This window comes from Drosophila novamexicana, unplaced genomic scaffold (genome assembly GCF_003285875.2).
Source record: "Drosophila novamexicana strain 15010-1031.04,08,12 unplaced genomic scaffold, DnovRS2.1 tig00000644-arrow-pilon, whole genome shotgun sequence".
NCBI lineage: Eukaryota > Metazoa > Arthropoda > Insecta > Diptera > Drosophilidae > Drosophila > Drosophila novamexicana.
This window is the reverse complement of record NW_020824814.1, coordinates 2,771,952-3,002,500: the sequence shown is the minus strand read 5'-3', so window position 1 is coordinate 3,002,500 and position 230,549 is coordinate 2,771,952. Positions and strand designations below refer to the sequence as shown.

General features: G+C 42.2%; 38 protein-coding genes across 54 annotated transcripts in view; 19 read left to right on the top strand and 19 right to left on the bottom strand.

Moving 5' to 3' along the window:
• Window positions 1-3,198, top strand: part of LOC115762739 (DC-STAMP domain-containing protein 2-like) — a 3,756-nt gene extending 558 nt beyond the window's left edge. Inside the window, exons 2-10 of one of the 2 annotated variants that reach the window (XM_030705075.1) lie at window positions 1-33; window positions 95-355; window positions 410-623; window positions 1,445-1,598; window positions 1,661-2,138; window positions 2,202-2,295; window positions 2,365-2,439; window positions 2,504-2,641; window positions 2,986-3,197. The exon at window positions 1-33 is cut by the window's left edge and continues 278 nt beyond it. In XM_030705075.1, the coding sequence (XP_030560935.1) occupies window positions 1-33; window positions 95-355; window positions 410-623; window positions 1,445-1,598; window positions 1,661-2,138; window positions 2,202-2,295; window positions 2,365-2,439; window positions 2,504-2,641; window positions 2,986-3,085 (1,547 nt within the window). In that variant the 3' untranslated portion in view covers window positions 3,086-3,197. Of the gene's footprint in view, window positions 34-94; window positions 624-1,444; window positions 1,599-1,660; window positions 2,139-2,201; window positions 2,296-2,364; window positions 2,440-2,503; window positions 2,642-2,985 lie in introns of both variants that reach the window. The other variant, XM_030705074.1, reaches the window with a different exon arrangement.
• A 185-nt stretch (window positions 3,199-3,383) lies between these two features.
• Window positions 3,384-15,619, top strand: LOC115762738 (DC-STAMP domain-containing protein 2-like). 3 transcript variants are annotated; one of them, XM_030705071.1, is made up of 10 exons: window positions 3,384-3,961; window positions 4,020-4,330; window positions 13,087-13,347; window positions 13,399-13,766; window positions 14,228-14,396; window positions 14,451-14,759; window positions 14,837-14,942; window positions 15,006-15,074; window positions 15,139-15,276; window positions 15,345-15,619. In XM_030705071.1, exons 1-10 carry the CDS (start codon window positions 3,450-3,452, stop codon window positions 15,439-15,441), a joined length of 2,340 nt encoding a protein of 779 aa, XP_030560931.1. In that variant the 5' UTR covers window positions 3,384-3,449; the 3' UTR covers window positions 15,442-15,619. The 3 variants fall into 3 exon arrangements, with proteins under 3 accessions (XP_030560931.1, XP_030560932.1, XP_030560933.1); XM_030705072.1 differs by lacking the exon at window positions 15,345-15,619 and having other exon boundaries at window positions 15,128-15,233; XM_030705073.1 differs by lacking the exons at window positions 14,451-14,759; window positions 14,837-14,942; window positions 15,006-15,074; window positions 15,139-15,276; window positions 15,345-15,619 and having other exon boundaries at window positions 13,399-13,782; window positions 14,228-14,268.
• Window positions 15,620-18,196: 2,577 nt separating this feature from the next.
• Window positions 18,197-21,373, bottom strand: LOC115762788 (WD repeat-containing protein 78). The gene is made up of 5 exons (XM_030705141.1): window positions 21,140-21,373; window positions 20,863-21,087; window positions 18,795-20,245; window positions 18,513-18,725; window positions 18,197-18,451 (listed from the first exon to the last, which is right to left on the bottom strand). Exons 1-5 carry the CDS (start codon window positions 21,317-21,319, stop codon window positions 18,238-18,240), a joined length of 2,283 nt encoding a protein of 760 aa, XP_030561001.1. The 5' UTR covers window positions 21,320-21,373; the 3' UTR covers window positions 18,197-18,237.
• An 18,303-nt stretch (window positions 21,374-39,676) lies between these two features.
• Window positions 39,677-68,314, top strand: LOC115762664 (breast cancer anti-estrogen resistance protein 1). Of its 2 annotated transcripts, XM_030704972.1 has the most exons (4): window positions 39,677-40,379; window positions 54,903-55,046; window positions 58,446-58,718; window positions 66,157-68,314. In XM_030704972.1, the coding sequence occupies exons 1-4, from the start codon at window positions 40,266-40,268 to the stop codon at window positions 67,990-67,992; spliced, it is 2,367 nt and encodes a 788-aa protein (XP_030560832.1). In that variant the 5' UTR covers window positions 39,677-40,265; the 3' UTR covers window positions 67,993-68,314. The 2 variants fall into 2 exon arrangements, with proteins under 2 accessions (XP_030560832.1, XP_030560833.1); XM_030704973.1 differs by lacking the exons at window positions 39,677-40,379; window positions 54,903-55,046; window positions 58,446-58,718 and adding an exon at window positions 65,368-65,463.
• A 1,342-nt stretch (window positions 68,315-69,656) lies between these two features.
• On the top strand, window positions 69,657-83,578 carry LOC115762744. 2 transcript variants are annotated; one of them, XM_030705081.1, is made up of 3 exons: window positions 69,657-70,668; window positions 70,727-70,932; window positions 71,006-71,086. In XM_030705081.1, exons 1-2 carry the CDS (start codon window positions 69,926-69,928, stop codon window positions 70,929-70,931), a joined length of 948 nt encoding a protein of 315 aa, XP_030560941.1. In that variant the 5' UTR covers window positions 69,657-69,925; the 3' UTR covers window position 70,932; window positions 71,006-71,086. The 2 variants fall into 2 exon arrangements, with proteins under 2 accessions (XP_030560941.1, XP_030560940.1); XM_030705080.1 differs by lacking the exon at window positions 71,006-71,086 and adding an exon at window positions 83,436-83,578 and having other exon boundaries at window positions 69,658-70,668.
• LOC115762742 (formylglycine-generating enzyme) lies at window positions 70,998-72,333 on the bottom strand. Its single transcript, XM_030705079.1, has 2 exons — window positions 71,747-72,333; window positions 70,998-71,691 (listed from the first exon to the last, which is right to left on the bottom strand). The coding sequence occupies exons 1-2, from the start codon at window positions 72,291-72,293 to the stop codon at window positions 71,210-71,212; spliced, it is 1,029 nt and encodes a 342-aa protein (XP_030560939.1). The 5' UTR covers window positions 72,294-72,333; the 3' UTR covers window positions 70,998-71,209.
• Window positions 83,579-87,615: 4,037 nt separating the features above from the next.
• Window positions 87,616-88,371, bottom strand: LOC115762570 (dual specificity protein phosphatase 19). Its single transcript, XM_030704856.1, has one exon. The coding sequence runs from the start codon at window positions 88,357-88,359 to the stop codon at window positions 87,751-87,753; it is 609 nt and encodes a 202-aa protein (XP_030560716.1). The 5' UTR covers window positions 88,360-88,371; the 3' UTR covers window positions 87,616-87,750.
• Window positions 88,350-89,551, bottom strand: LOC115762567 (tRNA pseudouridine synthase-like 1). Its single transcript, XM_030704850.1, has 4 exons — window positions 89,462-89,551; window positions 89,275-89,403; window positions 88,889-89,209; window positions 88,350-88,829 (listed from the first exon to the last, which is right to left on the bottom strand). Exons 1-4 carry the CDS (start codon window positions 89,506-89,508, stop codon window positions 88,373-88,375), a joined length of 954 nt encoding a protein of 317 aa, XP_030560710.1. The 5' UTR covers window positions 89,509-89,551; the 3' UTR covers window positions 88,350-88,372.
• Window positions 89,552-89,899: 348 nt separating this feature from the next.
• Window positions 89,900-91,405, top strand: LOC115762568 (mitochondrial carrier homolog 2). The gene is made up of 4 exons (XM_030704852.1): window positions 89,900-90,110; window positions 90,176-90,341; window positions 90,404-90,901; window positions 90,967-91,405. Exons 1-4 carry the CDS (start codon window positions 89,900-89,902, stop codon window positions 91,040-91,042), a joined length of 951 nt encoding a protein of 316 aa, XP_030560712.1. The 3' UTR covers window positions 91,043-91,405.
• Window positions 91,406-94,558: 3,153 nt separating this feature from the next.
• On the top strand, window positions 94,559-130,171 carry LOC115762559. 3 transcript variants are annotated; one of them, XM_030704839.1, is made up of 8 exons: window positions 94,559-94,636; window positions 102,741-103,086; window positions 103,148-103,390; window positions 127,146-127,547; window positions 127,610-127,723; window positions 127,786-127,974; window positions 128,028-128,360; window positions 128,432-130,171. In XM_030704839.1, exons 2-8 carry the CDS (start codon window positions 102,767-102,769, stop codon window positions 129,918-129,920), a joined length of 3,090 nt encoding a protein of 1,029 aa, XP_030560699.1. In that variant the 5' UTR covers window positions 94,559-94,636; window positions 102,741-102,766; the 3' UTR covers window positions 129,921-130,171. The 3 variants fall into 3 exon arrangements, with proteins under 3 accessions (XP_030560699.1, XP_030560701.1, XP_030560700.1); XM_030704841.1 differs by lacking the exons at window positions 94,559-94,636; window positions 102,741-103,086; window positions 103,148-103,390 and adding an exon at window positions 106,197-106,255; XM_030704840.1 differs by lacking the exons at window positions 94,559-94,636; window positions 102,741-103,086; window positions 103,148-103,390 and adding an exon at window positions 126,053-127,037.
• Window positions 96,653-98,866, bottom strand: LOC115762566 (ester hydrolase C11orf54 homolog). Its single transcript, XM_030704849.1, has 2 exons — window positions 98,721-98,866; window positions 96,653-97,636 (listed from the first exon to the last, which is right to left on the bottom strand). Exons 1-2 carry the CDS (start codon window positions 98,809-98,811, stop codon window positions 96,753-96,755), a joined length of 975 nt encoding a protein of 324 aa, XP_030560709.1. The 5' UTR covers window positions 98,812-98,866; the 3' UTR covers window positions 96,653-96,752.
• Window positions 101,132-101,870, top strand: LOC115762572 (lysozyme B-like). The gene has a single exon (XM_030704858.1). It carries the CDS (start codon window positions 101,301-101,303, stop codon window positions 101,730-101,732), a length of 432 nt encoding a protein of 143 aa, XP_030560718.1. The 5' UTR covers window positions 101,132-101,300; the 3' UTR covers window positions 101,733-101,870.
• On the bottom strand, window positions 103,620-111,126 carry LOC115762575 (lysozyme A/C-like). The gene is made up of 2 exons (XM_030704860.1): window positions 111,100-111,126; window positions 103,620-104,059 (listed from the first exon to the last, which is right to left on the bottom strand). Exons 1-2 carry the CDS (start codon window positions 111,103-111,105, stop codon window positions 103,643-103,645), a joined length of 423 nt encoding a protein of 140 aa, XP_030560720.1. The 5' UTR covers window positions 111,106-111,126; the 3' UTR covers window positions 103,620-103,642.
• On the top strand, window positions 104,638-105,108 carry LOC115762578 (lysozyme A/C-like). Its single transcript, XM_030704864.1, has one exon. The coding sequence runs from the start codon at window positions 104,647-104,649 to the stop codon at window positions 105,067-105,069; it is 423 nt and encodes a 140-aa protein (XP_030560724.1). The 5' UTR covers window positions 104,638-104,646; the 3' UTR covers window positions 105,070-105,108.
• LOC115762574 (lysozyme A/C-like) lies at window positions 110,607-111,126 on the bottom strand. Its single transcript, XM_030704859.1, has one exon. It carries the CDS (start codon window positions 111,103-111,105, stop codon window positions 110,683-110,685), a length of 423 nt encoding a protein of 140 aa, XP_030560719.1. The 5' UTR covers window positions 111,106-111,126; the 3' UTR covers window positions 110,607-110,682.
• Window positions 114,723-115,206, top strand: LOC115762576 (lysozyme A/C). Its single transcript, XM_030704861.1, has one exon. The coding sequence runs from the start codon at window positions 114,745-114,747 to the stop codon at window positions 115,165-115,167; it is 423 nt and encodes a 140-aa protein (XP_030560721.1). The 5' UTR covers window positions 114,723-114,744; the 3' UTR covers window positions 115,168-115,206.
• Window positions 122,800-123,324, bottom strand: LOC115762571 (lysozyme A/C-like). The gene has a single exon (XM_030704857.1). The coding sequence runs from the start codon at window positions 123,283-123,285 to the stop codon at window positions 122,854-122,856; it is 432 nt and encodes a 143-aa protein (XP_030560717.1). The 5' UTR covers window positions 123,286-123,324; the 3' UTR covers window positions 122,800-122,853.
• Window positions 130,172-130,548: 377 nt separating the features above from the next.
• On the bottom strand, window positions 130,549-131,007 carry LOC115762577 (lysozyme A/C-like). The gene has a single exon (XM_030704863.1). It carries the CDS (start codon window positions 130,969-130,971, stop codon window positions 130,549-130,551), a length of 423 nt encoding a protein of 140 aa, XP_030560723.1. The 5' UTR covers window positions 130,972-131,007.
• A 655-nt stretch (window positions 131,008-131,662) lies between these two features.
• On the top strand, window positions 131,663-136,509 carry LOC115762560 (85/88 kDa calcium-independent phospholipase A2). 2 transcript variants are annotated; one of them, XM_030704842.1, is made up of 8 exons: window positions 131,663-131,791; window positions 132,781-132,943; window positions 133,087-133,379; window positions 133,438-133,737; window positions 133,799-134,619; window positions 134,676-135,307; window positions 135,379-135,714; window positions 135,782-136,509. In XM_030704842.1, exons 2-8 carry the CDS (start codon window positions 132,904-132,906, stop codon window positions 136,012-136,014), a joined length of 2,655 nt encoding a protein of 884 aa, XP_030560702.1. In that variant the 5' UTR covers window positions 131,663-131,791; window positions 132,781-132,903; the 3' UTR covers window positions 136,015-136,509. The 2 variants fall into 2 exon arrangements, with proteins under 2 accessions (XP_030560702.1, XP_030560704.1); XM_030704844.1 differs by lacking the exon at window positions 132,781-132,943 and having other exon boundaries at window positions 135,782-136,508.
• A 437-nt stretch (window positions 136,510-136,946) lies between these two features.
• Window positions 136,947-139,196, top strand: LOC115762565 (ankyrin repeat domain-containing protein 54). The gene is made up of 2 exons (XM_030704848.1): window positions 136,947-138,120; window positions 138,183-139,196. Exon 1 carries the CDS (start codon window positions 137,082-137,084, stop codon window positions 138,081-138,083), a length of 1,002 nt encoding a protein of 333 aa, XP_030560708.1. The 5' UTR covers window positions 136,947-137,081; the 3' UTR covers window positions 138,084-138,120; window positions 138,183-139,196.
• A 98-nt stretch (window positions 139,197-139,294) lies between these two features.
• LOC115762569 (peroxiredoxin-2) lies at window positions 139,295-140,952 on the bottom strand. Of its 3 annotated transcripts, none has more exons than XM_030704855.1 (5): window positions 140,895-140,952; window positions 140,281-140,454; window positions 140,087-140,204; window positions 139,625-140,030; window positions 139,295-139,566 (listed from the first exon to the last, which is right to left on the bottom strand). In XM_030704855.1, the coding sequence occupies exons 2-5, from the start codon at window positions 140,438-140,440 to the stop codon at window positions 139,516-139,518; spliced, it is 735 nt and encodes a 244-aa protein (XP_030560715.1). In that variant the 5' UTR covers window positions 140,441-140,454; window positions 140,895-140,952; the 3' UTR covers window positions 139,295-139,515. The 3 variants fall into 3 exon arrangements, with proteins under 3 accessions (XP_030560715.1, XP_030560714.1, XP_030560713.1); XM_030704854.1 differs by having other exon boundaries at window positions 140,858-140,912; XM_030704853.1 differs by lacking the exon at window positions 140,895-140,952 and having other exon boundaries at window positions 140,281-140,841.
• A 172-nt stretch (window positions 140,953-141,124) lies between these two features.
• On the bottom strand, window positions 141,125-146,547 carry LOC115762558 (Bloom syndrome protein homolog). The gene is made up of 8 exons (XM_030704838.1): window positions 146,437-146,547; window positions 146,262-146,379; window positions 143,785-146,203; window positions 143,076-143,727; window positions 142,255-143,016; window positions 142,025-142,200; window positions 141,644-141,960; window positions 141,125-141,585 (listed from the first exon to the last, which is right to left on the bottom strand). The coding sequence occupies exons 2-8, from the start codon at window positions 146,361-146,363 to the stop codon at window positions 141,352-141,354; spliced, it is 4,662 nt and encodes a 1,553-aa protein (XP_030560698.1). The 5' UTR covers window positions 146,364-146,379; window positions 146,437-146,547; the 3' UTR covers window positions 141,125-141,351.
• Window positions 146,548-146,785: 238 nt separating this feature from the next.
• LOC115762562 (glycylpeptide N-tetradecanoyltransferase) lies at window positions 146,786-149,149 on the bottom strand. The gene is made up of 3 exons (XM_030704846.1): window positions 149,009-149,149; window positions 148,542-148,791; window positions 146,786-148,376 (listed from the first exon to the last, which is right to left on the bottom strand). Exons 2-3 carry the CDS (start codon window positions 148,777-148,779, stop codon window positions 147,163-147,165), a joined length of 1,452 nt encoding a protein of 483 aa, XP_030560706.1. The 5' UTR covers window positions 148,780-148,791; window positions 149,009-149,149; the 3' UTR covers window positions 146,786-147,162.
• Window positions 149,150-149,254: 105 nt separating this feature from the next.
• Window positions 149,255-152,461, top strand: LOC115762563 (UDP-glucuronic acid decarboxylase 1). Its single transcript, XM_030704847.1, has 2 exons — window positions 149,255-150,415; window positions 151,088-152,461. The coding sequence occupies exons 1-2, from the start codon at window positions 149,588-149,590 to the stop codon at window positions 151,601-151,603; spliced, it is 1,344 nt and encodes a 447-aa protein (XP_030560707.1). The 5' UTR covers window positions 149,255-149,587; the 3' UTR covers window positions 151,604-152,461.
• An 86-nt stretch (window positions 152,462-152,547) lies between these two features.
• LOC115762561 (steroid hormone receptor ERR2) lies at window positions 152,548-155,608 on the bottom strand. Its single transcript, XM_030704845.1, has 3 exons — window positions 155,115-155,608; window positions 153,934-154,520; window positions 152,548-153,868 (listed from the first exon to the last, which is right to left on the bottom strand). Exons 2-3 carry the CDS (start codon window positions 154,498-154,500, stop codon window positions 152,936-152,938), a joined length of 1,500 nt encoding a protein of 499 aa, XP_030560705.1. The 5' UTR covers window positions 154,501-154,520; window positions 155,115-155,608; the 3' UTR covers window positions 152,548-152,935.
• Window positions 155,609-155,772: 164 nt separating this feature from the next.
• On the top strand, window positions 155,773-159,275 carry LOC115762725 (WD repeat domain phosphoinositide-interacting protein 2). Of its 5 annotated transcripts, none has more exons than XM_030705054.1 (6): window positions 155,774-155,934; window positions 156,385-156,483; window positions 156,538-157,299; window positions 157,882-158,040; window positions 158,109-158,236; window positions 158,319-159,275. In XM_030705054.1, exons 2-6 carry the CDS (start codon window positions 156,413-156,415, stop codon window positions 158,546-158,548), a joined length of 1,350 nt encoding a protein of 449 aa, XP_030560914.1. In that variant the 5' UTR covers window positions 155,774-155,934; window positions 156,385-156,412; the 3' UTR covers window positions 158,549-159,275. The 5 variants fall into 5 exon arrangements, with proteins under 5 accessions (XP_030560918.1, XP_030560914.1, XP_030560915.1 ...); XM_030705055.1 differs by having other exon boundaries at window positions 155,775-155,934; window positions 157,897-158,040; window positions 158,319-159,273; XM_030705056.1 differs by having other exon boundaries at window positions 155,775-155,934; window positions 158,343-159,272.
• Window positions 159,276-159,760: 485 nt separating this feature from the next.
• Window positions 159,761-165,142, top strand: LOC115762946 (mediator of RNA polymerase II transcription subunit 24). Its single transcript, XM_030705331.1, has 7 exons — window positions 159,761-159,976; window positions 161,841-161,927; window positions 161,997-162,154; window positions 162,212-163,057; window positions 163,113-163,473; window positions 163,525-164,342; window positions 164,406-165,142. Exons 1-7 carry the CDS (start codon window positions 159,887-159,889, stop codon window positions 165,028-165,030), a joined length of 2,985 nt encoding a protein of 994 aa, XP_030561191.1. The 5' UTR covers window positions 159,761-159,886; the 3' UTR covers window positions 165,031-165,142.
• LOC115762947 (dnaJ homolog subfamily A member 3, mitochondrial) lies at window positions 159,987-161,616 on the bottom strand. The gene is made up of 2 exons (XM_030705332.1): window positions 160,895-161,616; window positions 159,987-160,829 (listed from the first exon to the last, which is right to left on the bottom strand). The coding sequence occupies exons 1-2, from the start codon at window positions 161,475-161,477 to the stop codon at window positions 160,081-160,083; spliced, it is 1,332 nt and encodes a 443-aa protein (XP_030561192.1). The 5' UTR covers window positions 161,478-161,616; the 3' UTR covers window positions 159,987-160,080.
• Window positions 165,143-165,356: 214 nt separating the features above from the next.
• LOC115762949 (nedd8-conjugating enzyme Ubc12) lies at window positions 165,357-166,903 on the bottom strand. Of its 2 annotated transcripts, none has more exons than XM_030705336.1 (4): window positions 166,674-166,903; window positions 166,374-166,589; window positions 165,999-166,300; window positions 165,357-165,779 (listed from the first exon to the last, which is right to left on the bottom strand). In XM_030705336.1, the coding sequence occupies exons 2-4, from the start codon at window positions 166,477-166,479 to the stop codon at window positions 165,639-165,641; spliced, it is 549 nt and encodes a 182-aa protein (XP_030561196.1). In that variant the 5' UTR covers window positions 166,480-166,589; window positions 166,674-166,903; the 3' UTR covers window positions 165,357-165,638. The 2 variants fall into 2 exon arrangements, with proteins under 2 accessions (XP_030561196.1, XP_030561195.1); XM_030705335.1 differs by having other exon boundaries at window positions 166,374-166,586.
• A 100-nt stretch (window positions 166,904-167,003) lies between these two features.
• On the top strand, window positions 167,004-168,259 carry LOC115762948 (probable deoxyhypusine synthase). Its single transcript, XM_030705334.1, has 2 exons — window positions 167,004-167,243; window positions 167,297-168,259. Exons 1-2 carry the CDS (start codon window positions 167,052-167,054, stop codon window positions 168,191-168,193), a joined length of 1,089 nt encoding a protein of 362 aa, XP_030561194.1. The 5' UTR covers window positions 167,004-167,051; the 3' UTR covers window positions 168,194-168,259.
• A 3,004-nt stretch (window positions 168,260-171,263) lies between these two features.
• On the bottom strand, window positions 171,264-172,949 carry LOC115762810. Its single transcript, XM_030705168.1, has one exon. The coding sequence runs from the start codon at window positions 172,821-172,823 to the stop codon at window positions 171,327-171,329; it is 1,497 nt and encodes a 498-aa protein (XP_030561028.1). The 5' UTR covers window positions 172,824-172,949; the 3' UTR covers window positions 171,264-171,326.
• Window positions 172,950-182,648: 9,699 nt separating this feature from the next.
• Window positions 182,649-183,984, bottom strand: LOC115762678. Its single transcript, XM_030704992.1, has 3 exons — window positions 183,503-183,984; window positions 183,265-183,437; window positions 182,649-183,205 (listed from the first exon to the last, which is right to left on the bottom strand). Exons 1-3 carry the CDS (start codon window positions 183,827-183,829, stop codon window positions 182,782-182,784), a joined length of 924 nt encoding a protein of 307 aa, XP_030560852.1. The 5' UTR covers window positions 183,830-183,984; the 3' UTR covers window positions 182,649-182,781.
• A 699-nt stretch (window positions 183,985-184,683) lies between these two features.
• Window positions 184,684-185,952, top strand: LOC115762899. Its single transcript, XM_030705273.1, has one exon. It carries the CDS (start codon window positions 184,684-184,686, stop codon window positions 185,950-185,952), a length of 1,269 nt encoding a protein of 422 aa, XP_030561133.1.
• A 2,740-nt stretch (window positions 185,953-188,692) lies between these two features.
• Window positions 188,693-189,477, top strand: LOC115762640. The gene is made up of 2 exons (XM_030704944.1): window positions 188,693-188,786; window positions 188,951-189,477. Exons 1-2 carry the CDS (start codon window positions 188,775-188,777, stop codon window positions 189,188-189,190), a joined length of 252 nt encoding a protein of 83 aa, XP_030560804.1. The 5' UTR covers window positions 188,693-188,774; the 3' UTR covers window positions 189,191-189,477.
• A 2,658-nt stretch (window positions 189,478-192,135) lies between these two features.
• On the bottom strand, window positions 192,136-193,098 carry LOC115762696 (vitelline membrane protein Vm26Ab-like). Its single transcript, XM_030705018.1, has 2 exons — window positions 192,691-193,098; window positions 192,136-192,595 (listed from the first exon to the last, which is right to left on the bottom strand). Exons 1-2 carry the CDS (start codon window positions 192,697-192,699, stop codon window positions 192,191-192,193), a joined length of 414 nt encoding a protein of 137 aa, XP_030560878.1. The 5' UTR covers window positions 192,700-193,098; the 3' UTR covers window positions 192,136-192,190.
• A 2,666-nt stretch (window positions 193,099-195,764) lies between these two features.
• Window positions 195,765-196,654, top strand: LOC115762714 (vitelline membrane protein Vm26Ab-like). The gene is made up of 2 exons (XM_030705039.1): window positions 195,765-196,145; window positions 196,234-196,654. The coding sequence occupies exons 1-2, from the start codon at window positions 196,137-196,139 to the stop codon at window positions 196,618-196,620; spliced, it is 396 nt and encodes a 131-aa protein (XP_030560899.1). The 5' UTR covers window positions 195,765-196,136; the 3' UTR covers window positions 196,621-196,654.
• A 5,980-nt stretch (window positions 196,655-202,634) lies between these two features.
• Window positions 202,635-204,977, top strand: LOC115762780 (eukaryotic translation initiation factor 4E1). Its single transcript, XM_030705131.1, has 5 exons — window positions 202,635-203,176; window positions 203,236-203,310; window positions 203,371-203,470; window positions 203,537-203,624; window positions 204,471-204,977. Exons 1-5 carry the CDS (start codon window positions 202,869-202,871, stop codon window positions 204,629-204,631), a joined length of 732 nt encoding a protein of 243 aa, XP_030560991.1. The 5' UTR covers window positions 202,635-202,868; the 3' UTR covers window positions 204,632-204,977.
• A 12,032-nt stretch (window positions 204,978-217,009) lies between these two features.
• LOC115762643 lies at window positions 217,010-219,428 on the bottom strand. 2 transcript variants are annotated; one of them, XM_030704949.1, is made up of 3 exons: window positions 219,212-219,278; window positions 218,456-219,161; window positions 217,010-217,675 (listed from the first exon to the last, which is right to left on the bottom strand). In XM_030704949.1, the coding sequence occupies exons 2-3, from the start codon at window positions 219,122-219,124 to the stop codon at window positions 217,295-217,297; spliced, it is 1,050 nt and encodes a 349-aa protein (XP_030560809.1). In that variant the 5' UTR covers window positions 219,125-219,161; window positions 219,212-219,278; the 3' UTR covers window positions 217,010-217,294. The 2 variants fall into 2 exon arrangements, with proteins under 2 accessions (XP_030560809.1, XP_030560808.1); XM_030704948.1 differs by having other exon boundaries at window positions 217,011-217,675; window positions 218,456-219,147; window positions 219,212-219,428.
• Window positions 219,429-230,549: the final 11,121 nt, after the last annotated feature.

Below are 230,549 nucleotides of genomic sequence, written 5' to 3'. Positions count from 1 at the left end.
TGCTGCGCATCCAGAGCTACCTGCTGGTCATCAGTGAGTCCTCCACACTCTCTCCTGCTGCTGCGCCTGCTCATGCTGCTCATCTCGCTTGCAGTTGATGCCTTCAAGGTGTGCGCCGCCTGGCTGGAGTCTGTGCTGGAGCTGTGCAACGCGGAGCTGGGCACGCCCTGGACACGCTGCCAGCAGGCAGCTGAGCGCGCCCAGGCCAAGTGCCGCGCCAGGCTGGGCATGCTCAAGTCCCTCTGCCATGCTGCAAAGCTCTTCCTGGCGCTCTGCTATCCCGCCCGGCTGGTGGACGTCTTTTGCGCCGGCGTCTGGGATGGCAGCTGGCAGATCCTCGACACCATCATGAAGCGTAAGTCCTCATCGTGTTATCCTGCCCCATCTCTGCCGTTTAATCCTCCTCCAGGCTATTACGAGTTTGTGGCCCAGCTGGAGCAGATGTTCGATGTCAGCATTAGCTTTGACCACGACTTCTACTTCCATACGAACGCGTCCAAGAACCTCTCCGATGTGGGCGACGAGGTCATGCAGGATATTCAGCAACGTTTGCGTCCATTCATCCTATTCCAGAGCTGGCTCGATCTGCTCTGCTGGATCATGCTGCTGGCCATATTCATCAAGTAGGCAAGCATATCTATATAAATCATATAAAACAGCTTGATTGACTGAATGATTGATTGAGTGACTGATTGACTGACTGATTGACTACTGATTGACTGACTGATTGGCCGACTGATAGACTAACTGATTGATTGACTGACTGACTGACTGTGATTGACTGACTGATTGATTGACTGATTGGACTGACTGTGATTGACTGACTGTGATTGACTGACTGATTGATTGACTGACTGATTGATTGACTGATTAACTGACTGATTGACCGACTGATAGACTGACTGATTGACTGACTGTGATTGACTGATTGATTGAGTGACTGATTGACTGACTGTGATTGACTGACTAATTGACTGACTGTGATTGACTGACTGATTGACAGACTGACATTGATTGACCTTGTAATCGCCAATGCAGGCTCAACCCCTAGAAATTTCCATTTATAAAAGCAGTTAAGCTGGAACTGGGCTTGGGCCATATCCACTCACAAATGTGAAAAATAGGTGGAAAATGTTTTTTTCTGTTTTATCCGATCGGTTTTAAACTCAATTCTAAAGATCTTTGTGGAAATTCATAACGTTTATTCCGAGAAGCACCCCGCTATAGATGAGATAGAGAATGGTTTAGATGGAAGCATTATTATTTTTAAATTTTAACATTAAAAACTAGTTAATGGATGGAAATCTAATTCGTTTTGTAGGCCTCTGAGCTGAAAGGTTGTGGAATATGGGTGGAAAACTGTTAGGTAAAACCTCACAAAATGCTTAGCCCGCGCAAAGCCGCTTAATGTCAGCTAGCATATTAAGTATATCAACTATCACAGGGCCATCTATTTCTATCTGCGATATATGCTCGGTCGGGAGTATCAGAATATTTATTTAACCAGCGCGCTTTATGCCATCGAGAGGGATTGTGAGGCAAAGGGCCAGCCCACAGCTCTGCCCCTGAAGAGTCTGGAACGCGCCAAGTACTTGAAGGTAAGTACTTGAAGGTCCATCCATTGGCCAGCCAATCAATCTAGCCCTAATCCAAACTGCAGCTAACCAGCCTGCGGCTGTCGGGCGGCGAGTGCCTGATGCTGGCGGAGAATGGGTTCTTTATGCTGAACACGTGCGTCCAGCTGGGCAGCATTTGCCTGATGGACTACGGCCTGTTCTGGCTGCTGGACAGCATTGCGTATTATGGCGAGGAGCAGGACGATCTGGAGATACCCGCCTACGTGGATCTGGAGATCGAGGGCGGCGGCTTTGTGGGCGACATTATGAGAGGCATTGCGAATGCCTTTCGTCCCATCACCCAGAAGACCAGGCTGGACTCCAAGTCCTGTCTGCCTCAGCCCGTCGAGCCGGACTATCGATACTATGCGGGCATCTTGCTGCTCTGTCTGCTCGCCTGGCTCATCCTGCTGACGGAGCCCTATGCGCTGCGTCTGCGTCACCTGATCATGCAGAGATTCTATCCGGAACGCGCCCATGTGCGTGCGCAGTATTTGCAGCGGAAGATAATCGAGAAGCGAGGTGGGCGCCGGTTCAAACCCAATCCTATTTAGACTCTAAGCTCTCGCTCTTCGTCCTCCTTAGGCTGCTTCTTGAAGATGGCCCGTCGCAAGGCACGCGCCCTTTTTAGGCACCAGCAGGCGGGCGGACACGGCGGCTGCCTGGACAAGCTTCTCCGGTGCGTAGTTCCCTCTATTGCCTGGTATTTGATGACCTAATGACCCTTTGACCTCCGCCCCTCCCTTAGGTGCTGCTGTTGCCTCTGTTTCTGGCCCGTTCGAGGCGAGGATGTGTGCATTCTGTGCGCCCAGCTATTGAGCTCGTTAGTGTAGATTAACTCGTGCCTCAGTTGAGTCTGTTTTGAACCAGGACCCTGCCCTTTTCAGCTCGACACGCGTAAGGTGCGATACGCCCGGCTGCAAGGGCGTCTACTGCCAGGTCTGCTTCCGTGAGTCCAATGGCAAATGTTGCCTCTGCCAGCGGCCCGTTGATTATGGCGATTACAGCGACCTCTCCGAAGTTCAGTAAGCACAGCTAGGGCCAGGGCTGCAAGCAGGTTCGAAAAATTTAAATTCCCTTTACCATGAATCGAAGCCTGAACCAAACCAGTTTCCTATGAATCGAACCATGTTCATTTAAAAGTGGTTCTGGTTCATATCAAAAGAATTTTGAGAAAGTCCTAGCTCCAAATTCCATGTTCGAACCATGTTCATTTAAAAGTGATTCTGGTTCATGTCTGTGGAAAAGCTGGTTCACGAACCGTACTTTAACTGGTTCGAGCCGTGAACTGAGCCATTGCCCAGTTCTTTAGTGTGTTTGCAGCCCTGATTACATCTTCTTCTTCAAATAATCGTATTATCCTTTGCAGGGACTCCTCCGATGATCCGGGGACGGAATCATTTGGACAAATCAAGGCACGACATCTCTGCAGCAAAGATCGCAGGCAAAAAGGCAAAAAGGAGCCTTAAACAAGCACAAAAATGTGTTTTTGTTTATTATAATGTAATTCATTTGTAAATATTTGCAATAAGATTATTATAATTCCTTATAGGCTGGGTAAGGCGTAGGTAAATGCAGCACAGTTCATATGAAATGCCTCTCTTTGTAGTTCGAACCCACAACTTCGTGCTAATTGCGCCAAGGCTGGGCTCACTCACGATAATTAGCGATAACATGTGTCTGCATTGTTATCGATAACTTTTGCAAGTTCGATCATATTTCAAACAGGGCTGCAAAACTAATTTAAGCCAACCCTGATTAGTTGTATCTGAAGTTTACAGTTAAATAGAAAAACGAAGTGAAAATTCAAATGAATTGTAAATAGAATATATAATGTCAACATATAGTCAATCATTCGCATCGCCAACATCGGAGGCCGACTACGTTCGCATAGACGCTGGCCAGGGAGGAGGAGAAGCTGCTCCCAAGGCCAAGGAGAAGCAATCGAACGACAGCAATGCCAGCCATGTCGGGATTGCCATTGAGGTGAGAAAGGAAAGGCCAGCGCCAGAGTATTATTACGGCGCGCAGAAGGTGTATCGTGAACGAAAATTTCGACGCAGACACGCAGATACGGACACGAGCGAGGATCCAAGCGATACGAACGATGCGCCCATCTATCCGGAGGATCGACCGCCAGCTCGTGTTGCCGTCAGCAAAGCGGATCCCGACAACGACAACCTGATGATCTACATAATACTCGGCTATATAACGGGCATAGTCCTGGTGCTCTTTTGGCATTTGCTGCACCATCGCCGGGAGAGCGCGGAGCTGAATCTCAGATGGTTCTTGATCGTGCTGCTGGGCCTGTTGCTGCTGATCATCTTCTACAGCCACTCGACCAGGTGAGCTCACAGATCCAACTTGATCTTGACCTGATCGCCTGTTCTTTAACGTACGTAGATGCGTCGGCATCTTGGCCCTGACGCTCATGTGCAGCTACAAGGGCCGGGCGCTGCTCGTCGCCTTCGCCTTCATCCTGGCCACCTTGGGCCCCGTCACGAACATTATGCGCAACATTGAGATCGTGGCACAAAGCCTTTCGTGTGGCCAGACGCTGCTCCGGAATGCGCTGACGCCCATGCACGAGATCATGGGCGAACCCGTCTACGTAGTGGAGCAGGCGGTCTACACATGCCTCAGCCAGGTGCGCAAGCTAATGGAGCGCTTGGATGCGGTCTTCCATCGCCAGGAGGTCGCCATTGTCCAACTGCGTGAGTGTGACTAGAATGTAAGGCTAACTTCGGCGCTCCGAAGAGCAACTGCCCTTCTTGACATATGGCTAAGATTTCTGTAAGAATCGAATCCTTGAATAACCTACTTAAACATAGGTCGAAATTTCCCATTGTCATATCTCGGTCAAATCTCATCCGATTTTCACAAGATTTATATTTTTCTTCATGGTTTTGCCTCTAGTTTAAATTAGCATTTAAATCTGGCAACATGTTTTTTGGTCAAAATTCATGTCAAAATTTTGCCCCTAATATCGGCTATAGACATAGGTCAAAATTTCCCATTGTCATAACTCGGTCAAATCTCATCCGATTTTCACAAGATTTATATTTTTCTTCATGGTTTTGCCTCTAGTTTAAATTGGCATTTAAATCTGGCAACTTATTTTTTAGTCGAAATCCAAGTCAAAATGTTGCCCCAAATATTCTATATAGACATGGGTCGAAATTTCCCAACCCCATAACTCGGTCAAATCTCATCCGATTTTCACAAGATTTATATTTTTCTTCATGGTTTTGCCTCTAGTTTAAATTGGCATTTAAATATGGCAACATATTTTTTAGTCGAAATTCAAGTCAAAATGTTGCCCCCAAACATCCTATATAAAGTAGGTCGAAATTTCCCAACCCCATAACTCGGTCAAATCTCATCCGATTTTCACAAGATTTATATTTTTCTTCATGGTTTTGCCTCTAGTTTAAATTGGCATTTAAATCTGGCAACATGTTTTTTAGTCGAAATTCATGTCAAAATTTTGCCCCTAAAATCGGCTATAGACATAGGTCAAAATTTCCCATTGTCATAACTCGGGAAAATCTCATTCGATTTTCACAAGATTTATATTTTTCTTCATGGTTTTGCCTCTAGTTTAAATTGGCATTTAAATCTGGCAACATGTTTTGTAGTCGAAATTCAAGTCAAAATGTTACCCCTAAATATCTTATATAAAGTAGGTCGAAATTTCCCAACCCCATAACTCGGTCAAATCTCATCAGATTTTCACAAGATTTATATTTTTCTTAATGGTTTTGCCTCTAGTTTAAATTGGCATTTAAATATGGCAACATGTTTTTTAGTCGAAATTCATGTCAAAATGTTGCCCCAAATTTCCTATATAAAGTAGGTCGAAATTTCCCAACCCCATAACTCGGTCAAATCTCATCCGATTTTCACAAGATTTATATTTTTCTTCATGGTTTTGCCTCTAGTTTAAATTGGCATTTAAATCTGGCAACATGTTTTTTAGTCGAAATTCAAGTCAAAATGTTGCCCCTAAATATCCTATATAAAGTAGGTCGAAATTTCCCAACCCCATAACTCGGTCAAATCTCATCCGATTTTCAAAAGATTTATATATTTCTTAATGGTTTTGCCTCTAGTTTAAATTGGCATTTAAATCTGGCAACTTATTTTTTAGTCGAAATCCAAGTCAAAATGTTGCCCCCAAACATCCTATCTGGACATAGTTCGAAATTTCCCAACCCCATAACTCGGTCAAATCTCATCCGATTTTCACAAGATTTATATTTTTCTTCATGGTTTTGCCTCTAGTTTAAATTGGCATTTAAATCTGGCAACATGTTTTTTAGTCGAAATTCAAGTCAAAATGTTGCCCCCAAACATCCTATATAAAGTAGGTCGAAATTTCCCAACCCCATAACTCGGTCAAATCTCATCCGATTTTCACAAGATTTATATTTTTCTTCATGGTTTTGCCTCTAGTTTAAATTGGCATTTAAATCTGGCAACATGTTTTTTAGTCGAAATTCATGTCAAAATTTTGCCCCCAAACATCCTATCTGGACATAGTTCGAAATTTCCCAACCCCATAACTCGGTCAAATCTCATCCGATTTTCACAAGATTTATATTTTTCTTCATGGTTTTGCCTCTAGTTTAAATTGGCATTTAAATCTGGCAACATGTTTTTTAGTCGAAATTCATGTCAAAATTTTGCCCCTAAAATCGGCTATAGACATAGGTCAAAATTTCCCATTGTCATAACTCGGGAAAATCTCATCCGATTTTCACAAGATTTATATTTTTCTTCATGGTTTTGCCTCTAGTTTAAATTAGCATTTAAATCTGGCAACATGTTTTGTAGTCGAAATTCAAGTCAAAATGTTGCGCCCAAACATCCTATCTGGACATAGTTCGAAATTTCCCAACCCCATAACTCGGTCAAATCTCATCCGATTTTCACAAGATTTATATTTTTCTTCATGGTTTTGCCTCTAGTTTAAATTGGCATTTAAATCTGGCAACATGTTTTTTAGTCGAAATTCATGTCAAAATTTTGCCCCTAAAATCGGCTATAGACATAGGTCAAAATTTCCCATTGTCATAACTCGGGAAAATCTCATCCGATTTTCACAAGATTTATATTTTTCTTCATGGTTTTGCCTCTAGTTTAAATTGGCATTTAAATCTGGCAACATGTTTTTTAGTCGAAATTCAAGTCAAAATGTTGCACCTAAATATCCTATATAAAGTAGGTCGAAATTTCCCAACCCCATAACTCGGTCAAATCTCATCAGATTTTCACAAGATTTATATTTTTCTTCATGGTTTTGCCTCTAGTTTAAATTGGCATTTAAATCTGGCAACATGTTTTTTAGTCGAAATTCATGTCAAAATTTTGCCCCCAAACATCCTATCTGGACATAGTTCGAAATTTCCCAACCCCATAACTCGGTCAAATCTCATCCGATTTTTACAAGATTTATATTTTTCTTCATGGTTTTGCCTCTAGTTTAAATTGGCATTTAAATCTGGCAACATGTTTTTTAGTCGAAATTCAAGTCAAAATGTTGCCCCCAAACATCCTATATAAAGTAGGTCGAAATTTCCCAACCCCATAACTCGGTCAAATCTCATCCGATTTTCACAAGATTTATATTTTTCTTCATGGTTTTGCCTCTAGTTTAAATTGGCATTTAAATCTGGCAACATGTTTTTTAGTCGAAATTCATGTCAAAATTTTGCCCCTAAAATCGGCTATAGACATAGGTCAAAATTTCCCATTGTCATAACTCGGGAAAATCTCATCCGATTTTCACAAGATTTATATTTTTCTTCATGGTTTTGCCTCTAGTTTAAATTGGCATTTAAATCTGGCAACATGTTTTTTAGTCGAAATTCAAGTCAAAATGTTGCCCCCAAACATCCTATATAAAGTAGGTCGAAATTTCCCAACCCCATAACTCGGTCAAATCTCATCCGATTTTCACAAGATTTATATTTTTCTTCATGGTTTTGCCTCTAGATTTAAATTGGCATTTAAATCTGGCAACATGTTTTTTAGTCGAAATTCATGTCAAAATTTTGCCCCTAAAATCGGCTATAGACATAGGTCAAAATTTCCCATTGTCATAACTCGGGAAAATCTCATCCGATTTTCACAAGATTTATATTTTTCTTCATGGTTTTGCCTCTAGTTTAAATTGGCATTTAAATCTGGCAACATGTTTTTTAGTCGAAATGCAAGTCAAAATGTTACCCCTAAATATCTTATATAAAGTAGGTCGAAATTTCCCAACCCCATAACTCGGTCAAATCTCATCAGATTTTCACAAGATTTATATTTTTCTTAATGGTTTTGCCTCTAGTTTAAATTGGCATTTAAATATGGCAACATATTTTTTAGTCGAAATTCAAGTCAAAATGTTGCCCCCGAACATCCTATATGGACATAGGTCGAAATTTCCCAACCCCATAACTCGGTCAAATCTCATCAGATTTTCACAAGATTTATATTTTTCTTCATGGTTTTGCCTCTAGTTTAAATTGGCATTTAAATCTGACAACATATTTTTTAGTCGAAATTCATGTCAAAATGTTGCCCCAAATTTCCTATATAAAGTAGGTCGAAATTTCCCAACCCCATAACTCGGTCAAATCTCATCCGATTTTCACAAGATTTATATTTTTCTTCATGGTTTTGCCTCTAGTTTAAATTGGCATTTAAATCTGGCAACATGTTTTTTAGTCGAAATTCAAGTCAAAATGTTGCACCTAAATATCCTATATACAGTAGGTCGAAATTTCCCAACCCCATAACTCGGTCAAATCTCATCCGATTTTCAAAAGATTTATATATTTCTTAATGGTTTTGCCTCTAGTTTAAATTGGCATTTAAATCTGGCAACTTATTTTTTAGTCGAAATCCAAGTCAAAATGTTGCCCCCAAACATCCTATCTGGACATAGTTCGAAATTTCCCAACCCCATAACTCGGTCAAATCTCATCCGATTTTTACAAGATTGCTATTTTTCTTCATGGTTTTGCCTCTAGTTTAAATTGGCATTTAAATCTGGCAACATGTTTTTTAGTCGAAATTCAAGTCAAAATGTTGCCCCCAAACATCCTATATAAAGTAGGTCGAAATTTCCCAACCCCATAACTCGGTCAAATCTCATCAGATTTTCACAAGATTTATATTTTTCTTCATGGTTTTGCCTCTAGTTTAAATTGGCATTTAAATCTGGCAACATGTTTTGTAGTCGAAATTCAAGTCAAAATGTTGCCCCCAAACATCCTATCTGGACATAGTTCGAAATTTCCCAACCCCATAACTCGGTCAAATCTCATCCGATTTTTACAAGATTTATATTTTTCTTCATGGTTTTGCCTCTAGTTTAAATTGGCATTTAAATCTGGCAACATGTTTTGTAGTCGAAATTCAAGTCAAAATGTTGCCCCCAAACATCCTATCTGGACATAGTTCGAAATTTCCCAACCCCATAACTCGGTCAAATCTCATCCGATTTTTACAAGATTGCTATTTTTCTTCATGGTTTTGCCTCTAGTTTAAATTGGCATTTAAATCTGGCAACATGTTTTTTAGTCAAAATTCAAGTCAAAATGTTGCCCCCAAACATCCTATATAAAGTAGGTCGAAATTTCCCAACCCCATAACTCGGTCAAATCTCATCAGATTTTCACAAGATTTAAATTTTTCTTCATGGTTTTGCCTCTAGTTTAAATTGGCATTTAAATCTGGCAACATGTTTTTTAGTTGAAATGCAAGTCAAAATGTTACCCCTAAATATCCTATATAAAGTAGGTTGAAATTTCCCAACCAACCGGTCAAATCTCATCAGATTTTCACAAGATTTATATTTTTCTTCATGGTTTTGCCTCTAGTTTAAATTGGCATTTAAATCTGGCAACATGTTTTTTAGTCGAAATCCAAGTCAAAATGTAGCCCCAAATATTCTATATAGACATGGGTCGAAATTTCCCAACTCCATAACTCGGTCAAATCTCATCCGATTTTCACAAGATTTATATTTTTCTTCATGGTTTTGCCTCTAGTTTAAATTGGCATTTAAATCTGGCAACATGTTTTTTAGTCGAAATTCATGTCAAAATTTTGCCCCCAAACATCCTATCTCGACATAGTTCGAAATTTCCCAACCCCATAACTCGGTCAAATCTCATCCGATTTTCACAAGATTTATATTTTTCTTCATGGTTTTGCCTCTAGTTTAAATTGGCATTTAAATCTGGCAACATGTTTTTTAGTCGAAATTCATGTCAAAATTTTGCCCCTAAAATCGGCTATAGACATAGGTCAAAATTTCCCATTGTCATAACTCGGGAAAATCTCATCCGATTTTCACAAGATTTATATTTTTCTTCATGGTTTTGCCTCTAGTTTAAATTGGCATTTAAATCTGGCAACATGTTTTTTAGTTGAAATGCAAGTCAAAATGTTACCCCTAAATATCCTATATAAAGTAGGTTGAAATTTCTTAACCCCATAACTCGGTCAAATCTCATCAGATTTTCACAAGATTTATATTTTTCTTCATGGTTTTGCCTCTAGTTTAAATTGGCATTTAAATCTGGCAACTTATTTTTTAGTCGAAATCCAAGTCAAAATGTTGCCCCCAAACATCCTATCTGGACATAGTTCGAAATTTCCCAACCCCATAACTCGGTCAAATCTCATCCGATTTTCACAAGATTTATATTTTTCTTCATGGTTTTGCCTCTAGTTTAAATTGGCATTTAAATCTGGCAACTTATTTTTTAGTCGAAATCCAAGTCAAAATGTTGCCCCAAATATTCTATATAGACATGGGTCGAAATTTCCCAACCCCATAACTCGGTCAAATCTCATCCGATTTTCACAAGATTTATATTTTTCTTCATGGTTTTGCCTCTAGTTTAAATTGGCATTTAAATCTGGCAACATGTTTTTTAGTCGAAATCCAAGTCAAAATGTAGCCCCAAATATTCTATATAGACATGGGTCGAAATTTCCCAACCCCATAACTCGGTCAAATCTCATCCGATTTTCACAAGATTTATATTTTTCTTCATGGTTTTGCCTCTAGTTTAAATTGGCATTTAAATCTGGCAACATGTTTTTTAGTCGAAATTCATGTCAAAATTTTGCCCCCAAACATCCTATCTGGACATAGTTCGAAATTTCCCAACCCCATAACTCGGTCAAATCTCATCCGATTTTCACAAGATTTATATTTTTCTTCATGGTTTTGCCTCTAGTTTAAATTGGCATTTAAATCTGGCAACATGTTTTTTAGTCGAAATTCATGTCAAAATTTTGCCCCTAAAATCGGCTATAGACATAGGTCAAAATTTCCCATTGTCATAACTCGGGAAAATCTCATCCGATTTTCACAAGATTTATATTTTTCTTCATGGTTTTGCCTCTAGTTTAAATTGGCATTTAAATCTGGCAACATGTTTTTTAGTCGAAATTCATGTCAACATTTTGCCCCTAAAATCGGCTATAGACATAGGTCAAAATTTCCCATTGTCATAACTCGGGAAAATCTCATCCGATTTTCACAAGATTTATATTTTTCTTCATGGTTTTGCCTCTAGTTTAAATTGGCATTTAAATCTGGCAACATGTTTTTTAGTTGAAATGCAAGTCAAAATGTTACCCCTAAATATCCTATATAGACATGGGTCGAAATTTCCCAACCCCATAACTCGGTCAAATCTCATCCGATTTTCACAAGATTTATATTTTTCTTCATGGTTTTGCCTCTAGTTTAAATTGGCATTTGAATCTGGCAACATGTTTTTTAGTCGAAATCCAAGTCAAAATGTAGCCCCAAATATTCTATATAGACATGGGTCGAAATTTCCCAACCCCATAACTCGGTCAAATCTCATCCGATTTGCACAAGATTTATATTTTTCTTCATGGTTTTGCCTCTAGTTTAAATTGGCATTTAAATCTGGCAACATGTTTTTTAGTCGAAATTCATGTCAAAATTTTGCCCCTAAAATCGGCTATAGACATAGGTCAAAATTTCCCATTGTCATAACTCGGGAAAATCTCATCCGATTTTCACAAGATTTATATTTTTCTTCATGGTTTTGCCTCTAGTTTAAATTGGCATTTAAATCTGGCAACATGTTTTGTAGTCGAAATTCAAGTCAAAATGTTGCCCCCAAACATCCTATCTGGACATAGTTCGAAATTTCCCAACCCCATAACTCGGTCAAATCTCATCCGATTTTCACAAGATTTATATTTTTCTTCATGGTTTTGCCTCTAGTTTAAATTGGCATTTAAATCTGGCAACATGTTTTTTAGTCGAAATCCAAGTCAAAATGTAGCCCCAAATATTCTATATAGACATGGGTCGAAATTTCCCAACCCCATAACTCGGTCAAATCTCATCCGATTTTCACAAGATTTATATTTTTCTTCATGGTTTTGCCTCTAGTTTAAATTGGCATTTAAATCTGGCAACATGTTTTTTAGTCGAAATTCATGTCAAAATTTTGCCCCTAAAATCGGCTATAGACATAGGTCAAAATTTCCCATTGTCATAACTCGGGAAAATCTCATCCGATTTTCACAAGATTTATATTTTTCTTCATGGTTTTGCCTCTAGTTTAAATTGGCATTTAAATCTGGCAACATGTTTTGTAGTCGAAATTCAAGTCAAAATGTTGCCCCCAAACATCCTATCTGGACATAGTTCGAAATTTCCCAACCCCATAACTCGGTCAAATCTCACCCGATTTTCACAAGATTTATATTTTTCTTCATGGTTTTGCCTCTAGTTTAAATTGGCATTTAAATCTGGCAACATGTTTTTTAGTCGAAATCCAAGTCAAAATGTAGCCCCAAATATTCTATATAGACATGGGTCGAAATTTCCCAACCCCATAACTCGGTCAAATCTCATCCGATTTTCACAAGATTTATATTTTTCTTCATGGTTTTGCCTCTAGTTTAAATTGGCATTTAAATCTGGCAACATGTTTTTTAGTCGAAATTCATGTCAAAATTTTGCCCCTAAAATCGGCTATAGACATAGGTCAAAATTTCCCATTGTCATAACTCGGGAAAATCTCATCCGATTTTCACAAGATTTATATGTTTCTTCATGGGCTTGCCTCTAGTTTAAATTGGCATTTAAATCTGGCAACACATTTTTTAGTCGAAATTCAAGTCAAAATGTTGCCCCCGAACATCCTATATGGACATAGGTCGAAATTTCCCAACCCCATAACTCGGTCAAATCTCATCAGATTTTCACAAGATTTATATATTTCTTTATGGTTTTGCCTCTAGTTTAAATTGGCATTTAAATCTAGCACCATATTATTTAGTCGAAATTCAAGTCAAAATGTTGCCCCTAAATATCCTATATAAAGTAGGTCGAAATTTCCCAACCCCATACCTCGGTAAAATCTCATCCGTTTTTCAGTGCAATAGTATAATAATCTTCCCTAAACAGATGCTGGCTATAAGGGCTGCGATCAGTGGCTTATACTCGAGCAGACTTTCTTCGACAACCAAATGGGCTCGCCCCACGATCGGTGCTTGGGCGCGAGCACGATCGGCGTGCAGGATTGCATGGTGAAGTTTGCGAAAAACCAATCGATTTGTGATCTGAAAGGGCGCTTTGCATGGTTCTGTGAAAATCTTAAGGACTTGCCCAGCTTCTTTGATATCCATTTGAAGGAGCAGGAGCAGATTGTCGATCAGGTGTTCGGAAGTAAGTCGCACGATCAATAAATTGAGCTCCATTGCAATCTTAAACTCACAGGACCGCTGGAGATCTTTGCCAGGATCAGGGCCCACTTCGAGGTGAGCATTACGTTCGATCACAGCGCCGCGCCCAGCAAGGAACGTGGCGCATTGCTCAGCGATCTGGATCAGAGGATCGCCATGGAGCTTGAACGAGAAACGAAACATTTGCTGCTCACATACATCTGGCTGGATCTGGTGATAATTACCCTGCTTATTTTAATATTCGTGCGCGCGATATACTTTCGCATGAGCTACCTGGGTAGCGACAATTATCGCAATTTCTACTTGACCAAGGAGTTCTATGCCTACAACAAGATACAGCTGATCAACTATGCCAACAATGCTCTGCCCCTGCGTTCCGCGGAGCGCAACACATACGTCAAGGTGGGCAATCGGACGGGTAAAAAAACTTCAAGTGTTTCCATTAGTGTCGCAATATCTATATAAATTCTCGCTAGTTCTTTCTGTAGTTCGAACCAGCTTCCTGCTTTTGGCTTTGATCGTGATTTTCAATCGCGAATCCAGTTTTCTGGCTCAAACCTGAGTTAGGCTTATTTTTCATTTATAATTTTTTCTTCTACTCAGAATATTGCTAGCCATCAAATTTCAACTGACTTGGCAAAATTTTAATGAATAATTTTTCTATTTCGGTTCAAATCTGACTTTGAACAAATTTGAATTTTTAATTTTCTCTTATTTTTTTTGAACTAGATCATTTTTTAACCGAAATAAGATTCCCTTCGGGTTTTGTTAAGCCCATTTTTTGGGGTTTTCTTAATTTGGAGTTCTTGACTCCGAGTTCCGGTTCGTTTACTTATTTAATTTAATTTTTCACCTGCCCACAGCTTAGCTCGTTCCGCCTCGTTTCCCGTGAGCTGCTCTATGTGAAGCGTTCTCTGGTTTTCCTGATCATCATCAGCCTGCAGCTGTTCATCATCTGCTTTGTGGACTATAGCATCTTCTGGATGCTGGCCATCATGTCCTTTCATTCGCACAAAACGGCCGAGCTGCAGCGTAAGTGAACTCTCTCTTTCTCTCTCGACTATGCCTAACTTATCTATTTTCCAGCACCGGCTTATACGAAGATTGTGATTAGGGGCGGCGGCCTGATCGGTGACATTTTGCGTGGTCTGGTGCATGCCTTTGAGCCCTTGTCCAAGAATCTGATCGTGGACATCCAACATTGCCTGCCGCTGCCCAGGCCGCCGAAGTTTTTGCGCTACTGGGAGATCATGATGCTGTGCATCCTGGCCTGGTGCCTGCTCTTCTGGGAGCCTTACGGCAGACGTCTGCGCCACAAGATCATGGCCAGCATGTATCCACACAATGCCAGTGTGCGTGCCGCCTACTTGCATCGTTGCCTGCTGCTAAACAGAGGTAGGGACCTATAAAGAGACTAGATATATATATTAAGTACAATTGGAGAAAAGTGTAACCTTCCCCTCTTATTGCAGATAACTTTATAAAGATCGCCAGACGCAAAGCGCGTTCGCTGAATTATTATTATAGCGAAAACTCCGTATCCAAATACCTTGGAATTTATCGTGGTAAATTATATAAGTAGGTAAAAAGCATTATTATATTTTATTGATCAATAAGTAATGCTTAAGGACTTCCTGCCAGGGTATCCTGCGGCTATTCGGGCACCTACAAGGGCAAGTACTGCATTATATGCATTGCAAGGCTGACCAGGTATGAAATCAGCATCAATTTCTTTTAGCATATATTTCATTTAATCTTAAAAGTTCATTTTCAGATCGGATTATGTAAAATGTAATACGACGGGCTGCAGGGGTGTGTACTGTACGTCATGCTACTTGGAATCGAATAGCCATTGCATTTTGTGCAGCTTTCGGCCCAATTACGGCGATTTCAGTGATATTACAGATATTGGGTAGGTCTTGCAAGAAAGAAAAGCTAGCCAATAAGTTATATTTTTAAATATATATAAAACTCTTGCAGGGATTCATCTGATGAGCCGGAAAGCGCATCGTTTCGTCCAGATAACATATATTGCGCCCCAAGCAATAATCAAAATAATCGACAAAAGTCTGCATAGACTTGTGAATTTTTGGAAAATGGAATCATTTATCCTCCTAGGAGGCTTATAATAATATTAACAGCATATGATTAAAGCTTGTGCTGACTGCGTTCTTTAAGGTTTGTTTATTGATCGTTTTCTTTTGCATGTTTCAGTTCGTGCTTGAATTATACAATATCGTGCGTGGAATAAAGACTTAAAATCAGTGTGAATTTATACCTAATTAACAGTTTTAATATAATACTATAATTATATGCTAACACGTTAATTATCCTTACTTAAACTCATGAGAATTGCATAGAAAGGCCATAACCTTGCATGAGTTAGCAAATCGTTATTCTAGATATTTAATTTGATATTATTTTATCTAAATTTAAAAATTATATATTTCAGCATTCCTTTACAAGTTATGGGAGTAGGCAGAGGAGCCTGGTTCGAATCACAGGTTAGTCTATGAATGTTCTAATGTATTATCAGTGGCACCCAAAAGTGTATGTTGTATTATATTCTCCGTACTATTAGAAAACTTGGATTCTTCCAAAACATATTTAAAAAAAGTCGTGTGTGTGTTACGAGTCCCTCACGCGGCCATCTCTAGAGCAAACAGTTCGAGTTCCATTTCTTTTCTTGCAACAGCCAACATCTTTCTCCCAGCTGAGCTGCTCTGCTGCTGCTGGCCTTACTTGGCCATGAGAATCTCAACAATTCTGATGAATCGCAGCTTTTATTGGCAAAATGACATTGCGTCTGGCCTCATCAGCGGCTCGTTCTGGTTGACTCTGTCATGGCCATAACAGCTACTGTAAGCTCGTTTGTCTCCTTGTCAGCTCCGACCACGACGACATTGTCCACGATGATGATGATGGCCGTCTTTTGTCGCCGTCCACTGGGCTATAACACTTTGTTTTCAATTTGTGCGCCAGCCTCCGGCCTCTGGGCCCGCCCCTGCGGCCTGGTGGGCATAGCTTGGCGCACATGTGGGCTGCAATTAAATGTTCATTAAATGCGACAACCACGACAAGGCTCAGATTGTTTCACAACAATTAATGCAGCTGCGATAGAGGCAGCGGCAGCATTTAGCTGTGGACAAGGATTGCGTCTGCTGCTGATGATGACATCCAGCGGCGTTTTAGGTTTTTGGTCCCAAGCCCGTCCCGTCCCGTCGCGACTCGCCGTTTCGTTTGGAATGTGCTGTGTAATTTACGGCCATATGCGACGGTGTGGTCCACTCCTCGAAGCCCGTTGAGCCTGCAGCTTGTTTATTTATGGGCCACAAATTTTGACATTTACTTCTATTTTTCTGGTGCTGCCCAAAAATGTAGGAAAAAAACTACGCTGGTCGGGTGTGACAGACTAGGTGATACCCTTCCTAAAAAAAATTCCAGACATAAGGGCCCCTCTTGCCTCAGACTTACATTTTCGTAAAAGTGTTCTCAAATAACTTCGGTACTTATAGTCCGATCTTAATTATATTTACAGACTTCAAATATGACCCTTAAATGTGTGTGCATACTGAAGAACAAGACTCTAGCATTCATATTTATATTTTTGCAATTTTCGAGGGTGACCCAGGTCGTCTATTCAAAAAAGAACTATTCCTAATCTGCATGAGCTATATGTTCCAAATTTTGAGTCTCTAGCTTTAATAATCCTCGAGATTTCCTTAAAAAACTGGTTTTAAAATCGATATTTATAGATTTTCTGTAAATTTGATGACCTCTAAAGGGAAACTTAATGAGATCAGAGGTCATCTACTTTTTCTGCTACATAAATTAACTTCGAATCAAGCTACCCTTTATATTTGAAGCACTTTCAGTGATTACAGGGTATCGGAAAAACTGTAACACGTAGTTTATCTTAGGCGGTTTGGCGTTTGATCGGGGCTCATTCTCGTGTTTTTTTTTTACTTTTCTCTATTCATTCTGATGGCTGTTTAATAAATTCCCCTGCCTGCGCTTTTCATCTTTGTATGCTAATGTGTGCACAAGTGTGTTTATTTGTTATTTAACACCCGGAGAAACCACACTTTGACCACCATCGTCGGCAGTCGGTTGACATTTAAACCTCACACACACACACACACACACACACACACACACTCAAGACCAAGAACTCTTGAGCGCAGAGGGTCATCACATATTTGACGCACAGGTAATGCTCTCGGCTGTGTCTTGAGTTACCTGTTGGTCTGATGAAATTTGATCTGTTGCCGCGGAACTGATCAACCGGCAACTGATCCAATTCCCGACCGTTATATAACAATGTTCAGGCGTGTAAATAAGTAGCGGCAAATTTACGAAGGTCTCAACAGTTCTGAGCTTTGTTAGAGTGAACCGCATACCTTGAACCCGGAGCTGCGGTTCAAGTTTACTCTGAAGGAAGTTCTCATGACCTGGGCCTTGCTTGTTGAACTTTTAATATGCAGTAAACAGTGGTAAAATTAAAGGGCATTATGAGCAAACAGGCAGTGGGAGGAACTTTGATCCCATGTATAGCTTATTGACCAGCAACAATATTGCATGAAGGAATTCGGCTTCTGTACAAGATTTTTGGAATAAATCTGGGTGTATATAGATGTGGATGTATTATATAGTAATCCATAAAATCGCCAAATATTCATTTAGGTAACATAAATACTTTGATTTTCCCTTACGTGGAGGGTTAGAAAGAAGCACACCCTTTAATCAGAGGTATATCCGAGCCAGTCTCCTTATCTACTTCCACCTTCTACCTGCCCAGTTAATAACAATCATAATTTAGCCTCATTTGAGATTTAATTTACTTATAACTCTGACAGTGTAGATATGGCGACTTTTAAGTTCTAATGCATTTCTTGTTGGGATAGCCGAAGAATCCGATGCTCTTGAGCTCAATAAACAATTCCTGATCGTTGCCAATCGCTCGGTAAATGGCCTTCTCCAATTCATCGTACTGAAAATGTGGGGCAAAGGGCATGTCATTGAGGGCCTCGAACAGGGTATTGCCACGTTCATTGCCCACCACCAGGACTGTGCCGCTGTTGGAGAATCTGTGTGGAAAGAGGGAGCTTGAGTCACAAAGTAATATGGAATATAGAGATCTTTGCATACTGGGCAATTGTGTTGTAGGAGGAGTCCGTTTCGTGCTTGCCCATGGGCTTTAGAATGTTGCGTCGAAGATCCCAAATGCTGCAAGTATCCCGATTGACGGCCACAATAATTGTGGAGTGGGTGGGACTCCACTTGGCCCAGTGGATGGGCTGAAAGTCGTCCAGCAGCTCGATCAGGGGTCGTGTAATGCCATCCACCCAGATCCTAACATACCTGGCAAATGGAAATTGGAGGTGAGCAAAGCAAGGGGGAGAGAGAGAGAGAGAGAGGGGACAGGTGTACCAATCGTTGCCGCAGGTGAGAAACAGCTTGGGGGACCAGGGCGAGAACTCCATGACATTGACGCCACCATCATGACACTTGAGCACCTCCAGATACTGATGCTGATAGTTGATGGAGCATTTGTGGATGCAGCCCTCATCGGTGAGGATATAGTAGATGTCCTTGTGCACCGGATGGGTGGTTAGGTAGAGGCCTTGGGGATGCCGGTTGGCGGCGACAGTCATGGTCGGTGCTATGGGCACGTGTATGCCCTCGGGATGGCCCTCGATGCGCTCGAGGGTCATCTGTGTAAAGCCCAGAAGGAAAGGACTCTTGCCGAGGCGATAGCGCGTCACCGAGCCGTCCTGCGAAAGGCAGAGAAACGGATCAATCTCACCGGAATCATCCTCGCTGATCTGCTTGAGCCAGCGTATGGCCACCACGGGCGAGCAGCCCGGCGAGCTGCCACGCTGCGACACGGCAATGGGCACATCCGTGACATCCGCCACATCCCGCACCTCGACGCTGCCATCGTACATGCCAATGGCAATCAGGGAGGGCAGATAGGGTGAGAAGCAAATGGCGGTCACCGGCTTGTCGTAGTAATAGGCGCGTTCCGGTTCGCCAGGATTCTTGATGCTCCACACATAGACATCCCCCGTGGTTGGGACACGCTGCGAGGAGAACGAGAACAGGCCATAGCCAATGGCCACAATGTCGCTGTTGGTGTGACAGAAGCTAATATCGCTGACCGCCTTCCGCTCGTCCAGGCTGAGTGTCGGGATCAGGCGAAAGAGAACCTTCATTGAGTACTTGTACTCGACATCCGTGGAGCAGCGATCAACCTGCTTGAAGTTGCGAAAGCGCTGCATGCCCGTCCTGTACAGATTGCTGGAGAGTGTGCGTCCAATAAAGAGTATCGCATTCTTGAATGCTGGACTCTTGAACAGCTCCTGTGCTATCGAATGCACCTTGTGCCGCTCCTTGGCCTCCTCTTCGCCAAAGTAGTCGGTCACTGAGGCATCGTCCAATTGCGGCTGCGCATCGGAGCCCTTGCTCAGGCTGTGCAGGGTGCTCTGCATACGGCTCTGCTTTTGGCTCACGCCCTCCATTGTGTCGTACATCTCGAAATTGGACACATAGGAGCCCACCGTGGCGTAGTCCACGAATATGGTGTTCACCGCCCGCGAGTTGGTCAGCACCAGATCCGTCTGTGCATCGTTGTCGGAACGACGACGCACCTTGCCCTTGCCCATGGTCAGGTAATCATAGAGACGATTGTCCGTCTCGACGGCATCGCCCTGGGTTGTGCCCTTGGCCACGGTGCTACTAATCTGTGAATGCAATTCGATGAAGTCCGACTTGCGCAACGTCACCTTGACGAACGACTTGTTGAAGGGCACGGGCATGTGCATATCATTCGGTTTCTCGATACTGCTGCCCGGATCAAACAGAATCGTTTCATACATAATCTAAGGTAGATGGGGAAGTAGTTTATAAATGAGGGAGGGTATATCAAGGCGATGAACTGAGTTTGAACCGTCGATCTAGGGGGAAGACTTTCGCAGTGTGCAATATACATTCTTTTATACCAAATTATATCGATTTTCGGATTTGGGTTTTCTTATATATCTCGAGAACTATAAGAGGTACATAGGCCAAACTTGGTATGTAAGTTCTCGTAAAGTGTATACAGATGAAGGAAATTTAATTTTTGGGAAACCTTCCATTCTTCCTAAATATATCAACAATAGAATTCTTAGAGCTAGCGTCTTGCGCTTTGGTATACACACACTTTTGAATGCCATATTTTATCCCTGAAAGTTTTGTAAAAATCGGATGAAAGGCAACGAAGTTACAATAGGCTGCCTTTCTTATAAATAGTGTGGGGTAATGAAAATATCAAGTGCGCAGCTTGTGGCGTGTTTATCTTATTGTTTTAGAGCATCGAAAAAGTCTTAGAAAGTTTGCAGCCACAGCTTGGCGCATGATTCAGGGTATCTTCTAGTCGAGCACACCCGTCTAACTAGTATTGTTTCGCAAGTTTGCAGCCCTGATAAATAGAGTTAAATAAAGGTCTGTCGCTTACGCCATTTATTAGCTCATCGATGGACTGCTTGTTGCCGCCGACTCCGCCGCGCATGCTGGAACGTGTCCGGGATCGGGCTGTGCTGCCTCTGGAGTGTACCTGTGGCATGCTGACCATTTCGTGCTTGAGATGCATATTGAATTTGAGGAACTGATCTGTGTACGGCGATTCGGGTATATAGTTGGGCGTCAGATCCACCTCCTCGCCATCGACTGTGTCCAGCACCTGGCAAATGGAATCAATTAACTGGATGCTGGAATTTTTGATAAGAGCCCACCCGAAATTGCGAGCGGTACTCAATATCTGTATTGATTTCCATGGCGTAGGTGTGCTGTTCACGTTGTTTCTTTTTAGCCCCAGATGGTTCTTCGAATATGTCCAGAGCGACAATCACGGATTTCTTTAACGATTTACGCTCGCCCTCAGGCTCTTTTTTTATATTCGACAAGAGATCCATCTTTGATTATTTGGTTTTAGTTTAAGTTTTAGTTTCAATGTCAAGTCTATTAAATCTAGTCGAAGTATTCTTCAATGCTATAGAATGCTGGGAATTGGAACTGAAACTCCTTGTGTGACTCGATAAGCCATTTGAGAGTGCTCTAGTAGGGTGTGCCCGACTGGAGGATACCCTGAACCTACTTCTTTCAACTCCAAATGCAGTTTGCCTTAGTTTAAACTTCTGTCTGTTGCCTGAATTCACCCACTATACCGAATACCCTATTTACCCATTTACAGGGTATAAATATTGTAGTTTTGTTTGCCTGTTGAATATTTCAAAGAATATTTATTAACCAATCAAAATCTCAGGTCGAACTAATTAAACTAATTCTTGTATTTTTACACAACTGTAATTGTGTCAATTTTTGGTTCAAGGCAATCATAGCAGCCACGGGTTTGAACCGGCTTGCTGTCTTGCTGGTACTTCTGTTTATCATCTCTGCAAATCAGTGCGTGCCTTTTCTTATCAATTTTCCTTTAATTAGCTCTATGAATACTTGTTAATTTTTAATTAAATCTCTTGGAGTTTGCAAACCCAATCTCCAGCTAGTTAGTGCGTTTGTTCCGGCTGCTGCTGCTTATCGGCGGCAGCTCACGTGGCGACTCCTTGTAAATTTCCCCTGCGCCTGATGTTAGATAAATGCCAGATAAAGCTAACACCCTGCTGCCCGGATACCAACCACCATCCGAAGGACGCAGCTCCACTCGGCACGCAGCACTCGGCAAGCGCGTTTCAGTTACAGTTGGACCCGCGTGCCGTGCAAAACGTAACAAGAAATCCGGAATCCGGAAACCGGAAAAATTCGAAAAAGTACGTTTCATTCGCGGCGGCGATAAAAAGTGAATTTGCATGCGTGTATCTTTGAGATACATTTCGTCTAATCGATGTGGTGTTAGACACAAGATATATTGCTCTCGCAATCCAAATCTCAATTGCCAAGCGGCTAATTACGAGCATGTCCATTGCACAACAGCAAAAGCAACAGCAACAGCAACACGAGACGGCATTGCCTTCAATGGACTGCCAAAGTGAAAACCGAGTACCAGAAAACTCAATTAGGAATGTTGCAAAAACACAGACAACATCGTCGGCCAAACCGCAGCCAGCTTCAGCTACAGCTCCAGCTCTGGCCAAGCAGCAGCAGCAGCCGCAGACGCAGTACGTCATAAATTCAGCGCCAATGCATGCCAAGGCGACCACCGCGGGGGTCATCACCGGCGGCACGCTCCATCTGCATCGAGTGAAAAGTGCGCAGGTACGTAAAACGTGACGTTAATTGAAAGTTAACCAGCACACGGGGATGCACTTCCAGCGCCCATTAAGATGTCGCTATATGAGCTTTAGCATACTCTATAAACGAGGTGAGCTCAAGAGAAATCAAGGGGTATATCGAGAGGATTAGGTAAACACAAGGAAGACTGAGATATAGATTAAGATATAGATGTAGATATAGATATAGATATAGACATACAGACATGAAGACATATAGATATGTAGACATTTAGACATTTAGATATTTAGATATATAGCTATATAGATATATACATATATAGATTTGAAGGTGAACCAGTTGAACAGCCCTCTCTCTAAGTCAATTGCAACGGGGACATTGCTAGAGTGAAAATACCAAAGCAAAGCACACGCAATGCTCAGATACAGCTTATGAGGATGCACAGATACAGATGCAGATACAGATACATGCGAATTCCCGGTTCTTGTATAGATACCTTGCCACAGTGCAGGGTGCGTAACGTAAATTTGTGCGTCTATTTTTTTTCCTTCTTTTTGCTATCATTATTTCTTTGCCTTTTTTGCCGGCACCGGCTGCCGTCCTCGGGTCTGTCCCGGCCCGGCTGGCACGGAGCTCAATGGAGCTTGCCGCATGCGTGTGAGCCTGCGCTGGACGTGGCGAGAGACGAGAGACGAGAGGCGAGAGGAAAAGCGTCATCATAGCCATGTTATGTAAACATTGACTGGGAGGACTTACGAGATGTGCAGTGGGGTGGCAGGTGGAATGGGCAGGGAAGTGAAAAGCAGCGACTCCGAAGCGACGGGCAACCACGACGCAGTTGCCAACGCCGACTGCTGGCTGCCTGATGCTCGATGGAGGCGTTTTGGCGGTCTTACTGTTATTACTGCTACTGCTGCTGCCTCCACTGCTGCTGTTGATGCTGTCAAAGTCATGTCATTCATCTGATGCGAAATGAATTTGTTGACGCCATTCAAAGCGTACTTTCAGGGTGGCTGCTGTGGTTGTGATTGCATGTGTGTGTGTGCGTATCTGTGTGTTAGTTGTTGCGTGTGTCTATTTACTTGCGCGTATCTGTGTGTGCGACTGCCTGGCCGATTGGGTGGTCTGAGCAGGCAACAAATCAAAGCATTGTTGCCTTTAAGTCGCAGCATCCACATTTGCATTTGCCCACTTTTCGTCTGGAGTAGCCCGCATAATTTCTTTGCCCACTTGGCCGTTGAGCCAAGTTATGCAAACTTTTCTCGCAACTTAACTTCTTGAACGTTGCCATAAAATGCAAAAGAAAATAACATTTTAAAGCTCTTCCAAAGAGTACGGCCTTTCAGGCAACCGCATAGCGAAACTTTGAGTTCGAGTTCCAGACTGGAGTATGTAGCAGGTATTATCTAAGCTATCTATCCTCTTTAGGTATCTATAGATCCTATACTTTAATAATGATTAGAATAGTAAGAGTACGAGAGGTACGTGTTTTTGTTGTAGACAGTGAGATCGGATAACTATATCATATAGAAATGATCAATCAATCTAATACTTATAAAGTATGAAAAACTATCTTGTTTATCAAGTTAGCTTCACCAAACCCCGCAAAATCCTACCAACATGGGACTATCATAATATATATCTGCCGTAGCAAAGATGAGTTAAAAATAGATTTCTTGTATTAAAAACCTTTTTATTCATCAAGATATTTTGAGCAAATCTTTCATTTATTAGCTTTTATTATAATCAAACACTTATTAACATCAGACTCCTGTATCAAGCTTTACGAGCGTCACAATTCTTTCCGCAAATCTGCAAGACCCTGACTCTACAAGGGTATTAAAATTTCGGCCAAGTTCGAAGTTTCGTTTCTTGTTGTTTTTTTTTTCGATCTGCTATCCCTTAAAGTTTTTCCCGGCAGCAGCTCGAGGGCTTTGGTGGTGGTTTCTGCGACTTGTTTATGTTTGCTTTCAATTTTATCCCTGACATCGTTTGCATCCTTTTGTTTGGGCTTTCGATTGCGATTTTCCGTGTAGTTTCGCTAAAAAAAAAAAACTCAATGTCAGAGGGGTCGGGGAATGGGGGAATGGGTGTTGGGCTGTGCTTGGCATCGGCCTTGCCCGTTTGCATGTCCCGCCAGCCGAGGACAGCCTTGCACTTGCCCGCAATTGAACTTCACTTGGGGTTGTTTCGCCCACGGTTCCGGCAACAGAGAGAATCTCATCGTTGTCCTGCGCTCCCATTCAGCGGCTGGCAGTGCTCTTGCTGAATTTATCTGAGAGCCCAAATCGCAAACTGGAGAGGGTCTCCAGTCTCTCTGACTTTGCCCTTTGGCCGGAGTTTGTTATCCCTTTCTCCCTCTCTCTCTCTGTTTCTGCTCTGGTCTCCTTTCATCTTGGGCTCGTGTTTGTTTTGCTTTAGCACCGTCTCGAGGGGTTAATCAACCTTCTTCAACTGTCGCCCGAGCTGTAACCGAGACTCGAGAATTTTTTGAGTTGCTCGCAAATTCAGCTCGTCCCATGGATAATGCACAAAGCAATTGAATTTATGAGCTGTACTCGTCTTTACAGAATCCATAAAGTTAGTTTGTAAGTGGATTTATGGCCTGACTTCTTACGCAGCACGTGTAGCTTTTTACAGTCGTGTGTCAATGCATCTCAAGGGTAGCTGGGATATAAATCAGAATATTTTGAAAGAGAGTGCAAAATAATATGGGTTTTTTCTTTATAAATACTAGGAGGGTATATTTCAAAGCAAATAGTCCCCTCAAAAGTAATTAAACAAATTATTTGTCATCTAACATTTTTATCCAAACTGACCTTATTATACGTAGCGTATAAAAGGTCACATTTCTAACTACCTAAAGTATTTGTATATGCTTGATCAGAGAGTATTTACCCGGAGAGTGCACATTGTCACATAGTGGGAAATTGTTTGCTCCCAATATTGCTATTTATGCTGGTGATCCCTTCGCAGCATCTAGTGTGGGGGGAGGGGTGGGGTAATTCACATATGCACTGCACGCACGCTATTGGCTGTCAGGCTTTTGATCCCGCTATCTTTGTTTTTATGCAGCCGAATTTGCTTGTGCTTGCGCTCTCAATTGTTATGGTAGTATTAGTGTGAACGCCGGCTTAGCGTAGGCGCGCGCTTAATGAGGCAATTTAGTGTGTGCCTTTCTCTGCTGTTGATCGGTTGCGTCCTCGGCGCGTGTTAAATAAATCTAATCTCGTTTTGAATAGATTTAAGTTAAATTTGTAGTATAAAACGCGTTTCGTTCGTATTGTGTGTGTGTTTACAAATTTCTATTTACTTCTACCGCTTCATTCAACAATTGGCAAATTATTTGTCGCTTACATTTTGCTGCTGAGCATTTTTCACAAGAGGCAAAATGGCGCGAACACAATCAAAGAAAGAGAGAGAGAGTGAGAGAACAATCTAGAAAAAGTAAAGCTCTTATTTAACAGGTAATTGTGCTCTTGCTGTGCATGCATACATAGAAACTATATATCTATATATGTAACTTATATTAGTGACGTCACAGGCTCTGTTAATCTTTTAAATAGTATGCGAATGAAGAGAGTAGACTTTTACAGTTTGGCTTACTGATCATATGCTACAGTAATTGCAGTTACAATGGTGTTCAATTAAATAGCTACACTTTAGTAGGAAACATTTATTTATGCTTTTAAATAAGTAAAGAAATTTGCAACATAATGATCTTCAATTTCGGGCTGCCAGTGCAATTGTCATATTTGTACAGATTTTGATTTATAAGTGGCCCAATGTCAAAAAAATATATATAAATGTATGTGTGTGGAAAATCAAGTGAAACTGCGTCAAATGCATTTTGTTGCTGGTTTGGAACGGTCATTGAGCTTCAAGTGGAAACCCATGGCAAATGGCAAATAATCCAAATCCACTTCAGACTGAATTATTGTGCATGGCAAAACATTTCGGGGTCGTAAATTGAAATGCATGTAAAGCAGATTTCCAGTTGGGGGGCATCCGCATACGCAGTGGCTGCGGCTGTGGCCAAGCCCCCCCATCCCGCTCCCTCGCTGCATGCCGCGGCGCTAATGGAAGCCCGCGACGCGCCTAGCTGCCTGGCGCCAACATATTTTGCTGTCGCACTCAAATTATGAGCGAAAATTTGCATAAAGTCAACGGAAAATAAAAAAAAACAAAACCCAAAAAAAAATACAAAAAATAAAAACGAACAAATAGACGGGAAAAATGTATCTTACAGAATGCAAAAGGTGAAAGAAAGTGGAAAGCGTGCAGCGAAGAATTGATGTGTACGTGCTGGAAATTTCTTAATTTCGGTTGAAAGATGTTGTTACCTGGCGGCTTTTCCAAAGCCAAGCCAAACATTTTCCTCACGTCATGTGAAACTTCTTTTCAGACTGCCCGAAAATAAGGTAAGAAAATTTCTTGTTGATTACGTGTGGCACATTCAAGAATATTTTCATGTCTGGCGACAACATTTGATTACATAATTTCCTTTGCTTTGACCAGCTTTTAATATGCATTCAGAAAATCTAAGTGTGTGTGTGTGTGTGTGTGTGTTTTCCCACTGCAGCAAGCTGCGCCTGGAGCGTCGTCAGCGTCCATTTAAGAGACAGCTGCCATAAATTTGGCTGGGAAATCGGGAAACTGGGAAACTGGGAATCTTGGATGCGCTAATCAGCGCTGTCAAGCGTTGCAGTTGCAGATACATATGCTGCGATGCGATGCCACAGATGCAGATACATATGTATCTGCAGATACTTTGGCGCTTGGCAAATTGTCGGGGCACAAAAATATCTCACGCATTCTTACGACGCTTTTTTTTTTTTCAAGCAATTAATTTATGCAGTTGCGCCGAGATTTTCCAGCGCAGATTAAAGTCGGCGAGGGCATTTAATAAATTGCCTCTAAATTAAAGAAAATGCGACAAAAAAAAAAAAAAGAAAAAAATATATGGTACAGATTTATGGGCGAGTTTTGGAGCACAGCAGATGACACCTCGCTGCCAGGGTTGCCACCAAGACGCGCATTTAAGGCGTATCATTAGGCATTGTGCTGGCGACCAAGTTGTCGCCGCTTTTAGCCAAAATTCTGTGACCCATTAATTCGGAAAGTTGTCAGCCGGCCGCGCTAATGATCGCTGCTCTCGCGACTTGAATTTTTTTTTTTTTTTTTTGGGGGGGGGCGCCCACGTTTTGGCCCCGGGTCCCCGTGTTTGGTGTCGCCTCGAATATTTTGTTGCATTTATTTTGGTGCTCGCGCTGACCTTATAAATCAGACTGTTAGAAGTTGGGAGGGGCACAATCAAAAAGTTTTCGATGGCGTCCAAAAATCCATAAAGTTCGTTTTTTCATTTTGTTTTTTTCGTTTTCATCTTGTTGGTTTTCCAAAAATCTAAACATAAATTTTTGATTTACGCAATGGGCGCGGGCGGGCGCCGCATTTCGTTGATTTATCTGCTCGATTTCAACAGCCATCAAGTAATTTGTGTTTTCGACAAATTGGAAATGGCGGACACCAAAGCAAAGAAAAAAAAAAATTGACATGGTTTTTCTTCATCTTTCTCTCTAAGGGATTTGTTAGGATGCCATCGATAATCGTGTTGGGTGCATAAAAGTATTTTATTGGCCAATTATCCAAAAATCGTTTATTGTTGTTGCTGGTTACGTGTGGTTTATATCGTTTATATGGCATTTCAGTCGGATCAAACGATACTTTTCAGTTGTGAGTGGCAGCTCTTTGTAAGTGTGTCATATTAATGCCCTTTCGAACATGGCCGCATCCAAGATAATCCCATATTTATGACCCTTGAAAACGCACTCATTTGCATGTGCTTTGTATGACGATGATAGTCTATCATATTTTTAGATGCTGACTAGACTCTTTAATCGCAGCAAATAGAGTTATCATTGTGAATATAAATTTGTCTCATTGTCAAGAGTTTATCTGGAATTCCTTGGAAAATATCTGCAATCCCATTTAGAAGCGTTTTATTTAGCAAGCTTATCTACGAAAAATTCCAGGGAAATATTTTTCTACAAACAGTTGAGCATATTTCGCTTGTATTTTTATGCCTAGACAAAAAGCTTAACTTTTCTCGATCTTGATATTTGCTTAAGTTCCGACAACATATGAACTGAGTTATTTATGTCGAGTTCTCCGTGACAATTGATTCAAAGTTGAGAGCGGGCCACGCTCTATTAAAGGGCTGTTCAATTGGCTACTCTAGAAATATCTAATCTTATCGGCGCTTACGTATTAATCATTTATTTTTTGTTTGTTTATTTATTTCGCATTTCTGCCAGTTTGTTTTGTAAATTGCGGCCAACACTGAGACAACAACATACAGCAAGATATAGTGCATACTTCACTAAAAGGGGGTTGTATTTGTCAGCTGTGAGCCACGTGATAAGATACGAATGTGGCACCTCGCATGATAATAATTGGCACACACAAAATATGAAAAGTAAGCTGGAACGTTGGATCAAACTGACTACGTTATACTCGTTTAGAGTTCAAAAGCTTAGCGAACTTTTCTATTTGCATTTCTGGCCCGATCTTTAGAGATGACCTCCTCTGGTCTATCTGCGAGATTTGCTGACTTAAGCTTAGGACTAGCCAACTCGTCAAATATTTTGAGAAAAAGCTAACTTTTTGAGTTTTAAGCTCGTTTCGATCTTAAGAGAGAACTTCCTCTGGATTATCTGTGAGATTTGCGGACTCTAGTCTTAAGGCTGGGCTAGATATAGATTAGTGCGGGTTTCCCTCGTCCTAGTGGGCGTGGTTCAGCTTGGCTGACTCGAATACACTCGACTGTCCAATTTAGGATTATAATACAGATGGACACAAAACCAATATACCCTCCTTTTCATCTCGTGAATGAGTATAATAATATTTAACTCTTCGTGGAAATTGTGCAATCGGTAAAAATAGCCCGCGGGCCCTACGTGCATATATAAATAAATGTATTTATCAGATGGCCAGATATTACTTGCGTTGTTTACTAGTTTAGCTCCAAAAAAAAAAACTAAACAAATCAATCATAAATGCTTAGCTCATAGATACATCAACACGCACGGATACAAGCTGTGGCTGTTGATGGCAACAGCTGATTGATTTATTTACCTGATGATGTTGCTCTTCCATTAGGCAGCCACCCGCCCCCTCAACCGATCGACCTGCGACTGACGTGCTTCCATCGACAACCTTGTGTTTGATTTCAGCATTTCCTGCTGCCTGGCACCGTGGTGTCTGCAATAAATGATATGTACATGGCTGATAAGTTGATAAGATGTTCTCGTTAGTCAGCTCGCAGCGCGTCATCAGAATTTCCGCCCAAAATCCGTTTGACGTCAATGGGAAATATTGTTTACTTCTTGTTTTTTTTCGCCAATTGCCGCATTTGTAATTGATTTCTTGAAGGGCATTTATTCCAGCTGCTGTCGAAATTTCCAATTTAAATGATTGTCATAGGTCGTTGTTCCGAAAAAAAAAACAAATTGATTTCTATGCTAAACAGGTGCGAATTCTTCAATTCCTTCTATATACACCTGCTTGATAATTTAGTGACGAAAGCTCGAATTCTCAAAACTTGATAAAAAACTGATCAAAATCGATTTACTTTTCACATATGTGAGGCTAGTTAGAGATACATATGCATCTTACACTCGATAAGGGCATTTACTCTTCGGCTAAATGAACTCTAGCTGTTCCATTTGTTGCCATTTTCTGAATGCTCTTTTTCATCTGTGAACAGACTCGTTTTCAATTTGCTTGGTTCCCAGACATTTAGAACATCCTACGCTGGCCTTTACAGCCCCAGCTCCACTTGGAAGTTCGCGTCTGAGTCATGCGCATGCGTGCAGCATCCGAGGCGATGCTTTGCATGCGAATTGTTGTTATTGTTGTTGTAGCCAGCTGTCGGCTGTCAACTTGTGTATCCATAAGATACGCAGGCAAAAACAAAGCGCATTGATCGCAATTACGCGGCAAAAGTGTCGGCGACGCACAATTGGTACAAAAAAAAAAAAACAGAGATTGAAAAGAAAATGAAGTGAAACAAGCAGCAAGGGATATCGCTGATACGCCGACGATTAAATGCCCTACTTTGAAGTGCTTTTATACGACCGAATATTTCTATAAGAGCCATATAATATAGGAGTTATATTTGACTTTTATTGAAGGTAAGAGACTAGATTGGAGAAAGATAGTCAGAGGTATATAGACTCAGATATTGATGCTGATCAGGAATATATATAGTTTAAAAGTTCGCATATATCTTCTGGGTCACACAATTGATGACAAAATAATAATACCCTGTGCAAGGGTATTATAAGGGAAGTGAGTTGTTTTTGTTATTGGGTTGTCAGTGCACGGTAATTGCAAGCGGTATCTGCAGCTTTAGCTGTATCCGTATCTGTATCTGTAAAATGTATCTGTATCTGCTGGATAGCTGCTGCATTGTTTGTGGTTGTCACTTGAAGTGCTTGAGGTCGCAACAATTGCAACACTTTCTCAAGAATTCCAATTGTGACGCAAGCAGCAAACCAATTGTATCTTGTATCTTGTATCTTGCAGATGCAGCCGCGACCGACACGAAAAACAACTTTCGATAGCGAGCATTTTTTTGGGCCACACTCGATACTCGATACGCGATACCCCCAACTTACTTTATATGCACACATTATGCACGTCTGATGAAGTTGTCGTCGTCGTTGTCGTCTTTGTCGTCTTTGGCAGCCGCGTAACAGTAGCTCAAGAATGTTTATTCTGAGGCAAAGTATCCGTTGTATCCAACCTCCCGCAGAGAGTGCTCTTCGCTTTGCCTGCAATTACCGCAAGTCAAGTCGATTTGTAACCGAATCTTTTGTCTGGACTGCGGCTGTGACTGTGACTGCGACTTGTTTCTGGCATCAGAGCGCCGCATGGCAGCGACCTTAGTCATAAAGTTCCATTGATGAAACTCGACAGACAGCCAGACAGACAACTGGACAGACGGACAGAACAGAACCAGACCAGCCCAGCCCAGCCCAGTCCAGTCCCAGACTGACCACAATCACGCTCATGAATGAAACCGAGTCGGGAGAGTATGAATGAATTGTCCAGTTGAACATATTGCAACCGTATGCTGATTTCTTCACTTTGTACTTTCCGCTGAGAGTGCTGTTAAGAATTTCTTAACCCAATTCCAAACTCGACTCGACTCGTCGCGCCGCGTCTCTTCCTAAACAGCTCGCAAAACAAACAACTTTTATGGCCGGGTCGTTCGGTTGAGTGTTCGCAGCGCATTCCTGTATTTCATTTAGGGATACGGCAAGTCGAGTGTTTCTGAGAATTTTCATAGTTTGTGATTCTTTTCTTTCTCAACAGAAATAACAGATACTCTTGGCCATCCACTGCCACTTTCCAGCTACATTTATGCGGAGTTGAGTTCAGTTTTCTGTGCGCTGAGTGTTGATTGCAGTCGTAAAACAATTAAAAAGTTTCATGTCATCATAGGCATCATATGAATCCGGCGTGCAGCGCTTTAAAACTGGTCAAGCGGACTGTTTTGGTTATGGTTTTAACGGATATTTCTTTCGGGCCATGAGTCAGCATCGCTATAAATGTCAAACTTAACAGATCTTTAGATAAGCTATGAACTAATTGGCAACAAAAGCTGAAAGCTTAGCCGTCGATTAGCAGAGAATTGACTGTAAAGAAAACCTAATAGAGAAGAACCTATTCCTTTCGATAAAAGCCAGATAAAAGTTTTAGTATATTATATATCTGATAATAATCAAGGGGTTTTGGTTTTTTGTTTTCTTTAATACTTTTTGCAAGTCTTTACAAATTAACAAACCTTATTCATTGTGCAGGTCATGCTCTTCACGCTGTTTTTAAATGTTCTTCTTATAATTCTCAACCAGTTTTAGCGTATGCAAGGTCATGTCGTTTATTGAGCCTTGGTTCTCGTCTTCTTTCATTATTTGGTTAGATACGTGAAAGATGCTTAGACATTTAAGTGAATAGGAAGTTAAACTGTGGTATTCGCTTATAATTCTCAAACCGTTAGAGTCTGAGCCTGGCTTGATGCACACCGTAGCCCTAGTTCTTTGCTGTGCGATCAGTTCTCTTCTTCCTTAAAATTTTATGAACATCATTCAGTGGACTCAGTTGCTATACATAATTCTTAGCAATCAAGCGAGTGGGAAACTAAGCTGTTATTAAGAAACATTCGCGTATGATTCTCAACCAGTTAAAGCTTGAACTAAGCCTGCTGCGCACAGCTGATATTTTTGTTTGCTGAGCCAACAGTTCTGCTCTTCCTCTATTCTCTGCTCACAAAGGAAGTGCAAACAAACTTTATGAACATTCAGTCAATAGACTCTGTTCCCTGGCATATTTCCTCTACTGTTATACGAGTAGGAATCCAACCCTTTTTGGCATTCATCTTCAAGCACTACAAAATGCCAAGTCAGCAAATTGAAATTCAATTCTTATTTGTGCATTTGTCGAGTTGGGATGCTTCGTTGGCCAGCATTATCGTGGCAAACACCCCCGCACAGCCGGCAGAGCAGCCATTATTTATGCTGGCCATATCGATATGGCAGAGCCCAACACTCGCAGACTATTTTTTTTTTTGTTTTCGAGGCAGTTTTGTATCTCAATTTGCAATGTGCTTGTAATGAATGGCTGTGCCATGCGATCTGTTCAAGTAGAAGTCGCCGGCTGCCTCTCGAGCCATGTGGGTGCAACTGCAACTGCAACTGCAGCCGATCGTCATGAATTATGCAAACACGAGCAAAATGCAGCCATGCCCGCCCGCTGCAAGCTGCTTCAGTCTGACATTTCTCTGTCTTTGTGGCAACAAACAAATTGTTTGTTATTATCGTTGGGTGGCACCGGCCACAGATCGTGCGTCAGGAAAGCTGCCTCCGGAGCTCCGGATTAGGAGTCCGCGTCAGATTAGAACGCGAGGCGGCAAATTGTCAAAAGGCGCCGCAGCTGCCAACCATTTGCTTAGGCTCCGCTGCTCGTAATATTTACTCTCCCATATGGCATATATTACTTGGGAGTTTTGCTTTCAGTTTCACATCTATATATTTATTTATTTATTTTCATTCTTATTTTTAGGCCTTGCACAATGTGTGAAATTGCCGACAGACATTGAGGCAAATCTTTCAGATTTGCTTTTGCCTTTGCCTTTGCGCCCTGCCCCGACTTTTTGAAGTCGCCCAGTTTTCAATGATGATGATTAAGTCGTTTGCTCTTTGACGTTTCTCTGGAACGAGCAACCATTAATATTATTTCCAAATCGTCTGGGCGGGGCAATTAACCCATTGAGTTGGGGGAGCTAAGTATAAGGACACACGGCCGAGAGATCTTAAGTGAGCAGTTTCCGATAGGCTCTGCGAGTAGTTGAATTTTTGAAAAGATGTGTCTTCTGATAAAGAAAAGGGAGGAGTAAGAGGAAGACAAAATCATTTAATCATGGGAACTTGGAGGAGGAAGAAACTTCCAGCAATGATTTAAATGTGCCTATAGCACAGTTTGAATTTTAAATAAGTTTCTAATTATTTTTATAGTTCTGCATATTTAAGTTCTCTGAAGTAGAATAGAGTTTTAGGCAATACATTTGATAATGATTCAAAATTTTAATCATATTAGTTTATAGACTCTGGAATGCTTCTCTGATCTTATCTTTTCTTTACATATCGATGAATCCTTAGAGAATTTTCTTCCTTAAGATTCTCTTACATCTTCATATCTTAATAATAGAAATAATAGAAACAAATTCTTCAAAATGCTTAGATCTCCTTAATATTATTAAAGTCATCAAGTTTTTCTTGGAAATTTAATTGATTTTGGAGGATCCCGATTTGAATTCCTTGCCATTGTTAAGCTGTTGTCTTCTCTTAGCCGCAGGTCATGGCTTCTGTTGCTGTTCAAAAAGTTGGGTCCATAGTTTCTAGGTATATTCCATATTCATATTAAAAATAAACATTGTTGTAGAATACGTCATGGCGATTGTCTTTATCGCCTCTTTCGGAGCATTTTCTTCCGTTTGGCGGCTTGAAATGCAGCTGCTAGGCATATATATGTACAAGTATCTGGGCTAAATCAGCCCAATCTCTGAAAATGCTTCTGCTGCTGTTTCAGTGAATTCCGTTTCCATATCTTTCGGCACTCGGCTGGTGAATTCTTTTGGGGCTTGGGTTGCTGGTAATGCGTGCTCCATAAATGTGCAGAACGTGCCGCATACGAAAACAATGCAAAATCAAAGCAACAACAATAACAACATCATCAACAATGGAAGCATCCAATCTCCAAACCAAGTAGCTAACCAAACATCAAGAGTCGAATGTCGGCAACAAAGCGCACTGAACACAGATTGGAAATGAGGCGAGCAGCCCGAAAATGCATTTTGTAGTTCCAAGAATCTATTAGGCCCAGCGGCAAGTGGCGTTTTGTTTTGAGGAGAACGCTTCTCCGATAGGGAAAAGGAGTGGGAGAGAGAGAGAGAGAGGGAGAGGGAGACCCGTGCCAGTTCAATTAGAGAAACCGGCAAACGGCTGGCTGCACTTCATCAGCTCAGCGGCGCGTGATAAGCCGCAGTTGCAATCAGTAAAAGTGATGTGGAAATAGTCCAAAAAGCATGAGTACTTCATGTTGTGCCATAAATTCATCAATTATCTGGGGACTGCCTCCCCCATCCCTCGGCCCCCCGCCACTCCGCTACACCCTTTTGCCACTTGTGACTGTAAAGCAATAGACGCCGAAGACGTGCCCAATTTCGGGTTGGAAAGTTGGAAAGGATCGTCTTCAGCATTGCGCAGCTGTGGGCGCAATTAAGATGTGCATCTTAATGAAAGTCAACCTCGACTGATGGCCTGTTGCCGGGGACGAGCCATGGCTGATTAGGAGTGGAGCGCTGCAAGCGGGGCGACACTCCTTAATCGAATGCTCTCTAAGCCCGAGGGAGTTACATTGAATTGGTCTGGTTTCAGGCAACACCAGAGATTACCAAGTGAACAGGAAATACACGTTTTATTGACCTGCAACCCCATAGACGCGGAAGTTGTCAACTGCAACTGCACTAGCTTTTAATCGTCGGCTTATTGCTTGATTGACTGACTGTTTGATTGATGATACTGCATCACAGTTAATATCAGTGCTGTCAACTGGTACAACTAGCCCTTGGCTTTCTAACTATATACATGTGATATTGTTTGTGCTAAGTGAGTGATTGACTGATTGATGGTCAAGTAACCTCGTCAAGAACAGTGCTTGCCTTCAATCAAATTTCAGCTTCCTAGTTCTTAAGGTGTGGAATGTGCGTTGATCACCAATCAGTCAGTCAGTCAGTTAATCAATAAGACAGTCGTCAGTCAGTCATTCAGTCAGTCAGTCACGACAAACATTTTTATATGCAGATGTTTTGTGTTGATTGAGAGTCTGGCTGATTGATGGTTAGGTAACTCCATCAAGAACAGGGCTGGCTTTCAATTAATATTCCCAAAAAAGAAAGAACTTGTGATTTGCTTAAATACGTAAAAGTGTTTGATCTGACTGATTGACTGACTGACTGATTGATGATCAACACATAGGCCAAGCCGTAAGAGCTAGAAAGCGATTTGGGGCAGTCGAAGGGAGGAAACTGGAAGAAAGCTGATTCGAAATTAAATAACATCTAGACATAATAATGGCAAAATAAAGTTCGAGATGAATAGAGACATCGTTAGACGGCACCCAAGGGAGAGTTGGACTATTCTGGCTGTGCCACTTGAATATGTGGGGTGCCATTAAAACTGAGGGTTGTTTGGCGACACAAATGTGCAATAAAAAGTCATTCTTCGGCGGATGGTCATACAACAAATGGCTCAATTAGGAGGCGACAAATATTTGCTACAGACGCCGCCCAACCCTGATTGCGATATTGAGAAATGGGCATTTTTTTTTTTTTGGGGTGGAGAATGCTGAAATTTTGTTTGGCAATCTATTTTATACCTGCGACAAGCAGGTGCCATAATTCCCCAGAGAAATAGCGAGCACGAGAATAAACAACAAAATGTTTTAGATAAAAGATACGACGCCTACAAATTGTGTATTGTGCAAGCATTGGGCCAGAAGATGTTTATATATTTTGGAGAGAGAGAGAGAGATATGTTTATGATGCGTGATGCGTGGTCGCATTAACATATATTATTTATTCAGCTTCCAAATTGCAAACAACAGCATTCCAGCGTGTTATGAGGTGTCATGCGAGGGGGCATGCGACACGGGCAGACGAAGCTGTTTCATTTGCATATTTAAAATGCCCAAATTGTGGCAAATAATAAAGTCATATATGGTGTAGGTGGAAGACCGACAGCTTTAAGTCAGTTTCTGCTATGTTATTGGGCAAACAGCTCAGCTCAGCTCAGCTTCCAGAACTCAGCTCTGACTAGGTAATTAGAGTTTCAGTCGTGGTCAGCTGGCAGTTTTCCAACCCCACGACTGACCCTTGCCTATTTAACAAGTTCTCTAACATACAATTTGACGACTAATTCCATGGAATGCGGGCGTATTGCCACAAATGAAAACCTAGGCAGGCATTTAATTGTTCGAAAATGGAAAATGGAAATGCGGCACGGCATGAAAACAAATGGCATGAAAAACTGAACACGGACCCAACCCCAGACTATGCACACATACTAGATAAATGCCCGAGCGTGACAGCGACAAAGGCAGACGGGCATCCAGGACATGCTCTGTTATTGTTGCCAAAACGGACAATGGCATAATGATAATGGCCTTAAGGCAGGATAATGCACATACCACAGCCAACAGAGGCAGCCAACTACAAAGTTGATTTGTGTCCAATTAGACTGAGGCATCAGAAAGAAAGGCTGCACATAATTTCAGTATATGGCTTGGAAGCGTTTTTAGACGCTAGGAGCTATATGATATATGAGTTGTCCAATTCGGTCGTTTCCAAAATATGTAGAGCCTATAATAGAAAGACGATCTATCTATCTCTATCTATCTATGTCTACAGACAAACTTGATCAAGAATTTATATATACAATTTGAAATCGGATATGAATGTGTCATACAATCGCAGATAACCTTTAAATCCCTTTCACCCGTTTTCCATGCGTTTCTAAATCAAATTCCGTCTACGACCCACGCAACGGAAATGACTTGGTTAAATTGTGTTAACTTTTAATGATTGCGATAAGAACTCGTCAGAGCTGGCTAATAAAACTAATTGATAGAAAGTCAGCCCGGGTTAAACGCTTCCAGGCCGTGTCTTCTTCTTGTGCTTCAAATCACATCAGAAATGTGATTCAATCAAATCCAAACTGAAAGCGACAATAAAACTCAACGAGTGTCAAGCACTACGGCGGGTCCCGGGCTCATTTACTGCTTGCTCGCCCGATCCTAAGCCAACTCTTTGGTTCTCTGTAAATGTCTCGCTGTCAGTTTGACTGACGTGGGCGTGGCACTTGGCATGCAAATCATGTCAAATGTCACTTTCAACTACACAACTGCAGCTGCGACCGCACCTCAGCTCTGCTCTGCGCTCCTTTCCCGTCTGTTTCGGATTCTGGTTCTGTTTTTTGTGCTTCTGAATGGAGGCTTGGGCCAGCACAGCTTCCCTCTGTTGCGGAACGGGTTGACCTTCGGCACAGACCTGGTCGTGCATACCCTTTCGTAATCGCATGCAGACAGACTCAAAGAAAGTCACAGCCCGAATACGTGTCCCTGGGGAAGCGCCTGGTGCAGGCGACAATACTCAACACGCCCCCCTGTGGCACGAGTTCGAGTAGAATTGTTTCAGTCGATTTGTTTGGACAGCTGCGGTTGCAGCTACTGTAGCCGAACCCGCCCCCTGACCATGCCTCACTTTTTGGGTAATATGAGCTTTCATGTATCATCTGTGCTCCATCAAATGTTTGGCTACAGCTCATAAACTGTCTGCATTCGATATGCCTCAAAAAATAACGAAAATATTAAGAGTATTTACTTACAATAGATAGCTGAGTGAAATTTAATGGGTTTATTTCTCATATAACCGAAAGTATTTGAGATATCCAGCATAAATAGTGTTGAATGTGACGGGGCACTGAACCTCAAACGACATCCACTGATAGAACATATGAAGTTACCCCTAAATCGATCGTATATTAAGTGACAGAATTCTATTGGCATCGCTTACCAAAATTCTACTTAATTGTCCCATTTCGATTGTGCAAAGGGTATTAAACTATGCGAAATGCGCACTTCAAAAGGTAGCAAAAGCAGCTACTACCTTTTTCCATACACTTTGCTTGTGTAAATAGTATTAAATTTACGAGCAGAGCCGAGTGGGTTTCGTATACGTTCGGCTTTTCACGCAGACGCACACACACATGCTTAAAAGCCGAATGCTTGTCGAAGTCACGTTGTTTTGAGAGAGCTGAAGAGAGTAAGTGTGCACAGCTAATGGACAGATACATATGCGACGCTTGTATACCCTTGCTTGTTAATGTTGTGTGTTGTAAAACTTGTATAGTTGGGTTACGATTGTATAAAAGATATTCATAATTATTTGCAATTCAATAAGTATAGAATGTAGTTATAGATTCATAGCCTTAGGCATCACTTGATGCATATGCTAGCCTGGGGTCTTGAACTCTGAGAATAACTTAGGACTTAAGGCAGCGTTGGGAGATGGAGAATGTTAAAAAATTTTATATATGTTCAAATTATGGTTTTCTTTCAATCTAGGAAATTATTTCTAAACCAGAAAATGAAAAAGTTATAAATATTAAAAATGTGTAATACAATAATTGATAAGAAGCTATTAAAAGAAGCTAAATTAAAAATTATAAATATTAAATATAACTAATTATAAATAATTTATAAATAAAAAATAGATATTGAACCAATTAATATAATAATTTGTAAACATAAATAAGATTTTCTACAGACTGAGCAAAGCGACTTATAAATACCATAGCACTCCACGTTAGGGTATCTGAACAACAATGTTGGTGGTAAACGGCAACCGGCTGAACAGACTGCGACCCGCTGTTCAGTGTCTTCTGTGGTTTGCTGCGGTGCGGAACGTGTTGAGCGCTGAACGCACAGGCGACAAAAAGAAAATAATTGTCGCATTCAATTTGTTGAGAGTTTTCTTTCGCGCGATTAGAAACGCTATCAAGTCGCGGCTTTACGAAGGTGGTGCGATAAAAATCGCTTGAATTCGGCAAAAATATTGGCCATATAAAACGTTGTTGCGGGCATTTTGTTGTTGTTGCAGTTTGGGGCATCTTTTGTTAAAAAGCCACACGAATTGGGGTTTTTTTCTGGTGTCTGTCGAATTTTGTGGCCCGCGCGCAAAACTTGAATTTTTAAGCTGATTCCGCAAAAAAGCAAAGTCACAACAAAAACCAATACAAAAAGCATAAAAAGCAAAATAAAATCAAATAAAATCAAGCTAAAAACATATGCTGATGCGAGCATTGTGCTGAGAAAGATACAGAGATACAAGTGAAGTGACATGTGAAGTGAGTCGAGATACTTTATCTATATTGTCCTGGATTAAATATATTTCGGGTATCTCGATTGCTCCATACAAAAAATAATACATATATCATGTGCTAAGCCAAGCAGCCACGATCAACTTCAGTTAATCCTCAGCTCAACCAATTCGAAATGCTGGAGAAACAAAGCGCCATTTCAGTGTCCGGCTCCTGCTGCAGCTCCACGGCGACCAATGCGGACCTGGACTACGATGTGCCCGTGTCGCGGCGCATTCACATTAAATCGGTTCGTAGCCATCATCATAGCTCATAAACTATCCGACTTTATGCCCGCGCCAATATCTATGCGATGCATAGGCGCCGATAAAGTCATTGACAACTCATTACCAGCTAAACTGTCTAGGATCGGCCATTTCCATTCCCATTCCCCTAGCCATGCCATGCCCCTGGTCGTACCTCTGACCATTCGTATCGTGGTCGCATCTATCTGGCCGCCTCCTGGCTTCATTTTGTTGTGACAGCCGTGTTAAACGGCGGTTCGTGTCTGCGTTTGCTCAGGAAATTGTAACGGATCTCTCTTGGCTATCTGAAAAGCACTCGAATTGGACGCGTCTGGAGCCAGGCAGCTGCCACTTGCCACTTGCCAGTTGCCGCTTGCCACTTGCCGCTTGCAACTTGGCAGTTTCCGCAATTTTGCATTGGTTATCACCTCCGTCCCAACGTTTTTGATGTGCCAGTTATATTTATTGCCCAGGTGCGATATCTGAGAGTCATGCGATAACTCTCTAAACAGATGCTAGGCCGTTTCATTTCTTCAAATCAATAACATTTCGACAGTTAACACTTTGAAAACAATGAGTTCATCAGTGCATGTATGTGATGTCATGTATGTGCTTATATTGCCTTTGCCGATACCCTGTTATCACGGGTATGAAAAGTGATTAGATAGAGTCTCTCGGGTATTTTTTAGTGCGAAAACTTTGACCAAAGAAAAGCAGGTGAAATGTCTGAGGACATTTCTAGAAGGCAATATGCAAACAATTTATTATATTATAAATAATATTAAGCTAATTGAAATAATTATATTATTAATAATAACAACAATAATTAAAATATGAAATTACATATATCAGTATACATTTTTCAAAAATTACTCCAAATTTTATTAGATTAGATTTTTGTTATTATTAAGAATTAAGGCCAAAGCTGTGTTAAGTGAAGTTTTTCATTAACCCAATATTTGGCATATAAATCATGATTCGATAATAATCTCTTAATTGAGTGAGAATATAGTTTCTTTTATCATTTAAATTCCGACAAATTTGCACATTAAAAAGTAAATGTGTACTTGAAAGTTTCTATATGGAAAATTTCTAAAGCTCAAGCTAACCTCGCAATTTCGCCAAAATTAACCTTGAATATTGTTTTTGATGCAAACACAGATACACATATTGTATATACGTTTAATTATTATCATTCTTAACAAACAAGTGGAGCTGCTAAACAAATTTGAATTTGTTTGCACAAAACTGAAATAAAGTAAATTAGTTTACACATGAGCACGAGTCGAGTTCTTGCTAGAATTCCGGCGAGAGCTAAAAGCAAATGAATGTACTCAGACACTCACACTCAACTCTTGGGTATTCAGTTTCAAATTAAATAAAAGCAACAACTAATTACAAGCGTCGTCTCTGAGAGCTGACCAGGCGAGGGGGCTGGCCCAATGGGCTGGCCCACTATGGCAATACTTGTTTTGGCCTAACAGCCGCTGACACTAAGTACACCATAATTAAAGTTGGCCAGGGGCGTTGCGAGAGGGGATGAGGAGGCGCGACGGGGGGATTGATAGACTGCAGCTGCAGCGAGCAGACGCAACGCTGCGGCCAGGTGAGATTAAAATAAATGTGCTCCAAATGCGCAAAATGCGAAAAGTAATTGACGCTCCCAAGCCCAAGCCGGTTGGCCAAGGCTCTGGCCAGATAGATAGCCAGACTGTGCAGCGTGAAGGGGCAGAGGCAGGGGCAGGGGCAACCAGCTTAGATTTCAAAATGCAAACAGCGGAAAACATTGAAGATGGCTCTTTCCGTTTCGCAGTTCCACACAGACGCCACAGACGTGTCCAGGACGAGAGACGCAGGCCAAAGGGTCTATTAGCATGGCGCGCTGACTGCTGGCAAATTAATTGTTGCAGCCAGTTCCAGGTCTGGACGTGCCACAGCTGTCCATCTGGGTGCACGCAATTAATGGCACTGGCCAGCGAATAAAATCAGTTATTAATAGTTGTGCGCATTTTCCCTCTCTCTCTCTCAGTGCATGTTGATTTCCAGCTAATTTGAACTGATTGAAAGTCAATTGCTGGCGGCAAGTGAGAAGCTATAAATAAGCGGCAAGGCCATAAATCCTGCCACAATCCATGTGCACACGGGGACCACTCACGTGGCCCGTCCAGAAGTCGCCCATTCGGCCCTGACTTCGGCCCTTTATCAGACGAGCGTCTTATCGGCCCAAAATTGAATGGCAGCGTTTAGGCGTGACCCGTACGCTGATAAGGCCCAAGGCCTCGCGGCTAACTTATCGCCGGCACAAATTTTTTGGTCTGAGCAAATCTAATCGAGCCTTATATGCCGGCACATAAATTGTAATCGAAAACCCGCTGCCAAGTAGCAGAAGTATCGTAGAAGAAGTAGAAGTAGTAGTAGAAGTAGCGGCAAATCGAATACCCTTTTTTTGACAATCGTTTCCCAAGAACTCCTTTTAATATAGTAGACTGCAGATATTTTAGGAGCACGTAGTTGCAGTTTTTTGTGCAGGATAAATTAAGAAATATGAAATAATTTTATATTTATTAAGTTTTTGTTTTTTTTATAATTATAGCTGCAGAGTTATATAATATAGAAGTCAGATGTTGCTCAGAAGTTGTAAGCATATGTAAATACCATGGTAAACTCCTGAAATGCCAAATTTAATAATTTGTAACATATAACGTGACAATAGTTGAATACCCTCTGCTAGGGTATATAAAATATGTCTACTTAATATTAATTACGAGCCTGTCTGAGGAGGTCTTTCCCGGCGCAGCCAGTGAAAGTCCTGTCAAGAGTTTATCGCGCCGCTCGTTAGACAGATATGCAGACAGACTTTATTTCTCCTGTGGGACTCTCATCCCTCTTCTTCTTGTTCTCTCAGCTTCCCCCAGTTTGATTAAGTGGCGTCCCATGGTTTCAGGGCACAATTTGACTCGCTGCCTGGCAAGGGATCTGCCTGCCTGCTTCTCCTTCTCTCACTTATTGGGCACTTATTTTTTAGTGCCAAGCGCCTGGAAATTGATTAGAATTAATGTGCGCGTGCGGCGTCAGCGTTTTCAATTTGGAAAATTAAGAAAAACCACAAGAAAAAAACATGTACATAGCTTTGTCAAACTCACGAAATTGAAATTGATTGAACGCGCGGCGTTGAAAGAAAATGTCATGCCTGCAGCATATAGGCACAAATATATTGATCGATTGATATAAATATATGACACCATATCAATATTTTGTAAGATCAGCTATTAAATTATTCTTTCAGCACCCCATTTTATTAGCTCCACAATTATAGAGCAGAAATACAAAAAAAAATTCATTCTCAAGTAATTGCTGTAGTTGAAGTTCGTGTAAATTAACTCGAAGTGAACTACTATAATTGCAAAAAATTGTTCAAGTGCTGCAATGGATCGGCTTCAAGTTAATGGAAAATATGATCGTTACAAACAAGAAATAAAACAAGCCAAGTGCTTAAGCCATTAGACCTGTTTAAAGTGTGCTGAACTATGGCTTCACAGATCTTTAACATACTGAACTCTGGCCAAGTGTTGCCACATTCAAATATGACTCTCTATTGTTAAGGGTTAGGAATCATAGCAAATAAATTTAAATGCCTTGTGAAAGTCATTTTAATGCTTAAAGAAAACCAAAAACTTTCGCTTAGCTTCAGTTATTTTGCTTTTATCTTATTGCAATTGGCTGGCAGCTCTACACGCTGCGTACAGTTGCACCCCGTGCTGTTATCTAACACTGGTTCGCTTTGGGGCAATCTAGTGCGCAGTAGCTGGTACCCTCTTGGCCCCGCCCATGGTCATTTAAGACCTTTTGCTACCATAATTAAGTTATCAATTTGGTTTTCATTTTATTTTTGCATTGAGAGCTGCGTAAACATGTCAATAAAATGGATTGAGAATGCCAAAGCGGGCAGCTCTGTGAGAAATTATGCACTTGAGTTGCGATAATGAGGCAAATACCTGCGTAGAGCCACCTGTTGCCATTGCTGTTGCCGTTGCCAGTGCTGGCCTTTGGAGTCTTTTGCACCTTTTCGCACTCGGCTGGCAGGCCGTCACGCCAAACGTGCCCAGCCAAGACAAATGTGCCAGCTGATAAGACGACTGTGATAAACGGCTAGAGGACAGGCTGGAGGCAGGTTGGGGCAGGCTGTGACTGGCCAAAGGGGGGCACAGCGCACCATGGGACTGGCTCCTTTTGGCATTTTACACATTTGCTGCATGTTAACATGGCAACGGCAACAACAACAACACACGGCAACAAATTACATGCACGCGAACTTTGCTACTTGCCAAGTTGTTATACCCCGTGCCCACGAAAAGGGGGTATTATGGTTATGGTGCAAGTGTAACAGGTAGAAGAAGAGCATATCGCGCAAGTTGTAAGAAACACAAAACTTGGTATGTAGGCTCTCTTTTAGTCTAAACAGAAACAGAATATTCAACCTTTAAGAAAGGAAAGATAAAAGGGAAAAAAATGAAGAAGGAATTGAGCTTTTTGAGTTATAGAGATGCGCTTTGGTATAAAAGCACCATTAACTGCCATATTAAATCCCTGCTGATTTCATTAAGATCGGACTGTAAATACCCGAGTTATGAAAGATTGCATTAGCCAAAGTGGGCTATGAGAAGAAGAAGCTTAGTGAGTATGTCATTGAGAGGGTATATTTGTTTTTGTGGCCTCGAAATTGTGTTAAGGCAGCTTGACGCTGGGTATCTGCCAGTCTGGCACTCTCGACACTTACTTGCTGTAATTGTAGTTGTTTGGTTTTCTAACGCTTTGTCTTATCAGCGGGTTAAATGCGCCTGCGGTTTTTCCCTTTTGTATCTGTCAGATACAAAATGTGCATGTTTGGGTCTGTCAATGTTGTTGTTGCTGTTGTTGCATGTTTAGTACGTGTCGGCTTATGCGGCTTTTATGAAAAACATATTTGAAATACATCAGGTCACGTTCAGGACAACATGAAAGCAGTCCCAGCAGCTGACTCATCTCCATAATTGTTGTTGCTGCTCTTGTTGCTTGAATGTAAAGCACACAAGGTGCCTGCAATGCTAATTAGGCAACACCTTCATTGAGCTGGACTGCGGCCACGCCCCAGAGCAGCCATAAGTCATAGACCCAGACGCGACATTCAGCTGTAATTACAATAACAGCAAAAGGGCATAGAGATACAAAGGCGAACATTACGAAACGGCATTGCGAAGCTCAACAATAAATAAACAATTGCAAATTGTTGGCAACAGGTCGACAACGATAAGGTGCACCACATTTCTTATTGGGACAGCGGACATGTAATGGGCCCAGCAGCGGAAATGCGACTTACTACAACTTGCACGCTTCTCTCTGCTGCAGATAAGACAACATATCGGTTCGAACCACAAAATGAGTAATAAAAACTTGTATACAAGCGGGGTTGGCCAGACGATGTGCAGTCAATTTGCACGCCTTCGGGCCATGTTAATGGGCCCCATATTCATTAGGCTGCGGCTACTACACTGCACTACAAGGCACAGCTGAGGCTCTTCAACATTTTTTAGCCTGAGTTGGGTCCATCATTATCATCGGTCAGTTTCTGGATAGTTAAAGTGCTGCTGCTGTAGTTTACTGCACATTACCTACACTGGGCGAAAACCCATGTTCTTTCTTCTAGTATGCATGGGAGAGGAGCTCATATTGTTCTGAGGACTTAACTCTACCTTTCTTTTCTTTAAACGAAGAGCCTAAAAAATGTGCACAGCTGGCAGGCCTCGAGGGCTTGTCTTGCATCTACATATTATGTCCATTGTAATCTTTTACTTTATTCACTTTCATGCCAAGGCCCCTCTTCAAACTGACATTCGCGTGGGTCCAAAGACATAAGCTCTAGTATAAACCATTTGTAATCCATCACAAGACTCCTAACGAACTGTAAAAACTGTCGCTTGGGCTATTTCTCGGACCAACTTCAGGTTCAAGGTTCGCTTAACGTGGGTGCCCTTTGGAGCAGCGAGCTAACGATCTTCAAATCTTAGAGAAACTGGTTGGCAGCACAATAAATTGATGCCACATGACGCAGATAACTAAGCATGAGTCAGGCACACATCCGGGGTATTCCACGGCAACCAAGTCTCTTCCACAACAAAACTCATGACGTAGCTACTCGACGAAATAGTTTTTAGACTCGTTTACAAGGTGGAAAAAGTCTATTGGCTTTTTTACTGTCTGACATTAGAGATTTGATAGTTATAATTTAGACAATGTTGTCTATATCTTCCACAGTTTTAAAGTTCTAAATAAGCAATATATTGTAGATTGTCTATGGGTTGATCCAAGCACTGACAAAACCGATATAATAAAAGATCAATCTGATTTAAGAGGCTTCGTATGTATCTAAAGCTGGCGCCAAATAGATAATTTTCTCAAGTCTTTTAATAAATGTTTTGGTTAAATTCTTTGAGCTGTAAAAGAGTATTGCCCGGTCGGCTATAACCAAAAACAACATTTATACTTGTTATTGTTAAAGATTGGTTGCTCTTTAAAGAATTTGAGCAACATTTTCAAAAAACCAGGAAAATCGAAAATAACTGTTAAGCACCACGATCCGACTTTTAATTTATTCAAATAAATCTTTAAAATGGCTTTTTAATTTGTTTGCTTGTGCTATGCACAGATTTTATGGACATTGTTTCTAGTTTTGATGTTGCTCAAGTCCCTTGCATTGCCTTTGGGGCACTTTGCAACATTTTTTTGGGTTTTTGCTGCGACATTTATATTCCCTCGTCGCTGAAAATCATTTATTATTGAATGCTTGTTTGTATGTTCGTTTATCAAATGATTAATCTTTTGTTTATTGGCTTTCAAAAAACTTTTATGGCGGTTCTGTTGCTGGCGAAATCTGCTAAATGGGGGAATTTCTGTCTTTGTCTCTGCCACAAAAAAAAAAAAGAAATAAAAATAATAACAAAAAGAATGCAACAGACGATAAAAATCAACTCAAAAATTCATAATGTTTTGGATATGAAATAGCAAAACTTTAGCTACATAAAAATAACAACTTTACAGACACGCTTTTAAATTGATTTTCTGCAGTTGATTCATGAGCTAAAAAAATTGTGAGGTTTTATTTTATTTTATTTTATTGTTTTTGTTGGTTTGGGGAAGTCATTTAGCAACGCTTTTGTGTTGCGTATTTCACTTGAAATTGTTTTTATTTATTTATTTATTTTTTTCGCGAAGGTCGACAATACAATTTGTGAAACCGTTTATTTGTTCTTATATATATCAGCCAACAGTTAATTTGCAAAGGGGTTTACAAAAAAAAAAAATAAATAATATTGAAAAATTTCCATCTTAAGTATTGTGACTCATTTAACGTGTACACACAAAAAACAACAAACAGGCCCTTAGAATATATAATCAGCCGCATCTGGCCAATTTCATAGTAAATTTATTTCCGTCGCACGCGCACTATAAAAATAAAAATCATTATTCATAAGCGTTAGCTAACTGCAATATTATGTAAGCGACAGTGAGGGATGCAAGTGCCACCAGACGATCCATCAGGCTGAGCCAAAACCATTTAACAGGCCAAAAAGCAATCAAAACTAATCGAGGATTAACGCTAGCTTAAGACCAGTACAACATCTAGCTAGAGGAAAAGAAACCACGTACATATATAAGTATGAAAAACAAATCGCAATAGGGGGAGATATGCAAATGCGAATTATTCGTAGTCTGTATTTAATATACGAGAACCTATATACCTCTATGCCCAAGAAGTGTTGTCTCTAAATCGATATTTATCGATATTTAGGTGGTATAATTTTTGAGTTGTGCCTATGTCCTGTCTAAAAATCGATATTAATCGATATAAAACAAAAATAATTTTCAAGTAAATTGGTATTTATCGATATCTATATGGTATAAATGTCGAGCTATGCCTAAGTCATATCCCGTAAAATGATCGATTAATGCCTGATCGATTAATGCCTGTTTTGAAATCAATATTTAGAGATAGTTAGCGTCTCATATGAGTTACGAGTTTTGCCTAAGAAGCCACCTTTCAAAATCGATATTTATCGATATCGTGTTTCTTTGAGTAATGCCTAATTCATATCTCAAAATCGATATTTATCGATATGAAGAAATAATCGCAGTTGAATTACATGTTGTACAATTTGTAGTCAAATGTAGCATACATTTTTTTAAATTTGCCGTCTACTTTTTGCTTGCGGTCTTTAAGGTTGATTAGTTGATTTGCTTTCTACTCACTTAAACCATAGATCAGCTAAGCCACAACTACAACAGCTATTAAGGAAATCAAAGATTCTTCGCAGATTAGTTCAATTGAGCTCAAAACCTGAGGGTCAACTGGAGCAGCCCTCAACAAGGGGCAACATGCCTGAGGCATGGCCAGTGCGTGCCACTGCCCCAACTGATTACGCTCGAGTCACATTCATTAAAGTTGATTTAAAGCTAAATGGATCAACAGACACTTGCAGTTATTTGCGGCGCAGTCGTTGACATGTGTCCCCCTGTCTGTGTGTGTGTGTGTGTGACGGGGCGTGGCACATCGGAAACAGAGTATCTGTTGCACTTTCGCTGACTCGGTTTGCGGCTCAGTGAAGCGTGCAACATGCATCTTGTTCCAGTGTGGGGGAGTGTAGAGCCAAGGAGTCGATGAACAACAACAACAACAACAGCAACTGATTTTGACAAGTGTCAACGCATTTTAACGTCAAGTTTAACAGTCGGTTAGCTGCTGCTGCTGCTGCCGCTCGACTGAGCAGCTCACGGAACGTGTTTTTTTGCGCTGTGCAATCTTTTTGGCCTGCTTTAAAGTTTTATTGTCGCATTTTTTGCACACGTCTTGACGAAATGTGCCGAAAAGGCCGAGGCTGTCAAGACGCAAACATTTTGTTTATTTTTGCACTCAACAACTGCAACAACAACAATAAAACCAGTTCAACGCAACATATGGCGTTTTATATTGTGCAGACAAGTGGACTTTAAAATCAACATATAAATATATCTGACTGGATATAGCTCAAATATTTGCCATACGGCAATTCGTATGTAACCCTTTGAATACCCTGGCAAAGGGTATAACAGTTTTGCTACGAGATTTGTAACGCACAGAAGAAGACGTCTTTGTCTCAACATAAAGTGTATATATTCTTGATCAGCATCAACAGGCGAGTCGATATCTTTTTTCTATTTGAACTAGTCTTTCAATTTTAAAGCTATCTCTATGATACTTTGCTTAGTTTCTTCTTTTGGTGCATATGTTGGCATCGGCTAGATCGAATCACTATATCACAAGACTGAAAATCGGTTCAAGTATTAAAAACTCTTTTGTTTTTGCAGTTATCTTGTGGCATGAATAAAATCTTATTAGATAGCTCAATAGTTAAGTTTTTAAATGGAAAAGTTTGCCGTCCTTGAAGATATCTTAAAGAAACATAGCACTAACGAACTTTAATGTTCGCCTAATATATCTGGCATAAGTCTCCCTTAGGAACAGCTAATCGAAATTAAAGCTTTTTTCTATATATAAGCCATATGTCTATCTTCAAGCCTTATATCTACAAGGGTATTTCATGCTCGGCGTGCCAAAGATAGCAAATATATCTTTTGAAGTTTTTGTCACATTACTTTAACAGATTAAATTCCTGGATTTCATTTAATCAGCCACAAACACTTTAGTCCAAAGGTTGACTACAAAAACAACGAAAAATGACGTGTTTGCTGTACACAAATAAATAGCGCCTAGTCACAAAAATGATTTCTGCTAATGAAGCCAAAAGTTGAAAGCGAGTCAATAATGTATATATATATGTATATTTATATATAAGTAAAAGCTGACAGATCGATATTGAGCCAATTGGATTAATTAAAAGCAGCTAAAAGTATATATAAAAAAAAGAAAAACAAACACAAAAGTTTATCAGTCACGCGATGAGCAAAAAGCCTCAAAAATAAATATATACCAAAAACACACAACTTATCAGCGGGGCGGGGGGGTTATCACAAAGTGTTATTGACGATAGCATATTCTATATACGATTTTGTACACATTTAGTTTGAGATTTTTTTTTGTTGCTCGTTTTTTGGCACTTCAACTTTTTAGTTTTGTTTGACTTAATGCGGTTAATGGGCTCCTCAAAGTCAAATTGTCATGTCGAGGGGCGACTTAAAGCTCATCACAGCTTAAATACAATTTTTGACAAAGTCGTTGCGGTTTTTTTTTTTGCTTTTTATTTTTTTATTTTTTGGTTTATTTGCAGCTTTTTTGCCAAATTTTTATTTGTACACAGCGTTTTTTCTTTCTCGAGCTTTAAGTGCTCATTAAGACGTCGTCGCCGGCGGCTTCTGTTGTTGTTTTTGGGGGAGTTTTGAGTTTTGTCTATGTGAATTCGGTTATTTATGGACTTTGAATGTGCTCAAGAAATTGCAAAACGTAGCAATTCAACTGGCTAAGGTCATGCACTCGCCATGGAGCTGAGCAGAAACAACAGATCGTATAATGTACAATATGTGCTTTATGGACGACGCTTTCTACAAGCCTCCCCTCAAATTGTGGCTTGGTCTCGACTTTATGGCCCATATGGTGAATAACCTTTCAACGTAACCGGCCAAGCTGAAATGGCGAAAAAAATACAGAAATTGCGCTCAAGAAATAAACAAGAAATATAAAGATTTTTGTTGTTTAATGTTGGCATTGTTTGTCTCTCGGCCGAATCTGCGTACATGCGATTTATGTGGAACTGGAACTCTGGCTTGAAGCTATGCTTATTGTAGCTCTTGTGCTCCTTTTTTCTTTTTAAACAATAAATCGATGGAGCTCTTTCACTTTAGGCTTGAAGCGCGCCAAATGAAAGGAAACACACACACAAAATGGCCCAAAGGCAGAAATTAAGTTTATTAATTTTTTGTGTTGTTTGGCAGATTTATGACAGCATTTTACATGCATAATTTGTAAATGCAATTTAAAAAGCTGCTGCACAACATTAATGCAAAAGATTATGTATATGTATTATTGATCAGTTAAAGCTTGCACTTTCATTGAGGAAATCGAGATTTTTAGTTCCAGTTTCAAACCAACAAAAATCTACCGAGAGTATTGCAAAATACTTAAAACTTCTACATATCTCCTTTGAAATCTCGATCTTTTCGAGCTTTTTAGTTCGATTTCTCAGCTGTGCAGTTCTATTGAACAAATCGAATTTTCTAGTTCCAATTGTTGCCAAAATGACAAAAATCTAGAGCTAGATATAGCAAAACATACAGGATTTCTTCAAGTTTGCGTTTCGAGCTTTTCAGTTCCATTTCTCACTCTTGCAGTTAAATTGAACAATTCGAATTTTCTAGTTCCCATCCAAAATTGGAACTAAAAAGTTCCACTGTGAATCGCGTCTAGAAATGCGCTAAGCAAACCAATTAAAGTCGCGTCAAGCAAACAGAAATCTATCGATATTTGATTTTTGTTTGCTTGTGACAACAACAACAACAAAAACAACAACAACAACAGAAACTAAAACCACAAGCACCGAGCGGAACTTGAATACCAAACGCCCAACTGTAAATATTTGCCCATACAATTAGCGCTGTGTTAAAAATCTGTGTGAAGAAGAAAGCTAAGCAAACTGCAAGTGGATGACAACCCTGGCAGCTGCAGAGCGATCTCCGAATGTTTTCTCTCGCTCGCACTCTCACTTCTCCATGCATCGATTGCATTTGTCGTAGGCAAATTAACAAATATTTCTCTAGCTCGCATTTTTGTGCCTATTGTTGTTGTTGTTGCAGTTGTTGTTTGCGGCTTGCGGCTTGTCGATTGTTGTTTGAACAACGCAACGCTCAAGTGTCAGTTGGCAGCCCTGGCCCTCTCCATGCCACATCAATTGCCCATGCACATGAACTTCAAGTGCGCTCATTTTCTTTTGACATTTGAACGGTTTCAGCTTTCGAAATTGAAAAGTAGAATATACAAAACGCGCATACCCCTACCCATAGTTGCTATACCCTGTGCCCAATTGGAAATTGGATAAGAAGGGGTATCACGATTTGTGCAAATGATTGGAACAGGCAGAAGATCGTTTCGCCAAACATATTTAGTACAAGTGTTAATAATAATAATCGATAAATCGATAATTATCGATTTGCAGTTTTTGTGTCTTAGGCATAGCTTGAAGCTGATAAGAGCAAACGAGAAGCTTGTGTCAGGGCCTCGGATAGTATACACAGATCCACCATCAGAATCTAGTATCATTAGACGAGTCGAGCTTGCTCCGTTTCCACGAAATCGATAATTATCGATTTTGCAGATAACGTTTTATAAGCATAGCTTGAAGCTGATAAAATCTGGAGATTCAAAAACATGTATTATATATTCAAATTGTATACACAGATCCAGAATTAAACCTTTTGGATACATGAGGAAATAGTGTTCATGGGTCTAGCGTATCTCCTGGTCGGGCACTGCCGACTAGAGCACTAGTACGTGTAGTTGTTGTCGAAACGGGTTCCGCACTCACACAAAACCGAGTTGAAAGTTCAACGGCGATTCATCGCGCGATATTGTAATCGCTGGAGTTTTGTGTGCGAGTGTGTGTGTGTGTGTGTGTGTGGTTTGTGCGCAGCTCATATTAAATGAGCCCAGGAGCAGAGGGTTAAATGAAGCGAAAGGAAGGGGCCACAGGGTTTTAGGGAAAGAGGGGGGCACCAGGTACAAGTTGTACTAGTGCTCCCCAACTGCCAAGAGTGGCTGTCACGGCAGCGGCAGCGGCAACGGGAACGACAACGGTGTCGGCTTTGGTTGGAGTTCAAAACGTTCGTTTTGGATTTTTGTTCGATGCGGTGGCGAAATTAAAAGCAACACGCTTAACCCGAGACCGACACACAGATACACACACACACATACACACACACACCCATAGATAAACACATGGATATATCGGCTCATTCATTGAAGAAACCTTTGCCCGCCGACCCATACAGTACACAGTCGTGCGCATTGCTTTAGAAACGATTTAATAAAGGGAAGTTGCATCGTTTAAATGCGTATCTAAGGAATGTGGCAGATGATTATGGAACTGTTGAGGCAACAATGGAAAAGCCCTCACTGTTAATGGGGCATGCATAGCTAGAGTAGAGTGTCAGTAATCGGTATTTAAAGTGCTGCACTTAGAGAAAAGGTTAAGTATCTTGGGCTCGATTTAAGAATTAAAGTTCTGAAGTCGCAGTCAAATTAAACTGAGAGCAAAGTTCCGACGCTTTTATTAAAGTGTTTTGCGAATATACAAGAATGTGATTAGAACTACTTTTAAATAAAAATAACTAATAATCAACAGAATAATTTTTAATATTAGTTGTCCGAAATTAATAATTTGAAAAGTTGTTATATTTAATTCTCGTACCATTGCAAAATGTCTCAGTAAAAGACTCAATTACAAAACTTATAATAAGATATGTTTTGTGCCTCTTGTAAAAGGTAGTTTTTATTTAGTTGCAACCTTTTGATCTAAATTATGATCCACAGCATGAGTTATTTATACTACAGTATATTATACTAGAACTCTGTGTTTCTCTAAGTGTATGTACTTTGTTGATAATGCCCAGTATCATGCAATAATCAGATGCTAGATCTTAAGAGCTCTTTAGCTCAAAACGTTATGAATTCCAAGCCGGTTATGCCAGTGTTTAGAATGTCGTTTTTTTTCACAGTGTAGTACTGCAACTACTGTGCACTGAAACAAGTTGTTGTTAATGCCTAAAATCATATAATTATCATATGCTAGCTGTTAAGTGCTTGAAACTTGATAGCTCGTATATCCGCAAGCATTCCAACTAATTCAATAAACTTCGTTTCTGCATGGTCAACCCGAACTGTGGGCTGTGCTCCGACAACCGCAGTTGACCTGAAATTCCAGGTAAACTAATGAAGCGCATGCCATGAGCTAAAAGACAAAACAGAAAAAAAAATATAAGAGCTTGCTTTGTTTTAAGCTGCTTTGTTTTTTAGTTTGCCCAAAATCCGTTTTGCACTTTGTGCAATTTTTTTGCCCAGCAAAAAGCGATTTATTTATGCCATAAAAAACCGAAAATAAAAAAAAAATATGCTACCTGTAGAAACCGCAGACGAGCTCTTATGAATAATGTTTTGCTTTAGTCCAAGATCGAGTTGGATTTAATGTTAAAGTTGGAGTTAAAGCTAAAGTTAAAGTCAATGTCGGGGTCGGTCAGTCGCTGGTCAAGCTTCACGTCTTTGAAATTCCATTGAAATTCGGGGCCGGTTCTCGATGTTCTGTTTTTTTGGTTTTTTTTTTTTTTTATTGCGGCTTCTTAGAAGTTTTGGCCGCAAGCCTTGCATGCAGTTCATTATGGTCATTATACATCCGAATTCTTAGCACACGGCATAAAAATTGCTTAATTCTGATAAGACACACAAAACATAAGATATAACTGAAAATGATATTAATTGTTTGTTGCATTCTCCATTTTGCCTGATTTATTTGCAGAAACTTTATGCTAGAGCCATTTATGATAATCACGCCGACGATCCGGACGAGCTGCCCTTCAAGAAGGGCGACATCCTCACAGTCATCGAACAGAACACCGAAGGCATCGACGGCTGGTGGCTCTGCTCGCTGCGCAACCGACAGGTGAGTTGCTAAGATAAGAGCTGGGCTCTAACTGGGAGCAGCCCTGCAGAGGGCATCTCGCTGTGCACTGAGATAAAGCATCACGAGAATGAGAATTAAAGAATAAATTATAGTAACAATTATGCGTGCTCTAGTTGTGAATGAGCGTAAACCTTCCTCTGCTTGATCTGATTATACTATTCCAGAAGATGGATGTCAAATTTGCTGACTCTAGCTTTTAATACTAAAGAGATTTCCTCAATTAACGGGATTTCGATATCGATTTATATCGATTGCTTAGACACGTGGTGAGTTATCGATGACAATGATCGATGACAAGCTCTACTAAGAGGATCTACATCTTAGGAGGAACTCGACATAGCTATTGCAAATATATGCACTTTAAGAGATGCTTTCTTCTTCTTATTACATCTCTCTTAATCCTTTTTACCCATTTTCAATGGGTTCAGGGTACTTCAATAGGATAATATATTAATTACCAAAGTATTAAACAAGTTTTTTTAATTCGAATTTCTCGCTTAGGCTCAAACATTTCTATGCTCATCAAATTTGAACAGCATTTTTTCTTGATTTAACAAGATTCTTGTTATTTTCTTCGAGTGCAGGTCCATTAAAGCCCTAAAGGGCAACGCCTTTGCGTGCTGTTTTGGCCGCGTATTTGTTTTGTTTGCTCCTTCTTCGGGTCTCTGTGCTCCGCTCCTAATTGCCAAATGGCTGCACAGCCACGCCCCATTTCAGCTGTGCATCTGTAATTAAACAATTGAGGCATTTGCATAAGTTCTACCGCCCTTTCCAATTATTTTGCATTCCATTTGGTAATAAAAAAAAAAAAAACCAAACCTAATTTGAATTTATAATTTAATTTTGTAATACTTCGAGTCTGGACAGATCCCAGGCTTCTCGTTATGTTCATGATTCATCAACATCATCTCGGGGCACGTGGCCGCCACCCGCCGCATGCGGGCCGCGCCGGTTGCATATAAATTTCACATTTGGCACTTTAATTGTGTCCGCAGCTGTAATAATAATCCCCATAATACTACGGCGAGCATTATGAGCGATTACCACAGTGCATACAACATTATTTGGACATGCTCGAAGCTGGCCCATGCTGGTCCAGAAAGCCGTGGAGCGGCGGCGAGCTGCAGATCGAGGGGTGTGAATTATGAAAAGAGGTCGATGTTGTCAGTTTGATTGCGTACAACAAATTGGAATGAAATGTTTCACAGTTTGTTAAGCTTGTTCAACAAAAAGAATATCAATTAATTGGGCTGAAAGCATGAAAATAGTCGAAAAAGTGGGCAAACAAACGCTTCGAAGCATGCTCTGCATGTTGATTAACTTTTTATTATTTCTGCTGGAATTTGAAAAAAATATTTAAAATATATTCAAAACTATGCCAAGAATTTGGGAAGGATTTTGTTCTAAAACAGATTTCGTAGAAATATTTTGTAAATAATAAAAAGCCTTACAAAAGTTTACGTGCGTTGTTTTCAAAGTTTATTATCATTAGGCTTAAAATATTTACACGAGATATGTTGATTTGATATGTTTATATGTTTACTTGCATTTTCTCCATTTGACATTTTATTATTATATATTGAACAAAAGAAGTGAACTGCAGATGTGTTTCATTTGCGAAGAATTTTAAATTATAATTACAATAATAATAATAATTTTCATAATCGCGTGTTTTTGCATAATATTAAATGTTGGTTGGACTGAAATAAGTTTTATTTATTTATCGAAATACTTATAAATAATAAATAAATAATAAAGCAAATGCGAGGCCAAGCAACCGCAATCGTTGCTTAATAATTAATTTTTCAGATAACTGAAGTTTATTTAAGTATAATTTCTGGCATTTCGCGACACTAATTTCATAGATTACCCTGCTTCAACTTAATAACTTTATTTCCTCTATTGTTTGGCAAATAATCTGTGATCTCTTAATGTTCACATGTTCAAAATATGCAACCTTGAAGCTCTGCCCCGATTAGACCCAACCCAAATACAAAACTTATAAATGGCAACACAAAAATTTCCACCCCAACAAAAAAAAAAACACACACACCCGTTGTCTAAATTAAAAACTGATCAACGGGCAAAGCTTGAAAACATTTTTGCACGTCGCTGGCAAAATTGCAGCTCCGAACATATTTTTAATTAACAACTCAATTGGCCGGGCTCAGCACTCAGCACTCAAACACTCACGAGTACTCATGAGTACACTCATGCGGCGATAGGCTGGCGGTGTCTGTCTGGTCTGTCTGTTGGTGTCAAAACACATATCAAAATGGAAATCAAAATCGCTTTAGATGGCCATAGACACATGCATAGCTGCAGATACACAGATACACAGATACACAGATACATAGATACAGATACTCAGATACTCGGTGTCGGCCAATTGTCGTTAATTAAAAAGTAGCCGCACTTTTTAATGGAAACAATTAACCCAAAAACGGCCAATTGAGTGGCGACAGCGGCAACAACAATGTTTTTCATACATAAATTTAAAATAAAATGAAAAAAAAAAACTAAAAAGTTTAAAAATGTTTTCAACAAAAAAATATGCAGCATAAATTATTCAGCACTTGCTAAAAAAAAAATTAAGAAACGGGGCGCAATTTTCGTTGTTTACGGCTAAAATAAAATTGAAATAAGCTGCAACACATGTTGACAAGATTTTTTCCTACCTCTTTGAAGCTGGCAATGGAAACTCAGTTCGTATATCACATCAAAAAGTCTCACACAGATGTCAAGAAAATTGACAAAAGATCGGCTGCAAAAAAAAAATCAACTGCACTCGATTTAAAGTCAGCTTGACAGGCAATTAAAAAATTGCAATTTATTTTATGCTTTTTTATATATAATATTTCTATATATATTCTTTATTAATTAAGAATGCACTCGGCATTCAGTTAATAAAAAAGCAATCGAAATCAATTGGACTCATTGAGTGGCAGCCATGAATTTTGACTGATAGCCCAGTTCCCTCGAGAAATATTCCAGCATGTTGTACTCAATTCGCAGCAAAATGCAGCTAAGGTCGAAATTTACAAAGTTCTGATTTAATCCTAAACTTCATTTAAGAAATTTCTTTTGTACTAAATATTATCAACAAGTTCTGATCTAAAGCCCAAAATCCTAAACTCAATCTTTGAAATTTGTCTTGTAGTAAATATTATCTACATAGTTAAAATTTAACAAGTTCTTATCTTAAGCTCGAAATCAGTGAGTTCTTATCCCTATTTCTTGTCAAGTTTTATGGAAATCTAATTGAAAAATATTTAGAAATTAAGTTAGCTATTATTTTAGAGATCAATTGCTAAAATTCGCTTGCTTTTATTTTTTGTATAGTTCTAAAACCTTGTTTTATTTTTGGTCTATTTACAGGGTCTTTGCCCCGGCAACCGGTTACGCATCTTGAACTCGTACGATTCGGGCTGTTTCTCACCATCGCCGGCCAGTTCGCCAATACCCTCGCTGGCGGCCAGTACGGCCACATTGAACAGTTCCATCTGCTCGGCGGAGATCTATGAGAACGGTTCCATCATCAGCGCATCGGGTGCATCTGGCAGCAATGCGGACAGCCAATCCACAGGCTCAGCCTCATCCAACGGCCAGGGCCGCGGTGCACGCAGATCGTGGCATGTCTCGCCGAACAAGGTAGGTTAAACGCAGTTTCTGTTTCCTTTTTTTTAAATTTTGTTATTTTTTAATTTAACGCTTCGTCTGCGTTTCCTTGACGGCAACCAACTCCCTCGAGACGCCCCTGGGGCTGCTCCTAATTGATATCATTTCATTTAGTTTTCATTTAATTTGATTTTTCTGATGCCCTTTGAGAGGGTAGTTAAACTTTGTCATAAAATGTGCAACGCAGAGAAGGAGATGTCTTCGACCGGATATGCAAATCGACCAGATCGCAATACTATATCATATAGCTACAATAGAAACGAAAGTTCTTTATGTTTTTAAATATCATAACGAAATTGGATTTTAATGCTGCTTCTTTATTCAAACTAAATCAAGTCAACAATGGACTACTATATCAAATCAATAGGTCTTAGTCTTAGTCTTAAGTCTTAGTAAGGAAAAATGGGTTGATTCTCGCGATATTTCCTTACATAACCTTAAAATCGTAAGCAATATAGATAGCAGATGCAAAGGGTATCTACTCTTCGGTATGCCGAATTTAACTTTCTTTTCCTGTTTTTTGCTGTTTCTTTTTTTGGTTTTTTGGCATTTCTGGCATCGTCTGGCTTATTTATTTTTGGCTTGTTCGTCTTTGGGTCGTGGCTACTGCACTTTTTTAATTTTGCATTTTTTTTTCTGAATTATGATATCCGTCTGGAAAGTGAAAGAAAGTAATTTCTCGAGTCCGCCGGTTTTCCATCATTATGGCCCGGCCATCGTTCACTCTGCACGTCAATTGCGTGTCGTAATTGTGCAATTAATAAGAGCCAAGTGGAGAGTCGGCAAGAGATTCCAGTGGATGCTGCAGCTGAAACTGTGGCTGAGGCTGAGGCTGGGGCTGATGCACTGCATCGCCGCCAGCTGCAGGCTGCGTGTGCGCATGTCCAACGGGTTTCCGTTTTTCCTACTTTTTTTTTTTTTGGCCTGTCTTTGCATATGGCTCGTAATTTGCCAATTTGTCAGCTGGACATGCGTTTTATTTGCATTTCAGTTGATCTTCTGCTCCATGGACTAGTCTCACTCCCCTTGATTTGCCAAATCGATGTCCGTAATTAAAGGAAACGAATAATTTGCACTTGGCCAGACAGCTGGCATTTGTTACAATAATATGAAACTCTATATGCAAATAACTGAAGCAGCTAGCTTAAGTTTCAAGTTGACTTTAACCAAATCGAATTTGGGATGCTCTAGGAAAGGCTTTAAAGGAACCTTAAGCCGCAGCAAGTGGATTAAGAACAAGCTGAACCTCAGCCTCAACGGAACCCTATTGAAATATGTTGTTTCAATATTTGTAAGGCTTAAAAACATATTTAATTACGCAAATCGCCAACTCAATTTTGGCTTCATAGATGTGAAAAGCGGGTTCAGTCATTGATTCAAACCGTGAAGCGAACCACTTAACATTTTTGTCGGGCTTGCAGCCATATCTCCAACACATCATCGTGCTGTTTGACCCACTCAATGGACAATTACCCATGGCAATTGTTTCGTTCAGGCCTTTCAATTTCATTTGGCAATCCGTGTCAGTGCACTCCTCCACCACCACCATCACCTCCCCCTCCTCCTCCTCCTCCACGAGCTCCTCCTCCAGCACTTTGGACCTTGCATAACCGCATTCATAATTGTCCATTATCATTAGCACCACATGCAATGGAGGCGTTCCAGCTTTGAACTTTGCCATCTGTGTGGATGGTTTTTTCTTTTTATTTTTATGTTTTGTATAATCTATGGGCCTGTTGGTCTGTTGGTCTCTCAGACTTTCGCTTTTCTTCGCACTTGGCGCAGCAAATCAAATAAAATAAACTACAAATTATAGAGTCTCGTAAACATTTCCTCGCATTATCGGCAGCTATCAATCTTTTTGCAGCCAAGTGAAACCATAAATTCAAATTTCAAATAAACGCTGCGCCAGAAGGAGAAGCGGCCACGCCCCCTCCTCCTCCACCTCCCCCTCATTCGCCTATCAGACATTTGATTTGTTGTCTGTCCATCGGTTTTGAGTCCAATCAACAAAAGCTGCAACTGCAAATTGCAACGGATTTTGTTGCCACTGGCGCAGTGGAAGATTGCGTTGATGCCTGGTGAAACCTTTCTTGCCATGGCGGAGACGAGACGAGACCTCGACATTTCCACAGCGAAATGCACCGCTGGCTGCGAGTGGCTGCGAGGGAAGGAGAAGGGGGAGTCTGAAGTGGTAGCTGTAAAAAATTAAATGCCGCTTTTGTTCAATTTGACTTGTCTATGCTGTTAAGTTTTATTGATTCGGCCACAAGAAACACAAGGAAAATGGCACGTCAAATTGAAAAGCTCCACTCGAAAGCGTCAAAAACTTAACGCAGCTGACACTGGTCTGGGCAGATGGAGGACGGTGGAGGGAGGAGGAGGAGCTGCTTCACTCTCAACTCTCGCACTTGGCTTGGAACCCAGCCGAGTTGGCTAGCCACTAACACCTGAGTGCCGCCAACAGGTGTAAACGAGTTGAACAATTTCCCAAGTGCCGTCCAAGCCGTCTTTAGCTTTGTGTTCCGAGTGCCACATATCATGTGCGTATCAGCTGCATTCCCCGAAACTTAATTGAGAACGGAAATGTCTTGAACTGAATTGTTGCGCAACATTGTTGGGCAGCCCAAATGCTGCAAGTGTCTGCCGCGAGGCCAGCCCACGTTCCACAACAAATCTATTCGCCAGCCAGCCCGATAAGCTGAGCGTGTGTCGATTCTTCAAAAGTCGAATCTTGAATACCCTTAGACAAGGCTATAAACATAGCTGCTAGCTTCCTTAGTACTCACGTAAAAAACTTCAAAATTTGTGCTTAATTCAAGTGCAAGTGTTTTTAAAATCCACATAAAATTTCTTAAACTGAGAATGTGAATTTAGCCTTAAAATTCCAAAATGCCAGACTCAAACATTATAATTGAATAGTATCTAACATTGCACTGCCATTAAGAACGTTTATCGCTTATTTTATGTTTGAAAAATCTTGTTTTAAAAATGTTTGACTTGTTTCAATGTTTTCTTTCCAATATGTTCAATTCTGATTGATACTCTAGAGCTCAAGAGCTTCTTTTTCAATCACAGTGGAATTCAGAGACAAGCATTTCTCCGAGATTATTTACATTATGTCATAGTTAGTCTTTATTTTAAAGAACTTTTAATGTGTAGCTTGTTTTTTAGCATTTTTTAAGAGCCAAGCTCAAGCTATCTTATATATATTTCTTTCCTAAGCTTTGCCCTCAACGTTCTTGCATTTGTTATAAAAAACAGTTTAATTTTTGGCACAATTTTTAGCTTAAAAATTAGAGAAAAAGTGGAAGCAAAATTTGTTAAAAGCATTCATAGAGACATGGTTAAATTCCATGAAAAAGCGATTATAATTTATGGCTGTGGCTAAAATATAAACCCTCACACATTATTATAATCAATACAAACAAACTTTACAATATTGCGCAGAGGCCTGTTTCTGGTGTCGTCAACAAAATAAGTAAAACCACATAAATATTTACGTCTCATTGTCGGCCTGACCAAAAATAAATCCCAGCGGGGACAGTGGCCAAATCCGAGACGGCAACCGAGAGACTGAGACTGAGAGACCAAAGCAGCCAAGCGGACGGCTCCACCGTTAGGCAGCGGCCAAGATTGTGACAATTTCGAGTTCCTTGAGCCCACATAAGAGTCTGAAAGACCAAGACTCCACCAAGCGTGGTCACGCACTGCCCATAAAACTGCGTCCGCGTCCGCGTCTGCGTCTGCCGCTGAGTCCGCGATTCCAAGTCCAAGTCAGGTTGCCGAATGGCCAACTGCAGCCAACTGCATCAAGATTTATGGCAATGTGGTCAGCTCTCTGGCTGGAGCTGAGAGTCCGCTTGCTGCTGCTGCTGCTGGAGCATTTCCAAAAAGAGTTTTCGAGTTTGTGTGTGAGGAAAACATGTCATTTTTATTTCAATGACCAAAAATGGACACAAAATGCCAGCCAGAAGCAAATGCGACAACAATAACTCTTCATTGTTGTTATTGTTGTTGTTGTTGTTGTCTGTGGCTCTGCCGAGATTTGTGCATGACCAAAGTTAGACGAACTTATAAAGAAGAGAAGAGCTCTGCCCCTTAAGGCAAGACCTAGCCCCGCTCCGAGGAGGAGGAGGAGGAGCATGAGGCCAATGCGAATGCGGATTTCTTTGCCATCTGAATGTTGTGAAATCGCCTGCGCTCCAAATATATATAAATACACACACAATGTGTGTATATATGGCAAGGTCGCCAGCGCCGATCCTAGGGATTAACGGTTTCAATTCAACCTAATGATCAGCTCTGGACCTCAATAAATAGCCATTAATTAAGTTTTCCAAAAGCAAGCACTTGAAATTTGCGGCACTGATTGAGGCAAGATCTCAGCATGACGCCACAGAAATAAATATTAAAAAGAAGCAAGTAAGAGTGCTTTTGTCGGGCGTGTGCGACTATTAGATACTCTGTGTTTGTGGTGCTGAATGATGAGCTTCATTGAGAGTACGTAGAACAAGGCTGTTGTACTGTTGATGCTGTTCAAGAATATATATATATACTTTAGCCTCTGAAACACCCTATACTCAATTCGTACAGGGTATCAGTTAAAGATACAGCCTGCGGGCATATTAGCTACTCACCCCAACGCAGTTCCTCCCTCCGTCCTCTCTTCAATGGCCGCCAGCTTAAATTTACTTAACAACAATTTGCATATTTGTACAAATGTTTTTTTGTTCTTGTATTTGGTACGTGAGAAAATGTTGAAATTTTGTCAAAGAACTGTCCATGCCCCTTCTCCGATATGTGTGTGTGCGTGTGCGTGCAGGTGTGGAAGGTGTGAGAGCAGCATTGAAATGCATCAAATGAGCTGCAAAGATACAAATCTTGTGCGGCTACCGTGCTCTGTGCTCCATGGAATTTAAACAGGGCCATAAAAAACAAGCATAGACTGTTGTGACAGCCGAAAAGATTTGAAAGATTCTCGCACAGAAGCAACAATCCTGCCATAAAAAAAAGCAAATGTAAAAAACTAAAAAGAAACGTTTGCGATCGTGCTGTGAATTTCAACTTTCAACTATCAAAATCCAATTAAAAATGGCCGAAAGCCAAAGAAAGATAGAATTCAGCTAACAAACCGAGCTGTTGCCAATTTAATAATGCTGCGCCCCCGGGCGGCCATTTTAATGGCCCATTTCGCAACATGGGCGAGGGGTGTGGCAGGTGGCGCGACCCATTAAAAAGTTGCCCCAAATGTGTCATAAACATACATTTCTGATCTATGGGAACAACAGTCGCTTTCCATAGCACAAATCGAGGCCAGACAAACAATAACAGCATAAACAAAAAACAAATGGAAAAGTCACGCAAAATTGCCTGGAAAAATCAGCATGAAAAATCAAAGAAAAGTGACCTCCTTGAAGCCAGGCCGCATCGCCAATCCCGCTGTGCTGACCCATTTCATAAAAACTAGATTCAGGCCGAGCCCAAAAGAAACGCTGCGCACCGGGTCTTAGGTTACCCAATGGCTCCTTTTGTATACCCTTGCAGAGAGTATTATAAGGTTAGCGTGAATTATGTAACGCATAGGAGCAGATGATGCTTGCGAGTCAATAAGGTATATATATACATTCTTGAACGGTATTAACATTCGAGGCGATAAATCTTGGAAAAAACTCCACTATTAAACGCTTCTCTATTCTTCTCATCTATTCGCGAAGCCCTTAGTCATATGTCTAGAAGAGTATTTAATCTTCGGTTTTCCGAAGCTTGTCTTCCTATCTTGTCTTGACTTCCAAATGAAGTTCAGCTGCCCTGATTTATCCCAGTTGATAAGAGCCTCCTTTAGTGCCGTTTTTGTGTTGCAGCTGTTTTAAGGATCGACTTTTCTATATGTGAGTATCCTTTTGAAGCAGCATATTTGTTATTGGCGAATTGTGACTCGTGTTACGCGTCAACTGACACTTCAAAAGGACTCGAACGGATGAGGGAACGTAGAGCAACTGCCGCCAAAGTGGACGCACTTCAGGTAGCCGCCTAAGGGTTGCCCCTGTCCCTAACCCTGGCCCTACCTTAGGGGTTGGCCTTAACGGTTTACCTAATTGCGAATCGATTCAATATGCTGCCTATTTGTTTGTTTTATTTTTTTTTTATTCGGCGGTAGGCGTGGCAGCTCGATGCGTGCTCATTATAATTAGGGTAGCTGCGGCTATTGATGAATTTGGCATATGGCTGTAATAATATTTCATCAATCGAGCAGATGGCCCAGTCATGCCGCAGCATATTAGGCAAAAGTAAATAATATTAAGGCTCTGTTCCTTATGCATTATGCGGCATCAGACTGCAGAATTATGCTCTTCCCAGGTTTCTCTACTCTTCCCATTGCATTTTTATGCGAATTCCCACTATTTGGTTCTTTGTTTAGCTCAGGTTCAGGTTCATTTTACCTTGACACTGAACGGCATTGAGCTGCAGCCGCTAAATATCCCAGTGTTTTTGTGCGCATGCCCTAAACAGTTCCCAGTATTTTTCTTACAAGCTGCACTATTTGCAATTTCGTTTCGGGGCCATTTCACAGTCAAGTTTTTCCCATTGAACAGTGAAGTTTTCTTCAGCGCAGCTTTTCATTTTGTCTGCCTGAATTTTCTTTGTTGATTAATTTGGCATTAATTGATAACAAAATGTGATAGTTGCTTGAGACCAATTACAGCCAGACAGACAGGTGTGCGCCATACTCGTGCTCGGCTATTTTGCTTTTCATTCATAAAATGCGGAAAAGGTCCTATAACAACAATTGTGAAAATCGATACAAGTCACGCGTAGTAAAGGGCGGAGTTTCACGGGCTTACCTAGCCACGGCAACGACAGCTATAGACAAAAATATATATAAAATGGGAATTACCACTACAATTTCAGTTATTATTACAATTGAAATTTTCAACTAAAAGAACTGAGAAACCAATTAAATGTTTTTTTTTTTAAATAATATAAATTTAAACAAATTATTCAAAATATGTCCGAAATTATTAAAATTATTATGATTATAAATTTTTAAAAATATGTCCGATGATTAAGAAATTGAAGATGAATTTTCGTCTTGCGTTTTCTCGGGAGCCTGAACCCTAAAATTTGTGCTCCGTTTGGGGAATTAACGATTCAATTGATATATTTACGATAAGCATTAGGGAGGTCTGTACTAACATCTAAATAGTCTGTACTAACATCTAATTAGTCTGTACTTCTCCTTTACGAGAGCCATATCTGGTTGCCTCATAATGAAAAAGATCCCAAGAAAAATTCGCATAATGAATATGAACTGGACTGTATTTGCTTTTGTGCCAAGCCAAGAGCCCCACCCGAACGGCTACCCACTCGAAGTACTTCTCTAATTCGCTTCTTCCTTCTCCAATTGCAGGTCATTACGCCGCAGCGGCACGGGGATGTGTACATCTACAACAGCTCGCCGGGAACATTGTGTGGAGCGCCGCGTTCACCGCATCCTCAGCAGATTTACGGCAACCAAAGCATCTATCAGAACCTCGGCATGATGATGGGCACACCGAATGGCAATGGCAATGGTAACGGCAGCGAGTTCGAGACCTACGACATACCCAAGCCGGCGACGCCTGTGCCCCTGAACTATGATGGTCCGGGCAGGCAGGGCGTGCGAACGCCCACAACGGGCTCTGCGCTGGGCGCCCGATTCGATTCGCTCAAGAGCGTCGGCGCTTCCATGTCCATTGAGGAGGAGTCCTACGATGTGCCACGCCCACTGCTGCAACAGCAGCAGCAGCAGCCGCAGCACACGCTAACACCCAGCAGTTCGGCATCCTCACTGCTGACCAGCGACAGCCTGTCGCTGAGCTTCTCCAGCTCCAATCGCAGCTCGCTGGCCAACATGCCGGACTATGATATACCACGCCGTAATCCGTTGCCCGTGCGACATCAGCGGCCGCATGCCGCCAGCTACGACTTTCCGCTGCTGCCGCCGCTCCAGGAGCAGGATCAGCAGCAGCAGCGCATGTCAACCCACCAGCCCACCAATGGCAGCCAAGCGCTGAGCAGCACCAAGGAGCTGCCGCTGGAGCTGAACTCGGCGCTGGAGACGCTGGCCAAGCTACAGTCGCAGACAACGCAGGCCATAACGCGTCTGCTCAGCTTTGTGGTGCCGCATTGGCGCACCCGAGCACAGCTGGAGCCGCACATTATGGAACTGCGGCTGGCTGCACTGCGTCTGCGCACCGCGCTGCACGATCTGGCCGAGTTTGGCGAAGGTGCTCTGGGCAATGCGCAGCGTTCCGAGGACAGGAATTTGGCCCTTAAGCTGCGGCCGTTGGTGCGTGCCCTGCGCGATGCCAACAAGCTCATCCAGGACTCCTCCGAGGCGTTGGATGCACAGGGTGGTGGCTGGTCCGTGGAACAGCTGGCGCGCAGCGATGAGAAGCACGGCTGCCGGCCACCCGATAGTCTGGATCAGCTGATGGCCTGCGCCCAGACACTCACCGAGGATGTGCGCTCCACGACCAGCTTCATCCAGGGCAATGCTTCGCTTCTGTTCAAGCGCCAGCTGCCCGCGGAGCAGGCCGGCTCACAGAATGGGAGCAGTCGCGGCAGCGCCGAGTGGCTGGAGGACTACGACTATGTGGCCTTCGAGTCCAAGGATGCCGCTGCCAAAAAGAATCAGGCTCTACGTGATGCCATACCCGCCGGCCTCAAGACCCAGTTCGATTGCGCGCTCAAGATCGCCGAGTGCACGGCCATGGGCACGTCGGTGCCCGCGGCAGTGCCCACCACGCCCACAGCCGCGCCCAACAAGTCGCCGGAGATGACAGACAAGGACAAGAAGGTGGTGCGCTACTATGCGCAGCAGATCACCACGCATATGGGCAATCTGCTGCAGGCGATCGATTCGTTCCTGGAGACGGTAGAGAAGAATCAGCCGCCGAAGTTTTTCATCGCCTACGGCAAGTTTGTTGTGGTCAGCGCACATAATCTGGTCAGCATTGGTGACGATGTGCATCGCAATATCTCCAAGGAGGCGTTGCGCGAGAAGATACTGCATTGCACCAATGCCCTCTCCGATGCGCTCAAGACCTGTGTGCTCAAGTCCAAGAAGGCGGCGGCACATTTCCCCAGCGGCAGTGCCGTCCAAGAAATGGTCGACTCCGTGGTGCACATCAATAATCTGGCGCGTGATCTCAAGACGGTGATGCTGCAGGCCGTTAAATTGTCCGCCGGAGATGGAGCCTGAATTGATAGCTGTGCTTCGAGGCGACAATCCAAAGCAGACAGTATTTCGTAGGCTTCCAAGGTCTTCCAGGCAGGCAGCTGGCAATGTTCCTTACTCTGGTAACCACGCTTTGACTATGCAATAAACCCAACAGCATCCCCGCACGCATCGATCCTCGATATACATATATATATATATATACATATATATGAATACATATATCATTTGCATTGTGATATTTTGGAGCAAACATCTGAAAAATGCACATCTCCCGATATCATACATATATGTGTACATGGATCACGCATATGTATATATATTTTGCGATAAATATGCATAATAATTACGATTACGATTACGATTACGATAACGATAACGATTACATTTAGCTTATATTTATTGTTTTTGAGGTTAAGTCTCTGTAAATAGCACTCCTTAATACTTAAATCTAGGTTTCCTTTTGTACATTTCTATTTCAAAATGCGGCACACGCAAAATTATGTTGTATCAGTAAAGCATTTCAGCAGATAATATTATGTATGTAGTATGTCATAGAAATAGCTTTAACGCTTCGTATACCCATAACTAATAATAATACGCAAACCTAGCATGTAGCGGAAAAACATACATATACACATACATAGTCAAAATCTGTAAGATTTGCAAAAAACATTTTCGTTTGCGCAAGGCAATAGTCAGCAATACACAAGAAAAATAATAATTAGCCATACCATACTGTTCGTAACAAATAAATATTATTACGCGATTTAACGTAAGCGCAGACTATGAATGAATAGTAATAAAATAATATATATTAAATAATTGTCACTTACTTGTTGCAAACTGATTAAGATTATTGTAAGTACTTCCCGGTATTTTACGGTACCCACGTGTACGAAAAGTAGCGCTAACGCTCGAAAATATATATACGTCAACATTGCGTGTAAATATCGATAACACAATGTGAACTTCAAAAATGGATCATAAAGTTTGACCAAATCAATTTGGCGGTGTCTGGCGGAAACTCTAATTAAAATATACAATCCAGTGCACTTTATTCAATTCACAATCTATACAAGATCTTTTGTGGCGGCTAACAATTGATGTCTTATCTTCTTTTCTGGTGAGTAGCACATTTATTGGCGCCAAGCTCTGTAAATTCGATTTTTCATAGATCTGGCCAATGATCAAGTGGTTCAGCAGAAGTTGCAAGCAACTTCCGACACGGAAATCAAGATAAAACTATATTTTTAGTCCGAGTGAATGACCTTACACGACATATTTAAGTAAACTAAGCTAAAAGGGACCCCTCTGTGCCATGTAAAACAAACAAATTTTGTATATATAACCATAAAATAGATTGTACTTTATTGATCAATCAAACTCAATCTGTGGACATCAAAAGTATATAAATATCGACGTACGACTAATGGTATGTTTAGTTCTTAATTTGTAAAACATAACCCCAAAAAAAAAACAAATGCAGTTCTTAAGTAGTATCCAAAGGCAATTCAATATTTTTAATTATTTAATTCGCATTCGGCTCTCCGCCATTTAATTCAAATTTTGTTTTAAATATAGCGGCTCGATTAGTATCGATAGCTTTCAACAATAAGCAGGCCAGTGTTGCCCTGAACCTATCGATAGTTTTTTAATTCATCGTGACATTTAAGCACATTGTTTTCGTCGTGCTCGCTGCGCAATTGGAAAATCGTCTGCCAAAACATAATAATAAATAGATAAAATATAAAAAACATTGCGCTAATTTGGCAGACTTACTAAATTTAAATTACCATATTGAGCAAAACATTTGAATGGGCTGCTTAACTTTTGGCGGCAAGCAAGAACTTCTTCATCTTCTGTTTTTGCCATTAACATATTTAGTTGCGCGAATGGCTCTATAAACTGTTGATTGCAGTTTTGCTCGGAGATAAGGAAAGAAGCGCTGCACATCATGTTGCAATGCGTCTGTTGCAAATGTGGAGCGCTCGATTGCAACGCCAATTCGACTTTATGCCTCGCCTTCGCGGGAGCCCATCAGGATCATTGTTTTTGTTGTGCGCAGCCACCTCGCATGAAATGCATTCACTGCAATATGTGGCGTGAGTTGTCGCCAATGGAGGCGCACGGACCCTGTGTTGGCGGCTCTTTGCATGTATTTGTGTATTCGGAAATATGGCCGCCGTTTCCCGAAAATACACCATTATCGCCGCTGCGCGCTATGCCTAGCACGGATGGCGATACAGAGCATATGTATCGGGCCCCTGACTCACCAGCACAGTCAAAGGAAAGCCTCAACGACATCGAGCGCGAACCATATGCGGTTGCAGAAGACAACGTCAACATCAACAGTCCGGTGTCTATCATAGATCTGGCCGACGACGATCAAGAGGGGCAGCAGGAAGCGGATACAATGTCCGACGTGGACATCAAGCCAAAGCTGGCGGTGAAATGTGATTGGGTGAACATAACCGATATACTGAAGTGGACAAATTGCACTCGCTGCGGATTGGTGCGCATCCAAAAGAGAGGCTGGCTGCGGCATGTGCAGTCGTGCGCACAAGATCCGAAATACAGATCCAATAAATTGTTTATACACCTGCACACAAAGGCCTGGTGCGGCATGCTGGTGCGAGACATTTACTGGGACAAGCACACGCATCCCGAGAATGGAACATGTGATATGTGCCGTCTAAGGTGCAGATCTCTAAATCAATTGTGCTATGGTTTTTTAATTAATTTGATTCCATTGCAGCCGCATGAATAATGTACCTTTGCCATATCAACCAAAGCCGCCGCCACGCAAGAACGAGACCACGTTGGAGAGAAGTCGACGATCTCGTATGATAATTAGCCGTAGGAAACGTAGACAGACAATTGCCTTAGATACGTTTATACACAATGCAGGCGGCACGGACTCCATGCAAATTGTTGACTGCTCTTCGCTTCGTCAAATCTAAGGTTTGTTCCAAGTTGCAGTATTATTATTATATGTTACTTTAGCTATATGTAAAAATAAGTATAACTTTATCAGAGATACCGCTTTATTGATCAAAAGTGCATTACATGTGTATCCAAAGGATTAATATATCCCAGTAAGGCGACTGGTATGTCAGGAAATTCATAAGAAGTATAACAAATATATCCGAATGCCATTCCAACCAACTAACTCATCAAAAATCAGCTCAGCAGGTCTCTGAAAGTAGCTTAATTTAGTTAGATAATAGTTGAACTAATTTTACGCATCCTTGGCACATCGAAACCCTAAATTGCTGGCCGAGCTGTCTTCGGTATTTTGGGAACGCGCTGCGCAACGATAGCGATAGCAATAGGACTTGTGGCACAAATAGGAGCCGCCCTTCTTGACGCGATTCGGGCTCTCGCTGGTGTCGCCGGCCTGCCACAGATCCGACGTCCATTCCCAGACGTTGCCCACCATGTTGTACAGATCGTAGACGTTCTGACGAAACTCATCTACTGGACATGTGAATAGATAGCCATCCTGCGCGGTGTTACCATCGGGAAACTCGCCCTGCCATATGTTCAGCCAGTGCTTATCCTGGGGCATCAGCTTGTTGCCCCAGGGGAATAGCTTGCGCTGCTTGCCACCCCGGCAGGCCACCTCCCATTCCGCCTCGCTGGGCAATCGTTTGCCCGCCCACGCACAATAGGCCACAGCATCGCGCCAGGAAACATGCACAACTGGATGCTGCTCCAGACCTGAAAAGCAATGAGGATGCAGTCATATCATGTTGTCAGTTGGTGGAAAACTTACCTTGCAAATTGCTAGCGATGCCGTTTGGCCTACGCCAGCTAACGCCGCTGACCTTGTACCACCAAAGCGCATTGGCCACGCGGTAATCCTCCAGCTCCGCCTGCTGTGCTGGCGACAACATTGTCTTGAACAGAAAACTATCGCCAAAGCGTTCCGCTTCAGTAGTATAGTTTGTGGCTTCAACGAATTTTGCAAAATTTGCATTGGATACCTCGAATTTGTCCACGTAGAAGTCTTTGATCTTTACCACACGCTCTGGAGCCTCTCGATCTGCCTCAAAATGCGGCTCATCTGTGCCAATATTCACACTGCCGCCAGGTATAAGTGACATGCCCGCAATCTCCGGCTCAGCCTCCGGATAGTAGTCGCGATAATGTTTATTTTTATTGCGCCCCTGCTGCTGGCACACCTGTTGCGCCGGCTGCTCCACGGACTTAGTTTGAGTGGCATCGGAAGCATCCCTCTCCAGCTTGTTGCAGCCGCAGTCGCCGTTGGCATTGTGGTAAAGAAACCCCAATAACAGAATTGCGGCCTTCAATTGATTCATTTTTCTATTCTCGTAGCCGCAGTTGCGCAGCTGAGCGCCAGGGCTGCAATATACTGATTACATATTCGATAACCGTTCGATAACAACTCTCCCGCCAATTCTAGACATATTTTTATTTTTTTATTGAATTCAAAATTGAAATGCTGAATTAATCTTATCAATAGGCATTCAAACAAATCAAAAATCGATGGCTTAAGAAAAGTTTTTGAACAAAAACCGATTCGTTTGTAAAATCAACCTCTTTTGATCCTTTTTTTGGAATATCTCGGCCAAATAATGTCCGATTTTGTTATTTTATACCATTTTCGACTCGTAACGATCAGTACTATCGATTGGCATCAAAAGAATTAAAATCTAAATTTTGACCCAAATCGACCAAAAAGCAAGGGGTTACATCACGTTTTTTGTCAAAATCTGGGTCGGTTCAAAAATCAAAACTTTTTTGATGAATTTTGTTGAATATCTCGGGTAATTACTGTCAGATTTTGAAGTTTTATACCTTTTTGAATTTGTACGGATCCCTATTCTCAATTGGCATTCAAACAAATCAAAAATCGATGGCTTAAGAAAAGTTTTTGAACAAAAACCGATTCGTTTGTAAAATCAACCTCTTGTGATCCTTTTTTTTGGAATATCTCGGCCAAATAATGTCCGATTTTGTTATTTTATACCATTTTCGACTCGTAACGATCAGTACTATCGATTGGCATCAAAAGAATTAAAATCTAAATTTTGACCCAAATCGACCAAAAAGCAAGGGGTTACATCACGTTTTTTGTCAAAATCTGGGTCGGTTCAAAAATCAAAACTTTTTTGATGAATTTTGTTGAATATCTCGGGTAATTACTGTCAGATTTTGAAGTTTTATACCTTTTTGAATTTGTACGGATCCCTATTCTCAATTGGCATTCAAACAAATCAAAAATCGATGGCTTAAGAAAAGTTTTTGAACAAAAACCGATTCGTTTGTAAAATCAACCTCTTTTGATCCTTTTTTTTGGAATATCTCGGCCAAATAATGTCCGATTTTGTTATTTTATACCATTTTCGACTCGTAACGATAAGTACTATCGATTGGCATCAAAAGAATTAAAATCTAAATTTTGACCCAAATCGACCAAAAAGCAAGGGGTTACATCACATTTTTTGTCAAAATCTGGGTCGGTTCAAAAATCAAAACTTTTTTGATGAATTTTGTTGAATATCTCGGGTAATTACTGTCAGATTTTGAAGTTTTATACCTTTTTGAATTTGTACGGATCCCTATTAACAATTGCCATTCAAACAAATCAAAAATCGATGGCTTAAGAAAAGTTTTTGAACAAAAACCGATTCGTTTGTAAAATCAACCTCTTTTGATCCTTTTTTTGGAATATCTCGGCCAAATAATGTCCGATTTTGTTATTTTATACCATTTTCGACTCGTAACGATCAGTACTATCGATTGGCATCAAAAGAATTAAAATCTAAATTTTGACCCAAATCGACCAAAAAGCAAGGGGTTACATCACGTTTTTTGTCAAAATCTGGGTCGGTTCAAAAATCAAAACTTTTTTGATGAATTTTGTTGAATATCTCGGGTAATTACTGTCAGATTTTGAAGTTTTATACCTTTTTGAATTTGTACGGATCCCTATTCTCAATTGGCATTCAAACAAATCAAAAATCGATGGCTTAAGAAAAGTTTTTGAACAAAAACCGATTCGTTTGTAAAATCAACCTCTTGTGATCCTTTTTTTTGGAATATCTCGGCCAAATAATGTCCGATTTTGTTATTTTATACCATTTTCGACTCGTAACGATCAGTACTATCGATTGGCATCAAAAGAATTAAAATCTAAATTTTGACCCAAATCGACCAAAAAGCAAGGGGTTACATCACGTTTTTTGTCAAAATCTGGGTCGGTTCAAAAATCAAAACTTTTTTGATGAATTTTGTTGAATATCTCGGGTAATTACTGTCAGATTTTGAAGTTTTATACCTTTTTGAATTTGTACGGATCCCTATTCTCAATTGGCATTCAAACAAATCAAAAATCGATGGCTTAAGAAAAGTTTTTGAACAAAAACCGATTCGTTTGTAAAATCAACCTCTTGTGATCCTTTTTTTTGGAATATCTCGGCCAAATAATGTCCGATTTTGTTATTTTATACCATTTTCGACTCGTAACGATCAGTACTATCGATTGGCATCAAAAGAATTAAAATCTAAATTTTGACCCAAATCGACCAAAAAGCAAGGGGTTACATCACATTTTTTGTCAAAATCTGGGTCGGTTCAAAAATCAAAACTTTTTTGATGAATTTTGTTGAATATCTCGGGTAATTACTGTCAGATTTTGAAGTTTTATACCTTTTTGAATTTGTACGGATCCCTATTATCAATTGGCATTCAAACAAATCAAAAATCGATGGCTTAAGAAAAGTTTTTGAACAAAAACCGATTCGTTTGTAAAATCAACCTCTTTTGATCCTTTTTTTTGGAATATCTCGGCCAAATAATGTCCGATTTTGTTATTTTATACCATTTTCGACTCGTAACGATCAGTACTATCGATTGGCATCAAAAGAATTAAAATCTAAATTTTGACCCAAATCGACCAAAAAGCAAGGGGTTACATCACGTTTTTTGTCAAAATCTGGGTCGGTTCAAAAATCAAAACTTTTTTGATGAATTTTGTTGAATATCTCGGGTAATTACTGTCAGATTTTGAAGTTTTATACCTTTTTGAATTTGTACGGATCCCTATTCTCAATTGGCATTCAAACAAATCAAAAATCGATGGCTTAAGAAAAGTTTTTGAACAAAAACCGATTCGTTTGTAAAATCAACCTCTTGTGATCCTTTTTTTTGGAATATCTCGGCCAAATAATGTCCGATTTTGTTATTTTATACCATTTTCGACTCGTAACGATCAGTACTATCGATTGGCATCAAAAGAATTAAAATCTAAATTTTGACCCAAATCGACCAAAAAGCAAGGGGTTACATCACATTTTTTGTCAAAATCTGGGTCGGTTCAAAAATCAAAACTTTTTTGATGAATTTTGTTGAATATCTCGGGTAATTACTGTCAGATTTTGAAGTTTTATACCTTTTTGAATTTGTACGGATCCCTATTATCAATTGGCATTCAAACAAATCAAAAATCGATGGCTTAAGAAAAGTTTTTGAACAAAAACCGATTCGTTTGTAAAATCAACCTCTTTTGATCCTTTTTTTTGGAATATCTCGGCCAAATAATGTCCGATTTTGTTATTTTATACCATTTTCGACTCGTAACGATCAGTACTATCGATTGGCATCAAAAGAATTAAAATCTAAATTTTGACCCAAATCGACCAAAAAGCAAGGGGTTACATCACGTTTTTTGTCAAAATCTGGGTCGGTTCAAAAATCAAAACTTTTTTGATGAATTTTGTTGAATATCTCGGGTAATTACTGTCAGATTTTGAAGTTTTATACCTTTTTGAATTTGTACGGATCCCTATTCTCAATTGGCATTCAAACAAATCAAAAATCGATGGCTTAAGAAAAGTTTTTGAACAAAAACCGATTCGTTTGTAAAATCAACCTCTTGTGATCCTTTTTTTTGGAATATCTCGGCCAAATAATGTCCGATTTTGTTATTTTATACCATTTTCGACTCGTAACGATCAGTACTATCGATTGGCATCAAAAGAATTAAAATCTAAATTTTGACCCAAATCGACCAAAAAGCAGGGGTTACATCACATTTTTTGTCAAAATCTGGGTCGGTTCAAAAATCAAAACTTTTTTGATGAATTTTGTTGAATATCTCGGGTAATTACTGTCAGATTTTGAAGTTTTATACCTTTTTGAATTTGTACGGATCCCTATTATCAATTGGCATTCAAACAAATCAAAAATCGATGGCTTAAGAAAAGTTTTTGAACAAAAACCGATTCGTTTGTAAAATCAACCTCTTTTGATCCTTTTTTTTGGAATATCTCGGCCAAATAATGTCCGATTTTGTTATTTTATACCATTTTCGACTCGTAACGATCAGTACTATCGATTGGCATCAAAAGAATTAAAATGTAAATTTTGACCCAAATCGACCAAAAAGCAAGGGGTTACATCACATTTTTTGTCAAAATCTGGGTCGGTTCAAAAATCAAAACTTTTTTGATGAATTTTGTTGAATATCTCGGGTAATTACTGTCAGATTTTGAAGTTTTATACCTTTTTGAATTTGTACGGATCCCTATTATCAATTGGCATTCAAACAAATCAAAAATCGATGGCTTAAGAAAAGTTTTTGAACAAAAACCGATTCGTTTGTAAAATCAACCTCTTTTGATCCTTTTTTTTGGAATATCTCGGCCAAATAATGTCCGATTTTGTTATTTTATACTATTTTCGACTCGTAACGATCAGTACTATCGATTGGCATCAAAAGAATTAAAATCTAAATTTTGACCCAAATCGACCAAAAAGCAAGGGGTTACATCACGTTTTTTGTCAAAATCTGGGTCGGTTCAAAAATCAAAACTTTTTTGATGAATTTTGTTGAATATCTCGGGTAATTACTGTCAGATTTTGAAGTTTTATACCTTTTTGAATTTGTACGGATCCCTATTCTCAATTGGCATTCAAACAAATCAAAAATCGATGGCTTAAGAAAAGTTTTTGAACAAAAACCGATTCGTTTGTAAAATCAACCTCTTGTGATCCTTTTTTTTGGAATATCTCGGCCAAATAATGTCCGATTTTGTTATTTTATACCATTTTCGACTCGTAACGATCAGTACTATCGATTGGCATCAAAAGAATTAAAATCTAAATTTTGACCCAAATCGACCAAAAAGCAGGGGTTACATCACATTTTTTGTCAAAATCTGGGTCGGTTCAAAAATCAAAACTTTTTTGATGAATTTTGTTGAATATCTCGGGTAATTACTGTCAGATTTTGAAGTTTTATACCTTTTTGAATTTGTACGGATCCCTATTATCAATTGGCATTCAAACAAATCAAAAATCGATGGCTTAAGAAAAGTTTTTGAACAAAAACCGATTCGTTTGTAAAATCAACCTCTTTTGATCCTTTTTTTTGGAATATCTCGGCCAAATAATGTCCGATTTTGTTATTTTATACCATTTTCGACTCGTAACGATCAGTACTATCGATTGGCATCAAAAGAATTAAAATGTAAATTTTGACCCAAATCGACCAAAAAGCAAGGGGTTACATCACATTTTTTGTCAAAATCTGGGTCGGTTCAAAAATCAAAACTTTTTTGATGAATTTTGTTGAATATCTCGGGTAATTACTGTCAGATTTTGAAGTTTTATACCTTTTTGAATTTGTACGGATCCCTATTATCAATTGGCATTCAAACAAATCAAAAATCGATGGCTTAAGAAAAGTTTTTGAACAAAAACCGATTCGTTTGTAAAATCAACCTCTTTTGATCCTTTTTTTTGGAATATCTCGGCCAAATAATGTCCGATTTTGTTATTTTATACTATTTTCGACTCGTAACGATCAGTACTATCGATTGGCATCAAAAGAATTAAAATCTAAATTTTGACCCAAATCGACCAAAAAGCAAGGGGTTACATCACGTTTTTTGTCAAAATCTGGGTCGGTTCAAAAATCAAAACTTTTTTGATGAATTTTGTTGAATATCTCGGGTAATTACTGTCAGATTTTGAAGTTTTATACCTTTTTGAATTTGTACGGATCCCTATTCTCAATTGGCATTCAAACAAATCAAAAATCGATGGCTTAAGAAAAGTTTTTGAACAAAAACCGATTCGTTTGTAAAATCAACCTCTTGTGATCCTTTTTTTTGGAATATCTCGGCCAAATAATGTCCGATTTTGTTATTTTATACCATTTTCGACTCGTAACGATCAGTACTATCGATTGGCATCAAAAGAATTAAAATCTAAATTTTGACCCAAATCGACCAAAAAGCAAGGGGTTACATCACATTTTTTGTCAAAATCTGGGTCGGTTCAAAAATCAAAACTTTTTTGATGAATTTTGTTGAATATCTCGGGTAATTACTGTCAGATTTTGAAGTTTTATACCTTTTTGAATTTGTACGGATCCCTATTATCAATTGGCATTCAAACAAATCAAAAATCGATGGCTTAAGAAAAGTTTTTGAACAAAAACCGATTCGTTTGTAAAATCAACCTCTTTTGATCCTTTTTTTTGGAATATTTCGGCCAAATAATGTCCGATTTTGTTATTTTATACCATTTTCGACTCGTAACGATCAGTACTATCGATTGGCATCAAAAGAATTAAAATCTAAATTTTGACCCAAATCGACCAAAAAGCAAGGGGTTACATCACATTTTTTGTCAAAATCTGGGTCGGTTCAAAAATCAAAACTTTTTTGATGAATTTTGTTGAATATCTCGGGTAATTACTGTCAGATTTTGAAGTTTTATACCTTTTTGAATTTGTACGGATCCCTTTTATCAATTGGCATTCAAACAAATCGATGGCTTAAGAAAAGTTTTTGAACAAAAACCGATTCGTTTGTAAAATCAACCTCTTTTGATCCTTTTTTTGGAATATCTCGGCCAAATAATGTCCGATTTTGTTATTTTATACCATTTTCGACTCGTAACGATCAGTACTATCGATTGGCATCAAAAGAATTAAAATCTAAATTTTGACCCAAATCGACCAAAAAGCAAGGGGTTACATCACGTTTTTTGTCAAAATCTGGGTTGGTTCAAAAATCAAAACTTTTTTGATGAATTTTGTTGAATATCTCGGGTAATTACTGTCAGATTTTGAAGTTTTATACCTTTTTGAATTTGTACGGATCCCTATTATCAATTGGCATTCAAACAAATCAAAAATCGATGGCTTAAGAAAAGTTTTTGAACAAAAACCGATTCGTTTGTAAAATCAACCTCTTGTGATCCTTTTTTTTGGAATATCTCGGCCAAATAATGTCCGATTTTGTTATTTTATACCATTTTCGACTCGTAACGATCAGTACTATCGATTGGCATCAAAAGAATTAAAATCTAAATTTTGACCCAAATCGACCAAAAAGCAAGGGGTTACATCACGTTTTTTGTCAAAATCTGGGTCGTTTCAAAAATCAAAACTTTTTTGGTGAATTTTGTTGAATATCTCGCGTAATTACTGTCAGATTTTGAAGTTTTATACCTTTTTGAATTTGTACGGATCCCTATTAACAATTGCCATTCAAACAAATCAAAAATCGATGGCTTAAGAAAAGTTTTTGAACAAAAACCGATTCGTTTGTAAAATCAACCTCTTTTGATCCTTTTTTTTGGAATATCTCGGCCAAATAATGTCCGATTTTGTTATTTTATACCATTTTCGACTCGTAACGATCAGTACTATCGATTGGCATCAAAAGAATTAAAATCTAAATTTTGACCCAAATCGACCAAAAAGCAAGGGGTTACATCACATTTTTTGTCAAAATCTGGGTCGGTTCAAAAATCAAAACTTTTTTGATGAATTTTGTTGAATATCTCGGGTAATTACTGTCAGATTTTGAAGTTTTATACCTTTTTGAATTTGTACGGATCCCTATTCTCAATTGGCATTCAAACAAATCAAAAATCGATGGCTTAAGAAAAGTTTTTGAACAAAAACCGATTCGTTTGTAAAATCAACCTCTTTTGATCCTTTTTTTGGAATATCTCGGCCAAATAATGTCCGATTTTGTTATTTTATACCATTTTCGACTCGTAACGATAAGTTCTATCAATTGGCATCAAAAGAATTTAAATCTAAATTTTGACCCAAATCGACCAAAAAGCAAGGGGTTACATCACGTTTTTTGTCAAAATCTGGGTTGGTTCAAAAATCAAAACTTTTTTGATGAATTTTGTTGAATATCTCGGGTAATTACTGTCAGATTTTGAAGTTTTATACCTTTTTGAATTTGTACGGATCCCTATTATCAATTGGCATTCAAACAAATCAAAAATCGATGGCTTAAGAAAAGTTTTTGAACAAAAACCGATTCGTTTGTAAAATCAACCTCTTTTGATCCTTTTTTGGAATATCTCGGCCAAATAATGTCCGATTTTGTTATTTTATACCATTTTCGACTCGTAACGATCAGTACTATCGATTGGCATCAAAAGAATTAAAATCTAAATTTTGACCCAAATCGACCAAAAAGCAAGGGGTTACATCACGTTTTTTGTCAAAATCTGGGTCGTTTCAAAAATCAAAACTTTTTTGATGAATTTTGTTGAATATCTCGCGTAATTACTGTCAGATTTTGAAGTTTTATACCTTTTTGAATTTGTACGGATCCCTATTATCAATTTGCATTCAAACAAATCCAAAATCGATGGCTTAAGAAAAGTTTTTGAACAAAAACCGATTCGTTTGTAAAATCAACTCTCTTTTGATCCTTTTTTTGGAATATCTCGGCCAAATAATGTCCGATTTTGTTATTTTATACCATTTTCGACTCGTAACGATCAGTACTATCGATTGGCATCAAAAGAATTAAAATCTAAATTTTGACCCAAATCGACCAAAAAGCAAGGGGTTACATCACGTTTCTTGTCAAAATCTGGGTCGGTTCAAAAATCAAAACTTTTTTGATGAATTTTGTTGAATATCTCGGGTAATTACTGTCAGATTTTGAAGTTTTATACCTTTTTGAATTTGTACGGATCCCTATTAACAATTGCCATTCAAACAAATCAAAAATCGATGGCTTAAAAAAAGTTTTTGAACAAAAACCGATTCGTTTGTAAAATCAACCTCTTTTGATCCTTTTTTTGGAATATCTCGGCCAAATAATGTCCGATTTTGTTATTTTATACCATTTTCGACTCGTAACGATCAGTACTATCGATTGGCATCAAAAGAATTAAAATCTAAATTTTGACCCAAATCGACCAAAAAGCAAGGGGTTACATCACGTTTTTTGTCAAAATCTGGGTCGGTTCAAAAATCAAAACTTTTTTGATGAATTTTGTTGAATATCTCGGGTAATTACTGTCAGATTTTGAAGTTTTATACCTTTTTGAATTTGTACGGATCCCTATTATCAATTTGCATTCAAACAAATCCAAAATCGATGGCTTAAGAAAAGTTTTTGAACAAAAACCGATTCGTTTGTAAAATCAACTCTCTTTTGATCCTTTTTTTGGAATATCTCGGCCAAATAATGTCCGATTTTGTTATTTTATACCATTTTCGACTCGTAACGATCAGTACTATCGATTGGCATCAAAAGAATTAAAATCTAAATTTTGACCCAAATCGACCAAAAAGCAAGGGGTTACATCACGTTTCTTGTCAAAATCTGGGTCGGTTCAAAAATCAAAACTTTTTTGATGAATTTTGTTGAATATCTCGGGTAATTACTGTCAGATTTTGAAGTTTTATACCTTTTTGAATTTGTACGGATCCCTATTAACAATTGCCATTCAAACAAATCAAAAATCGATGGCTTAAAAAAAGTTTTTGAACAAAAACCGATTCGTTTGTAAAATCAACCTCTTTTGATCCTTTTTTTGGAATATCTCGGCCAAATAATGTCCGATTTTGTTATTTTATACCATTTTCGACTCGTAACGATCAGTACTATCGATTGGCATCAAAAGAATTAAAATCTAAATTTTGACCCAAATCGACCAAAAAGCAAGGGGTTACATCACGTTTCTTGTCAAAATCTGGGTCGGTTCAAAAATCAAAACTTTTTTGATGAATTTTGTTGAATATCTCGGGTAATTACTGTCAGATTTTGAAGTTTTATACCTTTTTGAATTTGTACGGATCCCTATTATCAATTGGCATTCAAACAAATGAAAAATCGATGGCTTAAGAAAAGTTTTTGAACAAAAACCGATTCGTTTGTAAAATCAACCTCTTTGGATCCTTTTTTTAGAATATCTCGGAAAAATAATGTCCGATTTTGTTATTTTATACCATTTTCGACTCGTAACGATCAGTACTATCGATTGGCATCAAATGAATTAAAATCTAAATTTTGACCCAAATCGACCAAAAAGCAAGGGGTTACATCACATTTTTTGTCAAAATCTGGGTCGGTTCAAAAATCAAAACTTTTTTGATGAATTTTGTTGAATATCTCGGGTAATTACTGTCAGATTTTGAAGTTTTATACCTTTTTGAATTTGTACGGATCCCTATTCTCAATTGGCATTCAAACAAATCAAAAATCGATGGCTTAAGAAAAGTTTTTGAACAAAAACCGATTCGTTTGTAAAATCAACCTCTTTTGATCCTTTTTTTGGAATATCTCGGCCAAATAATGTCCGATTTTGTTATTTTATACCATTTTCGACTCTTAAAGATCAGTACTATCGATTGGCATCAAAAGAATTAAAATCTAAATTTTGACCCAAATCGACTAAAAAGCAAGCCATGATCAACGGCGGAGGTATGTCGCTTCAAAACGACATATAGCCTATTTTCTAAAAAGGACATTTTTTAAATAGCCATAGCTCGGCCAAATACTAAAGGATATCGAAAGGATATATCGTTTTAAACTCGTGGGGAGCAGGACTATCGATTGGCATTCAAGGTTTTTCAGAATTCGACAAAAAATTTCATCGAAATTTATCCTAGGGGGTTAGTCGCAAAATTGGCCAAAATCGAAAAATTCCGGGCTAACTTTGCCATTTGAAGGACTATCGGGATGTCCTTTGGCCAGTAGATAGTCCTCAGCATCCTATTGAACAATTTACAACCCAAAGGACGAAAGTCCTTCAGACAAAAAAGTTTTAAGGACGATTTTGCTTGAAAAAATTAGGCCATAACTTGACCATATCCTTGCGTATCCTGGCGAGTCATACGTCAAAATAATTGTGTTGGCCAGGACTATCAACTAGCCAAATTTCATTAAGATCGTCCTTGTAGTTTTGAAGATATTCAAGGATTTGTGTTTTCGGGCCATTTCCGTGCGCTGCGGGACGAAAATTTTACAAGTCCAATTTCGAGTCATGTGATTCTTAGATGACCCTATATTTTTATGATGCAGATCGATGCAGGGCGTCTATATGATCCTAACGCACCATGTCCTTTGAAAATCTGCAAGGATATGCCCGAGTTATGGCCAATTTTCCGATTTTATAGAATTATCTATATGTTTAATTTAAATGTGTTTTTATCATTTCAGACCGCCAGATTAAGGACTATAAGGACCTCTAAGGACCTCCACGAGTGACAAAGCAGATCTTTTAAGGATCGGACTTAATTAAGGCCAGATTTAGTTAATTTAAGTTTAAATAAGCTAAAATTATAAATTATGCTCGTTTTGTATAATTTTAAGAGAAATAATTAAGAAAATTAGCATAAAAAACAGCAATTTTATAAATTGAAACATAAATAAATTTAAAATAAAAGCGAAATTCCTGTTTTTTTATTTAAAAATTCAAAAATCAACTGTTTTTAGAAATCCATTGCATACCGCTGGCGCTGGAGTTATGTCGTTTTGGAACGTCATATCTCCATTAGCAACCGCTGGCGCTGGAGTTATGTCGTTTTGGAACGTCATATCTCCAGTGGCAACCGCTGGCGCTGGAGTTATGTCGTTTTGGAACGTCATATCTCCATCGGCAAAATTTAACTAAAATTTCCGAAAAACACCAGGCGAACAGAAATGTCCAGAAGGTCGACAAAAAATATTTTTAGCTGCCGAAAAAATTCGTTGCATACCCAAAGGGGCGCCCTAACGGCCGGCTGGGTCCCAAAATTTAACTAAAATTTCCGAAAAACACCAGGCGAACAGAAATGCCCAGAAGGTCGACGTACAATATTTTTGCGGCCGAAAAAATTCATTGCATACCGTCACGGTATCAAATTTGCCCTAAAATTCCACTAAAATACCAGGCGAACAGAAATGCCCAGAAGGTCGCCGAGTGGTTTGAATAAAAATTTTCATTGCATAGCATCAAGGGGCGAAAATGTAACTCAATTAAATGAGTGCTGTTAATTAGCAGAATATGTAAAATGAGTGCTGTAAGCCGCCTGTTAAATAACAGCTGCAGCTGCAGCTAATGTAAAAGGGCTCCTGAAAGAAAAAGCATACATGTTTTTGGACCATTTCAATGCACATTTTGCAAGGATCTGATCCTTTAGGTTCCCAAGGACTGTATCGATGGTATGGTATAACCAAGGATATCCTAGTCAACTAGCAACCATTCAGGGGGAGGGGCTTCTGCTGGGGGCGGCTGTAAAAGAAAAGTATACATATTTTTGGACCCTGTTCATAAGCATTTTGCAAGAACTTCGTCCTTTAGGTACGGTAAGACTGCATCCATGATATGGAATAACCAAGGATATATAGGTCAACTAGGTACCATGAACAGCAATCATTTGCTGACCAAATGTTGTCCATTGGCGTGGAAGATAAGGCTGAAAAATAAAAAGCTTAATTACATCGTTTTAATTACGTCCAACTTTGAAAAGACATACCTTGAAAGATTCCTGAGTCCTTAAAACCGGCGGAATTCTATAAAATGTAGATTTGAGAATCGAGGCAGATTCAACATTTAAATACGATTTTGTTTAAGGTATATCAAATTCATGGCATGAAATAACCAACGTCATTCAGATATTTAACGTTCTTGAATGTTTTCCTGTCCATGGCAGATTGAGCTGCAAATAAACCAAATATGAATTTATTTTGTAAGCTTTTAATATCGTTTAAATTAAGTCAGACTTCGGAAGTACATACCTTTTGAGGTTCGTGAACGTCTTCAAAATAGACAGAGCACTAAGAAAGTTAGATATCAGAACCGACTAGAATTAAGCAAGTATTTTGATGTAACCGTATTTCCCTATCTGGTCCAACCTCAGAAGGCGATTTATTTACATGCCAATTGATATTCCCGATGGCTATTACATTTTCAAAGAACCCTCTCTGGTCGACTGCTGGCCAAAGTCGGCGCACAGCAAACTGACTGCTGCCTTTTAATATTTAGATATTTATAACAGGCTTAATAGACCAGCGGCCGCAGCACAACAACATGCCATATTGCTCAATGAGGTCGCACCTGCTGCGCAGGTCCATAAAAACAGCGCTCAGCAAGATGAGCACTTGAGAACATCAATTGGACCAATCAGCGATCAGATGATCAGCGCCAAAAATAATCGTGAGCGTGAGCAGAAAAACAATGACAGCGAACACACACACGAACTGCTGACTGCTTATCTCAGGCTTTGGCTCATCTCTGCGCATACATGTGTTTGTGTGGGTGTGTGTGTGGGTATGCTAAGCAATGTGTCGCATCGTTCTCACACGAATTCTGATCGCTTGCTAATTTTCTGTGCGCCGGTCCAAAAAAGTCACTCAATATTTAACACTCTGTTAGTTTGACCTCAGTACTCAATATGAATATGGTTTAATTAGGAGGTGCTGACCCGGGCGATTCTGCAGGGATATTATGTATATTTTATTTAGCTAATAAGTGAGATGAAAATGACACTAAAATAAACACTTAAACATTCGTGTAAGTCCATCAAAACGAGGGATTTTTTAAATTTTGACCTTATGATGTTTTTATGGCTTCCAACTTCCTTATAATTTTATCAAACAGCTTTACTAGACTGCTGCTCTTAAACTAAAACAAAAGTATGTTGCGCCGACGCAAAGTGGACAAAAGTCGGCGCACAGCAATTGAAGTGAGCGCCGTTCAAAGGTAGAAATGCATAAGCTATTATACACAAGCATGATTCTGCATCAATTGCGAAAACACACACCCAAAACATATATATGTATGTATGTATGCATGTAGAGAGAATCGTCCAATGTGCGCATGTGTATATGATTGCTTGCGCCTTATCTTCTTACTTATCGCGCTCTCACGTATTTTTTGCGAAGTGAGAAGAAAACGAAATGACACTAAAATAAACACTGAAAGTCTATCAAAACGATGGACTTCTTCAAATTTTGATCTTACGAAGCTTCTATGGCAATTAATACTTAAATTATCACTTATAATCTTATCAAACAGCTTTTCTCGACTGCCGCCCTTTAACTAAAACACAAGCACGCTGCGCGAATGCAAAGTGTACAAAAGTCATACACAAGCACAAGTATAACTGTATGTATATCAATTGCGAAAACACTCACACAAACATACATACACATGTACGAGTGCAGTGAGAGTCGACAAATATGTGTGTGTACATGTATATGTATATTTGCATTCTCTTCTTATCTTCACATTCATCTCGCTGCCACGAATTTGTTGCGAGGCAAGAACAAAATTACAATGAAATAAGTTCTTTAAATTTGGATTACATTTTTGTCCAAACATTAGAAGATCTTATTTATGGCTACTAATACTTTCGACTGTTGCCGTTTAACTAAAACAAAATTATGTTGCGCAGACGCAAAGTCGCTGAATACACACACGTACATGCATGCATATGTACATATGTATGCGTGTATGTGTATATTTGCATTAATTCTTATCTTTAATTATTTGCGAAAGAACAATAGTTTTTCTTGGTAAACTCTGACATTATATCAATTTCGGATAGACACTTTAACATTCGTAATAGTCTATAAAATTGATGGACTTCTTTAAATTTTGATTTCATTTTTGTGAAACTTTGCAAGAAACACTTACCCAAATATATGTATGCAGAAATCGCCAAATATGCACGTACGTATGTATATGCATATGTGTGCTAATCCCTTATCTAATTATGTATGTATGTATCACATTCACAAAACAGCCTAATAGACCTGCGGCCGCAGCACAACAACATGCCCTATTGCCTAATGGGGCCACACTGACGCAGAGCAAAGTTACGCAGGTCCACAAAAACTGCGCTCAGCAAGATGAGCACTTGAGAACATCAATTGGACCAATCAGCGATCAGATCATCAGCGCCTAAGAGGATCCAGAGCGCGTGAGCGTGAGCAGAAAAACATTGACAGCGAACACACACACGAACTGCTGACTGCTTATCTCAGGCTTTGGCTCATCTCTGCGCATACATGTGTTTGTGTGGGTGTGTGTGGGTATGCTAAGCAATGTGTCGCATCGTTCTCACACGAATTCTGGTCGCTTGCTAATTTTCTGTGCGCCGGTCCAAAAAAGTCACTCATAATTTAACACTCTGTTAGTTTGACCTCAGTACTCAATATGAATATGGTTTAATTAGGAGCTGCTGACCCGGGCGAGTCTGAAAGGACATAAAGTATATTTTAGATGATTTCTTAAGAATTGGATTGAAAAAAAATTGAGAATTTTACTCCCAACTATCAGACGCTATCAGACTGCTATCAATTGGCAATTTAGAAACGAGGTAGGTTAGAAAGTCAACGGTGGAAATAGTTTGTGAGAAATTCTGTCGTTATTCCATTTGAATAAAGTTATAAGAACTTGTTGTCCATAAGTCAATTCAATCTTACAACACAATCAAGTTATTAATTAAACAAATATTGCTTACAAGTTACAGTATTACCAACTATTCAACTATGATTTATGAAATGTTTTCAACTGCTGCATGAATCCGGCGTTTGGCTGTATGCATGGCCGCCACGACTTAACCAGATTGTAGGCCTCCTCGAAGGACATGTCACGTCGCTGCATTAGATAACCGATGACAACTGCAGCGGAGCGCGATACGCCCGCATTGCAGTGGACCAGCACACATCCCTTTACGGCATGCGCCTCCTCTATGAAGTTTATGGCAACGGGCAGCACATATTGCAGTATATTCGTTTCGTTCAGATCCAGGCATGGCAAATGCTTGCACTTAACCGTTGGCGGTAGGTCAACGTTGGGCGTTTCAATGCCAACGCTTAATATGTGCGTTAATTTATACTTTAAGACGTTTTCCGGAGTAACGGCGTCCTGGGAGCCTAAATAAAGGAATTCGCTCAAAATGCATGCTGGCACGGCGTCGGGTTTGGTATCCACAACGAATCCGTATTGGCGTGCTTCCAGCTGTTCTGGACTGCTGTCCTCTCCGGTTGAGGATCTCCGCCGTTCAATGTAACGTGCGCCGGTGGGTGTGGTCACAATCGTAGTGGTGGGCCTTAGATTGGCCAGACGCTTCTGCAGCTCATACAGCAATATCATGGTTTCTCCTGGTTTAAGGACTAGTCTCGTCTGGAAGCTCGAAAGCCGTATCGTTGTAGTGCACACGACACAGGTAGAGACCGGACGCGGGCGCAACCAGTATACGAGGCTCCCAGGTGTGCTTGGAAGGAATCGTTAGCATTTCATAAATGCAGCGTTCGTCTATACGGCCATTTGCCAGCGCCAGAAGCGTGCCCACAATGCGTCGAACCTGCTTGTACAGAAACGACTTGGCCTTGATCTCTATGTCCCAATAGTCGTAGATTTGTGATGCCAACGTTGCGTTTGGGCCCAGTGCAAGGCTTTGTCCAGCACGTATATTAATCTCATCGATTTTGCGCACCGTGAACATGGGATGGTCGCGACTGGGACTCTTCTGTCGACTGACGCTCATAAAGGTGCGAAAGTCGTGAACGCCAAGGAACATGCGCGCCGCATTCTTCAGTCGTTCTATATCAAAGTTATTATTCCTGCAAAAGCCGAAATATGAGTAATGGCAAAGAATTGCCTAATTAAAAGAGTTTCTTACTGCAGAAAGTAACACCTGTCTATCTCCTCAACGGGCACAAACGATTCGTAGCCTTTGTTCCTTAAACTATTGATGGTATTCGACTGTGTCACATTCTTGGCCACTGCCACGCGATATAAATAGGTGCGTCCGATGGCGTGATAACGGCAATGAAACGTGTCTGGCACGCGCTGCGTACTTAGCACGCGTATTGGCAGGTTCTGCTTGTCCAGGGTTCGATTGAGTACACCTGTCAACGTGGTCGTATCGTAGAATTTATTATCTCTGCGTTCCAAATCGACGTGAACTGTCGAGTGCAGGGCGTGCACGCCGGCATCTGTGCTGGTAAATTGAACACAATTATGGTTGCTGTTGATTAAACCTGTATATATATTTTAAGTACCTACCGACTGGACAGCACGGTTTGGATTTCGTTTTTAGGATGAAAAACGCGCAATGCCAACTCCAAACAGCCCTGAATTGAATTCGTATCTAGACGCGCTTCCTCCAACTTGTTTACGGTCTTCTGTATGCCACTAAAAGTACATTTTAATTGCATAAATTGTGTTTTTTTTCTAATTTTGATTCGCTTACCGAAAATTCGTGCCAATGTAGGCAATGTTGAGCAAATACCTACGCATTATGCACCTACACCCCACACGGCGCACCAATCAAAAAGGCGGAAAACATATGTTTTGTTATCGATTAATCGTTTTGTGCACACCACCAGCACAGACCATATGTAGTGTGCGTAGCGATAGTTCGATAGGCAGCAGTTACTCAGAATGTTGTCAAAAAAAAAAAAAAAAAAAGCAAATCGACTAGTCGATTGCTCACTAAACATTCATCATCGTATTTGAACATATTGTAAATATCGATACATGTCTTGTCAAAGTTTTGTAACCTGAATTAAAGCGAAAAAAGGGGCAGACGTGCAAACAATTAGGGCGACCGGTTAATATTTTTACACTCGCACAGCACAATTGTTAAATTTTTCCATCAGGATCAGGTGAACGGGTTGCATAACGAAACATGGCCAATTTCACTGATTACACCAGAAATGAGGAGACCGAGGTCAATAGCTGGATTCGTTTCGGCTTGCGCCTTGGCGTTAGCGCAGCACTGCATCCATTTGAATACTCAAAGGCGCTAATACAAATTGGATACGAGCCGATTGCCGCGAGACCCGGCAAGTCAATGCTGGGCAGACCAATTATGGTCCTACCAAACATCTTCCAGTACGGTAAGTACACCGCATAACACACACATTTGCGGCATTAAAATCGCACTTCGATCTCTGTCACACAGCTGGTCATATCAAAAGAGTCGATGGCTTCTATGGTTGTTATCGTGGCCTGGCACCCAAATTAGCTGGCGCCGTTCTGAGCATGGTTGTGAGTGAGCGCGTTGCCGAAAAGCTGGACCTTGCCCATAAGGAGGACAAGGACGAGTCGGAGCTGACCGAGGAGGAGAAGTGAGTTGTCCACCATTTGGCATTCAAATTTCTGAACTAATCCATTTTTTTGTGCCCGCCAGCTATGTGCAGTTCAAGTACAATCTGAAGCGCGACATTGTGTTGACGGTTAGCGGAATTGTTGTCTCGCATCCGTTCCATGTGATTTCGTTGCGGATGATGGCACAGTTTGTGGGTCGCGAGACGTTCTATAACTCCATTTTGGGCTCCATTGCCGAGATTTGGAAAACCGAAGGCATACGAGGTTTCTTTTCCGGCCTGATCCCCAAGCTGCTGTGCGACGTGGCCTGCCTTGTGCTATCGAGCTCCACTGTTTTCATACTCAACAAATACTTCATCAAGGACAAAGTGGCCAGGCAATATAATGCCGGATTTACCCAGTTTATGTTCTCCAGTCTGCTATATCCACTGCAAGTGGTTTCCACATGCTCCGCAATCAGCGGTTCGCGTCTGATGGCCGGCCAGCCGCCAATAATGCCAGAATACAGCAATTGGGTAGACTGTTGGAACGACTTGCAGTCGCGCAGAGAACTTAAGCGCGGCAGTTCCCTCTTCTGGCGGTAACTAAACTTATCTATCCTATTCATTATGAGATCGTAGCTTACGTATCTCTCGATTCTTTTAGCTCGCAAGTGCTGCAGGCGCCAATAATTGCAACCTCTGCCTTCGCCCCACTGCCCAAGCTGTCCCGCTACCAATAGATGACCTGTTTATGAAGACGCGATTCGGCAATGACCACAACGGGAATAGCCGGAACGACATCCACCGAGAGAGACGCGTCTGCCTGCATTTTTATATAGCTCGTCGAGGGCCGCCCTAAGACAACTGCATTTCTTTTCCCCGTTGCGATTCTTATGCATAATAGTAAATCTCTATGTTAAAGTGGTCGCTTAAATTATGATTATCGAGTAACAAACAATTATTGCGAACGCATTGTATAATTTTATAACTTAATTTCCTTGTTGGCATCGAATGCCATTCCAAAGAATCACATGTACGATGAGACTTTCAATTTATTTTAAATAGCCAGCCACTAGTTTCTTGTTACTATTTTAACCGAGAACTATTTTTAAAATTAAAAACGTTTTGCGCAAAAGAACCGCTGTTTTAGGCCAGTTTATGTTTACGAAAATCCTGAAGATACTTTGATAGTCGGGATCTGTATGAATCCATAAAGCTACATCATTCCCAAATACCACTTAATTTGCCCGATATATTCATTTGAAGTTCGAAAACTAAAACTGTATGGAAAATAGCTGCTGCCCTACCGCCGGCGAGTCCTCTGCAAACAAATCACTCACTCGCATGAGACGGCTGTTGCGACGGAATCATCAAAGCCACAAAAAAACTGCTGATATGCCAGGCGAACATAAATGAGCAGCAGATAGCCTCAAGTGCTACTCAGCACTAATCGGTTGTCTAGCGCTGCCTAGCGCCAATCTAAGTGAAGCACAAAGCAAATTCCAAGTGCTGCCCAGCCCCACTGACGTTTCCTAGTGCTACGCGGCGCCAATAATCAGTGGGCAGCACTCGCAACAATTAATTTGCGCGCACGAAAGTATGCCACAGTTTTTATTTATTTTAAATGCAACTACCTGCTGCTTATTTATGTTCGCCTGGTATTTCAGCAGTTTTTGTGACTCGAAACGACATGTGTTGTTTTTGATGATTCGGCACAACAGACGCCCTGACGACACAAAAGATGACATAAATTTCTTTAAAATGTTCTACTTTGCATTGCATTTTGACAAAATTGGCACTGTAAATCCGATTGGCGCTGGGCAGCACTTGGTGCAATTCAAATTTTTGAAAATGCCGCCTTCGACTGCTGCTTTCTGTTCGCCTGGTTCATTAGCAGTGTCTGGCGTCCGATGTGCCAGATGTCTGGCATAACAGCCGCCGCAACTGTATTGCGAACAGCCAATCGGAAAGACTAATTGGATTTCTTTTGTAAAGTTCTTAAGACAAACAAGCTCTAAACATAAACATATTTCTAAATATAATTGGAAAAAACTATTTTGCCAGGCGAACATAAATATGCTCAATTTGAATATGCGAACAGGGTACAATTAGCGTATGCACAGCCTATGCGAGACTCCTTGGCGAAGTGAATTTGAATTTGAGATTGAATTAATTAAAAATAAATCGCTTTCCGCGATGTTTTTTCTTTCAATAAAACCAGTATTCGTACTTAACCGGCATCTGATGAGATGGCGTTGAGCCTCATTATGCAATTTCAATTAAAATATGGGCACAGAGCCTGCCTTGATAACGATATTTTTGCTACATGGTTCAATGTACGAGGAGGGAGTGGATGGTGGGAGGGGGGGGGGGAGGTGGGAAGTGGGAGGGAGGCGTGGGGTCTGGTTTACTTTGCCTTTGGGCAGTGGCCAAACAGGAGCATGGTTGTTGTTGTTGTTGTTGTTGTTGTCGTTGTTGTTGTTGTTGTTGTTGCTGTTGTTGTTGTCGCCTGACATTGGCATTGGCCGTGGACGGCGTAAGTTATGCAGTGGGAACTGGTTGGGAATTGGAAACTTTTGCAGCTGGCCCGCATTGTTGAATGCACTTGACGCTGTTTAGTCATGGCAAATTTCATGTAGCTCTCAACAAATGTGTCCAAATTGAGATTAAGCGACAATTTCAATCAAAACAAGGCGGCGGACAGCAACATAAACCACAACAACAACAAACAGAAACAACAGCAACAACAACAACAACAAGCTGCCCACAGCCAGCCAAACAACAATGCAAGTCAGACAACAACGGCAAACAAAACATGTCAAAAAATGGCAACCGACTGCACAATACCCTGTTCAGAGTGTGTTAGGAGAGTCGAGAACAGGGAAAATTATCACAGAGCACATGAGAAACATTGTATATGTGCTAGGATATGTTAAATATATAAAGACCTAAACAAGTCCTTTGCCAGAATTGATATAAGTGCATGTGAGTTATATAAATAGGTTGCATAATCCCAAAAATAACTCTTAGAGAATGAAAGGAACACACGACACACTTAAAAAGATTATTCGTGCTGTATCTTCCACATATTATTATTAATATTAAACTAAATAAACATTATTAAGCTTTAATTTAATAAATATATATTGTTTGAGTTCTTCAGAGTTGAAACAATCCTGTTAAGTTTTATTATATCTTACTTTATTTTCTAAGAAATTTGTTTATTTTTCCAAGATTCTGTTGAAGATCGAGATATTTATATTAACAAAGATGCAAGTACTTGATCCCTATTGATGGAAGATATTTGCTAATCAAAAATCTGTCCAGATCGTAAACAATATAATATATAGACAGTACATATAGCTAAATAAATTTACTTAATGTCAGAGTGATAATAAATTAAATGTAAAAAAAGCAGCCAAAGAGAGTGAATTTAAAGATGTATCTTCTTAAATCAAATCTGCAGCTCCAAATTGTTGCTAGGCAAGCCTGGTCGTAACCAATATGCACCTGTTCACCTGCCGAACAGGGCATTAAAACAACAAGTGGCAGCAGAAGCTACTCATTCAGACAGCCCAAGTATGCCAACTTCATTCAGTCTGCAACGTGAGCTTCAGCCGAACAGACGTGAACGCGGGCACAGCTGCAACAGCGACTTTAACAACGACTTTAACAACAACTTTAACAACAACTGAGACTCCAACGCGAGCTGGGCGCGTCCCACGGGCAGAGGCAGTCTATCAAAACCGAGCCGAGCTAATAAAAAGTGCTAATTGTGTGTGTTCAAATGTGAATAAATGTGCAAGCGACTAGAAAAACAGCAACAAATACAACAACAGCAACAAATACAACAACTTTAACAACAACTTTAACAACAACAATAGTTTATTTATTTTTTGCTTTTGTTGGGGCAGCGAAATCGCATTTGCATTTCTCTCGCCCATCTATATTTATAAATCTTTTACTTTTTCTATACAAAAAACCAATCGCAGATTAAATTGGTTCGATAAAACGTATTTTTCTCTTCTTTTGTTGACCCTTTATTGTTCTTGTTCTTGTTGTTGTTGTTGTTGTTGTTGTTGTTGTTGTTGTTGCCTTGCATATGGCCCAAAAAATTTAAATAATCAACAAACATCTGAATGCAAATATTAGAAATCTGTCCGTTAAATCGTTCAACTGAAGCGCGCCGAACAAACGTTATAAAGAAAGAGACAGGAACAGAGCAAGAGACAGAGACAGAGACAGAGATAGAGAATTAGGCATAGATATAGACGCAGACATCGCGACCTCAAAGCCAACAACTTAATTCTGAATGGCACGAGTTCGAACTTTGGGTGAGTTTTTGAGACAAATGGCCTTTTTATTTTTTAAAAATTTTTTTTTCATATTATTTTATCTGCTTGGACTTGAGTTTGTCTCAATCCATTTGCTTATTTATACGATTCGCAGATTTAGAAATTGGTTAAGAAAACAGCTTCATCTTAAATATGGGCGCACTTTGTCTTAAAAGATTTTTTGATGCTCAAAGACAATAATAAGTTCTGATAAGAAAAATGAAATATTCTCGCTAAATAGCAAGAGTACCTTTGTCAGGCATATCCGACTAGAAGATACCCTGTACACAGCGTGAAGCCACATTTAGAAAAGTTCTTTCTCTCTTCTTTACATATACACCACATACATACACATATACACATGCACACATATACACACATACAGATATATACATATACACACATACACATATACCTAAGCCTTCTTGTTTCTTCTTCCATTTGCCCCATAATATAGGAAATAGATTCTTGCTTAACTCTGAGGTTTATAGTACGATTTTCATGAAATTTTCAGGGCTTAAATATGGCATGCAAATATGTGCATATACCAAAGACCAGATCTCTATGAGAAACATTTCTCACAACAAAAAAACATTTAAATAAAAACAAGCAGCATGCTTCTGCCTGAAAGATGAAACTAGCCAAGGTTTGAACCAGCAACTGGCTACACAGAAGCTGGCAAAGCTGGCTTTGTCGACACCTGAATCAAATGACTCGGATATATATGTTCATATGTGATCTGTAATTTGTGACTGTCACTACAGTCAATGCTAATTGCTGTTGATCATAATACTATAGATAGCGCGAGTCCAGTTTAGATATGAGAAATTTGCCCAAACAACTTAATAGCTGTGGTCCGCACGATTCGCACCGGGCCTGGCCAAGCCAAGCTATTAAATAATTAATGGCCAGCGATGCAAAAAAACAGCAAAAGAGAGTGAGAGAGAAAAGAAGTAACAAAAATAAAAACAAAAGAAATGCTGCATGCTTGTTGCATTATTTACGGCCTGCTTAGCTACTTTGCCGTATCTCGTAGCTCTCATGAGTGTGCGGCCAACGGAGTTATAAAACCAGAACCCCAAAACCAAATGCTTTCTTCTTCTACATTCTGCTTCTATTTAGAAGTGGAGCTCTCTGTGCAGCTTCTCTGATTGATAGAAAGTTGAGCTGGCCTTTTGTCTGTCTGGCAATTACATAAACCCATAATGGACCCTCGCGTTGGCTGACATGTCAAAATATCGTTAATGGACAGCTAAACAAGCTACTAAATATAGAAAATATTAACAAGCGTTCATTTCTTTCGTTTACATAAATACTAATGAGTGTTTTGGTGTAAGCGGAATACCCCTAATGTCGCTTAAACGGCAAGGATTAGCTGACATGTCACATAGACATATCGAATTATCAAGAGAAGTGGCTTTATTAGGTATATAATTACCGTTATAAGCCAGCGAGACGACAGTCAAACGTTAGGGGAATACCCCTAGTGTAGATTGAGTGGAGCCTCTAGAAGAGCTCCGTTCCATAAATCAAGAAGACTAGATGTTATTAGATGATGTAATATAATTGAAAGGGAAAAGTCAAGAAGATTCGTTGTAAATATAATGGAAGAGATAATGGAAAAGGTGCCCACACTGTAAGGGGAATGCCCTTAGTATAACCCAAGAAGATAAGATGTAAATATAATGGAGAGGAAAAGAAGATTTCCACATTATAGGAGGAATACCCTCAACGTGACTTATATATAGAACAAGCTTCCACGTTTCTTATTAGAAATCTATTTCATATTTTTTTATGAATTGCACAAGAAATTTGTGAATTTGTTCAAGTTTTTGCTTCTTCATGAACTTCTTTGCTTATCGAGAACTATTTTCTGATTTCTTGAATATATTGAATTGATCAAAATATTCTTGAAAACATGAATTCTACATTTTTATTCTAAAAACTTAAATTTTAAAGCTAAAATTGAGAATTATGTGAAAATTGTATAAGAAACGAAATTTTTTTTGTCAAAGTTGTTTGAACAATATTTATTTGTTTATTCATTTATTTAATGGATTTCTATTGCTTATGCTAAGGAATATTAATAGTTGGCGGCATACCCTTAACGCTTGGGCTAATCCCTGCCCACCTTGTGCGTGGCTAGGGGCTTGTCCACACGGACCACGCGCTCGGCCACATTGAGATAGGCCTCGTACTCGACGGTGTCGGGCGTGGTATCGTAGTGATAGTGTCCGCCCCAGTTGCTGAAGGAGAAGGAGTGAAAGTGCTGCAGCCGCAAATCGAGATCGTGCTCCTTGGTAACCAGAGTGCCAAGGGCGTTCAGCTGGGCGGGCATGTTGTAGAACTTGAGCCATTCGTTGACCTCGGCGTCAGTGTGGATGGGCGTCTTGCTGAAGTCACGCATCACGTGCTGATGGGCGGCGCCCTTTTTGATCACGAATATGCCGCCCAGGCCCACCACCCGATCCCCGTAGTGCTCCTCCAGGCCCTTGCGTATGCACTCAATAAAGTTCAGCTCGCCCTTGCGCTGCTTGGCGCTGATCTTGAGCACGGGTCCCGCCTCGCCGCGGCTCAGATACAGATTCAAGAGCAGGGCACAGCGCGCCTCCGTGCTGGGTATCCGCTCCAGGACGCACTCCTCCTGCTCGCCGCGCACCGTTGCCGTGTAGCTGCCGTTGGTCAGCTCGTCCGATGCGCTCACCGACAGATTGTAGATGCCCTCGCAGTTGGAGCTGCGTATAGGATAGGGTCCGGCGCCGGCGCCTACTGCGAAAATCTTGCCGGCACCCTGTATTCTGCGCGCGATCTCCTTGATGTTATACAGCTTGTCGCGCTGCACCAGCGGCAGCAGATACGGCGGTCCGCCCACCTCCAGCAGCGTCGCCCTGCCGCCCAGTCCCGACTCCACCAGGCCGTATTGCGGCGCCTTCAGATCTGGGCAGTCGCCCACCTGCACGCTGGCTGTTGCAAAGTTTTTACGCAGGGCACCCTGTATAACTGGGAGAGCGAGAGAGGGAGAGAGCGAATGTATACAATGCAAAAGCTTTATCTCGCCCTCAATCAAGACAACGCCAAAAGCTGCGCAAAAGCTCTCCAGCTGACAGTCACATTTCTTGATGTGCTTAGAATGAACAAAACAAAAAACTGTTTTCTTCGCCGAGCCGAAGATTGAATGCCCTTTGGCAAGATATGCATGATACGCAATTTGCGACATATTATACCGATGGAAGCTATGCGATGTAGAAGTATATGAGATATATAGAAATACAGCCGATCTATCAATTTTTGATATAGTTTATGAAACTCTTCTCTAATAATGGGTAGCTACTGTTCTGCTAGAAACTATATGATATGGAAGTATATGCCAGATATACAGCCGATCTATCAACTAGGAATATTTTCATATAGTTGATGAAGTTTTTTTTCCTAATAATGGAAAGCTATTAACTGCTAAGTATTTTGTATTTTTTTTATAAAAAATCTATTCTCTACCCATTGTTCATATGTGAGCTATATGATATAAATATTGCGATGCTTTACAGATTCATAGGGTATATATAAAGAGTATATAAAACTAAGAGGTTTTTTAGAAAGACTGATTACGTATGAAAGTTCCTATAAAGAAGCTATATATTATATGAATATAAAATGTTCTTTGAATATAAAAGATTAGCTCAATTGGTGGGTTTGATCAAAATATTCAACAAAACTATATTTCCTTTTTTGTCTCTCCGATTCGACAAAGAGAAAGCAGCTCATCTATGCCTATCTTCATCAAGACAGCTTTTTATACAACGAGTCTAGCTTCTCGACTTTGCTACTGATCAAGAATATATGTTATATGCTTTATAGACAGTCTGCTTCTATGCGTTACATATCTAATGGAAATTTCCATATGCCCTACATTAAAGCACAAGAGCACGCCAAGAGAACGGCCTCAAAATAAAAAAATAAAAAACCGGCTATGGAAAGTTCGGCACAGTTTGTGAAGGTCATTTGCTCTGTTGCTGCAACTGTTACTGCTGCTGCTGCTGATTGTACTGCTACTGCTACCTTTTACTGCTGCAGTAGCTCCGCTTACCCTGCTGCAGTTCCTCCAGCGTTGGCACATGCAGCGGCTTCTCCTCGAAGACCAACTGCGCTGTATTTAGCTGGCTCTGGCTCTGGCTCATGTTTCCTTCGTCTTCCAATTACAAACTGAATACGACTCGATCGAGGTCTGTTCCGAACGCGACTGTGAAGCGGATCCGTCGCACAGTCCGCATTTGGGCTGGCTTGTCCTATAGTTAACATTGCCCGCTCGCATACAGGGTGACCCCCGGCTGGGCGATAAGATATATTTGCGGTTTTGATGATATTCCAGTTTTTCCGCAAAAAAAAAAAAACATGTTTAATTAGCACCTAAATTCCTTTTCACTAAAGGCAACGCCTTGAGTACATGTCTTGTCTCATAGATTTATGGTATCTATGGGTGAAGTACAGTGGTAACTCGATTTGTTAAAACTACACGCGGAGGAAATTGTAAGAATTTCGCTTTCAGTATGTACTTGAAGTTTTTTAAGCTGAATACGAATTCCGAAACACCAAAAAAACTTGTACTTTTTATAAAATATTGTTTTAAGAATAAAATGTACTTAAGACTTAAAAATCGTAATATTCTATGCTTTTATGAAATCCCTCAGTTGTCTTTCAGTCCCAGTCTCGAACTTAAAAGAAGTTTTCTGCTTCTCTATTTGAGTTCTCGGGAGTTTCGAACTATAAAGAAGATTTCTGCTTCTCTAATTGACTTCTCGGGAGTTTCGAACTCTTCTGCACTTTCTGAGTTCTCGAGAGTTTCGAACTGAAAAGAAGATTTCTTCTTCACTTTCTGAGTTCTCGAGAGTTTTACTTGCTTCAACATACTTTTGTCTTATCTTAAGAATTTTTGTTTACTTGCTTAAACATTTTCTTACTTTCAGCTGTTTTTCTTGTTAGAAATCGAGCGCTTACTTCTTTCGAGCTCATTTGAACTCAATTTTAGTCCAACATGCATATTTAATTATTGTTTTTTTTTTTTTATTGTACCTACGCAAGTTGTTTGAATTTTGAGCTTTCAACATACCCTACCAAAAATTTTCCATGCGCCTGATAACTTTCCCCTTCTTTACACTTTGTCACTTGGAAAAAAACAGAAACCGGTTGCTCCCGTCTCCCCATCTTCCCTCTCCCATCTGTTGGCCTCTGCATTCTAATTTGCATATTCGACAGACTTTGTGTGTAGATCTATAAAATAAGATCTAAAGATTATGTGCGACTAATGTATATTTGCCATTATGCGGCATTTCGTATAGAAATTGCTCGATTTCTTAATGGAATACAGTTAGCAAAGAATGCTCCGTGATAAATCTTTCATTAATGAGTATTTACTGTACTAGACCATTCAGCAGGCGCCGCTCTGTATTTAGGTTCAGTTAACTTGACTAAATTTAAAGCTTTGGAACTGCTTCAGTTCCAGTTTTTGTTCGTTGATGGGGAAAAAATTAAAGATTCTGGAAACTCGAAAATTACGTTTTTCTTTGAACAACTTTCCTGCTTTTCTACTTTATCTCGAGCAAGCTCTGCAATTTGAGCCCTACTTTTAACCTGCCATATCTACATTGGTAGGGTATTCAAACTTCGTCTAGCCGTCGCTCGTGTTTACACTGACAACAGTGGCTTGTCCGTTTTGCAGAGCTTTCACTGTACACAGCATATATTAGTGGCAACGGCAACGCACTGATAAGCCCTCTGTGCACACACTTTCGAGGCTTACCTCCCATCTGAGATAGTGCAGCCGCAGATAGGGACCTGGAGAGTCATTTAGCGGTCACGTTTGCCACCATTCGATGATAAGGTTCCCATTGAGAACCTCTGTGTAGAGCGGACAAATTTGTGCGTAGTGTCAATTTGATGAATTGTTGACCTGAGCTGCGGATTGAACTGTTTCTGGCAGATATCAGCTGCCTACTTAATAATTCTGTGCCCCCATTAGCTGGGAAGTCTGTGCGTTGACAGTCAATACACTCGGAAAAAAACATAGTTCGAACTCAAATTCCAAAAACTTGGATTAAGTCAGAAATACTTATTACAAGAGCTTAATATAATATTATATGGAAGAATGATAAAATTAAATAAATTTGATCTTAAAATAGGAAATTCTAACACAAATGCTGCCTTTTTTGCATTTGACTTGAGTAAAATAAGCCTAGAGTACACCCTGAACTAGCATTCATAAAGAAAAAAGCGTCAATTCAAATTAAAAATAATTTCCCTCAGCCGGCATCGAATCTGCGACTATCTTCAATCAATCGAACTGCTTGCCATCGCCTCAAAGCTTACCGCTACAAACACACAAATAGACCCGTGCGAAGAACAACTGATCCACGCACACACACACAGACAGTAGGAGAGCGAGAGAGAGAGAGAGAGAGAGAGAGAGAGCATAGCATACAAAGCAATCGCAATTGCAAATATATTTATATTAGTGAATTAAATATGAATGAATGTGTGCAAATTTAATTTTATCGATGATCCCATCCTCGGAAATTTAATCGTTTTGATAAGTGTGCTTTCTATATTGTTATAAATGTATATATTTTTCTATATATAAGAAAGTGCGCCAGTCTTTTTCTTAGTATCCATCATGAAGGCTTTCATTGTTTTGGTTGCTCTGGCTTTTGCCGCCCTCACTCTTGGTCGCACCATGGACCGTTGCTCCCTGGCCCGCGAGATGTCCGACCTGGGCGTTCCTCGTAACCAGCTGAACAAGTGGACCTGCATTGCCGAGCACGAGAGCAACTACCGCACCGACGTGGTTGGTCCAATGAACGGGAATGGTTCCCACGACTACGGCATTTTCCAGATCAACGACTTGTACTGGTGCGAGCCCTCCCACGGTCCCTCCTACGGTCGCTCCAGCAACATTTGCGAAATCGACTGCGACGACCTCTTGGGTAACAGCATTGTCAACGACGTCCGCTGCGCCCAGAAGGTTTACAAAGAGCAGGGCTGGTGCGCCTGGACCACCTGGCACCAATGTAGCGGTGCTCTGCCCTCCATCGACGACTGCTTCTAAACTGGATATTGACTTTTTATAAATAAAAAAGGTCAAATTATGAGACGCTAACAAGGGAATTCCAGTCAAGGGAATACCCTTAATGGGTATAGTCACATACTCGCCTTAATAAATGCAAGTTATTTTCCTCTGGATATAGTTCCTATTGATTTATTGGCGATAGCCATAAAATGAAAGAAACTTCATCTGTATTTAGTATTCTAGAAGCTACATGTCAAATTTGTTGACTCTAGCTCCTAAAACCCAAGAAATTGGCACAAAAACCAGCTTTTCGATATCGATAGGCAAGCTATCGATTATCGGAAGCAACTTGAGCTTTGTTGGAACTTCGAAATCAAAATAATAAGTTCTTTTGTTAAGAATTTGTAACTCAATAATCTTGAACTTGTCTATATTAATGTTGGAAATATAGAAAATTGGGAATAAACAAGTATTTTATAAAGATATCTAGATTTTTGTCTGTTCCGTCTCACAAAAACACTTTTGCACTTAATTCAAGTGAAAAATGTTGATGCAATTTTCTCAGCGTGTACGCTGCACGCATCTAATCATGCTGTCCATGTCCATGCTTATGTCCAAGCAGATTACAGACCAAACTGGTCCGCGTCCACGCAAGTCCATCAGTATCGCAAACAGATAGTTGATCATAATTAGCAAGCGGCAGCTCCTCAATCCTATTGAGAACAGATCGCCAAGGAGCTGCCATTATGGCCATCTATGTGCTGCTGGCTTCTTGTTCTTGGTCCGAAGTTGACCTCAATTGGCGTCTTTGGATGAGATGTCGAGAACTTGCCGCTGACCCAATTCCAACGCCCATTCGCAGATGTTGGTCGACTCACTTCACTTTTGCGCATTTAGCTGGCAACTGGTTAGGAACTAGGTCACACACACACACACACACACACACACACACACACACACACACACACACACACACACACACACACACAAATCTTTGTAGACAAATGTTTGCCTGGTTATTAACATTTCATGTCCCCGTCACATTAGGCAATGTTTGACTGGCGCCAATTGTGATGGGCAATCGGATCGCAGCGGGAGCTGGCGGCAGCAGCGCGGAGGCCAACTCTCAGTTTAATACGCGGCGGCGTTATCAGCAGCACAAGCGCGAGTATTGTCTGCAGGATGAGTATCGCTCCAAGACCCTGCCGGCGCGTTATCCACAACAGAAGCCAGACGATAGCCGGCAGCCGTTGGGCTCCAGCAGCTGTCTGGGCTCTGGCCAGGCCAATGGAACGTCCAACGGCGGCGAGACATCACGCATGCTCTTTTTGCTCTATCTAATCCATCGCACCTGGAACGTGGTCATGGACACCATGGACACACGCACCAAGAGGTAGTCACTTCCATCTCCTCCATTTGGCTTGTTTAATCCATTTTCCTTTATTTCCATGCAGTCGCCCGGCGCCACAGAAAGTCACGCCCGTGCCGGCGCCGCGTAGACAAACGCAGCCGGATGAGGAGTGCTCCATTGGCATCACAGACATGGACGCCTCCTCCTATTGTTCCCAGTACTCCTGCTGCAGCTGCAGCTATTGCTATGAGGATGCGTTGGAAAAGCGCACCAATGCCTGCAGCTCCAATGCGGATGATTATTCGCTGGACTCCATTTACGAACCCGGCAAATCAATGTGCTACAGGTGAGCCAAAAGCAAATACACAATTCAAAATTGACGGCAGCTATGCTGTCGGAGCAAGCAGCTTTTGTCAGCCAAGCAGTACAAATAAGTGTTGCATAGCTTCTGGCAGGCATAGCGCACTGCTTTCCAACGCACACTGCTTGCCAAATGACACTGCTTGGCCGGTTGGTTTAAAACAAAATCCGGTAGGAGAAAAGGAAACTTTTTTGAAAAACTCATTTATTAGCGTATATTGTTGTCCAGGTAAATATCTTAGAAGCAGTCATCAATGGAGGGCAGATAGCCGTTACAGTAGTGCCAGGTGGACCAGGCGGACCAGCCCTGCTGGCTGAGCACCTTCTGGGCGCAACGGACGTCGTTGGTGATGTCATCGGTCAACAGGTCGTTGCAGCTCAAGGCGCACTCGTTGTAGGAGAAGCGACCGTTGGGAGGCTGGCACCAGTACAAATCATTGATCTGGAAGATGCCATAATCGTTGGAGCCGTCCGAGTTCTCAGGACCCACGACGCCGGTGCGGTAGTTGCTCTCGTGCTCGGCAATGCAGGTCCACTTGTTCAGCTGGTCACGAGGAACGCCCAGGTCGGACATCTCGCGGGCCAGGGAGCAACGGTCCATGGTGCGACCGAGAGCGGGGGCGGCAAAAGCCAAAGCAACCAAAACAATGAAAGCCTTCATGATTAAACCTCAGTAGACTGATGTCCCACTATCGAAACGCTTTCGCTTTTATAGGAAACATATAATCTCTAAAGCGCAGATATCTAGAGTACTTTGCGTATTTTAGAATTTCAGATAGAGAAATTGGTTTGAATTTAAAATGGTATTTCCTGTTTGTACGCGATAATACGAGTACAGTGCCATGAAAAAAACAAGAGCCTATTTATCATATCATATTAGTTAATTTTAAAATAATATTGATAGCTTGGTATGGAAACTGAACAGCTGCAGGGAAAGCAGAATATAAGTAAGATTTAGGAACCTCTTTTAAGAAAAAGCTTCAAGCTTTTCCTATTTACAAAACTTACTTAACAACAAATTCAAAAGTCCTTTTCAATTATTCCCAGTTTCAAAGATAAGCCCCATCGATTATCTAGTTAAGATTGACATTAAAAAGCTGCCTGTCAATAATAAAAAAGATATGTGACAAAACTGTTTATAATAATACGCACTTCAGATAGCAATAACTGGGATAAGATAACTTCGGCCTATAAAAGGGAAAGCGTTTCGGCAGTTGGACATCAGTCTACTGAGGTTTAATCATGAAGGCTTTCATTGTTTTGGTTGCTTTGGCTTTTGCCGCCCCCGCTCTGGGTCGCACCATGGACCGTTGCTCCCTGGCCCGCGAGATGTCCGACCTGGGCGTTCCTCGTGACCAGCTGAACAAGTGGACCTGCATTGCCGAGCACGAGAGCTCCTACCGCACCGGCGTCGTGGGCCCCGAGAACTACAACGGCTCCAACGACTACGGCATCTTCCAGATCAACGACTACTACTGGTGCCAGCCTGCCAATGGTCGCTTCTCGTACAACGAGTGCGCCTTGAGCTGCAACGCCCTGTTGACCGACGACATCACCCACTCCGTCCGCTGCGCCCAGAAGGTGCTCAGCCAGCAGGGCTGGTCCGCCTGGTCCACCTGGCACTACTGTGACGGTGCTCTGCCCTCCATCGATGACTGCTTCTAAACTGGATATTGATTTTTCTTTTAAATAAAAACGTTAAAACTATGAAAAGCGAAAGATCAAGTTGTTCAAACTTCGCCTAAGTCGCATAATTGGCAGCTCTTATACACGCTCAAGCAGCGTCTTATACGCGCTGGGCGAAGAGAGAGGCGAAGTGGGAGAGCGCGTCTTAAACGAGTTAAGAAAGTGGGAGAGAGAGAGAGAGGGAGAGAGCGAAAGAGAGCCGAACTAACTGTCAACGCGCGTTGAAGCCAAGTTTACGGTTGCCCGGCCTCGGCTCTGGCACAGTCAGTGCGTGACTTTTCAGCGAAACAGACGTGCGAATCGCAGCGTGTCTTGACATAATCGAGATAGACTCTGCTTTAGCTTGGCTAAAACGAACGATGGCTTTGCTAGCCGTGTTTAAGGTCTAACAAAGTGCAATCGTCAAATGCAGAGCAAAGAACTTGCAGCTTCAAGGCGAAGGTTCTACTGTTAACATATTTGCCAGCACTGGCCACTCTTAGAGTTTGGGGTAACACTGGCTGCTTCTGCTTCACAATTTCTATACCTTCACCTCAGCCACTGTTACGTGTCGCAGACGCGATTACGCGATATAAACATATAGTTATTTATATATAGACATACATATATATATATAAAGTCGTGCGGTGCGTTCTCGAGAGAAACAAGTTTTTTTTTATTGGTTAGAAAAGTGGCCTCTCCTGCTCGCACCCGCTGCCTCTTCGGGGCAGCTAACAGCATCGCGAGCGCGCGCTGATTGCATTCTAACGGTAAAACGAGTACGACTCTGACTGGCCCGGCCCGGTGCTGGCCTCTGCAACTGGCCTATTGCAGCATCCACAACAACAACAACAACAACAACAACAACAACAATAACAATAACAACAACAACAATTGCAACCGTAACTTTGCGTTTTCGCTTTGTGCTAATCTTCTCAATTTATGTTTCTTGTTCTTCGATGACGCTGCAAAGTGCAAGAAAGCCAACTTTTACAAGCTCAAAATAAATATATGAAAAGTGTCTGCACGCGCGTGTGTGTGCGTGCGTGTGTGTGTGTGTGTGTGTAGACATTTTGAGAACAATCTGCATTGGCCCAATTCCAAATCGTGCCATTTCGCTCGCATATATGCTCCAAATTGGATTTCGTTTTGGCCTAGAAGTGTGAACGGATTAAAAGTAAACGAGGTAAGTCACATCACCGCCTCCCCCTCTCCCCCCTACCACGTTCTCCCCTCCACTCAAACGGTCAACTCTCGCGCTGGCTTATCTGACGACCCATACAGTTAGTTGCCCATGACATGCCATTGTTCTCTGCCTCCCCGCCCCCCAACTCTCATGTGGTTACGCCCACCAGCTAATCTACATCTTACACACACATATACATATACACACACATACATATATGTATGAGCACATATGCTAATAGGGCTGAACTTTCTTTCAGCCAAATATAAATACGAATACAAATACGTTCAGGGCTTAGTCAAATCCTCTTGAGCAGCGCTTATGTGTGTGGCATTGAACTGCCAGTGCTGCCAATTTTTTTTATTATTTTTTTGGCTTGATAGAACCACTTGAAAGACAACAAGTGCTCGTTAGGCTGGCAGTCGATGCTATAAAAATATTGTGACCACATAAATTGTTGTGTGTGCGTTGAAGAAAAAATCAAAGCCAGAAAGAGGCAAATGCCCGACTTGAATATACCCTGTAAGTTGTTCTGAATTGTTTGAACTATATTAAGTCCAATTATTAGTTAATAGATATCATTAAAAATAAATTCCTATTACTTTGAATAGGTATTATGATATACCCTGTAACCTGCTCTGAACATTGTAGTATGCATTTATATAAACTAGTATATGTTTTTCTACATACTATCTATCTAAAGTAATCTTATAGTCTTAAAAATGAATTAGATCTGCATGTAATAGGACTATATGTTTATAGTATAAAGACGGACAGGCAGATGGACCTCGATTCGACTGTTATTAAGCACAAAGAAGCCTCCATCTGGCTGTAACATATACAATTGATCAACTGCAATACACCCTCCATCAAATTGATACAGGGTAGACAAAAATGATATTTCAGACAAATTACATTTAACCGTACTCGAAAGCGGCAAAAAGCGCCATAGAAAAGATGAAAAATTGAATTGGCGACGGCACGCTTCGATCCCCTCAAGCCCCACCCGTCCAATCTTCGAATGCCCCATGCCCCAATCTGCCCGACTCGAGCTGCAGCTGCTAACAATGCCACTTGCCGCAGAGAGAAGTGTAAGACAAACAATAAAAGAAACATCAGTGGGCAGCACAGACACACACATAACAAATACAGGTAGACCATACCTGTATATAGTTGGACGAAAAGTGTTCCGGTCTGATTTAACAATTGTTAATAATAAATAGCTTATGCATTGGACACGCTCCAACTGGACAGTTGGGCGTCACACGCAACCGACTGGCCAACATACGAGCTACTCAAACACTTTCGGCTAAGCCCCAAAAAAAGAGAAGATACATATGAATCCGTTAAAAAGAAATTTACTTTTCACGGCATTTTGCGGTTGGGCGCAAATTCTTTGTTTGGCTTGTTTTGAAGGCGCGTTAGGGCATTTGCTGCAGTCGGTTTCGAAACCCAACAATAGACAGCTGTTGGACACCTGACAAATGAGGCAATTGTTGATTGAGTAACCGCAATTCGCTTAAAGCCGCTCTTTGTGCAGCTTAGGCAATGGGCTTTGTATACCCTGTATCTGTAGGTAGAAATTGGGTGCAATTCACATTATGCACGTTTTATCGATTCGAGTTCGATTAGCAAACAAGTTAGCTTACTTTTGCCAGCAGCCACGTCGATAAATATCGATTTTCAACTCTGATTTTAAATTTAAACTTGATTATAGAAGAATGTGCATCATTATTAATGAAAAGATAGGACTTAGTTTAATAAACTATCCACTAAGGAGTCAAGCTGATTTTTGATAATCTAATATCGATCAGACAATTAAAATAGTAGTAAAATTCCCGAACGATTTATACACAATATAAGAAAGCCCTAGCAAGAACTCCATTTAGTTCCCATTTACACTAGTTACAGGGTATCTCAGCGTCGCACACCCTAACAAATGCCCCCCTTAGTTATTGCAAGACTAATTGAACCAATTAGAATTGGCCCAAAGCATTTGGTATAAAGTGTTTAAAGCGGCAGTCATCCAAGTGAGCTAAAAGGCCAGCTGTCCACACAAATAATCAGCCAAGCTCTCAATTTGCATTAACTACTCGAAGTTGGGTTAGTTTGGAGCGTGTGCACATCTTGAGGACTATCGAATGCGAGCCATATCAGTCGCAGGTACTTGAGATAGACAAGCATTCAAACAACTTCTACAATTAGATAGGTTTGCACTGCACTTGGCTTTCCATCAGGGGATTGCCCCTAGATCATGTTGAAAACTCCATTGAATACACAGTACAAAAAAACAAAACTTGATTCTTAAGAAGGAAAATCAACTCCATTCTAAGAACTAAAAGCTAGAAACTAGATAAGTAACTACAACAAGCATTCGGGGAAGAACCCTGCTCTAGATATTAATATGACTGGGTTAGATCAAATATCGTTTGCTTCTTAAAAGATCTTAAAGTATATTTGTTGTGCTTGAACATTCTTCAATTAAGTATGGAACCATCTTGATTTGAAAACTAATTGTAAATGTTATAAAAATAATATAAGAGCAAAATATTAAAATAAGATTTAGTAAAAATAAGTTACTAACAAAATTTGAATGCTTGAAATAGAGTAAAATATTCTTCACGGCAAATGCAATATTATTTTAGGAAAAGTTCTATATATGTTTCTTGAACTTAGGAATTGCGAGAATAAATTGAACTCCTTATAAAAAAGTCAAACCCGAGTTTCGACAATGTTTATAATTGATTATAGCACATATTACATATTATTTCTGTCATTTAGGTATATTTTTCTCTATCAGGTTGAAGATATTTGGGCTTAAAGAAAAGCTTCTTGAGATAAAAGTTTCTTGTCAAGCTTCTGAAATTTCGAACTTGACTGAAATCGTGAACTTCCCTTATGAAAAGTCGAATCCAGCTATTGACAATGTTTAAACTTGATTTAAGCACAAATTGTAAGATTTCTTTCTGTCATTTGGGGTTATTTTCCTTTATCAAATTTAGTATTTTTGGGCTGCTTGAGATTTGAATTTCTTCTTAAGCTTATGAAAATTCAAGCTTGACTGACTTCAAGCAAAGTTTGCAATTGAGTTGAGCATAAAATTCTTGGCTCCTTCAGGCTTCAGGCGATGATAGACTAGATATATACTCTTCATGTTCGATCTGAATGTCTGAACTTGCATCGAAGCCAACTTCGGAGTTGTTGATTTTCTGAGGCGCCATTGATTTGTTGATGAAACCGATTGTGACGGACAGTAAAATTGTGTTTGGTTTTGCCACTTTCTCCCAATTTCCGAAGCTGCCAATGTTTGACCAGGAGCGGGCCAATGCGATTATAAATTCCAAAACAGCTTATAATTGCGCACATATCGTGCAGCAGCCCTGGGCGACTGTCAATCAACTCAATCGATAGCCGCGATTTGTCTAATGAATACGACATTGTTATATCCAACGATTTCCAGAGTTACCCTCGACATTTGCGACGTCTATTCAACTCATGCGGAACTCAGCTGACAAATTTTTTGATATATTTGCACTATTTGCTTAACATTTTTGTCTGTGAATTAAACTCAAAGTCGCTTCACCTCCAAACAAAATGAAAATAAATAAACAAAACTCAACACCTGTTCGACTGGTTTTTGGACTTAATGCTTCAAGCGATCATAATTAATATGTTTCTGGGGTTGGCCCATAAATTGGCGTTGACCCGCTGTCATTTGTGGTTGGCCACCTTCCGAAAGCCTCAAGTTTACTTTCTACGCGAGAGAGATGGCGCGAAAATTTGCCAGCTATTTGGCTTTAATGGTCAAACAAATTGCTTTTTAATAAAGCCACATTTTCTATGTTTATAAACCTATAAATATTCTGCCTAAAACTTATTAAAAACTCATTATTGGTTTATAAATTGGTTCCATTCCCAAGAAGATCTACAAGCTAGTCCTGCAGTTCCTATAGCTGAGCCGGGCTAGGGTATGGATGGGGGATTATCTTAGCACAGATTCCAATAAGACTATATTTTTACCTGATTTCCTACTAAGAAGGAAATAGCCAGATTCGACTAGCTCTATCTTATTCCAAGTATGCCGTCCTTTGTAAGTATTTCAAGAAATTCAGTATTTTCAGTATTTTCAGTATTTTCAAAGTGAATTCAAAACATACTTGAAAAAAACCGCTTATTCTTGCTTCAATTACAAATTAAACTAGAATCAAGTTCTTTAAGCCTTGAAGCATAAAGCCTGAATAATTAACAGAGAATCTATCTATTGTTGTCATGCTAAGTTTAGCTTGATTATTTTACATATTCCTACACAATATACCTCCTAAGTACTTAGTTTCCACAGAACCTCAAGCAGTTTAAGAGCATCATCCAATTTTATTACACATTTACTTTAATTCATTCCAAAAAAATCGTGTCCAATTGTGATCAGCTTAGAAGCAATCGTTGATGGAGGGCAGAGCACCGTCACAGTATTTCCAGGTGGACCAGGCGGACCAGCCCTGCTGGCTGAGCACCTTCTGGGCGCAGCGGACGGAGTGGGTGATGTCGTCGGTCAACAGGGCGTTGCAGCTCAAGGCGCACTCGTTGTACGAGAAGCGACCATTGGCAGGCTGGCACCAGTAGTAGTTGTTGATCTGGAAAATGCCGTAGTCGTTGGAGCCGTTGTAGTTCTCGGGGCCCACGACGCCGGTGCGGTAGGAGCTCTCGTGCTCGGCAATGCAGGTCCACTTGTTCAGCTGGTCACGAGGAACGCCCAGGTCGGACATCTCGCGGGCCAGGGAGCAACGGTCCATGGTGCGACCGAGAGCGGGGGCGGCAAAAGCCAAAGCAACCAAAACAATGAAAGCCTTCATGTTGACAATTCTTCTATTCAGGAACTGATGTCGTAGGCTTGCAATTCGTGCCCTTTTATAGGGCCATATTATCGCCAAGCTAACCCAATCTCAAGTGCATTTGACTAAATTACAAATATTTGATAGCTAGAGGGCTTGCCCGTCTTATCTTATCTGATAAGTTTACATTCAAGAAGTCTCGAGATGTAATACAAAGTTTATAGAGTACCCCAGCTGTATTATTTAATTTACCCTAATCAACTCCCAAACATCCCAAATTGACTGCTGCATGATATTTGTTGTGGTTGGGATTCTGCCCTTTGACTACTCGAGTCGCCGGTTCGACTCGTTTTTGTCGCGCTCTGATATCATAACGAATAGAGCTGAGTCTGTTTTTAATTCGACTGATCCGCTGTCATTTGCTGTGCTTCATTCAAGTTTACTTTCTATCAGAGAAAATGTGCAAAAAGGTTCAGTTTTTTTATGGGCACGCAGCAAATTGTTTGTTTTGTTTAGCAAAAGTTTCTAAATTTTATGGTTTTATTTATGGACGGCACACATTGAATTAGATTAGCGCTCATTTCAACTTAATAAGCGTTAATACAAACAAAAAGTAGAAACTCTTGCGAAACTCATTTCAGGCTATTGACAAACATTCTCTACATTCAACATTCTCTACATTTTTGCGCATGAAAGTGACAGTTTTCTTTGAATTCGCGTTGGTCACCCTAAACAGTTGATTAGTAATCCGCTTTGGTCACCCTTATTCTTAAGCAGCCGTGCTAATACAGGTTTAAGTGTTGGGCAACACTTTTGCATTGTTTGAAAAAGATTTTAGAAAGTCTTATTAAGAATATATCATTAATATTAAGCTCTATAAGGGTTAATTTTAATATGAGCTTAACCTTTAGTTGTTCAGTTGCCCAAAAAACTTCTTAGCCGAAACCCGAACTAAACTATATTCTTTTATTTAAATATTATTTGACTTAAAATGAAAATCTTTGGAAAAAGAGACAACTCGAAGGCATCAAAAGCTTGGATCCCATTTATTGAATCTAACCAAATTTGTTTGGTAGATGCCAATTTTGGGTGAAGCTGAAATCTAGCCCGCTATTTCTTTGTGAAAATATGTACGATATAACATAATTTCAGTAGAAAGGGCAACTATAAATTACAAATATAATTATTTAGTTAAAGTTTTAACCAAAGATTGGGTTTCGGAATGTGGACGAACAGGTTGAAGAACCTAACCCAAAGGCAGGCAGACGATTTGAACTATAAGCCGAACCTTTAAACAGCTGTGATTAAATGTGAAAAAAAGATTAAAACGAATCAATTAACATTCTTGAAGTCTTGATATGCAGACTTGTAAACAGTTGAGTATCATTTGGAAACAGAACCAGCTCAATTTTGGGCCTAAAAGTTCTTGAACTGGGCTGACAATTTGGACTATCTGGACTATTATCGTAACAGTACTTTCTATTGCTATCATTTTGGACATATAATTGGACAATTAGCGGTGACTTTTATATAAATGACGCATAATTGGTCAGCCGTGATTCCGAATGCCCGAATGCCCAAGGCTCATGCATATGCGATGAGGTATTTAGAAATTCTTGCCCGACTAAAGAACTGTTAGCTGACCCATAAACACGAAGTCAAGCTGTTGGCTGCTAGTCGAAAGGTTTTACTTATATTAGCTTATAAGACAAACAAGAGTAAAAGTGAATAGAGAAGAATTCACAAGTCAGCAGCCGGCTAGAAAATCGATAATTCATGGATATCTAAGAGGGTCACGCTCCAAGCCACGCTTTTGTCAGTCATTTGGCCAAATGGTTATACAGTAGCCTTTTGTCATTTGTCTTTCGCTGTTAACCCAATGCCAAGAGGTTAACAACTTTCTTGGAAATGTGTAGAAATCTCCGGTCAACAAGTGCTGCCCCGGAACCCAAGGAATACCGCTAGCGATTAATGCAGTTGATGGAAAGAAGATTTGTGTGTGGTTGCAGCGGGTGCGCCTCCCAACATAACTTATTACGCAGATACACTCAGCGAAAACACGTAGTATGAATCGAGTTAATGCTAAAGTTAAGTTACACTTTAACCGTGAACCTAACTTAACTTGATGATGGCTATCTTCTAAATACTAATGCTCAGATCTTGTGTACTTAAGTTAAGCGCAAATGTAGTTTAAGCACTTAAAAACTTTTTTTAAGTTTTAAGCTTTAAAAACTTAAAGTCTTAGACTTGCTTTAAATTAAAGTGAGACTAAAATCGTTTGCAAATATGATAATATACTTGTCAGTTAATTTCGACCTTGCCCCACATCGGGCACAAGCTGCTCGCCATATTTTCTTTCAGTGTACAATGCATGATGCTACATGCCTGCGCTTGAATGGGGTTAATATAACAGCGCGTAGCGTCGGAGATGACGGGTTTTGCATAGTTGCGGTTGGGTCTTCAGACTGCGGCCTATCTCTTGTCAGCCTCCATGTCGAGAAAGCATCTGTGTGCATCTGAGTTGGCGTCGTTAATGTTCACGTTGATGATGTGTGTTAGCCTTCGGGCTCTGTGCCGAGTCACTGGCTTTAACGACTCAACTTGCGACCGTTATGAAATATAGCCATAAGTACACACGGTTGAGTTCTGTTCAAGAAAGAGTTGCAGGCCAAGTAGCTCTAAGGTCTGGCCAGTGTTGGCAAAGAAAGAAATAAAAAAGCGCAAGAAGAAGCGAAACGAAGCTCATTTGAGGCGACAAAATGGGCTTAAGGAAAAAGTTATGAGTTTTCGCTGTTTTCTTCATTTAGCTACAACAATTATTGCTGCTGCATTCGTAAATCAAAATAATATATAGCTCAGATATATTAGAGCGAAGTTTTTCAGGAAGCTTTTCACAAGCTCTCACAGCTCAATTTAGCTTAGAGTGAAAAGAAGTCGACTTCAGTTTACAAAAATATCGAAATATACAAATAAAATTGGACTTAAATGTTAAATAAAGCAGGCTAAAACGAACAATACATAAATACAAAAAATAGCCGAAAAAAAGCTTAGATAAAACATAAATAAATAAATGGGAAAAAAAGCTAACAAGGTTTGAAAAAAAAAACACAATTCACCCGCTGCCCTTGCACTTTAAAAAAGTACAAAGAAATCTAAATTGAACGTAAAATAAGCGCAATTGGCAGCACTGGTCACTGAAGAACAGTGCTGCCCTCTACTCTCAGTTCCGAGATGTAAACAAGCATCGCTCGTAGCCTACTTTAAATATCAATAGCCAACGCTTAAGGCCTGGTAATTGCAAAACGAAGACCACGAAAATTTGAAAAAAATGAAGGTTAACCAGGTTAATGGTTAACATTTAAGTACTAGCATTTGGCCTAACACACATAACTCTTTAACTGGGCTAATTTAAGCGCTTGTTCGAGTTTCAAGCCCAGCTCAGGCACATAGTATTTATCTAGTAATACTTTTTGACTAATTTAACAGACTTTTGTTCAATTGATTAGCCGCAATGTACTCCCGATAATGATAAGCAAATCTGCAAATTGTCGCAAATCACGCGGCCACTTCAGATAGCGCTTAGCATAGATTATTTTTGCCTATAAAAGTCCAGGCCTTTTAGCCTTTCTTCATCAGTTTCTGAATAGAAGAATTGTCAACATGAAGGCTTTCATTGTTTTGGTTGCTTTGGCTTTTGCCGCACCCGCTTTCGGTCGCACCATGGACCGTTGCTCCCTGGCCCGCGAGATGTCCGACCTGGGCGTTCCTCGTGACCAGCTGAACAAGTGGACCTGCATTGCCGAGCACGAGAGCTCCTACCGCACCGGCGTCGTGGGCCCCGAGAACTACAACGGCTCCAACGACTACGGCATCTTCCAGATCAACGACTACTACTGGTGCCAGCCTGCCAATGGTCGCTTCTCGTACAACGAGTGCGCCTTGAGCTGCAACGCCCTGTTGACCGACGACATCACCCACTCCGTCCGCTGCGCCCAGAAGGTGCTCAGCCAGCAGGGCTGGTCCGCCTGGTCCACCTGGCACTACTGTGACGGTGCTCTGCCCTCCATCGATGACTGCTTCTAAGCTTTTTTGTTGATGAAAAATAAACTCGAAACCTAATGAATTGAATTGACAGTCTTTCCTTAATCTAACTCAGACCTTCAGACTCATTCCTTTTCCATGAGGTTTTTGGCTCTTTGCTCCTTTGGATGGAAGAGCCAAAACAAAAGACACTTGGCGTTTGCCAAAAAGGAACAGAACATAATGTTCTTATACGATTTTCATATATTTCATTTATTTCGATTCTATCCTCAATCAGATTTCGGAGCAGTTGGTTTGGTTCTGAGAAAAGATCCACTGAAAAATTTCGAAAATGGAATCTCCGTTCATTTACTGTGTGTGTGTTTAATCTTCGACAAATGTGCTTTCTTCTGGCTTTGCTTAATAAATGACATTCTTAAAGTGAAGTTTTCGTCTTGGGCTGTTTCCATTCTCGATTGTCGAGCGTCGAGCGTTGACCGTCGGTTGCCGTTCTTCCACAGTCGTAATTGGCTGTCTCTTAACATGTTCGTGTGCTTTCTAAAGCCATAGATGAGATCGAAGAAAGACCAATAACAAAAACGCATAACGAAAGCAAGAATCAATCTGCGGAGAACTGAGATCGAGAGAGAGGAACTTGACTAGACTTCCCTACCGTTCACTCACACAATAGGCCGTTGACTTGGATCGGTCAGTGAATTCTTAATGGCAAGAGGGAAAACAGTCGGTGGGCAATATAATTTATACAGGTAGCCGGCAGTAAATGGGCAACTTAGAACCGGGCTAAGGAAGTGGCAATGCATTAACAGAGAGACACACTGAAAGCCCGTCTGGCGAACAGGCTTGAAACAAAGCAGGAAATCAAAAACTGGAAAATTATACCGTCCCGGCGGGGAGGTTAGGCGGTGTAAATGTCAGCAGACCTTTTCCTTCCACCAAGTGCAAAGTTGTACTTGCTCTCGACTCTTTCCTATAATTTGTGCACATTAGCACAACTGGGCCCCCAAGCATATGTAATTGGCCCCGGGGCCGGAGTTCGGCGCCCCTTGCGGCGACATGGGCGGCGGGTCAACTAAGTACGTACCCCCACTCAAAATACAATTGCTGCGGTTACCTGTTACCTGCTTAAAATCAGTCTACCGTAAAGTTATGGCGGTCCGTACACAGATAACAGCCCGGCCCGATACCAGCTAGACGCATTGGCATCGGTTGGAGGGCTCCGATGATCTTCATACCAACTTGATTCGTACGCACGTCAGGCATTGTGGCTGATTTAATTGGTTTGGCCATAGAAAGAGTGTGTGTAAAGGTGTGAAAGAACTTTACTAAAACTAAGCTGAGAAAAATAAGAAAACTGCCAGTGAAACCTGTACAAGAAATCAGACGCATGCTTGAAAAAGGAAGGAAGTGAATAAAAGTTGAGCTCCACTAATACTTCCTTCTTTTTATAAAGCAATTAGATGAAATTCAAGTTAGACTTTTATATGAAACATCCCTATTTATCTAGCTCTTAAACAGCTTGGTCTTAGGCCAATTTATATCAGTTACTGGAATACCCTTATTATAAAATTGGCCAGCTAGATTATACCCTGTCTAAGGCTCTTAGAGACATTGTCTTCTCTCCTTAGCTCTTATAAGAATCCATTCCATTTTTACTTAAAGCTTAAAGAATCCGTCCCAAATTTACTTAAAACATGAATAACTAATCCCATTTTTACTTAAAGCTTAAAGAATCCATTCCATTTTCACTTAAAGCTTTAGGAGTTCATCCCATTTTTACTTAAAGCTTAAAGAATCCATCCCATTTTTACTTAAAGCTTAAGGAATCTATCTTATGTTTGCCCAAGGCTTATACCTTTTCTGCTCAATTCAAGCTGATCTAAGCTGGCAAAAAATAAAATTATATATATTTTTGGAAAAGGAAAAAACTTACTTAAATCAAGTATTTTGTACTTAACTTAAACAAATCCGACCTTCTTCTTTTCTGAGACCGCAAAGCTACAATAAAAGTCCTAACTTCTTGACTTTTTCAGTGGAACCAAAGAAAAGTCCATCTTAAATAATAATTGTGATAGGTGTACGATGAATACACAACTTTTAGCTCTGATATGTGGCATTTGAATGTTTATATATACCAAAATAGGTTAAACTATTTCAACATTGACTGAAGTTCGATATAAATCGATTTTGAAGAAACGACAAATGATCAATGATAAATATTCCTTGAGGTCTCTTTCCTTTTAGAAACAAATGTGGCCAGAGTGCTTTGAATCCTGGTCAAGACTTCATAATGCAAAATACAAAATCATTGTATGCAATTTCGTTTACCCATTTCAAAGTAATTGAAGCATTTGAACATCTTATTGACCGCAAAACTTTCTATGCAGTTAGTTTTTTAGTTTTTTTGTATTATTATCTACAGATCCCAGTTTAGCCACTTAGCTGGCTGTTGCTCAAGAGCTTTGAAGTGTTTGCCACTCGAAAATCAAACTGATTTTAATATGCCCAACTCGAGTGCAGATGCCCAGAGGCAAATTAATGAATGCTCCGCGCGATAACCAGCTCGGGGGATTCACTCTTATCAAAGCAAAATGGCAGCCAGTCAAAGTTTCCACTAATCACAGCCAGCAGACTGGAGAGAGAGAGAGAAGGGAATCCGAGACAAGATATAATATCTAGACTATCTATGTATACCCTGGGATATATGGTTACCGAGTGTATATGGGGCGCATGCCTAGGCGCTGCTTAAACTTGCACAATGTCCGGAGGATTGGATTACGGAGGCGCGTTGTTGTTTTCCAGTTGGTTAGGTAAACATGATCTTGACTTGTCATTGTTGACGGTAACCGAGCTGAAACGACGCTGAACTACTTTTTGGCATCAATTACCTGTCACATCACAAATTGGACTCACAAATTATAAACATTTCACCTGCCAGCCCGAAACGCAACTGTGTCAAGCGCACAGGCCGCGAACCCTGCTGTGATACTTATTATTTCGACAATAAACCCTAATTATATTAGCCGAGAGACAGTTCCGTTGATATATTACCTCGGGCGCGGGCCTGGCTCACACAGCAGGCGCAATCTGTCGTTAACAAATCGCGGTGAAAATCATAATGGACGCTGGAAAATTGTTGTTTTTCTTTTACTCAACCTCTACACCCTATCGTGGCGCCAGAGATAAGATACAGATATTCAATTTTTGGAAAAATACAACATTTTTAGCATCTGATCTACGATCTTTTACAGTATGAACTATCCCTTTAAAAACTAGATCGATTTTATAGCCCATTTAAATGTTTTTCACAGCGCGCATAGAGAGAATAAGAGAACTTAAATAAAGTTGAAATGCGCTCGATTTAAATTTAAGATTGAAAAAAAACTGAAAGTAAGCTTTAAAAATTCTTAAGCACAGAAAATCTCAACTTAAGAGACATAAGTCTTCTACATAAGTACGAAAAGTACTGAAAATGAGCTTAAAAAAATCGTATGTACAACAAAATCTTAGTTTAAGAGAGTTAATTATCACTCAAGAGTACGAAAGCACGAAAATAAAACCCTAAATTAAGAGAGATTTAACTTAAAACAAGTTAAACTTTCGATCTACCAAAAATGAGCACGAACTCGAAACTTGGGTTTGAAGCTCAACAAGTTTAGATCTTACAACAATATTTTTCAAATCTTAAATCAAGATAAATAAATTTCAAAATAGCACACTCTACAGATTTGAACATGTTGAAAGTAAATATTCTGTTTATATTTCTGTCTATATTTATTATATTATTATTATTTATATTTTGGCTTCTGGCAAATATATGCCATGCATAGGAAATAGTCTTAAGTGTTTGGGTTTGGTTTAACATTTTGTAAGATCCTTCGCTCAGTGTAGTCAATAATTGGCCAGTCAAGGGCTCTTAGTCTAATCGCAGACAATATCAAATCAACAAAATTAGATAGTCTATCTGGCAAGAAAGTGGAACAAATCTATTGATTTGGCACTCGAGTAGAGTATGCCTATTTGCTGGAGAGGGTATTTGAGCTTCGTCTGGCTGCGGCACGCACTTTCCAGCTGGTTTTAATTTAGAGTCAAGCACAGAGGCTGTCAGGCATGACAGTCGACTATCAAAAAGCTGTCCGGATGGGATCCCAAACACAATTCAAGAGGGACAAGACGGACCGCTGACAGCTCTTGGGAAAATCTGAGAAAAGTCTGCGACTGCAAGACGACTTTTGACAACTGAAAAGTGGCCACATTTCTCTATCATTGTTGTTGCTAAATTCTGTTAATAGTTTTATCTCATTTGTTAGTCGACGGTGTGTGGGTAAAATGTACAACATTCACAAATGCAAATGGGCTAAAGAAATGGAACTGGCATGAGAACATTTCATGTCTTCGTATCTCTGACAGCATCAAAGAAAAACCACTTAAAAGCGGGCCCAAAAGGGGCAAGAGTCTCTCTACAAATGGCGCTTATTTCATTTGTTTTCTTTCGTATTTTTTTTTTGTTTTTTTTTGTGTAACAACTAAAAACAATTTGGCAAGGTGTCGGCTTAGCACGAGGAGAAACTCCACTTTTATGAGCTCTAGCTGTCCGAGAGATGAAAAAAAGGCGATGATAAATTTGTTGTGGCCAGCTAAGATGGCAGAGAGAACCCTCTTATAGCCGCATGATTAAATGCGGATTACGTATGCGCGAAAGTTGACGGAAGAGAACAGGTAATTCATCACCTGCGACTTAATGTCGGTCTGAGAAAAGCCTCAGATGTCGTGTCCAACTATCTGAAATGACATTCATACTGATACACTGATACAAAAACAAGGCATTCTTTGCAGCAACATCAATTTTTTCAATTTCTTTTAAGTATTTGCAAAAACTTATGGAAAAAGAAGCTTCGCACAAAATTGTCCCTTCTATCTATTGTCATGCCTCAAATGCACAAAATATTAAGTTCTATTTTTACTTATTAACAAGTAAGAGGTTTCAGTCGGGAGCTCCCGACTAGGGGATACCCTGAACCCTCTTCTTCCAACATCAAATGCATCAAATGCATATTCTATTTTAGAAGCTATATGTCAAGTTTGGTAACTCTAGCTCTTATTATTTACCAAAATTGCCCAAAAAACAGGATATCGATATCGATAACGGAGTAAGTTATCGATTATCGGAAACAAACTCGATCTGCGCGGGAACTAGGAGCACCTACATTCAAGGCTCTAGCTCTTATAGGTTCTGAGATCCTTGCGTTCATACATACGGACGGACGGACAGACAGACGGACATGGCTAGATCGACTCGGCTATTGGTGCTGATCTAGAATATATATACTTTATGGGGTCGGAGATGCTTCCTTCTGCCTGTTACATACATTTGCATTTTACACAAATACAATAAACCCTTATACCCATTTTTAATGGATTCATATCGATATCTAAAACTATATATATTCATACCTATTTCTATATCTATATCTATTTATATATCTATATATATTTATCTTTACATAAAATAGCAAGATTATAAGCTATGGCAAGATTTTAAACTTTATTATAAACATATTTCTTTGATTTTAACCAATGTCTGGTCAGATAATAAAGCACAAATGGAAGGAAATATAATTTATGTTTCTTTTGGCCATCATTGTATATGGACTCTGATATGCCATATACAGAACTTTAACAGACTATTTTGCACTTTGTTTGGAGTCGGAAATGTCAGCTAGACAAATAAAAAATGCCGCCTTGAAATAAATACGCTCGTCTAATGTAAAATAAGAAGTTCTTCGGGCTAGATTTGGTAATTTGAGCGGAAACCGGCTAAAATACAGTAGCTGTTCGTTTTGTTGACAAAATTGAAAGACAAATAAAAAAAAAGAAGGCAGCTTATATAAAGTCATTCAACTCCATCGAAGACCCTTGAGAATTTGATACAAATTGATACAATATGGATGTCTCTCTGTCTGTCTGTCTGTCTTTCTGTCTGTCTGTTGAGTTGTTTAACATTTTCACTGCTTTTGTGGATTGAAAAATGTGCAACAACAATAACAATCAAAACAACAACAGAGACGCTGACGATGACAAGGCCTAAAGTAAACTGAATATGGCCAAGTCGATCTCAGGCGATTAGACAGATATGGTAATACAAATAGACCTACATTGGGCAGACGCCTTACACGTAATTGCATTAAAATTGTTTTTTGTTTCATACTTGCTCAAAAAGTGAAAAGAGCATATTGGCTTTGTGGCATGTCTGTCTTGACATGCAGTTAGAGAGTTGAGTCTTAAATTTGCTCAGTCTTGTAGCTTGTTGAAATTTTGAATGAGAAGTAATCAGGCGATAGTTAGGATCATTCAAATATATATATATATATATATCATTCCAAATATATATATATTATTAGCGAATTTAAAATTGATATATAATATAAATAAATTCTCTGTAAGATCTTTAAAAATGATTTAGAAACCGAATGCACCGTCAACAAAAAAGTTTCATACACGCGTTTTTCGCGAATTTTCCACACATGCGGGTGAAATTGCTCCGAAACCCCGTCGTAACGTGCAGCTACATCACATAAGCTAACTATAGTGGAAATTTCCGATTCCTAACTCTTACGGTTTGGGCAGTGCGTAAATATATAATCTTATATAACACAAGCGGAATAAGCATATCATCTTATTTCGATACATTGACATCCTATAGTCCATAATATCGATAGATACATATTTTGAGATCTGGCTCATTAGTCATTTATAAAACCTACATGCACCCCATACTGGTATTTAGAAGATCTTATAGTATACACTGATCATCCTATATAGACATAGGTAGATCATATAGATTTTATAGAGACCTTCCCTATTTCTTCTATCTATCAAAGATAAAGCTTTGCGCTTTGGTATATACATGTATTTTAGCGTATTGTATAGTCTCTGAAAGTATCTAAAAGATCGGTCTATAAACAACGAAGTTACTTGAGGACGATTTCCCTGTAAAGCGGGTGTAAGGCAAGAAGAAGCGCATGTGTGTGTGTTTGCGTGTATGTATTGTGCGCCTGTATAGAGGCAGCTAGAGTGTTTCCTCAAGTCTTCTATTCTTCTGCTTCTTCTCTTTTTTATGATCTGACGAAATCGAAGTGGATATGTGAAGCTCGAAGTCGTTGGCTTCTGTCTGCATTCAATTGTTGCTCGCTTCTCTCTGCTTCTCTCTCTTTCTTCTCAGAGTCTCTCGCTCTCCCTCTCTCTCTAGATAAGTGCTGCGATAACGGCATGCTTTCATACGTAATTTGTTTTACGATTGGAAATTAAATTAACTTGTTTTACAGCCATTACCAGCGACAGTCCGTCTCCGTCGCCGACTCGGACTTGGACTCCGTCTTCGACTCGGACTCTAGCCATGCCCAATGTAGCTGTCGCTGGTTGGACGTCAGTTGATCGTTTGCCATTTTGCAATAATTTCTCATAGATAGCGTTCGTTTTGGCCAGGTAAAACTGTCATAATGACTCGGTTATGTGTGGGCCATTATATAAAATTTCACTTTTCGCCACGCGGCCAAAAAGGCGCGTCTAACCAGAGCGGGGACAATTTCTCAAAGAGCCAACGCCATATAATGAGTTCATTAATCGAATGATCACTGTACTGCACAAAATATTGGTCAATAAAGCAAGTGAAAAGTCTATTATACAAGCCCAGAGCTTGCCATGCTTTATTTATGGCACAAATCCTAGATCTTATTTGAAGCAGGGATCAATGCTGGGCAGCTTGCCGCTGCAGTACTTCCAGGTGGACCAGGCCTGCCAGCCCTGCTGGCTGAGCACCTTCTGAGCGCACCTGACCGACCTGGTGATATCATCCGTGAGCAGAGCCTTGCAGCTGACGCCGCAGCCGTTGCTCGACTTCTTGCCATTGGGCGGCTGGCACCAATAGCGATCGTTGATCTGGAAGATGCCGTAGTCATTGGAGCCATCCGAGTTGGATGGACCCACCACGCCGGTGCGATAGGAGCTCTCGTGCTCCGCAATGCAGGTCCACTTGTTCAGCTGATCCCGCGGCACGCCCAGCTTGGCCATCTCGCGGGCCAGCGAGCAGCGGTCCATGGTGCGACCCAAAGCCGGCCCAGCCCAGGCCAGAGCCACCAGTAGAACAACAATGAAAGATCCCATCTTGCAGTGCAAGTTGCCAGTTGCCAGTTGCGACTGTTGCTTGCAGCCAGCGTTGATTGCAGTATTTATAGTCGGAACCAATTGGGCAAATAATCAAACGATTCTTACAAAGATGTGGGTACAAATAAGTTAATTATGATATTTGCCAACAAATCCAATGTAAATACGGGCGATAAGAAGTTCATATTAACTTAGCCGATGAATCACACACTCACAATGCATTACGAGTCATTAGTCAAACGGGGCCAACTTAAAAGGCGTTGCGCTTGCAGCTACAAATGTATCTTATCTCTCATAGATTCTAGATAATATCAGGTGTAATACGTGAGCTAATACTTCAGATAAATATATTGTCAGTCTGCTATTTAACAGAATAATCAATCTATAGCAGCATATATAGCATATATAACATTCGAAGATTGTGAGAAGTTGAACTGGAGTTCGAACCAGCATGAAGTTCAAAAGGGACCCCCCTTTAAAAGTCAGCGTATGTCAACAATTTGTATTAAATTAAACTTTATACCAAGGCTGCCGACATTGCAGCTACTTTTTAATAGTTCGAACCAACGACTTCCCTTAGAGCTCAGTTCAACCACCCTAAAGTTCCGGCAGCGAACCTGCTAAGGAGGCAAAGAAGAAGTAGGCTTAAACAGACCTGTAGACCTGGCTAACCAATGCCATTAGACAAAATAATCTAGACTTAACAAAGAATAAAAAGAAAAAGTTCAATTCGTGAGCCTAGTTTTCGACTCGAATAAGTCTAGGCTTGAGCTCGAGCCCTGGCTTGCCACATTCTGTAACTTCATATCTATCAAACTTATCCAAACTTTAAGCTTAAGCCTAAAGAAACCAGTTTGCATACTTAATATGTAGATTAATTTTATTTATTTGAAATACCCTTGAGCTTATTGTGCACAAATTTGCTTAATTGTCTTAAAATTAAACAATTATTGGACAATAAGCCCAATCAGCATAAGATCTTTGCATGTTGAAGCCGTCTCCAACTAACAATGATATAGGGTCTCACTAATCTAATCACAACAACTTAAATATAATATAAATAAATAAAAAATATATATTTATATATCTGATTTGCATTGGGCTAGATAAGTTAAGGAAGAAGTTTCCAAATTTCCTGTTATCTATGCGAATTACAGATAAGCACCATTTGCGCAGCCAACCATACGAGTACTCCTACTCATACTCATGCTCATACTCATACTTATATTCACATTCATATTCATACTCGAATCATGACCTCGCACGCATGTTGGCAGCCACAATTATCTTTTCGACGTAACTAATTCCAAATATTTAGCCAGATGGCATTGTCTTGACTCGACTTGGCTCGGTGGGGTTTGGTGGGGACTGGAGGGGGTTTGAAGGGGATTGGCTGGGGGTTTTGGGTTCGGCGGGGCTTTGTTCACGCAATCTGTGAGGTTGCATGTTTTGTTGTAGTTATTTATTCATTGTGCGGCATTTGAGTTATTTGAATCTGAAATTGCAATTGAGTTTTTCTTTCACGTGCAGCTCGTTGGCCAAATTCCCAGCTTTTACAAGTTTAATGTCCGATCGTCGAGTCAGACGTGCTATAAAATCTATTTAATTTTATCTTGTTTTTTTTTTTTTTTGTCAGTTTCTTAGCTACTTGACTTCACTTGACTTGTGCACGCGCCGCCGTTTAAAATTCCAAAAAAAAAAAACTCAAAGATCTTAGTTTTTGACAAAACACACACACACACACGCCTTATCAAGTAAAGTATGCCATGACTCTTGCAAATATTTAAAAAATGAAAAAAAAACTCACATCAGATATCATGGGCATTGACAGGCGGTTAGAGGCCCTTTCTAAGTTGCCCAGCAGAAATCAAATAAAATGAGACCTCACGAATCTCAAGCCCTGGCCCATTGTAGACATAACAACAATTATGCTAATCAGGCCCAATGAGGCCTTTACCTTTCTCTAACTAATGCAATGAACCTTTGTGAACAATGTTGAAAGAAAAAACAACAAGTTTACACATGATCTTGTGGAATTATTAGATCATTAACAAGAGATTTCGACAAGTTGGCGTATTTACGTCACATGGAACACTTCAACATATGGCGCAATCCTGCTTTATATAGTATATAGTCTCAGGCTGTTCATTGATAAAAAAAAAAAATAACTAAACACAGGTAACACTTCAAAACGGCACACTTGAGTAGCTCAAACAATATTGATTAATGCATTCAAAAATTATGCCGAATATTATATGCTGCGCAATAGAAAGATGAAATAAATAATCTAGCATACACATAACATAAATATAAATATAAATATTAATATGTTTATGTTTATGTTTATCTACCCATTTATCTACATATTTATTAGTTTTAAGCCTCCTTTAAGACAACAGGGTATTTGACAGTCGTCCATGTCGCTGCTTATACAATTTTTGATTAATTAATTTTTGTTGTTGTTTGCAATTTGTTGTCTTTCATAAAGTTTCTAGAACAAAGCAAACTTTGTTTATGCTGATAAGACAAGGCTTTGATTAATGCGGTGCAACAAATAAATAAAATAAAAGTAACTTTAATCAAAAGCGATTAATACAGTTTTATAACTGCATGCGCCAATTGCAAAAATTCACTTTTTGAATCAATTGACAGTTGACAGACTATCTGGCAACACGAAATGCTCTCAATTGTGCGTTCAGCTGGCTGCGCATTAATATTTCAGACTCATAGCTTAATTTGATGTGTACACACTTACCTCGCCTTTAAATGCATTTCCATTAGGCGCTCTTATCTACACGCTGCATCGACTGCGACGGCGACTGCGGCTGCGGCTGCTGCTGCTGCTGCTGCTGTTTGGAGTGCCCGTCCGTCATCTTGTCATGCTCTGCGCCTCCTGATCTCAATTTTGTTTTTATTTTCTTTTTTCAAATTGATTTATGCAAATTCAACGCGGCTCGCTCGTTTTCAATTTTCGTGTTTTTTTGATTTTACTCCGATCTTTCGACACTTTTTCTTTTGGGGCCTTGAAAGCTGTACGCGCTGTGGGAAATGCCGGCGTATTGCAGCCAAACATATCGCTAACTCTTTGCTGCTTTAATCATTAACAATTACCCGTGGACATAGACCTCCCGCACATGCCGAGGTGTGCGTGCGGACGCGGGCACACCTGTCCAAAGAACCAAGAACTCGAAGCAGCAGCAGAAGAAGAAGACGAAGACACTCGAATGGCATGCAGCGACGTGACTGATGCGTTTGATTGATAAATAAAATGAAATGTTGTTGAAGCACGTCATAATTTCAGCTCATTTGCATATGGCGACGCGCATTGACAGAAGTAACCGTTAGAGCGCATTTACAGTTAACGCTGCATTCAGTCTTGAATCTCTCTCGCTCTCCCGCTCACGCTCTCCCGTTTATCTGCGCGTCTGGCAACAGTGAAAGTGTGCGCCTTTTGATTCCGATTCGTCTATTGACATGTTAATTTTTTTTCGACAAGATTTTCGCTAACGCACAAGAAAATAAATAAATAAATAAAAAGAAAACCCAAATTGAGTAACAAATCAGCGACCGTTGGCGAGATGCGACGTTTCCATCTGGCGCGTTAATCAGTTGACAGACGCCGAAGGAAGCGGCCGCAGCCCACAGGCCCGTCGCCGGGTGTCATTGACAGCAACTGGCTAATAAAAATATATATAGAAATAACTCAGTTGGAGCCAGAAAATGCTTAATAAACTGAATGTCTTGTTTTTCCGGTGCGTTACGTGCGGACGCGGACGCACAGGCCAGATGCCAGTTTATTTTGAATGCAAATTTCGAGTCAATTTATTTAACGACTCACGTTTTATTTTCTCCTATTCCAGTGACAGCTCCACGCTGCAGCGACACCAAACGCAGATGGCGCCCAGCGTCTGCGAAACCTCGCCCAAATTGCCGCCACACAATGCTGCTGCAGCTGCTCCTGCTGCCGCTCCAGCTGCGGCTTCCGCCAGTGTCAAGTGCGGCGCCAGCAGCTTGAGCGGTTCGCTGGCTTCGTATAAGATGGCCGGCTCGGAGCAGAGCTGGCCGCAGGCGCCCGTTTACAGCAAGGAGAATCAACGTCCGCCCGTTTACAATGCCGAGGATTATGTGCTCTCCCTGCGCAAGTTTACCAAAGGCAGCGGCTCCGCCAAGGTGCAGTCCATCTACGATGTCAACATCAATGGCCATGCCAAGGAGGATGCCTACAAAGCCGCCACGCTGCCGGCCAAGCACTCCGGCTACAAGTAAGTGTGTGTCCTGGTCTGATGCATCCACTCGACTTAAATGCGCCCTCTGATCCACACAGAAGCCCCATTCCGGCGCCGCCGGAGAGCGACAGCGAGATGTCCCTGCGTCAATTTGGCTCCATAACCGATCTGCTGACCAAGCTGCGCGCCGATCTGAGGGTGTCCTTTCCCAGGTATATATGGAGCCGAAGTCGTCTTCCTCTTACCCTTTCCATTTCCCATTTTCCATTTACAGCTTCGTGCAGGAATTCGTGGCCACGCCCTCGGATGGCATTAGCCATCTGCTGGAGGTGCTGCGCGCCATCCAAATGGCGCAGGCGAGCAATGCGCCCGCTCCGCTGGCGACGGCCACCAATTCCCTGGCCATGTCACGCAATCCGCAGAGCTATCAGCGCCGTGCGCTGCTCGACGAGCTCTCCTGCCTGTGAGTAGATCCTGAATCCTCCTGCTGCTGCTTGCTAATTCTCTCGCCCGCAGACAATGCCTGAGCATTTGCTGTTCCCGCTCTCTGGATGCCATAGCCCGTTTAGGCAACACACCGGTCGGTCTGATGCCGTTGGCCTCCTCGGCGACGGGTCAGGGCATACGCGGACGGATCCTGGCGCTGCAGCTGCTCGCCGCCGCCTGCGATCGCCAGCCATTTGGCCAGGGCAATGGAGGTCAGAAGATCAGCGCCGCCGGCCACACGGCCGTCTCGGAGGCCATGTCCACGCTGCGGCTGCGCTGCAGCGAACCGGTACGCTTCCGGCTGCTCATCGGCATCCTCAACAGCGGCGGCGGCTCCGGCGAGCTGCAATGCGCCGGTATCAAGTGAGTAGCAAGTGGGGGAAGCCCATCCATCACCTGGCAGCAGCTGCTCAACGTACGCTAATCCCTTGCAGATTCCTCAACACGTTCATCGAGAGCGCCGTCAGCCTGCAGCAGCGTCTGTATATCCAGGCGGAGCTGTGCCAGGCTGGACTGGAAACGGGCACGCTGGCCCGTACCATATCCTCGTCCTCGCCCTGGCTGGACGCGCTGCGCGCCGAGATCAAGCGCTTCAACGAGCTGCACATCGATGTGGACAAGATGCTGGCCCAGGCACGCGACGCGGATCGTGTGCGCAGCCAAATGGTCATCCTGGAGCGACGTGTCCAAATACTGCATGAGGAGAAGACGGTGCTCACGTCCATGGAGCGACGCCTGCAGGAGCGCTGCGCGGAGCTGCAGCGAGAGATCTTCCGGCTGCAGGGCGCACAGGAGTCCAATTTCAAGCCCGTGGAGGCGCATCAGCCCGTCGCCCTGCCGCGTCAGGTGCCGCCCAACTCAAAGACGACGGCAGCGGGTGCGGCGACGGGCAGCAAACAGAGCTGCTCGGAACACGAGGATGAGGGCATCAGTAGCTCCGAGACGGGCGCCTCGCTCAGTCCAGTGCCCATCCTGGTGCTGCCCACCAAGTCCAAGCGCAAGACGAAGCGCGGGGAGGACAAGGACGAGGATGACGATGCAGCCACCATCGAGGACGTCATCGAGGAGCTGGACAACATAGTCAGCGAGGCGGAGAAACAGATCTCGCGCCAGGCCGCGACAGCCAAGCAGCATACACATCCACGTCTGCTGGAACAGGAGCAGGACATCGTGCCGGTGAACATTGTGCCGCAGCCGCCACGGAAATCCCGATCCTTGGCGCATCTGGTGCCGCGCACCGACTGCTCCGACCAAGAGAACTCCCAATACGGCATGCTGATGCCGGGCGACTCGGCGGCCGTGGAGCGACTGGCCGCCATGCAGACCTTCTTCGACGAGGTGGACTACGAGGCGACGCACACGGATACGCATGTGAACTACACGCTGGACCAGCCCTCATCGGATATGCCCGAGGCGGAGGCGAATGCCACCGCGACGGCGTACAATGCGAGCACCAATCGGGAGCTGCTCGACGTGATTATGAATGCGCGACACGATGAGCACGATCCGACCATACTGGCCCTGAGGAACAGCAGCCAGGAGGCCGGCAAGGCGCCAGCACCGGCTCCGCCGACGCCGCCCGCCCAACACTTTAACGGGGTCTTCTTTATGACCGGCATGAACACGCCCCAAAAGTATCCAAAGCCAGATCTCACGGCTGCGCTGCAGGCGCGACGCGTGACCAAGAATGTGGAACGCCTTGAGGCGGCCTTTGCCTCCGGCTCTCACGATGGCGGCCACGTCGATGCGGCCATCGTGCGGGAGAAATCCCGCAGCAATCAACAGATCTATTTCAGCAGCAATCCGGTCATGCGCATGCACGACTATCCCGGCTCCGGCCAGCTCAATGGCAACATATCCGCACGCACGCGCTCCTATACGCAGGGCTCCAAGGTGACGGACCTGCCCTCGGGCTTGTACTGAGGCACCAGAGCTATGCCAGCTCCTGTGCAATACAAACTCCACCCTTAAGCTTACGAATATATATTAATTTTTTTAATATTATGCAATTTTTATTATCATAAATAATATTTAGTATTTCGTAGCGTAGATTCGGTGGCAGCTTCAATCGGGTCCCTTAGTCTTAAGTCAGTTGGAATTAGCTCATTTCCAGCTAAAACATTTTTTACTTTTATAATATCAACTATCAATATTTATATTTTGCAAACGAACAATAAATACTTTAGTAGACAAAACAAAAAAAGTTTTTTTTGCTGCAAGGATAACAGCTAAAAATTTAATCATTTATAATTCAGCCTCTCTATGCGATTCTCATGAATGCATATGAGGCTTTAGAATTGAATCTTGTATAATTCAGCCTCTCTATGCGATTCTCACGAATACATATGCGGCTTTAGAATTGAACCTTGTATAATTTAGCCTCTCTATGCGATTCTCATGAATGCATATGAGGTTTGAGAGAGGAAAGAGGGTGAATATCAAGAAGAAGGTAGATAAAAAGACCAAGAGAGAGTGAGAGATATTGGCAGAAAGAAAGAGAGCATCACAATAATTAGTTTAAGCATTCATTTATTAGAGTTAAGAGTCGAACTTAGAAGCAGTCGTTGATGGAGGGCAGAGCACCGTTGCAGTACTTCCAGGTGGACCAGGCGGTCCAGCCCTGCTGGCGCTGGATCTTCTGGGCGCAACGGACGGAGTTGGTGATGTCGTCGGTCAACAGGGCGTTGCAGCTCAAGGCGCACTCGTTGTACGAGAAGCGTCCATTGGCAGGCTGGCACCAGTAATAGTTGTTGATCTGGAAGATGCCGTAGTCGTTGGAGCCGTTGTAGTTCTCAGGACCGACCACACCGGTGCGGTAGGAGCTCTCGTGCTCGGCAATGCAGGTCCACTTGTTCAGCTGGTCACGAGGAACGCCCAGGTTGGACATCTCGCGGGCCAGGGAGCAACGGTCCATGGTGCGACCGAGAGCGGGGGCGGCAAAAGCCAAAGCAACCAAAACAATGAAAGCCTTCATGATTAAACTTCAGTAAACTGATGTCGCATGTCCCGAGAGCTCGTGCTTTTATAGGCCGGGAATATCTCAAAATGGACGCTATCTGCGATACGGAACACGCCACGGCACAAAAAAACTTGCAGACCTTTTAATCAAACGTGTGTATATTTTCGGCGATCGCAATTAATATTGAAACTGATAAAATAATATATATTTAAGATTCGAAATCTCTTTGCGGCAATCAATTATATAAATGTGTTTATTTACAGTACTTAGAGATAAAACGAACGAAAGAGTTGAATTGTTGTTAAAATTACAGGATGTCAAGAAATGCAATTTCTATATTTATGTTTATCCATAAACATAGGTAAATACATAAATGTTGTATTTTGAACTGAAATCGTTATGCCAACATATTTAACCGCCAAAGATTTGAAATTGTGCAGTTTGAGAGTCACAGGCTTTTGCAGTTTACATCGATATCGAATCGATAGACGACATATTGTGTTATTTTAGCAGCTGAAAGCAGTTCAATAACGTATATTTTGACTTTACAGAATAGTTATTGTAGCATGTATTTTCTGTTATTAACAGTTTTCGCCTTTATAACAGTTTAAAGAAATATGAGTTCGTTGCTCGCTGCTATGAGCCTCAAATGAACCAGCGAATCAATAGAACGAATCGCACAGGAACGAACTTGTTATTAAAAGTGATTCGTCTTGCCGGAGGGCTCGTAGTAACTTTAAGCAGCAGGAAAAAGAAAAGTACAAATTAAAAGTGATTTTGAAAAAGTGCTTAAAACATATTTGGCGTTGAACAAACGACGGCGAAATGTTTAATGGTTAGCTGTACATTGAAGCTACATGTATTTTTGCTACTTTCTTTTTTTTTTGCAACTCAATTGTGCAACATTGAACTTGACAACAAGAATAACTGACCCAGACTACATACACACGCACAATCAGAAGAAGAAGAAAAATGTAGATAATAGTAAAAGCCTATATTGATTAACTAACAAACGAAACAAGTGAAACAGGGAAAGAACAGAAAGAAAGTGGCATTAAAATGCAAATCTAGTTAAACGAATGGAAAAAATATGTCAGCAAATTCTTTGCATATTAGAATCGCACATGAATTTCATGCACAGCACAAAGCATATAATCTGTCGATCTAGTTGAGTCACGGTTGAATCGCTGAGACGCTGATGAGGGCGCATTTATACCCTGTCCCAGGCGTGTGTCATCGCGGCTTTAATAAGCCAATTGCGACATTCCTAAATCCGCAAAAAGAAACAACAGTTATGCAGTGTTCGACTTAGAGATGGGCGCGTGAGTCACTGTTCGGAACTATTCAAAGAACCTTTTGAGCTTTTCCTATTTGAACAATTAAAGTTAAAATTGTTTAAATAAGCATTCAGGAGCAAAACTTAATTAAATTATAAATGATTAGCTTTTTTCTATAGTTCGCAAATTTGTGTTATTAGTGGGCAAATCGTGCGTGTTGGGGACTCAAACGAAAACACGAACAAGTCACGCACTAAAGGGGTAAACGGAGCACGCGCTCAGCTCTAGTTCTTATGCTAATGGCATTTTTTTGCAGGGTATCTGAGCTTCGCCTTACAGATTTATGCAACTGTTATTGCCAGCGCTTTGTGTAGAGAATCGGATGTTGTTATTGATTTGTCGACTGCATTTCACCGTCGTCTCCCGCGCTCTCCCTCTCTCTCTCTCTGCCTCTTGTCTGAGTCGCAGTAATTTAGAGAACACCTTCCACGTAATTGGGCGCATACCAAACTAACAATTGACATTGCTATACATTTATTTCCTGTAGGTTCATCGCTTACACACTCAAATCTCAAATCGCACTGACATTTTTGACCTCCACATCCATACATCATAATCAAGATTCCAAAGTTCAAATTCGCATCAACATCAAACAGTATATACGGAAGCCATGTCTTGGATGGCCTTTGGAGCGCTAGCCTCCGGCTTTGGTATTGCCTATAAATGTTCCATGTTCATTGTTGTTGTTGTTGGTGTAGTTTTTGTTGTTGTTCGTATGTCCCGTAGCTAGCCCAAGTGTTGCGTCTTTAGTTAGACTTCACAGTACCCTCACTAAATATCTGTCTCTTTGTAGTACTGCAGCGCCTGCTGGGCGGCGATAATCCGCCGAACAAAGTCGTGGAAATCAAGAGCGAATCCCTGGGCACGCTGCAGGTTATGGCTCGGGATGATGCCATGGTTCTGTTTGCGCCGCCCTACAACAGCAACGATAAGCGCGCCGTTTACGAGATCGTGCTGCAGCGACCCACCTCCGACTCGAACACCAGCTCCTTCAGCTTGTACCGTTCGCCGTTGCAGCAGGAGGCCGAGGAGAAGTTCAACACCTTCATGCAACGCCTGCCCGTCTTTGTGGGCATTGTCAAGGAGGTAAATTAGCTGCCTTAACAAAAATCTTCCCTTGTATTAAATCCTTCTCGATTTGCAGTATTACAATGTGAATGGCTTGCAAAAAGTTTGCGATGCGCTCTCGGAGAATCCATCGTGGACGCTGGCCCATTTGGTTGCCTACTTCAATCTGATCGAGTACATTAACAATCCCAAAGTGCTGCAGTGCGTCGATGTGGCCGATCATACAACGCTCATGTCGCCCTTTCAGCTGGCCATTAAGCAGGGGAATATTGAAATGGTGAAGCTGCTGCTGCCGCTGAGCAAAATCGAGCATCTGGACATAAACAGCAACTCGGTGTTCCACTATGCCGCCAGCACTACAAAAGATATCATCAATGTGAGTCGTGCTCCAAGTTAGCCTGGTTAACTCAACTCTCAATGTAACTCTTCCGCTGCAGCTGCTCACCGAGAACAGCACCGTGAATCTGAATCATCTCAACTCGGATGGATATACGCCGCTGCACTTGGCCTGCGTGACGGACAAGCCGGAGAATGTTAAGGCTCTGCTGCTCGCCGGCGCCGATGTCAATCTGAATGCCAAGAATATAAGCAAATTGTACAAAACATCAACGCCCACATCGGTGGCCTCCTTCCTACGCACCAACGCCAGCAAGCTCTACACGCAGGACATGAAATATGGCGGCACGCCACTTCATTGGTGCTCCTCCCGCGAGACACTGCACGCCCTCATCATGGAGGGCTGCGATGTGAACGCGACCAATTTCGATGGACGCACCGCATTGCACGTTATGGTGGCGCGCAATCGTTTCGAGTGCGTGGTCACGCTGCTCGCACACGATGCCGACATCGATGTGCTGGACAATGAGGGCAATGCCGCTCTGCACATTGCCATCGAGAAGAAGCTGGTGCCGATTGTCCAGTGTCTGGTGGTCTTTGGCTGCGACATCAATCTGAAGAATACAGCTGGCAAAACGCCGCGTCATATGGTTGGCAATGATGCCAGCGGCAACAAGGAGGACGAAATACTCTACATATTGCACTCGGTTGGTGCCAAACGCTGCTCCGAAGCCAATTCGAAGTGTCCGCCGGGCTGCAATGCCAAGGGCAGCTACAATGGCATACCGCCAGAGCCGCCCGAGTCGGTGGAGAAGCGCGAGCACATTGAAAACATGCTGGCAACCACCAGTCGCCAAATGGTTGGTGGTTTTCTGGGCGCAGCAGCCAATGGCATCATGGAAAAGCAGCTGCAGCCACCACAGTAAGTACGCCCACAGCTTTGTCCTGGAGTATTACGAATATATCTTTGCTACACAGAGTTCCCGTCGTGGTTGATACGGAGAAGGAGCAAAAGGGCCAGGGCATAATGGACGCACTCCTGGGCATGTTTACCACCAAAGTGAATGCGGATGAGGGCAAAAAGGTTAACTCATCCAGCAGTGCAGCATCTACACCGGGTGTCGCTAGCCCGGAACAGCTGCCGTCGCCAACATCACCCATTGCCGCCGAGGTGGGTGACAAGCCATACGGCCGGGGTCGTCTGCTCTGCCTGGACGGCGGTGGCATTCGCGGCCTGGTGCTCGTACAAATGCTGCTCGAGATTGAGAAACTATCGCGCACGCCCATCATACACATGTTCGACTGGATCGCCGGCACCAGCACTGGCGGCATCTTGGCCCTGGGTCTGGGCTGTGGCAAGACCATGCGCCAGTGCATGGGTCTCTATCTGCGCATGAAGGAGCAGTGTTTCGTGGGCTCGCGTCCGTACAATAGCGAGTACTTCGAGGCGATACTCAAGGATAATCTCGGCGAGTTTAACGTTATGACTGACATCAAGCATCCCAAAATTATGGTCACTGGCGTTATGGCCGATCGCAAGCCCGTTGATCTTCACCTGTTTCGCAATTACACCAGCGCCAGCGATATTCTGGGCATTGTGACTTCCATCAGTAAGCGCCAGGCGAGGATATCTCTTTCCATCAGTTCAGTGCTAATCCGCTTTCTAATTTATCAACCTTAGGCAATCGACGCATACCGCCGCCACAGCCGGAGGATCAGTTGGTGTGGCGTGCCGCTCGTGCAACTGGAGCAGCACCATCATATTTCCGTGCATTTGGGCGTTTCCTGGACGGCGGGCTAATCGCCAATAACCCCACACTGGATGCCATGACTGAGATACACGAATATAACATGGCGCTGCGCAGTGCTGGACGCGAAGCAGAGGCTGTGCCCGTCTCGGTCGTTGTTTCGCTGGGCACGGGTCATATACCCGTCACAGAACTCAAGGACATTGATGTATTTCGGCCGGAAAGTATCTGGGATACCGCTAAATTGGCCTACGGCATTTCTACGATTGGTAACGATCCATTCAAGTGAAATGGTTTTTATTTAGATTATTTATAATTTGTATTTTTCTCATGCAGGTAATCTACTTGTGGACCAAGCCACCTGCTCGGATGGCCGTGTCGTTGATCGCGCTCGCGCCTGGTGCAGCACCATTGGCATACCCTATTTTCGTTTCAATCCGCAGCTGAGCGAGGATATTGCCATGGACGAGAAGGATGATCAAAAGCTTATCAATATGCTGTGGCACACCAAGGCCTACATGCACACCAATCGTAACAAAATAATTGAGATGATTAATTTCTTGAAATAGCGCGCAAGACGGATTTAGACCGCGACCACATCAGCCCCAGCGTCCTTTGCTCCTCCATATAGCTAATCTCTTTTAGAGTTTACATTTTTCACATATGTGTATATACTTTTAATATTTTAGACAACATTTTCCAAGCAACCCTTTCCGCGGTCTAAATCACCAACACGCGACGCACATCCAACCATTAACACACCGAATATTACCAAATTTAAACAAATAAAATGTTTGAATTATAATGAAGCCCAAAATAAGATTCCATCTGATGTCGTGGGGCGCTTTGAAATATTATGTTAATGGTTAAGAAATTTAGAAATTTTGTATCTGGCGTTGCATTACTTAAATCTGTATTATTCTTATGCGTATTTATTGAATGAATGTTCCACGTTTTATGCCAATTTCATTGTAATTTGTATGTTTTAAACATTCCGTGCCGCTTTGTTAGTTAATAGAAATACATGTGCAGGAATTTTGAATAAAACGTTTTAAATGTAAAACAATTGACGTTTTAATTTTTGCTAATAAATGCAATGAATGCGTAACCCGTACAATGGCATACCTATATAAATTAGTACAGGTAAAAATAATTAATAAAAACGTCTTGTTTAAAAGTTTAACAGCTTTTCATGCTATCAAAATATACTTAAGAAATTTCGATAAATCAAAGCAATATATAGAGATTTATATTTGGGATCTATAAACGATTTGGATGAAATTCTGCAAATTTCCCGATATAGTGGAAAACCTTTCAACACAAAATAAATAAATATTCGATACGCGGTCAGTGCAGAAAAACAAAAAGCTTTTCATGTTTTTGCGATATTCACGAATTGGCGCAGCGTTGCCACCTGGGTGGCACGCGCTGGCAGCGCCAATCACAACGCGTTGGCAGCCTGACGCACAAAATGTAAACAGGAAAAAAAATCGAGAAAAATACAAACAATACAGACAAAAGTAAGAAGCGCGTGAAGAAAAAGATAAAAAAAAATTTGTGTAGTGTGTGCAGACGAACGCAACGCAATAATCATTTCAAATAGCAGGTGAACGCAACTAACGCACACACGACGGCCATGTCCAATGACCGTGTGGACACGGGCAAAGAGTTGCCAACGCCAGTGGCACAAGAAACAGAAGCAGGAACAGAGCTGCCCACCATGTCCATGCCCACAATGCCAGTGTCGAAGGGTATTATGATAACGCCGCCACCAGTGATGCCACCAACGCCAACATCGTCGCCCAATACACACGGCGAATGGCCGAATCTGAATCCAAATGCGAACACATTCCTGCTGAGCAGAGACAGAGCGGGGGAACGGGAACATTTCGCCCTACCGCATCTACCGCCATTACCGCTTAACGTTGACTATCTGCCGAGCCTGATACATCCGAGCACACTGCCATCGAGCAGCAAGAGCTTCAAGATGCGTCCACGCATGAAGCGTCTGATGTACTGCAGCTACAACAACATATTAACCGAGTCAAACAATCGCAAACTGCGCACCGCCGCTTCCACCTGCAATATCGAGCTGCTCAATCGGATACTGGAGTCGGGCGGCAATCCAAATGCCGCCGACGAGTTCAATCGCAGTCCGCTCCATTTGGCCGCCTGTCGCGGCTATATACCCATTGTGCAGCAGCTGCTGAAATATGGCGCAAATCCGAATGTGGTCGACTCGCTGGGCAATACGCCGCTCCACTTGGCAGTCATATCGGCCAGTTCCAATAACTTCAATGTGGTTGTGCGTGTGCTGCTGCAGGGCGGCGCCAGTGTTCATATGTACGATCGCAGCGGCAAGTCGCCCTTGGAGCTGGCGGAGGCAAAGTTGCGGCTACTGCGCAATCGTTACGATCATCCCACGCCCGAGACAGCCACCATTCTGGAGGATATGTGCATGCTGACCACGCTCATATTACGCTATATGGTCAAGCAGCAGCAGGAGCTGGAGGATCTGTCGGCGCTGGAGAAGCGCCTGCAGAATCTCAGCACCAGTGATGATCAGGAGCAAGTCGTCTCCCAGACAGCTGACGAGCTGCTCGCCAGCGTCGAGCGTTTGTCCATCAACAACAAGTAGAAAGAAACCAGGCTCAAATTCTGTTTCGATCAGTTGGGTGAGTCCATGGGACACGAAACGATTTTATCCTTTTCTTTAACTTTAACTTTAACTTTTCAGTTTATTTTACGTTTCCTAATTTGGCTGCCGTTGAGATAAGAGTTGGATTTGTGGAACTAAACTCTGGATGCGCACCGGAGCACAAATACACGGCCAACGCTCACACACACACACACGAACACACACACACACATTGTTTCATGCGATCTTTTTTATTAAGTATTTCATATAAGTTTTCATTGTTTATGCAAACAAACAACACACACACACACACACACACACAACCAGCAAACAAATATGTTTAAATTTTAAGCTTTACGTTTAGCGCGCCAAAACAAAATAAAATTTATGTAATAAAGATGCAATTTACGACTGCAAACCACACAATTTAAACAACTTATCAAATGCAACATAACAATACATTTAACTAAGTGATTGCAATAATAAACAACAACAAAATATACACACAATTCATCAAATGATGTCCACAGACAACTAAAAGATACTTTGAATAATAAAAAGAAAAAAAAGGGCAAAAGAAACGGGCACTAAAATTTAACTTAATATTAAAGCAGGCTTATTATTAATATAGACGATCTGATAAGGCATTGAGTCTATTCTACAATAGCCTTGTATCTGTAAAGGGAATGAGAATATAAAAAAAAAAGAAGGGCGTTGTTATGTCGCGGCCGTCCAAGAATATACTTCCTACATACATATGCACACACATGCGTAAATATTTGGATAAACGTATTACTCCGCTATTTTGATTTTTTCAAAAATATCGATACTTTAACAGCTGTTCGAGATGTCATCGTTGCGCATAAACAGAGTGACCAGCCGTCAAAAGAATTGAGCGTACAGAGCGGAGCTTTTTTTTGCGATTAATGCAAGGGAATGGTCACACTCAATTTGTAGTTTAAATTTTGCTTAAGCGCTAACAAAAAATAAATGTACTTAATCAACCACTCACCAAACTTTCGCTGCAACTGTTTATCCGAAGCTACAAAATAACAGGGTGTAGTACGTGTTCGAGACAGTTTCTCAATATTTCCATTTTCCCATTCTCCTAAGAAGATTCCTCCATTGGCTGCAGGTCGATGGAGCATTTTGTTTTTAGGATTACAAACTTTTAACTATATATATTACATATTTTCACACTCGAGTTGAACTTGATGTTTATATACATGTATAATAAAACGTTGCATTTTACACACTTGGAACCTTCATCATTTCAATTTTGCATATATACAAGCGGTCGTGCAAATTTGAAAAATGTGAATACTACATAATTGTAACTCTTTCAGTTCTGTTGCTAAGATTTGAATTGGTAATGTAATGTTTTGCTAGCCAAACTGGGTGGGCTGGGAATGTTATTTATGGAGGTAATTGTTCAATTGTTTTTAGCAAAGTACTTTGTTTTCTCCTCCGGATTGGGCACAATCTGCAGGAAAATATCAATTAGAAAAGTTTAAACGAATGCATTATCAGTAAATACTCACTGTATCGGCGCCTGGTTTCCAACCGGCGGGGCAGACCTCGCCATGCGTATCAGTGTACTGGAAGGCCTGCACCAAACGTAATGTCTCATCCACGGAGCGACCCACGGGTAGGTCATTCATTGTTATCTGCCGCAGCACGCCACGCTGATCAATAATAAAGAGACCGCGGAGCGCATGACCACTCTCCTCCAGATAGACACCATAGTCCTTGCTGATTTTATGCGTCAAATCGGAGAGCAAGGGTATCTTGACATTGCCCAAGCCGCCCTCCTTCCGGGGCGTATTGATCCAAGCCAAGTGCGTAAAGTGCGAGTCAACGCTGGCAGCAATCACCTCAGTCTTGATCTTACGGAACTCGGCAATGCGATCGGAGAAGGCAATTATCTCCGTGGGACACACAAATGTGCTGCAAAAAGCAGTAAGCTATTAGTGAAGGCATCGCCCAAGTTGAGGGCAACTTACAAGTCCAGCGGATAGAAGAGCAGCACAACGTATTTGCCCAGATATTGCGAGAGTGAGAGCTGTACAATCTCCTTGTTGACCACAGCGGTGGCCTCGAATGGTGGCGCGGGTTTGGAAACTGCAAGGAAAAGGGAAAAGTCAGTCAGTACGAACAGTTTTGTATATATTATTATGCCATAATTTCAGCCACTTACTGACTGCCTTTGTGTACTGCAATTGGTGATCGCCCTTGTTCTCGCCGGCGGGATACACTGAGCCACCGGCAAATGAGTAGCAGGACTCGTTATCCTCGCTGGCCTGGGCGAGTGTCGCTGCCGCGAGCAGCAGGAGCGCTAAGCAGCCGTAACTGTACATATTACTACTGGTTACTGGAAATAGAGGACACGTATAATTTGGTTAAATGCACGCGATTGGCCACATTTACTCCAATTGGACACGCGACGCCTTCAGTTTCTGCTACGCCCACACACAAACACACGCACACACATACACGACGCACTTTAGAGCCACGCAGTCAAATTTAATATTTCTGGCTCCAACCACAAATACCGATTGTCTATTGAGCAATTAAAGGGGTAGCGACAATTGATAAGCGCTATCAATTTTATTCGCGTGCATTAAGTGCTATAATATATTTTGTTAGTTTGTCGATCGAAATTTTCACTGAAATTTAACTCAATTCACAAGTGTATGCGTTGCGATTGTGCATTCAATTTCCTTTCCGCATTCAATCCTTCATTGATGCAGATATCCAGTTTACACAGATGTTACCTGATATATACAAAATATAAATAACTTTAACTCGTACAATTTTTGTTGATTCAGCAAACAAAGCACACGAGCAACACTTTGCCGGCTAGTGATGTGCTGACTAAAAACTATCGCATCTTGCGTGCTTCTGTAATCGTTCAGCATGGCACGAATAATTGATAGTGACGATACTTATCTTTAATGCTTTTTTCTTAAGAAATAATTAAATAGGTATACAAAATTATTGTCTCCGTGAAATAGAAAAAGGGTATAGTGAGGGTTTGTAAATGCCTGTAGGCATAACGTTCATTGTAATGAAAATCAATTCCTTTCTGCTTTTGCAACATGGCAACTCTGTTCGCTTGATGATTCAGTTACGCGGGCGATTTAAATGTGCAGTTGAATAGGTCAACATAATTTTTTGTATGCCAGCTCAGAACAATACATAAATATTTGGTAAGAGACAAAATTAAAAAAAGTAAACAATAATATAATAAGGTATTGGAACATATTTATCACGTGCGACGCTTAACAATCTCCATATTGGCCAATTTGAGGATGCGATTGAAGTCGACTTTAGTATGTGCGCGCCAATATTTGCAACGGCCCCACATGACGGCCGGATAGTTTGGACTCGATATGCCGTGAAAGAGGCGCGCTATGTTCCGTCCACTGAACGTATTGTCGGGATACATGTTGATGAGCGCATGCACATCATCAATTATGTGAGCATCCGGCACGTTGCTGGGCTGCAAGGATTAGCAAGAGTTACATAAAGCAGGAACTAGCCGTGTTGCATGAACCTACCTCAATTTCCAGTTCCAAATCCTGTGGATAATCGTTGCGGAAATAGTTGCGCACAATGCCCTTCAGCTGGGTGCAGCGATCCTGCGGAAAATCAACACTGCAGCATTGCGCGCACGAACTGTAGGCCACGGCGGACAGGCCATGGGCCACATACTGCAGCTGGATAAGCTGAGTGCGCTCCTGTTTAACGGACCGTGTGTACAGCGTGTCGAGGGCGTCATCGATTTCCGCTTCCGTGAAATCACCCGGCGCCTTGATCCGAAAGCCCAGATCATAAAAGCTGACACTGATGGGCGAACGCTTCGGATAGCCATTAACTAGAGTTTAGATGAAAGGAATTATGAGGATTTAAATTACATGGATAAGGTGCACCATATGTACCCTGCATCCACTCCAGGTTCTTGAGCTGATACTTGACTACGCCGCTGTTCCAGCCAATGCCGGCGGCTATGTCAATGACGGAAAACTCAATTATGTTGGCGTCCTCCTTGAAGGTCTTGTGCTTAATCTGCAGCGCAATGGCCATGGCCAGCGGCGGGCACTCCTTGGCGGCGTGTCTAAGTATTAAAGAATTAATTATAAACATGTCGACTATTAAAAGATTTACTTACTTGAGATACTTGGGTCCACCGTAAGAGATCACCTTGGCCATGATGTACGCGGAGCTGAGCACGTTCATGCACCAGCGCGGCTCCAGTTCCATATAGCAGAGCAGCGTGGATATGTTTTCGGCGGGTATGTCCAGCGCTTCGACTGTTTGCTCCACCGAGAAACCAATCTCATGACCTGGGCAAACATGTGCACGTGCGCCATCAGCCGCATCCGCTGGCTCAATTGCAGTTCCAATCTCTGCGGAGTTTTTGCCTAGCTGCTTGTCGCAGCAGCAGGGCACAAAGATGCGCTGCAGCAGTTTGCGTATGACATGTCGATCAATGGAATTGGCATAGACATGACGTCGCAGCTCGTTCTGATCGCCGCCCTTGGCGTCCAAGAAGAGATGACAATGCGAGGGCAGGCCATCGCGGCCGGCACGTCCGATCTCCTGTACATAGCTCTCGAAATTGCGCGGCATATTATAGTGTATGACGGCGCGAATGTCCGGCTTATTGATGCCCATGCCAAAGGCAATGGTGGCCACCACAATGCGCAGCTCATTGGCCATAAAGGCGTTCTGTACGGTGCGACGCCTCGAGGCGAGCATGCCCGCATGATATGGCTCCGCCTGCCAGTTGACGCGCTTGCGCTTCTTCTTGGTCTGCTCGGGCACTGCGTTCGATTTGCGCTCCTGCAGGCAGGTGCGTATGAAGCCAGCAATACGCTCGCATTCGTCCCGGCGCGTGCAATAGATGATAATGGATTGACAGCTCTCGAATCTGCAAGGGCATACAATGAGGGTCCATTCAATAATTGAAGTTCCATTTAAAAAACTCACCTGGGGCTGTTGAGCAGCTGCAGCAGCGCCGCATCGCGGTTCTCGTCCTTGGACACGGACAGTATGAGATTGTCCGGCAGCGGTATATCGCTTATGATGCCACGCTCGCCATCCACAATGCCCAAATGATTGATGATGCTGATGCGCGTGGGCAGCGTCGCCGTTGCGGTCAGGCCGAGCACCGTTTGCACGCCCAGATTCTTCTTGAGCACCTTGCATATCATCAGGTAGCTGGGCCGGAAATTGTGGCTCCACTGCGAGACGCAATGCGCCTCATCGATGCAGGCGAACGCAATGGGCGGCAGCTGACGCAGAATGGCACCGAAGCCCGTGGCACGTTCGCCAGAGACCACCGCCTCGGGCGAGACGAGCAGTATATCAATTTCGCCATCGGCTATCAGCTGCTGGATCTTGAGACGCTGCTGCGGCGTTTGATTGGTGTGCAGGCAATGGGCGCGCAGAAAATGCGGCACGCCCGTCACCTGATCCTCCATGAGCGACACCAGCGGCGATATAACCAACGTGATGGCACCCTGCCGGCGACTATATAGATAAGCAGGCAGCTGATAGCACAAGGATTTGCCGCTGCCCGTGCTCAGGGTGACCAATGTGGACATGCCGCTCAGTATGCGCATCACAGCACGATCCTGACCTGCAAGCGAACGGGCCAATCAGTATTAATTCAAATAGTTCCAAGTGGAGCGCTTACCCTTGCGAAAGCTGCTGTGTCCGAACATGTGCAGCACCTCGTTCACCTCGGGCGTCAGCTCCTGCACGCTGCCGTCCGCATTGAGATCGTAGAGTGGCTTGACGCCGCCGTGCTGCGAACGAGCTGCTGCTCCATTGGCTGAGCTGCCATCCAGGCCGGCCTGCTTGAGGAACTCCTCGGGTATCTTGTGGCCCACATAGCTTTTGATGGGCGAGGTGTGCGTGGATTGGCTTTGAGCCGCATCGACAGCCGCATCCAATGCCTCGAAATCGATATCTTCATCATCGATGGACATGTTAACGTCCTCAGCAGCACGCTCGCTAGGCTCAGCTGCCTCGTCACTGCTGCTGCTGGAGTCGGAGAACTGGTAGATGGCATTCGCGTTGGCGGCCTGTGGCAGTCGCTCAATGTTGCGACTATGCGCCGCCAACGCACTTTGTGAAGCCATTTGCTCGGCCTCGGCCAGCGTGGGAAACGGTGACGGATCCTCCTCCAGCTGGGCGGTTAGCGGCAACAGCGCATCGCCCTTTATCTTGCACTGCTGTGCGAAATGTCCAACGCCGCCGCAATTGAAGCAGGTGAGCACGCCACCATCGCAGCCGCCCATGTCCATGTCCGGGCCGGTTAGGGCTGCCACTCGCTTCTTGTGTCTCCATTGGGTTTTCTTGTATTTGGTAAAGTTCATCGATTTCTTGCCACGTGCAAATTTCTTCTTCTGTATGTTGATGGTCACAAAGTTCTCATTCAACTTGCCCGACGCGATCTTGTCCTGCAGCTTTTTGCGCGCCGCATCTCGCTTCTCGTTCAGCTGTCCTGCAGAGGCGGCGGCAGAGGAGGAGGAGGAGGAGGCAATGCTGGCATAATTGCTGATGTAGCGCTGCGCCGTTTCATCCGCCTGGTCGAGCTCATCCTGCTTAATGCGCGGCACGCAGGTTATATCGCCCGACTCCAGCGCTAGCACATATTTAAGATCTTTCGGATCTAGTGGCTGCTCCTCGGGCACCTCCTCCGCCTGGGCAGCCATTGCCTTGGTCGCGGCTTTTCTTGCGGGCGCCTTACGTGTTTTGGCTGACTTCTCCAACTTAGACCCGGCTGCTGGCTTCTCCTTCTTTGGTTTGGGCGTTGGTTTCTCCGACTTGGGTTTGGCTGCCGGCTTCTTTTCGGCCTTGGGCTTTTGCCTCTTCGCTGTGGCCTGCTTGCGTTTGGTCTTCTTGGGCAGCTCTGGCTCATAAGTGGCATCATTTTCTTCATCTGCTGAGAAATCCTTGCCGTATTCGTTTTCCTCCAATGATTCTGCTTTGGCAATGGTTGGCTTCTGTTCGGCGGCGGCTGGCTTTGGCTGCACATCAGGCACAGCTGGAGGCGACTCGCTGGTGGGCATTACTCGGCGTCGCTTGGCTATGTGCCTGTACTCCGGCTGCTCCGTTTCCTCCTCGCTTTCGGCCACAACGGAATCCGAATCGGAGTCGAAACGGACTGCAGCTTGAGCTGGAGCTATTGGCGGTTCCTGCGACACTTCGACAGGGTTTTCTGCCGCGGGCATTTGCGATGCAGTTTTGCTTGCCTTCAGCTTGCTTAAATCTAAATTGGACAGCCCGTAGTTGTGCTTCTTGGCTGGCGTGGCATTGTTGTTCGGCTCGGCTTTGGCTGTTGTGCTCGTCAGCTGCTGCTCCAGCGAATTTTGCGCCGTGTTGCGCTGCAGCCAGCCCTCATCCACGTGCGTTTTAATTGGCTCCTTGCCGTGATCGGTGGCTGCAATGACCTCTGCTGCCTTATGTTCCTGCGCCTTGCGGATGAGTATGGTTTCCAAATCGGGCAGCTGCTCTGCCAGCTCAGCGCTTGCGCCAGGGTTGGAGCCGGTGGCGCTTAAGTTGAGGGCGCTGCGTGAGAGCGGCTTGCGAGGATTGCGCTTGGCAAAGCTGCGCGTTGACTGAAACAGTTTGCTGCTGACGCTGGCCTTGATGCAGGGAGTGCGCGGCTTGGCGGCGTCCGCAGACGTGGGCGATGTCTCCACAACAATCGGTTGATGTTTGCTTACGTTCTCGCCCCAGGCACTCTTATTCTGGGCCAGCTCTTCGACAGCCTCGAATTTACGTATGACATGATGCTCGTCGCGATTGGTCAGATTGCTGAGCGCCTGCGGAGTGGGCAGCTCCTTGATATTGGAGAAGTTTTCGCTGGTTTGCTGCACGAGCGCTGTTATATCTAGGGGTAGCTGGGGACCGCCATTGATGCTCTCGGTGCTGAGGCTTTGGTCCAGCAAGGCAACACCCAAATCCTCGGACTGCGTCATTTCTAGCACATCGAAGCCATCCTCGCAGAGCACATCGTTGAGTGTCTCCTCCAGGAATGATGTCTTTAGCTTATAGTACATCTTGTAAGAGTCGCGTATATCCTGGCTGGCCTCCCTTATGTCGTACTGCAACAAAATAGTAATAAATTGAATCGCGTAGGGAACTCCATTGCCTGGCGCTTACTTTGGAGGGGACGCGGCCGTGCTTCTTTTTGAAATCCTTTTCCCATACTTTAACGCGTAGCTTGTACTTTTGGTATTTCTCTTTAAAAATTGACTCGTCCATCGTTTTTTATTTTTGTCTACATTTAAACACAGGTAAGCAATAAACAAAAGCAGCACACACAATCATAACACACCTGTTTTTTTGCTGAGCGCGCGCTTTTCTGCAAGCCAATGTCAGCGTTGCCAGACTGTTGCATAGGCAGTGTTTTAAGGCAGTGCGCGCCAAATTTGAAATTATGTTCATTAAAAAACTCGGATTTGAATCTGCTTTCGCTGATTGACTGTTTGATTGGTAGCTGGATGGTTCATTGTTATTACCTTTGGTGATGTACGATTTTTGCGATCATATTGAGCACATTTTATTTTACACTTATCACAAGATCCACAGTTCTGGGTGAAATTAAACAAGAAATGTTCGGAAAAAGGACACTTGATCCGAACTAAGCCGAATAACACTAGATAGTTGATATTTTGCTGCGCGTGTTTGGTTTTATTCAGTTTATTCGTTATTGTTTTTAATAGTATTCAAGCTTAGCAATTGCAATAGAAAAATGCATTCCACACATTGACACTGGAAACGTTTGGAAAAACAAAATCAAAAATTCTAATGTTGCGTGCAGTGTACACAGAATTCGTTAAACGAGGAATTACAAGATGCAAAATATCAGAGCGTTAGCGAGCGCAAATTTTGCCTATATACTTAATTCAATAACTAAAGTTCGACTTTTAAGACCAGGAGCGCGAGGGGATTGAAATAAACGTGAATACGGCGAGAATGTGAACAAGTTTTGTTTCTATTTTTTATAGCGTGCGAATAGTGCCTTTTGGTTGCGGGTCTTGGATGGTACGCCGTACGCCTCCTACATGAGTATCAATGCAATGTCCTCAGGCTGCATGGACGGGCAACGCCAGTTGTACAAATAGTACTGCAAATTGCCATCGCCGGCACCAAACTTGAGCGGCACAAAGAACTTCTTGTTCTCCATCAGATCGAGGGCATTGTAGACATCCATCTGAACGTTGCGCGCCGAGATCAGAGCATCGTTCATCAGATCTAGCCAGGGTGTCTTTGTGGACACATTGTAGAATGAGTAGGCGGCGCGAACAGTCTTGTGCACGGGATGATGCATCACAGACGATGGCAGACAATAGTAGCTAGTCAGATCGGTAATGTTGCCCTTCTCGTCAACGACAACAAAGCAATCGACAATGCCCTCTTTGGGTGTGAACCAATGACGGAACTCCTCTCTGGTGAACACCGGGCACATGGAGAAACGTTTCAGATACTCTTCGAGCAGCTTGTGCGCCTTGTCCATGTCCTTAGACGTGATGCGGCGGTAGCCCTTCGTTTTGGGCTGATCGGGCAGTTTGTAGAGCTTCACGGTGCGCTGCATGGTCATGTTGCGTGCCAGATGGGAGAAACGCACATCGACCAGCTTCTTGGGGTTCAGCGAACGATGCCAGTAGCGGCAGGTGGACACAGGCGTGGGCAGCACCACGCCGGCGGTATAGGCAGCCTGAAAGATGCCCTTGAGATTAACGCGTCGCGTTATCTCGCGTATTAGCACCGGGGCGACACGCTTGCTGCGCAGCTTTTTGTGCACGCACAGAAAGTTGATGTCCACGACCTTGAGCACCTTATCGTAGGCGCGCAATTTGCTGGGTATGGCCGAAATGAAGCCAACCAGCTTGTTGGACTTCTCGACACGCACGCCCACATGCCAGTCCCGTTTCCAGCCGGGCGGCTGCAATGACCACTTCAGAAACTCTGGCTGATAATCAAATCGAAACATGGCATCGTCGTCCTCCACATAGTTCTCGTTCAGCAGCGTATAGAGCTCCTTTAGGTCGCTGGCATCGTTCACATCAAGGGTGACCCAGACGAAGCCGCTGGGCAAGGTGTACGGCTCGGCGCGTATCTCGGCAATCGCTTTGTTTGGCTCGATGCACTCGTTTGTGGTCACCATCTCGTTCAGCTTTGGCACCGGTTGCGTTGACCAAAATGTAAATTTCTTAGCCTGTTGCCGGGTGAGGGCCACGGCATCGGTGACCGCCTGTAGCAGTGCCTGCTTGCCTAAAATTTAGGAATACACTTAAATATTCATTTAAAAATGCGCCGCGGAGGAAAGCATGCACACACACATTCATAATATATATACTCCTGGCCTGGCCGCACAACCTAACCTCATTCTGTGTGCGCCTCCCATTCCAATTGGATTTATGCACTTAAAATACTTACTAGAATCTGACGGTATATTGGCGCCATTTTTGGTCAGCGTTGAATGATCCGCTGCTGCTGACTCGTTCTCATCGCTATTGCTTGTGCTTGGCGCTGACCCTGGTGTCTTCAGTTTTAAGCCGGCAACGGCGCTTGCCAGCATTTGTTCAGATGCTGTTGCTAACTCTTTAGCCTTCTGCTGCAGTTCGTGCTCACTGTTATCATCTGGACTGGCTGCGGGCGCATTTTCGTTCGGCATTGCTTTGTTGCGCTTAAGGTTTGTAACGGGTTAATAAATATACGAGCAAAAAAAATAATTGCAATGAAATCGCAAGACTACAAGCAGCTGACTCACTGACGCAGCTGCCAGACTTTGCACATAAAATAGACAAAAATTAATACTAACACTAAACCAATTGTGGATGCGGTCACTCTAATTGCAAGTTAGCTGGCATTCGATACCTTACAGGTTATACTACATTACCTACCGTTATAATGTGGAATTGGCCATCAAAGAGTAAATCCAAAAATGCAGCTATAGTAACAAATTAGTGTAAACAAAACGATAAGTGTAATATTCTCGCTTTAAGTGAAAAATATGTTCAAGTACGACACTGCTAAGTAAACAAACAATAATGCTAAATATCGATAGTTTTGCAGTCTCTAATATGAGCAACGACGGGAGCTGACGTTGAATTCAAATTCCAGCTCCGATTGCCAACTATTCAAGCCAGCTCTTTAACAGTTTTAACAACATGCGGCTACAAATTGCATCAGAACAGCGAAAGCAATTAACTAAAGTTATTTAATACATTAAGTAATGCGAGTTTTTGATTGCGCGTTGAGCGAGCCCACAGAAACAGCTGTTCAAAGAACAGAAAACAGCTGAGCGTAACTCGGTGCGAACAAAAATTACATCGCTTGCTGTGTGGGTAAACAAAAGTACGAAACAAAAAATAAACATGCAATGTGGATGTGGGACGCACACTTGCTGATAAGAACAAACAGCGCACGCGAAGAGCGACAGCGTCTCGATTCTAACATCAACAGCCGCAGTTGCCGTCACAATGAGTCTGACAAAAAAACGCCTTAAAATTGTTTCGGCCGCCTCAATAATCGGCCTGGCACTTATCTATTTGTACAAAACTGTGTTTGCGGCATCCGGCAGCGAGCCGGGCGGCAGCCCCATGCTCAATGCGGTTGAGGAGCAACGCCAGTGGCCACCCACCGAGGATGCGGTCGAATGGAATCTGCAGATCGCCTACGAGACGCAAAATGCGCTGTTGCATCAACAGCGTCAGGAGCTGCTGCAGACGAAGAAGCAGCTGGCCCACCTGGAGGAGCAGGTGCGCTCCCTGCAGGCGAGCACGCCGCGCAAATACCCGAAAGTCAAGTATCTGAACTACAAGAATCGCAAGCGTATTTTGATAACGGGCGGTGCCGGCTTTGTCGGCTCTCATCTGGTGGATTATCTAATGATCCAGGGACATGAGATCATTGTGGTCGATAATTTCTTTACGGGTCGCAAACGCAACGTGGAGCACTGGCTGGGCCACGAGAACTTCGAGCTGATCCATCACGACATTGTCAATCCGCTGTTCATTGAGATCGATGAGATCTATCATCTGGCCTCGCCCGCATCCCCGCCGCACTACATGTACAATCCGGTCAAGACGATAAAGACCAACACAATGGGCACCATCAATGTTCTGGGCCTGGCCAAGCGCGTCATGGCCAAGGTGCTGATTGCCAGCACATCGGAAGTGTACGGCGATCCGCAGGTGCATCCACAGCCCGAGACCTACTGGGGACATGTGAATCCCATTGGTCCGCGCGCCTGCTACGATGAGGGCAAACGCGTCTCCGAGACGCTCAGCTATGCCTACGCCAAGCAGGTGAGTTCCAGCCGCTGACGTCATTCCGATTAAGTGGCATTCATTTCACGATTCCATTGCCAATTCGAATATTTGTAAATGTGCAGCGATGCATTAAATATTTTCCATTGAAGGCTAACAAAACAAAGGCAAAAACAACAAATTAGACGACGCGCAGATACTCTTACGGAACTTGATTGGTATTTCTTTCATGAATCAAATATTATCGACAGATATTTATGTTTGGTTAAGTTAAAGCTTTCACTCTTAAGTGTGGAATACGGGGGAGATCTATGATAAATCATTTGAGCAGATAGTAAAATATTTTCACTCACACAGATGAAAAATAAGTGGAAGAAAAACCACGTGAACCGTAAAAAGCCGATAACTATAACGTATTTTGATTTTTTCGATAAGTTATCAATTAACGCGGATTTATCGAAATCCACATAGATGGGTGGGAAATAGGCGAAAACGGTTTATTGCGAACATAAGAAAATCAGACGAATAAATAAATAAAAATCTACAAAGCTAGTGAGAAGTCGTACATACCCTTAGGAGGCAGCTAAGTCGCATAGAGTTCCGCATGCCAACGCATTAGTTGAGTGCGATAAAGCAGGGCGATAAGATATTGAACACATGTTGAGCACATTTATCCGATCGTAGTTAATGATGCCCTCCATTTGCTTTCAGGAAAAGGTGCAAGTGCGTGTGGCGCGCATCTTCAACACGTACGGACCACGGATGCACATGAACGATGGCCGTGTCGTGTCCAACTTTATACTGCAGGCGCTGCGGAACGAGACGATCACCGTTTATGGCAATGGGAAGCAGACGCGTTCGTTTCAATATGTATCAGATCTGGTGGATGGCATGATAGCGTTGATGGCGTCCAATTACACGCAGCCGGTGAATCTGGGCAATCCCGTGGAGCAGACAATTGGCGAGTTTGCGAACATCATCAAGCATCTGGTTGGCGGGCAGAGCGAGGTGAAACAGATCAAGGCCATGGAGGATGATCCGCAGCGACGCAAGCCGGACATAACGCGGGCCAAGAAGCGTCTCAACTGGGAGCCAAAGGTGCCGCTCGAGACGGGTCTGTTGCAGACCATATCGTACTTTCGCAATGAGCTCGCGCGCAGCGATCGATTCCAGGAGAACTCCAACAAGTACTTTGATTCGCCCGATCTGCAGCGCAGTCGACCGTAAACCCAAAGTAGACCCCCAACAATATCAATAATATTTGTGTGCCTGTCATAAAACCAATTAATGTAATTGGCAAAAACACGTCTCTAGTCTGCAAAATGTAAATATGACCAACGATAGCGCTAATCTTATGGCTTCCCAGAACCCCATCCCCGATAAGCACGCTCTCGACAGTCTCCAACACGTTTGTTAACGAGTCTATAATGTAAGCAACAAAAGGGTTCCAGTTATCATCTAGTTGATATCGATTCTATCTATACAATTAATTCAATTGTTAAACTTCATAATTCATCGTTGCAAACGGAATACCCTATGCCAAAGACAATATATTATTAACTATTTATGTTGTCTTTGCCTAAACTAACATTTATAATTAGTTCATAAGTCTGCCTTTTACGAGAGATGCCCTTGCAGCTGGTTATGTGAATTTCATCAAAATCTAGGCTGACATCTCCAAGCCCATAAAATATTGTAATGTATTGATTATGGATAAGTTATGGTCATGTCCGACTGTCTGTCTGCTTTTATGCAAATCAATTTCTTTGATATGAAGCTGACTTCATGAAGCTTGGTCTTTTGCCGCAGTCATGTCTGAGTCATGGAACAAGATTCATATAGTTATATAGTAACTATTCAAATTCAAACAGACTATTAGGGATCGAAGGTATAACGATTGGTAAAAACTTTCAGTTTGGGATGAAAAACGAAATCCAGCAAAATCTCTCCCTTAACTATGCTCCTCGCATACGTACTAAAGCTAATTTTATGTAGCTCTCATAGCAAGAGTCGCTCACAAAGTAATCACAAATTCAAGAATTTAACAATTGATAATACCTCTGAAATTCTAGCAATAAATTCTCAGACTATACACGAGCTAGCTTTCAAAGAAACTATGGATCGTAAACAGACCTTAAAGCTATACAATATAATAATATGCGACCAATATATAATAACTTACAATCGGTATATTAACTATATATAAATATGTTGTATAACTGCTATAAACTAATCTCTGCAAGGGTATTCAATCTTCGGTTTAAACACACACCGAAGTGAAATGTTCTTTCCTGTTACATGTTAGTCAAGTAGTTTTGGTAGTTGATTAAATGGCTATTTAAGTTTTCAATACGATGTACTCTTTACTCTACGCACACATACACAAACACGCTATATACACTAGTTATGAGCTACACCTTGAATGCTTACAAACTGGAGATTAGCAACTAGTTTAACTTAAACCGATATTTGCACCTGAACTTAGAAGCTAAATCGACTGACAATTTGATGCTGCTGCGGCTGTTGGGAGTTGCTCCTGCTTGTGGTTGGGATTCGCTTTCACCTGGCCAGCGGTTCGAGCATCTCGAGAAACAGTTTCTTCATGTTGATGTGCTCGTCGCGTGCCACGCCGCGCCAGAAGCGACGCAGTATGTCGTCCGCCTGCCGCAGCGAGGGCAGCAACAGCAGCAGTTGCTGCTGATGGGACACCGCGGACGAGTGGCGCAGCAAGTAGACAACATCGTTGAGCGAATTGAGTATGGTATCCCGGAAGGCACGCAACGAGCTCTGATCGTCCAGCAGTATATCACAATTGGACAGCAGCAGTGCCTTCAGCAGATAGTATTCCTCGCGCCGGGGCGAAATGCGCTCCATGCGCTGTGCTATCTGGACACAATGATAGTAGAACTCCGTATAGCCGCACTCCTTGGCCAGCAGCTCATCCATCCAGACGTCGGTGGCAAAGCACAGTTTGCCATTGAAGGGCAACGAGCGAAACGTTAATTGCAGCGTCAAGATCTCGGCCCAAGACACTTGGAGCAGCTTCATCTGATCGTTCAATGGCAGCTCTATAAAGCCGGGTATCTGCTTGGCCCAGCCTATTACGCTGACCAGCTCCTTGTCGTAGAGATCGCTAAGTACACCAAGTATTTCGTGCGGATCATTGTTGTTGTTCTGAAAAATGCAAGTGCCATTCGGCGTGCCGTTGCTGCTCTCCAGCTTCACGCTGCCGGACGACGAGGAGGCCTCGTCATTGCAGCTGGTCGTGTGCGGCTGCTGCTGCTGTTGCTGTTGTTGTTGCTGCTGCTGCTGCGCTGTCTGCACACTGAGCGCATCCGGCTCATAGGAGTTGAGCACGTCCAGTATTTTAACGTCGCACAGCGAAGTGGTGCTGGACTGATAAAGCAGCTGCATGGTCTGGTACGAATTGGACACCGGATTGCGTCTATACTTTTGCCGGCCGCCGCGCACGCGATCCAAGCGCACACCTTCCTGCAAGCGACCACATATAGATTGTTGAATGAGTACCTTCTGAGGAGCTATTTATTTGGCTTTACCTTAAGCATGCCCATGAGCAGGCACTTCTGGAAGCGGCAGGCCTGGCACGCCTTGCGGCGTCGCTTGTTTATCTCGCATTCGTTGTTGGCCGGACACGTGTATTCGATGTTGCCCTGGATGGTGCGCTTGAAGAACGCCTTGCAGGCCTCACAGCTGGCGACGCCATAGTGGAAGCCCGATGCCACATCGCCGCACACCAGGCACAGGCGACGCATCTCATCGCGCACCGAACCGCTGCCGGCACTGGCGCTGGCGCTGCTCGAGTTGTGGGCACTGGCGCTGCCGTTACCGCCGCCGCCGCTGCCGGCGCCGCCCTTGTTGCTGTCGCCATCATTGCTCAGTGAGACATTGTGCAGATCGCAGGAGAGGGATGTGGTAGAGCTGCAGAGCTGGCGCTCCGGCGAGACCGAGGGCGAGGACTTCATGCCGCTGTTGCTGTTGCTGGAATTGTTGTGGCCGGTTGTGGTTGCCTTGGAGCTGGGACTGCAGCACGAATTGCTAGCGCCGCCGGCCGATGATGTGTCCACCTCCTGTTTTATGTGCAGCACGCTGACGCCGTCGGACATATTCGAGCGCGAAATTTGAGCTGCAATAAGAATAGTCGAATCAGCTACTCCAATTGGCGCGATTTGAATTGGTTACTGATTGGATTTCAAATGTCAAAAGTACACGGTCAACGTTGCAGCATGATAAAAGCAATTGCTCGGCTAATTATTAATGAACGTAAAAAGCAGCGAAAAAAAATAAAACAAATGCAATTAGAATCGCGCAATCCACTCAAAATGCAGTTAGAATTACGAGCTTCTCTCTCCCTCACTCTCTGAGCGTCGCCTGCTCGCACACACGCTGTCATATGCGCTATCCCCTTTCGAGCGTCCAATTGGACGACGCTCGGTGCGGTGGAAAAGTACAATAACGCGATAACGGTACTATGCGTAGAGTGTTTACACTTAGCAAATAATTAACGGTTACGCTACTTAATAAATCACGACGCTACGGCCTGATTATAAAAAGAAAACAAAAACAAAATGGCCCACAGCTTCGGGCTATAAACTTAAATGCGCGCCGCCTAGCCAGAAGATGCACGTTTTTAGTGCGCGTTCTCATTTAATTTCTTATCAGAACTCAGGTGGGTGTGTGTTTGTTGATAATAGGTGTAGGTAGTAGCGTTTATACTTACATAAAAATTTGTAAAGATCTTGATTGTAAATGTAATCAGCGAACGTGCTTGTTCCACACAGTTTAATTGTATTCCAGTGATCCAATCAGAACTCAGTCAACACATTTTGATACATAACGCACATACATACATACATACACTCATGCATATGCATTTATTTTGGTTCGAGCACTTTGTTATGGCTTTTGTTGTCTGCGTGTGTCTGCATCGTTTTGTGTGTTTGGCTATTCAGCAATTTTTGTGTTTTGCAAACGTTGCTGAATTTGTTGTTAGATATCCTGTATTTCCTGTTTTACATTTATAACTATTATGCATATTGCATTTCTTTTTGGGCCCATATAACTTTTTCAACTTTGTCAACTGGCAGGTGCTGTGTTCGCATCGGTATTAATGTGGTGACTTTTTGTCATTATCCAAGCACAATGTGAATTATACGTAGGCTGCGGTTATTGGTTTATCATTTTTATCTGTTTACGCTAAATATTTACAGAACTTTAACACACTAAAATAAATATACATATATATATATATATGTGAAATCCAATGTCACTATCGATAGAAGCTATTGCAAATATCGCACCACGACTATCGTTATTTCGTGCCCCGCATATCGGTGTCATGTATCGATATTTACGATTTCGAAATATCGCAAGCAAATTAGGCCCATACCTAGTGCAAAACATAGCAAAAACAATTGCGCGATAGAAATTATTTGAGAAATACAATTATTTAGCCAGTTTTAACAATAGAACCATTGTACTGTGTTAGTGCACACGCTGTCCAACTTTTTGCCCGTGCATATAAAGTGTTTTTGTCAAAAGTAAGTAAATGCCTTGGCCATACGTGTGCATTTCGTTTGTTGTTGTTGGGGGTTTTTATCAGCGCTCAACCCAAAATACACCTTTCCATATGTATCTCGCTTTGTTTGCGCTTTCGTCTAGTACGCAATCGAATATGTTCGCCCAGCCCATGAGCTGTTGCATATTTTAAAGTTATTTCACGTTTCAGCGTAATAGCTAAACGGAGCCACAATTGCCTTTGTTTAGCATTATGATACCCTGCACCCATTGAAGACGAGTATAATGGTTTTGTGCAAGCGTATGTAACTAGGAGAAGTTGGCATCTTTGGGCAGCAATATATATGAAGAAATTCTTTAACAGCCAAGTCCATACAGCTGTGTCCGCTCCTTTGTCTGATTACAGGGTATCAGCTAGTAGGGTATCTTCTGTAAGTTGGCTACACGAACTAAAGTCAGCTCCGCTTTTGCAGGCCAAAGAACACAGCGACAGACAACACAATGATGAGCCTGCTAGGGCGACCCGATGTGGATGCGGGCGAGGTGTTTGTCAACTTTAATCAAAACATAACGTAAGTGTTCAGTAAAATATGATATATATTGAATTAAAATCTCGTTCCATTTAGTTCACTGGCAGTGGCCACCAGCGGCAGCTACAGCCTGTATAGCCTGGGCTCTGTGGACTCCACGCTGGATAAAATCTACAACACAAAATGCGATGATCTATTCTTGATCGAGCGTCTGTTTGAGAGCTCTCTCGTTGCCATCGTGTCGCAGCGTGCGCCGCGCAAGCTGAAGGTGTGTCATTTCAAGAAGCAGAGCGAAATCTGCAATTACTCGTACTCGAACACAATTTTGGCCGTGAAGCTGAATCGCGAACGCTTGATTGTCTGCCTGGAGGAATCGCTCTACATACACAATATCCAGGACATGAAGGTGGTGCACACCATACGCGACACGCCCTGCAATCAGTTGGGCTTGTGTGCGCTCTCATCCTCGTCGGAGCACTGCTATTTGGCCTATCCGGGCAGCGTTACGGCTGGCGAGGTGCAAATATTCGATGCCATCAATTTGCATGCCAAGACAATGATACCCGCACATGATACACCGCTGGCGGCGATTGCGTTCAGTCCGTCGGGCACGGAGATTGCCACGGCCAGCGAGCGTGGCACCGTCATACGTGTGTTCAGCTCCCAGGACGGCAGTCGACTGTTCGAGCTGCGTCGCGGCCTCAAGCGTTGCGTCTCGATTGTCTCGCTCTCGTTTAGCACTTGCGCCGAGTATTTGGTCTCCAGCTCGAACACGGAGACGGTGCACATATTCCGCTTGGATCGCAGCGCTGCCGAGAACAATGACCATGGGAAACAGTCGAGCGACGATTGGATGGGGTAAGCGAGCGTGCTGCTTCTTGTCACAGCTTTTGTTTGTCTGTCGGTTACGGTGTATATACATGCACATACAACATATATACACACAGTCTCTCACAATCTTTCACCCATTTTGCGTACAGGATTTTATGTACAATGAAAGCTTTGTCAACAGACGGGTGGACTTCTTCAAATAATCTTTCCATATTTCTGAATGAAACTTAAAAGTATTCAAAGAAAACATTTTCATATAAACTTTTTCAACAGATTTTCCCCTGATTTTCCACATTTACTGGTAGAAATACCCAAATCCTAAAGTTTGTTAAATTTTGTATGTATGTAATTATTCCTTTAATTTTAGTTTATTCTTTGACATCTCTCAATCCTTAGCTGTCCGCCCAAGGCAGTTTTCGCTGTATTTAATGTTTTGTTTGTTTGTTTGTTTATTTTTTGTTTTGTGTGTGGCGCTTGACATTTATCTATTTTTCTTTTCTTTCATTTCTTCAATCAACCAACAAAACCAACCAAACCACCTACAAACCACAACCACAACCAACACCACCACCACCACAACCACTCATCAAATCTATTCTCTCATGCAAGTTACTCGTTTTTTAGATTCTTGAGCAAAACGGTCACCAGCTACTTGCCCACGCAGGTGACCGATGTGTTTAGCCAGGGGCGGGCCTTTGCATCGGTCACCCTGCCGGAGGCGGGTGTGCGACGCATGTGCGCCATAACCACCATACAGAAGCAGCTAAGGTAGGTCTATGATTCACTGCTGCAATATCTAAGTCTATCTATTAAATGCATATTACTTTCATTTATAGACTATTGATTGCCTCGCAGGATGGGTATTTGTATGTCTATTCCATACCCTCGATTGAGGGCGCAGAGTGTCAGCTAATAAAGCGGCATGATTTGCGTTTGGACGATAGCTATGCCATGGATGTTAAAGGTGCTTAATAAATGTATTTACTACACACACACATAGACAATCACACACACATACGTTTGCAATATCACAACAAATTATTTAGTTGATTCAACTCATCATGCTCTAGGTCTGAACAGTAATGTTTCCATTGGCGGTGCGGCCGGGGTGCCAAGTGCTGCCGCCGCTGCCGCGGCTGCTTCTGGTGGTGCTGGTGGCGATGGCAAATCTACTGAAAAGCCGGGCAGCTCGACGGGCGGCGGCAACGCAGGCGCCAGCTATGCCTCGGCTGTTAAGGGCGATGAACCGGCTGGTGGCGCCTCATCCTCCACTTAGGTGCAATTCAAACAACAACAACAACAACCGCAACTGGTAGCAAAAAATGATATAGGAAAAGAAGAAAAACTCACTCCTCAAAGTACTAAGGACGACGATGATAAAGTGATTGGATTTGGGTCATGCAGCTGGCGACGACTTTGGAGGCGGTAGCTCTGTGGCGTCAAACAAAAAATAAAGTAAATAAATGAATAGGTCTTAGACTTAGCTTTTAACGTAATCAATGATGATTCTTCCTCGGTTTATAAGTAAAAAAGTTAAAATGCAAAAAAAAAAAAACCCCTTAACGCATAAATGAGTGAACACGCCCTCTTCCCCCCCTGCCGCAAAACAATTTTTGTTAGTTATAAGTTCTGTTCGTGGCGCTGCCATTAATAGGAGAAATGCTTTTGTCATACAATCTTAAGTTAGCTGTTATATTTTTTAATAATTTGAACATTCAAATTTCTTATTAATAAAATTGCCTTTGTAAATTTACATGCATATATTTTTCATTTGAGCCCTTGACAATCCACCGAAAGTTAATAATTTGCTGTAATTTTTGCGTTAATTAAAACAATACTCAACATTAGCACACTTATTGTTATATTGCCAATTTAACTAATATTATAATTATATCAAAATAATCAAAGTAACAAGAGATTGAGTGAAAACATTAAAATTGAAGAGTGTGTATTGGAGGAACAATTTTCGGCATATATAGTAAATATATATACATATATTTTGTACAAAGTCAAACATTTTAGAACATAATATTTAAATCAGTTTACAAAAATCATGCGCTACTTTATTGTATTCAATAAATTACATATTTGATTTAATACAGCAACCGCTTTGACTTTTGAATTTGGCGGGCATTTGCAAAAACAACTTTCCATGCTGTTTAGCACTAATCCTAATTTCCTTTTCAGCACTGCAAGAAGTATCGAGTATTATGTACACGAGTGCCACATAATATACAGAGTACGGGAACAATTTTGTGTTGTTAATTATGTACACGTACTTAATGCAGCTTTTTTAGGAATCACAGTTGTTAGGAAAACAGAATATAGCGTATTGTTGAATAAATAAACTATACCTGATTTAGTACATTTGTACTTCAGATAGCAGCAAAGAGTACTATTAAAGATCGATGGTATCGATATTTTTGCATCATCCCTAGCGAGAAACCGCATACAGTAAACACACACACACACACGCTCGCTGAGAAAATATAAACAGTGCTTCCTCTTGATACACTTTCATATAATTGTTTATGGGACTTGTGCCCCAAGTATAATGAAATAAACTCGTATTAACTGCAGAATAACGCGAAGGTTAAATTCTAAAGAGCCGAGCATGAAGGAAAACAACAAGATCCTTCAGTTGATTAACGTGGCATGGCGTGAACGCTGGACAGACTCACAGTGGGGCATAAACATAAAAAAGGTGATTTATACATGTTACAAATCCCAAGTTTACTGTGAAATTGATTAGCTGTTTACATTGAGAATTTTTGAACAAGTTTCGTATGCACATATACGATCCCTCATTTAATTCTTCATCTTCCTGACGCCACTCTTATGGAACTCAAACACCGGATCCTCAGCTTGTGCCAAGGCCAAGACAAGCTGTCGCTGCTTCATGGATAGATTGCGCGGTATGCGCACCTTCAATGTGATAATGTGATTGCCGACACCGTCACGCGTCCGCACCCCCTTGTTGTGCAGCACCACCTGAGTGTGGGACTGGGTGCCAGCCTCGACGCGTACCTCGACGTTCTCGTAAAGGCCGCGCACCGAGAAAGTGCCGCCCAGTATGGCATCCGAGATGTTCAGATGCTTGTCCGTGTGTATATCATTGCCAATGCGACGAAAGTAATCACTTGGTGGCACCTTTAGGGTATAGTTAACCCGTTGCTTTGTGTTCGGATTATCGATTTGGATCACGTCGCCGGCCATCGAGCCGGATGGCACGGCAATGAGCACCTCGACATTGCCCGTTACATAGCCACGATTCTCACAGGTCTCGCAATCATTGCGATTAATATACCGCTTGCCCTTGCACTGGCCACAGGTGTTCACCGCGGTAAAAGTCACTGTTTTTGTGGTCACTTTCCCTGTGCCGTTGCAGCGCCGGCACGGCTCCTTGCCCAGATCTCGATTGGCCATCAGCTGGGACTTGCCCTTGCAGCTTTCGCATTTGCGCAAATAACGCAATTCAACGCGCTTCTTACAGCCAACCGTCGCCTCCAGAAAGGTCAAGGGTAAATCGAACTCGCCGCCAGTTAATTTTTTAATATCTAGGAGGAGGAAAAGGGCTCAGCATATTGGACGAATATCGCTGTGGGATTTACACAACACGCACCATCTGGACTTTTGCCACTGGCATCGTGTTTCCTTGAGCCGAGATCGATGTTCATGGGATTGCCAGCCTGTTCGAGAAATGCCTGCTCATCCTTAATGCCGCCCAGCTGATCGTATTCCAAGCGTTTTGTCTCATCCGTCAATATGTTGTAGGCATTGGAGAGCTCCTGGAAGTGCTTCAGTTTCTCCTCGGAGTGCGTCGAGTCCGGATGATAGCGTTTGGCCAGCGCATAGAAGGCGCTGCGTATTTGCTGTATAGTCGCATGCCTATTCACACCCAGCACCTTGTAATAGTAATCCTTGGGCAGTCCGCGATGCTGTTGCGGCTTCAAGGTGAGCGCCTGCCTGGCTGTCGTCGGACGTTTCATTTCCGACTTGCGATCTGGATAGTACACCTCTTTCTTGGTGCGAAACTGATACTGACTGATCAGGCGCTTCCACAGCCAACCGCTGCTGCAGACAACCTCGTTGTTCGCCGCCAGCTTAACACACGCAGCGCCCACAACTGGACGCCGTCGAAATGATCCTCTCAAACTACTCATGAAACAACCCTGAATGCGTTGCAAATTTAAACGAAACATCATTTAACGCGTAATAGAAAATTGAAGAACTATATGGAACTATACAATATTTGATGTGATTGTCTGGTTTTTGTTAATAACTTGAAGATTGTTGTTTGTTTTTGTATGTTGTGCGTATAGGTACCCCAAATTTTAAATCTATAATAGTTCAACTGAATCCTAATGACATTTTGCTCAGCTGGCACTAGGTTGACACAGCTTCCTTGAAGATTCTAATTTAGATCCAAGGCAACTTGGGCCTACGTCAATCAGCCCGTCAGTTGGTCGATTAGTGAGGAGCGGCACATTTCATATTAAGGCCAACATTAGGTTGTCTTCATGCACATATTATAATAAACTTAAACATACTCTTACCTTTACTTTCAGGTCCTACCGCGCGGTGTTAGCGGCGATGTCTACAATCTGGCGGATTGTCTGCTGCAGCAGGCGGTCATTGGCTCCACAGCGAATTCGGTGAATATATAGATAAACTTCTTGAACAATTTGCAACATCCGTCTAATCCATTTGTTCTCCTTCTGCAGCTGGTTTTGAACTATCTGAAGCACTCGCTGTGCGCGCACCTCGTCTCGCATGCCGCGGTGCTGCGCTGCATAGCCAAATATGATAAACTGGGGCGCGTTTATTGTGTGACCGCGTTGCTGGAGTTTCTGGTCAGCATCATAGACGGCATCACCTGTCGGTGAGTCCCAATTGTTTGCCAAATAAAGATTCAGTTAAAAGCTCTATTCTTTGTCAGCATCAAATCGGAGGAGTCGCTGCTGCCCGGCGCCGTGGTGCAGCTGGTTTTGTGGATCATGCAAATATTTGCGCGCACCTTGCAACAGTATGAGATGCGCGGCGAGATGAGCGCCGAGCAGTCCTATATGCTGGACCAGAGCTGTCTGCTCATCGAGCATCTGACGCAGCAACAGTTCGTGCTGGCCATGCTGAACGTGGGCTGTCACGAGGAGTTGGAGTCCCTGGACAGGCTGCGTGATCTCTATGCCAGCATCAAGGCATCGCTAACCAACTCCAACTTTACGCTCAGCGCGGCAACTGCCGAGCAGCAGCTCAAGCAGCTGGCCTACATCGATGCCAAGCACTTGGAGCTGCAAACGCTCAACCCATGCCCCACGGTGGAAAAGATTTCGTGCTGTGTGCAACCATTGCTCGCCGTTGAAGTGCTCTTGAATCCCTGCAAGGACACCTCATACTATGTGGCCGAACTTCAAATGCTGCAGCGGCTCAAGGGCTATACGAACACACGTCTATTCTATGAGATTATACGCGCGGGTTTCCTCACGCTCAGCAATGTGGCCGACACCAGTCCGGATACGATGTGGGGCGCCTTTATGTTCTTCAAGATGCCGCACATTATCAAGCAGCTGCATGCGCTGCAGCGTGTGCCGGGCGAGCAGCCATTGGCAGCCACCGACTACATACCCGAGCTAGTGGAGGCACTGGAGCTGCTCATTGAGGACAATCTGCTGCTGGACTTTATGGACACCAAGTGTTCGTGCAATATTATTGAGTTTCTGCTCAACGACTGGACCAAACAGCAGCTGGTGAACGATGTTCATGTCAAGAAGTTCGCCAGCCAGCGGTGCGTATACATTCAAACCAGTTGGAGTTCTTATTTAAGTGTCCATTTGTTGCAGTGAGGCCGCCTCGATGCTGCTCAAGAAGTGCGACAATGGTCAGCAGACGCCCTCGAACATTAATTTCATAAAACGCGCCGAGGTGCCACTTTCTGGCGTGCTGAAAACGTTGTGCACCAACAAGCTGCCGGATATGGTGAATGTGCTCTGCCAGGTGCCAGTGGGCAACAGCTTTGAGCTGATCCTATCTGTGGCCACCGTTGAGGGTCGGCTCAAGACGTTTGTCTCGCGTCTGATACAGTGCAACGAGAACTCCAAGCAGCTGCCCGGTGAACTGGGCAAACTGTCCGTCATACGCTCCACGCTGTTCGATGTGTCCTTCCTGATGCTCACCAGCATTGTGCAAACCTACGGATCGGATGTGAGTGCTCACATGTAGCTTCTATTATCGTATCTAATGGTGATTTTTTAGGTGGTGCTGTCAGATCGAGGCGACTCCTTCTTTGAGAAGTGGGTGCGCGAGTGCATGATGGAGCGCAATAAGCTGAAGAATCCGCGCCAGATCCTAGCGCTTTGCGATGACAGCATAGTGGACGAGCTGCTGTTGAGTCTGAGCAAGCCGGAGGCAGCACAGCTGAAACCCAGCAGCCTTACCTGGCAGGACATATGCCTCAATCTGCCCGGCGTGCTGCATCATGTGCTAATTGCCTGGGAGCAGGAAACACTCTCCTCGGCGGACGTGAAGAGCATATTGGACAACATGAAGCGTCGCCTCTTCAGCTTCACAGTGTGTGCCACCTCGTTCCTGTGCGCGTACATGTACTCGGTGCGTGAAACGGAGCTGCTGAAGCCTTTGAATATGATCCAACAATTTCTGGCACCGCTCACCACCGAGGAGCTGTCCAGCCAGGAGAACTCCAAGGAACGCCTGGCGCTCTCCTATCAGATCATACGCAAAATGCAGCACGATGTGCATCCGGCGCCCAACACCAAATCCCGTCTCATATCCCACACGCCGCTCATCGAACAATTTCGCGAATGCTGGCGCTGTGTTGCCGAAGCTGGACATTTGCCGGTGCGTGCGGCACAGACGCTGGAATCGTTGCTGCTGGCAGGGGGTGCCTCCTGGCTGGTTACACAGCTGGTGGAGCAATTGCTCAGCTGCAAATACATGCGTGACATGGCCAAGTGCATGGACATAGTGTTCGCTGTGATGCATTTGGACATCGAGCGCAGCACCGAGGCATTGCTGCAGTATGTAGTGGCTCCGCTGATCCTGCGTCGTCAAGGGTGCGTGCCATGGTGCAATTATGCCACAACGTGATCTTACTAATTGCTATACATCTCTTGCAGCGAGGACATCAACGAGCCGCAGTCGCTGGTGCTGGCGCGACTCTGTGTCTACTGCATCATCTCCTGCCTGGAGACGCGTAGCTCGGCCAATGCCGCCGCAGCTGCGCTCAAGAAACGTTCGCGCTCCCACGACGAGGACGAACTGCAGGGCGTAGCCAACGCGGCCAAGGTGCGCAAAGTGATTGGCGATGGCAGCAACGAAAATTCCAATGATTTTGCCGACGGCAGCGGCACAAATGTGGCCGCCATGCTGAGCACGCCCAGCGCTGAGCTGCGCGCCACACCACTCAATCTCAAGGAGCCGCTGCAGTCCAGCGTCAAGCACATATTCCGCGTCTTTCTGCAATTTGTCAGCGGCGACGAGCTCTCGCCCAAGGCCGTCTTTGTCTATCAGTTCATCTCGCTGCTGGTCGAATGCGGCGGTGAGCGAGTGACGCCCGTATTGCGACTGCTGCCCGCGAATCTGATGCAACAGCTGCTCAAGGTGCTGGCAACCGATGATATACGCGTGGGCCTCATTAGTCGCCTCTATGATCTGCGCCTGCAGGGCGGCCGGCAGGCGGCTGTTGCCGATTTGTGCCTGTGGCGCAATATGCAGCTGGCGCGGCACAGCATACACTTGTGAGCAGTTGGGTTGGGTCAATAAGACTGGCGCAGCATGTTTAATTGATAAATACTAAAATAAACTTATATATTAAAAACAAGAATAAGTGAATACATTCTTGTTTCTTTGATTAGCTAATGCCAACACAATCATGTTCAATTGTAATTAAATGATATGAACTAAAATGCCAGCATGTCGCATTGCTTGCGTATTATCTATCAGCTAATTATCAATTCGTGAAAAACTTCACATTCGTTTTCTTTTATATCTCTTTTTTTTTTCTTTCTTTCTTGTTTTTGTTTTCTTTTGGAGCTGTCTCCCTCAATGCATTACAAACATGATGACAAATTTATATTATGTATGTTGGCTTTAGACTAAAAAAAAAAGTTGCTGACTCGACTCGTTTTCGGTTCGCAGTGGTTGTTTTATTACGATAATTTGTTGTTGTGGTTGTTGTTGTTGTTGTTGCGACCAATCTGCCTGTTGTTATTGTTTTCGTCCCATGCCCGCTGCTTGTTGTTTTTTGTATAGAACTAATAAAAGCGCACTCATCATCATTGAAACATTGGAGCAGGCAGCAGCAGCAGGCAGATGCCGTTACTTAAATTAAAGACTTTTGATTTCCTATATCACTTGAGACAGCATTCAAAGTAAGTCTCGCCAACGATACCTCCGCGCATTGCCTTCTTTACATTATATTCAAATTGACGTCGATTGCTTTGCAGCACATCGGCGGCTTCCTTGTTAAGCGGATCCTCGGGATTGGGTTCCTAAAATCCAAACGGAATGTTAGTAGAAGCTAAATTACAGGCGACGCTTCGTTCAGTGTTGCCAATGCAGCTATTTCCTAGCTACATATGGCCAACTTTCAGCCTAAAACAGCCAAAATTGAACTGATTTAGCGTTTTTTGCTAACATTCAGCTATTTTCAACATTGGAATCAGCTATTTTTTTTTAAGCAGCAGTTGGCAACACTGGCAACACATTACCAAAAATAGAAACTGCAAGCCATAGACAATGGAATTGATGGTCAGCACTGGATTCCAGTCCTCGCGCAATATGTTAAGGCACACATTGCCCTCCAGATCGATGTTGGGGTGATAGACTTGCGTGGCGCACTTCACCTTTGGCGGCTCGTGCGGATAATTGGAGCCCACGCGAAAATTAAATACGAAGCGCCCGTCTCTGTAGAAACCTTCGTCCGGTGAAATGATCAATTTGAAGTTGAGCAAATCATCGCTATCTGGAAACTCCGTTGCACAAGTTTTGGGCAGGTTCAATTCGTTAATATCTAAAAGAACATTATATTATTAAGAAAAGAAAAACACAAAGTAATGGGCGCCAAATAGCCAAGAGATATTTACCTTTTTGTATGCGCAATTGTGCAGCTGAAGCCTTCTTTTGCTGGCCACCGCGAGCCGTCTGATCACCATCCTTTTTTTGTTGTTTCAGCGAGAAAAGTTTAATCATTTTGCTATATTTGTTGGCCCGCTTGGCGCTTGCTCGCGTCGTCCGTCTGCACAGCTTCCACTTGTGAGGTTCAGCGCTTCGATTACAGGCTGGCCGTTTGTATGTTTCTGCTTTTGTGTATCAGATTGTGGGCATGTTTGAAGTATACAATTGTTTATACGATTGCCATTTATATCTTTAATTTTGTGTCGTACCTTAAAATTTTGGTTTGGTTGTTTCAAGTGCTTGCTTCTTCTTGCTCTTTAGCTCTCAATTTCTCTGCCTGTCACTCAAGGTAGCGCAGCGAAAACAATCGATTGCACTATCGTCGGCCGTATATTCACTGTCATAATCGATATGTTAAAAGAGTTGCCACCTAACGCGTTTGCTATCAATTAAATGCGATATTTTTGGTAATTTTGCCACACACTTTACTGGAAACAGTTAAAACTAAAACCGATAAAAAGCCATTTAAATGAAAACTCATTTGTTGTAAACAGTCTACTCAGTTGTGTCTATCGATAGTTCATTCGATTGTTTTTCACCTGCACATGTTACGAACAACGCGCAAAAACAAAAAGGTTTAATTGACAATGTCAGCAGAGCCCGAAATTGCCAAAGATGCAGTTCTCAAGCGTAGCGAATGCATTCCGGCAGACACGCCTCAGGTGCACGGCTACGATTTCAACCAGGGCATTAACTACAGCAAGCTGCTGGAGTCCTATGCGCACACCGGCTTTCAGGCCACGAATCTTGGCCTGGCCATAAGGGAAATCAACAAAATGGTAAGTTGTTTTGCTTTCTGGAAACCACACTACACAATACTATATACAGGCAGTTGGATTGCAGGGCTCAGCCGCTGGGCGCTGAGGAGCAGGATCTGCACGAAACGGACGAGTTTATCAGGCGGCGCACCAAATGCACCATTTTTCTGGGTTACACCTCGAATCTGGTATCGTCGGGCATGCGAGAGACGTTGCGTTTTCTGGCCGAGCATCGCATGATCGACTGCATTGTGACAACGGCCGGCGGCGTGGAGGAGGATTTCATCAAATGCCTGGCGCCAACATTTATGGGCTCCTTCGAGCTTGCCGGACGAGAGCTGCGCGAACGTGGCATAAATCGCATTGGCAATCTGCTGGTGCCCAATGACAACTACTGCAAGTTTGAGGATTGGCTAATGCCGCTGCTCGACGAGATGCTGGAGGAGCAGCGCAGCAAGGGTACCGTCTGGTCACCCTCACGCATCATACACAGGCTGGGCGAGCGTATTGCCGATCCGAGCTCCATATATTATTGGGCGGCCAAGAATCACATACCCGTCTATTGTCCCGCTCTAACCGATGGCAGTCTTGGTGACATGATGTACTTTCACTCGTTCCGCCAGCCTGGCCTGGTTGTGGACATATTATCGGATCTGCGGCGACTCAACACGATGGCCGTCAAGGCAATCAACAGCGGCATGATTATTGTGGGCGGCGGCCTCATAAAGCATCACATTTGCAATGCAAATCTGATGCGCAACGGCGCCGATTATTCCGTTTTCATAAACACGGGCTCCGAGTTCGATGGCAGCGACAGCGGCGCACGACCGGACGAGGCGGTATCCTGGGGCAAGATACGCAAAGAGGCCACCCCTGTCAAGGTGTACGCCGAGGCCACTCTCGTCTTTCCGCTCATTGTGGGCGAGACCTTCGCCAAACGACACTTTAGCCAGAAAGAGGCCACATTGTAATTGTGTATAGAAGTAAATATAGTGAATATGTTCCATAAACGACCATGGAAACTAGTCCAATTTTCTGCTGGTCGCATTCTAACAACTACTTTGAGCCACAATATGGGCAACTGCTCCAGTCTCCAAAGTGTCGTGTGGGGTGGGCGGGGGCACTAAGAAAACTGCCCAAGCAAAGTTGTTAGCCGCAGCGGCTGCATTGGCAGCAGGAAGCCATTAAGCGTTGTTCCCTGTGCGAAGATGTGCAAAATGTGATAAATGCAACAAGCGGCCCATTTTCAACTCCAATGGTTAGTCGCAGCTAGAGCTGGGCGCGTGTCGTGTTCGTGAGGAGGGCATCGTGCTCGTGTCAAGCAGGGCATAGAAACTAAAACAGAAGTTAATATATGCTGAATGCTGTTGGTAAAATTAGCTAATATAACAGTGATTGTATTCATTTTCAGAATACTTCCTTAAAAATGTATATAAAATTGATAGTAGAATAAAACATCGAGGTACATTTAGTCAAATAACTAATTACTAATGTATAAACAAAGATGACAAAACGAAATCTCGATAGTTTTTTTTTTTCAACTGATAAAATAGAACTTATTTTAGCAAGGTTGACATGATAAATAACAATATTTCGTGCGTTATTCGTATTCGTGTCGTGTTGAATATATCGAACCATCTCTAGCTGCAGCTCTAGCCGCAATGCTTCTTCTTTTTTATAGCTGCTTCTACGTTATAATGGATACGTAGTGCACTTTGCTTTTTCGCTCCTTGGCAGTAACGGCGAAAATGCAACTTTTGTATAACGCTTTGACAATAAAACGAAAGTTGCTGTCCTCGCTGGCCGCGGCTGCTGCCGCGACGCCCCCCGCTTACCCACAAGCCGTAGCAGTAGCTTCTCGGGTTTTTGTCAAACGCAAAAAGGCAACTAAGTCGTTGGCGTAATTGCTTGGGGTTTGCTGCGCACATAAATTTTCTACCATGCTTCTGCTTTGGCGACTTTTCACTTTTGTCACATTTTCCCGCACAGACCTCGCGCCCCGCCGCTTTCTGCTTAATAGTCAGAAATTGTTTTGGGAACAATGCATTCGCATAAGCTCACAAATTTGTCATTAATTTTATGTCGGTAATGTTAGTCGCCCTCCGCAAAGCCAGGATCTCAAATTTTATGTTTATGGCCCCCCCCAGCCCCCCTCATCAGTAGACCTAACGGTAAGCCCCTGCTGTCTGACTAAAGTTGTCGCTGTCTGTGCGCGTCATTAAAGCCGAAAAAAACTTTTCGCACAGTTATTTCTTTCGCCGCATTCTTTTTCGCCGCGCTTCGACAGTTGGTGTTACATGTTTTGAGCTATTGTCATGCAGCGCGGGTGGGGAGGGGGGAGAGGGTTGCTGCATTTGCTTTGCAACTTTTTTGCAGCCGCAACTTTTATGTTCGTTTTTGTTCTTGCTGCAAATATGACTGGATCGGTCGCTTGAAGTTCAGCCAACCGTCATGTACTTATTACCAAATGCTCTGCTTTATCAAATTTATGAAAATGTTCGGAATACTTTTGGCAACAAATGAGAGAAAAATGAAATTTCGCAATCGACAACGTTTGAACTTTCGCTCTATTTGTGTCTATTAGAACGTGCTGCAGGTGTGTATCAGGTAGAGGGCTGTCAAATATGGAAGTTATTCCTTTATTTAAATTTCTACCGTTTTGTTTTAGACCTTTGCAAGGACACGTTCGGTAAGCCGTAGAGAAGAATTCTTGGTTTATATTCATAGAAATGTGGCCTAAAAGTAGCTTATGTATATTTAATGTAGCATACTTTTTAGTGCGGGCACTAAATTCGTATTTTAATATTTATTGCAGCATACTTTTAAGCATGCTAGCAAGGTGATTTTCACTATTCAAAATCTGCGTGACACATTTCACTTTGCAAAACCGAACTTAAAACTGATTTATTTACGAAACTGAGCATGCAACTATATTAAATTGATAAATAAAAAATGTTGCATAGCCTTTAACTAGGTTGATTCAATAAATGTGACCTTACTGTATTCTAGTTTTTGGGGCTGTTGAGAAAGTTATATGCTAATATTAAGAAGTGTTGCATACTTTCGTGAGCAACACTTTTATTAGCTTATAGTTCCCACAGAGGGTACGCCCAACTTATGGGACTCCACTGTAATGCATTTCTTAACGTAAGAGAAATAATTGCCTCATTCAATCTGCTCTAAAATAATTCTAATATAATTTCAAATTTAAACGTAAATTAATGCTTAATATTATTGCAAAATGATTGGAGCTACAAATGCAACAGCTCAGCGACTGCACTGTGGGCACGCTCAATTTATGGGACACCACTGTAGAGCAGTTCTTAGCGCAATAGAGAAAATTGCAGTTAACTATAATCCAGCTGCACTTTGGCTGGCACCAACTGCCACAACTTGCGGAAAACTCTTGGCAAGAAAATCAATTGCACTTATTATCCGAGCGCCATTATCGGCAGCCACACAGGCCAGCCCGGATTGTCGTTAAGAAGTGCTTAACTGCATGCTGTCATATCTAATGCCAGCCACACACACACACACACACACAGTGCTTAAAAACTAATTACGAGCAAAGCTGTTGTTGTTGTTGTTGCTGTTGTTGTCTTCCGCTCAGCAGGCCAGGCAAGTGCGTGGCAATACGTTCCAAGTTGTGCTTTGTTTTTGTTCGCATTTTTTTTTTCTTCCGTTGTCCTGGCCAAGTTTCCAGTGATTACGAGCAAATTAAAACTACATTAAAAGTTTGGCGAGTCCAGTTCCTGGCAATTGACAGGCACGCGCACACACATGCACATGTGCAGTGCTGCCAAGTTACGCTTAAAAAACAGCTGAAACATATGTAAAAATAGCCAAAAACTAGCTGAATTAGCTTGCTGAGCGTAAATTGGGAATATAGAAGGCCAGAAAAAGGCTAAGTTAGCACCGGAAATAGCCAAATTCAGCTGGAAATTGTCGAAATGGGTAGCACTGCACGAGACCTTCGGCTTTTGTGTGTTTCTTCACAATTATTGATTTCGGCAATAAAAAATAAAAACAATCTGGCGAACTGTTAGCAGAAATAGTAGAAAATATATAAGTTTGTATATATAAAGGGGCGCTAATTGTCAGTTCCTAACATTTGGTGCTGAACTCATCGTTCTTCAGAAATTTCTCCTTCAACTGTTCCGTGGCGTGCGGCTCACAGTACTGGCACGTGCGTTTCTCGTATATCTCCTTGGTCATCACCTGCCTGGAGCGCTGCACCGACGTGGATGCAGTGGATGGTGCCAGCTGCTCCCTCTCGGCCTGGCACTCGGAGCAGCCGCATGTGCCGCTGCCGGTGCCGCTGCTGCCGGCTCCATTTCGTATGGTTTGGGTCTTGGCGCTGCGCAGCAGCTCCTCGTATGGCGGCATCTGTTTGGCCTGGCAGCTGCTCGCCCTGGGACTGGCCGGGGGGGCTTGGCGGGAATCGGACAAGTAGCATTGACGGGTCGCCGAAGCTGCCGCCTGCTGCTCCCAGAAGATCTGCTCGCGCTGCTTCAGATCCTGGACGTGTGCCTGGAGCTGCTGGCGTGCCTGGATCAGGGCGCGCTGCTCGTGGCGCAGCAGCTGCTGCTTGCTCTGGAGCGCCTCCTGCTGCTGCTTGAACAGCTGATCGTAGAGCATGCGCACATTCTTCTCGCGCCGCTCGCCCGCCTGCTCCAGCATATTGTCCAGCACGGTTTCCAGCCGGCGATCCAGCTCGAACAGCTGTTTCCGTGTTGCCGGCTCATCGTCCAGCATATCCTGCAGGCAAATGTGTAGAAAATTCAATGGTCCACTGGCTGCTGTCCATTCCCGTAGCCGGCGCATGGCCAGCAGCATGCCGCGCTCCAGCCTGGGCAACAGCGGCGGGGCGCGCGGCTTGGGCAGCTCCATCTGAGCCGGGGTCAGGCGCTGCTGCCAGCTGGTGTCGGCCTGCCTGAAGCGCTGCTCGTTCTCCAGGGTGCGCGCGTGCATCAGGTTGATCTCTCGGATTAGTGCCTGATTCTGCTGCGTGAGCAGCTCGAAGCTGGCATCGGGCACATAGCTAATGGATGGCCCGGCGCCGCCGCCGTCGCCGCTTTCCAGGCGTTCCAGCTCCGGAGCGCGCGGCGTAAAGCGATGCGTGCTGTTGCTATAGCCGGACAGATTTGTTGTCAGCGCCGAGGCCGCATCCTCATTATCCTGCACATCCAATTGCAGCTCCGGCAAAGCCAGAGGCAATGACTCCGGCACGGGCTGCTGCTTCGCTTCGTTGACCGGCAGCTCCTGCAGCTGCAGCTGCTCCGCCTCCTCCTCGTCCTCGTCCTGCTCCTCCTCCAGCCTACCTTGGTAGTCGCTAAGCACCTCCTCCAGCTTGCGATTGGCGTTGTCCAGTTTGGTAAAGGGCATGCCCAGCTTGCCCATCTCCCGCAGCTGGCCATACATGAGCAGCATCAGACAGTTCCGGGCATATTTGTCCCGCTTGCCCGCCTTGTGGAAGAGCTGCAGCCAGCGCTGGCTAATCATAAAGTCCGACTTGCTTATCCTATTCGAGTAGACGTTGCACATCATTTGCAGCTGCGACACGAAATGTCGGTCCAGTGAGTTCTCGTTCAATTCACTCATTTTGACCGATTTTTTGTTTTTTTGGGAGCGAACTGATCTACAGTTTTATGTTAAGCCAATTGTTTGAATTTTTACATCGAATCTACGAATTTTTTTATAGGTTTTCGAAGTCCTGTTGAATGTCAGAATGTGAAATATCTATATATTTCGAATAACTAAATAAGCAGGGAGCCCAGGAAGCTAAGGAGTCACAATTTAATGATCACTAAACACGACATCAAAATCTGTAATGCTTAGTTGCATTTTTGAGAATCGCATAGAAAGGTTGTATTTGCATACTGCGCACTTGAACGGGTAAGAGAGTGTAATAGAGAATTGAAGAGCATCTGAGTGAGAGAGAGAGAGAGAGAGAGAAAGAGGAAAAGAGAGTTCGAGTAATAGAAAGCGAGAGGCAGAGAGAGACAGAGAGGGAGAGAGAGAGCAGAGAGTGAGCATAAGTAAACATATAATGGCGAGTGTTACCCTGTTCATAGATAGAAAGCGAAAAAGAGAGAGAAAGAGAGGGAAAGAGAGAGGGAGAGAGAGAGAGAGAAAGATGAGAATGTGTGTAGAGGAAACAAAAAAAGAGTAGATTAAGAGAGAGAGAGAGAGAGAGAGAGAGAGAGAATGAGAGACTGATAGGGAATGAGAGGCAAAAATAGGGAAAGAATATGAGAGGGATTGAGAAAGACAGCAATTAATTAATGTTCTTCCCTCATTTGGAATAATCCAAATACCTTCAATTAAGAGCACCTTGTAAGGATCCAACCGTTAAATTGTTGTTTATTTAATTTGTGCGTCCTTTTTTTTTGTCCTTTTTCCAGCGATGTTAATGAAAATTCAGAACTTCGCTTGGCTCGCTATTTCGATAATTATGCAAATTTCTCAAATTCAAATTTAAAGCTAAGGCTCATTTAACATTCGCTTGAGAATGTTCCGTTGACTGCAAAGAAAGAGTTTTGTGTCAGTTTTCGCTGTTCAGTTGGCAGCTGACTGAGGTCAATGGTATTCCTTGCTCCACAAAGTTTTCGCACCTTTCTGGCCAGGATAATAGCACGAAAGTGCCGCAAATACTTGCGAGACAGAGAGAGAGAGAGTGCGAGAGGGAGGGGGAGAGCGGGAGAGAGAGGCGCACATCCTGCTGCCGATAAGCTGGCAATATCCTTGGCCATGCTGTTTAATTCCTTTGCCGTTGCTTTGGCATTTTTTGTTCGTATATTTTTTTTTGTTTCCACTCATAAATTGCGCAAATTCCTTTTGTGCGCATCAAGAAGAAATGGAACGGGCTCGCTTCTCCTGGTATTCCTGGGGCCGGGCACATCTAATTTCTCTGCATGTCCTGTGCACGCTTATTAAAGTATAAATCATTTGTTGGCTGCCCCGCTGCCGCCCGACCCTTACCAAGTGCCCAATAGGGCACATCAAAAAGTGCAACAAAAAAAAGTAGCGAAAAGCAGCCAAACTAAAGGCAGAAGTTGAGGTTAGGTTCGCAGCGGCGAGGTGTGTAGTGCTGTGGTGTGGTGTGTTGTGGTGGGGTAAGGTGTGGTGAGCTTAGCTGAGGACCTGGCCAAAGTGCATTATCGTTGTCCGGGCTGCAACAAATGTAGCTGAAAACCGCAGCTGAGAGCAGTGCAATTAAATACAGGAAATAATGGCCACCGCAGCAGCTGCTGCCGCCTGTCTGGGGGCGTGGTCGGTGGCCAGAGGAAACGACAGAATGCAGGAAGCAGGAAGCGTACACAGCATCTTGGCCAATGCAGCATAACAATTCTGAGGCGAGCCAAGGCGAAACTAAGCTCGGCTCGGCGAAACTTCTAGGCGCTGCAATAAAAGCAGTTCAGCCTGAGAATCTTATAAGCAATTCTTAAGTGTGACCAGTTAAAGCTAATTGCCAAATGCTTAACTTTGGAGGCGCAAACGGCAGTTGGATTTCAAATGACTTTGCTTTAGGCGAAAAAGAGAGGCCATGCATGTGAAAACTTATAATACGGCGAGTTAGTTAAGTTCGTAATTAGCAGCTATTAAGTGTGACCAGCTAGCCGTAGTATGGCAATATGCCCAAGTTTAATGGCCTTAATTGGTGCTAGATTCTCAATTACTTGTCTCAACGCGACGATAATAAACAATTTAAGATAGTGAGAGGCAAGGATAATTACCGCAAGCTTTAGTTTGTAGGGAAAGATTGTAAATTTCAAGCAGCTGCTTTGAGAAGAAAAAACGGTGAATAGGCGTATTGATAAATCTTAATAATGTGCCCGTTCTTAGTTAAGGATCTTAAGATTGAAGATTAACTAAATAAACAAAATACTGTTATACGGTTTACCGAACCCTCAATTCTCATTGTTGTACTATAAAACTAACCTTAAATTAAACAAATCATGCTTATTTTTCAAAACTTTTGAGAAAGAACTAGCCTTAAAGCTTAAATAATTTTGGACCCATAAGTTCCATTTAGCTAATCATTTTTGCTAGATGTAAACTTTGGGTATATATGAAAAATGTAGCCCGCATTTTGTATATGAAAATATCAAGGGCTTGCAATATTTTCAGTACAGCGGGCATTTATGAATAACAAATATTTTGTGTAATAACAGTTTTTAAGATACAAGACATAAATCCTTAGCTGAGATGGAAAATCAGCAGGTAGTTGCTTCAAACCAGGAATCGAACTTTTCTTGGACTTACAGACTTGATTGTATTTAAATTTCATAAATATCAAAACTTAATAATAGTTATGATTGTTGCTTAAATTTATAATAAACTTGAAGACAAATGAAAGGCAGTTTTTTGTGGTTTCAAATAGAATTTGACTGTAAATCAAGTATTTGTAAATGACAATTGGCTTGGCTTTGAGTTGGGTTTTTTTTTTTTTTTTCTCGTATTTAGTTAGCTAATTTAACTTTTATTTACTGCTTAAACCAACTGTTTCTAGGCAACAGCTAACCAAAAATGTAGAGCAACAAAATATTTGGTATGATCTGCAGCCTGACCTCATGTTGGGTTTGAGCTGCGGTTTTTGGCTTTGCCAGTTCAAAGCGACGAGTGTGTGTGCTGGTAGGGGAGGGGGGGATGCACATAATGCAATTTTCAATTGGCAACCATGAAAATATAGTTTACAGACAACTCGCTCAGCCCCCCCCCCCCCCCCTTTTTATACCCTGAACCCATTAAAAATGGGTATAAGGGTATATTGTATTTGTGCAAAATCCAAAGGTATGTAACAGGCAGAAGGAAGCATCTCCGACCCCATAAAGTATATATATTCTTGATCAGCATCAATAGCCGAGTCGATCTAGCCATGTCCGTCTGTCTGTCCGTCCGTCCGTCTGTCCGTATGTATGAACGCAAGGATCTCAGAACCTATAAGAGCTAGAGCCTTGAATGTAGGTGCTCCTAGTTCCCGCGCAGATCGAGTTTGTTTTCGATAATCGATAACTTACTCCGTTATCGATATCTATATCCTGTTTTGTGGGCAATTTTGGTAAATAATAAGAGCTAGAGTCAGCAAACTAGACATATAGCTTCTAAAATAGAATATATATATGCATTTGATGTTGGAAGAAGAGGGTACAGGGTATCCCCAAGTCGGGAGCTCCCGACTAGAACCTCTTACTTGTTTTTTTTTCTTTTCCTCTGCATGTGTTGGCTCTTAATTGAATTCAATGTGCACTTAAGCGACATCCGTTGATAATGAAATTCTGCTGCAAAATTGTAGACGAAAGTGTTTGGCTCGGACAAAGAGCTGGAAATTCTATATGTATATATTTTTTTTGTAGCCCGGCAAATGCAAAGTTTTGCGTTTGCTGCTTTTCATGGCGCAATAAATAATGCGAAATAAGTAGATGAAATTGGCAGCGAGCAGGAGTCGAGGAAGCGGACGAGCAGGAGGAGGACGAGGAACAGCTGCCTGGCAACGGCAAAGGCGACTTTGGAATCAAATTAAACTGGGCTGAATCCTTCGCGGAATATGCCAAGGCTTGCAGCCAAGGCTGAACGGCACGAACTTCGTGGTGTCTATGGTAAGACCATATTTTATTTGATTTCATTTGATTTGATTTTATATATTTGATTTCGCTTAATGCTTTATTTTACGCTTGCAAATAATCGATTTGTCAGTCAGCTTGAACGCTTCTCCATTTGTCCGACGTTCCGACTTTCAGCTGGAATGTTGGCCCAAGTATGAGCAGCTGCTCCAATATTGCGCATAGCATTTGAAAACTTCACATAGCACGGGAGTACATAAGTTTGTGCACATGTCAGTGCTTAAGCAAGAGTGTGGACAACTTAGAGATACCCTATATATCAGTATCAGTATGGCGAAGAGACTGTTAAGATCAAAGAGTAAGCTCTTTGTTCTTAATTTGAGTGAGTATAAACTACATTTTGCTTAAAAGATATACCCTGTACACAAGCTGAAGTATGAAGAAGCAACTGTTTCGATCTTTTTTCTTAATTTTAAGTAAATATAATAAACAATTGGCATAAAGCTAACTTCATACCAAATTTAGTCGCCATAGCAGCTGTAGAAGCCGAGTTCACCTGGATAGTCAAGGGTTTTCTCGAGAAAAGGCTAAGCTGCAAAAATATTACTGGTTAAAAAATAAATCTTATGCAAGTCCGAAAATGTGTACCAAATTTGGTGCTTATCGCTTGAGTAGTTCCTGAGTTCAATCAGACAGTCCGCCGAATAGGGCCTATAATAAGACCCTTCTTTCGATTTAAGCACAGTATATATGCTTTATCTCGAAAAAACACTTCTTCTGAATGTTACCAATTGCCTATGCAAGTTTATTAAGCACTCTAGCTCATTTGTTTAATGCACAGGGTATTTACATTCCTCACGATTGACTTCGCTTGGAGTTTTATTGATTGATTTTCAATGGCCCGAGCGAAAAGTGAGCGCCAGAGCAACAGACAATCAGCCAAAGCTATGAGCAATGCTTACCAGCTGCTGCCAGGACTCATCGCCTGCTGCTTTAGCTCCGGCTCCGGCTCCGACTACGACTGCGACTGCGACTCCGGCTACAGCTTTGGCTCCCGCTGTGACGTGCCAGCGACCGGGCACACGTTGCGTATGCTCAATATATATTGTGATGATGGCCACGTAGATGGTTGAGTTGAGCTGCCGGCTTGTTGCCGGGCAAGAAATTCAAGCAATGATGAAGTGTTTTTATTGTGTTTATTGGCATGCGTTTTAATGAAGCACAACAGCTGAAGGAAGGACAGCGGAGGGGGGCGGGCCCTGTCAACAGTCGGCATACACAACTCTATTAGGGGCCAATTTTCGTACAAGTACTAAATATAAATATGGTTATGGCAGTCGAAACTTTTTTCATTAAAACTCTTGAAACGCAAAAACCTAAAGGACCAGCTGGGCTAAGTGAGTGCAAAATGTTATTTTATTGTCAACAAGCAAAGTTACGAAAACAGAATCAACGAGCGGCGGGGAAGCGGCTGGCGAAGACCCAGAAGGACGAACCAGAGAGCTGAATTGTTGCGCTGCCAAAATTTATTTAATATGCAATATAAACAGAGCAACAAGGAAAACATGACACGCTCATAAACTCATTTGAAGAACAGTAAAGCAACAACAACTGCGAGCTCACAGCTGCTTGTTTTTTTAAGGGACAGCAAGGAATTTTTTAATAATACCTCAAGGATTTCACAGTGCAGACACCAAGGATACCATGAAAATCTACATAAATATTGTTGTTGCTGTTGTTGTCGTTGTTTGTGCTTTATGTCAAAGTCACAGCTAACCCACAACTGTGCCCGCAACTTTTTTCATTAATTTCAGAAAAACGAAGAAATAAAAACAACAACACAAATTATCCCACCGGCTTCTGACGCATTAGCCATGGCGATTAAGCACGCCCTCAACTCTCCCTCCAAAAAAAAAAGTCTATAAAAATATTGCCACAACTTTTGCCAGCCTGCAGTCATTATCAATTTATGCCCCGGCGGAGGCGTCTGTCGGGTTCCGCAAGTGTGCATAATTTTTTGGTGCCAAAATTGAATTGATTAATAAAATATGGCATCCGGTGCAAAATAGTCGGCCCCAGCATTAACCCCCATGCGCAGCATTTTAATTTGGTCTCACAGCTTGAAAATGCTTGAAGTACGCATATTTATGCCAACAAATAAGAAACAGTTGGCAATTCTTTGACTAAACCAGAAACAGGCAAACTGAATGACTAGACTACTCCGCAGGTATTTCTCTTTTGTTATTTTTTGTTCACATTTTGCTTGAAAACTATTTTTAATTAAGATTTTATTCTTTGTCAAAATTCATGTGAAAATGGTACCCTCAAATATCCTATATAGACATAGGTCAAATTTCTAAATTTATGAAGCACGCGAGCCTCACTTAAATTTATAATTTCTATGCAAATATGTACACACGTATGTAGCATGCATACATACATATATAAATACATACATACATACGTCCAATGTATGTAGCATGCATACATACATATATAAATACATACATACATACGTACAATGTATGACAGACATACACATATACATACATACAAACATACGTAAAAACATGCATACATACATACATACATACATACATACATGCACACATACATACATACATACATACATACATACATACATACATACATACATACATACATACATACATACATACATACATACATACATACATACATACATACATACATACATACATACATACATACATACATACATACATACATACATACATACATACATACATACATACATACATACATACATACATACATACATACCTATTTACATACGCCTCCTGCTCCGCCCCCTTGGTCCACCTTCTCCATGTTCCTCCGGCTCCTCAGCTTCCAGCATTGAAGCCGCCTGCGCCTAATTCATAGGCGAAGCCTGCGTGCCTTACTTAAATTTTTGAGAATCGAGGAGGAGGGCAGCTTTAATAAATACGTTTTCTAATTTTAATTTGCCGCGCAACAAGACAAATTGGTCTGCTATTGGCATAGAAGTCAACTTACATGCATACATATATACATATACACACACATACATACGTACATACATACATACATACATACAAACATACATAATTACATAGAAACATTAATACGTTCTTTCATGCATGTATTCATATATGCATACATATATATACACATGCATACATGTATGCATGCATGCATACATGTATACAAGCATACAAACATGCATACAACCATGCATGCATACATGATCTATCATATCACTTAATATTATATAGTATTCTATCTTAATTAGACAATTTATTCTTGACATAAATATTTGACAATGTCTAGAGCTTTGCTGGATATTAGTTATGTTTCCATGGGATGATTTTTAAAAGTTCTGTTAAATGAATTTTGACTAAAAATGTTTTCTTTGATTTTCTCGCATGTTTTCCGATCTGTCGCTTGTAACCGCAGCTGCGACAGCGGATTCTTTGACGCTGCGAGTGCATCCTGGCCAAAAAAAAAAAGAAAAAAAAAGGGAACAAAACGAAACAAAAAAGCAAAAAGCATGCATATGCATGACGCATGCTGTTAATGGCATTTGGCGAATGGGGAACTGGCCAAAAGACAAGTTGCTTAAAAAATCAACATCAAAAAACAGGCGAAGCTAAGTGCTCGACTCTGTAGTTTGGTTGCCACAATCGCATCTGGAATGCTCTTTGCCGTGGCTTGGGGAGAGAGAGAGAGAGAGAGCTGCAGCCCGGAGAAAATGTGGGCTAAGACCTAGCTGAATGTTGGGCTCAAAGGACGCAGCACAATATTCGCATAACTTTTGCTTTCCGCTTGAAAGTCGCTGCCGCTGCAGCTCCATCCAAATGCCGGGCATATAATCTCTGACCCAAATCCCCGGAGTCACAGCCAGCGCTGGTGTGCGACGCCTTAAAGACCTTAAGCAAACTGTGTCACCTGTTTAGAGGGCGCGGGGATGGCAAAATAAATATTGGCACTTGCCTCAATAAAAGCGGGTTAGGCTAAGTTCTCCTGGCCTGGCAAAAATGGGTCACAAGTCCGCCCGGGGCGCGGGCGGCTTAGCATTTGACTGAAGCAAATATGAAGCTCGAAGCTAAGCCAAATAATTGCGACCGAAAAAACATGGCTTTCCCTCATCCTGCCAAGGGAAAATGCTTTGAAATTTTAATGGCATTTAAGTGAGTCGGGTGGGCGTGGCACTTGCGCTTGAATTAACAAATTAATGCAAATTTTGCGCACAACAACAGCCGCATGTCTGGCCACGCCCCGCCGCCCCCCCCTACAACACACTTGTGCTTAGCCAACATCTAATGAATATTTATTAACATTTTTCTTGCCAGACGCAGCTGGGCTTATTTTTTTTGGCTGTAAGCAGCTGCATTTCGATTTGCTCGAGCTCTAATTTAATTGCAGCGGCATAAGGACAACACGACAAGGACATCAGCGCAACATCCGCATCCGCTTCCGCTTTGGCACAACATCCGCAACAGCCGCTGACAATCGCATTAGAATGCGCACACCTTGATGGATGAGCGCGCCGCCGCCGGCCGAAGTTGCCGTCGATCAACTGTTACCTGTGCGGCAGGTGGAGCCCGGCTCCGCGCGGGAGTTGCCGCTTAATGCACTCATTTAATTGCATTATGCCGCAGGTCCTTGCATTCCCCCGGACTCCGGCTGGGCTGGGCTGCTGGGAGTGGCATGTGGCAGGTGGCAGCTCCTTGCCTGTTACCAGACAGTTGCCGCACTTAACAACAAGCACAACAACAATGTTAAAGTCATCATTTCATCGACTTGTCGAAGCCTTAATACTCTTGTGGACATAGTTCTTCGAAATGCTTTTACGGAACAGCTTTATATCCGACTGGTGAAAGGGTCCATAACAAGGCTTGGCTAAGTAATTGCTGAGTTTGTTGAAGGTATTTTGAGTAAACAGAAAAGTTTTTAGACAGTTTTCGAGCAATTACTATTGATGCCATATTATATAGTAATCCAATATAGATGACATTTGCTTTATACAACTCATAAATGCCAAGATTTCTCGAAAAACATATAAGTTCTTCCTTTAAGAACTCATTTTTCTACCGATACTTCCTATAGAGATAAAGTATAATATGATAGCTATACTTATAGAAAAATGTTCCCTTAATGTGAAAAGCGTGATAATGCCAGATCTAGCTAACATATCTTGAAAAATATGTTCCAAACGTTTTCTACTGATACTTCCTATATAACTATGTGATATAGAGTTATATAGATCTAGGTCTAGTTGTAAAAAGCACAAGGTCTGCTATATGATATAGTAGTCCGATGTAGATAAAGGTTGCTTAAAAGTAGGAAACATGATAAAACTCGTGACAAGATTAGGTAAGATATCATGAAGAACAATATTTTATTGTTCCAACGATTGTTCCTATATAAGATATATAAGATATGAATGGTAATCAAATGTTGATTTGGATTAAGCTTAGATGCTGGAAGCATATTGTGGCTCATAATTGGACTATTTAGTTATAATTTTTGGAAAAATCGATAATCTTTATATAGATAGATAGATTTGATATCATATATGATATAGGAGTTCGATTCGACTTGGACGGATCAGAAAACCGTCTTTAGCTTTAAAGCTGAAAGTTTCAGTTCCCATTGCAAGAGACGGACATACTTAGTTTTAGGCACCTCTAGTAAACACTTCTCTTCCCTACCTAATGCATAACAATGATAACAATGTGATATTACCCCTTGTAAGGGTATTCACATGAACACTGCATTAATTTGCATATGAAAAGCAGCTCCTTGGCTCCTCAGTCTGTCCCCTTGACTTTAAATGAAGTCAAGAAGCGGCTGCGGCTAAATGAAGAGCACGAAATGAATGGAGGCGGGCCACACCGAATATTTATAATCACAAAGGAAAAAAAAAGTATAATTGCAGTTGTTGTTTTTTCAATTAGAGCACACCCACGCGGATCTGCCAGCATATATTGCACTCAAATCCTAAAGCAACCGCATTCGGCCACATTTTGCAGCTGCTCCAGGTCCAAGGCGTGGCCGTTGCGCGGCAGCTGGACACAGCAATCGATGGGCAATGGGTCAACGGGCTGATCCTTGTCCAGCGGCTGACCCTTGTCCAGCCAATCGATAAACGCATTTGCGCCAAAATTGGACATTCGGGTGCGCAGCATGTGATGGGCCAGGGCGGCCTCGTCGTTGTTGCGATACAGAATGAGATAGATGTAGCGCTGCGGCTGATACTCGTAGACGGAGAGCTTGATATAGTGGCCGACCAGGCGCAGCTCCTGGTGCACCTGCAGCGGCGTCAGGTGGTTGACATTGTTCAGCACCAGAGTCTTTCGATTGCGAGATTCGCGCACCTGCACCTTGAGACGGGCCACGCGGAAGCGATGCTGCAGGCTGCAAAATACCAAATTAAATAAAATATATATTTATGTAGATTGTTGGGATTTGCGTACATTTCCAGGGCAAGCGCCTTGTGCTGGGCATCAATGTACTGCAAGTAGGCATAGCCACGGCTGCAGCCGGAGAAGTCGATCTTGAAGCGGAGCATATAAACGTCGCCCAGTTCGATGGCCACCTGCATGATGTGATCCGGCGTGCTGCGCTTGTGAATGCGCGTGAGAAACAGCTGTAATGTTTGTGGCACGAATTAGTACTCAAAAATGTTGCATTATGTTATCAATTGTGGTACACCTCGCCGGCGCCCGATTCCAGATCGGCGAGCCGCTCTGCGGTCAGGGTCTGGCATGTTGTCACATAAATTGTGCCATTTATTTGACTTTTGCGATATTTGTGCTGCAAATTAAAATCCATTTTGAACAATGCTGAAAGTGCAAAACGCGTGCGCAGAGCTTGCCTCTCATTTGCAGTGTTGCAAAACGCAGCACAACCGGCGTTGCCAGCTTGAATGCAGCAATGCTGCCAGAAGCTTTTTAGCTGGCTGAGGTCAAGTGCTGCCCAGCTTATGTGTGTTAGCAGCTTATAACGCAGTGCTGCCCATAGCCTTTTCTCTGTAGTCATGCTGCGGCGTTGATGACAGTGCTGCCAGTCTAAATTTCAAATGCACGCATTAAGCAGGCAGTGCTGCCAGTTTGAGTTTCAAAGGCAAGTGTTGCCACATGGCTTTTGAAATTGCAGTTGTTTTCGAATAAGACTAAATAAAGACTTGCCAAATAGCTGTCGCGATTTCTTCTTTGTTTTGTATTTGTGGGCACATGTCAGGCCAGGTTTTGCCTTGTTTTTGGACAGGTTGTGCGTGCTTTTTTCTAGCTCACGCTTAACAATATAAATTAATGCAGGCCACACACAACTTTGGAGCTGACAGCAGCCACAGACCACAGCACCTACACTTGCTAGCTCTTGGTTGTCGTGTTGTTGTTGTTGTTGCGGTCGGGCCACCCACTGGCAGGCTTCAGTCTGAGACCCAACCTGCTGCTGCACTCAAGTGGCTGCCGTTGCTGCTGCTGCTGCTGTATTGCGGCTGCTTCATTTTCCTAATTTATACGCGCGCAACGCTAATGAAAATTTGCGTGGCAAGGCAAACCACATGCTTTGTTGCTGTGAGTCCATCCTCCTGCCCTGCCCTGCTGCTGCTGCTACTGCTGCTCTTGTGCTTATTGTAAATGACATGGCGTTGGTTCTGGCACTTCAAGGTGCATGGCACTCGTTGCTCCACTTGAGCTCCTGCCACGTTTGCCTGCGGTTGGGAAAGTTATGCGTAGTACGCTTGGAGACAGCCATCATAATCCTGTCGGGGCCTACTACGGCGTCCTTAATAGCTTGTTTATGGCACAGCAGTTGGTGCCCTAGAGCTTGTTCGAGTTTCCAATACAAATAAATATATATTTTTTAGTTCATTCCGTAACCAGACCAAAATGAAGGAGCCCAACGAAAAGTGGCTGGATCGCCATTTCAAGCAACAGCTTGTGGAATATGGCAAGGTCTTCAAGGAGACGGCCTGCGCCTCGGATCAGCACATCATAGCCTATTGGCTGAAGATCTTTGGGACGGCGTCCAAGCAACAGAAATGGGCCAGAAATGGTCTGATGCTGCTCATGTACGGCCATTTGAAGGAGATCGGGCATCTGCAGGTGCCATTCACCGATATGCGCAACCTGGCCAAGGATCTAAACGAGGTGCTGGACAGCTATACGGGTCTGCCCGTTAAGGTCCAAGACAAGTCCACGCAAATCCAGTCTCCGCTGTGTAAGAAGCACGACAGTGAGGAGATATCCCATAATGAAGGGATCAAGGGTTGCCCCTTGTTGAAGAAAGGTTTGGCAACGACTGGACGCCAGCCAAGCCTCAGGCCTGTTCAAAAGTTGTCTAGCACACGTTACAGGAGCACAACATCTAAATGCAAGGACAACTTTTGTGAAATTTCTCTGCCAGCCGAAACACTGCAGATCCTTTATGATACATTCGATTCTCACGAGTGCTACAAAGGCGAGATAATTGGTCCGACAACTCCCTATCGTAAGCTGACTAAGGTCGAGAGTAAAATAATGCAGGAACTGAACGCGGACCTGAAGTCCTTGTCAGAATCAAGGATGAGTGCTACAGTTTCGGAGATGGATGAGCCCTGCTGTAAGTCACGCTCCAATAAAAAGGAGCACAAAGAATTGAAGGATGCTTCGCTTACAGAAGAATATCCCAGCTATTGTGTTTCCTATGCGAGTGAATTTCTGGAGGAATACACGAGCTTCATTTCCGAGCAGGAAGATAATAATGATAAGCAGACTGTGCTGGGCACTTCTCTGCGCTCGGCTAGTGTTGCGGACAAAGGTTGCCAGGAATCGCCCAGGGAGTTGGCGAGGCGTGAGGCCCTGGATGCCGAGCTGATGTACTTGCAGCGCCGCAATCGACAGCTGCGACGCGAATGTCTCATATATTACAAGAAAAATGGGGATTTGCGAAGGCATCCCAAATATCCCAAGATGAGGCTGAAGAGCTTGGGGTTTCTAGTGGGCGCCTATCGGGCCCATTGTCATTTCACACGCTGGCCGAAAAGTCGGAGCTACTTTCAGCAGGAGTTCGATCGCGTGAATGGCTGGCGGACATATAGACGCATCCTGCTGGATAGCTCTAGGCCGAGCAGGCGCTCAGAGAAACTGCAGCTCAAGAGGACCTCTGTGCGGAGATAAGGTATCTATTGGCGAAAAGGGATGCCAAATTTTGGGCATTACCCAACACTTTGAATTGTAAATAAGCATATTATTCTATATTTAAATAAAACCCGGCGTCCTTAGCTGCACTTGATTTAAGAAATTAATTCCAGCTGTGCGTGAATTAATTTAATTTGTAAGCTTTTATTAAATTGCAGTCGGGCTAAAGCAACAATAGCCTCGGGAAGTTGTGGCATGTTTGAGGGTAAGGCAAAATAAAAATAAACAATCTGCTCGTAAACAGCAGCTAATATTTTTTAATTATGCAACACTGAACAATGCGGAGCGAGAAACAAAAATGGCTGCCAGCTGCGCGAGACGCGCCGCCGCCATTTTGTAAGCAGCTGAAATTAGCAGCAAAGGGCATAAAAGAAGCAAAGCGGAAATAAAATGAACTGTCGCCAAAAGCCGTCGCAAGTTCTTGTTGTTTGCAATTGTCGTGCGGTGGGCGTAAGCGTGGGCGTGGTCAAGCAGCAATTGCAGCTGGTCAATGAACTTGCCACAAAGTTGAATTAACTGCCGCAAAACTGCGCAAATATGCTTGCACAGCTACAGTGCAACAGCCCTAAGGTGAACAGAAACCCGAAAGAAATATTTACAGAGAAATTGTTAATGAATATAAAAGTAAATTACACTCGATTATCAGAAGAGAGTGAAGTTCTTGTATTTGAAAAAAAAAACTACAAATGGGCTGTCTGTTTTTAAAATACTTCAAAAATGTTTTAGTGTTGTAAAGTTGCCATAATGACCGAGGTCTGTTGAAAGCGTGGTCAATTTTTATTTTATTTACCTCAAGTTACGTGCACATTTTTAAGCCAATTTAAAAAATATGTAAACTAGGTAAGAATTGTTTAAAAAAAACTCAAAAAATACTTATGTATTTATTGAAAATATCAACTAGTGTTGGATAGCTGCAATATATGCGACACTTGCTAGAGATCCAATGAAGAGTCTACTCTATATATACACACTCCTTGAAAACATTCATTTTTCAACTTGTTCACCCTAACGAGTGTGCACTGTAAGGGAAATACCAACTAGTGTTGGGCAGCGTCAATATATACGACAGTTCTAATGCAGCCTCTACTCTTTATGCATACACTGCGTGCAATTATTTTCATTTTCTTAACTAGTTCATCGTAACGAGTGTGCACTGTCTGTGCCTATGCATATATTGCAAATGGCTTCATCAGCTTTTGACTATGCAAATTTATGGTCTATATTTAGGCATTTTGCACACAACGTTCCCAGTTCCGTCTGCGGCTGCATAAATTAATTATTTATGGCTTGTGAAACATGTTGCTTAACTTTATCTCGTCCCCTCTCGTTAGAACTATTCTCCTTGTCCCACTCTGACTCTCTGCATAGTTAAAGCTGACAACAACATCATCATCAACGTTTGTTTGTTCAGTTGCGAATTTTGTGGCCCAGAGAGCTGTGTTGATTGGGAGACAACGCCTTTAGGCGTCACCCTCAGGGCTTATCTAATAGACTTGATCGCAAAATATGGTCTTGTTTTTTTCTTCCCTTCATTCTGCATTCATTCTCTTTATTTACTCGATTTTTGGCTCATTTGCATGCGCGGCACGCACACATAATTATAATTTTTACAACGTCTAAATAAACGCAAATATCTTATGCACAAAGGCAACCGAGACACAGCTCAACAGGCGTATGGGCTCCGGTAGGGATAGAAAGCGGGCCCAGGGGCGGGACCCTGTGGATGTGCTCAGCGGTCTGTTTGTAATGAATGACAGTCCAAAGATGGTAGCCGATATAAAGCGATACGTTTGCAAATTCTAGAAAAAGGGGCATTTACTGTGGGGTAACACGAATTTGCTGATCAGTTTAGCAGTTGCTATTAATGAGCAGCAGTGTTGGAAAACGATGTATGCGTGTTAATGTAAAAAGTAGATAAATGTACCACAAGAGAGAGAACAATGGAAAGCGGAAGAAATCTATAACCAAATCAGGAACTTGCCCATACTTTATAACAAGTGTTAAAATTAGTGTTGTAAAGCGAAATGTGATTATTGAGGAGAGACTGCAGGAAGTTAAATAGAAGCACATTTGGTAGAAGAAAATATCTGCTTGATAAATGTGCAACTAACTTAAACAAAGAGCGTATTTTTTATAGAAACCTTAAACAGTGCTGGAAAATTAAGCCTGATTGTTGAGGAAATACTGAATGACATGATTGTTAAAGAGAGACTCAAGCAAGTTGAATAGAAAAAATTCGAGAGAAGACAAAGTATGTTGAAAAGAGACTGAAAGATAGTTAAAATAAATAGAGAGAAGAAAAATTCACTTGCAAAATGTGGAAGTAACTTAAAGAATTGAGAAGTAAAGCTAAGTAAATGCTCAAAACAGTGTTGGTAAATGGCGGAATATAATTGTAATTGCTGGCTTAATTTAAGTGTTTCCTTTGGTAACTTTAGAGCTTGATTAAGAAAATAATTGCATTAATTGTAAGCAAATGCCACTTAAAGATTCCTAGGGTATTCACATATTAACACAAGAGAATACACTTTTTTTGTCGTACTTCTTGCTGCCGATTCTTTTATTTAACAATTTCAAATAGCATTACAATATAATTTATGCGCTTTTATTGCGCTCAGCCGAACACAGCGACATATTAATGTGTCTCTCACGCTCTCTCAACTGACGTCAGCCGGACGACTGGGCAGCCGGGCAACTGGAGAAGGCTATAAATATGATTGACATGCCCGACGTTTCAGTCAATCAAATTTTGGATATCAGAAGCGCAACACTTGGCCGGACCAACCAAAAACAAACAAAATATGCTGCTCAAAGTGAGTGTTGGGCAGCTGTTGCTAATCAAAACTGTGTGCGAGTGTGTGTGTGTGTGTGTGTGTGTGTGAGTGTGTGTGTGTGTGTGTGTATGTGTGCTTGTGCCTGTGTGTGTGTGCCTGGGTGTGTGTTTCTTTTACTCATCATTTTGCTATCAATTTGGCAGCTCACACTGACGCTCTGTCTGGCCCTGCTCAACACTGGCTGCTCGGCGAAGCCCCATTTGCTGGCTGCCACGCCAGTTGGATATGCAACGCCGCCCGGCGGCACCTGGTTGGCTGCGACGGCGGCAGCGGTGCCTGTTGCCGGCTATTATCCGGCGTACGCTTCGTATACGTATACGCCGGTCTATTATGGCTCATACGCCGCGTATCCCGCCTATTATCCCGCATACCTGAGGCGCTGATTGCCTGTTGCTCTTTCATATACTTCAATATATATGCAACTATATATATATATATATGCCCATGGGTGTACGAAATTGATTAAATTTAAACGCGCTTTGTGTGTGTGTGTGTGTGTGTGCAGGTAAATCTCATATTTTACGCTGTTTTTACGTTGATTCGATTTAGCGGCTGCTGTAAATAAAATTTAAAAAAAAAAACACGCACTCATATTTATGAAATCAACATGCTAACACAACACACACACATACGCACACAAGGACACACACACACACACACACACACACACACACACACACACACATCAACATAGAATACTAAACAAATCAATAAAAAAAAGGCAGCCTTATATACACGTGTTTCTTTGTAGCTAAAGCTGTGCCCGTAAAAGTATCTGTGCCTGCTAATGTATCTGTATCTGTAAATGTAGATGTATCTGTATCTGTTGCTGTATCCTGTGCCTGGCAGCCACAGCTGCGAGCATTGGCTGTGGCATTTTCATTTGGTCCTTTGAAATTTGCTTACATGTGCGCATATTTTCACCTGCACGTCTTCCTTTTGCCAGGACAGCGAGTGAGGGTGAGCGGTGGAGGGGCGTCACCAGGTGCCTCACAAGATGTCTTTCGATTTGCTGTCTGTGTTACTTGGTAACCCGCTACTGATTTACCTAACGTGTATAAATCTTTTATTCATGTAATCCATTTGAAAACACGTTTGCACATGATTGTGTTTATTTCGAAACGGAATCTTTTCCAGCAGCTCGTCTGTGTGCGAGTGTGTGTGCGTGTCTGCCTGCCTTGATTTGAAAAATCATCAAAATTATCTAAAGTGAATACAAATTTTATTTACTCAATTTTTATTGCTTGCCAGCTTGGCCCAATGCAAACATTTGCCCATATTTCTCATTAAGCTTTTTCCAAATAGTTTTTCCATTTTTATTTGATTTTCACTTTTTTGCAAATAAATTTTGTTTTAATTGGAGCAAACTTACAAGCTGAAATTGTGCGCCATAAATAACAAGTTTTATGTTGCGCAAAATAACAAAATGGTAAATCAAAAATTTTATAAACTCTCGTTAAAGCAAATAAACACAATTTACTTGCGAAATATTCGCAACGAAATTTTGTAAAATAATTAAATTTAATTGCAGTTATTATTTTTTTTTTGTGATGAACAAATATTCAATAGTTAAAACATATTGAAATTGCTTGGGAATAAACAGAAAAATGAAATTCACATAACTTTCTGGGCTTAAAAGTGCAAAAAATACTTCAAATAGTTTTGTAAAAAAATCAAATATATTTTCTCGAATTTATTGCGAAAATATATCTGGCAGCAAATATGGCAAATGGTAAACTTTTGCTAGGAGAAACTCATAAAAATTGTATTTTTTGTATTTATATTGTAAATTTAATAGTTTTTGCCAGAAAAGAGCTAAATATTGCAGAGTTTTCCAGCACTGTTTTTGGCGAATGCTTTGAATTTAGTTATAAGCTCAAGCGAGCGGATAGATGGGCAGCACTGTTGCCTCTAAATTACAGGGTATACGCATTAGCGCGTGCCCGAGCGCATTTAAATGCAGCTAGCTGCAAAGTTTTCAGCTTCACGCAGTTTTTTATTGAATAAAAGGTCATTAAATTTGGACGCTATCTGTTGCCGAGAAGTTGTGAAAATGCTGCAGTCCCCCAGCTACCCGATCCCCGATCCCCGAACCCTCCTACCCCGCCAGCGAGGAGCTGTTCCGCCACGCACTTGGGTTTTTACAAGACTTTTCCGCTTACGTTGCACAAAACTTTACAACTACTTGGCATTTACTACCTGTGCAGCAGCTGGAGCAGGAGGCAGATGCCAAAGTTATGATAAGCAGGAGCCGGCATCGCTGTCGCCTTCATCATACTCCAGCTGTGTTGCCCGGGGCGCTCTCAGGCTTTCAGCGCGCCATCAAGGGAGAGGGAGGAAGGCAGGGAGGCAGGGTGGAAGGTAGGATGGTGGGCAGGCGCATAAAGTCAAGCAGAAAACTTGGGGCAGGAAGCGCTGAAAGGAAGCATATTTCATATAAAAGAAATCCTTTTTAAATAGAAACTTTAATCCAAGCACGAAAAACTTGCACCAGCTGAAGCTGCCCCGCAGATCCTTGAATTTCGATAAGGCCTTACAACAACGAACTAGAAAAAAATTAACAGAGTTCAGAGTGAACGACTAGGAAGCACCCATTAGATACTAAACCCTCTGACCGCAAGTGAGTTTGAACCAGCGACAGTTTTTTTTGGGCTAATAGCCCTGGCATATGCCAAAGTTGGTTTGAACCAGCGACTTGCCCTGATATATCCCAAAATCTGGTTTCTTTGAACACATCTGGGAAATAGTATCCAAATTACTTACATAAACACAAAACGAATTAAACCTTAAGTCAAAAAGATAATGTATCCTAAAGAAGAGAAAGGGTTTGAACCAGAGAAAATTTATTTGAGCTCTGACCTGGCATATGCCAGACTTGGCTTGGATGAAACGAAATTTTAGAGTCTGGCTAATACCCTAACTAAAAAGCTGCTAAAAGGCAGCATATAAAGATTTCTGAGAAATGGTGGGGCAAAAAAAGGTTTTCTAAGTCTGATATCAAGGAAAATATATTGAAAATATATTTCAACTCTTTCTCTTCATAGAAGATTGGCCTTATCCTAATGTATATTCCTGGTAAAGTCGTAGATATGCCGAATTCTATCTGTTACCGCTACCCTGCCAGTGCCCAAATACAGGGTATACAGCAAATGCTGCAGCCCTTCAAACTGTCCAACCCCCCGCTCCAACCCTCAACCCTTTGCAAAACTGTTGCCAGGCAAAGCACATTGAGGCGTGCGCCGAGCCGAGCCGGGCATTAACTTAAAGCTGCAGCCCAGCTCGGAGTCCATTTTGATTAACTAATTTAGTGCAGTTGGCTTTTGCGGAAGGATCTTTATTTACACTAGAGAGCAGATGTCAAGAATTGGTCACATTTTGGCGCTTCACTTCTTCAGCAGCACGGGCGCAGCGACGGGCGCGCTGTACGCCAGAGGAGCTGCAGCGGCATAGCGGGCGATGGGCGCGGTGTAGGCGGCGGCAAAGGGGGAGGTGTAGGCAGCAGCGATGGGAGCGGAGTAGGCGGCAGCAATGGGAGCGGAGTAGGCGGCGGCAACTGGAGCGGTATAGGCAGCAGCAACAGGAGCGGTATAGGCGGCGGCGGCAATGGGTGCAGTGTAGGCAGCTGGGAAGGCGGCGCTATGGGCCACCTGGTGGGCGGTGTAGCTGGAGGCATAGGGTGCCACGTAGGCGGCGCTGCCGACGACAGCTGGTGCGGTGTAGGCCAAAGGAGCCACAATGCCGGGCTTGGCAGCAGCCACAGCCACAACAGCGAACAAGCAGACGGCGAACTGCAAAAGAAGCTGGATTAGGAACTGGAGCAGGAGCAGAAGCTGGAGCTGGGAGCTGGTAGCTGGAGCAGGAACTGGAGCTGGTAGCTACTTACGAATTTCATGTTTGGTTTTTTGGTTGTTTTTTGGTTGTTTTGGCTTGTTGACACTTGAAGCTGTGAGCTTTGTTTGATATGGTTTTTGGCCAGCTGCTGGCTTTTTATAGTCGTCCCCAAGAGACGTGACGCATTCGCGGGCCCGGCCTCGAGCGAAGGTTGCGCTTACAAATGCAGCGGGCATAGCTGACGGCGCGACGTTGACATCGACTTGGCTCGACTTGGCTGTTTAGTGGGCCACCTTTTTTTTTTTTTTTTTTAGTGTTGTAAATCGCATTTGGCACGTGCGTCGGCCTTTTGGTAATTTGATTGGGTTTTGCGCAAAAAAAAAAGCAATTGAAATGCGGCTTCCTACACACAAAAGCCATAAACCAATTATAAAATACAAAACTTTGAAATATTTAACACGAACGAAGCACACAAAGGAGCTGTGCCAGGGCTGCAAAGCCATATGGGTTTCGCACGGACATTGAGTAAAAATATTCTCCAGCTCTTCCAAACTTCGATATAATAAGAAAGCGTTGCTTAAGATCGATAAATATCGATTCAGGACAATATCCTACATTTATTTTAAGTAGGTTTTGGACGAAGTTCTGAAGCTCACTGGAACAAAGACCAAAATTCGAGTCTCCCTTCTAGACTTTGATATGAATCGATTTTTGGAGAAATATGGGAATTATCGCGTGTGCCTAGACGCGTTTGCTTAGAGGGGTCAAATATGGCTCTTATATTCAAAATCGATATTTATCGAAGTCAAGCATCGCTTGCGACTTCGATATGAATCGATTTTTGGAGAAATATGGGTATTATCAGGCAGGTAAAAAACAAATTGGAAGAGTTTATCTCGAAGCGTTTCGGGGGGCTTAAATATGCTTCGAGGGCAAAAATTTAGCTCTCATACTATCATATACATACATATAGATATATGGAGATGCTTCCTCTTGCCTGCTTCATCGATTTCTTACAGAATAATAACAACTTCTATAGCGAAAAAAATCGCGATAAAGCAAGCCAATTAAAAAGTTGTAAGCCAAATTGATTACAGAAAAGTTCTCCTGCCAGTGTTGAGCTTCAGCCCTGAGTTCAGGACCTGCCCACACAGTGTTGGGCAATGGTTCAATAGTTGTTGTTGTTGTTGTTGTTGTTGCTGGCACTTTATCATGAATAATTTGCTGAAACCACTTAAAGGCAGCAGCCGCCGTCAAATGTCGCACGCATTTCTAGACAAATTCAAAACAAAATTTACAATAGACTTCGCTGTCGATGTGTGTGTGCGTGTGTGTGTGTGTGTGTGTGTGTGTGTGTGTGTCACTCACGTTTTACGGCACTTGAGCGACGACGCATTAACGCGCGCGCACAGCTGCTGCTGCTGCTGCCACGCCCAGCTTCTAGACGCCTTTATTATGGGCAATAAAGCGAAGTTCGCAGCGCAGCAAAAAGTGGCGCATATTTTACGCAGCTGCAAGGGGGCGGCGTTCGATATGGGCAGGGTAATAGCAGGGAGTGAGGGGGGTGGTGGGTTCTTGTTTGAGCGCTTTGTGCGTCGCTTTTTTGCCTTTGCTCCTTTTTTGTGCACATTTCTTTTTTAATTACTCGCTGCCACTTAGCCATGCAACACTTGCCACAGGAGCTGTGGGGCAGCTGCTTTGATATGTTGCCAGCGCCTGGGTCACTTGAGAATTGTGCGCCGCACTCGAAATGCGTCACATTTTTTTTTTGTTGTTGTCATTTGTCGTGTTTAAGTCAGCTGCATCAAAGCTTTTAGGCGGATTAAGCAATATGCGACATTATTTGCTGGCAACGTCAAACTTGACAATGAAAGCGTTGCCAGATTGTGGCGCATGCCACGCCCCCCCAAGTCAAGTGACAAAACAAATATGCGCTTGTTGTTGTTGTTGCTGCTGCTGCTTAATTTCAATGGCTGCGCAGCATGATTGTGCATTTAGTAGGCGGCTGCCACGCCCACTCAGGCACAGACGAATTTTGAACGTTGCGTATGCAGAGTCAGGCAGACGAAACACGAGACGGAAGCCAGGCAAATCCTTCAGCGACAACATCGTCATCATCAGCAGCGGCAACAACAACAAAAGTGAAATATTCCGCACAACTTTGTTAGCTGTGGCATGTTACAGACACCCACTCGAACGTATCCCCACCAAACCAGACACCCCCCACCTCTCTCACTCACTCAATCTCTCTCTCTCTCGCCTCTCTGGCAAGCCAAGCCTCCCATGATTCCTGCAAAATCGCGTAATTGGCATTTTTAAGCAAATTCACGCTTCAACACTTTTTTGAGTGCTTGTATGTGTGGGTGAGTGTGCCTGTGTGTGTGTGTGTGTGTGTTGGGTTATTTGTAAACACCTTGAAGCAGCGCACACACACTCGATACGTCTAATTAGTGCGATTTAAGCGCTGCACTTGCCCAAACCCTTTACTCTACACATTTTTTTTCCAGCGCATTTTTTGCAATTTATGACATTTGTTAATTAATTTTCCACTGAATTGTGGTTTGGGGCGAGCTGTTTATCAATATAAGCTCTTAAGTACTTGCATGGAATGACAGGGTGGCCTGCCCGTTCGTAAAGCTGTTGCAGGGTTGTTGTCAGCGCAGGAAGGGGGCGGGGTGGTTATTGAGTGTATACACATTATGAGCATATGGCGCACAAACAGTTAATCAAGCTGAGCGCAAAATTCAATGAAAATAGCGAACACGAAATAATTGAAAATATACATTAAATAGTGGGAATACAATGCGGCAGCAAATTGCAATTTATCGGCTTTTTTATTTAACAACTTTGATTTAATATAAACGTATATGTGTAGGCTTTCCCTTACACAACTTAATCAAAATGCACTAAAATACCAGAAATACCAAAAAAAAGTGTTAAGTATTTCGCGCATTAGAGCCATTTTTAGCGCAGTCTGGCAACACTAACATGCCATTATATTCGCTGACTCGTTTATAACCTAAATAATTACGTTCAGTTATCAATTAATATAGTCAATTAAAATGCAATTCGTATTTGTGATATCGTTAATCATACCGTTTGCTTGTGCTACCGTTTTTTTAGCGCGGTAATACCCACAGTCAAGCTATTTGGCTGCAGCCCAAGGTCATGGACAAATCAAAAGTAACGGACGCCAAGCACGCAGCGCGCCAAGACCCATTAAGATAGAGAGCGTCAATATTTCTGGCCAAGAATTGCGCATGCGCAACATGGACAGCATTGTCTTTGTCCATCGCCAGTCGTTGACTTGGCCAGCCGCGGCGCGTGCTCCGCATACTCAAATAGCTGCCCCAAACAACGGCCCCAAAATTGAAAAGCGTAAGTGTTGGCCGTCTGAGGTTTGGCTATAAAAGCACAGCGTCGTCTTCCAATTGACATCACAAATCAACTGGTCATTCACTAGCTGACAACAAATCCAAAACAACCTAAAAACCAAACATGAAATTCGTAAGTAGCTACCAGCTCCAGTTCCTGCTCCAGCCACCAGCTCCAGCTTCTGCTCCTGCTCCAGTTCCTAATCCAGCTTCTTTTGCAGTTCGCCGTCTGCTTGTTCGCTGTTGTGGCTGTGGCTGCTGCCAAGCCCGGCATTGTGGCTCCTTTGGCCTACACCGCACCAGCTGTCGTCGGCAGCGCCGCCTACGTGGCACCCTATGCCTCCAGCTACACCGCCCACCAGGTGGCCCATAGCGCCGCCTTCCCAGCTGCCTACACTGCACCCATTGCCGCCGCCGCCTATACCGCTCCAGTTGCTGCCGCCTATACCGCTCCAGTTGCCGCCGCCTACACCTCACCCTTTGCCGCCGCCTACACCGCGCCCATTGCCCGCTATGCCGCTGCAGCTCCTCTGGCCTACAGCGCTCCATTTGCTGCTCCTTATGTGGCTCGTCCCTATGCCGCCGCTCCCCTGCTGCTGAAGAAGTAGAGTGGGTGCATCAATCATGGAAATAGTGCGACATGTTTTTAGACCATGGGCATATATTTCGCATAGCTGCACCTGCAATCCATTCTCCCCCCCCCCCCCCCCCTCTTGTGATTTTGTTTACGACATAAAATAAAAGTTTAAGTTTCATTGAAATATTTTTGGGTTTTTTTCTTCATCGTTTTGGCCTCGTTTGGCATGCAGAGCGCTTGGCTGTGCAAATATTTCAGCTGCTTCATTAGCTTCTTTAATGAGCTGATCAACTGGGCACCATTATAGCCTCAAGTCCGGAGCCAATTGCTGAGCTGCATATTAATAGACGATTGTCTGCCGGCTCGGTTGATATATCTGCCCATAAACTATGTGTACAATATAAAAAAGCCTTTATCTATATCATTTAGTTATATCCTGGTTTCCTCAGAGTATCCATTCCAAACAACTTATTCAGTGTTGTATAATGCTTATGTAACATGTAATTAAAGGAGTATGCTGCCATATAATAATCGAATGTTGGTCCAACCTCAACATTTTCTTATTTTATTTATATATATAGGTTATATAACAAGAAATTTATCTGCTAGCCATAATTACCGCAGAGACCGTTAGTCCATCAAATGTGTGGCAACTCCATATTTCAGCCCACACACAGATATCCCGTTACAAGCTACAAATCCTGCATCCAACGGAGACGAACAACCTTGAAGAGGTAGTAAATTAAAATTGACACCTGCTGTTGCTGCTCCTCCTGTTCCTGTCGTTAATGAGGCCTGAAACCGAAATACGTCAGCAGCTGCGTAATCCAAATGCGAATGATGATTTAATGGTAGCTCGAGCCACATCTCACGTTCGCCCAGCCCGAAACTAGATGGTTATTCAATTTGAGTAGACCGGAAAACTGATAGGCATTGGTCAGGCCAGTGCCTGGGTCAGGGGGGAGAGGTCATTGGCAAAAGTTTGGGCAATTATTGTTTCGACTGAACTTCAGCTTCAAGTTGAGCGGGTCGACAAAAGTTTCTGACTTTATTGTTGACTTTGTTAAATGTGGCTAAATGGGCGTAAATGACCAGCAACAGGCTGGCCACATGTGTGTGTGTGTGTGTTAAAGGGTTCAAAAGTTAAAGCGACCTTCTCTGTTGCGATACCATGCACAGGCCGCTCCCTTTACCTTTTTTTTTTTTTTGTGTGGGTCTGGCAACTCTCCGCTTTCATTATAAAAACTGACAGCGCGTAAGAAACTTCTTGCGGTTACTTTGAAGCAGGTAGCAAAAAGACGCATTGAAATGTAAACATAAGTAGAGAAGCTTTGCCACACAAACAAACAGACAGCAACAGCAACAACAACAACAACGTGTACCTCATTATGGCAAAAAGGACGTACGTTGTATCCTTCATCCGCATCCGTTGGAATTATGCGGCATTGTCTAAAAATGAGTTTTCGTTGCTTGTTGCTATTTTTACGTTTCATCGAACAAAAGCAAAGTACCTTGCAATGGCAGCAACAACAACAACCACAAGAATAACAACAACAACAACAACAACAACAACAACAACGACAGCAGCAGCAACAACAATGAAGCTAAAAGCTGGCAAACATAAAGCATTAAGCTCACGAAAAGCGAAAAAGCGAAGAAGCAGAAGAAGCTGCGGAGTAACAAGTCGAAAAAGACAAGCCACAAGCACTCAGAGCCATGACAGTGGCGGGGGTGTGAGCATGAAGCGGGGCGGGGGGGGACAGCTTAACGAATCAGCGCACACCCAAAAACCCCAACCCCAACGCCTCGAATGCAACGGTCCTGCACAGCATAATACATTGTGTAGATGTATATGTGCAATGCATGTGCAATGCGTAGGTGTGTGCGCCATGGCGCAGGCGACAAATGTGGCGAATGCGTTTTTAAAGAAAGCTTAATGCGCAATTGATCTATAACAGAGATTGTTAAATGAACCATAAAATGATACGTAATAAATTGTTTGACAAGCGATAAAATATGTTGTTGTTTTTAAATAAATTGTGTTTTGGTGCCGGGTTTGAACTAAGCTTTGTTTTGTAAGCCAGGTTATACACAGAAATCGGCAAAATGTAGAAAATGTTTTCGGATAATTAAATTTAGATTTGGGTTCGCTTCTTCTTTGACTGATTGATTTGGTATAAGATTCTTTAAAGCAGAAATGTAGCATGCGATATCGAATTCGTTTAGCTTCAAATGTAGAAAACTATTTTTTTATTATCCACCAGTTCCTCTTTATATTTTTTGTCGCCTGACCCTCAAAATACCCATAAAGTAATGCAACTGTAGGGCGTCGTTTGTGTGTGTGAGTGTGTGTGCACAGCATGATGTTACATGGTCTTGGGCTGCTGTACACCTGCCGCGCCACCCTCCCCCATCCCCGGCTGTCGCATTAAGTGAAGCACGCGGCATGTTGGCTCAAAATGAAGTGCTGACAACGCGATGTTGCCGCTGTCGTCGGCTGCCGCTGCCGCTGCTGCTGCTGCTGCTGCTGCTGGCACATCAGATGGCGCAAGTATTGCCCCTGCCCGTTAGCTGCTAAGCGTCTTACGGTAAAACCGCACGCACACACACACACACACACACACACACTAAACGAAGACAAAGGAATTGGTGCGGTTGCCACTCCACTGGCTGCGGGTGGAACTGGTGCTGAAGCTGGAACTGGTGCTGGAACGGGAACTGGAACTGGTGCTCACAACTCCTTCTCCTCGTCCCTTTGGCTGTTTAATTTACGCGCTGCTATTATTTTAATCTTTTGCGCAACAACAGCGTGAAATGACTTTCACCTGGCCTCTTGCTTTGGGTTTGTGGTGGGCGTCTCAGCTGCTGCTTTGGGTTTGACAAGGGTGTGGGAGGGGTGGGGGGGTTGGCGCAGACGTCTCAGCTCGCCGCGACTTCATCTTTGTTTGGCTCAAAAGCATTTAGCACAAGGTGAGCTTGTCTGACAGTTGGCAGGAAGCTGCTCAGGCCTCAAGGCCTGCTCCCCTCCTGCTTCCATATGTGCTCAACGCGTCCGCACGTTTATGCGACTTCCTTTTATTGTTTTATGTGGCTGTCTGTCCCGTTAGCCAAGCACACCTGCCGCTGCTGATCTGCTATTCAGGTGCGAAATAAACGAGCTCTTCTTCGTCTCGTACATCATCGCGTGCAAATCTCCCGCAATCATCCGGTAAAAACAAAAACCCAGCTATAGTGGAGCGCAGTAGGTGGGGCCATGCCTCAAATCAAGTGCTGAGCGGCTCAAGACATGCTGCTCCTGGCTGCTGACACCTGTCTCGCTTCTCCTTGAGCTTCGCTGTTTCAGCTAGCTCTTCTTATTTTTTGCTTTTTGCACTATGCAACACTACAATATTTTAAAAGATTTACTGACCCATGTTGTGGAGCTGCAGCTGTAGCTGCAAAGTGCAAAGCGCTGTAAAATATTACGTATACGCAGTCAGGCACCTGGAAAAAGTCGGGATTTGTAACGCCAAGTTAAACATTTGTTTGGATTCAACAACAGTTGCATTCGGACAGTTAAATATGCGTGCTCAAATATTTAGACAATAATTCAAAACAAGATGAGAGCGTTAGCTGTGCCATGCCACAGCTTTAAAATTCCAGCCAAGAATGTTGAACAAAATAAAATATATTTGAATATATATATTCTATAAAATATGAATAATATAAAATTTGTAATCTCAATCGATTGAGCCTAGTGCTAGTTCAATTAATATCCAAATATTTACGCCTTACATACATTTTTGAGAATCGCAAAGAAGGGCGCCAGTTGCATTTAAAATCTTTGACAGTATATTTAATTTTCATTACACTTTTAGTTAGTAGACACTGTTAAACACATCAAGAAGTAATCACTAAATTTTTATGAAAATAGCCAGGCCCATACTTAAATTCCTGAGAATCACAGAGAAGGGCGGCCGTTGCATTTAAATAGTTATATTTGTTTGTTTTTCTTCTTTTAAATCCCAATGCAGCTTTATCCACAAGTTAATCATCAATCAAACAGTCAGTCAGTCAATCAGTCAGTCGGTCAGTCAATCAGTCAGTCAGTCAATCAGCCAGAACAAACAGTTTGATCTATGTATATAAACGGAGCTGACCAAATATCTCGAGACTAGTTTCTATATATATTCTGTGCGCTAATCAACTGCAAATATTATGCTCATTCGTAGTTGACTTAAAATTCATGCGATTTGCGCTCAACTTGAACAAACCAACCGAAAAATCTTTCAAGCTAAGAGAGACGGGGGAGAGGGGTGGGGCGGAGGGACGGCTGCTTAAGAGCTAAAATAAATAGAATTTTTAAGTAAATTGAAGCGGGAAAGTTATTTGCGCCCAGTTGGATGGCAATCTACACTTTTGTACTAACTTGGCCAACATAATTCACACGCAAGCCAAGTGCGGCAGGTTGAAGGGGAAAGGGCCGTGCTGAGAGAGGTGGTAGGGGAGGGCAGGGGCAGCAACTTGTGGCAAAGCCAGACAGTTGCTTTGGGTGGCACTTTTTACAGCGGCCGCCAGCAACAAATGGTGCACATTACAAGGGCCCAAAGCTACTTACGAAGGCAGCCAAGGCTGCCTGGCGTGGCAAGGACTCACATATTTTATTATCAGCCGCAACGTTTGTGGCAGCAGCTGAAGCTGGTGGCAGGAACTGGTGGCACACGCTGTCTGTCTGTGCAACAAGGCGCAAAACTTAAGCGGCGAAGACAAATTTTTATTGCCACAAGCCCAAGTCGATTTCGATTATTGACTGCAAGCAAACTGTTGCACACACACGCACACACACACACACAGGGCTTGGCAATTGAGGCAGCTCCTTGTGGCACGCAGCCAGGCGAACTTCTTCGTCTTCTTCTTTGGCTTGTCTGTGTCTTTGGCTGTCGCGTTCGCTCATTTGGGTCACATTTTATTATTTTCGTGCATTTATCGTATGCTCGCTGCCATTTTATTTTATTAGCCTGACATTTCAATTGATCGACCAGCCAGGACCTGCCCCAACCCTTCCCCCCAGCCCCCCTTTTCCACAATAACTAAGAACTGCATTTGCTTTAAATTTTGCATTTGCTTGGAATTTAAATACGAGGTTCGAATCCCCGAAAAAAATAAAAATCATCATCGTTCACCAATTCCTTTTAGTCGGGAGTGTCCGACCATGAGATACCCTGCCAGCTTTACGGTGCAGCTAATACTCTTCTTCTTGTTCAACCAATCTTTCAAATTGTTCGTAATCAAATTCGGCGCCTATTGTCCGATTCTTAGAACATATTCGGGGTCTGAGTGTGGCATACAAAACTGAACCAAGAACCAAATGTGTTCTTGAACAAATTCGTTTCCTATTGTCCGATTTTTCTGAAACATTCGGGTCTTAATTTCGACATACAAAACTGTGTGTATACCAAGGCCCAAGGCTTTAGCTCTTAATATAAGATATTAACTCAGTTTTGGCCGAAATATGTAGAGGTACCAAAAAAGTCCAGCTATTCTGGAGCTATACGAAAGCTTACATACTAAAGTTGGTGTCTCTAGCTCATATAAGCTTCAAGATCTGGACAAAAAGACTGTTGATGCTGTAGAACATATAAATCTAATGGGTCGGAGAAGCTTCCTTATAGCCCTACATAACCAAACATAGGGTTACTTATTTGCAGGGTATTAACAAGATTATATATATCTGCTGTCTATACAGTTATAACCCATTAACCCATTTGCAGGGTATAAGCAAGGAAGATCTCTCCTCCTGCCTGTTACACACACTTGCACAAAATCATTCTACCCTTTTTACCCATTTAGAATGGGTATTCAAAATACTTTGAACCGATCTGGCAATCACAGTGCAGCTGCTTCTAGTCTGGCAGCACACAACTCACGACGATCTGGCAACGCCGTGGCGAACTTGAAAAGTTTGTATTTTCGAATGAGAGACGAAAAAAGTAGGCGCTGCTTGAATGTCAACTGTCAGAGAGACTAAATGAGTTGCAGTTTTCCAGTTTTCTCATAATTCTCTTAAACTCGTCCGAGCAACACAAGAAAAGTCTCATATTCTTTATACAAATACGGTTTTTTTTTCGTTCGTTCAAATTCAACAAAAAAAAAACGCCAAAAACGCCAGAAAAAAAAAAACTAAATAAATATATAGAAAAAGCATAAACAAACGCCAAACGTGTGAACAAACGAATTTGTAAGATAAATATTAACGAGATAGGCGCTATATTGCAGAAATATTTTAAAGTAACTCAAACGATGGGCTACGACAACTACAACAACGGCACCGAGGTCGCCGAATCCGGCCAGGCGGCGGCGGTGGCGGCGGGCGCCATCTATGCCGGCGGCAATGGGAATATGGTCGCCGATGAACAATTTGCCGCCGCTGCGGCGGAGCTGCAGCCGTCGCTGAATCGTGTCCTCAGCTCGATTGATTATGATTTGTGCTTCAAGCATCCGCTGGAGCACACCTGGACGCTGTGGCATTGGGAGAACGATCGCACCAAATCCTGGTCCGATATGCTCAGCGATGTGACCAGTTTCAACACGGTCGAGGATTTCTTCAGGTGGGATGCGGTGTTTCAGCCCGTTGCAAGAATCTCTATCATATCAATTGTATTTGCAGCGTCTACTACTTTATAAAGCCACCATCCGATCTGAAGGTATTCAATGATTACATGGTTTTTAAGCATGGTATACGGTTAGTTCGCGCCTCTTCCATTATATATATATATATATAGTTTATATATCACTCTGACAGCCCGATGTGGGAGGACGATGTGAACAAGGACGGCGGACGTTGGGTCATGTTTTTGGACAAGGATTCCAAGGAACTGGTAGACAAGCTCTGGCATGATTTGGTAATCTATTGTGGCCTTTTTTTTACTTTTATTTTTGCATTTATTTTATTTGCTTTTGTTTTGCAGCTGCTTTGCACAATTGGCGAGTGCTTCGAGTATTCGGATCAAATCTGTGGCGTGGTCATCAATGTGCGCAACAAGGCCAGCAAAATATGTGAGTATTGGATAGGAGTAGGAAAGGATATGGCAAATGGGGTATTCTCTGATCTGCTCTGACCATTGTCTACAGTCCAGTTCGAATTGAATCACATAGCTTTAAGAAAATCGGTCGAAAATAGTTTTTATGCATCTAAACTATAAGCTTATACCATATCTTGGTATATAGGAATTATACAGGTAGGCATATAGCCGCCCAAGGCATATATGCTGTCTTTCAATATCTTCTGGTCATATATTCTTATCCTTTACCATGGCATTAAACTACTATGTCGTATAGCTCAATAGGAAGTGAAAATTGTTTTTCAGACTTGGCTTTTAGATTTAAGCATCGTTTTATGTACTCCATATGTTTCTATATAATATAGAAACTGTATTATCTAGCTCTATGGGGAAATATCTCGTTTATTTTCAAGGGAAATTGACCCAACTTGATACTTATTTGTTGCACTATACTTATGACGCATGTGTTAAATCTTATCAAGATCATAATACTCTCATATTGCTTCCATATTTGCTTTCAATATATCAACTATTTGAGCGTTTTATAATGCTGCTTGCAATGAATCTACATGGGATTACCAGATCATATAGGATCCGTCGAAAAGGGAGTATGCAATGCAGTTGTCAAAGCGGACTTATATATAATATATATCATATAAAACATATAAATTGTATATAAAGGTTCGGACCACTTTATTACATAGCTTCTATAGGGAGAATCTCGTTTTTCTCAAAATTTCGACCAAACTCTGAGGAAACCTACCATGCCCAAATGAATACTTTAGCATATAGCTCGTACAGACAATTAATTTTAATTGATTCTTAATATATGTCTGAATAGCACTGTGGACCAAGGACTCGCACAATCAGCAGGCGATTTTGGCAATCGGACGCAAGATGAAGCAGCTGCTGCAGCTGCGCGAGGTGGAGCTGCAGTACCAGGTGCACAAGGATGCCATGGTGCAGGCGGGGCCCAATGTGAATGCCATTTACAAGTTGTAAATTGCCAAAGAAATAGAACTAACAAATTATTAAACGAAAGAAAAGAAAGAAAAATAACAAGTGCAGATCACAAACGCGGCAACTGGAAGCGGCGTCTACTTAGTTTAAGCACTCAACGGGCATCGTAAATGCTTAATTCTTGGCTAGAACTGAGCATAATACGATCCTCCGTCCTCGTCGTCTCCCCCCCCCCCCCCCCCCCCCCCCTCTCCTCTCTGTGCATTATACTTGGATACTTTATACACCACGAAACATTTACACACACACACACACACAATATGGTGCTACACTCTGTACTCTCCAATAAAGAATAAAGAATTGCATTAAGGCGAAACGCCTTTTGCTATGCCGGGGTCTTAGAGATGGGCGCGTGTCGTGCTTTTTCGTGCCCAGCCAAATGAAACACGAAAATATTGGTATATGTAGGAAGAGAAAAAAGAGCTAAATCTTTATCTGATTCGATAATCATAATCTATGCGAATAATTGAAAAGCTGGAAAATTTGTCTGGCTTATCGATTATTATAGGCTTTTGTTCGTGCTCGTGCCCATTGGCAGGAAAAGCAAGGGCACGATGTATTGCGAAAAAGCCATAAATAAAATAAATTGGACAAATTTCTGAAGTATTGAGTTATCACTGAAGGTAATCGTAACTTAAAACTATGAAAAGCTGTCAAAAGTATTTCTTTTGCGTCAATCATATTTATAGGCAATTGATCCATAATATATATATAATGTATTCCAGATATATGCAAACCCGTATATATATAAAAGAGATTTTAATTTCGTGCGCTTTTCATTTAAATAAATCACGCGCTCATCTCAATTTTCATACAAATAATTAAAGGATTCTCATCGCAAGGTCTACAAACAGATTTTTAAAAGCTTTCAATTGTTCCAAAATATATATATATGTATACTGTATATATAATATATCCCAGATATATTCAAACTCGTAAAAAGAGTACCAGATTTGTATTTCGTGTTTTTTTCTACTTTCTCAACCTGCAAAATAAGTCACGCGCTCATCTCTAGTTGGGTGTCGGTCGCTGCTTGCCTTGCGGGCCATCAAATCCGGCACGTAGCCACGCGTTGTCCTTTAGCCCAGGCTCACGTTTGCCTAGAGCGTGCCTCCGCACCGCCCCGCCCTCCCCGCCCCCTCCCCTCCACTCGACGACTACTCCACTTCTTGGCTGGCACTCACTTTATGGCGATTATCCTTTGCGCCATAATTTTGGACATTTTTGCTGTCGTGTCGCGTCGTGCGCTTATGTCTCCACATGGCCACGCCCCCCTCTCTGGGGCTGTGGGCGTGTCAGTTACGCTGGTCTTTTGTGTTTATGCCATGCATAGCAAATTGTGTGCAATTTATGAAAATATGTTCGGACACGCCCACTTCTCGCACGTGGACACATGACCACGTAATACGTAATATGTAATACGTATACGTAATATGATGTGATTGTTGTAATTTGTTTGGATTTGGCCTTTTATTGTTTTATTGAATTATGAAGTGGCATTTGCCAAATGATAGAAACGTGATACACTAGCCAACACACACACACACACACACACACATGGACATCCTGTCACGTCGCCTGCATGTTTTAATATCGAGTAAAAAATTCCTTTGGCCAGGCTAAGGAATGCATGCAGTTTTATGCGCATTGATATGCCACCTGGCAGCTGACAGCATGCAGGACATACCTGCATCTACTGGTCCTGTTGTTCTTCTTCTTTTAGACAAGCCAAATACAGTGAAGACTGCATTGACGGACAGCAGCTCTTTTGGGTGAATGCCCCCGGAGCCAGCCATATTTACTTTACTGGCTGGAATTTCATTTGACTAGAGAACATCATTGAGAGATTTTATTTTATTTGTGGCACGGGCAAAGCCGGGCTACACCCGCTAGTATCGCATATTTAACTTGGTCAAATCCCATCCGATCTCTAGATCAAGTTGTCATATGACAACCCTATTCTTGGTCGAAATTCATGTGAAAATGGTATCCTCAAATATCCTATACAGACATAGGTCAAAATTTCTTATATATATATAACTAATCATGTTTTTGAAGAACACATATATATATCGATATAATAGGCCGTGCCCAGGTCTGATTTGATATATATTTTAATTTATTATAATGAATATATATATAAATGATATATTATCATTCACTTACCCCGCATCCAATCCTCCTTTCTTGATATGTTTTTAATGTACTTACCCCACATCCCATCCATTCAAATAGTTAGTAAATTTCCATATTTCCATAGAAGGAAGCAGTATTGTTCGAATTTATATATTGATGATAAATGCAGATGTAATAATCGTATCCGTATCCAGGTCTGATAACGCTGAAAATATGTAAATGTACATATACATAAATACTTATATAAATACATTAATAAATACATATTTACATAAAAACATACTTATGCATGTATGCTAGTATGCATGCATGCATATATGTTAGAATACATGCATGCATATATGTTAGTGTGCATGCATGGATATATGTTAGTGAACATGCCTGCATATATAAGTATGCATGTTTGTATGTATATGTATGCATGTTTGTTCGTATATGTATGCAAACAGGCACACATACATACATACATCCATGCATACATACAAATGGCATATACACACATACTTACATGCAAACATGCATACCTGCATACATGCATGCATGCATGCATACACTAACACACACACACACATATATATATATATATATAAAACTTATATCCCATTGTACAAAATACCTGTGTCCTATATGGACATTGGTCAAAATTTTCCACCCCCATAACTCGGTCAAATCTCATCCGATTTTCACGAGGTTTGGCTCTTTTCTCTTGGTTTAGCCTCTATATCAATTTGGCATCAAAACCTGGCAACGTGATTTTTGGTCAAGAATCAAGTGAAAATGGTACCCTCAAATATCGACAAATATCCTATATGGACATTGGTTAAAATTTGCCACCCCCATATCTCGGTCAAATCTCATCCGATTTTCACGAGGTTTGGCTCTTTTCTCTTGGTTTAGCCTCTATATCAATTTGGCATCAAAACCTGGCAACGTGATTTTTGGTCAAGAATCAAGTGAAAATGGTACCCTCAAATATCGACAAATATCCTATATGGACATTGGTCAAAATTTCCCACCCCCATAACTCGGTCAAATCTCATCCGATTTTCACGAGGTTTGGCTCCTTTCTCTTGGTTTAGCCTCTATATCAATTTGGCATCAAAACCTGGCAACGTGATTTTTGGTCAAGAATCAAGCGAAAATGGTACCCTCAAATATCCAATATAGACATTGGTCAAAATTTCCCACCCCCAAAAACTCGGTCAAATCTTATCCGATTTTCACGAGGTTTGGCTCTTTTCTCTTGGTTTAGCCTCTATATCAATTTGGCATCAAAACCTGGCAACGTGATTTTTGGTCAAGAATCAAGCGAAAATGGTACCCTCAAATATCGTCAAATATCCAAGATAGACATTGGTCAAAATTTCCCACCCCCATAACTCGGTCAAATCTCATCCGATTTTCACGAGGTTTGGCTCTTTTCTCTTGGTTTAGCCTCTATATCAATTTGGCATCAAAACCTGGCAACGTGATTTTTGGTCAAGAATCAAGTGAAAATGGTACCCTCAAATATCGACAAATATCCAAGATAGACATTGGTCAAAATTTCCCACCCCCATAACTCGGTCAAATCTCATCCGATTTTCACGAGGTTTGGCTCTTTTCTCTTGGTTTAGCCTCTATATCAATTTGGCATCAAAACCTGGCAACGTGATTTTTGGTCAAGAATCAAGCGAAAATGGTACCCTCAAATATCGTCAAATATCCAAGATATACATTGGTCAAAATTTCCCACCCCCATAACTCGGTCAAATCTCATCCGATTTTCACGAGGTTTGGCTCTTTTCTCTTGGTTTAGCCTCTATATCAATTTGGCATCAAAACCTGGCAACGTGATTTTTGGTCAAGAATCAAGTGAAAATGGTACCCTCAAATATCGACAAATATCCAAGATAGACATTGGTCAAAATTTCCCACCCCCATAACTCGGTCAAATCTCATCCGATTTTCACGAGGTTTGGCTCTTTTCTCTTGGTTTAGCCTCTATATCAATTTGGCATCAAAACCTGGCAACGTGATTTTTGGTCAAGAATCAAGCGAAAATGGTACCCTCAAATATCGTCAAATATCCAAGATAGACATTGGTCAAAATTTCCCACCCCCATAACTCGGTCAAATCTCATCCGATTTTCACGAGGTTTGGCTCTTTTCTCTTGGTTTAGCCTCTATATCAATTTGGCATCAAAACCTGGCAACGTGATTTTTGGTCAAGAATCAAGCGAAAATGGTACCCTCAAATATCGTCAAATATCCAAGATAGACATTGGTCAAAATTTCCCACCCCCATAACTCGGTCAAATCTCATCCGATTTTCACGAGGTTTGGCTCTTTTCTCTTGGTTTAGCCTCTATATCAATTTGGCATCAAAACCTGGCAACGTTATTTTTGGTCAAGAATCAAGCGAAAATGGTACCCTCAAATATCGTCAAATATCCAAGATAGACATTGGTCAAAATTTCCCACCCCCATAACTCGGTCAAATCTCATCCGATTTTCACGAGGTTTGGCTCTTTTCTCTTGGTTTAGCCTCTATATCAATTTGGCATCAAAACCTGGCAACGTGATTTTTGGTCAAGAATCAAGCGAAAATGGTACCCTCAAATATCGTCAAATATCCAAGATAGACATTGGTCAAAATTTCCCACCCCCATAACTCGGTCAAATCTCATCCGATTTTCACGAGGTTTGGCTCTTTTCTCTTGGTTTAGCCTCTATATCAATTTGGCATCAAAACCTGGCAACGTGATTTTTGGTCAAGAATCAAGCGAAAATGGTACCCTCAAATATCCAATATAGACATTGGTCAAAATTTCCCACCCCCATAACTCGGTCAAATCTCATCCGATTTTCACGAGGTTTGGCTTTTTTCTCTTGGTTTAGCCTCTATATCAATTTGGCATCAAAACCTGGCAACGTGATTTTTGGTCAAGAATCAAGCGAAAATGGTACCCTCAAATATCCAATATAGACATTGGTCAAAATTTCCCACCCCCATAACTCGGTCGAATCTCATCCGATTTTCACGAGGTTTGGCTCTTTTCTCTTGGTTTAGCCTCTATATCAATTTGGCATCAAAACCTGGCAACGTGATTTTTGGTCAAGAATCAAGTGAAAATGGTACCCTCAAATATCGACAAATATCCTATATGGACATTGGTCAAAATTTCCCACCCCCATAACTCGGTCAAATCTCATCCGATTTTCACGAGGTTTGGCTCTTTTCTCTTGGTTTAGCCTCTATATCAATTTGGCTACAAAACCTGGCAACGTGATTTTTGGTCAAGAATCAAGTGAAAATGGTACCCTCAAATATCGACAAATATCCTATATGGACATTGGTCAAAATTTCCCACCCCCATAACTCGGTCAAATCTCATCCGATTTTCACGAGGTTTGGCTCTTTTCTCTTGGTTTAGCCTCTATATCAATTTGGCTACAAAACCTGGCAACGTGATTTTTGGTCAAGAATCAAGCGAAAATGGTACCCTCAAATATCCAATATAGACATTGGTCAAAATTTCCCACCCCATAACTCGGTCAAATCTCATCCGATTTTCACGAGGTTTGGCTTTTTTCTCTTGGTTTAGCCTCTATATCAATTTGGCATCAAAACCTGGCAACGTGATTTTTGGTCAAGAATCAAGCGAAAATGGTACCCTCAAATATCCAATATGGACATTGGTCAAAATTTCCCACCCCCATAACTCGGTCAAATCTCATCCGATTTTCACGAGGTTTGGCTCTTTTCTCTTGGTTTAGCCTCTATATCAATTTGGCATCAAAACCTGGCAACGTGATTTTTGGTCAAGAATCAAGCGAAAATGGTACCCTCAAATATCGTCAAATATCCAAGATAGACATTGGTCAAAATTTCCCACCCCCATAACTCGGTCAAATCTCATCCGATTTTCACGAGGTTTGGCTCTTTTCTCTTGGTTTAGCCTCTATATCAATTTGGCATCAAAACCTGGCAACGTGATTTTTGGTCAAGAATCAAGTGAAAATGGTACCCTCAAATATCGACAAATATCCTATATGGACATTGGTCAAAATTTCCCACCCCCATAACTCGGTCAAATCTCATCCGATTTTCACGAGGTTTGGCTCTTTTCTCTTGGTTTAGCCTCTATATCAATTTGGCATCAAAACCTGGCAACGTGATTTTTGGTCAAGAATCAAGCGAAAATGGTACCCTCAAATATCCAATATAGACATTGGTCAAAATTTCCCACCCCCATAACTCGGTCAAATCTCATCCGATTTTCACGAGGTTTGGCTCTTTTCTCTTGGTTTAGCCTCTATATCAATTTGGCTACAAAACCTGGCAACGTGATTTTTGGTCAAGAATCAAGTGAAAATGGTACCCTCAAATATCGACAAATATCCTATATGGACATTGGTCAAAATTTCCCACCCCCATAACTCGGTCAAATCTCATCCGATTTTCACGAGGCTTGGCTCTTTTCTCTTGGTTTAGCCTCTATATCAATTTGGCATCAAAACCTGGCAACGTGATTTTTGGTCAAGAATCAAGCGAAAATGGTACCCTCAAATATCCAATATAGACATTGGTCAAAATTTCCCACCCCCATAACTCGGTCAAATCTCATCCGATTTTCACGAGGTTTGGCTCTTTTCTCTTGGTTTAGCCTCTATATCAATTTGGCATCAAAACCTGGCAACGTGATTTTTGGTCAAGAATCAAGTGAAAATGGTACCCTCAAATATCGACAAATATCCTATATGGACATTGGTCAAAATTTCCCACCCCCATAACTCGGTCAAATCTCATCCGATTTTCACGAGGTTTGGCTCTTTTCTCTTGGTTTAGCCTCTATATCAATTTGGCATCAAAACCTGGCAACGTGATTTTTGGTCAAGAATCAAGCGAAAATGGTACCCTCAAATATCCAATATAGACATTGGTCAAAATTTCCCACCCCCATAACTCGGTCAAATCTCATCCGATTTTCACGAGGTTTGGCTCTTTTCTCTTGGTTTAGCCTCTATATCAATTTGGCATCAAAACCTGGCAACGTGATTTTTGGTCAAGAATCAAGTGAAAATGGTACCCTCAAATATCGACAAATATCCTATATGGACATTGGTCAAAATTTCCCACCCCCATAACTCGGTCAAATCTCATCCGATTTTCACGAGGTTTGGCTCTTTTCTCTTGGTTTAGCCTCTATATCAATTTGGCATCAAAACCTGGCAACGTGATTTTTGGTCAAAAATCATGTGAAAATGGTACCCTCAAATATCGTCAAATATCCAAGATAGACATTGGTCAAAATTTCCCACCCCCATAACTCGGTCAAATCTCATCCGATTTTCACGAGGTTTGGCTTTTTTCTCTTGGTTTAGCCTCTATATCAATTTGGCATCAAAACCTGGCAACGTGATTTTTGGTCAAGAATCAAGCGAAAATGGTACCCTCAAATATCGACAAATATCCTATATGGACATTGGTCAAAATTTCCCACCCCCATAACTCGGTCAAATCTCATCCGATTTTCACGAGGTTTGGCTCTTTTCTCTTGGTTTAGCCTCTATATCAATTTGGCATCAAAACCTGGCAACGTGATTTTTGGTCAAGAATCAAGTGAAAATGGTACCCTCAAATATCGACAAATATCCTATATGGACATTGGTCAAAATTTCCCACCCCCATAACTCGGTCAAATCTCATCCGATTTTCACGAGGTTTGGCTCTTTTCTCTTGGTTTAGCCTCTATATCAATTTGGCATCAAAACCTGGCAACGTGATTTTTGGTCAAGAATCAAGCGAAAATGGTACCCTCAAATATCGTCAAATATCCTATATGGACATTGGTCAAAATTTCCCACCCCCATAACTCGGTCAAATCTCATCCGATTTTCACGAGGTTTGGCTCTTTTCTCTTGGTTTAGCCTCTATATCAATTTGGCATCAAAACCTGGCAACGTGATTTTTGGTCAAGAATCAAGCGAAAATGGTACCCTCAAATATCGTCAAATATCCAAGATAGACATTGGTCAAAATTTCCCACCCCCATAACTCGGTCAAATCTCATCCGATTTTCACGAGGTTTGGCTCTTTTCTCTTGGTTTAGCCTCTATATCAATTTGGCATCAAAACCTGGCAACGTGATTTTTGGTCAAGAATCAAGTGAAAATGGTACCCTCAAATATCGACAAATATCCTATATGGACATTGGTCAAAATTTCCCACCCCCATAACTCGGTCAAATCTCATCCGATTTTCACGAGGTTTGGCTCTTTTCTCTTGGTTTAGCCTCTATATCAATTTGGCATCAAAACCTGGCAACGTGATTTTTGGTCAAGAATCAAGCGAAAATGGTACCCTCAAATATCGTCAAATATCCAAGATAGACATTGGTCAAAATTTCCCACCCCCATAACTCGGTCAAATCTCATCCGATTCTCACGAGGTTTGGCTCTTTTCTCTTGGTTTAGCCTCTATATCAATTTGGCATCAAAACCTGGCAACATGATTTTTGGTCGAAATTCATTTGAGTCTTTTCGCGTTAGCGAGCCTTCACTGTAGCTGTGCCCAGAGTAGTGCACTTAAAGCCGAAGGCAAGAGACAAGCCAGTGCATGGCAAATAAAAGTTAACTGCATGAACGGAAGTTACAGCAGCTTCCGTTTCCGGTATTCGGCTTGCAGATAAGCGCTGCAAACAGCCGCCGCGCGGCAAACTAATGTTGTTGTAGTCCTTTTTTTTTTTTTAATATTAAATGCAATGCAAGCGTAATTGAAAAAGCGCCGAGTTCACAAAAAAGGAGAGAGCTCCTGCGAGCTGCTGCTGCTGGTGTTGCTTTAAGTATCCTGCTTCCTGTTGCTATTTTAATTAAACAAAAAGCGTAAAATGTTTGACCATTCCAGCTCCAGCTCCGGCTCCGGCTCCGGCTCCGGCTGCAGCTGCTGCCGGGTTTTGTTTGTCCAGCGACTTGTCTTTGGCACGTAAATTTTCTTTGCCAACAAGCACGAAATTGTTTGCCCCTTGTCCCCAGCATGTCCTGTGTTGCAAAACAAATTAATTGTCTGTCGTTGTTTTTCTATTTTTTTTTTTTGTCGCATAAACTTGTTCGTCCTTGCGACTGTCCCTGTGCCTGTGCCTGCAATTTTCAGCGCTCTGTTTGTTGCGTAAATTGCGGCCACATTTGTTGCTGTTGTTCCTGTTGTTGCTTTTTATTTGCGCCATCTTTTCCCGTCTACTGGCGCTCGTCTCACTCAAATTTCACTTGGCTTTCGCTTAGCTCATTTGCTGCACAACTTGTTATTGCTTTGGGTATCCATTTGCCACCGACCCATTCCTGTCTCATAATTCAAATGTAATTTCATTGCCACCACCATCAGCTCCCCCGACACTCATAATTATTTTTTGATTAAAGATGCCAATGCTGTCCGTCAGTCAGCCAGCCATCGAGCCATTTGGGAGCTGTTTTTCCCCCCAAAATATATCTCGTAACTGCCGATAAAATGGGTAAACAGGCAGCACCCTTGAGGTCGATTGAGAGTTGGGCAACCAGGATAAAACTGTGTGGGCAACAATTTTATGATTTCATCTCTCAGTTTTAAGTCGCTTGCTGTGCATATTATATAATATAAGCCAAAGGATCTCTTGCATTAACACTTCAAATTTGGTGGACTTTAAAAAAGCATTGTTAATTTATGTGCACATCTTTGAAGCAGTGCTTAGGGGCTTACTTTAAGACATGAAAATCGCAGAGAAAGGCGATGGCAGGGAGGAAGAAAGTGTAGCAAAGGGGGCGACAGAGCAAAAGAGCGAGAAATCGAAGGTAACACAAAAACAGTGTGAGAGAGAGAGAGAGAGGGAGAGAGGGAGAGAGAGAGAGAGAGAGAGAGAGAGAGAGAGAGAGAGAGAGTACGAGAGTGGAAAAACTATATTAATTTCAATATTTACCCCAAAAACCAAAATATCGCAATCTATCATGAATGTAACTTGTGATACTGAGAATCGCCTAGAAGGGTGTTCGATATTTCTGAAGTAAAGAGAAAGAAACGAAGATTTTCTTAAATAAAAAAAGGATACGAACTCTACTTATTCAAGTTACGATTCATGGACCTGATGTAATACCCAAGTTATTTTTAAATTTGAGCTGCAGCTTTTTTCATTTCATTAAATTGCTAGATTAAATTTTGTGTCTATAAACATTTAACACATTTCTCTATTTCATAAGGTGCTGCGGTTCAAAGACTCAATTGGGCCATTTGTCGTTTTTGCTTTTGCGATTAAGCTCTGAGCTTCTTGTTCTTAATTCAAGGCTTTGCCAGCTGCTCTTGGCCTGGTTTTTCAATAAGAGCCTTTGAGGCGTTTATGATATGCATTTTGCTGTTTATTGTTTTTATTTATGATTTTCTCCGGAATGAATTTGCATAAATGTTCGGGTTGGCCAGCTTATTTATTCGCAGGCGATGTGCCGTCATTTATTTATAAGTCTTGATGCCATTTTTAAGCTTTAAAGCCTTGGGAAGGGGGAGCGAAAGGAAATGCAATTAAAACAACGAGTGCCAGGCAAAATGCAATAATAATTTCTCGATTGCCAATCAAATTTGCAACACGGTCCGCAAATTAACACTTTCACCTCGTTATCGGGCTTCAATATTTTATATCCGAGTGCAAAATTTTCAGCTTGAAAATGCAATTATAGGCATTTGTACTCAACAGAGAGGCGGCGGCGGGGGGCGCTTTAATTAATTGAATTTATAACAATGCACAAGAATATGGCAAAAAAAAAAAGCGCCATAATAATTGCTAAAACATAAATACAAATTGCATTTGACGCACACACACATACACCCCAACAACAATAACGCGCTCATTTGCATTGAAAAAAAAAAAATTTATAACATTTACAAAAAAAAAAACTAGTTAAAAGTTGACAACAATGAAACGTCAAAAAGCTGGCAACGAACAACTTTTAAGCCGTGACTCGGCAAAAACAACAATACAGATAAATATTTGTGTGTATAGAGTTGTGGCAACTCTAAACCCTTTTTTTGTACCCTACATCCGTGTACAGAGGGTATATTGATGTAGGAGGAGGCAAGAGCGACCATGAGATCAAATTGATTCGGCAAAAACACAACAATACAGATAAATATTTGTGTGTATAGAGTTGTGGCAACTCTAAACCCTTTTTTATACCCTGCACCCATGTATAGAGGGAATATTGATGTAGGAGGAGGCAAGGGCAAGGAATCATGAGATCAAATTGCTAAGAAGGTTCTGCAATACGCAGTTTCCTCTATGTCAGCAAAATCGATAACTATTACTAGAGAAAATAAATTTGGTACTAATTGTAATCGATAAATATCGGCCTCTAGAGCGTGTGTACCTTTAATAGGGTATCGTTATAGCTAAAGATAAATTTGTTGTCTGCATATAGTCTTTGAATAATTTCGTGTATAGATTCTCGATAATTTTATATTGCATTGATTATAATTTCTCTGTAACGAGAAATCGATTAATATCGGTTTCAAGGACCAATATTGATCATTAATCGGGAAATATAGACTCTAACTTAGTGTTTAGGTTCTTGTACATCAAACAAAGGACAGCTAGTAATTTTTCTGTGAAAGTTTGTTTTGCGCCACAAAAAATCGATAATTATCGGTTTTCAGACGTGGAGATTATTATAGCTAGGAATATAGATTGGATAGGGTATATGGATTCTATATTGATTAAACGCCGGTTTTATTCCCCTCCAAAAATCGATAACTATCGATTTGCAGCCTCAGGGACTTAAGCTTTTCACTCGCCCTTTTGGCAGCTAGGCGCTGGCTGCAGGGTAGCTGTTAGCCGTGCACTCCCACCTCTTTCCGAGTGAGTGTGTGTGTGTGCTTGCATTTAATGCGCCCACGCCTAGCTGCTCGGGCTACCTTTTTTGCGCTCCTTTGGCCCCGTTTTTTGTTTTGCCAAACAATAAAAGCAAATTTTTCTAAAATTTCATGTCGCCTCTGGCCCCAGTCCCCGCACCCTCCGCTGCCACCGGAAAAATGGGGGTGTGAAGGGTGTTGGAGCAACCCAAGCTATTTGCAATTTAACTTTTTGCCGCACGGACAGACAGACAGACAGACACGGCCGTAGCTAAAGGATGGGCATGGCAAAACAAGGACACGTAGCCCAACAGAGCTTTAGTTTTTAGTTGGCTTTTATTAACTTTTGTCTGCGCGCGTGTGTGTGTGTGTGTGGGAGGGGGAGGCGGCGGGGGGGGGAGTCTTTGTGTGTGCATTGTTGTTGTTCAGACAGTTCCACTTATTTTGGGCATAAAAGTTGCGCTATTACCGAGATTTGAGACGTTGCGTTGTCCCTCACAAAGGACTGCCCAATTTACAGTTAACTCAAATATTACCAACACCCTCCTGGCAGGAGCTAGGCGCCTTCCCGCCCTCCTGCCCTCCCAGGGCGGGGCAAGCCCATCGCTGCACCACGTTATGCACAATTTAACTTTTGTAGTTTGGTTTTACGTTTATATATTTTAAAGACTTCGACCCCGTTTGCGACTCGGGGGAGGAGGAGGAGGAGGTGGTGGTGGCGGCGGAGGTGTAGGCGGCGGCGGTGGTGGTGGCGCTTTGCACGTCGGCAGCTGCTGGTGGTGCTCCATGGGCGGCGGCGTCAGCGCCGGCGAGGGCAGCGGCGATGCCCGCACGGGCAGATAATCGATTTGAAAATAATCGGATATGAACCGGCTGCTGATCATGTTCAGTTCGAGGCCCTTGGCCAGCATTGCGAAGAGTCCTTTGCCGCGCGCCTGCTGCTCGCGCAGCTCCATGGTGGCGGCTATGTTCGAGGCGGGATCGCCCACCGTCGACTTGACGATCAGCTCGCAGTAGTTGCGGAAGACCTGATGACCCAGCGTCTGCAAAAGAATGTAGGAAACTGTGGCAGACGGCAGCAACCGACTGCGCAATACTCTGTTCACGGTGCAAGTGATGACGAGGTGACTCTAAAACTGTGCCCCAGTGCAATTCAAACTTCAGGGTAGATGGATTTTTGCTGGACGGATGTCTTAAGATCGCTTTAATAGCTCCAGCAAATGTTAGTCGGAACGTTGAAGGGCTTACTCTAAAACTGTGTCCAGTTCGTATCAAACTGTGATCATCAGCATAGTTGGGCATAGATCAGAGTCTTAGGATGTTTTCAAACAAAATATCTAAGTTGACTCTTGCTCTTAAAATATACACCATAAAATCTGGGTAAACGGGTTATTTAGTCATAGATTGTAAGCCTAAGACAGTGACTTTCAAACTGTCCTTGGGATGCATTAAGTGGCGGCGATTTTTAAGGGATCTCCAGTAGTAAATCTTAATTACAAGATTTGGGTGCAAGAAATCTGATTAATTGTCGAATTGGGTCGAAAATATCTGGTCACTGGGAACTGGAGAAGCCAATGCACTTCAAACTGTGACTTTGGTATACACAAATTAATGCTCTATGTGGGGGATAGCAGGAGTCTACCTATCGACCAACCCACCTCCCAACCCCTTCCCAAATGGACGCGGACAAAGATTCCCATCGCTAGCTCTAGAATGCAGACGGACATAACAAAAGCCAATACACCCCTTCTCAACATGTGAACAGAGCATCAGACTAGCAGCCTATCGAGATTGGGAACCCCCCCAAAACACTGCCAACTTACAGTCACCATCAGGTGGGCGACGCTCATGCGTTTGTAGCGCTCGCCAAAATCAACCGTGGACATGAAGAAGCAGAACTTGACCAGGAAGGGCACCGCAAAGCAATAGCAACGCTGGGCGTAGAGCAGGCGATGCAGCAGGAGGAGCATATTGTGTGAACGCAGACGCAGACCCATATTGGCCGATTGCCAACGCGGCAAGAGGACGCCCCAGTCGGCGGAATTGAGATTCTGATTGACATCGACCAGGCCATAGGCGATCCACTTGTAGCAAATGGGCGCCTCAAAGTACGCCGGCAGCGGCATCTCGGCGCCATCGAACTCCAAAGCCAAAATGAAGTCGAAGCGTATGCCCCGGTTGTAGGCGCCCCGCTCCGCGGCGAACACCTGATGGGCGAAGGGTACACGATTATAGCTGAGCGCCGTGTACTTGATGTCGTATATGGCGCCCCAATAGCCGGCTATGCAGGCCACCTGGGCGATGGCGCGCTGCAGATCCTGCTGCAGGCGCAGATTCATGCATTTGGGATTTATGGCGTTGCCAAAGAAAAACGGATGCGTATAGTTCGATCTGTAGAGCTGAACGCTGCGCTGTTTCTCATTAAAGCTGGGCGTCAGTGCGATGGGCAGCCGTATGGTCAGGAATACCTCAAATCCCAGTGGCATATCCATATGGATTTGGCTAACAAATGCCGCTGCAAACGAGAGCCTGCCTCATTATATTAATTGACTGCAGTGTGTGTCTGCCGCAAGGCTTACCCGTCTTGCGCAGCTCGCCCAGATGGTCCTTGAACATGGAATTGTTCTTGTGCAGCTGATTGACAATCGCATCGATCAGCAGCTTGGCGTCGTGCACAAAACGATGATGCTGCTCCTCGTCCCCATGGAAATTGAATGCCATCAGCTCAAAGGTGTCCACAAAATTGAGCATAGCCATACTGCTGTGACATTTCGTTGCCAAACACACACAAACAATTGTTCAGTGTTGAGCAATTGGGTGACAGCTTTCCAAACGTGGCGTTGCCAGATCACCAGAAGCGCGCACTACGATCAAATGGCGGGCATTCATTGCAATCGACGAAAGTTGTGCGCTTGCATTTTGAAATGAATGAAATACGAATGGTATCCAATTACTACGCGTTTTACTACGTCGCATCGGAAGCCACGTGGCTTCTGCGCACTGACTTACAGCATCCACGTGCCCATAAGTCCACGGGCAACGGCAAAAGCAACGGCATCTGCAGCTTTGGCCAGCACAATGTGAATTCAGTTGCTGTTCGACGTTCCTCGCGTGCGGTTGTGCCTGGGCCCTGCACTCATTTTACCAGAGCGGCAAGTGTTAGTCATCTCCCTTTCGCACTTATAGAGAGTGACAGTTATTCAATTTACCGTTGTCTGCGTTGGCAGAGAGCGCGCCGGCGCTGTAGCTAGGCTGTGGAGTTTGTGTACGAAAGAGCGTGTGAGGTGGCAAAGTGCAATAGCTGGCGAACTGCAATAGCAACAGCAACAACAACTAGAACAATAACAACAACAAATATAACGGCAACGTGCGCGCTGTGTAAATACATTGCCCGTCTGTGCGTACGTGTATGTATGCGTGTGTTAGTGTGTATTGGTGTAGATACTACGAGAAACTGCAGTGCAAAAGAACGAAGCGCCCGGCAACAAGACAACAATAACAATAACAACAATAACAAAGGCCAAGTAAGAAATGCTTTACGCGCAAAATCCCGTTGATAAAGTTGCGTCTAATGAAAGCTGGCTCCGCCAGACTTTAGCCCCTGTTTTCAGCTCCTGCTTCTGCACTGTCGCGCAAATTGAAAATAAATTGAATTGCAGCAACGTGCAAAAATCAAGCGACAACAACACAACAGCAGCAACTTTGTTGTTGTTGTTGTCGCCCGTGTTGGTAAACGCGCAAAGTGCAAAGTGTCTTTGGCCAAATTGCATGCAAATTCGTTTAGTTGATGGCAGCTCAAGACTTAAATGCGCTTCTAATGGATTTTATTTTTATCATGCCGCATGTTGCACGTTGCAACAATGTATCGAGTGAATGTGTACTAAATGACTATCTAATACGTCGAGAGCATTACGCAAATTACATTTTAATACGGGGGTTTTGCGTTTGTTGAAGTTCTGATTCCGTTTCCCACTAGTTGAATGCGACGCAGCATGTTAATGCTGCTTGTAAATTTAACATGCTGAAGACAACTTTTTCGAAATTCTAGTATTTTTTATGTATTCGCGTTAGATAGCGAATGTTGGTATATATCTTAGAAAATTACCAGCCTGTGTTACTTTTAAGTGTTAAATAATTTGAAACCTGCTTTTATTTTACAAGTTTGTTGCATTTACTTTCCAATGAAATACAGTGAAGGCTCTATAAGCATGGTCATTTTTATGGGTTTGCCTTATAAAACAGTTCCAAATTCTTTCTTGGCTTTTCATACATCCGTCGGAATGCCAAATTCACAAATTCACATAAAATAAAATTGGATTTTCCGTACATAACTAATGATTTTGGAAGAAAACCTCCTTTTACTTGAGCATTCTTTCATTCATTCTATAAAAAAAATTGACTTAGAATTGAAAGGAAGTTTGAAATATTCAGCAAAACGCGAGTTTTAGAATAGTTCTTGAAACATTCATTGTAGTAAATCTTTCAAATATATGGGAATTTGAGTAAATATGAATATAAACATAATAATTTGAATACACATTGAATAAAGTAGTTTTATACGAGGCAGGCGCGAGAAAGTTTTGTAGGAAAAGTCTCTTTAAGAAAGGTTACCTGGAATTTCTATAGATTTTCGCACATGAGGACTTTATTACAAACCAAGGCAGTTTAGTTTATTTCTTCGAGGATTAATTGCCAACAACTTGTGCTCATAATCATTTTAAATGCTTTAAGCATAGCTTTGTTTTTAGCTTTTCCCACAACCCTTCAACCCTTCCACCCACCCACTCGCTCATCAATAAGGCATATGCCCGTGCGGCGCTTGAAGCGCATGTAAGCCTGCCCGCCTTATTGTTTGCCGCGTCTCCACGTGTGGCGCGTGTGTCGCCCATTAAGTGCCTGCCCCCAATCCTTGCGAGCTGCGGCAAATTGAAAGACACGTTTAGCGACGCATTCACGTTCTGCGTCGTCCTTTCACGTCCTGCGTCTGACTTTGCAGCTGTTTGCAACCTTTTCGTAATTGCCATTTAATTGTTTGACATGTTTCTTGTTTTTATTTTTTATTTTTTCTCTATATATATTTGCGAGCTGTGCTCGGAATTTGAAAATGTTCATGAGCTGCGTTTTGCCGTGCAATTAGAGCCAGGCAGCTGCCAAGTGACTTATTTACTGCAATTAGGGCGACTTTTGAGGGGCGCATTGTTTCAGGCTTAGAGGCAGGCATGAATAATCCTTATGCCGGCCGGCCACAGAGTCAGAGAGAGGGGCGAGAGTGGGGAGGGGTTGGGGTTGCCTATTGATTTTATGAAACGAGCTGCAGCTGCAACTATTTTGAACCTTGCCGCCATGACAAACTATAAATCTGTCTGTGCCGGCATGCACACACTATATATACTACGACTACTACTACTATATGTATATGCTGCACACACACGCACACAAAATTTATCGATTGCCGCATACACACGCTGGACACAGACGAGTGTGTCGCCTGATGCTGCCTGGCTGCTGTTGCTGATGTGTAGTAAAAATCGCTCGTATTTCATGCGGAAGTGACCACACACACACACACATGCACATGCACACGCACGCAACGTACAAAATGGCCGCCCATATGCGTAGTAGTTGTCGTAGTAATTGTTGCAGCCGGCAACGTACGATAAATGGTTTGGTTTATTTAAATTTGTGCCTGTGCAGCAGCCAGTTAACAGTTAACAGTTACTATCATATATATAAGGCTCGCTCAACAGCTGCAGCGGCTCGCACTGCGTATACGCAATGTGCGTATGCGCAATGCAAAGTTTGTTTCGTGCGTAGTAAATATAAAAGCTGCGAATGCGACGCCGTTTGTTGTTGCTGTCTCATTAATTAGCTGGCGCAGCAAGTTTCACTTTTTGTTTTGTACTGTCCTTGTTGTCGACCCTAATCCATCATTTACCACAAAAGTCACGTACCGCAGCCAGGCAGGCAGCCTGAGCTTGAAAAGGAAACTTCCACTCGGAAGAAAGTTCATATAACTTTAACACACACACACACACACAGTTGGGGTTGCATGTGAACAGGGGCAGGGGGAGGGTGTCCTGTGACTGCCAAGTTTGTTGTAACAAATTAAGAAATCACTTTCGCGCCGCCAGCAAAATATGCGCACCGAGAGTTTGCCTGCAAGCCAGCTGCAGTTCATATACCCTTTCACTGGGCTCTGTTCATTTAGTCACGTTTTGTTTAACAACTGGCATGACATCAAAAATGTTACTCCTTCCCGCTGCCTGCTGCAAATAGACACTCTTTAGGCAAACAAATTGCCCAGCTTTAAAGCTAGCTTTGGTTTTAGCTAAGCAGAGAAATTACATCGCAGATCCCTTTGTTATATAGCCAAAGGAACTATCTGTTCCGATTGACTTGCAGCATAGAAAACTTTTATTTGGCTTTCAGCAAGTCTTATCTAAACTTAACAAACACAAGCCTGTCTATGCTTCCAGTCTATAATTCATATATTTGCAATGGGAACAATCGATCTTAAATATGAACTCCTTTATTCGTTGCCAGGATATCCTAACCAAAGATATGCCAACCAATATATATATCACAATATATTCTCTCCATATATGCATATATCTTCTCTTTTCTTTGAAATTTCCCAACCAAACATGCTATATATCAGCTGCATTATGCTTTCAGCATATGAGATATATCTTGTTGTCATCGGGCATATATATATATACTATATATAACGCATAGCTACAGGAACAATCTTTCGAAATGGAAAATTGTTGTCTAAATTTTGCAGCAGTTTTTTCTTTTCCATCATTTTTACATGTCCAAACTAAACTTGGTAACTATGCAGCTCATTTGCTTTGAGCTACAATTCAAACAAGAACAACAATCGGTCATAAGTTCAGTTTTTCTGACTGAATTAGAGATTATTTATATATATAAATGTGCTTACAACACTTTTTCCTGTTGCTTTGTAAAAAATATTTGGAAAATAGTTGAAAACTGTTTTTTAACAGAAGTAAATTTTCTAAAATTTAGCGTCTTGTTTCCTGTGTAAAAAATATTTAGAAAATAACCAGAAATTTTTGTTGACAACAAGAAAATTTTCGAATATTTAGAGATTTGTAATTTTCGGAGATTTTCTTTGCACATTTTTTGGAGTGTTTGTCTCTGTCTCTGTCCGACTCTCTTCTTGTTATAAAAGTGTATTTAAATGCAAGGGTGTATTATTTTTGGCAAGCCAAATGCAGCCTATTTCCTGTTTTCTACATGGCAACCCCCTTACCTTTCCTCCCCTCGTGCCGCAACTCCCCTTCAAAATGCTCGCCCACCGGCTGTCAGAAGCGACAGCCCTAAAACAGACGCGACCCAAAAGTGTTGCACAAAACAAATGCCAAAAGGGCGCCGAGATATCAAGTTGATATATGAATGGGCCCTCATATATATACATATATTATATATATATATACATATATGAACATATGTATGTGTATGTGTATCTGTTTGGCTGGTTACGACCTGAGCTCGGCTGGCAAACAAGTTTTTTGTGATTGGCGTGTGACATTTTCAGCGCAAAAGCTCGCGAGCTGCCTGCTGGTATTTAAAATTTTCGCATTTATGTTTATGTCTGTCTATGAACATGATTGATGTGCAGCGCGGGCGAGGGGGACGGTGAGGGGGGGTTTTGCGTTGAAGTGCCGACAAAATGTCAAGAAAGGTCCAAAGCAAAAGGAGTTCGTGGGCAGACAGCGCGGCGGGAAAACTTTGCTCAAGTTGAGGCAAGTTAAGAGTTCTTCTGAGCTAAAATATGTAGCATACTTTTATGGGCTGAGCCTGGGCTGCTACTTACTTTTTTATTAAGTGAAAACTAGCTACTTTTTTAATTAGTGCAAACCCAGAATTAATATACATGAATCCAACGTGAAACCGAACAAGTTGCCTGATAAAACAGATTAGCTACAATTTGAACCAAGCCAAGAGAAAACGTTGGTTCAAAAGTAAAAATAACTTGGGTGCCAAGCATTGTATATAACTCAACAAAGACAGTTTGTAGACCTGGAGCAGAGTTTTTTTTGAGCCAAAACTGATTGTGAATTATAAGCATATGCATTGAAATTAAGTAAAGTAAATGCCTCCTACTGAAACAATCCATTATTGTCTTATGTCCGTTCACTGCTTACGCTTATAATTCACAAACTGTTTTGGCTCAAAGAAAAATATGCTTCTCCACAGTGAATAATATCTTTCAATTTTGTAGGCTAGTGTTTGGCTTTTGTAATAGCTCGAGCTATTGTCTCGGCTCTGCAGCATTTGATATACATATTTTTGACAGCTTCAAAGGCTTTCCCTTGAGTTTTCCTTGCCTCGATGTGCACGATACGAGCTTATTTGGCAGCTGCCTACTTAATATGTCAACGCAACTATTGTTTCTGCACTTTGGCCCGAGCATTTTCACCCTTTTCCTGCATATTTGGCAATAGCTTTTCACTTTAGTTTCCGCCCACATTTTACTTAACCCAATATTTTGCTCGTTAGTCATAAAAAACAAAAGCCCAGCAGAGTGTGGCGTAGTAAAAGCCAAAGGCAACGAAAAATCACTGAGCAACAACAACAACAACAGCAACAACAACAGCAACAACAACAACAACAACGAGAACTACTCAACACTGGCATCAGCTGCTATGTGCAAAAAGTTTATGACTTTAGACCCATTTTGTGTGTTATGCGGCGGCGACGGCGGCAACGCTGAACTCAATTTTTTACCACTGAATCACAGCACAAGCCCCTTGCCTTAAATAGTGGGCGGGGCGGGCGTGGCACAGAGGCACAGCCACCAGGTCGATTCGGGCTTACCTTGCCTCTTACCTTTGCCCCCGCGTTGCCCTCCACTATCTGACGGCGAAGCTGACGTCGTTGCTGTTTTTAAATGATTTCTATGTGCACTTCAGGCAGCTAAACAACAACAACAACAACAACAACAGCGAGTGCATTTGCATATTTAATATACCCTGTAATTATAAATATATGTGGCTAGAAAGGGTATTATGCTTGCAATAGGCAAAAGCGGCCTGCCTCTGATTGTCCGTTTGTCTGCAAGTCTTTCCGATCTAGCCAATATCAAAATTAAAAGCTTGAACTTAAAGTATAGGGTATTAAGCAGCTACTTTTCAACATGGCTCAAAACCAGTTGAAGTTAGAATTTAGGAAAACCTTAACTGGGCCTTCTTTTTCTCAAAATTATTTAGCTACATGATAAAAAAAATTCTGGGGTAGGCCCGCCCCCAAGGCACAAATAACTTCAAATCTCCCAATCATTGCATTTATCGAACCCTTTTTGTTAGTTGTGCATTTTGGTTAGAGTTGAATTTCTAGCCCGCGTTTTGTATATGAAAATATTTACGGCTTACAATATTTTCAGTACAACGGGCATTTGAGATACCAAAAAATTAAATACATAAACCAAAACTGGCTTGAAAGATTTGCCAATAAAAGCTACATGCGTCAAAACTAAAGGCAGGAAGCTGGTTCAAACCGCGAAGCGCACAAACGTTGCAGTCCTTGATTTTTATACACAGAATCAAAGTTGAATAGTTGGTAAAAGTTTAATAGCTGACACTTGAATTAGCAATGATTTGCTTTATTCAATATTCTGCAGCTTATAATTCACAACTGGTTTTAGCTGTTAGCTCAAGGAGAGTATCTGTAGAGGGTGTCATTCAATGTTTGTAGGATTCAAAATATGCTTATCTCGTTTAAAGTACTTGCAAATGTGTATCAAACAGGGTATTTGCGAGTCTGTCGCAAGCTTGCCTTCCTGTATATAGTCCTATTATATGCATATAATATGCAACTAGATGTTGTTGCTGCTCAGTGCACAGTTTTGGTATATTTCTCGCTTTCTGGTCTATTGATTTTCTGCTAAAGTTTTATGTTTTTCAACTTTTTTGATAGTGTTTTGTCTCGTCGCTGCATTTGTTTGTGGCCAGTCAGAGGGACAGACGGGCTTGGGGTCTGGTCTCGGTCGGCCAGTGTTACAATGCAACAGACAGAGGCTGGAAACACGCTGGCAACGGCCGTTGTTGCGGCCATTGTTGTGTTGCCTGGTCCACAGGACACGCTGGCCCCGGCATTGTATTGATTTTTTGCTACTGCGGGCCAACCCTTTTTGCAGGCAGCGGCTGTTGCTGCGGGATGCGAGATGCCATATAAAAAGTCATTAGTGAGAGAGGGTTCTGGCCGGAGGTAGCTTCGAGTGCATAATGGCACAATTTAAATACGAGTGCGCAGGCATGTGAATGAACCTGCAGCATGCAGCATGTGGCATGTGGCATGCGGACCATTTAAGGCCCGGCCCACGCGGCGTATGCGCAATGTGATGCACCTATATTTTCTTCTTAGTTTTTGTGGCGCTCGTGCCCACGCAAAACAATAAACTAAAAGCCATTTGCCTTTGATTTATTGACGCACGTACGTGGCAAGGCGGCAGTCAGCCGTGCCACATGCAACAAGCTGAGCGAATGGAGTTTCGGACATGTTCGGAATCGATGGCGTAATGATTATCTATTAAAATAAATCACGTATTTGGCAACAGGCGCCGCCGACTTGAGCAATTTTTGCCAAAGTGTCGAAGTCTATAAATTGCAGACGTGTATGCCCTCTCTCTCTCTCTCTGCATGTGTGTGCGAGTGTGTGTATGTGTGTGTGTGTGTGTGTCTTCTGGCTGGTCGCGTTCCTTTGCTGCAAATATCATGCTGGCATCGAGCAACAAATTGCCGCTGACAGGCCGTCAGACAGGCCGCTTCAGCAAAAAGCCAACGGCGACAACGTTAAGTGTAATATAAATATATCCAACTTGACTGCAAAAGTGTTTAAGCCCTTTTTCTGCTAAAGGCCAAGACGCAACGAGCAGCAGCTAAGTGAAATAGACATAAGAAGCGCTTACAAAGGGCATATGACAAAAGCGCACAAATACTTCTGCTGAGCCTTCAAAGACTCCAATCCATATATACAAACTACTTCGCTCTCATGTTACTTTACTTTGGTTAAGTACTTTTCACATTCCAAGTTTTTGTTGCGCTTGAAAATTGACGAAATTGGGACGAAAACGATAAACTGATAAACTGGCATTCGTTTTTGGCTGCATTCGTTTTAGCTTAAAAGAGTGGAAAAGTGACATTTGTTAAGTTTTATTTAATTCACATTCCAAATTTCTATTATGCTTGAAAATTGGCGAATTTGAGGCGAAAGAGTTTTCTGATGAAGTGGCATTGGTTTTTTTTTGTTTTGCTGGCGAGAGAAGTGCAATTTACTGCACGCTTAAAGCTTCCGAGTTAAAATGAAGAAAATTCCCATTACTAGTGAATAATGTAGATGAGGTTTTAGTTAGACAAATTCCATAATATACATAAACTGACAGATCTTGTTTGATTTAGATTTCACTATTTAGCTAAGCTTGAAGTATTGCGAAATCAAAGCGAAACGTGCTTTCAATTCGCCCAAAGCTTTTATGCTATACAAATTATATAATACAACTAAGAAAGCCTAAAGCATTCTTTTAGGAGATAAGGTTGCTTTTTATATTATTATATTATATATATATTTTTATAGTACAAACTGCTTTTATTTGTTAGTGAAATTCAGGTGTTATAGTATTTGGGAACACACGTGTTGGCTGGCATAACACATTTGTTACGGCTTACTTGACTCGAATTGCATAGGCAAATCTGCTTAGGCTTGCAATTTTCTATAATTTTCCACATATTTTTTTGTTGTCGTTCTTCTACCTTTTGCTGTGTTATTGTTGTCGCACTTTCGACTAATTGCCAGCAATTTAGCAAACGTTGCCAGTGCACTGCGGCGTATGCGTAATATTTATGCTCTACCCCTTCTCTCTCTCTCTCTCTCTTACTCCCCTTCTCCCGTTCTCACTCTCTCTATCTGACTTTTGTTTGCCGCTGTGCATGCCCAGTGCGCACATTTGCCGCATAATTGCCAAGTCATGATTTTTCACACACCAAAACCGAAAAACAAGAAGGCCACAAAAAAAAAAAAATGAATGAATGAAAATACAGAACAAAAATGCAGAAAGAAAACTGTTCTAGGAAAGATTTTCACAGTGTTTGCCGTTGATATTCGCACTGGGCATAATTTCCATGTTGCTTAAACGGCACTTTTGTTGCTGCTGCTGCTTCGGGTCCCAGTTCCAGTCGCTGACTTCAGTTTATCGTTATTGACAGTTTTTTTTTTACTGTGCAGTTTCCTTTTATTTTGTGCCCTGTTCGCACAGCGTAAGCGAGTATATTTGTTTCGTGCAATGTCTGCTCGCATGGCATTCCCAAGAAAGTGATAAATATTATAAGCAACGCCCCAGCAAGGGGCGAAAAAAAGCGAAAATCTATAATTCCTACAGTTTTAGAGCAATAGGATGGCCTTCATTTCAGATCCGGCTAAAAATGTTGCGGCCAAGCCCAAGCAAGCCCCAACGATTAGAAAAAGGTGTTCATCTTGAAGTCACAGTTTGAAAGCCACTGTGTTGAGTTTACAGTTTGCGAGTCACTAGCCCAACATTCAAGTGTACTTTTGTTGACTGATTTAAATATCAAACTTTAAGGCCCACGCCCAAACTGGAACATATTTTCTCTCTTAATAATCACAGTTTGAAAGCCATTGCATTGTGGTTACAGTTGGCGAATCACTAGCCCACCAATCAAGTTGTACTCTTTTCGATGTAGAAGAGCAGTAAATGTAGATGATCAGTAGACGGCAACGCGCCTCCCTGCCCCACAAATTAGAGAATATTATTCTCTTGATTTCATAGTTTGAAAGCCACTGTCTTGAGTTTACAGTTTGCGAGTCACTAATCAAACAACAGGTAATAGATTTAAATTAATCCCAAACTTTTGCACTAACATCTTATTCTTCTACCTTACAATTCAGCCCTATGAATTTGGAAAAATGTTTTCTCTCTTAAAATCACAGTTTGAAAGTCATTGACTGTGTGGTTACAGTTTGGGAGTCTTCAGTTAAATGATAGACTCATTTTGACTGATTTAGATCGATCCCAGACTCTTCGCTCCTATAAATTGGACTACAGTTTTTGGACTCAAATTTACAGTTTGAAAACCATTGCTTTATGCTTACAGTTTGTGAGTCACCAGCCCAACAACTCCTAACTCCTTTTTCTATCGATTTTCGATGATTTCACACTCTGAACAGAGTATGGCACAGTCGATTGCAGCCGACGGCAATTATCAAACTTGTTCTTACTCTTATTTCTGTTTTCTTCTTCTGCTTCATATCAAGCGGCTGTCCCTTTTGCATAGTTACCGTAACGAATTTTCTTTTAGTTTTGCACGACATACAGGATCTTACCTCGGGGAGTGCTGGCTGGAATTTTTGGACTGGTCACAGGGCAAGTTAATGTCATGTCAAGCGATTTTCAAGCCGAGCACACACACACACGTGTTTAGTCAGATGAGGAGTAAGGGAGTGAAGGAGGGGAAGAGGAGGGGGTGCATGTCATGTAGGGAGGCTTAGGAGCATGATATCTGTTCACTTGAGCTCAACTTATGGCGCTCCAATTTCGCGCTGATGCATAATTTTTGCCGGCGCGCATTAAAATGCGCTCAAAGGGGCGCAAAAGGCAGCCAGGAAAAAGGAAAAACTAGGGAAAAACTCTGCGAAAAAATGAAGGAAAATGTATATGCATATATATATATATATATGGTATATTGCACTGCGCTGTGAGGGTAACGCCAGCCTTTGGCTCGTTTATCTTTGCTTCTACTGGGCGACGGGCTCAAGTGCTTGTGTGTGTGTATGTGTGTGTGTGTGTTTATGCGAGTGTGTGTGTGACATGATTAATATCCCCGCTGACAGTTGACTGACTGTCGTCAAGTGAAATCAAAAGCGTTGCATACAAAAAAA

Excerpts from the sequence above, each read along its gene's own strand:
- LOC115762899 (XM_030705273.1), top strand. The coding sequence starts at position 184,684 with ATGAAGGAGCCCAACGAAAAGTGGCTGGATCGCCATTTCAAGCAACAG.
- LOC115762574 (XM_030704859.1), bottom strand. The coding sequence starts at position 111,105 with ATGAAGGCTTTCATTGTTTTGGTTGCTTTGGCTTTTGCCGCCCCCGCT.
- LOC115762664 (XM_030704972.1), top strand. The coding sequence starts at position 40,266 with ATGCTGGAGAAACAAAGCGCCATTTCAGTGTCCGGCTCCTGCTGCAGC. Across the intron at positions 55,047-58,445 it reads GCTCGCTGCGCAACCGACAG|GGTCTTTGCCCCGGCAACCG; the intron begins GTGAGTTGCTAA and ends GTCTATTTACAG. Across the intron at positions 58,719-66,156 it reads GGCATGTCTCGCCGAACAAG|GTCATTACGCCGCAGCGGCA; the intron begins GTAGGTTAAACG and ends CTCCAATTGCAG.
- LOC115762559 (XM_030704839.1), top strand. The coding sequence starts at position 102,767 with ATGGGCAATCGGATCGCAGCGGGAGCTGGCGGCAGCAGCGCGGAGGCC. Across the intron at positions 127,548-127,609 it reads GCCAAGCACTCCGGCTACAA|AAGCCCCATTCCGGCGCCGC; the intron begins GTAAGTGTGTGT and ends TGATCCACACAG. Across the intron at positions 127,724-127,785 it reads CTGAGGGTGTCCTTTCCCAG|CTTCGTGCAGGAATTCGTGG; the intron begins GTATATATGGAG and ends TTCCATTTACAG.
- LOC115762725 (XM_030705054.1), top strand. The coding sequence starts at position 156,413 with ATGATGAGCCTGCTAGGGCGACCCGATGTGGATGCGGGCGAGGTGTTT. Across the intron at positions 156,484-156,537 it reads AACTTTAATCAAAACATAAC|TTCACTGGCAGTGGCCACCA; the intron begins GTAAGTGTTCAG and ends CGTTCCATTTAG. Across the intron at positions 158,237-158,318 it reads CTATGCCATGGATGTTAAAG|TTGATTCAACTCATCATGCT; the intron begins GTGCTTAATAAA and ends CAAATTATTTAG.
- LOC115762566 (XM_030704849.1), bottom strand. The coding sequence starts at position 98,811 with ATGAGCCAGAGCCAGAGCCAGCTAAATACAGCGCAGTTGGTCTTCGAG. Across the intron at positions 97,637-98,720 it reads GCTGGAGGAACTGCAGCAGG|TTATACAGGGTGCCCTGCGT; the intron begins GTAAGCGGAGCT and ends TCGCTCTCCCAG.
- LOC115762558 (XM_030704838.1), bottom strand. The coding sequence starts at position 146,363 with ATGGACGAGTCAATTTTTAAAGAGAAATACCAAAAGTACAAGCTACGC. Across the intron at positions 143,017-143,075 it reads CAGCTGCTCAACAGCCCCAG|ATTCGAGAGCTGTCAATCCA; the intron begins GTGAGTTTTTTA and ends ATGCCCTTGCAG. Across the intron at positions 142,201-142,254 it reads GGTGGACCCAAGTATCTCAA|ACACGCCGCCAAGGAGTGCC; the intron begins GTAAGTAAATCT and ends TTTAATACTTAG.
- LOC115762949 (XM_030705336.1), bottom strand. The coding sequence starts at position 166,479 with ATGATTAAACTTTTCTCGCTGAAACAACAAAAAAAGGATGGTGATCAG. Across the intron at positions 166,301-166,373 it reads ACAATTGCGCATACAAAAAG|ATATTAACGAATTGAACCTG; the intron begins GTAAATATCTCT and ends ATGTTCTTTTAG. Across the intron at positions 165,780-165,998 it reads GCTTGCAGTTTCTATTTTTG|GAACCCAATCCCGAGGATCC; the intron begins GTAATGTGTTGC and ends TTTGGATTTTAG.
- LOC115762788 (XM_030705141.1), bottom strand. The coding sequence starts at position 21,319 with ATGGATCTCTTGTCGAATATAAAAAAAGAGCCTGAGGGCGAGCGTAAA. Across the intron at positions 20,246-20,862 it reads TCGATGAGCTAATAAATGGC|ATTATGTATGAAACGATTCT; the intron begins GTAAGCGACAGA and ends CATCTACCTTAG. Across the intron at positions 18,726-18,794 it reads CTCACCTGCGGCAACGATTG|GTATGTTAGGATCTGGGTGG; the intron begins GTACACCTGTCC and ends TCCATTTGCCAG.
- LOC115762780 (XM_030705131.1), top strand. The coding sequence starts at position 202,869 with ATGGGCTACGACAACTACAACAACGGCACCGAGGTCGCCGAATCCGGC. Across the intron at positions 203,177-203,235 it reads ACGGTCGAGGATTTCTTCAG|CGTCTACTACTTTATAAAGC; the intron begins GTGGGATGCGGT and ends TTGTATTTGCAG. Across the intron at positions 203,311-203,370 it reads GTTTTTAAGCATGGTATACG|CCCGATGTGGGAGGACGATG; the intron begins GTTAGTTCGCGC and ends TCACTCTGACAG.
- LOC115762578 (XM_030704864.1), top strand. The coding sequence starts at position 104,647 with ATGAAGGCTTTCATTGTTTTGGTTGCTTTGGCTTTTGCCGCCCCCGCT.
- LOC115762576 (XM_030704861.1), top strand. The coding sequence starts at position 114,745 with ATGAAGGCTTTCATTGTTTTGGTTGCTTTGGCTTTTGCCGCACCCGCT.
- LOC115762946 (XM_030705331.1), top strand. The coding sequence starts at position 159,887 with ATGAAGGAAAACAACAAGATCCTTCAGTTGATTAACGTGGCATGGCGT. Across the intron at positions 163,474-163,524 it reads TGCAAACCTACGGATCGGAT|GTGGTGCTGTCAGATCGAGG; the intron begins GTGAGTGCTCAC and ends GTGATTTTTTAG. Across the intron at positions 164,343-164,405 it reads CTGATCCTGCGTCGTCAAGG|CGAGGACATCAACGAGCCGC; the intron begins GTGCGTGCCATG and ends CATCTCTTGCAG.
- LOC115762572 (XM_030704858.1), top strand. The coding sequence starts at position 101,301 with ATGAAGGCTTTCATTGTTTTGGTTGCTCTGGCTTTTGCCGCCCTCACT.
- LOC115762742 (XM_030705079.1), bottom strand. The coding sequence starts at position 72,293 with ATGAATCAATTGAAGGCCGCAATTCTGTTATTGGGGTTTCTTTACCAC. Across the intron at positions 71,692-71,746 it reads CATCGCTAGCAATTTGCAAG|GTCTGGAGCAGCATCCAGTT; the intron begins GTAAGTTTTCCA and ends ATTGCTTTTCAG.
- LOC115762643 (XM_030704948.1), bottom strand. The coding sequence starts at position 219,389 with ATGGCTATGCTCAATTTTGTGGACACCTTTGAGCTGATGGCATTCAAT. Across the intron at positions 219,148-219,211 it reads GGGCGAGCTGCGCAAGACGG|CGGCATTTGTTAGCCAAATC; the intron begins GTAAGCCTTGCG and ends TCTCGTTTGCAG. Across the intron at positions 217,676-218,455 it reads TCGCCCACCTGATGGTGACT|ACGCTGGGTCATCAGGTCTT; the intron begins GTAAGTTGGCAG and ends ATTCTTTTGCAG.
- LOC115762565 (XM_030704848.1), top strand. The coding sequence starts at position 137,082 with ATGTCCAATGACCGTGTGGACACGGGCAAAGAGTTGCCAACGCCAGTG.
- LOC115762569 (XM_030704855.1), bottom strand. The coding sequence starts at position 140,440 with ATGTACAGTTACGGCTGCTTAGCGCTCCTGCTGCTCGCGGCAGCGACA. Across the intron at positions 140,205-140,280 it reads GCAGTACACAAAGGCAGTCA|TTTCCAAACCCGCGCCACCA; the intron begins GTAAGTGGCTGA and ends TTTTCCTTGCAG. Across the intron at positions 140,031-140,086 it reads CTCTTCTATCCGCTGGACTT|CACATTTGTGTGTCCCACGG; the intron begins GTAAGTTGCCCT and ends TGCTTTTTGCAG.
- LOC115762948 (XM_030705334.1), top strand. The coding sequence starts at position 167,052 with ATGTCAGCAGAGCCCGAAATTGCCAAAGATGCAGTTCTCAAGCGTAGC. Across the intron at positions 167,244-167,296 it reads TAAGGGAAATCAACAAAATG|TTGGATTGCAGGGCTCAGCC; the intron begins GTAAGTTGTTTT and ends ATATACAGGCAG.
- LOC115762563 (XM_030704847.1), top strand. The coding sequence starts at position 149,588 with ATGAGTCTGACAAAAAAACGCCTTAAAATTGTTTCGGCCGCCTCAATA. Across the intron at positions 150,416-151,087 it reads GCTATGCCTACGCCAAGCAG|GAAAAGGTGCAAGTGCGTGT; the intron begins GTGAGTTCCAGC and ends ATTTGCTTTCAG.
- LOC115762577 (XM_030704863.1), bottom strand. The coding sequence starts at position 130,971 with ATGAAGGCTTTCATTGTTTTGGTTGCTTTGGCTTTTGCCGCCCCCGCT.
- LOC115762810 (XM_030705168.1), bottom strand. The coding sequence starts at position 172,823 with ATGAGTGAATTGAACGAGAACTCACTGGACCGACATTTCGTGTCGCAG.
- LOC115762562 (XM_030704846.1), bottom strand. The coding sequence starts at position 148,779 with ATGCCGAACGAAAATGCGCCCGCAGCCAGTCCAGATGATAACAGTGAG. Across the intron at positions 148,377-148,541 it reads CAATATACCGTCAGATTCTA|GCAAGCAGGCACTGCTACAG; the intron begins GTAAGTATTTTA and ends CCTAAATTTTAG.
- LOC115762738 (XM_030705071.1), top strand. The coding sequence starts at position 3,450 with ATGTCAACATATAGTCAATCATTCGCATCGCCAACATCGGAGGCCGAC. Across the intron at positions 13,348-13,398 it reads TGTCGATCAGGTGTTCGGAA|GACCGCTGGAGATCTTTGCC; the intron begins GTAAGTCGCACG and ends TTAAACTCACAG. Across the intron at positions 15,075-15,138 it reads TGCATTGCAAGGCTGACCAG|ATCGGATTATGTAAAATGTA; the intron begins GTATGAAATCAG and ends GTTCATTTTCAG.
- LOC115762571 (XM_030704857.1), bottom strand. The coding sequence starts at position 123,285 with ATGGGATCTTTCATTGTTGTTCTACTGGTGGCTCTGGCCTGGGCTGGG.
- LOC115762570 (XM_030704856.1), bottom strand. The coding sequence starts at position 88,359 with ATGATATTGCTGTATGAGCTGCAGAAGCGTCTGGCCAATCTAAGGCCC.
- LOC115762678 (XM_030704992.1), bottom strand. The coding sequence starts at position 183,829 with ATGACTACAGAGAAAAGGCTATGGGCAGCACTGCGTTATAAGCTGCTA. Across the intron at positions 183,438-183,502 it reads TGGAATCGGGCGCCGGCGAG|CTGTTTCTCACGCGCATTCA; the intron begins GTGTACCACAAT and ends CAAACATTACAG. Across the intron at positions 183,206-183,264 it reads AAGGCGCTTGCCCTGGAAAT|CCTGCAGCATCGCTTCCGCG; the intron begins GTACGCAAATCC and ends GGTATTTTGCAG.
- LOC115762568 (XM_030704852.1), top strand. The coding sequence starts at position 89,900 with ATGGCCAATTTCACTGATTACACCAGAAATGAGGAGACCGAGGTCAAT. Across the intron at positions 90,111-90,175 it reads ACCAAACATCTTCCAGTACG|CTGGTCATATCAAAAGAGTC; the intron begins GTAAGTACACCG and ends TCTGTCACACAG. Across the intron at positions 90,902-90,966 it reads GGCAGTTCCCTCTTCTGGCG|CTCGCAAGTGCTGCAGGCGC; the intron begins GTAACTAAACTT and ends CGATTCTTTTAG.
- LOC115762561 (XM_030704845.1), bottom strand. The coding sequence starts at position 154,500 with ATGTCCGACGGCGTCAGCGTGCTGCACATAAAACAGGAGGTGGACACA. Across the intron at positions 153,869-153,933 it reads TGCTCATGGGCATGCTTAAG|GAAGGTGTGCGCTTGGATCG; the intron begins GTAAAGCCAAAT and ends GGTCGCTTGCAG.
- LOC115762744 (XM_030705080.1), top strand. The coding sequence starts at position 69,926 with ATGTTGCAATGCGTCTGTTGCAAATGTGGAGCGCTCGATTGCAACGCC. Across the intron at positions 70,669-70,726 it reads TGTGATATGTGCCGTCTAAG|CCGCATGAATAATGTACCTT; the intron begins GTGCAGATCTCT and ends ATTCCATTGCAG.
- LOC115762947 (XM_030705332.1), bottom strand. The coding sequence starts at position 161,477 with ATGATGTTTCGTTTAAATTTGCAACGCATTCAGGGTTGTTTCATGAGT. Across the intron at positions 160,830-160,894 it reads CAGTGGCAAAAGTCCAGATG|ATATTAAAAAATTAACTGGC; the intron begins GTGCGTGTTGTG and ends TCCTCCTCCTAG.
- LOC115762560 (XM_030704842.1), top strand. The coding sequence starts at position 132,904 with ATGTCTTGGATGGCCTTTGGAGCGCTAGCCTCCGGCTTTG. Across the intron at positions 135,308-135,378 it reads GGGCATTGTGACTTCCATCA|GCAATCGACGCATACCGCCG; the intron begins GTAAGCGCCAGG and ends TATCAACCTTAG. Across the intron at positions 135,715-135,781 it reads CTACGGCATTTCTACGATTG|GTAATCTACTTGTGGACCAA; the intron begins GTAACGATCCAT and ends TTTCTCATGCAG.
- LOC115762567 (XM_030704850.1), bottom strand. The coding sequence starts at position 89,508 with ATGCGTAGGTATTTGCTCAACATTGCCTACATTGGCACGAATTTTCG. Across the intron at positions 89,210-89,274 it reads CAAACCGTGCTGTCCAGTCG|CACAGATGCCGGCGTGCACG; the intron begins GTAGGTACTTAA and ends TCAATTTACCAG. Across the intron at positions 88,830-88,888 it reads GACAGGTGTTACTTTCTGCA|GAATAATAACTTTGATATAG; the intron begins GTAAGAAACTCT and ends CGGCTTTTGCAG.